The sequence below is a fragment of the Delphinapterus leucas genome, chromosome 1 (assembly GCF_059928025.1).
Source record: "Delphinapterus leucas isolate spDelLeu-1000000601 "Yukka" chromosome 1, BTC_Dleu_Yukka2, whole genome shotgun sequence".
Lineage (NCBI taxonomy): Eukaryota > Metazoa > Chordata > Mammalia > Artiodactyla > Monodontidae > Delphinapterus > Delphinapterus leucas.
In genome coordinates, this window is record NC_143129.1 from 7,053,900 (window position 1) to 7,334,339 (window position 280,440).

The following is a 280,440-nucleotide window of genomic DNA, read 5'->3' on the forward strand; positions in this document are numbered from 1 at the left end:
TTCCGTCCAGGGTAAGTTCTTACAAGTCCTATTGAGAATAAGTCCTACTAGCTGAGAAAGTATAAAGTTTTTTTCCAGGGAAATTATGGCTGGACCTTACAGGGTGGAGGGATAAGTAGTTAATATGGCCATCCCGGGCTGCTCGGGGACATGGCTCAAGGTGCAGAGACACTCCTAAAGCCTGGAGCAAGCGGAGAGGATTGTTGAGAGGGGTTAGCAGTGCAGGCAGGGCAGGGGCAAGCACGCGGCGGCACAGGCATGGGGCTGTTGTTGGAGTGCCAGGGTCAGAGCAAATGGGAACAGGCATTTCTTAGTAAGCTGTTCAGGTTAAGTGCCTTGAAAACGTTTCTAGGAACCACGACTCCTTCCCAAGTGGCAAAGGAAACCAGTTAGCAATTCCTAGCCCAGTTCTAAGACTTCAGAGGCTAAGCTGATCACAGGAATTAAGTCACCTCGCCTGAGTATTCTTCCGAAAGAATGATTCCTCGATTATTTATTTTGAGGAGAGCTCTAAACCCACTTGCCACCTCCTACTAGAGGGCAGAGGTGGCTTGTGTCACCACAATTTCGTGGGAGAAAGATGCCCTTTTGGACACCACAGTTCCACAGTAGGGCAGAGTAGGACTTCCTATTTTCCTTCTTTCAGTGGCCAGAAGCAGAACTCTATTAGAACAGCTTCTTTTCTCAGAGGTTTAGTCACTTTTACCCCAAGAAGAAAACTTAGGCAAGTCCAGAGGGTGGTGTTTTCAAACATCGAGGCAGTGGAGGGAGGATTCAAAGAGCCCCGAGGTCTGGGCTGGACGTTTCGAGTTCTGGTGAAGGAGGCTGCGTCCAGTCTGCAAGCAGGACCCCACCCCACCCTCAACCAAAGGGGCCGGGAGGGTCCTGCTTAGGGCTGAGGATCAGATATCCAGGCAGCTGGTTCTTACCTCTGGGTTTGGCAAATGACCTTCCCGATCAAAGGCACAGGCCAGAAGATAAATGGAAACAGAAACCAGACAGAGGGAGCTGGAGAGAGCGATAGGGCAACACAGAAGATAGCTTTATTGAAATGCAAATGGCGTCAAACAGGTGACTCTTGGTGGGAGGAGACATGCCTGATGGACAGAGGGCCCAGGTGAGGGGCCTCCGGCAGTGATGGAGGAAGGCCTCTTCTGCGGCCCGGCATGGACTTAACTTTCAACCACTTTGTTATTTAAGATGAATCACCGAGGGCACGGCCCAGCTCTCTTTATGATTGTTACCGCAACTATGTACAACGGCTCACTTTCTCTACATCAGATATAAAGGGGGGTAGGTTGAAAGAGGGAGGGCCAGTGATAAAAACCATAAACACACAGACACACACACATATCCAGGTTTGGGGGTTTGTGCACAATAAATTTAAAAAAAAAAAGTGTTGCAAAGATTCCTGCCCACCTTCCACCTGAGGATCGCCATGCGTTTGAGAAACAAGATTCCATCACACAAACAGCGCTGCCTAAAATGGGGATAGGTGCGTTAGGGACAAGGAAAGGAACCCAGTAGGGGCTAGAATTCATTTGAGAAAAAGATTGTTCTGTTAAAAAAAAAAAAACACCAAAACCCAGAAAACAGCAAGTGGGAGGCCCTCGCACAGCAGTGGCCCAGAGACGGGCTGGGATGGGGCTGGGTGGGATGGGAACCCCTGCCTTCCCATCCACATCTTCTGTCTGGAGACACAAGACATGGCCTGGATGCGGGGAGAGCCCTTAGGAGCTGGACGAAGGGCCCGGGGTGACTTTAGTGCAGCGCTTCACTTGCCTTCTCGTCCTCTTCCAGCTGCTTGGTCCCCGAGCCCAGGAGGCCCAATGCCAGATGGTTCTTCGTCCTCCACCCACAAGTGCTCTCATGAGGAAAACGGACAAACTTGAAACAAAACCAGTTGTACGCACCTCATCTCCCACAAGGCCCCACCAGTGGGGGTCTGTGAGTTTGGAAAGATATGAAGCTCCTTTCAGATTAAAAAAAATTTTTTTTTTATTCTGTCGCCACGAGTAGTTGTGTGTCCCGGTGCGGGGAAAGGATGGATGACCCCGACGACTTGGTACTCCGCTGCCTCAACCTCTCTCCTGCGGACTGAGCAGGGCCGGGGTGTGTGTGTTTGGGGGTGGGGGCAGGAGGTTCTCGCAGGTTCTCAGACCTGGCAGTGCCCTTTAGAACTGGGGCAAGGGCGAGGGATGCTGCTAAGAGAACAAGTTTTCATGGAAATGCAAGTCACATTTTTTAAGCCATTCTCATCCTATTATATCACCAGAAAAAGGCTGAGTAGACACGTCACCCAGCCGAAGAGCTACCTGGAAGAGCTCTCCCACTGCGTCCCCCTGGGAAGCCCCTAGGAATCTCAGAGCCATGACATTTTCCTCTGAAGGTTGTGTTTGACTAGGAGATGCAAGCATTCCCCCCTAACTTCTGCCCAAAGGCACACATACCCGTCCTTTCTGTTAAATGAAAGGAAGAACAGAATCATGAGGAAGCACGAGAACACTCTGAAACTAATGTTAAAGTCTGAATTATAACCGAGGACCTTATTTTTGGTCCTAAAGCCCCAGTGTGGGGACTCCGACCCTTGGCTTCCCCTAACACAGTGAGCTGCAAACTGTAGCGTGCAGCAGAATTACCAAGAGGTTCGTTAAAACACGAATCACTGGGCCTTCTCCCCAGTTTCTGATTCAACAGGTCCGGGATGGGTTCTGAGAACTTCATTTCTATCAAGTCCTCAGATGCTGCCAACGCTGCTGGTCTGGAAACAGAACATAGTAAGAAATGAAAGAGGTGGGCGTCAGCTCCCAGTTCCGACACAGAAAATATAGCAGCACACAATATGTTGTTTTGGCAGAAGGCTATGAATTTGAGTAGGGAATGTCTGTCACGGGGGCCTATCCGATTAACTCACTTGTCTAGAAATCAGAATAGTTGAGAGGAGGCAAAAAAAGAAAAAAAAAAGAAATGAAAGAGGTGAGAATTCCCTGGCGGTCCAGTGGTTAGGACTCAGTGCTTTCACTGCTGTGGCCTGGGTTCAATCCCTGGTCAGGGAACTAAGATCCTGCAAGCCGAGGGGCACAGCCAAAAAAAAAAAAAAAAAAAAAGAGATGAATCAAGATGAATCAAGGGACCAAGTGTTCACTTACTTCCATGACCATGCCTATCACACAAAACTCTCCGTGGCATAACCACTAAGAAAGAACCAAAACAGCAAACTGGGAGGATCCAGTACACACAGGCTAATTTTCCACTGTGTTGGTATTTCTGCAGCTTCCAAATTTCTCTTGGTATCCTCACGTTCAGACGATGCCGTCTCTCGCAGGGTCTGTGGCTGGAGCTGACACGCACACGTGGACCCTCAGCAGTGGGCAAGCCAAGGTGACGGCCCCCTATATCCCTGATCAGGTTGACTGAGGGCTCATGAATATATAAAATGGATTCAATTATAAAGCATTATCCTCAGGCTCTGGCCTTCTGGGAACACAGTGTCCCTAAGACCATTTTCTTACGGCCTCTTTGGTGGGGGCCATGGACAGAACTCACTAGTAGTTACATAAGAGAGTACTGGGGTTCCACTAGTGAACCCTCTGGAAGAGCACATTTCATCCCATCAGTTGAGGGGGGTTGCTTACTAGTAGACTAGAGTCTACTTACTAGCTTCAGCTTAGGTAAGGCTTCCCTTAGGTAAGGGAAAAAAGTATGATGAGAAGTTACATTTGGTGACCCAGATGACTTTAGCCCTAGAAGGAATGCCTCGTTAAATGTGTGATTAGGACAGGCGCAACTTCCTCTCCCAAACGCCTTGCAATAAAGGGTCCCTAACGTAGCATGGAGGCTCGCCCTGATCCCAGCTTACAGGGCCAAGCCCCACTCATGCAGGCAACTTTCACCCCTGGGCAGGGTTGGTGTGTGTGAGGTGCTGGTGGGAAGGCGCAGGTCACCGCTGCTTTCTTCCTCCCCTTGGAAAAGTACAGGAAATAAAGTGACCTCAGAGACTGAAGAGTGCCCCTCTTGTCTCAGGGAGCTAGGAGCAAAGAAGTGGTGAGATTAGGCCCAAACCAGGAAAACCAGAAAGCACGAAATAAAAAAATTTTTTAAAAATCACTATTTTGTCTTGGGTCCTTAAGGAGTATGGATAGATGAGTGAGAAGGTTGGTAATTCAGAACCAAAGCTTAGCATGTCAATCACTAAGGACTCTGCAGTAGGGGCTCCCCAGGGCCTCAGGAAACCCAACTTCCCTGCAGCTTCCCGAGGCCTCAACCACGTGACAAAGATGCTGGGCTGACACTCACGCACACGCAGAGATAAGCACCGCAGAGCTGCCTCAAAGCAGAGGTTTTAAAAAATACTCGATGAAGCTCAGAAAATAGGGAGTGGCAGCAGTCAGCTGCTCTTGTGAGAGAGACACACACAGACATCGGGTCCTCTGCTGGCCTCCATCACCTAGTACTTTATTTTTTGTGCCTAGGCAGGGGCTGAGGACAAATACACTGGACAAAACGCGTTGGTCTCCTTCATCCAGGAACGAGGGGCCGCGGCCGCACCTCTGCCCTGAAGCGGGGCTGGGCGTTGAGCCACGTGGTCTGCTCGCCGGCTTTGGTGAGGAAAGGAGTTGGGGGCTGGAGTGGGGGGAGGGCACACACTCCAGTCCTGGAGAGGCCGGATTCTTCTCAAGGTGCTGGGCGTTGAGAGTTTAGCCCTGGGACCCAGCTTTTCTTTTTTGAGGGATCCCAGTGGTCTCGACCAAGAAGCAAGGGTGTAGGTGGGAAAGAATGCTGTGGATCTGCACTTGCCACTCATTCCAGGGTGGAGGCAGTGGGGCTCGGGCTTCAGCTCCAGAGGACTCGGGATGAGCGCCCCGAGGGTCCTAGCACCGTGAGGAGTTTCGGCCTGCCCCGGTCGCCATGTCACCGTGATTCCTGGGGATGATGCACGCCCACAGCCAGGGGCCCAGGCTCCAGAGGGAAGGCAGAGGGGCAGTGCCACTTCGCCAGATGGGATCCCGCTTTCTGGAGGCAGGCGGCTGGAGACCCGGGCTAAACGCGGCAGTCAGCCGAGAGCAGGGCGGTGGATCCTACGGGAACGGAGATGAAACGCCGGAACCTGAGGCCTCCAGAGCCAGCCTGCTGAGGATCCACGTAAACTTCGCGGTGGTATCCACGGTGACCAGGGAAGCGGGAATCGCTTTGGGGGGGTCTGAGGCAGTTGGAATGGAGGAAGAGGGTCACCCCTTTCCTTTTTCTCAAGTAGCCAGTTAACGCCCATGACCGAAGGCACTGGCTGGGCAGCACCGAGAACAGAGAGAAAGGCTCAGCCCCCGGGTGGAGACGGCGCTGGGAGCCTGAGCCCGGCCACGGGACTGCAGCCGGGGAGGGGCCACGAGAGGCCAGAGCCCAGAGAAGGCCCGCTCGGGTGTCTCCCCGTCCTTCCAAGCTAGAACGCCCAGCTGCGGGGCTTTCCTCCTTCTGCACGGCAGAGACCTTAAGGCAGTGATGTCAGCACCATCCTTGGACAAGCAGCCTCTTCCCGCTCAGAATTGCATATTTTCCGGCTGAGCTGGGGGTCTCCACGGCTCTAGCGGCATCAGCAGACATCGTCTCGAGCGGAGACGAGCCCGTCACCCGTGGCGGCCACCAGGTGAATGCAGAAGCTTTTGGAGGGAGCAATCTGGACCACCTTTTGGACCTAAATGAAAGTCTTCTGATATGAAGATTCAGAGGCAGCTACTCCTTGGTTTGGCGGGACAGAGCGATCCTGGTTAGTGTGCCTGTAGGTTCTGATAAGGTCTTGTGCCACTTGGGGATCTGAAGAGCAAACACTTGGGCCCAGGCTCATCACACATCCCTGGTCTGCGGAGCCCCAAACCGCAGCCTCACCAGGCAACCCAGTGCGCTGGACAGCTAATCACGGGCTTCTCGCTGGCTGGCTCCTGGGGTTTTGGCTCCGTTTCTCAGGTGATCCTGAAGGTCCAGAAAACAAGGAGATGTGTGCATTTAATGGAAGTTAACATTTCCTGCTAGACTGTGAACGTAAGGGCCCACGTCTTTTTTTTTTTTAACCTAATGACTTGTACACAGTAAGCGCCCTGTAAGTGCTTGTCCGATGAAGGAATTAGGACTGCCGAAACTTCAGGGCAACTTCTGCAAAAAGTGGATCCCTTTGGAAGGCAGATCTCTGCCACCAAATCAAACTCCTTATATTCTGATTGGGAGCATCTCACATGGATGTCCACTCCTAAGGGACTAGTCACTTGTTCGAAACCAACAGTAAAGGCCGGCTGGGGATTGTGGATTCAGTTGGGCAAAGCGGTCGCCATCAGAATAGCGCAGCGAGGGGCTCCACAGGCCCCAGGACAGACAGACTTCCAGTTTGCGGTTTTCCTCCAGTCCACGGGGAAGCTCAGATTAGATCTTGTATCAGGGTGAGGCGATGCGCTCTCCTCCAGAGGCTGGCCGCCGGGCTCCAGGCAGGGCATGTGTTTTCTCAAAAGGGACCTCGAGGTCCCTCGTGTCCCGCTGCTGAGCCAATGCTACATGTCCCATGTGAGCCCCAAGGGTGGCAGACACAGTGGCATGGCCGGTGTCTAGCTGGTACCAATCAGGTGGCATCGGGCTCTCCAAAGAGCGGCTTGGAAAAGCAACGTGAGCATCTCGTGGACGTGGGAGGAAATGGGAAAAAAAACAAACCAAAAAAAGAGGAGGAGAATAAATAGGCAAATGGGAGGGGGAAATGGAAACAAAACAAAAAACAAAAATAAAAAGTAAAAAAAGTAGGGTTTATTGACTCATGCGTGTTAAATTAGAGGCTGAGATGGAGCCGGCGGTGCTTCTCTGAAGGCTGTGGTGGCACCTCTGGGGTCTGGCAGCTTCTCAGATCACAGCCGTCTCGTCGGTGCCCCCATGTGGTCCAGACGGCAGGGCGGGTGGCACGCTCTCTGCCCAGGCAAATGGATTTCCTCCCTCCAGCTTCAGCTTTTCCTTTTTTTTTTTTTTTTTTTAAACCCTTTACAGATTGATTTAAACGTTTTTAAATCACATGCTTCTTTTTCTGGGCTGCAGCCAAATCTTGGGGTGCGGGGAGAGCTGTTGGCAGTGGCGATGGAACTGGGCAGGGTCCGTGGGAAGGTCTGGGGAGCCGCCGCCTCCCCCAGCAGATTCCCCCACGGGGCCGTGTCTCTGAGTTGTCTGTGAGCATCAGTTAGGAACTACTGCAGGCTTGTTTGATGTCTTCTGAACCCCTCCCCAGAAAGCTCAGGAGTTTGTAATTGAGACAAGAAATCAAGGAAAAAGACCCAGGATCATCTTTTCCCCAAAGTCACAAGAGGAGGCCAGGAAATGTACCTGGGGACACAGGTCCACCCACCAGTCCCACCGGGCGTTCTTGAAGGTGCAGCACCAGGAAGCCGCCCCCTCCTTCCACCTCCCCCCTCCTGTCCTCGTGGCCAGAGAGCCGGCGCCCAGGAGGAAGCGGGGAAGAGGAGGCTGCGCGCAGCAGTGGCCGCGTCCTGCTGTCCTGTGACTGGATGCCGGGCCCTCAGAGCGTGGCCTGGAGGTTGGGGTCCAGGATGCTTTCTCGGTCTGGAGACTCGATGTAATCGGCGGCCTCCTGAAGTTTCAGCAGCATGGCCATCTAGAGAGGGGCGGAGAGACAGTTACGGAGAGTTGGGGCTTTGGGAAACACAGAAAACCAGACTGTGGGTCTGGTCCTGCGTCTGCAGGGGGCTGAGAGCCCAGAGAGTTTGCGGCTGGTTCAGGAAGAGGCCAAGATGACTGCTTCCACCCTGTGTGTAAGCTCGAATGTGGGAACCAGCCCTCGGGAGTGACGGGCAGGTAGGGTGCTGCTCTGGCCGTGATGTGCAGGGAAGGCCAGAGGGCAGAGCCACCTCCTCCCTGCAAGGTGCCAGCGCTCCCCGGCCAGCCCCAGGAGGAGGTGGGAAGGGCCCAAAGACCGTCTAACAGCTCTCCTTGTAACAGACCACGGCCCAGCGGCTGCACCCAGTGCCCTTAGGACCTGCTTCTACCTAGTTCCCACCTCATCGCTTCAGCGGGGCCTGAGCTGTGGCCGCGCGGCACGTGGGATCTTAGTTCCCCGACCAGGGATCGAACCCGCACCCCTTGCATTGGAAGTGCGGAGTCTTAACCACTGGACCTCCGGGGAAGTCCCACCTCCCGCCCTTCTTCCCTCAGTTTCCCTCAACACTTCACGACTCTGACTCTCCATTCAGCTAAGGAAGCCTCATTGCCTCTCCGTGGCTCTGCCTTCCAGCTTCCGTTTCCATGACATTAGCACCCTCCCGATTTAAAAGCCTTTTGACACAGAGGACATCTGTTTTCTACAAGGTCAAAATTTAAATAAAATGTCTTAGGACTAAAGTAGAGGAATCTCCTACTCGAAAAGGTAAAATTAGGTCCTGGAGTTTGTGCATGTTAAGTTTTTCAGACCATCTGCCAAATCATCCTCCAAAACAGTGACTGACAAATGCCCCCACCAGCAGAACAAAGGTCCGAGCCTCCCCACACACACGATTCTGCAAATGTGAAACAGTTATCTCCTTGTTGTAATACACGTCTCCTCAGTGATTAGAGAGGGGAAGGGTCTTCTTCTGTTTTTATTGGCCCTTTTTATAAATAGTATTTTTTAAATTAATTAATCTATTTATTTATTTTTGGCTGTGTTGGGTCTTCGTTGCTGCGCGCGGGCTTTCTCTAGTTGCGGAGAGCGGGGGCTACTCTTGGTTGCGGTGTGTGGGCTTCTCATTGCGGTGGCTTCTCCTGTTGCGGAGCACGGGCTCTAGGCACGTGGGCTTCAGGAGTTGTGGCACACAGGCTCAGTAGTTGTGGCTCGCGGGCTCTAGAGCGCAGGCTCAGCAATTGTGGCTCACGGGCTTAGTTGCTCCGCGGCATGTGGGATCTTCCCGGACCAGGGCTCGAACCCGTGTGCCCTGCATTGACAGGCAGATTCTTAACCACTGCGCCACCAGGGAAGTCCCTTTATTGGCCCTTTGCGTTTCCTTTAGTCAATGCCTGCCCCTTGCCTCCTTTGCCCATTGTTGTTCTGCGTGGCAGTTTTGGGGGGAAGGGTCACGTGTTCTGGGTGTCAATCCTCTCTTGGCTACAAGCACTGCAGACATTTCCCCTAGTTTGTCACTTGTCTCAGCTTACTTTCCAAGGGCTCCTTGGAAAGGACCGCAGCAGCCCGCAGCAGCCCGCAGGATGGCACCGCAGCAGCCCGCAGGATGGCACCAGGGCAAGCACCCGTGGGTCCCACTGCTCTCCTGCTCTGGCCGCCGTTCCCACCTGGGCTCCGCCCAGACCCGGGTCTTTGCTAGAGGACACACACCTTGCTGGCGGGTGACACTGTGTAGCTTAGCCCAGGGTTCTGACGGCCAGAGTTTCCCACCCCCTGGCCTCATGCTTGTCCCGGCCTCCGGGCCCCAGCGGGCTGTGGACGAGGGTTCAGTTCTGTGACACTCTGACTTTTGCCTTAGAGCGGCCTCTACTCACCAGCGGGTCGGAGTCCAGGGAGCTGGGGGTGCTGTCCTTGACCGTCCTGTCCTCAGGGGGCGAAGCAATGCTGTGAGGGCCCACGGTGGGTGGGGGCAGGTGGTACAGCTTTGACTGGTCTTGTTGGGCTGACGGCCAGGGAAGAGTGTCCCGGACCCACTCGACGGGGTCCTCCCAGGCAGCTTTCTGCCCGTGAACCTGGAGAGAAGGAGAAATGTGATCACTGGGCGAGGAACCCGCAGATGAGAGGCTTGTTCGTGGAGTCTCCTGATGGCGTGTGTACTTCCTCAAACGTAAAGCTTGAGGCTCTGATCCCTGTGGGGTTTCCTTTGGGTTTCCCAACAAGGGAAGTAAAATAAGTTGGCATAAATTGGTAGAAACCATTTTGGAGGACAATTTGGCAGACTGCATTAAGACTTAACATGGACAAATCTTACGACCCCACGATTTTATTTTCCAAGTAAGAAATTCTTTCAGTTTAGTAATACCTTTTGAAAGAAATTTCACCTTTGTTGAAATGAGATATTATCTGTGTAAAAATGATGTAAGTCAGGGGACTTCCCTGGTGGCGCAGTGGTTAAGAATCCGCCTGCCAAGGCAGGGGACATGGGTTCAGGCCCTGGTCCGGGAAGATCCCCCGTGCTGCGGAGCAACTAAGCCCGCGAGCCACAACTACTGAAGCCCGTGAGCCACAACTACTGAAGCCCGCGCGCCTAGAGCCCGTGCTCCTCAACAAGGGAAGCCACCGCAATGAGAAGCCTGCGCACCGCAACGAAGAGTAGCCCCCGCTCTCCGCAACTAGAGAAAGCCCGCGTGCAGCAACAAAGACCCAACTCAGCCAAAAATTAATTAATTAATTAATTTTAAAAAAACACAAAAGAGCTTTAAAAAAATGATGTAAGTTGGAAAACTATTAATAATAATGCAAATTAAATGAAATAATGATACACTGCATCTCTAGAAATCTACCATATCATCAGGCAGTGTCTATCACAGTGACACATTACTTCTATGGATAATACGTGACCAGTAGGGTCTAGTCACCACATCACAGGTCATTGGATCATGCCCTAATTAACAGGTGAGAAAACTAAGGAGGTTTTTTAAAAAAATGACATTTTCCTTTCACACCAAGTTCTTATTCTAACTTTTACTTTTACACGTGTTTTCACTTATTTCATTTGCCTTCGCAACACTGCCAGTGATTTAGGCAGAACAGAATTTATACCACCTCCTTTTTTACACGAGGATATTGAACAGTTTAAGTAACTTGGCCAGAGTAACGTTTTTATTAGTAGTTAGTAATGAGCTAAGGCTGTAATAGGGTTTTACTTAATTCTTTGCTCAATTATTTCTCTAACTGCCCTGATCCCTAGAGCAGAGCCAGAAGGCCTAGCGCTGGACACACGGCCCCAGGGTCAGCGGTCATTTAGCGATTCGCTGAACGCTGGCCGAAGGCAGGAAAGCAGCGTGGTCTGTCCAGTGCCTCACCCGACCTGTCAGGAGGAGACCCTAAAGATCTCCGTGGCCCCGTGTCTAACCCTGTTTCCGCTCTGTGAGGTGGGCCAGCCTGGTGTCTGGGCTGAGCGGAGTCGAGGGCGGGCTCACCGGAGTCGAGGGCGGGCTCACCTTGATGCCGTCCTTGGCCCCTTCCTGCAGGTAGGGAATGATGGAGTTGTTCCATAGGTCAATGAACCAGGTCCGGAAGTCCTCAATGCCGATGGGGCAGGACAGAAAGAAGCAGGGGCCTGGGAAGAGGATGGGGCCGTGAAGACGGCCGAGAACCTTGCTCTCTCCCTGGTCATCTGCCCCCTTGACTCCTTTACACCAGGCAGAGGGTCTCATAACCACAGGGTTGAAAGAAGCACTGGGCTGGGCTAAACTGAGACTGAGGTCAGGACGGGCGGGAGCTGAGAGCCTGGCTGTAGCCTCGTGAACGATGCCTCCCTGGGTGGACGGGAGGTGGGGGAGCGAGGGGAAGCTTTGAACTCCCCCGAAATCCCTTCCCCCCTTCTTCCCAGTAATCGTGGGGAAATGAGGGCGAGGGGTCAGCTCTCTGACGGCTGACTCAGGGTGCGGACTGCGCTGGGGGCGCTTGCGCAGTGACTCGGGCACAGGGTCGGTGACTCTATGCGCTGAAGACATGAGAAGGAAAGGGAGTGCCCCCGACCCCGGCCCCCAGGTGTGGCGCAGGAGGCCGTGGCAGGGCGGGCCATACCGATGAGGAAGTCCGAGGTGCTGTGCTTCTCCAGGAAGGTGTGCAGGTGGTACCACAGCTTGGGCACCCAGTCCAGCACCCGCAGCAGCTCCTCCCTGTTGGCGTTGACGTCGCAGTCCGACTCCACCAGCTTCCTCCTCAGGTAGCGAACCAGGAAGCCGTTGGCGGGCTCCACGTTGTTGGAGAAGGTCAGCATCCTGCGGCCAGGGACGCGAAGGGTGGGGCGGAGTGCGCGGGGGCGTGTCCGGCTCATCCCCCGCGGGCCCATCCCCCCCTCCTCCCACCAATGCCCGTGGGGTCCGCTGAACTCAGGGCCGCGGCAGAGCTGACTCTCGGATCGGTGACCCCCCCCGCAGGTAACCATCTGACCTCACTGGCCTGGACAGGGGGCGTGCGGGCACAGAACCCGAACCTCAGCCACGAAGCCGCACCTCTCAGCTTTACAGTCCTTTCCTGTCTCAGTGGCTCCGTCTCCCCCCGCACTGCCACAGCACACACACACCTGCTCTCTCCCCAGCCCACAGGGCTGCGCTACTTCCCTTTCCTTCTGCTGCTCCTCTGGCCGCATCCTGGATTGAACTGGTTTACCGACTCGGGTAGGGTTGGAAGGCTCATCCAGGGCCCCAGCCCTTACCTGAAGCTCAGATGCAAGCCGTGATTGGGGGTCATCTTCACCGGCTGATTAGTGGTGCCAATAATATAGGGACTGTGGGAAGCGAGAGAAAAGATTTGCGTAGACTTGTCTGAACGCTGGCTTTCTGCCGCGTACCCTCCCCCGACGCCCGTGGAAAGCTCACAGCTTGGGCTGGACCGGGCTCCCCTGCTGCCCACCGTGATGAAGCTGGTCCCGACTCCAGCTTACCATTTGTGATACTTGCAGGTCAGGGCCCCGTTGACCAGCTCGCTGATGGAGCCTGCCTCACTCAGGTCATCCAGCAGGATCACCAGGGGGACATCCCCAATTCCCGTTTCCCGGTCTATCTGGTTAGCCAGGTTGGAGAGATACAGCTGCAGATCCTGAAATGAGAACAGGCAGTGGGTCAACATCGGGAGCAGTGAGCCCCTGGATGAGCCTTGAAGAGGAGGGTTTCAGAGAAGCTGAGCTGGCTCCGGATGCCCTGGGGCCCCGGTTCCTGTTTGACGCGCTTGGACCTGGAGCTACGGAAGACACCGCCCCAGGCTGACCAGCAGTGGCCCGGAGGCCCGAAGCCACCTTCTGAAGCAGTGGCCCCTAGAGCCCACAGGGCTGGGGAACACACGCTTTTCTTCAATGGATTTACACCAGGAACCACTCCTAATGGACGCGCCTCCCCGTGGGGCGGAGGCGGGGGCCAAGGTTTGAAGCCACGGCACAGCATCGGGGGGAACTGGGGAGGCAGCGGGACCTGGCAGGGGACAGCACAGTAATGACAGTTCTGAGTGCTTCCCTGACAGAAGCCCACAGTCAGGGACAAATCCTGGAAAGAAAGGAAATGAAAGAGAAGGGGGGGGGACTGACGAGGCGGGCAGAGGGCCACTGGGACACGAGGGGACAGAGTGTGGACCGCGGTCCCTGCTGGGGTGGGAGCTCCCGGAGGCCCGGGGAGGGAGGAGACTGGAGCAGGGCTGAGATGGGAAAGGGGGTCACCGAGGGGCAGGGAGGTCAAGGCAGCGGCGAGGAAGGGGAGGGAGGACGGGGCAGGCGGGGTGGCAGCCACCTTGCAGGACTGCTGGTGCATGTTGAAGGTGCTGACGATGCCCTCGGTGACCTCGCGGCCGGAGCGCTCTACCAGGTACTCGGCCAGGCGGTTGGTCAGGTAGGTCTTGCCGGTGCCACTGGGGCCGGAGAGGACAAGGCGCCGGTGCTTGAGTAGAAGGCCGATGTAGTGCTGCATCATGGGCTTGGGGATGAGCGTCTCAAACACCAGGCTGTCCACACACTTCTCCTTGAGACCTGGACCCCAGCCCCCGATGGTGTGAGCCTGGGCGGCGCCCTGAGGCTCACCTTCCTCACCCGGGGACCCCGCGGGAACCCCCAGGCCTGGCTCTGGACACGTGGGGCAGGCCGTGCACTGCGGGGGTGGGCGGAGGGGAAGCCCAGGCCGGGCAGAAATGTCCTGCAAACGACAACCTCCCTGGGACAGGTCGGGCCCGGGCTCGTTCATCTTGCACCTCACGGTGACCTTCACGGTGACCTTCACCCTGTAGCCCCGCAACCAGTTCTTGCTCAAGGAACGCGTGACGGACCACCCGACGGTCTCCACCCCGCATTCCTCAGCCCCACACCCAGAAGCAGGGACTGACCTTTGAGGGAGACTGCTATGTTGTTGACCCCTCGGCGGCAGGGGGGCAGCTCCGGGGGCTCCGCATCCAGGAGCCGTTTCACGTGGCTGACGCTGTAGCCGTGGATGGACTCGGTGCTTAGTCCCAGCGTCGAGGCTGGGTCCATCTTAGAAATGTAGTCCTGACGGGACAGAGGGAGAGAAAGGAGATGCGCAGGACACACACACAGACATGAAGGCCACGAGGAAGGTAGTGCTACAGGCACAGAAGTCGATGGGGAAGAGGAGGCGCGATGTCTGTCCCACTGAGCACTCCTGCACAAACCTCAGAGGCCCCCAGACCCCAGTGTCATCAGAGGACCAGCAAACCCTCAGAGTTCTCGCATCCCTTACCTTGAACACTTGGAAAACAGCGTCATCCAGCAGCTTCCAGTCAACTTTCCCGCTGACCTTGCTGCACCCCAGGAAGAACTCCTGCTGCTTCAAGTCCTGTGAGGCCAGGGTAGATGCACGTGAGCCCAGGGCAGACGGCTCCAAGAAGGGGAGAACGTAAAAGGCCTTGGGAGCTGAGTGCTGTGGGTTCGGGGGTCCTGAGAGCCCAGATGTCCTTGGGTAGAAATGACAGTGTCACCCCCCCCACCCCGCGAAGTTCCTTACCCCTTTGATGATGTGCTGTGGGGGCATCCTCACCACCACCCGAAGAGTCACTTCCTCCTTTGGACCAGAGGTGCTGATACCATCCATGGGAGACAGGTCTGGAAGTGAGAAAAGACTGTTGGTTTGGGGGTATCCACAGGCTTTCCTACATCTTCCTGCCACTAGCCTTTCCAGATAAGTTTTTTTTTTTAAATTTTGGCTGCGTTGGGTCTTCATTGCTGCATACGGGCTTTCTCCAGTTGCTGCGAGCCAGGGCTACTCTTCATGGTGGTGTGCGGGCTTCTCATTGCGGTGGCTTCTCTTGTTGCGGAGCACAGGTTCTAGGGGCGTGGGCTTCAGTAGTTGTGGCTCGTGGGCTCTAGAGTGCAGCCTCAGTAGTGGCGCACGGGCTTAGTTGCTCCGTGGCATGTGGGATCTTCCCGGACCAGGGCTCGAACCCGTGTCCCCTGCATTGGCAGGCGGACTCCCAACCACTGCGCCACCAGGGAAGTCTCTCCAGATAAGTTTTTATCTAACCCAAAATTGGAACTGGAGACCAAACCTGAACAGTGATTAAGGTCTTAGGACCACAACAACCCTCGGTGTCTCAGGACACCAGCAGCGACTTGGCGGCAGCACTGCTACGTCCCTGGCCCAAGGAAGCCGCACCACGTCGATCGGGGGCGAACCCTGTCCTTCTCCCCAACAGGTACCTGTATCTGCGAGGCTCGGGCTGAAGGGATGGCTGAGCGCCAGGCCCAGGGAGCGGCGAGGGGATGGCAGAGCCGAAGATCCCGGGGCCTGCCCTGCAGCGGAGCTCGCCGAGGGCCCCGGGGCCACCTTCAGCCGGTCGTTCTCAGCTTTCAGCAGGTCCACCTCCAACTGCGGCAAGAACGGGGGTGTGTGTGGGGGGCGTCTGGAGCCTCTGCCGCCGGGTCCCGCGGCCCCGCCCCCTCCCCGTCCAGGAGCCCTGCCCCGTCCAGGAGCCCCTCCCTGCCCCCGCCCCGCGGCCCCCCGGCCCCGCCCGGAACTGACCTGCATGTTGTGCATGGTCTCCCGCAGCTGGTCCAGCTGGTGGGCCGAGTTGAGGGCTTCCAGGCGGATGTCCGTGAGCTTCATCTCCTTCTCCCACAGCTCGGAGCGCAGCTCGGACACCTCCTTCTTCTCCGGCTCCTCCTCCTCGCTGCCCTGGAACAGCCGGGCGTGGGGGGCCGGGGGAGCGGGGCCCCTGGAAGGAGGCAGGGAGCGGCGGGCGTTAGCCGCTGAGCCCGCGGGTGACGGTAACCGGCCCCACTGCCCGGGGAGGGGGCTGCAGTGGGGGACACTCACTCGGGGGCGTCGGTGCCCGCGGAGGACGAGGCGGAGGACTTGATGGAGGGCGAAGCAGTCTCCGTAGCCTGGTGCTGCAGTTTGGGGGACGAGGGGGCCGAGGAGTCGGGCGTGGCGATCTCCTCGATGTCAGAGTAGGAGGAAGCGGACTTGGGCCCCTTCTTTATGCTGAAGGCTTTGTTGAAGGAACTTCGGAGCTAGAACAAAGCAGATCCGGGGAGAGAGCAGTCAGGGCTCCGCGCTGGAGACGGTGAGGGCAGAGGGGCTTCTGAGACAGAGGCCAGAGGCAGGGATGTGTCGGTAAGCAGGCCTCCCCCAAAGGCTTCACTGGCTTCATGGAATACAGACGGGAGACTCGCCTAGGAATTCGGGCTGAGAGAGAGTGGGACTTGCTGCTGTGCTGTGGGAACTTTCTGGGCCTTCCCTGCCCCCGTGGGGGAGCCGCACCCATGAAGGGACGGAGGGGAGGCCCCGGGACACAAGGTGTGTCTCTCGGCGACCCCATCCCACCTCCCGCAGACCAGCAACTGCCCGGTCTGCAGCCTGGCTCACCTGGGCCTCAGGACCCACCTCTCAGCAGGGCTCATCGGATCAGAATCTACCCACCAGAAACTTGCACTACGATTCTGTCCAATCAACAGAAGGGAGTGGAACCAAGCTTCTTTTAGCGCCTCCTGTGCTCCGCACATTACAGGATGGTGAAAACAACCAGATACAAGAGCTTTCGACTATTTCCACTCAAATGTCCCAGAATAAGGGCCACCTCCCAGCATTTCCTCCGAGTATGCAGGGGATTATAATCTGACCGTAACTGGCTTGGTCTTGGGTGTTGATGAGCTGGGTGTTAGGGATGAGGGAGGGAAACCAGGGTTCTGTCCCACACCCGTCACATGCATCCACTTAGCATGCGCACACACACAGGGAGACAGAGCGGCAGCCGGACACCGAGAGTAAAGGAGGGGTCAAAGCAAACCAGATGGCTGGGACAGCAGGAGAAGAGAGTGCAAATCTCAGGGCACTCTTTCCATGTGTCTCCTGGAGCCTGGGAAAGCTGCAGGTGGTGGCTGGCACTGCGGGCGGGGCGTGTCAGGGTCTCTACCAGGCGGGACACAGGAAGACCCATCTGGTGATGGGGATGTGAGGGAGGGAGTGTGTGTGCGGGGGACATGCCATCACGTGGCTCAGAGCGTCAGGAAGCACCGTTCTCTGCAGGGGTGGAGACCCGGGACTAGGACTCGGGCTTCCTGATTTTCTACCCGATGAAGACTTCGCTGGCCCCTGCCTCCCGGGAAGCCGTGTGTGTGTATGAGTGTATACGTGTGTACCAGTGTGTACGAATGAGTTAGTGTGTGTGTGTGTGAGTTGTATGTGTGTGCGTGCACGTGTGTGTGCACATGCAGGAACAGGTCCTGTGACACCCGTCTGCCGGGAGCACCCGCCCTCTAAGATCACTGAGATCCTAAGTGGGAACAGTGCTCTCTGTGTGGTTCCGTGTCCCCAAAGCAGAACTGCTGGGCAGTGCATTGCGTGGTGTGATGTGGTGAGGGATTCCGTGGTCAAATGAGTTCCAGAAACAGTGGATCCAGCAAAATGAACCGGGACTCTGTCCTGAGATACGCGTGTGTAGAAGGCAGCGTTCCTCAGATCCGAGCACCTTGAAGGGCTGCTGTGGAACTCACCTGGGGCGATGCTGCACTAAGACTCAAGGCTCAGTAACCCCTGCACTCAGGTCCTTCCTCCCCGTGCCCCTCGGTCAGGCTCTGGGGGAGGGAACTGCTCCCTGCCTGCCGCCTCTTCTGACCAGGGTCTGCAGGAAGCTCTGCGTACCCCTCTCTGCCCATCACGATCCCACCACCGTAGCTTTAGTCCCCTGGGGCCTGCCTTCCGGAACGGGTCTCTCGTCTGTGAGCTCCCTGAGCCTCACTCACTGAATTAAGCCTTTGACACTGCTGGCTTGTTATCAGTTTTATATGGGCAGTATTTTTGTCTCCCTGGCAATTCTCCAGACTCCGTGTTTCCTGTCCTCACAACACCCAGCGCAATGTTGGGACAGGGTTTGAGTGGACCTTAACGTGTCTGGTTTGTCATGGAAATTCTGGGTTCACTTTCTGTTTGTCTTAGACTTGTATACCCTAATGCCTGAAAAGTCTTTGGAAACCCCATGGCTGCTCAGAGGGCTTCAGGCTCTAGAGTAACCTGAGGTCCAGCGCTCACCTCTCTCTGGTTCATCTCACTCCAGAGCTAAATCTTGAGGCTACCCCCAAACTGAACTGGCCTCTGGCAATGTCTTCCAGTAGGGGCTTCTAGGGTTTGATGGATCAAAAGATCAGGGCGCTAGCTTTCCGGACAGGGGGAGCGCGGTCTGGCTGCTTTTATAACAGGTGGACTTTGGAATGGGGTCGGGGCGCGGCAGGAGGCAGAGCCCTCCCGCTTGGCGCCCGACCAGACCTCTCCTCTGTCCTCGTGGGGCGGCCGTGGATGGACATGCAGGGGGGGAGGGGCGTTACGGGCTTGGCGGAGGTGGTCACAGTTAGTCTCGTGAGTGGCCGTCTCTGTTTAGGGGGAGGGGCTTGCTCTGGAGATGGGGAGGGTACGGCAAAGGCAAAGAGAAAACGGAGAGGAGTGAGTGTCTTACCTCGTAGACCTGGAAAAAAATAGGGATTTGAAGTCAGCATTTTGAAGGGAAAAAAAAAAAAAAAAGAAGCAACACTTAATCACTCATTTCACACGGCGGCCCCTGTCTGGACTACACAAAGGTCTGTGGGGGGCTCATCACACGGGGACAGCGGGTGGCACATGCCCTCGTGGGGGCCCCCCTCCTCCACATGGGCAGCAGAGGGGCTGGAGGTGTTTTCCATCTGCCTCGATAGTGTCAGAAAGGGCATCCCAAGTCGGTTTAGGGTTATCTGGGAAACAAACAACCAACCGAAACAACACTCTCTGGACCGGTCAGGTGATACAAAGGTTCCTTTTGAGGTAATCTGGAAAGTTCCACAAATGCCTCTCCAAAAAGCTGAAGAAGTGACCTCCAGGAGCATCTAGAATGAGTGGCTTTGTTCATAAAATCTTCTGTCCACAGTATGGGAGTGGGTGGAGACAGATGGGGCGTTCCCTTCTGCGTGTCTCCTGTTGCCCATCAGATGTGTGCAGGGCTGGAGGGGATGGCTGGCGGGGGGAGGGGGCAGGTAGCTGCGGCAGACCTCGCTCTGGGCAGACGCCACCGGGGTCTCCTATCAGATGGGGCTCATCGTGGTGAGTTCTGGAAGGCTGGCTCCCGTGCTGAGGTGGTGTGGTCCCCCAGCGTCCCACGCGGCTCCCCCAAACCTTCACCTACCCAGCTCTTCTTCTTCTTCTTTTTGGCATCGGCCTCCTTGCTGCTGCCGATACTGGAGTGACTGGCGATGCTGTTGAGGCTCGAGATGCTGTCCGAGGAGTTCTGCCTCTTGATCCGGAGTTCTAGGGGCCAAGCACAGGGGGCGGACACAGACACGGTGGGTTTAAAGGAGACGGCGTGAGGCTTAGGGCAAGTCTCGCCGCGGGAGAGGGAGGAGGAACCACCACCTCCTCGTCCACATTCTTCAGTTTTGGGGATCATGCTCTCAACAAGCCTTTACTGAGTGCCAATCACGCTTCAACATCAACAAAGGTTAAGGGATAAAAAAAAAAACAGGTAGGAAATGATCCCCATCCTCAAGAGGCTCCCAGTCTAGTAGGAGAAAAAGCAGCACAGAATCCAGTGCCCTCGGCTTGAGCAGGTGTGACAAGGGGCAGCCCGGGCCAGGTGTCCACAGTCCTATGGAGACAGTGACCTGACGCCCTCAGGACTTTCTCCAGGAATATTGGCTGGGGGGTCCAAGGCCGAGTGCCCCACATTTAACCCCAAAAAGCTTTAGTTTCCTCATCTGGTGGGCAGAAAATCTTTTCAGCTCTCTGAGACGGTCTGCAATGGCACCAAAATGACGCTCTTTTCTACTACGGAGAAGGAAAGGGTTATAACAAACGAGAAGGCCTTTGAGTGTTGAAAGAACCAAAGCTCTTCAGGTGGGAACATTGGAAAATGATTTTAGGGCTGAAAAACAGTCCCTGCAAAGGCTGTGCAGGGAGCTGGTTGTGCGTTGGGGCTCCTCAGGCTGGGTAGCAGGGCCGGGGACGGGGGGAACAGCGAGGGGGACGCTGGAGGACAAGCCCGGCGGGGCGAGCCCTGGGGGCCCCTCGAAGGAAGTCTGCCTTGTGCCGAGAGGACTGGATTTTTTTTAAAACCTATTATGAAATCATTAGAGGTTCACAGGAAATTGGAGAGAAATGGGCGGGGAGGTCCCCCGCGTGCACCTCTGACCCAGCCTCCTCCAGGGTTAGCATCTTGGGTGACTATGTGCAACGTCTCACAAAAACAAGGAGGAAGGCAAAGTGGCAGGAACTAGCCCAGAGGGAGGGGGCTAGAGGTGCCTGTGTGCAGCCGTTCCCCTGTTCGGTGTAGGAGACGTGGCTGGTTCTTTTCTCGCCTCTCCTTGACCAGCAATGGATCTTCCAACTCTAGTTTTCCCTTCATACCACAGGGAAAACAAGATCCTAGGATCCGATGAAGGAATCACCACGCTCCCAAAGCACATGGAAAACCCTTCGCTCCATGACTATCAAACCAAGTTTTGCTGTAACCCAGCGTGCCTCCAGTTATTTTAAAAGGTATGCAAACTTCTCAAGGGAATATGCTTAACCGAAGTAAAGAATTTTTCGTTTGTATAAAAATGGAGCTATGGATCCATACATATTTGTTTATATCTGCATAGAAAATTCTTTCTGGAAGGTTTACAAGAAACTATTAGCAGTAATTACCCCTGGGGAGTGGGATTTGGAGGGGGGTTCGGGGAGAGGGATTTTATCTTTTACCACACACCCTTTTGTATACTTTACATCAGGGGCTGGCGAGCTTTTACTGTAAAGGCCAGACAGTAAATATCTTATTAGGCTTTGTGGCCATTTGATCCCTCTTACAACTACTCGACAAGGCTGGGTGGCATTAAAGCAGCCGCAGACAGTATGTACATTAAAGAGCATGGCTGTGTGCCAGTAAAACTTTATTTAAAAACAGGTGGTGAGCCAGATTTGGCCAGTGGGCCAGGGTTTGCCAACCCCTAGTTCACATTTTCCTCCAGAACGTGTATTGCTTTTGTGATAAATTTAATTCATTAGTTACTTAACAACAAAATGAAAGGCAGCAAAACAAGTATCTATCATCAATCACTTGGGGGTCCAATGAGCTGTGAGCCTGTCAATTAGATTTTTCAAATACGCTATATGGTACTCTTAAGAGCAAAGGACGTGCTTTAACTCAAACAATCTTCAAAAAGTTAAGAAATCTTTTGTGCATTAAAATTTTTGTGCCATGTTCATTACCTATTTACAAGCAAAGTAAAGTAGGCATCATTGCTTTGAGCATTAGTTCTTTGACGGCCAAGCTGAACTGGGTCGAGAAGAATGAGGGAAACATGAAAGCAAAGGACAGGATTCACTTATCCATCCAACACAAATATAGCTGAAGAATCAGGTGTACTCGGGAAACCAGAAATAGCTCGATGTCCCAGACCCATCGCTTAGGAGCTGTGTTTGAGCCAGTTACTTGTCTTCTCTGATCTTATTCTCAACTGTAAAATATATTTTATAGGGTTGTTACCTGCAATAAACGAGTTAACGTAAGTTCAATGCTCGGAACGGTGCCTGGCATACTGGAGGTGCTCAACAAAGGCTCGCTGTTCCTGTGGTGGAAGCTGGGGCAGAGCCCGCAGGAGAAGTGATGGGAGATGTGGATGCGGCCAGAGAGAAAGCGCATCCTAGACCAGGAGTGGGGCGGTGCTCCTGCTGCAGGGTTTGCATGTGTTCTCTTTCCCTTTAACTTGCTTTTCTGAAACGTTTCAAACTCACAGAAACACTTAAAGCACAGCACGAGGGAGGACACCCACAGGCCCTCCCCACCGTATAACAACTGTGATGTTTTGTTATATTTGCGCCAGTGCACACTCTGTCTGCATACAGACATGGGCACACACACACACACACCCACACACGCATTTTCCTGAACAATTTGAAAGCAAGTTGCAGACGTGGCACTGTACCGCTGAACACTTCTAAGAATAAGGGCATTATCTCACAGCACCAGTATTACATCTAAGCAAATTCAAATTTCAATGATTTCTGATGTGAACTGATGTGGCTGGATCACTCTGGGGGCAGAGTGACAGGAGGACTGTAGCAACACAAGACTAGTTAGGAAATTACTATGCTAACCCAGAAGAAGAGTGACAGCCTAAGCCAGGGGAGGGACAAGGCAGCGGAGGACAGACATACAGATCTATGTGTAAGTTATGTGTAGAAGCTAACTGACCACACAGGGTGAACAGGGAGACGTAAAGGATGACGCTCCTATCGGTGGGTTCAGTGACCAGGCAGGTGTTTACACCTGAAGTGGGCAAAAGCGCAGAAGGGAGAGCATTAAGCAGTTGGAAATAGAGGTATGGGATACAGGAGCGTGACGCAGATTAAGGAAAGGGACATACAGATGAAGAAGTTGTAAAACCCATTGAGTTAATAAATGAACTCAGCAAGTTTGCAGGATTCAAGATAAACATACGAGAAAATCAATTGTATTTCTCTATACTAGTGATGACTAATCTGAAAATGAAATTAAGAAAACAATTCTATTTACCATAGGATCGATAATTAAATTCAGCAAAAGAAATGCAAGGCATATACTGAAGGCTGCAGGACACTACTGAAAGAAATTAAAGTATCTCTAAGTAACTGGAAAGGCATACCATGGTCATGGAAGACAGCACTGGGAAGACGACAATACTTTCCAAATTCACGTGCTGAGCCCATACAATCTCTACACCAAAATCCCAGCCGGATAATTTGCAGGGATTGACAAAGTGACCCTAAGATTCACATGGGGAAACAAAGGGCACAGAGTAGCCAGAACCATCTTGAACAAGATCAAATTTGGAGGACCCACACTTCTGATTTCAAAACCTACTACAAAGCTATAGTAATCAAGGCAGGGTGGTACCTGCTAAGGATAGACATACGAATGAATTAATGGCATAAAACTGAGAATCCAGAAATAAACCCATGTATTTCTGGTTGACTGATTTCCTGCAAGACTGCCAAGATAAGTGAATGGGGAAATAGTCTCAACAAATGGTGCTGGGACAACAGGACAGCCACTTATAAAAGAACGAAGTCGGACCCCTACCTCACACCATATAGGAAAAGTAACTCAAAATGGACCAAAGATCTAAATGAAACAGCTAAAACCACATAAAACTTTTAGAAGTTAACGTGGGAATAAATCTTCATGACCTTGGATCAGGCAACAGTTTTTTAGATACAACACCTAAAGCACACAAACACACACACAAATCGAAGAAAAAAACAGATCAGGGCTTCCCTGGTGGTGCAGTCATTGGGAGCCCGCCTGCCGATGCAGGGGACACGGGTTCGTGGCCCGGTCCGGGAGGATCCCGCATGCCGCAGAGCGGCTGGGCCCGTGAGCCATGGTCGCTGAGCCTGCACGTCCCGAGCCTGTGCTCCGCAGTGGGAGAGGCCACAACAGTGAGAGGCCCGCGTACCGCAAAACAAAAACAAAAACAAAAACAAGAACAAACAAACAAAAAACAGATCAATTACACTTCATCAAAATGGAAAGCTTTGGTTCTTCAAGGTGAAACGGAGCAGGACCCTGTGGTCCTTGCCACCCCCATGTTCTCAGCCTGCCTTTTGTCTGTGGAAAAACTTTAGCCAAAGAATAAGTTTAATCAGAGAAGTGAGAAAATGCAGAAACAAAGGAAAACAGTCAAAGGAGACCAAATAATAATAATAGGTTAGTCATTAAGCATGGTAAAGGACCTTTAGTTCCTCCTTGAGGGCTACAGATAATATTTGGAGCCGTACCCTGTGAGCTGGCTTATAGACACTGAAACCCCGACCAGGTGGAAGAAGTTAACTACACGATGACCAGGCTGTAGCCATGATCTAAGCTGCCACAATTCCGAGAAGTGGCATCAAGGAAATGGGAACAAACAGACCCTGGAACTGAAGCCTAACTGTACCTAAAAGAATCGAGATGACGCTGGTCAGACCACCGATGACCAATTTCAAGACGGCCGTCAGAGCTGACTGTGCTGTTTCTACGTGTTGCCCCCTCCCTCTGTCTTCAAAAGCTCTCACCCACTGATTGTCAGTGGGGGGAGTCGGCCTTTGGACAGGTGTCCGTCCTCCCCACCGGACTGCCGGCATCCAAAGTAAAGTAAACTTTCCTTTCCACCAACCTGGCCTCTTTATTGGCTTTTGAGCGGCGAGTAGCCGGACCCCACTTTCGGTTACAAAGGGACAGTGTAAGAAAGTAAAGACAACTCACAGAATTGGAGAAAACATTTGCAAATCATATATCTGATAAGGGGCTAGCATTCAGAATATATTAAAAACTCTTAAAACGCAACAGTAAAAAGAAACCCTGATTGAAGAATAGGCCAAGGATTTAAATAGACATTTCTCCATACAGGGACACAAATGGCCAATAAGCACGTGAAAAGAATGCCCATTATATCCTCAGCCACTGAGGAAATTATAACGCAAATCATAACGAGATACCACTTCACCTCCACTAGGATGGCTATAACAAAAAGAGACAACAGCAGATGTCGGCAAGCATGTGGAGAAACTGAAACCCTCAAGTTGCTGGGAAGAAGGACAAGGGTGCAGCTGTTTTGACAAAGTATGGCAGTTACTCAAAAAGTCAACAGAGCTACCACATGACCCAGCAGTTCCACTGCTGGTTATACACTAAGAGAACTGAAAACATACGTTCACACAAAAACTTGTGCATGAATGTTCATCGTCGTGTTATTCGTAACAGGCAAAAAGTGAAAACAACCCAGTGTCCACCAACTGATGATGGATAAACAACGTGTGGTCCACCCACACAATCGAGTATTATTCAGCCACAAAAAGGAAGTCCTGACACATGGTACAACATGGACGGAGCTTGAAAACATTAAACTAAATGAAAGAAGCCAGCCCCAAAACACCACATACTGCATGATTCTATTTACATGAAATGTCCAGAACAGGCAAACGCATGGAGACAGAAAATGGATTAGTGGATGCCGGGGCTGGGAAGAGGGAGTGACGGCTAAGGGGTTCAGGGTTTCTTTGTGGGGTGATCAAAATGTTCTGGATTTAGATAGTGGTGATGGTTGTAAATACAACCTTATGAATATGCTAAAACCCACTGAATTGCACGTGTTAAAAAGGTGTGAATTATATCTCAATTTAAAAGAAAAAGAGATTACAGAAGCTACCGGATAGGAGTGAACACTAGGGAGAGTGTGCACAGTCAGAAGAAAAAGCTGAGGCTGGAGCCCTGGACAAGGTGTTTTCCTTGTGATGAGAAAACTCTTAGGACTTACTCTCAACCGCCTTCGTGCAGCTGTCTGTGTTAACTGTATTATCACGTGGCACCTGGCATTCTTAGTACTTATTTATCTCCTACCGGAAGGCTGCACCTTGTGACCACCTTCATCCACCCCCAGCCCCCCGCCCAGATCACCCCTAATCCTGACTTTCTCTAGCAGAGCTTGACTCGCTGTTAAATCCCAGGCTAACCTGTCACTTGAGCCCCACGAAACCCATGTGATCTCGGTCTCATTTGAAGAGTCGGTTCATTCCCCTCGGAGAACCGAAGTGAGGATCAAATGGGGTTATACACACGTCTGCGCACGCACACGTTTATGTCAAAGTGGAAAGTGCTAGTGTTTTAGACTACTTTCTAGGGCACTTTTAGGTTCATGGCAAATTTGAGCGGAAGGTACAGAGATGCCCCACGACCCCCTGCCCCTCTACGTGCACGGCCCCCCCACTATCAACCATCCCCACCAGAAGCTACATTTGTTACAATCGATGGACCTGCACTGACACGTCACCGTCCCCCGGAGCCCAGAGTCTACACTGCGCTTCGCTCTTGGTGGTACATACTGTGGGTCTGGACAAACAGAGAAGGACACGTATCCCCCATCACCGTATGCTACAGAGTGCTGCTGTCACCGCCCTGCAAATCCTCTGCCTGCCCACCGCCGTTCTCCGCCCCCAGCCCCGAAAGCCACGACCCTGTCACTGTCCCCAGAGTCTCGCCTCTCCCGGAATGTCATACAGTCGGAATCACACAACACGCAGCCTTTTCCGACTGGCTCTTTCACTCAGCAGTGCACCCTTAACACGGTCAGCATCTTCTCGTAGTTTGATTAACTCATTTCTTTATAATGCTGAGTGACATTGCGTGGTCTGGCTATGGCAGTTTATTCATCCTTTCGCCTACCGCAGGACATCGGGGTTGCTTCCAAGTTTTGCTGACTGTGAATAAAGCTGCTGTAAACATCCATGTTTAGGTGTCTGTGGGGACATAACATTTCAGCTCCCTTGGGCAGATACCAAGGAGCGTGACCGCTGGGCTATACAGCAGGAGTACCTCGCGTTTGTAAGAGGAAAGTGCTATGTTAGCGACTGTCTTCGACAGTCATTTGAGGTCGGAGGTGAGGACCCTCTCCTCTCCCTCACCCTCTGGGGCGGTGGGGTCATGCCCCGCTGCTCCTCGCTGACCGTCCGAGGGCCCCCACCTTCTAGAAACCTGACGTGGAGAGAAATCCTGCAGTAAGCCTCTTTCCAGCCCAGCCCTGTGGCCGGAAGGCCTACCTTTGGGTGTGGCTTCTGAGGCATTGAGGGCCCCCTGAATGACGGCCTGCGCCTCAGAGTTCTTCTTCTTCAGAAAGTCTATGGTTTCCCGTAAGTCCAGCAGCTCAGTGTCCTGAGAGAGAAACGAAGTGGTGTTATGGGTGTGGCTGGGGGACACCTGCTCTGTGCCCGGCCAGGGGCTGGGCTCGGGACTCTCCAGACCTGATGCGGAGGGCAGGGAATTGAGGCAGGTGGAGGAGCCAGGGCGGCAGGAGGGGGGGCGCCAGCCTGACCTGTCCGCCCCCCGACCCGCGCTCTCACCTTCTCCTCGGCTGTCTCCGCCAGGTGCCGCAGACGGCACGTCATGCTCACCAGGCTCTGCTCAAAGGCCGCCACCAGGTTGGCCTGAAACAAACACGTACGGGGGTTCCCCAGGTGCCTGGGTTTGGGGAAGGGAGGGGACGTCTGTGGGAGGTGGCTAAGCTGACTGCGGGTCTCACAGCGGACCAACCGCGTAGGGGCTCTTACACCTTGCTTCCCTTTCTGGCCCGAAAAACATTCCTGGGGGACCCAGCGCCTTGAATGATAAAGCGGCACAGACAGCATCAGGGTGGGGCAGGTCTTTGGAGGCGTCTAGAGATGCGACACCTACTGTTTGCCGAGGTGGGACTGTCCCCTGCTTCCAGGGGGCGTCCCCTCGGGGGCCGTCGCTTTATCCTGGTGGAACTCCTCCCCAAGGGCCCCATCACTCCCAGAGAACGGGTTTGGGACAGCTTCCCAGCCCCGCGCCCCGGGGGCCTCCATTCTTCGGTTCTGGCCGCCCTTTCCCTGATCCTGGGGCTGGAGCGGTAGCTTGGGCCACCTCGCGGCAATTCCACAGTCTGGCCACTAGGTGTCGGGCCGGCTCCGCGAGGGGCCCCCAAGGACCTGGTGGGGGGGCAGCAGGAGGGGGGGGCAGGAACTCCAGCTCTGCCAGCAGGAAGGCCTGCAGGGAAGGGGGGCGTGCTGAGGCTGGGACCAGAGAGGGGGGCGCTCGCCCTGGGCCAGTTAACAGCCGCGGTTCTGGGGGAGTAAACTGTGGCCCTTCGAGGGAGGGGCGCACTCCACACAGAGCTCTGGGGGCCGGTAACCCCTGATTCCTGTCGGCCAGTGGTTCTGCCTCCCTGGGGGTCGACCCTAGTGTTCGCCCCCTGTCCCTGACACAGGCTGGAGGCCTCTCTGGTCCAGGCCGGGCTCCTTGGCAGGTCTGTGCCACGATGGGGTTACCTCCACCTGCTGGACTGGGAGCTCCTGCCTTCCTGGCCTTGGGTCACCTCTTATTTGGTCCCTACATCCCTGCCCGTCTATGAGCACGTGCCTCCTCGTGAGGGGCCCCGAGACCCCGGCTCCTCGGGGCTTTTCCATGCCAGCCTCTTCCCGTCTGGGGCTCCCTCTCCTCTGGGGGGGCTGCCGCCCCGCATCCTGTCCCTCCTCTGAGCCTCCCTCACCCCCAGCCCCACGAGGGAGCCTGTATGCCCTCGGGGCTCAAGCGGGGGTCTGGAGAAAGGCTAGCATGTGGCAGGGGGAAGGCATCCAGGCTGTGCCCAGCGTGGGCAGCTGGCGAGTCCCGGTGAACAGGACACAAGGTCTGGAATCGGGGGACCCTGAGAACAGCAGAGAGCCTTCCAGAATCCAGGACTCTGACCCTCAGCGAAAGCCTGTCTCCAAAATTCAGGACCGTCGTGTCTAAGCGTTCAGTTTCTCCTCTCTCAGCCAAAGGGAACTTCCTGTTCTAAGAGAGTCACCTTCTAAATTCATTCTCTTGGCTCTGGTCCAGACTGGACAGCACGACACTGACAGGGTGTAAATGAGTCAGACAATCTCCTGCTCTCTGACACCCCTCCCCCGCTGCCGTCTCCCAGACATGAATCTCCCGGGCTCTGCCGGACGGGATGGCCTTGGGTGAGGCGCCAGGGACAGAAGAGATGGGTCTTGTTTCTATTACGATTCTTACGGGTCCCCAGTTGTGGGGAAAAGGCTTGATACGAGCTTCGTGCAAGCCAGTAAGAATACAACAGACCGACTGAGAGTTTGGAAGAATAAAAAGAACAGAGAGAACAACCAGTGTGGTGAGGACACCGCTGCCCGAATGTACTGGAAACACGCAAAACCGTGGTGCCGGGTCTTCTACCTGATTCCAGTGAGATCCAGGCCTGACAGCTGGGCTCCCCAGAGAGGAAGGGAAGAGAAAAAAACCAGCAAGGACTGCGGAAATTGCAGACATGGTTACTTTGTGCAAACACTTGGAAAGCTCCGCAGATCCGGCTCAGCTGTTGTTTACAGCTTTGGGGGAAAATGGCTCTTATGTTCTCTGTTTGCAGCTCGGTCGCTGGGGAGAGGCTTCTGCGGCCTAGTTTGGGGGGCAGCTTCGTTTCTCCCCATCTCACAGGGTGGAAAAACCGAGGCCACAAGAAACGCATTCTAAGCGGATGTACTCTGGGCAGGCTGAGGGCGGCGACAAGGATGCGGGCTCCCCAGCTAAGCTCAGGGGCCCCAGAAGACAAGGCAGCTGTGGCCGAGGAGCCAGAGCCCGGGCTGGCCTCCTAAGAGCGTTGCTGTTCCCAGGTGGGGTCCCACTACCCAGCTGTGTGCCTGCCCAGCGACGGGGTGAACAAAGTCACGGGCAGAGTCAGAGGGTTCCCAGGGATCTATAATTCTGATCCGTGACTATTTCTGTCCATGGCCAGTGGCAAGGCTGTTCCCACCTCCACGCAGAACCACTGATATAAACCCTTTTCTCTTTCTCTAGGGGCTTCACAGGCCGTCGGACGGGCGCTCGTCCGTACCTATGAATTGGGGTGGGGGTGCAAATGGCTCCTTAGAGAGATCCCGACTCGGAGGAGGAGGCCGGTCCCCAGATCCTCCACTGCCTGGAATCAAAGCCCACGGGACACCTTATGAGACAGTTCTCCTGGGGCTGAACTCATCTAGTTTGGGCCCAGACAGCTGCCCGGCTGTCCCCTCCCCGGCACTCACGTTGGCAGAGAGCTGCGACGTCAAGGTGGCTACTTTCTCCTGGGATGACTCCAGTGCCCTGCGAAGCTTCCGGATTTGCTGTGAAGGAGACGGAGATGCACTTACGGTGGCAGAAGAGGTGTAAGGCTCGCAAGGAAGTGGGGTGCAGGGGTGTTAGGAGGCCGGGGCAAAGGCTGGGGACCCTACCTCAGACTGCATCCTCTCCTCAGCCTGGTGAAGGAGCACAGAAGTGGGGTGGGGAGAGAGAGAGAGAGAGAAAGAGAGAGAGAGAAAGAGAGAGAGAAGGCCGTTACTACGGAGGCAAAGGCAGTGCGCAGAACTCAAGGAAGCGAGATGCAGAAGCACCAAGAGGCTGAAGCCCTGTGGCCGGGCCTGGCTCTTCACGGGGTGGGCTCAGACCCCAGACCACGGTTCAATAAGGCACACCTCTGGAGCAGAGGCCACAGCCACCTCTGCCATTGCCAAGAAGGCTAGGAAATGAAACTGCTGATCTGAGGACTAACCCTGTCGCCACCAACTTGAAGGAGTAAAGCATTAGGGGCAGAACGAACCTGAGGACCAGCTTACGCCTCACGGGCAGACGCGGGCCCAGGGCCCACGAGGAACACGCGGCAGATTCTGCACACAGTGAGGGTTCTGGGGTCCCTGAGCGCGGCCCACCCTCCCGGGCACAGAACGCCTCCACGACCAGGGGATTCTCCGTTTTTCAAAGGAGGCACAAAAGGCGCCAGGGTCGCTCAGGGATTGGCGGTGAGGCCGGAAGGACCACCGAGGTCTAGAAGCGCCCACTTCGTGCCCTAAGCTCCAGGGGCCCCCACCTCGCCCCGCCCCGCCCCCAGGAGGGTCCAGGGTGCAATTTGGTGCGGGGGGGTGGAGAAGCGAGGCTCTTACTGAGGAGTAGGTGGAAGAGGCACTGGAGGCCAAGGACAGCACTGAGCCGTGAACTGCAAGAGAAGCAGAACGCAAAGGGTTAGCAGAGCGCTCGGCCGGGGAACCCGGGGAGGGTTCCCGGGAGGAGTGCTAAGGCAGGGGTTCGGGTTCTGATCCTGGAGCAGAGAGGGAGAACAGAACAGAGGACGCGGCTGTCTGCCCCGCCGAGGACTCGAGTTCCGGGCAGAGCTGGCCTGCCCCCTCCGGCCCGTGCTCTCGGACAGCTGGGCCGAGGGCCCTGTGCTTGGCCTGCCCCTCCGAGGGCGCAGGGGTCCGGGAGAGAAGATGCTCCCGGGCACGGGTCACCGCCTCCCCCATCAGGAAAGCACTGTCGCTGCTGAGGAAAAGGCAGTTCTCATCAGAGCTGCTCAGAACGAATCGCGATTCTGCCTGTGCCCCCTCTTCGCAGTGGGGACCGTTCAGATGAAAAAGGTCTCCAAGTGCAAGACACTCGTTCTGATTCTTCATGAACGACAGCCCTACTGAGAGAACTGGAGCAGGTCGGCAAGGAAAGCCCCCGGGATGAGCGTCCTGACGTCACCAAGTCTCACCCCCAGAAAGCCGGGCTCCAGCTCTGACCACCACGCCCCGAGGGCGGCCCTTGAAGCTGGTCTTCGGAACGTTCTCGAAAGAGGAATGAGATGCCTAATTCTCGTAAGGCTTTAAGAGCTACCTCTGCGTCCCCGTAAGCGGTCCTGTCCTCTGATGACTGGGGGGATGGGAGGACGGTGGCGGCGTGCTCCGAGGGCGTCGTCTAAATAAGCCTTCCACGCTGCCTCCCCTCCCCCGCCCCAGGAGAGGCTCCATCCCAAAGCCCCAGGGCTAGACGGTGCCACCCAAGGTTTCTGGGCCCCCAGACCCTTCAAAGGGATGGGAAGAGAGAGCTGAAATGGCCCAACTGGATGTTCCGTGAGGCAGACATGTGCGCAGTGGCGGCAGCGGTGCGCGAGGGGACCCAGCAGAGCTGGGATGAGCGTGAACCGCGCTGGCATGAAGTCTCACCGTCGTCCGTGGGGTCTCGGAAGGATCCTGACCGGATCATCCCCTTGGGTCTCTCGGCCAGGGACAGGGTGCTCCCCATTTGGGAGCCGCTGTACAGCGCGAAGGCCGCCTCGTGGGTGGGGATGCTGTTGGAGCGGGTGATTCTTGGCGTGGTGGCCGCAGTGGGACTCACTGGAAGGACAGAGGGGGGGACAGGAGAGGGAGGGGAGGGCGGGAGAAGAGGCAGGGGCATCAGCTTTGGGTCCCGGGGGCGGGGCGCCAGGAGCAGAGGCGGATGGAGGGGCAGAGAGGAGGCCGGCGGGCGGCGGGTGTGCAGGCGGCCGTGCCTGGGAGAGCAAAGCCCTACGAGGAGGACCCTGCGTCTGAGCCAGGGGCGAAGAGCGAGGCCTGTTTGAACGCCCTTCCCTCGGGCCTGTCTGCCCGGAGAGGTTGCTTTCGAAGGTCAGGCTGGGGGCCTGGCAGCTTTTCTGAAACCTTCGCATTACTTGGATGTGCCGATGAAAACGGGGTGTCGTGTTTCTCTAACACAACTGGCTGCCGGGGAGGCCTGAGAGTTCAGAGCAAGGCTCAGATCCGAGTGACGAAGAGAACCAGCGAGAGGCAGGGCTCAGGCTGTGGGGCGCACGGCCGGGCACCACGGAGGGGAGCGGCACTCCCCAGAAACACGGCCGGTGCCCAGCATGACCCTGGCTGGAAGGCCAGCGCCGGTGAGCGTGTCCAGGAGGCTGTGCAGCCCTGCTGGCCCGCAGCCCCGCCCCCTCGGCCCCTGCCTCTCGGCGTGCATGCTTGGGAAGGGGGGGGGTGCTCCTTGGACACTCCGTGGACGTCCAGTCTCCGGGAAGACCCGAGAAGAAGATAACCCCACCTCTCCCGGGGCCCTTCGGCGTGTGTGAGGTGACGATCGTGGCTTGGCCCGGCCCCTCATCCCCCTGTGTGGTCTCCATGGAGACGGACAGCAAGCTGGCCCCGCCCTCGTTTTAATGGCTCTCAGGGACCAGATGACCTTCCCTTCAGCATCGCGCCCTTCTCTAGCAAGATGACCCCGACTCCTAGTTTCCTCAGATTCCCCAGTCGTCCCACAGGCGTGTCACAGGTCTGCAGGTTTTGCTTACTGCCTTCCTTCGCTCCGCTGAAAGAGGCAGTGGATTTGGAGACGCAGGAAGGAAGCAACAGGCCAGCCCGGGCACTGTCCTCAAGGGCCCCCGGCACTCGGCGCCCCAGGAAGCAGGGCCGTGAGCCCCGGCCTTCGCCCCTCCAGTCTCTGAAGCAGAGTCGCCTCCTCCTCACAAGCTTCCCCTTCTCCTCAGACACCAAGAAAGGAGAGGCCAGCACGCGTCTCCCTCAGCCCTGGCTCTAGGATCGGACGGTCCCGGCTCTGGGGCAGACCCACCGCTGCACTCGACCGCTCACCCCCTGCCTCCCCAGCTGCCCAACGCTGTATCGGGCGCTGGGTGCGGCGGCTCCCTTCTGGCTGCACCGGGTTTTGCTCTGGGCCTCCCTTACGGCTCTTCCACGCCAACAGGCAGACTCTCTGATGCTGCAAGGACCCCACAGCCTGGGCCCAGGGGCCACGTCTCAGGTCAGGGTCTGGCGCACTCGGCCGTGCGTCTCACGATGGATGCATGAACTGAGACCCGTGAGCCGGCCGCCACGGCACGAACCAAGTATGGGGTGAAACCCAAGGCCCCGCTGCCCTGCCTGCCCCCCGGCACGGCGGTGACTGCGGACACTGACCTATGGTGGTGAGCTGGCCCTTGGCGCTCAGGGACATGGACAGCGCAGGGGGCGACGGCAGCTCTGGCTGGTCGTCGGACTCGGGCGGCCCCCCGATGCTGTGGGAGTGTCGCCACTCCTTGGCCTCCTCCTGGGGCTGCAGCTGGTACCTGCGGGCGGCAGCCGACAGCTCGGTCTGGGCTTCTACCACCTGACCTCAGAGGTGAGCTCCAAAAGCAGGACGAGGAGGTGGGAGCCGTCGGGGCTGACTACGGGGGGTGCGGAGGGAAGCAGCATCCTCCCGGACCTCAGGAGGGGCGGAAGGGCTGGGGACGCCCCTGCGGGGCTGCCCGAGCTAGGCCGAGATGACGGAGGCCCGGGACAGAGCTCGGCGTTCGAACCTCCCAGCAGCAGGAATCACCGGACTGCAGGACCTACTGCCCACCTGAGTTACCAGAGGTGGCCCGCTCTCCCTCAGGTTTGGGGGGGGGGGTGTTCTGGCAGGACTGGGGCAGACAGCACAGGCTGGAGCAGGGAAGTGCATGAGTCCCATGTGCAAGCCTGTCTCTCCTCTGTCACCAGAGCCCCAGCTACAAGGTGACGCACACACAACAGTGAGCCTGAGTGGGCGCCCGGGAGGATGTATGGGAACCAGGTACACGTGACCGGCCGAAAGGGGCACCGCATGCGTGACTGGAGCCTGGGACGGGGCGAGTTACGTTTCTTCATACAGACCAGGAGCCCCAGGTATAGGAAAGAAAAACACATGCAAGGGTTATTACCTGAGCCCCTTCTTGGGAAGAGTATTCCGATCCCACTGATTACTGTGGAGGAAACAAAGAGAAGCATGTGCGTCCATCTTAGGAACTAGAGTTTGGGACACCGGCACCCAGGGCATCCGGCTGTGCGTCCCCCGTCTCCATAAACAAAGGGAAGGTCAGCCACAGCCGCCTCTGGGCTCACAATTCGAGAAATTTATCTGAGATGTTTGATGTTTTTCTCTGATTAGCTTCCCACTCCCCCCCCCCCGCCCTCCCCGCCAACCAGGGATTGAACCCGAGCCCTGGGCAGTGAAAGCGTGGAGTCCTAGCCACTGGGCCGCCAGGGAATTCCCTCTGATTCGCTTTTTAAAGATCATACTGCGGTAGATGAAAACCAGGATGTGACATAATGGGGGCGATCTGGGGCCAATGGTTAGGAAGCAGAAGCTTCGGATGGCAGGTTAAACCAGGCACGAGGGCTCGGGGAAGCCACCGAACGTCTGTGTACTGGTTCCTCACGTAGCAGGCGAGAATCAGAATTTAAACACAGAAACGAAATCCTGTTCCGTAAGGGTTGCTGAGAAGCAGAGGAGGTTACGTAATGTGCACACAAATGTTGACAGAGCATCGGTCAAGCAGGCCCGGAGGCAGGGGCGGGCTCAGCGGGCTCGGCCCCGCCCACCCACCTGTCCAGCTGCCCAGTCCTGGGGCTTCCGCTCCAGGTCAGCTCTTCAGCGTCCTCCTCTGCGGGGGCGGCGGGGGGCGCGGGGGCCGCGGGGACAGGGGCGCTGCTGGGGAAGGCGCCAGGCAGGCTCATGGGCATCTGGAGGGACTCCATGCTCCTGTGCAGGCCCGAGAGCTTGGGGTACATGCGGGTCTCTTTGGGGACGCCGAAACTGCTCATGAGCTCCAGGCCCTGGGAGAAGCTGGCGGAGTTGATGTTGAGGATGGGGGCTGGGCTGGGGCTGAAGCAAGAAGGGAGGGGACCCCCGGCGGCTGGGCCCGGAGTGTGCAGATCTGGGACCTTCGGCGCATGGGCGTCAGCGGACGCAGGGAGATCCAGGCTGTTGGAGTTGACCTTGTCCAGATTGGCTAGGGAGGGTGGCTTGACAAAGCTCTTAGCCGTGGCCCTGAGAGAAGTGACGATAAAACAGGACATTCAGGATCACGCAGTTAGAGAAACAACAGGCAGGTGGGATCTCAGCCAAATCCTGGTCCTGTTTCCTCACTTTTGGGCTCTTTGCAAAGCACAGGGGGCTTCTCTCAATGCCATTGGAAAATACGGGGGAGGAAATCTGACCTGGGCACCATCCAGTCCTAACGAGGGGGCAGCACATGCACAAGGGAGACAAGGGTGGGTTTACGCACAAATGGACGTGTGTGTGTGAGAAAATAAAACAGCAAAACCACCCAGGCAAGAGCTCGGAGAGGCTCAGAGCACATCGGGGGGCACCGAGAACAGCTCCGAAAGACGGAAGAGGCACCCGGCACCCGGGGAACAGGGGGGAGGCCCAGGGGCAGCAGGGAACCGTCCCCCCCGTCTAAGGAGCGCCAGGACCCTGGGAGGATGCTGGGAGGGCAGACAGGAGGAAGCGTCCAGCCTGGGTACCTGAGGGGGGTTGGCGGCAGCTCTGCCAACTTGGGGGCCGGGGGGTGGCTCGCTTGGCCCTTGGGCGTGCTCTCCGGGGAGCCCATGCTCTTCAGGGACACGCTGTCTGGGTCCAGGGCCACGGCCTTGGCCTTGGCCTTCTCCTTCTCCCGGTCCGTCTGGTTGACGGGGGCTGGGGTGGCCCGCCCGCCAGCCCCCTTGGAGGGCTCCTTCAGCCTGGAGGGCGTCAGGCTGCCCTGCCTGGTGCTGAGGAGGCTGGGGTCGATGCTGCTGCTCACGGGCCGGGGGCCGGCCCGCCCGCTGGTCACGCTCATGGAGCTGGACTTGGCCGGTCGGGGCAGGCTGCGGTACTGGATGTTGGAACGGGCGCCCGGAGCCAGGAAGCCGGGCTCTGCGCCGTTGGGCACGTCCAGGCTGGTCTTGCGTCCGTTCGCCGGCTTGACGGGGATGCCCGAGGTCTTCTGGGCCTTGCTGAGCGTGGCCGAGCCCCCGGCCTGCACGACGGTGGCCGTGCCTGTGGCGGGAGGGGGCTTCTTGTAGCCGAAGGACCCCGACGTGGATGGGCGCGCGATGCCCGAGGGAGGCTTCTTGGCGTCACCCAGGCGGTCGCGGCCGGCGTCCGAGGAGGAGCGCTGCAGGCCGGCGCTCTTCACCGCCAGCTTGCCCTTGTCGGTGGCCTTGCCCTCGGGTTTGCCTGCGGAGGGCGGGCAGGGGTCAGCGCTGAGACCACCGTCTCTGGCCGCAGGAGGAGGGGCGCCGCGGGCGGGCGAGCGGGAGCCCCGCAGGCTGAGGACCCTTCTCGCCAGAGGGATTGTTGTTTTCCGCCCCCAGGGTAGGGTGTCCCATTTTGGTTGAAACGGCAGAGGCGATCACAAAGATGATCAAGAAGGAATGACGTCTAACACTGGTCCAGGGAGGGAAGGTGGGGGAAGCAAAGGGACGGGACTCAGCTGTGTCTGCCGGTGGTTAGGGACTAGAGGGGGCCTGACGGAGGCCGCGGGTCACCACGGAGCCACTCTGGGAGCGGCATGATTCTGACAGTGTGCCAGGACCTCCCTGGGATGGCAACCAAGCCCCCAGGAAGACAAGTGCATCACCCGCGTGTCCCAGGAGAGGAGACGGAACCACTGGACGGTGTGAGGCAGGTCAGGCCAGGCTCCCCCCTCCTCTACACCTGGGCCTAGGCTTTAAGCACGTGGCATTTGTATGCCCACATCTGCACGACGGACATCGTACTGCCCGTCTTCCCTGACTCGGGATGGCCTGGAGGCTAGGGTGGGCAGCACGTGGAAGCAGCGTGCGGGCTGGCCGTCTCCCAAGGATTAACGGCTGTGAGGAAGCCAGGGAAGCAGGACTTGGCCCTGGGCCCCCCGGTCCCTCGTCACTCGGCTCACCTGCGACCTTGAGGGCGCTCTGGGCCGTGTGAGTGATGGGGGAGGTGACGGCCACCGGCGGGGTCTTGCCCTTCTTCAGGGACCCGGGGTGCCCCAGGGTGACGGGCTTCTTCAGTTCCCCAACCTTGGATGGGTCGTCGCAGCTCTCGGGCCGCTCCCGCCGCCACTTGGCCGCCCCAGGCTCCATCTTCAGGCTGCCGCTGTCGTACTCCAGTTTTCTGGGGGCCTTTTCCTCCGACTCACTGAACCAGTTCAGCGCGCTCTCTGCCAGCGAGCGCTTCTCGGAGTCCGTGCGCAGCTGGAGACGAGAGAAGGCAGAGTGGACGCTCAGGTGGGGAAGGGGGAACTGGGTGGAGAGAGGGACTTTGGCTGCCGGGTGGCCCGACTCTTCCAGAGCAGACAGTGAACCAGCCTTCCGCCCGCACCTCCAGGCTGCCGGAGGACAGCACACAGATCCCGGGCTTCTCTTCCTCTCCAGGTGGGACAGCACTTACGGGCATCCCTCCGAACTGGTGTGGGCGCTCGATAGAGGCCCGCCCGCCAGGACAGCAGCTCACGCCTTAGGTGACTGCCCGGCAGCTAGGGATTTCTTTCCACCAGCTCAAGAAGGACTTGGCCAAGGGCACGTGGGAACCAATCCCACGGAGCAGGTGAGCGACGTGCCACCGTGCGCACAGGCACGGCCCGGTCTGCCCCGTGGTTCTCTTGCAGAAGGCGGCCTAGGCATCCGTACTCGCACGTACCACTATAGTCGAGTTCCTGCGAGATGCCGTCGGCGTGGTGGGCAGGGAGTTGAGTGAGGAGCTGGCGTTGAACTCTTCCGAGCTGAGGTTGTCAGAGGCATCACTGAGCCCGCTGCTGATGGAGCTGCTCTCATCCCAGCTGCGAGACAGGAGAGAAAGGTTAGCAGTCAAGACAGAAGCCACGGCGAGAAATAAAGTTCCCATAATGAGAGCAGGATGGCTGTACTCCAGCATACAGACCGGCCAGAAGGGGAAAAGCGTGGGGGTTAGTCCTGGGTTTGCCAGCAACGCAAAGAGTGATTTAAACTTCCTCGTAACTTGGTGATGTCCTTTCATAAAAGGAAGGGACTACACAGGGAGCTCTACTCAACACCCTGTAATAGCCTATGTGGGAAAAGAATAGGAAAAAGAAAAGATATACGTGTTAGACATACACTGAATCAAGTTGCCTTACAGCTAAAACAAGAAACAACACTGTAAATCCACTATACTCCAACATATAATAAATATTAAATTTAAATTAAAAGAAAAAGAAGGGACTAGCTTTATCTGGTCAAGGAAGACGTTATATCTCCTTAACAGAAAGGTGTATTATAGAGACGAGGTAATTCTTGGATGGACCTAATCACACAAACCCATTTCCCGTCCCTATAAATAGCCTCCATTCTTAGAATTACTGTATCTTTATTTCTAGGTGTGTTCTCTAGGTATTTCCCCTCCCTTTTCTGAATTTTTCCACACCTGATAACCAGGGCCGGAAAAAGACTGATCTTTTCTAGAGCCGCTTAGACCTGCCACTTCTCACTGCCCCCCTCTTTATCGGGTTCACCCCATCCTGGGACCGGGTCCCGTTGCTTAAGAGCGTGTACCACTCTTCTGGTAAGTGAACCCACTTCAGGTGCCGTGGCCAAGCAGAGGGGCCAAACGTGTGCTGAATGGTTTCATTTCTCTGCCAATTGCTCGGAATATCAGACTTGTGGTGCCTGGGAGAGACTGTCGTTTAAACATCTGTCTGTACGTCTTTATATCGAGAACCCTGGTCCGTATATTCAGAGAGCCTGACACAGCCTCGGTCACTCTCCCACAGTCGCTTGGCTATTGATTTTTCTGTTTGACAAGTTTCACAGTCAGAACGTTTATTCTTAACATCTGAACGAAATGCCTTCTCCTCCACCGTTCATCTCCTCTTGGACCACCCGTGCTTTTGCTATCACAAGTTTCTTTTTGTTCACACGTTATTTTCAAAGCTCAACTTCCATCCCCTACAACTGCTTTTCAAAGGTCCCATTGCCCAAGCCTTTCCCCATATCTATCTCTTCCTTCTGGACACTAAAAAGTTCTTCAGAAATTCCGTGTTCAGTTTTAGAGCCTCAAACTGAACACGGGACTTTAGTAAGACGTTAGTAATTCCGTGGGAATTATCTCTAAACCCTCCCATCCGCGTCCACAGTGAGTTTGCTCGTCAGCTTCACGTGTGTGCTGAAGTGGCTTAAGATGTTTTCCGTGAATTAGCTGGTATCTGGGAAACGTCTCCCTTTAGATTTATTTTGAGTTTCGTATCATGGAACAAAAATCAGACACACAAGTCATCTAAGTGCTTGGCCCAGATTTCAGCTGGCCTCCGTCTGATTTATTTGCTGGGAATAGGAAAGTGGGTGGTTTGGACGTTTGGCTTGTTGCTCTGCAGGGATTAATCCAAATACATTGAGAAAGGGCAAAGAAAGCATGGGGATTAGACCACACTACAGACTGAGCTAGACGTTATTACTGTGAAATATGGCCATTATTAAATGACAATCCACCTCTTCTCCCCCAACTTGTGACATATATTAAATCTCACATTTGTCCTGGGCTAAAATAACACCTCCCCCCAACCCCATACTGTAGAGAACACATACTGAGCAGGAAAGATCAGTTCTGGTTTTACGATCCTATCATCCTATCAGCTCTCCTGGGTCAAGACAAGATCTCTGACAAACAATTGCCAGCGGGTCAAATACACAAGAAGCCTGTCCTTGCGCAGAGATTAATTACGGGTAATCGAGGCCTTGGGGCAGAGAAAACGCCTATGGACAAGAGGACTTTGCAGTCCACCAACCCCGAAGAAACCCTTCCTTTGCTCTGCATTGACGGAGAGAGGGGTGTTTATCTTCTCAGAGACTCAGTTCCTCCTGGCCCCAAAGACCTCCCCTCCCAAATCACAGACTTTCTCCTGTAGTAAGAAAGTTCCAGCCTAATTACTGGGCAAGGTTGACTACAGGATTTGAAGGTTTCCTTCAATTTTTCCACGGACTGGGGGCAGGGCGGGGGCATGGCTCAGGAAGTAATGCGAGCCATGGGGAGTCATGGGGAGCGGCAGGTGAAGCTTTGGCTCGCTCACCTCCTGCTGTGCGGCCGGCTTCCTAACAATACCGGTCCTTGGCCCCAGGGGTTGGGGACCCCTGACCTAGAGAAATTCCTTTGCAGGTCCTGAAGAGAAGGAAAACTCTGTCGTCATGACTGAAGGGTTAAGCATGTCCATTGGAGGGAGCATATTTTCTTTCTTAAAAGAAAAATTACACAAGTAATATAGGCTCTAGTCAAGACTCAAACATTATGTAAAAATATAAAGGGAAAAAGGAAAAACGCCCCTTTTCTGCCCTCCCACTTTGACTTCTAGGGTAACCACGGGTAATGGTTTTTGTGCTTCCTTCAGAGCACCCCCATGCGGCCCCCTGTCCGCAGCTGTCTGCCCTCTGCATCGGGGACCACACCCCACCCTCTGGAGGCTCTTAAGTTGGAACCTCAGGCCTCCTCTGTGTTGGTTTACATTCTTGTTTTAGTGAACTACCTCTTCCAGTAGGCTCCTGGAGAAGGGTGCTTGGGAAGCAAACTTTATAAGATCTGACACCTTATAAAATGTCATTATGCTATTTTACGTGGGAGATTTTGGCCAGGCATTGAATCCTTTCAGAATGCAAAAGCATTGCTCCATTGCCTAGCCTCTACTGTTGCCATTCTGATTCCATGTCCCTAGAATGTGACCTGTTTCTTTGTTTCCTTTCTGGAAACGTTTAGCATCTTCCCGGGTGTTATAAAGTATCATTAATGACTCTATTTTTTGGGCAGTGGCCTCAATTTTATCTTCCATTGCCTCCATTTCTGCTACCATTTTTCATTTCCAAGGGTACCTTTGAAAACACCACATCGGTCTTTCTCTCAAGGACACAACCTCTTCTTTTAACTCTCAGAGACATTCATTCACTCATTCATTCGGAGGGGCAGGTTTACAATCTCTTTGCCTCGTTTCTAGCTCCAAGTTGCTTTTTTCTGTTTGTACTGGGAGACTTCTATGTTACCCACCTTCTCGCATCTCTGACGACCCTTGGCTGTTTGCTCATCTGTAAGACTGGGACCCTCATCATAAATTCTTTGGAAGCTCTGTGTGCACGGGTAGGACTTGTCAGCGATGGCGTCAGTATAGGGAGATGCAATGGGACTGATTCATGTAAGTTTCTTCTCTGGGGCTGCTCAGATTTCCTAGAGATCAATCTCCCACCCTCCTGCCTGGAGGGAATGAGACCTGTGTTCTGAGAGCTGAGCTGGGGAAGGTCCTGGGGGTCTCAACATTCAATATGCGAAGTTTCACTCAATACTGGCTCAAAATCTAAGCCTTCACTGTGCCAGGAGCCCACGAGTGCAGAGACCCCTGTTCTATTCTCTCCAGAGTTTCCAGCCTTCTGTCGACTAGGGGAACGGCCGTAGCCTTCCTAGGAGGAGGGGATCTGAGAGTCTGAGGGTTTCTTACATAAATTTCCAACCAGTCCTCCTGTTTTTAGTTTCACCTCTTCCCCCTCTAAAGGTACTTGATGTCACCAAGTCAGCAAGCTTTTTAAGGGTCCTGGGATACAAACAGAGGTGCTGCACAGTTGTCCCCACTGTGGGCTTAGGACTTGCCTTCGAGCTGATAAAGCAGTTCACACCTGCCATTCTGATTCCAGCTTCCCCGGATGCAGCTCCTGTCTCTCCCTCTAGTCTTTGTCCTTGTGGCTTTATGATTAAAACAAAATCCCAGGGCTTCTCTGGTGGCGCAGTGGTTGAGAGTCCGCCTGCCGATGCAGGGGACACGGGTTCGTGCCCCGGTCCGGGAAGATCCCACATGCCGCGGAGCGGCTGGGCCCGTGAGCCATGGCCGCTGAGCCTGCGCGTCCGGAGCCTGTGCTCCGCAACGGGAGAGGCCACAGCAGTGAGAGGCCCGCGTACCGCAAAAAAAACCCCACAAAAAACAAAACAAACAAAACAAAACAAAACAAAAGATCGTTCAGGATTTTCCGTAGCATCTTACGGAAAAACCTGAGTGAACTTCTTGGACAGCCTCATACTGCCGGCTTGTCCATCTTTTCTTCCTTTACGTTTCTCCTGCTTTTGCTCCGGTTCAGAGCCTAACGACCTCTCGGCTGAAGCCCTGTGAAAGGCTTCCATCCCCCCCACTGTCAACAGAGTTTCCCCTCCTTCCAGTACACACTGAGTATCATCAGAAGGCCGACCCAGCATGTCCTCAAACCTTCATTAGCTCCTCGCTGCTGAGACAATCGAATCAAAACTCTACATCCCGCTGTTGCAGACCGTCCGTGAGCCATCGTGAGCGTATAGCGTATGACAGCACGGATAAATGTCGTAGCCAGGCCCTCCGAATTCAAGTCCTGTAAACTCTGCTCGGGGTTAAGCTCGCTGTCAACGTGACAAACGTCTACCGAGCTGACATTTACAGGGTGGTGTCAGCTGTGTGGACACTTGACAATGACTGTCCAGAGCAAAGAGGGGAAAAGATGTAAATGAAACATAAAATCGGAAGCGCAGACCAGAGACACGAGAGGACTCAGCGTAAGGGGTGACTAAGTTCTCGGACCAAATTCGGAAATACGGCCCCGCCGTGTAGGCCGCGGATCAGCACGATGCTCAGCCCAAGTCTCTGCTCCTAATTCCTCGTCCCCTCGGATTCCGCCTTGGTGGCCGGCGGGCTCACTTCACGTCTCTTCAGAAGCACAGGCCTGCAGCGAGGAGCCGCTCTCCTCACCACTGTGCGATGATCTGTGTCTGCGGAAGATTCTGGAGCCCTGGCATCATCACGGCACTTGACAGGGATGCGCATAGACCCGACCTGCCTCCATGGGCTTCCCCCCAGCTCTGCACTTTGAAATCAAGGCCCACACCAAACAGCCGGTATTCTGCGAGGCTTTCCGTGATCCTCCTTGTCAGGAGAAATCGCATCCTCTTTTATGTCCTCTTAAACTCATCTCTGGCTCCATTAGAGCATTCTGCCTTTAAGTAGTTATGTCCGTGCATCCCTCTGCTGAACTACCTCTCCCTGAGGGGTAGGACTGTGCCCCTCATACAGTGTCTGTGCACGGCGGGCAGACTTGAGTTCCTGGCTTGTGAAAGCAGGGATGCGCAAACTCAGAGAAGGGGTTACGATCTGGAAATGCTACATGGCTGTTCTCTAAGAATGACTGGTAGTTTATTTCCAAAGAATCCTCACTTCAGTGGGAATTGATAAACTTTCTCTTTGTAGAACTTTTAGATCTCTGCTTAAATTCTCCGTCTATTCAAGAATGTAATCCACCTTTTCTACCAGATCCTTAAAAATACCTATTAGAAATATTTGACAGGGACTTCCCTAGTGGTCCAGTGGTAAAGAATCCGCCTTACAATGCAGGGGACGCAGGTTCGATCCCTGGTCAGGGAACTAAGATCCCACGTGCCGCGGGCAACTAAGCCCGTGCGCCACAGCCACTGAGCTCGTGCCCCACAGCTAGAGCCCACGTGCTGCAAACTACAGAGCCCATGCACCCTGGAGCCTGTGCACCACAACTAGAGAAGAGAAAAAAAAAAAAAACCCTGCATGCCACAACTAGAGAGAAGCCCGCAACCAAGACCCGATGCAGCCAAAAATAAATAAATAAATCTTAAAAAAAAATACATTTGACAATCCTTGTCTGCTAATCCCAACAACAGAGTCATCTGTGGGTCTGCTTCTATTGACTATTTTTCTGCCAGTGATATTTTCCCATTTCTTCACAGGTCTCATAACTGCTTATTATATGCCGTGCGTTAAGTGGATGGCAACATGCACACCTAGAAAACGACGTGCCCCTTCCTCTGTCAGGCTGCTAGGCCTGAGGGATGAGTCGGTCTCATCTGCGGTACAGCTAGGTCTGGGTTTTGTTGTCACGTTGGTTAAAGTTGGTTCCAAACGTCTTGGGGGCGGGATCAAGGCTGTCCTTCCTATGGGGCTTGGGACGTGGCCACGGTAAGACCCCGAGATCTCTCCACGCTCTACAGCCCAGCTGCCAGCTTGCAGGGCCACTGAGTTCTCCTAGCTGGTGGTGGCCACCTCCGTGCACTCAGAGAAGGGCCCTGTGCCTTGCAGGGGGTCTCCTCCCTGCTCCTGCCCCGCTCTTGGCTTCCTCTGTGCTGTACTGCTTCCGGCCACTCCGTGAATGCCCCGTGCACCCCAGATGGGGAAGGGGCGTCTGTCCCACCTTTCTGCCCTGCCCTCGGTCATTGGCTCACGTCCACTGTGTGCTCTCAGGGAAGGCCCTGGGGGAAAGAATTAAGGGTGGGTGGGGACGCACTTGCTCTGTGACTAAGTCTCCTTGTAGCCAGTGAGCATGTAGCCGTTGAAAGTTTGTACAAAGTCCAGCTGTTTTCTCCTTATCCTCATGTCTGGCGGGTTAACCCTCTGCCTCCCGTCGGGCCCCTCAGATGAAAGCAGCCGAGCATTCTTTCTCTCCCAGGAAGGGTTCATCCTCTCTGGAATTGAGTTCAGTTAGAATACTATGCATCTTTAGATACTTATTTTTTTTCTTTCCTAAGTTATGTTTGTCACTTCTCCAGCTCCTTCTTGTTGGGTGGGAGTGGCAGTGTGTGGTGACCTTGTACCATTCCTTCAATAAATTTCTGAGCCCTCCGTCTAGGGCTGTAAGCGAGCCAGCTGATCCCTCTGCTGTTCCCTTGCCCACTTCCTAGCACCGGGGTACAGGGGTGCACCCATCTCCTCTGTGGGACGAGAAGAAGGACCGTGGCGGGGGAGGGTAGGCAGCTCAACTGGACGCTCCCTGTGTGTGTGTGCAGGCCCAGGGCAGTGCACAGGATGGGGCGCACTCTCCCCCTGGGAACAGCGCCAGCAGTCGTGTAGCTCTTGGCCGCCCCTCCCAAACGTCTCCCCGCAGAACTCAAGTGGCCAAGGGAGTCAGAGGGCCAAGGGTGTGGGCTAGCGGATGGCAAGGGCGGGCCGGCTCGTGGTGCACAGGAAAATTCCTTAGTTCTCCCCAGCCCAGCACGGTCCTAGGAAGGCAGACCGGAACGCTGAACCGGCATTCCTCTGGTCCAGAACATACGTGCCTGGAGAAGCAGCAAACACATCTCTCTGGTTATTTACCACTTTATGGCTTCTTAAATGCTTTAAGGTTTCAGAGCTCTGAAACCTTATTTTCTCCTCTGAGAAATGTCTGCCATACAATAGGCTGGTTATAAGAGTCGGGCTGTTTGTTTTTTTTTTCTTTTGGAATCATTTTTTACTCCCAGGTAAAGTTTACGGAATTGGGAGCCAGATGGTACAGCGCCAGCAGACGCCGAGGCCTTCCTGCTCTCCATCTTGGTATCACTGCCGTCCGAACGGAAACACGCCCCAGGACAGCAGGAGGCTCTCTGAACACACGGTGGACCCGATTTCCAGAAACTGAATTCCCAGCTGCTCGTAAAAAGAAGCCGGAGTCAGACCTGGGAGGCTTTCGGTGCGCATCGCTGAACCAACGAGGGCGACTCTATCCCATGAAACCTACAAACATCGGGTGGGCCAAGAGTCACCAGCACACGACCCTTGACACGTCCCCCTGGCTGGGGCTGGCAGTCGGCAAGCAGCAGTGAGTCGTGGTGCGTCAGCATAAATCAGGCCCAGGTTGGAGGCGACACACGACAGCCAGGGCGTGGGAGCGCGATGCGCTGGCTCCAGGGCCCCGGGGGCCGGCGCGGCTGCGGCTTAAGACAAAAGGCACATCTTACTAACGCAAGTGCCTTAGGTGATGCCCCCTGGACGGCTCTGCAGCCCCACAACTCAAACTGCTCTACTTCAGGGGACCGGAAAGGAGGACACGGAGTTTGGTCCAGGACCAGCCCGGCGGAACTAAATACGTAAAGAGACTCCAAGTTACTCTGTCCTCTTGGGGCGGCTGCCCGGAGGGCTGGAAGTGGATATCCTGATCCTTGCTCTAGTTTTGAAAACATGCACAGCTTCCCTGAGAGGACAGCACTTAAAGTTAGGATACAGCTTTACCTGCTCACCATCTAGGATGGAAGGTAACGGGCTAGACCACATGACACTGCCAAGTTTGTAGGTAGAAGATGGTTGGCCGGGGCCACTGCCATCTGGTTCAACATCACATGTGTTTCCTTTTGAGTCTGGCCTGGGCTTCAGCACTTGTTTGCTACAGAAGTGCGGTCGTGGGTTCCGAGCTCTTAACAACAGCAAGATGCTGAGTTCTGGGATCAAACGACAGAGGTGACAACCTGCCCTGGCTGAGGCCTAGTTCGGTGCCTCTGAAAACAAGGGAACACATCTTGGACTCCCCTCAATCCAAAGTTCCAAAGAGATCCCACTCTTCACTGTCTTTGATCCTTTCTCCTCCAGGCATTTTCCTGGAGGCGAGCCGCTCGGGTGGCAGCCAGCCCAGGGCCCCTCCAGAGCTCACTCACAGCCACGGCGATGGCTCCTAACAAGGCATCTGGTTGGTGATATGCTCCCTCTCTGGCCCCTTGAGCAAGTGACCCTCCTGCCCCTTTGGTTACCAGGTGGTCACCTCCCAGGTCTGTGCAATATGGCAGCCACTGGCCACGCGCAGATACACACGGAGCACCTGAAATGTAGCCGGTCCGATGACGTGAGACGTGCGGTACAATTTCAGAGACTTCGTACCAGATTCCAAAGACTTAGTGTGACAAAAGAATGCACTATATCTTACTAATAATTTTATATTACATACTTAAATGATGTCTTAGATATATCGGATTAAATAAATCATGTTACTGTAATTAATTCCACCTGTTTCACTTTCTTTAAATGTGTCTACTAGGAAATTTAAAATTATATATGTGACTTGCACCATGTTTCTACTGGAAAGCGCTGTCCTGGAGGAAACTTTTGGTCAATGGAAAGTCAGCCTCGAAGAGCTGGGGTTCATTAGCTGTTACAGTGGTTACAGTTGGTGCATGACCTGAAAAAGCTGTGGTTTGCAGCTAAACGTCAACGGTGCTTCTCTCGATGGCACCAGATGTGGCAGAATTGCTGGGCACATAGACTGAATTATTGGCCACAGTCCTGAGCGTTCAGAAGGTTAAAGAGGATATAAGTGATTCAAAACGGAAGAAAAAGAAGAGAAGATCGTGGAGGAGTCAGGGTGAAACTGAGCAACTGTGTGATGTTCAGTTTTGAAAATGAATCAAGGCCACGTAGAGAGACCGATGTTCTGCTCAGGCACCGGCAAAGCTCTCACCCGCCCACGTGGCCTCAGCTCTCCGGGGCGAGCGCAGCACAGCGCCTGCTTCATTACATGTCTGTGGTTTGGCCGAGGCCACGGCAAGCCAGCCTGGTCTGGCCAACAAGGATGAACTGCACACAGAGAGATTTAGAAGAAGAGCGGGTGGGGCAGAGAAGAAGCCAATGTAAACGTCTTGAGCTAACGGCCTGCCGAGTCTTAAGGGTAACGATCACCAAGCACAAGGAACTCTCAGCACCAGGTAACCAGGGTCTGATAGGAAACTGGAGGACGTGCACGATTAGGGACACTTATTTGGCCCCGTTGATATTTTGACAGTTCAGCTCATTCCTCTACCCCAGTCCCTGTGAACACTGACGGTTTCAGCAACCTGTTAATGACACTTCCTGAACTCCAGTTTGAATCACAGATCTGAGGAATTCTGTTCAACTCTCGAATGCGGAGGCTAACTTTGTGAATGATGACGGCTGGGGACCCTAAAATTCAGATTTAACCTCTACAGACAGGTTACCCGGCACTACCGGCACAGACGAAAAATGAGAGAAAACAGGCACCGCCGTTTAGGAGCCCATCACTCTAGGAGATCTGGTGCACCACCTCCGTGATGAAGTCTTACTCGGACCCAGCAGGGAAGATTACAAAGAGAAGCATCACAAATTCAGAAAGTATTTCCTGGAGATCAAATGCAGCTCAGGTGAAAGCCGAGAAAACTAGACCCTCGATCATCCTACCACATCATGAAACCACCCATTTCCACTGTTGCCCTTGTCTGTTAAGTCACTCAGTGAGGGCCAGAGTTCCCCGTGCCATCTAGACAGGGTCTGGTGTAAATACACACAGGCTGCTATGCCACCGAGAGTGTGGAATGGCTCCTCCTGTGCTTTACTGGGAGGGGACTTCTATCCACTGGGTCCCAGTTGTAGCTCCCCTCACCCCTTCCTTGCCCAGTCAACCACCGTCAACACGGACAGTGTAGCGCACTCTCCTCTCCTAGAAGGTCGACGTGTTTTCAGTGGGGGCAGTGGGATCACGGGCCCGTCCTCAGCAGAACCCCGTTCAGTCAAGCTAAAGCCTGTGTCTGAATCTGAAGAGATGCCATCTCAGCAGCGGCAAAAGAATGACTTAGAATCAGCCTGCTAGCTTGGAGTACTTAATTGTTCTGGAGAACGGGGTGCTCCTGTAGGTGAGCTACAAAATTCTAGGCGTACGTGCAATGTTCTGTTGTCTGCTCATACCTCTGGATTCTCAAATGTCTGTGACCCGGAAAAAAATTTTTTTAAATTATCACCTTGGCTTCTAACACCCTGCTTCAAACATCGCCTTCTTGGTTCTGGAATTTAATCTCTGCCCTAAGGTTAAGACAGTTTCTCACACTTAGACCACCGTTACAGACTGAAATGTGTCCCCCCAAATCCTTATGTTGAAGCCATAACCCCCCGTGATTATATTTGGAGATAGGACCTTTAGGGAGGTAAGTAAGGTTAAATGAGGTCATAGGGGTGGGGCCCTAATCCAATAGGACTGGTGTCCTGAGAAGAGGAGGAGACACCCGAGCTCTTTCTCTCCACGGGAGGACACGGAGAGAAGCCAGAAGACAGGTCTCACCAGGAACTAACGCTGACGGCCCCTGGATCTTGGAATTTTAGCCTCCAGGACTGTGAGAGAATTACTTTCTATTGTTTAAGCCACCCAAGCCTTCGGTATTTGGGTATAAATTAGCTTATTTTTTACTTATACGTTAAAACACTGGACCCTGACCACCTCCATGATTCAGGCAGTTTTCCATTCAGGGATTTACTAACATGAGGTTTTTGATCGTGATACCGTAGGTCATTACAGCTGAAATAAAATACCCAAATCCATCAGCCGGGCTCAGTAGAAGCTATGGATTGAGAAAAGCAAGGAGGCGAGCAGAGTGGAAGGAATGATCATTGCTGCTTTGACTTGGCAGGGGTACGATCCTGGAGAAATGTCATCTTTTTACGATGAAACCAGGCTCTACATGTGCTCCCCTAATGACACGCTACGCAACTATTCAGTCCTGCCAACAGCTTGGCTAGCACTTTGTGGGACAAAATGGATGCAACTGGATTAGAGGAATCAATATATTTTATTGAGATCTTAATGTGGGAAAGGGTAATTGCAGGGTGGTGGGCGAGACAGAGAAGTGAGAAGACAGGGAGTAATGAGAGACCGTTTCCGAGGTGTGGGTTTAAGCTTTGCCGTGTCAGCTGGCAGGGCTCAGCACAGGAAAGCAGAGCAGAAAGTCGAGCTGTTTAACGGGAGTCTCCCTAATGAGGACCAACTGCGGGTGGGTGAGAATGCTGACTCGGCTGGCCCAGGCTTGTTTGAGTTCTCTCCTGTTTCAGAGATCTCCCTTTGCGCCTGCCCCAAGCCTTCCCCCTCCTCTCCTACTTTCACAGGGGCAGGAATGAAAAAAAAAGGCACCTTTCTCTTTTTCAGACGTTTCCAAGTGAGGAAATGTAAATCCTTCACAGAGTCAAAAATAACTGGGAATCTGAAGAAAAGGGAAAATCCTACCGGGATGCCATTCAATTCACCTCGGAAGGATGAGGGGCAGCCCTTGGGGGCAGACTCTGGAATGCTAACCATGCACTGTCCCCACTGCGCTTAACTCCCAGAGTTGAATTCCCTTGCTTTTCTTGGCCTCAATTTCCCCAGGTGTAAATAAGTCATTCCACACCTACGAAGTGAAATGTCTGGGAAGTCGAACATCTGGGAAGATAATTTTGATTCTTAACTTGGGCAAAGCAAATCCTGACAAGAACTAGAAAGTCACAAAATTAAGGTGTCAACTGGTGAAAAGTCATCCTGATTTGAGTTTCCATCAGAAAGAGGCTCTAAGAACAGTCAATAGGGTGCTGTTTGGAACCAACATTCCCTTCTCTTCCTAAACCAACACAGACGTCCCATTCCCGTAGATTTCTGGAAAGGGGCGAAAATGCTGTTTGGTTTAACGTTTCGGAAGATACTTCCTGCTTCCTCCCCACTTCCCACCTACTCTTCCTCAGGGAAGAGTCCCCAATTCCCAAATCCCCGGCTGATGGAAAGGACACGACACAGCAGTGTTTGCACCTTTGCATTTTCTCTAAGCCAATCAGGAATTAAAAGACGACTGACGATACTCTGAAAAGTAGGACAGGTTCAGGTTAAGTGCCTAGAGCAGAGCTTGGCAAATTTTCCCTGTAAAGAACCAGACAGTTGTTACTATGTTAGCCTTTGATGGCCACACGTTCTGTTGCAGCCACTCCCTCTGCCCTTGTAGCAGGAAGGCAGCCACAGACAACACGTAAATGAATGGATGTGGCTTTATTTAAATGGACGATGAAATCTGAGTTTCATATAATTTTCATGTGTCACAAAATATTCTTCCTCTTTTAATTCTTCCCCCATTCACTAAAAAATGTGAAAACCATTCTTTGCTTTGTGGGCCAGACGAAAACAGGCGGTGGACCAGGTACGGCCCACAAGGCCAAAGTTTGCTGACCGCTGGGCTAGACCAAACTAAAGCGAAAAGGAAAACAATTGTTCCTCAACTGACAAGTCTCGGACCAGAAAGCAACTCTGGACTAAGAGAGACCTCTGCTTTTATTCCCTTTTCGTGCCTTTCTGATCTAAGCTGCTCTGTTTACAAGTCAAAACACGATTTCTCTTCCAGCAATATTACTGGCTCCTCCTGACTCAGGAAAATAAAAGGTTGGGGGCTCGGGAGGGAGGGGAAAAGAGAAGGAAAAAAGGAAGCGCTGGGATTGCATGCCCCTCACTGCCAATCCCCCACTGGACTCGGGCAATGCCTTAAAGTAGGATGGGAATCAAACGTATTAGCGGCTTTCAGAATGATTTATGCGCAGTTGACAGAAGCGAAAGCCTTTTTCAGTGAGAAGCACAGAGCCTGCCCCAGGGACAGGATGGAAGGAGTCAGGCAGAGTGCACACGCCCTGGCGTTTCTGTCACGGTCACGGCAACAAAGAAGTCCTGATGTCCATCTTCAGATCGCAAACCACCCTGGGAGCGCGCAGCGGGCATCCGAAGAGGTGAAAAGGGCTGGGAAGCAGGCCCCAGTCCACACTCCGGGCTGAGGATCCGCGCACTCTCAACAGTTTCTGGCAGCTCCGGAGGGTCTGGGCCAGACTGCTGGTGTGAGATGCTGAGCTGGCAGTAAACACCCCCAGCCTGTAAGCTACTCTCTTGGCGGGACGAGGCTTCCGCCACAAACCCCACCGCTGCCAGGCCTTCCCTTTGAACACACCACTCCCCTCTGCTGAATTCTTTGTATCACATTCAATCTTCTCACCCCAAGAGTCCCTGGCATTCCATTATCACCCTTTTTCTCTTTTACTCTGTTAAAACTAAAAGTCCACTTTCCAGCTTCTTCCTAGTGTTTCTACAGAAACCGAAGCAATCGTCTTTTTTCTATTCGCTGAGACTCCTCGTCCAGTCAAAACTCCTGACTCAAAACAGAGGGCAACGCGCCACCCAAGTTTCCTGTCTGAAATTATCCTAATGCTGTCCACGTGTAATCTACCAAAGAAAAACAAAACAAGGACCGTTCAAAGGGAAAGCCAGCAAAACAGAGACAAACACACATTCCAAATCCTAAGACCTAAAGAGAAACGTCCCCGCATCAGCCTGCCTGCCGGCACGCTGGCCCCCTCACCCCACCCCCATCCCGGCAACACGCGGTCACAGACCCAAGTGCCCTTTCCGTCCACCAAGAGGATCAGCTCAGGATAAACGCAAAGTTCGTGACAGCACGACACCTGTAGTGCGCACACAGGGAATGTCATCCGAATCCTTCATTTGTTTTCCTTTCCGCGAATAACACTGAGAAAGCAATCCATAGCAGACTGCAAGCACCTCTTGCAGGAGCTCACACCCTCTTGAGGTCCCTGGGGAGAAGTTCAGCCAACAACCTTGGACGAGGACGGTTACTCTAATGCGAGTCAGATGCAGGGTCGCACAAAAACCATCGTACCTTCACTGAATATAAAGAAAGAGAAACATCCCGGGCTGGGTGGAGAGTCATAAATAAGATACAAGATGAAGCTTGTTTCCAGGTTCTAGAAAATTCTGATACGGCCTACTTAGGTCCCTTTGCAGTTTTGACTTTAGTGATTCGGCTGGAGTTTTTCATTCCCATAACAGCTGCAATTCCTCTTTATGTCGTATCCTCATTTAAATTCCAATCTAAAAATGTCGATCATATAGAATGGCAGTGGCCATAGGTGTAGGAGTCCAGGGTGATAACAGTTTTCTCTCCGCAAAGAATCAGAAGCTGAGGCCTCAAAGGAGCGTCAGTGTATTGCCAGGGAAGCTTCTCAATTTCTTACTGGGGAAGCTTATCTGATGCCGCCGTTGGCACCCTGATATCATTCTTTCAAAAGAGATGGTCTTGAGAAGGTAGGAGGATTTAAGGGTACACTTCATAACTGAACATTCGTTAAGCTGTGTGGTTCTAAGAGTAAAGATTTCTGTTGTAGCAAAGCGATCCGAGTGTAAGACGGCTGAGGCTGCTCTGTGCAAAGCTGCTGTTCACCTAACAAGCAGGCAGCTGGGGTCTGACCCAACAGGAGCCATGATTTGCACCCACCTGGTCAGACATGACCAACAGGACTCTACACTGCTGGACACACACGTGGCAACATCCTGCACTTGACAAAAACAAGGTCTGCAGCTCTACTGAAGACTCAAGGCTTTCCGGAAAACATCCATAAATGATGCTAATGAAAGCCATACCACCGCCAACATCAGAAACGCTGGAGCCGAGGTGATGGTCCCCTTCAGTCCGTGGAGTCAGAGGAATTAGCAAGCTCACTCATTTGGTTGTGTGTCTATAAGCTTGCTCAAATCACAGCAGTTTCTCCACTCTTCTACTGCCTAACGCAGTGTGGAAATCCAAACAGCGATTCTGAAATGCTCACTACTAAAAGGCATCTTTAATATGCTGCCTTTTAAACTGACCCATGGCACCTGCTTTTGTCAGAAGGGCACGCCTTTCACACTATCTTCTAGTGGAAATGCCAGATTGGTGCTCATCCAAGCATATATTATTTTTCTTTGTGAACGTCACCAGATTACAAAAACAATAGTTACCATGCGTCCAGTATTTAAATATGTGTCTAAGCACTGCGCTGGGCACTTACGTAGAGGTACAACCTCATTTAACCTTCATATCAGCCTGGAGTTAGATATTACTTGCACTTCACGCGTAAGAGAAACTTAAGCAGAGTTGCATGCCTGCCCATGGATGGTCCCACAGCTTCCGTTTAATGTCAAGATCTGTCCAACTGTTAAGACCTGCCTTTAACCACCGTATAGACTATAAATACTCCCATCATGAGAGACAACTCTAGTTGGGGGTGGTCACAGACTAGCAGAACTAAATCGGGCATCTGCTCGGATCTCTAGGGAACCGCCTGGCGTCACTCTGCAGTGTGTTATTTGGCAGCATTCCAAATGGTGCTCCACTGGAGGGCGAGATCACTTACACGCCTCCAGGGGCCCTTTGCACAAAGAGCTGGTCTCTGGGTCAGTCATAATCTGTGTCTGCTCCACCGCTTTTACACCGCACCTCAAGTTACTGAGGTTTGGGATCCAGAATCGTTAAGAAGAAATGGGGTTAGTCCTAGACCTCAAAAGGCCTGAAAACCCAAACACGGCGTTCCTGAGAGGGGTCTGCTTCTCGGTAACTGGATGGGGTCTTGAGCGCAAGAGGCAGGGCGGCCAACCCGACAGGCCCTCCCACGTGCTTACACCGGCTCCCGCCCTTTGCAAAGGCCAGCGGACAATGTGCCCCTACGGGCCCGCCGCAGAGGGGTGGGAGGGTGCCGGGCAGCTGGAGACGACTCAGGTGCCTTGGCCTGGGTGCGGGGGGGGGGGCTCTGTGGACCCCTGTCCACCACCTTCCCCTCGTGGGGATTCATCGGGACCCACGCGGCTCGAGTGTGAAGTCCAACCTCCTGGACGGCGCTTTGCAAAGGGCTCTTCGGGACGATGGGTAAAACTCAAACGCCCCTGACAGCGAGGGCCAGGACGCTGGGCGAGGCCCGGTGGACACTGCGGCGACACCTGCCTCCGCCGGGGCCTTCATGGCCCTGGGGCAGGGGTGACGGGCCCCTAACCGAGAGTCAGCAAGGCTTTCCCATGGCCACACGTCCCCGGGACACGACTAGGCCGGCCTGAGGGTCCACTAGCGCCCCGCCCACCGCGGATGCCCCACCCACCCCGTCCTGCCCTGTCCAGTCAGCAGCGGGGGGGGGCTGCCAATTGGTCCACTCACGGAAGGTCTGTGCCCGCCCTTCCTGCACTCTTCCTTCCGGCTGCCTCGCTCCTGTCTGTCTTCTTTCCTGCTCTCTTCCGGCTGTGTCCCTCCGGCTGTGTCCCTTGGGTGCTCACTTACCTGGGTTCCTGCAGCTGGGAGGGTTGTTGGTTTCACAACAACAATCCCCTACATTAACCCACCAGAGGCCAACACTTATGTAGCCCCTCATGTTTCCGAAAAGCCGTCCTAGGTGGAGCCTGCCCAGAACAGCTTAAAAACGAAAGCCAGGGTCACAATTTGCAGGGACGCTGAGTGCTGAGCTCTCTGAGGTCTCCTGAGAGCTCCTGAGGTGGGAGCCCCGCCATGGCTGCGGGAGACCCTTTCCTGCCAAGAACACACAGCATTTGAACTGACGCCACGGTGTGCAGGGGCTCGTGGAGGAGGCTTCTCTCCAAACCCAGCCGGTGGTCAAGTGTAAGGCCAAGTCGTCCTGTCAGACACCACGTGCTGGAATTTAATTAAACAGGGGCCTTCTCCAACCACCCAGTTATGGGCTGAAATGTAACATGGTGCGATTGCTTCTTTCTCCATTTATGAAACACGCCGTGTAGTTCCTCATCAACGCTGTCCTGGAGGGTGGACTGCGGTACTTAACACCGCGGTGGCTCCCAAAGAGACAATTTTACAAGTGTTTACATGATCGTCTTCTGCCTCGAAACAGCCACCTCTTAGATCCGTGAGGGCCCTTCATTTGGGAAGACAGTCACGGGCAGACAACCAAAGACAGCTTTCTTTGCTTGGGGGGATACGGGTTTCCAATCTGTTCTCAGACCCCAGACCTGAGATGCTAGGTAAGGTGACTTTTCATTCGAGCCTCCCTTCCCCTCAAAACAACCCGTACATTCTTTCCTGATATAAAGATTTCCAATAACAGCATAAAATGAGCAGTTAATAATAGGTCCCAACATGTGAATTACAGCGGTTTCCAAAAATAAAGCTTCATGGAGGAAAAATATGCAAGCTACTGCTGTGAGGTAGATGCAGCAAAAGAGTTTCCTCACACCACGGAAATCTGGATGTCCGCACACAACTGGCAGACACGGGTTCTGAACACAGCCCTGGGAAATGACTTTTGGTGTAAACCGAACCCTGACTTTTCCCTACCTCGCCGCTCTGTCTCCCTCTCCTCAACCAACCTTACAATTAAACACCCAAGGCCCGTTCCTCAGTCTTTCCTTACATTTCCAGAGAGCAAGACGGGAAAAAATAAAAAAGGCAATGCTATATCATCTGTCACCTTCTCTGCGCTCTAAGGCGGTGCCTGGGACCCCGTGTTGTTCACGAAGTCTTCTTTCTTGCCAACCCGCCTATCAACGCTGACGTCCTTGAAAACCAGAGAATAGGAACAGTTGTTCAGGATTTCAAAAGAAGTGCTCCCGAGAGGCCCTCTGGATTCGTGCGTTCTGAATAGCTCCCCCCACTAAGATGCTCCACTCTTATCAATTCTACCAAGGGACACTGGGCAGGTTTGTCCAAAGGAATCTCAGCACTAAGAAACCCCATTGACTAAAAACTTTACTTGCCTCTTTAATCTAGGTCTTAAGGAAGGCTGAGCTGTCACTCCCACCATGGGGGGGGGGGCTTAGTGATCTGGCCTCCGTGGGCCCTTTAATTGTTATAGACCTCTTGCTTTCATCTTTATCGCCAAATTAACCGCCTTCTTATCGGGGGTCATTTAGTTCACGGACTGCTTACTCTCGGTGAAATATCTTTGTTGAGGGCTCTGAAGATTTTCACTTCAGAGAGCAGGACGGCTGAATACCACATTGTGCGTGGGGGTCAAAGGTCAGCATCCGAGGAAAACCCAGCTAGTGCATGTAAAAGACCCGCGTTTTTATGGGTGAGTTTTCTGTGCATATGAAAGTAAGCCCATCTCTCACCTACTACAAAGCCTTGAACAAAAAGAATGAAAAGAAAAGGAATCTTAATTCTCAACCGATAAGGAGATGAAGTAAAGATCTTAGACCAGACAAACAAACTACACACAGGTGTTCAGGCACGGTAAAGAGACACTCATTCCCTGCCCCAGGCATGACATTCTGCCCGCTTAAGGATGAAGGATGAATGGAGGAAAAAAATAACAAGGAACGGAAAAGATTTAAACTTCTCAAACCCTCACCTGCAAATGCCAGAGATAGCAAACAGTTTTGAGAGGCAGATGTCCTATGCAGTTTTTACAGATCAGGTACTGAAGTATCTGTAGTGCTTTGCAAACAGCCGTACCCAGCCACTTCGGGAACTGGTGATGGCTTTCAACACCCCTTGAGAGTGGACCGCCATCATTCTGTAGCAAATCCTGAACCCGTCACTCTCCACCCAGACGTTCCCTTCTCTCCGAACCATCTCGCGTGTGCCTCTCCACTGCGGTGGCCCTAGTTTTCCTTCAAAGAAGGAGAAACTAAGGCTGGGAGCCTCGCCCTGGGTCCCGGAACAAATCAGCGGCAAAGTCAATATTAGATTTCTGGTGCTTCCTCTCTTCACTTCAGCACTGAAAACGTACTCCAAGACTGGCTGCATACAGATCGTACACTTAGCCTTTTCCCCGGCCCCTCCGCTAATGCTTCCCTCATGGTGTCTCCTGCCACGTCACCTCCCCAAGGTCGAGAGGGAGAACAGTTTTTGTTACCTACAGATACCTATCTTAGGAAAAAATAACAATCTTGAGAACACAGGAAATGACCAGCTAGGAAATTACTTGGGGTATTAACATGCTTTTCTTGGGCAACTGTAAGTTGGAATCTCTGTTCTGAGGCTTTCTGATCAGTCTAGGGCTTCTGGCATAATCCTTAAAGAAGTCCAAAGAAGGAAGACTGAAATTAAAAGAGGAGAAAGTTAATCAAAATCCAACTGGTTTTACTTCTGGGGAAGGAGCCTTCAGGCAACAGATGGGAATGAAAACATCCTGTTATTTCTTCCATTCTTATCCGACGGAGGACAGATCCAGAGCCACTGCAACTCCGCTGCTGTCCCGAGGGGGCTGCGCCCAAAGTCCTGCCTGTCTTTCAGAGACCTAGAAGAACAAAGCCCTAATGGGGTCCCCCTTGGAGGTGACAACCGTTAGGTCTGACTAAGTATAAAGTGCATCAGTCACCACCAGAAGGAGCTGAAAATGAACGGACAGACGAGGTGGCTTGGGCACCAAAGATACACGCCCCGAGCCTCACGTGGGGGCGAGCTCAGCTCTGTCTCACATGGATCTGAAGGAAGAGAGAAAAGAACGAAGCTGGTAGTCTGCAAGCCCCCTTTTAAGGAGAGGAAAGCTTTCTGCTAACATCTTTAGCAGAAGCCCCCATGTATAAGGCAGGGAACCAGAGGGCTGCTCTGGCGGCCCCCCTGCCAACGCGCGGGTCCCCCAGGCCCCTGACGGGGTGGGCGTTCTTCTGCACTGCAGGACGTCCAGGGAAGGCCCCTCCCCACCTTCCTGAGGGCTCACTCTGGTAAAATCCTCGCAGACTCAGCCTTGTTACAGAAAACTCCCCAGAAGGGCGCCAGCGAAGCTCAGTGCTGGTCAAGGGCCCAGAACTGGCAGGGCTTTCCCGACACACGTGTGTTTTCCACCCCCGCTGTTCACGGCCGGACCCACACGCAGGAGGCCGTCCCGCATCAGTCTTTGAAGTGGGGCGAGATTCTCACGGCACGGAGCAATCTTCTCCCCATAACCTTTCAAATCCTACACCCAGTTCCACCACCGTTTTCCTAACAATTTGCCTTTTCAAGCCCCCTAAAGTCTTCAGTGATGTAGGTTTTTTTATTTTTAATATTTATTTATTTATTTGGCTGCGTCGGGTCTTAGTTTCGGCATGCGGGCTTCTCTCTAGTTGTGGCGCGCAGGCTCAGTAGTCGCGGCACGTGGGATCCGAGCTCCCGGACGAAGGATCGAACCCACACCCTCTGCATTGGCAGGTGGATTCTTAACCACTGGGCCACCAGGGAAGTTCCAGTGATGTAGTTTTTATAGAAACAACTTTCTTTTTACACTCGTACCTCAACAATTTATGTAATAATTAGATGACATGATTTCAACGGGCACAAACAGGTTTGGGAACAAACAACTCTGCAGGCCTTGGACATGCCAGGCGGGGCAGGAGGGCGCGGGGCCGGGGGCGCAGGAGCGAGTCAGGGGCAGGGCCCTGCCACGTCTGGTGCCGGAACCACTGCGGGAAGGTTCTGACCTTCCCTGCTTCCCAAATATTCCTCCTCGTTTCACCTCTGGATTTCTTTGCTAAACGTGAAGACCAGAGGTGGGGATGACGGAAATCAAAATTCAGGTTATTTCTGCATCTCTGGGCTCACAGCACACGACAGCATTATTTTACTGGTAGAATCGTGGTGGTGGGTTAGAGAGTCCTGCTTCGACTTTGTAAGAGACGTGGAGTGGCCGGGGGCTCGCCAGAGCAGACCGTCACCGAGCCCGGGGGTCCTTGCAGGAGCGGCAAGGCTTCTCCCAAGGGGCTTCGGACTCTCTGGGGATCAAAGCTGCTCCCACCATGAACTGCTCTGTGCAAATTCCCAGACGTGGTTTCTCGACAGCAGGAAGACTCCTGAGCAAGCGCTGCTTTCCTGCCCCCCCACCCCCCGGCAAGCGTTTCTGGGAGCGAGGAGGGACTGGTCCTCCGCCCGCTGGCTCTGAGGCCTGGGAGGGCAGATCGGCGGAGGCTCTGAGGGTCCCTGCTGAGGTAACCGAAGTCTAGGGGCCTAGATTCGTCTCCCTTTCTATACACCCCACATCCTCTGGGACCACAGCTTTGCCTGGGCTTTCCATACAGCCTCTAGGACAAAAGCACTTGAAAGATAACGCAGATACAAGGTGCATCTATGGAGGATGAAAGCAATTTCTATAACGCATAGGAGAAGACTGGTCTTATTAGATATATCCGCTCATTCACAGTTCACTTATAAGAGCTGGCCCCGTTAACAGTGGGCCGAGGAAAATGAATCAATTAACATACAGCTCACTGTACTTTGAAGGTCATTCTAAAATGTACTATAGCACCGAGAATAGTGGCCTTTATGGGTTTTCCTCGTTCAGAGGAGCCACCTTTGCAGGAAAAGGTGATTCAGAAGTCTTCCCCAAGGGCAGCTCAATACAAGCCCGAAAGGCAAAGTTGTTAAGCACGAAGCCCATGTATGAGGGGCCCACGCCCGAGCGGCTGCTGTGGGGGCTGAGTTCTGGGAAAGCAACGCCCCAAAGAGAAGCTCTCAGAAGCAGCAGGTATGGAAATCTGGGCTGGGAACCCAGGGCCTGGAAATTACAAGGATATTTACCTAGAATTTATGAGCGAGGAGCTTAAGTGGGAGAACCAGTACAAATTATGGGAATGGAACACATACTTAACAGAGTAAATAGGAAGAAATGGCACAGATATCCAGAATGTGGAAAGACACCTCCACGTTAACAAGGGTTTCGGTTGGGAGCTCTTCCCAGACAGAGGCCTCCGTTCCCAGATCTGATGAACCAGCCATGCTTTTCAGCCTCCCTTCAGAGAGAATTAAGGAACCGGTTCCAGGATGTACGCCTCAGTCCCTGCGTACAGGGGCTCAAACTCCAGAAACCCGGGACACCTAAGAATAAATCCCAAGGATTTGTTTTCCTTTTGGGCCTCCGAGCCATAATCCTACCCACTGGCAGAAATACTACTCCTGTTTTTAAGGCTGTTAAAAACCTAGTCTTAAAATCACACAGTTGGCAGGTCACCAGGATCAAAACCTGGTCGTCTGCTATAGCCTTATAGAAGAATTTCAAAAAAGCCATGGGAGAATGCTCCAAGCCGAAAAACAACATTTTCGCGCACACACACACACACGCACACACACACGAGTACACACACCCCTGCAGGAGCATGCGTGCACCGGACACCTGCCCACACAGCCTCAAGAACGGGCCTGGCCGGACATCAGAGATGGCGGGGGATGCGCCCTCGTTCCAGTCTGTTCCCATGTCACCCACTGATCCCGCTGCCCCGTGAAGTCTTTCCAAGGTGCCTCTTGGGCCCAGGGCCCCCTCCCTCTTCCTTCATAACTGAAATCCTTCCCCCAAATGTCCTTGCAGTCTGCATGTGAGCTTTCCGTAACTTCGCCACACTCACTGCCCCCCTAACTGCCGCTCCCTGACCTGGGCGTAAATCTCTTCTGTTTCTGACCTGCTTGCTTCCTACTTCCAGCTACTGTTATTCCTAGTGTCAGACGCCAACATCCCACTCTGTTACAAGTTAATCGCACCACCACGTGGATTGGAATAAGTTGTCTGTTGTTCCCCTTGCGGTGATCACAACAATTCTTGGCACACAGTAGGCAACTAATCAGGACGTGCTGGTGGAGAATTGCTTTGCTTTTATTTCACGTAGCCGTTTGACCCTAAAGAGCTAGCGTGACAGGGCACAGGATAAATATGGTATATCCGCTCATCCCCAACTCCCAATCCATCCCTCCCCTACCCACCCTTCGGAGCCATATTCAATATCCTGTGATAAGCCAATGGAGAAGAACATGAAAAAGAATGTGTATGTGTATAACTGAGTCACTCTGCTGTGCAGCAGAGATTAACACTGTAAATCAACCATGCTCCAATAAAATAAAATTTTAAAACACACGGTGCATCCACATCTGACCTGTTATATAAGCCATCTTGATGGAACCCTGGTGGCTCCTTGTTGTCATCATCAAAAGACCATTATTATTATTATTTTCTTTTTTTTTTGCGGTACGCGGGCCTCTCACTGTTGTGGCCTCTCCCGTTGCGGAGCACAGGCTCCGGACGCGCGGGCTCAGCGGCCATGGCTCACGGGCCCAGCCGCTCCGCGGCATGTGGGATCCTCCCAGACCGGGGCACGAACCCGCGTCCCCTGCATCGGCAGGCGGACTCTCAACCACTGCGCCACCAGGGAAGCCCCAAAAGACCATTATTAATTCCATATATGCATCACTTGAATAAGAGTCCCTGCCCCCAGGAATCTGTGATTGGGCAGAACCACCATCATGTAATGAACGACTCTGGGGGAAAAGCATAAATAGGTAAGTTGGAAAGCGACCGTACCTGAGGGAGCCCCAGTGTTCTCCAGCTTACAGAAGGCACCAAGCCCCTTAGCCCGACATCCAGCCCAGAGTGGGATGGGCAGAGGAGCTAGCCAGGCTGTGTATGAATTTCTGCTTCACTACTTACCGCCTGTGACCTGGGACAGGCACTGCCCTCCCCGAAACACACCCGCAGTCCCCAAATGGTCATGTCACCGCCAGCCTTTCAAGGTCATCGTGTGGACTAAACAAGGTAAAAATACAACACCCAGCTTGACACCCAGCAGGGAGGGCAGGTACACGGCTTCCCTCCAATCTCCTCTTTTGAATAACCTTCCTGCTACTCAAATGGCCCCGGTAGCAACACATGGAGGAAAACTAGCTTACGAGGCAGCTCACATCTGCTCCACCCTGCCGGCACACAGGTCGCACCGAGCATCCCCCGGCTGTGCTAACAGGACCAGCGGCCGGGCTGCCGTGCGTGTGCACACGTGCGCGGCGGGGGTGCGGTGGTAGGGGGGTGAAGGGGTCATGATGTTCTTTCCTTCTCAACATGTTCCCCCCAACAACGTGTCAGTCTTCAACAGAGGCTTCACATGGCCAGGAATGTCCAGGAATTTACTATTTCTAGGAAATTCCTGAGGCATCCCAAGACAGTTAGGCCGAGGATGAATTCTCACAAGCTATGCATTCTCCATGGGGGTAGCATTATTTCACTCTGCTTTAAGGGCACGGGCAAGGGCAATCTGTTACCCTGGCCATGAACTTAATGTGAGATGACAATGGATCCAGGTCCAGAGGAAACAAGCCAGTTGTGCTATCGGATCAGAGGTTTTCAGGCAGGATTCCTGGTGGGGCTGAGCAGGTGAGAATGTATACAGTTGTCTGTCTCAGAGGAGTCCATCTCAGACCAGGAGTCTGTGTGATGGGAGGTACCCCGGTGATGGCGGGTCTGGGCAGAGAAGCTGGAAGATGACACAGAACCGCTCTACCAAGGAACGCCCCTCCCTCGCTTCTCGAAGGAGCTCACGTTCCTCTGGAAAACTCTTACTTTACCTTCAAGGCTCAAGGAAAATGCCACCTTCTCCATGAAGCCCTCCTGCCTTGCCTGCTTCCAGCTACCGCACGTATGAGCAGGTACCACAGTGATGCGCCTCCCCGGCTCCTCCACAGACTGCTTCCTCCTGCATGATTGCTTCTCACGTGTCTCACGATTCCAAATACCGTATGTATGTGTCTGCTGCTTTTGTTAGCCTCTTTTCACTCTAAGACTCCAAGCTCCCTGATGGCAGGGGCTGTGCACCACTGTGTCCCCTGTTCCCAGCGCTGTGCCTGCATCGGGGGGGCACTCACGACACTTTGTTGAATAAATGAACAGATGTGAGCTCCTCAGGGATCTGCTGTTCCTCCAGCACCCAGCACGGTGGCGGGCCCAAAGTTATCACACAGTGAAAAGCTGAATAAATAACGGCTGTTTTTTTTTAATGATTAAGTTTTTTTCAAGTTTGCTATCAAGAGTAGGATGTATATGGGCTTCCCTGGTGGCGCAGTGGTTGAGAGTACGCCTGCCGATGCAGGGGACGCGGGTTCGTGCCCCGGTCCGGGAAGATCCCACATGCGGCGGAGCGGCTGGGCCCGTGAGCCATGGCCGCTGAGCCTGCGCGTCCAGAGCCTGTGCTCCGCAGCGGGAGAGGCCACAGCAGTGAGAGGCCCGCGTACCGCAAAAAAAAAAAAAAAAGAATAGGATGTATAAATATGCTATCCTAGTTAGCACAGAACTCGGACTGAAGAGAAATCTGAAGATGAACAATTAAGAATTTACGTAAAAATCCAAGATATATTCTAAGCCGAGACCTGTTCAGTCTATTACACTGATGGGCACCTTCGTTAGGGTCCCAGCAAGATGGCAGGGAAGGATGCTGAGGAGAAGAGCGGCCTGGGGAATCGAGGAGGGAGCCCTGCTGCCTGGGAGGGACCCTGGCTGTGCGATATCATCCGGGAAGGCTCCGGCGTTGAAAGCACTCTGCTTGTCACATCATCTCACTGTCGTTCCCGCGTCCCACGGGGTGGACGGGTCAGGAGCTCGAGAGGGAAACTGAGACAAGAAGCCAAGCAACTAAGGTCACAAGGTGAATCAGCAGTGGAGCCAGAGTCCGGATCGGGTTGGTGGACTCCGAGTCCAGGGCTCTTCCCACGACACCCACCAGCGGTCAGGCCAGCTCTCACTCGACCTCTGTGAGGCTGCTACTACCCGCAGCTTCTGCGGTTTCAGCGTGGAGCATCCCCTGGGCCCAGATTAGTGTCAGTGAGAACAGGTTCCTTGGGGCAGGGTTTAAAGGTTGACTATAGAGTCAGGCGGATCCCACCACTGGGATCTCAGGTAGGTTCACTGAACTGTCCTGTGGCTCAGTTTCTTCATCTGCGAAATGGGATGACAGTAAAATGCACCTCCTGTGCTTGCTGTGGGATTAAACAAGCAAGCGTTTTCAAAGCCCTCGGCACAGGCGTTGTCTGGAGCGTCTTGTTACAGTGGTTAGAAGTGACTGGCTCAGATGTGGGCGCAGGCTGCCGCCACACCCAGCCTTCCTCTGCCCTCTCTCCTCCTGCCTCCCGATCAGAGGGCAGGGCTCTGCAGGGAGAGGTCCAGCCAGCAAGTTCAGCCTGCCCTTGGCATGCAAGCCTAGCCCCGTAAAACCCTCTAACCAGAAGCAGCCACTGGCTCTGCTGTCCCGAGGCCTTCTGTCCCCTCACAGGGGCTGGTTCTGTGCCAGGTCCACACCCTCTGCCCCAGGGTCTCTGTGAGCAGGTCCCATTCCCAAGGGTCCCCAGGCTCTAGCTCAGGGCCCTTCCCAGGAGGGAGTCCAGGAGGGCTGAATGGGACAGATGCCTGCACTCCAGGTTTCCTGCTTGGGAGACACCGAGGACGGGGTTTGCTGGGGCAGGAGAAGACAGGGGTCTCCAGGAGAGACCCTAACACTTGAGATGTGCGAGAATGGCACCAATGGAAACCGCCTCCCCCGTAGATGCAATAATCCCAGGCATCTGGGGAGGAAAGGCCCAGGACTGATCACAGCTCAGCTCATCAAAAGCCGGTCCTGGAGGTACTGGAGGGCCAGTTAAGCCATTCACCCTGAGACCTCACTCACATCCTCCCCATCTGTCTCCTGCAGAGTGTGTGTGGGGGGGGGGGACCTGAGCCTGCAGGGAAAGCGCCTCTTTGATCCCTGTTGGCCCCAATCAAACATCATTTACAAGTTAGGTTCTGAGCTGTCCCCAGAGTGAAGGCTTGGGCTAAGCCCTCCCTCGGTGGATGAGAGCCAGGGCAGTTAAAGTTTACATTTGAACTCTGTCAGTTCTCGGCCTGACCTCCAGTTTATGACATCCCCTCTCTCCTTGCCTACTAACTACGACCCCCCTGAAAGCTTTGGGCTTGTGTGAAAAGGAAACCACAGGCCCGGCCCGGCCCAGCCGGCAGCTGGCAGGCTGAGTAGGTGTAACTCGACCTGCTCTGTCCTCAGGCTGAGGCACACCTGGCACACCTGCCCAGAAGTCGGATTCTGGTAAGAAGCTAGGTGAGTGAGTACCCAACAGCTGTGATTCAGGACCGGATGCTGAGCTCACTGTACGGAGCCTGGGTCTCCTGGGGTGGGGTGGGGTGGAGCAGAGGAAGGGAGCAGGGAGGATTCCATGTCAAGGCCTGATGGGGTCACCTAGCAAAGGCTGGTGGAGGAAGAAAAGCATGGTGCGTTCAGGTAAGGGTGCTGGGACCAACTAAGAGATTTTCACCTCTTCTGCCATGGGGCTGGGGGGTGCTGGGGGGAGAACTTAATAGGAGAACCAGTGCAACTATAACGGTCCTCAGACACACCCCGTGTGGACCCGGAGTGGGTTCTGAGCTGGGGCGGCAGTGGTGGCAGTGGGGTTAGGGGAGGTCAGGAAGGCACCCTCCCCTCTGCCTTCGCCAGGGCCAGGGACTCAGGACTCGGCCCGGGGTTCCCAGCACAAACAGGAATTCCCACAGGTCCCTGAATAGACCTCTGTTCTCTAGAATATTCTCTGTTCATGAATTGGTTCCTCTTACAACACCCCCAGGCCCACCAGTCAGCTTAGCAAAGTGACTCCAAGGGTCCCAAGTTGGAGGGCGGCAGGACAGGCTTCCGAGGGGCTCCGGGTGCTGGGGATGCCCCCCCTTCACCAGGCCTTACCCACTGCTCTGCTCTGACCCTGAGCCTGCGTGGGCAGAACTGCATTGGGTTCCCTCCTAGGAACCTCGGGGGAGGAGCACACACAGGGTGCAAGTCAGGGGTCTAGGGGCTGGGGATGTGGAGTGGTCACAGCAAGGGGCATCGGCCTCCCGTTCAACTCCCCAGTCCCCAACTTCCTTCAGTCCCGAAAGTCCGAAGAGAGGCTGAGGGGAGGGAGGGTGCACACCGGGGGGGGGGGGGGGGCGGGTAAGCTCCCAGGAACACCAGACAGCAGCAGCCCTCTTCCTCGGGTGGCTGGAATTCCCTAATCCTCTCCTGGAAGCGCGGTTTCTAAGTCGGCTGGCAGGGTCCCAGGGCTGGCCACGGTCGGTCACTGCCCCTTAGTGGGGAGCCTGAGTGCCCGACCCTCACCTTACAGGGCCGGTGTCTGTTCCCCAATCAGCCGGCTCTCATCCCCTCCCAGAGTAGGGTCCCGGGCTTCACTCCTCCCTGAGGGATCCAGTCGGCTGTGGCGTCATAAATTCAGCCCTGCGCCCACTCAGGTCTCAGCCTACACCTCCACCACCTCCCTTCACCCCAGAAGACCCCCAGAGCTTCTGGGGCCGGGGGAACCCGGCTAGGGGCGAAGCCCCCTCGCTTTCCACTCCCCAGGTCCCCAAGACCCCCGGCCTCACCACACTGCAGGGAACCAGGGGAGTTCTGTCCAGTCGTGCTATTGTCCCAGGTCCGTCCCGGTCCCCGGGGTCGCATGCGCCCTGTTTTCCTCCCCCTACCGAGACCCCTCCGCACCCCGACCTCCAACCCCAAGGCCAACAGGCCAAACGCTCGGGAGCCAGAGGCTCAGGTGGCACTGCCGTCCCCTAGGTCCGCGAAGCTAGGGCGGTCAAGACCCTGCAGCGTGCGGACCCCACCCCACCCCCGCAAGGCTGCGGCAGCGAAGGGCCGGCGCGCGGCGGGGCGCTTACCTGCGGGAGAAATTCGTCCTTCCCGCCCTGGGCAGGGGCAGATGCAGCATCCTCCCGGCGCAGCGGCCCTCGGCCGCCGGCAACCCCGCGCCGACGCCGCGCCCGCCCGGCCGACCAGCGGAGGTCTGAGCGCGGCCACGCGGACGGCCGGAGACCCAGGACCAGCCCTCGCCCCTCGCTCCCTCCGCCCCCCGCCCGCCCGCCCGCCCGCCCGACTCACCGCTCCAGCTGCACTTAAAGCGACAGAGCCCCACTTCCCGTCGCCGCCTCGGGTCCCGAGCCCCGACTGCGAGCGGGCCCTTTAACGCCCGGAGCAGGTAGACAAAGAGCGGCCGCGGCGCGGCAGTTCCGGGGCTCGGGGGCCGGGAGGTGCCGGCGGCTGGGGCCTCGGTCCCCGCCGGGCGGCTGCGGGTCACATCCCCTCCTCCCCCCCCCGATGCCGGCTGCGGGCCACCACCACCCCCCCGCCGCGGGTCGACCCGGGCTCTTCCTCGGGCTACGCGGGCAGGCGCGTGTGGGCATCCCAGGTCTCTGGGGACAGGGGGCCCGCGTGCGCTGGTGGGCACGGGTCGGGGAAGCTGGACCCTCCCCGGAGGGCTTCCTCCCAGCTCCCTCCTGGCCCCTTTCCAGGCTTTTAAATCAGACCAAGTAAGAGCCCGGGATCAGTACAGCGCCTGCAGCAAGGTCGGCGGGGGTGCCGAGGGGGTGAAGGGCAGACGGGGTGCAAAAGCCAGAGGCTGCTCAGGAGCTGTCCTCCTTACAGGGTGGGCGACCTGAAAAGTGCTGACCACTGACGGGGGGCGGGGCTAACCCTCCCGCGGGGGGCGGGCGGGGGGAACAGGGCAGCGTGCACGTTGGGGCTGATTGTGGGGAGAAAGCACACCACGCAAGGGTCTGTGCCTGCATCCAGGAGGCATTTCCAGTTGACTGACCAGGAAGAAAGATGTAAAGATTTTAGTGCAGAGTAAGAAAAAAAGTGGGATCAGTGGGAGGGCTCTCCCACAGAGCGCCTCTCCCCTCAGGGAATTCCTGGTAACTTAACCCCCCCCCCGCCCCCCGTTGCGGAGGAAGGGGCTGCACGAGGGCTGCACTGCTGCGCCCACCTTCTTCCAGCCCATCCCTGCTCCTGGGAGGGGCTGAGTGTGTAAGGTCGCTCCCAACCCCAAAGTGACCCGGGCAAAGGGGAAAGACTGTATCTTAGATATGGACAGATTACATCCGCAATTTCTTAAAGCAACAGAAACAACGCCAGCAATGGAATTTCTTTTAAAGGCCCGAAGGCCTGAGCTTGAACCACAGAGCAGCAGTATCTCTGGGTTTGGGTAGCGTGTGTGACAGCCCCACGCAGAGACCCAGGCCAGCGTGTTCCCCTAGGCCTCTCATCTCCAAACTTCGGCGGCCCCGGCTGTTAAGGCAGACGACAGTCACACTCCTCCAGAGCCCCCCCGCACTCCCCACCTTCAGGGAGGTGTGGACGGTGCTCTGAGACCCAAGCATGGCCCTTCTCCCTAAAAGCCCGCCTGGCTCTAGTCCTCTGCCTGCCCAGCGCCACTGACCTGGGGCTGCAGCTCTAAGGGGTGACCCGCAGCTCTGGAGGGTGGGAAACCTCTCAGAGGGAGCTCTGTCCTGGATCCCTGAACAGACTGAGTTGCGGATGGGTCTGTTTCTGAGGGCGCATGTGCTGCGGCCAAGTTTTCCAAATATGCTTTGAGCCCAGAGGGGAGTAAAGAGCTGCAGTGATCCCAGCACCGAGCTGTCAGGTGACCCCCTAGCATGGGGGGGAATCGATTTCCATTCCCTTTACTGTCTCTGAGTGGTTTGGGTGGTGAGATTCAGGAAAGGTGCACCAGGGTCCAGGCTGAGCAGCTGCGGGGGGGGGGGAATCCGAGGAATGCAGGCCCTGCAGCAGCATCTCCCACCTCGTGGCCCGGGCCAGGCCCCACCCGGGCTCTTCTGTAACTTCCCTGCACCCCATCCTCACCACCAGCCTACATGGAGGGTGAGCGGGATGGATCCTCTGCGCTGGGGCCCGCCTGGGTCATCTGGGGAACAGCTTACGCGGGACGTGCACCGTGAGGGATTCTCTTTAGCCCCAGCCAGCAAGGAATCCCGGGTAAAATGACTTTGTCTCAGCCAGAGGAATGTCACCAGCAGGGGATGTTTTCCTCTAGATCTAGCTGTGCGTTTTCCATCAGGTTTCCTCCTTTGTGGCTTTCTGGGCAGAGCCTGGAGGGAGGAGGGAGGGAGGGGAGGCCTGAAGAGGGTAAGGCACAGGGGCTTACTTGGAGGACTAGATTTTTGTGCAGGGAACTGAGCCATCCCCTCCCCCCTCCCCCACTGCCCACCACACACACACCATGACGGCCTTCACAGCCCTGCTGAGCTGTGGGCCTCTCCCCCTGCGTCACACCCAGCCGCCGCACACCCTCCCTGCAGCCCTCCCCTCCCTGCATTTCACCCCCAACAGCGTTGGGGGAACTGGCCAGAAAGAGAGCAAGCCAGCCAGCAGCTCAGCCCAGGGAAGGGGTCCCAGATTTCTGAGTCCCCTGCTAAGAGGATTCTGGGCTGGAGGATCTGTAAACCCCCTCCTCCTTGGAACTGGTTCCTGTCAGAACCCAAAAGGATCTGAGGTTTCCCTGCATAAGTTCCTCTTTCCTCCTCAAGGAGGAAGGTGGGCTGCACGGAGACCCTACCTTCCTCCAGCTTGGGACCCACCATCCTGCTTGGTAGAGGCTTCCACAGGGTAAGGAAAGGGTCCCTGGAGACTCTGCTCCTTAAATAAATAGCATGCAAATTAGCACCTGCTATTCCCAGCCACCAGGTCAAGGCGCGTTGGGTAACTAGACAGCAGTGCTGTGTGGGGGCTTCTGTGAAGACAGGAAACCGCGGCCTGTTGGGTCAGCGGCCCCGACCTCGCCCCTCACGGGGGTGTGGCCAAGTATGGGGGCGTGGCCCAGCTGCTCTGACCACAGTGAGGGGCACACAGGGGTGACTGAGCTCTTCTTTTGCGGATCCCAGGCTGCAGAGTTGTAGCCTGCGGCAGGATGAAGGGGGAGACGCCTGCTGAGAGGGAGCCGAGAGTTAGGCTCTTTTCCAGAAAGAAAACCCAGCCAGAGAGGAAAAAGGCCTGCATCTCAGACAGCCTCCTCTTCACAGCCCTCGGGAGCCCAGATCACGTGTGTCCCCTGTGCCAGGCCCAGCAGAGTGGCTCTTTACAAGGGGGAAACTGAGGCACAGGGAGGCCAGGAAATGTGCAAAGCACAGGACGGCGCCCAGACCAGCACGCACGCATCTTTCAGCCTGATTCCCTCCCCTGCCCCTCGCCACACACACCTGGGATCTCAGTCCCCAGGGCTCTGGACCAATGTTCCGTTTCCAACAGAGACATCTGAGGAGACCGTGGGAGGCCCTGGTCCTCTCCCTAACAACAGTCTCAAGGCAGACAGGGCTGATTAGAGGCAAGAAAAGAAGAGAAAGACTTGCCAGGAAGTGCCATGTGGTCTGAGTTCCCGTTTCACCTGTCTGGGCCCTGGTTGCACCCCTGATTCCTGGTGAGCCAGGGAAGTGAGACCCCTCAGAAGACTAGGTACCAGGGCAGGCTCTGTCTCTGGACCGATGCCTACTCCCCTCTTTCCCCTCAGTTACGAGGCTGTTCCCTCCTTTAGGTAGGAAAGTCTCTGCCCCTGCACAAGTCTCGGCCAGGACGAGCCCCCTCGGCCCTCGGGGGAAGCTGGGCCCAGAGACCCCTGCATGTCCTGGCCGCGCGCACCGAGCTGGTAGCATCCGGGCAGACAGAACAAAGAGCGTTTCACCACACAGACAGGGGTGATGAGAGAGAGTCAGCCCAGAATGCGGGGGGGCGGGGGGCGGTGAGTTAGCCGGTGTCCACACTGGTGGGGCCTCACGCTGTCCGGGGGGAATGACCTCACTACATCTCTAATCCCTGCTTTTACAAACCTACCCTCGCGTCCCCCGATGACCCCACTGAATTCTGGGGGATCATCTGTTGTGACCTTGATGGAAGAAATCTATAAAAATCATTCCCGGCCTCTGGGTAGCACATTCACATCATAAAATAGGATTTCATTCTCAAACAACCTAGCGATCTAGGGTGAGGCAGGTGTTAGTCTACTCTCCACTTGCTTTAGGACATTCAAGCTCAGGAAGGTTGAGAGCGTGGCCTTAGGTATTCTGGCCACAGGCATGGGAGCCGTGATGGCGTGGGTCCCAGGTCAGGGGCTGTCGGATCCCCGGTGGACTTCTTGGCCTCTCAGGGAGGCCCGGGCCTTCAAGGGCTCCCTGTGCATGTCCCTGGCGAGCTCTCTCGGCTCTGGACCCATTAGGGCTGTGCCTGAGCCCCACACAGACACACTTCTCATGGCTGGAGATCTGGAATGTCAGAGCCGAAACAGCCTTAGAGCTCCTCTGGCTCGGCGCCCAGGTGTTCACGGGGAGGGAAGGTGGGCTGAGGAAGGGCAGCCCTTCTGCAGGCCCAGGCCGCCTGGCTCTGGGGCGGTGCTACCCCTTCTTTCCACCTCCCTCCCCAGGGCAGCCTGGGCTCCAAGGGAGAGGTGAAGGGTGGGTGGGAGAGCGTGGGTCGGGCCTGGAGGGCAGATGCATGCGTGGTGGGGTGTCCCAAAGCCCAGCCCCGGGTCCGGCTGAGATGTTCCTGGGGCAGCAAATGAGCCAGCTGGAGGAGGGGGTCCCACTCCCAGCTGTGTGCCTGCTTCCCAAATATTTACACAACCTCTGAGGAGGCCTGCCTTCCCTGCCACCCTGCAGCTGGGAGAGGCGGCGTCCCGCCAGATCGCACACAGTGGGCAACTGTTTCACATCGTCCCAAACCTCAGCGTCTCTGTGTGGTTCTGAGAGCGCAGGACAGATGGGGCGGTGGGAAGGGAGAGAGCAGGGGGCTGCCCGCCCTCCACAGGGCCTGCCGGACCCTCAGCTGCCCCTGGGCAGACGCGAGTGTGTGTGTGAGTGTGTGTATGAGTGTGAGACCCCCGAGGACAGCGCAGTGATTTCAGGTTGGCCGAAGCACCCGCTGACCCAGGTTCCCCATTCCTGAGCTGGAGCTCCAGTCTCTGCCTCCCGCCCCACCCCGCCCCGCCCAGATGATCCCAGCAGCTTCCTTTCGCTGCCCCCTCACAGGAGCCAGGCAGACGCTTTGCAACACGCGTCCAATCTCATTGCTTCTCTGCCTGGAAGCTGCCTGTGGCTGCCCCTCACTTGTACTACCTGGCCCCTGGCTACACCCTGACCTCATTTCTGATCACCGTCTGTCTTGTTTATTCTGCTTCAGCCACACGGACCTCCCTGCATTTCCCTGAACACATGCCCATTCTTGCCCCAGGGTCTTTGCACATGCTCTTCTGGGCATCAATTACTGGAGAGTTTTCCCTGACCAGGCTCCCCAACAGCCCCCACCCACCACTCTGTCCCTCACCCTGCTTCATCTTCCTTTATGACGCACAGCACCACCCGATCTACCACGTATTTACCTGCTGGCTAGTTTGCCTTCTCTCTTTTGTATATGAGTTTAAGAATGATGACTTTTTCTCCTGCTGTACGCCCAAGTGTCTGTACAGCAGGTTTCTATAAGTACTTACTGACCGTGTGAATAAGCAGCATGAGGTGGGCACTGTCATCCCCTTTCCCTTCAGACGGTGAGGCTAAGTCACTTATCCAGGGTCATGCAGGCCATAGCAGCAAACCGAGGATAAATCCGGGGCAACTGGACTCTGGAGCGCCCCACCGATGGCGCTGGCCTATCTCTCAAGAACAGGAAACTAACCACAGGGACTGGAGGAGCCACAAGGGACGGGACGGATGCTGCCATCCAGACCGCAGGGGCGACTGCTCGGAGCTGGGAAGAAAGGACCTCACGCGGGGACCATCGAGGAAAGGTGAGCACAGGCACAGGGCGGCTGCAGGGGCTTGCCGCTCAGAGGGGACGGTGACAGGCAGGTGACAGCTGTGCCTCCTCTTCTAATCATACTCGGCGGAAAGCTGCGTCCTGGGAGCCTCTGCTGCCGGAAGTGCCACCGCCGGGCTCTGTCCATGGGGACAGCATTGCTCCTGAACTGCCCCTTTGTCATCAGACCCACAGGGGCCGAGACAGAAGCCAGACAAGGAAGAGGAGGCTGAGAGATTGAGAGGGTGGCCAGTGAGGAGAGGAGACAGGGGAGGGTCTGGACGGGGCTGAGCGGTCAGGAGCAGAGGGCAGCCGCGACGATGGAGACGTGTCCCCGGGTCTGGCTGGACGGCCCACAAGAAGAAAAGGACAGGGCACAGGGCAGACCCCTCTTAATAGTTACTTATTTGGCTACGTGCGCCGGGTCTTAGTTGCGGCATGCTGACCCTTAGCTGCGGAATGCATGGGTGGGGGCGGGTCTAGTTCCCCGACCAGGGATCGAACCCATGCCTCCTGCACTGGGAGCGCAGAATCTTCCCCGCTGGACCACCAGGGAACTCCCTGGACCCCTCTTAATACGAGCCGGCCAAGGCGGGCAGAACAGGCGGGCTGGTGAGACACTGGTCCCTCCACCTCTCGGACGCTCTGCAGCCTGTGTGGCTGGTGCACGCCCTGCCCTCTGCCAGGGAAGCCTCTTTGTATCCAGCCCCTCACACGTGTGTCTGGGTGGCTCTCCCCTCGCCCCCGCTTGGCTGCACGTCCCGCGCACTGGCTCTGTTTACCGCCTGCGCCAGCCCCAGCATCATCTTGTCCACCCGTCTCTCCGTGACCCTGACCTGTGGATTGGTGAGCACTTGTCTGTCTCTACCATAGCTGCCTGCCTGCAGTCTCTCAAGGCCTGACTCGTTCTGCCTGTTTTCCAAATCCAGACCTTAATGCACCTGCCTGTGCTAGCTCCATCATGGCCCCAACGTACGGGCAATAGCAACTCAGTCCTGCAGCCTCTCTGGGGCAGCCCGTGCACAGCTCAGTGGGTGGGTGCCCAGCCTGGCCTGCTGGCCTTTCTTCAGCCGCAGTGAATGGTCCATTGCTGCCCGGCCAGAGACATCTGATACCCCAGAGGCCAGAGCTGGCCCCTCGCAAGCATCCTGGGACAGCTCAGCCTTTGAGCCACGGTCAACAGAGCCTGTATTCATGAGGCGCGCGTCGCTCCTTCTGCCCTTGCCCTGAGCTCCCGGCTGTGGCTGCTCTGTGGTTTGCAAAGCATGACCCTATCCTTGAAGACGGAGCAGTCACTTAGGGGCTCTCCGGGAGGGGGCCTCCAACAGCACGGCCTGCTGGGTGTAGAGGGGAGCTCCTTCTGCAGTGGCAGTAAGGCCTGTGACCCCCGCCCCCAAGCTTAGGGACACACATACTACACCCAAATGGAGGCAGCGGGCGAGCTGGAGATAGCATGGGACGGGGAGGGCAGGTGTCGGAGGCGCCCGGCTCTGCTCCTGTGCTGCCACTTTTAAGTTATGAGCTCCTGGCCAGCCAGTGAAGCCGAGTTCCACTTTCCTCGCTTGTAAATTGGGGAAAAGAACACCTGATTCACAGAGCTGTTAAGATTAAATAAGACAGTGCCATAGAAGTGTTTTGTAAACCACATGTGCCATGCGATTGTTAGAGAATTATAAAAGCACAAGTTACTACAGCACAAATTATACACACAAGTTCCAGGACGACCCCGAGTCGGGTAGCAGTCCCACTGCAATGGGGTGAATTTGGGGAGGCTTCCAGCAGGGGTGGCGGGAAGAGCCAGGCACAGACAAGTGAGCGACTAGGTATCCTCCTCAACCCCCCAGCTGGGCAAGTCCCCCTCTGCAGACAGCCTTCAGACCTTCAGAGCATTGGTTTTCTAGGCTCCAACCGAGAGAGGGGAGGGAGGTAACATTTGCCGAGCACCTGCTGTATACCTAGCACGTTATTACGATGTACTCCATAACATCCTCACGACGACCCTATTCCCGTTGGACCAGCCCCACCAGAATGGACGCACAGCCTCCCCAAAGCCTCAGAGCTGGGATCTGAGCCCACTCCAGACTTGGGCTCTTCCTGTAATATCAGATTGCATGGAATTTCCAGCACTCCACGAGCCCAGCTGGCTCATCCCAGAACATAAGGTGTGTGGGTGGGGAAAGGAGGAGGCCGACGATGAAGGAGAAGAGACAAGTGGACAGGCAGGCAGGCGGGCAGGACTGGTGGGGAGGTGCCAGACCCGTCTCCACGGCTTCCGCAACCCTTATCCGTCTTGACTGTCAACCAGCTTGTATATCATCAAACTCAGGGAAAACCCGGCAGCTCAACTGTAGGTTACTAGGACACACCACAGGGGCCCCTCCTCTGCCTGCATCCGTCGCCTTGGCAACCAGCACACATCCAGCTGCCCCTCTGGAATACCTGGCTCACTGCAACCTTCCAGCGACCCTGTTGGGTCTGAACAGACCCTGTGATTCCACCCCGCACACCCTCAGCAATGCTTTCACTGTTCTGTTTTAGGAATGAAGGGTGTTTCGACAGCCACTGGCTCTCTGAAGCCATCCCCTCGCTCCCGACAGACCAGGAATCTGACTCCACAGCTCCTCCCTTCCCATCTTCCCTCTTTATAACTGATGTCCCTTGTATCCCACCTATGTCCCCTCTGCAGTTACTGTTCCCATAAACACAGACACAGCCGCTCTGCAGGCACCTGTGACTCTCAGTCTGCGTGAACACCAGGATGCAATGCCCCTGGGAGCCGCCCTCAGCCAGTAACGACTGGGCGTCGAAAGATAAATATCCAGGCTTCCTGGCCCTCTGGGTGGGCATGTAATCCCCCAGAACCCCCAAGCCCAGCTGACCTCAACAGTGACCCGCACAGAACGCATCCTGCACTGGCTTCCTTCTCTCCCCGACCCACTTCCCCACCCCCATCAGTGCTTTCTGGAATCACCTCCCAAATAAACCACTTGCACGCAAATCTTTGTCTCGAGGTCTGCTTCTGGGGACTCCATCCCAGGACACACTTCATGTACAGCACACGTGTTTGAGTGAGGTACAGACAGCCCCGTTAGCCAGGTCACGGCGGGAGAGGACCCATGGTCACTCGCACGGTCCTGTGTGCAATGAGTTTGCTACACTGCACAGCCACACGCTGGACCCGTGGCCAGTGGTCTCCAAGCCGCACAGGGGCACCCTTTGCCACACGATAGCACTGCATGAGCAGGCAGATGTGGGTCAGGACGCCGCCATCCTGCTTGGTGAACCACTTAGTTTGTCATCCTCCCAGGGAGGCTCAGGAACAAGCACGAAGGTTAACACACACTTTTCCAAATGCTGTCTTGTCTTTCAGAAGGTGCGTGTGACAGCTTAGGGCCACCAGCTTGCTACCATCGGGCACCAAATGGCTAACATCTAACACTTGCTACATACAGAGTAAACGTGTTCCTGATTCGGTGCTCGCACCAGCCTTACGGACTAGGGTGCTACCACTCTGCTTTTTCTAGACAAGGGAACTCGGGCAGGGGGAGAGCAGGCACCCACAGTGACACACAGAGCTCACGAGAAGAGCCAGGGCCCTGTCTAGCCGTGAGCCGTACTCCACACCACTCTGCAACCCCGCCGGTCCTGGCGTGCCATGTCGGCAAGCCTGTGCTCCAAGGCCGGTTCATTTAACTCTGCACCACAGGACGCAAAGTACATCAAGACGGTGTAGAAATGCAAAACAAGATCACCCCCCTCAACAGAGTCAAAGCCCAAACTCTGTGAACTCATCTGTCAAGTTGAAGAAATCTTATGTGGATACTCTAACAGCCCCTAATTAAGCCGGAGGCCACCAGTTACATGAACAGAACCGTAAGTTGAAACCAGAATAAATATTTCAGACCGACAGTTCTTCATACTTTTTAGAGCACTCTTACTCTTTTCCACTTGATCCTCCCAAGGCACAAATGATGACCTTTTTACAAATGAGCAAACGGAGACTCAGAGGGGTTGGGGACTTGCTTAGTGCCACGCCGCGAGCTAGAGGGGAGCTCCGGAGGGAGCCCCGGATGCTCAGATGCTCCTTCCCCTGCACCCAGAGAAGGTCGGCCGAGGCCACGTGCGTGAAGCTGCAGGTCACCGTTAGATGTTGCCCCCGAAGAGGCAACGGCCACTGTCTGCATCAACTACACCTCACTCCTGCTGCTGCCGTGGATACCGCAGGCATCTTTTAGATGTGAAGCCCTTCAAGGGCAGGAGCTGATTCCTTCCTGAACTTGAACGCCGGGTCCTCCCCAGGATGGCCCCCTACCCCTCTGCCCCAATCCTTGTGTTCCACCGGCAGAAGCCCGGCCTGGTCCAGCCGCCCACGGGGTGGAATGCCTGCCATGTAACAGAGGAGACAGGGGCAGGGGAGGAAGACTCTCCTCCCTGCCCACTCACATTCCAGAGTTCTCCTCTCTCTGTACAAACCCTACAAACCCAGTGCCCCTTGCAGGAGGATTCTGTCCCTAAAGGGGGTGGGGTTTGGCATCTTGGGATCAGCCATCTGGAGCCCAGTGAGTGACGTTCCTTCTCAGGAGGGGGCTGCCCAGGCCCAGGCCACTCAGCAAGGCAGGAGGCTTTCGTTAAGGCTTGGGCTCCTGCCTCTGGGAGCAAAAAGCCAGCCTGGGAGGAGACCGGGGCCTACAGTTTATTTTATTTGACATTTTTCAACGTCGGGACACTTCAGCACCAAGGAGGAAACGAATCCCATCTGTTCCCGAGCTCCTGAGCACGGTTTAAGAGGACAGGCTGGGGAAGGAGGGGACGAATAGGGACAGGACAGGAGCAGCCAGCCGCCACGCGGGGCAGGGACCACCCGACGGTGGAGCCCCGCTGCCCCCTGGCACACCCGCAGGGCTCTGTCTAAAGCTCTGCGGTCCTTGGTCGAGGTCGCCAGACAGCGGTCCTGCCAGGGCTGCAGAGACTACCCTACCCCAGGTGAAGGGTGCCCCCGGGAGGGTGTGACAGCAGCACTGCTGGTGACGCAGCTGGGGTTCCTGCCCACCCAGACCACCATTTACACAGACGGAAGTGGAGACGGTGAGGAGACGGTGAGAGGCACGTGCAAGTCAAAGGAGGGAGGGGCTGGAGGGCACACACAGCCCCGTCCGCACGCCCCCACCCCCCGCCGGAGCCCACACTCACCTCTGTAGGTGCAGCATCCCCACCTCCCACCCCAACACTGGGGGTTAGGCGTGTGCAGATGGCTGTGGAACTCATCTCCTTATTTAGATTAAATTCCAGACCTCCCTATTTTTAGAAAAACAAATTTCTCTTCTCTTTTCAGGAGGTAAAAATGTCCTGAGCTGCCACCTGGGGCAGCCGGCAGCCAAGCCGATGCTGTCCACGGCGTCAGGCTCTGGATGTCACCCTGCCAGGACCGGGCAGATCAGTCCAGGTGCCAAATTTTTAAGAGGATCATTGACAACCTGAGAGCTTCCAGAGGAGGGTAATGAGGACAGGTGGGATCTGGAAAACTGGGTCATTTCAGGAAGTACTGAAATGAGTTGGGGACTCTTTCTTTTGTAGAGAAGAGACTATCTGAACCATCATTAAGAGCATGTTGAAATGTTTGGATAAAGACTTCCACTTAGTCTGTTTTTCTCAGATGACAACATTTGAATCAACAGGCAGAAGTGAAGCAGATTTCAGGTGAATACTTAAATGCTTTCTTGTAATCTTATGCGATTTGGAGTGGAATAAGCCCCCCCGGCACTGTGCCCACCCAAATCAAGGCTGAGAGATGCTGTCGGGGTTACTATGAAGAAGATTTGTTAACTTTATGGGAAGACAGACTAGCCCCCAAATCACTGAGAAGTGTCAGAAAAATACGGCTTCCTGAGGTAGGAGAGGTAGGCCGGGCATGAGACTTGGAATTTGTATTTTTAAAAAGCCCCAGCAGCGGGCTTCCCTGGTGGTGCAGTGGTTAAGAATCCGCCTGCCAATGCAGGGGACACAGGTTCGAGCCCTGGTCCGGGAAGATCCCACGTGCCGCGGAGCAACTAAGCCCGTGTGCCACAACTGCTGAGCCTGTGCTCTAGAGCCCGTGAGCCACAGCTACTGAAGCCCGTGTGCCACAACTACTGAAGCCCGCGCGCCTAGAGCCCGTGCTCCGCAATAAGAGAAGCCACCGCAATGAGAAGCCCACACACTGCCTTAAGAGTAGCCCCCGCCCACCGCAACTAGAGAAAGCCTGCACACAGCAACAAAGACCCAATGCAGCCAAAAATAAATTAATTAATTAATTAAATTTTTTTTAAAAACTAAAAAAAAGCCTCAGCAGCTATAAAACTCTTGGAGAAAAACATTGGGGAAAAGGTTCATGACATTGGATTTGGCAATCATTTCTTGGCTATGACACCTACAGTGTAGGCAACAAAAGAAACAAGAGATAAACTAAACTTGATTGAAATGAAAAACTTTTGCGCATTAAAGGACACCATCAACAGAATGAAAAGGCAACCCACAGAATGGGAGAAAATATGTGCAAATCATATGTCTGATAAGGGATTAATACCCAGAATATATAAAGAACTCCTACAACTTAACCACAACAACCAAACAACCTAATTAAAAAATGGACAAAGGACTTGAATAGATATTTCTCCAAAGAAGACATATGAATGGCTAATAAACACATGAAAAGATGTTCAACATCTCTAGTCTTTAGGGAAACGCAGATTAAAACCACTTCATACCCATCATGATGGCTGTTATTAAAAAAACAAACACATGGAAAATAACAAGTGTTGGCGAGAATGTGGAGAAAAGGCAGCCCTCATGCACTGCAGGTGGGGATGGAAAATGGTGCAGCCACTCTGGAAATTTTTTCTGGTTCCTCGAAAAAATTAAAAATAGAGCTACATATGATCCAGCAATTCCACTGCTGAGAATACACCCAAAAGAATTGAAAGCAGATTCCTGAGGAAATATTTGTACACTCACGTTCATAGCAAGCAACCCAAATGTATATCAGTGGGTAAATGGATAGACAAACTGTGGTCTGTATATACAATGGAATATTATTTGGCCCTAAAAGGGAAGGAAATTCCGACTGCTATCACATGGATGAATCTTGAGGACATGATGCTGAGTGAAATAAGCCAGTCTGAAAAAGACAAATACCGTGTGATTTGGAGTTCTGTGAGGTCCTTAGAACAGTCAAGCTCATAGAGACAGAACGAGGAAGGGTGGGGTGGGGGGCTGGAGAGGGGGCTGGGGAGTCAGTGTTTAACGGGTGCAGAGTTTCAGCTTGGGAAAATGAAAAAGTCCTGGAGATGACGTCAGTGATGGTGACACGGCAATGTGAACGTAATTACCACCACTGAACTCTTAAACTTAAAAGCAGTTAAGGGCTTCCCTGGTGGCGCAGTGGTTGAGAGTCCGCCTGTCGATGCAGGGGACGCAGGTTCGTGCCCTGGTCCGGGAGGATCCCACATGCCACGGAGCGGCTGGGCCCGTGAGCCATGGCCGCTGAGCCTGCGCTCCGCAACGGGCAAGGCCACAGCAGAGAGAGGCCCGTGTACCGCAAAAAAAAAAAAAAAAAAAAAAACGCACTTAAGATATTAGCCACGTATAAAACCATGTTTTACTATAATTGTTTAAATACATAACTTCAAGTATATGATGGTTTTAGCAGCTGCATTCCCTTCCGCATCCTGGTTTGTTGAGCTTCAGTTTGAAGAATCTGCCTTCCCTGAGCTCACCCAGATGGGCAACCCGGAATCGGCCAGGCATTGGGATGGAGCGGGGAGGGCTGATTCCGGACTGAACAAGGGCTTGGGAAGAGCCCCAAGTGGGCGATCCCCCGTCAGGGGATGGACGGAAGGCACCGAGAAAGCCTCGGGGTTACTGCCATCCTCCACGTCTCACCGGGATGGCCTGTGACTGTGTCAGCTGGGGTCGGGGGGGATGGGGGGAGCGAAAGCCCGGCGGCGAGCCTCACCTGTCCTGCTCGCCCAGTGCTGAGACTTCTGAGAGTCAGGAAGTGAATGGTCATCGGCAGTGGCCAACGGGGAAGGGATGGGGTGTCACTGGTAGGTGAGAAGGGAATAGCCCTGCCTGTCTTATGAGTAGGAAATGCAATTTTCTTAGGAGCAGGACGTTTTCTAAGTTACAAAACCTGGATGGAAACCAGTGGGAGAGAAAGGGGCTGGGCAAGTGCGGCTCAGGTTCCCTGGAACCCAGGATGCCCGGCTTCTAGTGAAAAAACACAGCACTTAACTGTGAAAACACATAACTGAGGAGTGATTGGTTATATTCAAATTACTGGGGGTTATAAACGGATTCCCCTCAACTCTGACTGCTTAAGGGCATTGAAGGATGGGTGTGTTGACAGTGCTGGCGGGATGTTAACGCCACAGCCCCCTTAGAACTGGCTTGTTGAGAGTTGCTGCTAATTGCAGACTGACCATAAAAACTCATGTGAAATTATCTTGGCGCCAGCACTGCAGTTCGCAGTGAGGACCACTTTGTGGGTATCGCCACTCTGTTCTGTGTTCCCTGCAAACCCCACGCTTCCCCAGGGCTGACGGGCATGAGTGCACAGGGAGGGAAGGTCCCATCCATGCCAGTCTAGTGAACTCTGCTTTTGCACTGATTCAGGAGCACACACACTGTCCAGAGGAAAGACGACAAAGACAAGGTGCTAGAGGCCGAGTAAAGGGCGTCCTTCCTGGCTCCCCCGCCCAGCACTCCGTACCCACACACCCCTGAATCTATGTCCCCAGGATTGGCCAGCTGCTGCTACATCTGTCCTTGCTGCCGATCCTGATGGGGCTGTGCTGCACTGCCCAGTCCCTCAGGGCAAGCCTGGGACCCTCAGGGGGCAGGAGTCCCTCCCCTCCTTTAGAGGGTGATTTTAACGATGATAGTAACAATAAAAATAGCAATAAAAATCAACTAACATGGATTGAGCATTTACAAAGAGCCAGGAATTATCCCAAGCACTTTATGTAATTAATGCATTTAACCCTTATCATCACCCTGAGATAAGTTCTATTATTATCGACAAACCGAAGCCTAGAGAGCTTAAGTGACTCGCCCAAGCTCACAGCTGGTTAGGTGCCAGAGGTCCCACCACCTGCTTCAGACTGGGGTCTCTCCAAAGGCAGAGTCCTGGATGTGGGAGCTCTCTGCCCTGTCCAGCTGGGCGATGTCAGAGGGCAGGGACCCAACACTTCCTCAGAGGAGAAGGGCTTCCTGGGGCAGAGGCTGTGCAGAGCAACATCAGATGCCAGGCTCTCCTCCACCTAGCACAGCCTCTGCACCCACGAGGAGCTGGACAACTGTCTCCGGCCCCGGCCCCGGCCCCAGCCCCACGCTGGCGGAGCTGACAAGAGGTGGGCCGGCCCCTGGGGCTTACAATAAGTAAACAACCCCATTCATGAGTCAGTTGTTTTGCTCCAAAGCAGCCTGTCATCGGGACAGGCCCTGCCAGGTCCGGTCCTCCCAGTACATCCCTGGGGTGGGGAGCAGTGGACAGCCTAGAGCTCAGCGACCTTCCACTCCCTTCCAGTTCGAGCTGCTTACTGGGGAGAGGTAGTTCCAAGGGGGGTGGGGTGGGTAACTGCGGCTACCCGTGTGGTCCCTGGGAGGGTCCAGCAAACCAAGAAGGGCGAGTGGAGGTAGAGCCAGCCGGAGATGCCTGAGAGCTTCCAGAAGCTGTGCAGTGCTCTGGTCTCAGCTCTTGGACCCTGAAGTCCCTAGCAATTCTTTCTTCCTGTCCTCTCCCCTCATGCCCCAGACTGCGCGCCCCCGCCACCGCAAGCTGCTCCACAAACCCAACCCTGTCTATGGGGCAGGAAAAGATGAGAAGAGGAAGACGGGAAAGGAGGTTTGACGGAGGGTGCCGCGTCTGGGTCAGACTCGGAAGTTGAAGCGCTGACAGAGGTTTGCACAGGAAGAGACCAGAGGAGGAGAGAGGGGGCCAGGGTGGGGTGGGGACAGGGCTTGGGGCCCAGCGTTGGAAGCAGAGCTAGTACTGCGCTCCGCTCTCCAGCGCTCCCAACACACGCCCTTGGCCTCTCTTCTCAGTAGTCCCTCGAGGGAAAGGGACCCTGTCACCCTGACTCTCAAATAGGGAGGTCAGGCTGTCCCACGTGCACGCTTACAGCACAAGAATCCTCCAGGGCCCAGACCACCAGCGGGTCGGGGACGGAGACCAGGCGGAGGGCGGGGCTGCCACAGAATGACAGCTGCAGGGGCCAATGAGGGGGCACCTTCGCTGACCAATCAGCTCCTCAGACATCGCCCCCCCACACACACACCCCGCCCAACCTCAGCAGCCTCGCGCGACAGCCCACAGGACGCCCCCCCACTGGCTCCTTGCCACAGAACAGCTTCCTTCCCCGGAGCGAAGTCCATCCACCCTTATGGGATCCACGCGCTGCGCTGTCCGTGGTCCCCTCGCCCTCCCTGGGGTCCATCCGCCCTTCTGGCGTCCGCGCACTGGACTCTCCTCCCCCCAGCTGCCCACGGGCCGCTCCTACCCGGTGGTGATGTCGTCGTCCTCCGTCATCGTCTTGCCCATGAGGTCGCTGTCGCTCATGTAGCCGGACTTGAGGTCCACGTCGTCCGAGTCCAGGGACTCGACCAGCTCCAGGCGCGAGATGTGGCCAAGCTTGCTGGGGGAGCGCATGGGCATGGTGTGCGCGTAGTGTGCGCGCTCCCCGTGCATGTACCAGGAGGGCGGCCCCTCCGAGCGGCAGCTGCCGCCCACCGACGGCGCGTCCCCGGCCTGCAGCCGCGGGCTGGACTGGCCGTAGCGCCAGGAGAGGGGCGACGAGCGGTTGGACAGGCTGGACACACTGCGGGGGTTGGCGTCGTCGCTGTCGTAGCAGGTCATCTCGAGGGAGCTGGGCGGGTGGAAGGGCACTGGTTACTCTCCAGTCCAGCGCTCTGAGCCCGGTCCTCGGGCGGCTGTAATGCCTCCCTCCACTCTCCCGTCCTCCCGCCTCTGCCCCTCTGCCCCCCTGCGCGAGCTCCTGGGCCTCCTGGAGGCCTCTTAGGGTGTATGTTGCCCTGAGGTGTGTCAGCTCAGGTTGTCAAAGGAAGAGGCCGGTGAGCGCTAGGGAAGGAATCCCGTACACGGTAAGGGCACAGATTTTATAATATGACCTGGGTTTGAATCCTTTTCTACTATTTATGAGTCAGGAGGCCGAGGCAAGTCATCAACCTTGCCAAGCCTCCATCCCCTCATCTGTCAAATGGGGATAAAACTATAATAGCTACTTTATCATATATAGAGTTGTAAAGACCTGACACAGTGCCTGGTATACAGAAGGTGTGCAATGAACGGGAAGGGCCCCACGAGACCTGGGGGAGTCACCTGCGAGTGGAAGGCCTCGATCATTCATTTTGTTCAGGGAGTCTAACACCTCTTTTCTGTTACTGAACTCAGGGCTAGTTGCTTCCCAAACCAGAGACAGCAAAGTCAGGAGTGGGGTGTGGAGCAGGTAGGTCCCCGAAAGACTAGCCCCGGCCAAGGCATGGGCATCGGGAGAAGCAGTGGAACCTCAGCAGAGGACAGAGCGGCCTTAGCCGGACAGAGGGGAGAACGTGGGAAAATGGACAGAGCGGGTGAAGCCTCAGGCTCTGCTTGGCCAGGCCAGGGAAGCAGGTCAGTGCTAGATGGCCTGAGCCCAGGGGGTCTGGAGCTGGGGAAGGAGATGCCTCTCTCCCTCAGGGGCCAAGGTGGCTGCTTGGACAGGCAGAGACCCACAATCACCGCCCAGCCTAGCAGTGGTGCCAGCCCAAATCAACCACAGGTGGGGTCTCAGTGGCTTGGCCTAAATAGAGCCAGACAGGGTTGAATAAATGAGATGGGATCTGTGGGCCAAGAAAGCTGAGCGGCAAAGGAAAGCTGGGTTACAGAGCTCAGGAATCTTTAATCTGCAAACACATCCACTTCTTAGTCACTCTAGGGGGTCAAATGGAGTGAGACACTGATTTTTCTATTCTTGTTTTTGTAAAGTTCCTTGAAAATAACAAAATCCTCCAAAATTGTCTCTGTCAATCCTGAGAAAACAGGGTTTTATTTTTTGATCAAAAACTGGAGGGAGCTGTATGGGCCTTGACTGTGATGGTGGTCCCTGCAGAAGTCCTGTGGGTGAGCAGGGGACCGGGATGGGCAGGGCAATCAGTGAGCAGACTTCCTGGCCTGGTCCACACCCAGCTTCTCCCCTTGGGACTTCCTGTCTATCCTGTGTGTGGTACCCTGGGTACTTTCCCTTTCTAGTGACTCGGACCTCAGGGGGAACGGCAGTTCCCTGGGTGCTTGTGGTCCTGGGGGGCAGCGGGGGCGGCCTGCCTCGCTCACCGTGGCGGGTTGCCCTCTGCACACCCTGGCGGGTGCTTGGCACTCAAGACCGCATGGGCGGGGGTGAGCCCAGGACAGACGATCAGGCGAGTTCTCGAAGTGAGACTCAGTACCGGGCCTTGTGCAGCAAGTAGGGGCTTAGTAAAAACAAGCTGATCGGGGCTTCCCTGGTGGCGCAGTGGTTAAGAGTCCGCCTGCCGATGCAGGGGACGCGGGTTCGTGCCCCAGTCCGGGAAGATCCCACATGCCGCGGAGCGGCTGGGCCCGTGAGCCATGGCCGCTGAGCCTGCGCGTCCGGAGCCTGTGCTCCGCAACGGGAGAGGCCACAACAGTGAGAGGCCCGCGTACCGCACAAAGAAAAAAAAAAAGCTGACGGTGACAAGGGGGCGAGGAGCAAAAGGAAGAAGCCAGTGATGGCCCTGGTGACAGGACGATGGAGAGCTTCAGGGGAGCCCGTTTTGTAGCAAAACTAGCGTCGCGTGTGGGTGTGCCAAGTGCCAGGTCCCTCGGTCCTGTTCCCGGCTCGCGGCCTCGACCTCACTGCTCCCCTTTGTCCCCAGACACACCTCCAGACACCTCTGAGTCGGTGGTGGAAATTCTAGCTCAAACTTGGGTCCTTGATTTCCAGTCCTAGATTCCGCCCTTCAGTCTTGCTTCTCTCTGGGGAGGACGTTTTATGGGGTGGAGGGTATGGTGGGCCTGGAGCGGGTTGAGGGCGGAGTTCCACTTCCTCTCCGGCTGCAGCCCTCTGACCCACACTCTCTCCTTGTGGGGGAACAAGCCAGGGAAATAGGGGAAGTCGGATAGGAGGAAAGGTTTCTGAAAAGGAACTGAATCTAGAGGCAGCCTGTCAGCTCCAGGGTGAAAATAACCTTGCTGGACACACTCACTGGACTGTAAGCTCCTCCAGGACAGAGCCTGTGTTTGTCCTGCACTCAGCCGGCCGGGCTCTCAGCTCGCTGGATGCAGAAGCCACCCTGATCCACTCGTGAGACTCTGGCCTGTGACCCCTTCTCCGGAGCCCGCCGCTGCACCTTCTCTAACTCAGGGCGTGCGTACACATCCTGTCCGCTCCCAGGGCCGAGGGAAGGGCTGATTGATGGAAAGCACTTTAATAAGTAAAAGGGCCGTAAAAATTCAGGGAATCATTGTTTTGGCTATCAAAGTGTGAACCAGGAATAATATAAACCAAAGCCTAAGACAGGAAGTGGCTCTGGGTCCACAGTAAACAGAAAAACCAGCTTCAGGGCTCTTGGTTCTCTTCCCATAAAGGAAGAGAGAAGCCAGAGGCCCGAGGCGCTGCCCACGCACCAGTCAACTTTATGCAAAAGGCTTCTGGCCTCCCTCTTCCCACTCTTCCCCCAAGCAGAAAGCAGCAGAGCCTGCCCGGGGTCAAGGTGCCTTAACTTGGGGGTCTGGGAGCTCAGAGGTCGGGGCACCAGGAGGCTGGGGGGCTGGGGGCTCAGAGGCAGGGGAACGGGAGGCCGGGGCTGCTGCGGCTGCCCTTTCCCTGTGGCTGAGTCATCTGGGGTGTGACCCTCTCAGGAACGGAGCTCTCGCTGCCTTCTTTGGCATGGGGCTGGCGGGTGATTTGGTGCTGAGCACCGTTCCAACAACTTCCCTGGCTGGGGGAAGGAGGACGTTCAAAATTTCATCCACTGGGTCCTTAAAATGGTCAGCCGAGCCAAGCCAGACCCCTGTCCCACCTGGGTTCTGCTCAGGGCTGGGAGGGCTGGAGGCTGGACACAGACGTAAAGGGACCTGAGTCCCAGGGCCTCCCGGAGCCCCACCATCCACTTTTATTCTCAGCCCTCCCTGATCACATCCCTTTCATCACTAGTCGGGGTCCTGCTGGCCTGAGCAGAGGTAACCCCAGAGAGAAGACGCTTTGCTTCATCATATAAAATATTTTAGATGTCTGGGAGCAAAGGGCTGCGTGTCCAGATGGGATGGGGCCGGGGAAAGAGTGTGGGAAGGAAGGAGGAGGGAGTCTCAGCAGGGGAACCGGAGCCGATGGGTGGGAGCCACTGAGGCCAGACTTAGCTCCACTTCATAGTCACAGCAACCCCACGAGGAAGGGATGGCTGAGAGGTAATGAGTTCTCTGTCACTGGAGGTATGTAAAGTTGGTCTGCATATAACTCGGCCACACACTTGGGCTAAGAAAAGCCCTTTTCGCACTGCCTCTAGATCCCAACTTTGCTCTCATTTTCCAACCCCAGGAGATGGGGAGGAACTGGCTTCCAGGCCCTTTCTCCACCTTCCTGTTCCACAACCCCCAGGATTTCTCAATCCTGGCTGTTTGCTCTCTACCCCCCAGGGTGTAGCCCGGCCCTCTGTCCCCCTTGGAGCTGACGGCATGAGCTCATCAGGCAGCCCAAGGAGCCAGCGCGGGAAATTCTGAGTCATGGCAGAGCCTGAGGCCAGGACACCGGGCAGGGAGATGCTGTGGGAGGGGTCCTGGTGGGGGCTGCGAGGCTCTCGGGGGGCAGGTGGAGGGGGTCTGCGTGGTATGGAACCTGGGCCACCGTGCTGGCCAGCGGTTGAAGGGCAAGAAGGATGCTGGGTGTCGGGAAGGGCATGTGGAAACTTCAGAACAGAACAGGAGGGTAGTTAATAACCCCTGTGACCACGAGGAGACGGGCACCCAGCAGGGACATGGATGTGGCAGACCACAGCCTGAGCCCCGTGGTGGCTCCTGCTTCCCACCCCCCTTCCAGTGATGCTCCAGCTTAATGAAACGAAACCTAAGTCTCCAGCAGCAGCCACCAAGCAAGGCCACGCTCCTCCTGTGGACACATGGACGTGGCCCCGGGGGCTGAGCGCGCACTGCTCAGACGCCCACCGACCTCGCACGCTCGGGCCAAGGTCGCGGGCCCTGCCCCCCAACAATGGGAGGAAGAGGGGGCAGCTGGCTCTCACCTGTGTGTCACCTGGGACCCTCGCAGGCTGGACATGGTCTCCTCCAGGTTCTGTCGTAGATCCAGGACATTCTGCACCGTCCTCTTTCTCTGGGACTCTGGATCTAGAGTGGGGAGAGGAGAAGCTGGATGAGTGTAGAGGAGTCACTGCTGGGCCGGGAGGTGGCAGGTGACCATATCCCCAGGGGAGCGGTGCCGGGGGCACAAGGGTCTGCCTCTCAGGCCTTCCTAAGGGTCCTGGACATGCCCTGGAGTCCTGACGTCCCAGCCCTGGACGGGGGCTGCAGGCAACGGCCTTCAGTGTCCTCCCAGAGCCCCGCAAGACCACCCCAGCCTGGCGTCACTTTGGGGGGCCCCGCTTCCCCCAGCAGAGGCCCCGGCCCAGGCCCCGGAAGGTCTGCCCGAAACCCCGTCTCTGGAGATGTGTTGGTAAATGTTTAACAACTGGCTCTCGTAGGTGGGGATGCCCAAATGGATAGTGCTGGCCAGTATCTGAGGTATAAGTACCCCGCTGTGAGGCTGCCAACGTGATGTCGCCGACCCCAGAGTCAGGGGGAGGGGCTGAGGGTTGGCTCTGGGAGCTGGTGTGAGCCAGCCCCAGGCTAGGAGCGTCTGTTGCTGGGGTCCAGGGGAGAGTTTGCCCAGAGCCCCCGAAACGCTGGCGGGCAGGGGGCAGTGAGCAACCATCTTCCGGGGCACGGGCTGAGCACAGGGCATCCAGACCCCAGGCCGGCGGTGTGAGCCCAGGTGAGGCTGTGCGGGTGCAGCCCCACTGCAGACCGTGCACGATCTGGGTCATGGAACCCAGCCTTGGTCTCCAGGCAGGACTTTAGCCTGGACGGAGGAGACTCCACCACAGCAGACAGAAATGTGCCCCATCGCCTTCCCAGGGCAGAAACATCCAAAAGCCTGAGGGTGCCGAGCATGGAGAGACTCAGGGACTTTGCCCTTCCCTCCGCCAATCCGTCCAGGGAGCCTCGATGAAGCAGACGCCACAGTCCGCCCTGCTCCACGGCTTAGCGGGGACCTGGGACCCACAGTCACTGAGTGCAGGCAGATGCCCCGTTGCGTCCCTCAAAGGCACAACCCGTGGGAGAGTCACAGACCCACGGAGATGACAGCAAAGCAACGGGGAAAACCCCAGAGCTCTGACCCCGCAGGCTACCGGGCCCCCGATCCGGACCCTCGGGGGTCCTCGCCCCAGAGCCCACGGGCCCTCCCCCACCCAGACCCAGCAGGAGTGTGCAGCTCTGTTAGCTGCCGAAGGGGACGTTTCTGAGTCCCTTCAGGAGGCACTTTTCCCCAAGACTAGGTCCGGCCGTCTGGCAGGCGGCTGCCCTGCCTATCTGGTCAGCGAGGTGAGGGCTGCAGGAAGCCTTCCTAGAGCCTCGGAGGCACCTTTCCATAGAACCAGCTCCACGCGGAGCCCAGCCACCTCCCTCCCCTGGGGGCCTGGGGGCAGCCGGCAGGTAGGAGGGCAGGTCTCCTCGCGCAGCACGCCTGGGGGCGCCAGTGCCTGTTTATCCTGGCAAGGGTCACGTGTGAGCTGCTCCGTGGCTGTAATGATGGCTTGGTGTGGAGAACAGACAGGGACCCTGTCTGTGTACGTATATTTTTAAAGCTTGCTCCTAAAAGGCCTATATGGGGACCAAGATCGGGGGGGCTCCTGGGCCAGGGCGATGCTTTCCATGGGTTTGGCAGAGGTGAGGGAAGAGGTGCACACGACTCCGAGGGGTGAGTGTCCCCGAGAGGAAGGGACCAAGGGTGACTCGGAGACCGTGTGTGCCAACCCCAGGCAGGCATCAGCGAGGTGGGGCCTCACAGCACGTGGGGGAGCTCTGTGCTGCTGCCCCATTTCACGGAGGAGAAACTGAGCCTCAGAGACAGGGTCCCACGCCTCACATGGAGCACAGGGCACAGCCAAGTCCAGGAAGAAGATCACAGGGCATCTCGGCATCGCCGGCACCAAGCCAGTGGTGGCACAGAATAGGTGCTCGGTGACCGTCTCTAGAATGGATGGATGAGGCCACCACAAAAACACATAAAAAAAGAAGGGATGGATGCGTGTCCCATTAGGAAAACGTCTTTTTTCCACAAGAGTCCTTGGAAGTGACTCAGTCCAACACGGTCACAGGAGGAACGGGAGGCTGAGGTCAGGGACGGGGGGCGGGGGGATGATTGGCTGGAGGTGCAGAAAGGTATCAATGAGGAACATGTGGCATCAGGCTGCTGCCCCAGGTGTAAGTGGGCATGCAGGGGGGGAGGCGGGGACAGAGCTGGGGACAGAGCGGGGACAGAGTTGGGGACAGAGCTAGGGGGTCTGGCTCTGCTCTCTGCCCCAAGGCCTGGATAGTCTGCAGAGGTGCCACCCCACAGCTCCCTCCGAGCCCCAGCAGCGTCCCCTGGTGGCCATCTCGGGCATGCCACCCTGCTCGTCAAAGACTCAGCTCAGGTGCAGCTGGTGGTGAGAGTCTGGCTGTGTCCACATTCTCAGGTGACAGGCCCATCTCTGGGGGTGCAGCGGGAGTCCCAGGACAAGAGGCTGCATGTAAGGGAAGGCCTCTGTGGCTCAAGGAGCTGCAGACCTTGTGCCTAGGCTGGGCGTGGGGGGGAGGAGGTAGGAGGGCAATTTGATATTCACATTCCTGACCCCAAAAGCAAGTCTTTAAGTTTTTAGCTTTAAAATATGAATAAGCTGCATTTGCAAAGGCATTCACCCCCCCACCCTACCCACCTCTGACCCCCAACCCATAACAAGCTTCACCCCTTTCCCACCATCTCCGCAGGGATCAGAGATGGGGTGGGGAGGTAATCTGGGGCACACGTGACTTTGTGACAATGTTTTGTTGGCTGAGTCATGATGCCTCCACGCGTCTGTCAAATGTCAGGTCTGGGTATGGGGGAGAGGCTGGAGGAAATAGAGCGGCGGTGGGGGGAGCCCGGGAGCTCCTCTCCGGCCCCCGTGTGGGACAGGGACGCAGTCAGGACACTCCCAGTCTATGCGGTACCTTAGTTCAAATGAGGAAAAGGGCCTCTCCAGTGTGACTCAGCTCCCGCCAGGGTCCTCGCTGTGGCCACAGAGCACACCTCTCCCCTGGGCTGGAGGTCCTGATCAGGACACACCTCACAGCCTCCCTCTGGAGGCCTGGCTTCTCAGCTCCTGCAGGACAGGGTTCACCAGCAAGAGGAGGGCGTGGTGCATGCCTGAGTGCATGTGTGCCTGTGTGTGTGCGCGTGCATGTTCGTGTGTGTGAGAAGCAGGGCTGGGGGGAGGCAGGGTGGGGATCCCAGCAGTCATGGGGTGACAAGGAGGTGGGGCGGGGAGCACGAGTTGTCCTGACTGCTGCTCCAAGCCGCACCCTGCAAATGGAGCGGCCGGGAGGACGTGTGTGCTCCCTGAGCTCAGAAGACGCAACAGTCCTGCTACCCAGCCGTCACCACGGTAACGCACAGTCGCCACAAACAGCATCCTCCCAGCACGCGCGGGGGCGGTGTTTCTTATAGGAGACCACAGAGAGCCTGCTGTCTCCATCAGGAGTCCTTGGAGTAAGGACCGGCCACCAAGGAAACCTGACATCAGGTGCACATGTGTGCACACACACACTCGTGCAAATGCACACAACACCCACTCACTGTGCACCACGTGGTGGGCTCAAGACTAGGCACTTCCCACGTCTGTGTGACTCCAAAGCTCTGTTCTTTCCGTGACAACACAGGGCCTTAAAGACGCACACACGCCTCCAGACACACACCTCCCCAGGGTCCCGCTGGCAGTCTGTGGAAACACTCACATCAGAATCACGCGCACTCCGCTCTGCCGTCCCAAAGACGTGTGCACGGAGAGTTATGTGGCCGTGTCCCCTGCCGCAGGTGTGGAAGGAAAAGACCAGGGCACAGGGGTCACTGGAGCTGGAGACGGGGCGGCACCCTGAGAGGCTGATGGCAAACAGGGTCCCTTCTGCTCTGGAGTCAGCACCAGGGAAACAGGCTTCTGGAGGGCAAGACCGTGAACGGCCAAGACCCGAAGGGGGGGGAGTGCCGTCGGGTGGTGCGGTAGAGGGAACACAGAGCTTGAGGCAGCAAGGCCAAGGGCAGGTGCTGGCCATGCCCTCCCAACATGTCTGACCTGGAGCGAGGCATCTCACCACTCCTCTGAGTTGTCTGCTCTATTAAAGGGAGAGAATAGCGTACCCGCCCGGTGGCACAGTCAGGAGAATTAAAGAGCTGAACCAGGTGCTTGGTGCCCAGGAGGTTCTCTGCACAAGGCAGCTCTAATGTGTCCAAAGGTACAGCGGGGGCGGGGCGGGCAGTGGGCACACCCAGACACCTGCAGGTGGCAGTGCCGTTCCTGCAGGTGCAGCTCAGGTGGACCCCACCTTCTCCGCTGGGATTCGCCCCCACGTGGAGGGGTCACCAGGCCCACCTCCCCCTGCACTGCAGCGATGGTACATCTTCATCCCCAGTCCCTGCGAGCCCGTCTCAGTCGTGGGAAGTGCTGGGACTCAGGGCCCTTCTTCGGCCTGTGATCTGAAACCTGACATAATGGGCACGAGGATAAGGACCCCAAGAGATTTAGGGGCCTGCAGGAAGGAGGAGGGACTCAGCAGTCGAATTTCCCCAAGTTCTGTACAGCTTTAATTACTGGCTGACAGTTCGGTGAACCGCTGTAACTGCCTGGTGAACTCTTAATTACTTGCACTGCGTCTTGGAGCGCATGTTCAGTTTGGCCCGGGGCAGGGCCTCCAGAGGACTGCATCTGCGTCCAGCCTCGAGACTGGCTCCTGTTCTGAGTAGCTGCACCAGGTGGGAACCGACAGGAATGGAAGTGGCTCAAGGGGAAGATGTTCAAGTCCTGGCATTTCAGAGCTCGAAAGAAGCATCTCGTGAACGGGAGAAAAAGCACATCGCTCCAGCCCAGAGAAGAAAGGCTTGGGAGCGTCACCAGGTGGGGGGTGGCAGGCCCAGTGGACTCCTTGGCCCGGGGCTCCTGCACCGGAGGCCTTGGACTGGCCGCTCTGCGTTGTCCTGGGGTCGATCGGCACAGACGTGTGTCACCAGCAGGGGTGATTGCTGCATAAACTGAGACAGTACAGAATAGACCCACCTAGAAATCCAGGCTAAAGGACCTGGGACAGGCAGGACTAAGCTTCTCACACACACACACACACACACACACACACACACACACACCAACTCCCAAAACGAAAAAAAAATCTCTCCTGACCCTATTAGATCCCAAGGATAGCGTCCAAGTCTTCTCTAAATTCTAAAATTCATCACAGCTTGGGCTCCTAGTACACGCAGGTCAAACACCATTATAGTAAGAGCCAGTTACAAACACAGACTTCTGACAAAGTGATCTCCGGCTCTAGCCAGGGGTCCCCTTCCCGAGCAACATTTAGCAGGAGATCCTTGGGAGTCTGTGTCACCACACGACAACCAGTGTCTGTGGATGATCGTTCTGTGTGGACACGCAGCCCCACGTCTCTGGGAGTCTAACTCATTTCTATCCCTCTCCTCTGCTCAAGGACGTGACCTTCAAGGTCCAGCCCGGGAGGGCACCGTGGGCCCACCCCCGGTCCCCACATATGCCAGGTCTCCGCTCACGGCTCACAGGCCATACCAGGCGGGTTCTGCGGACTCTGAAAGCCAGTAACCCTGCCCACTGCCACTGCCAGGGGCACTGGCCTCTGCGTGAGGCTGGCACGGGGCTGAAACCGCAGATGACTAAGGACGCTGCACACAAACCTCCCTGCCCTCTGGCAGAGCCCAGCAACCCTCCTTCACCTGCAGCCACTCCCCCACTCCTTTCCTCACCACCTTTTTGAGCCCAGAGGCCCCAGAGAGAGCCCGGAGTGGCCCTCCATGCAAGAGGCTCCCACCTTCACCACCGTGTGGGCGGGGACAGTTTCTTTTACTAATTCCGTCCTTTCACTCGCCCCCCACGTAAGTCACAATACCGTGGGAGGCGCGCGTCACAGAGCCCTGCAGCGCGACCGATCCCGTGCTTCCCGCTGCCGAGGGCTCCCGGGCCTCCATCCTTGCTCTGGAGAAGCCTGAACCCTCTCGACCAACGAGTGCCCGCCCGGAGCCCAGCAGTCAGTGGCCCCCAGAGCGCCCAGAAAGGGCCAGGACGACAAAGCAAGGTACCGGCCATGTGCTTGTGTGAGGCGAGGAAAGGAAACCAGGAGGAGCCAGAGAGGAGGGGCCAGAGAGGGGGCACGAAGGGTCTCCCCTGGCCCAGAATCACCAGGCAGGGGTCTCTGCAGATCCCCCACAGTTTTGATTTTGCTTGAGTGAGAAGACTTGGCTCAGAGACCCTCAGCGACTTGTCTCCAGTGGGCACTGGGCCAAGAGGAAGTGTGAGGCGGGGTGGAGGATGAGGGCGGTGGCTCGGGGCCAGTGGAGAGTTCCCTCTTGGTTTCCCCCGGGCACACGCTAGTCGACTGTGGGGCCTCGGGTAAGCTACCTCCCCTTTCTGGGCTTCAGTTTCTCTGTGGATTAAATAAGGGAGTTGGGGCTGGGCATACCCAAGGCCGAACCAACTCTGACAGCCTGTGTGGCTCTGTTGTTGGCTGAAGCCTGTAAAAGCATCTTTCCTCCTCCCGGAGTGTGCTGAAGAGGCAGGTGCCAGGGCATCACCCACAGAGGCCACGACTCAGCAGCTTGGAGACGGGGCCCAGGAATCTGGACCGCCCAAGCCCCCCCCGTGGGTGACGCGGTGCGGAAGGCAGCGCCTGGGAGATCCAGACGCCTTGCTGCATGCAGGCCGCCAGAACAGGCTGCCCATCGAAACCAGGGCTTCCATTTCCCGATGCCAGGCCGCCGGGCGGTGCGTCCTGGGCCTCCAGCTCAAGTCTGCTCCCTTGGCACAAACGCACTGTCCCTTCCCTGCGGAAGTCCACTCCCGCATCCCCAGGCCTCACCTGAGGGGCCCCCTCTGTCCCGCTCCTCTGGGGATGCCCTCCCCAGGCCACCCGGCCGCGGCCTCACTGCGGAGACGGGCCGCCAGGGGGCGCTGCCGGACGCTGCCGCAGTGCTGCCGGGCAGGCAGCGTCAGCTCCAGCATCTGGGCGGGCAGCGCCCAGACGCTCTCCTTCCCTCTGCGTCCTGCTTAGCACAATCCCCTTCGCCTGGCTCTGCGCACCGGGGCTGACATCCTCCCTGACCCCATCCTCCTTGGAGAACGGCCAAGGCTTTGCAGCACCTACTCTGGGGAGCCTGCCCGCTGGGATAGAGGCTGCAGGGCCTGGCTTCTGGGCACCCGTCGGCTCCACTCGGCAAGCCTGGACGTGGGGCTAGAGCTTCGAGAGACCCGGCTGGCCTTTCTGCTGCAGGCGCTGCAGACGGAGTGCCTCTGGGGAGTGGAGCAGGCTTCCCATCCCTGCTCTGGCCCCACTTCTGCTCGGCAGTGTTCTCAGGCAAAAGCTGGCCTGATGAGGGAGGAGTCATCCCCGCCACCCCGCATCGTGCCCAGCCCCGCCCTTTCTCGGGGGAGTGGCCGCCTCTCTGCAGCGGGCGAAAGGCGGCCCCCACGGCCGGCCGGTCAGCCCGGCTCAGCCTGCACTTGGAAGAGGGCTTGGACAGCGATCCTGCCACAGCTGCTTCTTTACGTCCAGCACCGTGTGCCTCAGAGAAAGACTTGCTGGTCCAGAGCGGCCAGCGCCGAGGGCTAGGGAACCCAGCGAGGGTGCCCGCCTCCAGCTCTGTCTGGAGGGGTGCCGGCCTGCTCCTTTCTCTTCTGCCTCATTTCCCTCTGATCGTTAGGTTACAGGGTCAGAGAGTGGATTCTTGACGTACTGAGCCCGCCCTCATTTAAAGACCTGAACTCCAGCCTGGGCGCAGAGGGCCAGCCTCCTGCCGACGACGGCCTGCTGGCCTGCCTCGCCGGGGGACGCGGCCCCTTCCCTGACAGGCCCGGCTCTCCGGCCCTGTAACCCTCACGGGTTACTGGCAACGTTCTCACAGTGATGCGGCCCAGAACCTTCACGTGACACCCGGCTCCAATGAAGTCGCTGCTGCTGGGAGCGGAGTGGTTGTTATGGCAACAGTTCTCACATTAGCAAAGACCATCTGCAGGCAAAGGGGGGAGGGGAAGGAGGAGGCAGCGGGAGGGCGAGGGCTGGGCCCAGGTGTGGGCGACAATTGGAAGGGGCCCTGGGAGACTTCTGCTTGTGAAACTAGTCATATTAGTATCGGCTAACTGGGCTAAGTCCTCCGGCACCCGCCGGGCGCACTTCTACGGGCTTCTGCTTTGTATCCCATGTAACTGTCACAACAGCCCTTTGAGATGGTCCAGTTATCACCCCCATTTTACAGCTGAGAAAACTGAAGCCCAGAGAGGTTAAGTAAGCTGCCACAGGCAGTACAGCCAGGATCCCAACCAGACGGTCTGATTCTAGAGCTGTTATTACCTGCTGTGACTGCGGCCATGATCCGCGAACGGACATAGGTATACAGTGTGTTTACAGAGAGCTAACTCACAGAGCGTAACAGTCACCCTTTGAAAGGGCACCGTTCAGTGGGTTTTAGTACTCTGTAAAGTTGTGCAGCCATTGCCACTATTCCAGAACATTTGTATCACCCCCAAAAGGAACCCCAGACCCATTAGCAATCTCCCCCCCTTGCCCCAGCCCCTGGCAGCCCCTGATCTACCTCCTATCTCTGTGGATTTGCCTATCCTAGGCACCCCATAGAAATGGAATCGTAAACACGTCGACTTCTGTGATTGGCTTCCTTTACTTTCAAGGCTCATTCCCGTACCATGTGTCAGTACTTCATGCCTTTCCGTGGCTGAGTCATTTTCCATTGTACGCGTACACCCTATTTTATTCACCTCTTCATAATTTGATGGGCATTCGGGTCATTCTTGCCTGTTTTACGAATAAAACTGCTATGACCACTCATATCCAAACTTCTACATGGACATCGGTTTTCATTTCTCTTGGATAAATGCCTAGGAGTGCAACACGGGGTCATACAGTAACTCTGTAACATCTGAGGACCCGCCAGGCTGTCTTCCAAAGTGGCCGCACCATCGTTCCCACCAGCAGCGTGCTAGGCCTCCGACCTCGCCACGTCCTTTCCAACACTGGTTACTGTCTGTCTTTTTATTCTAGCCATCCTAGTGGGTGTGAAGTGGTGTCTCACTGGAGACTTAATTTGCATTTCCCCAATGACTAAAATTAAATACAAATTAAGACTTCAGTTGCACCAGCCACACTTGAACTGCTCAGGAGCGCCACCCTCATGCCGGCTGGTGACCACCACAGCAGAGAGGGGGCAACTCCATCACCCAGGAAGTCCTCCCGGGCAGCGCCGCCGAGCCTGCAGGCCTGGTCTGTACTGGAATCACGGCTTTTCCATAAGGTGTTTGCCTTCGGTGCACTTCGAGTTCAGCAAATCTACTTTACAAGTGGGGCCCACCTTGAGGTTTGCAAGGCCCAGAGTGAATCGGACAGAAAGCTAACAGAGCACAGCATCTGAGTCAGTGGCAGCCGAGGAGAGGGCGGGCTCCCCATGCACTGCGCACTCTCGCTCCCCCTCCCACCCGAGTCCCCAACATCACTGCCTTTCCCAGGACCTACCAGTGGCCAAGTGACAAGAGGCACTGCCTCTGAAGGTGCCAGCCTTGTTGGGGGCGGGCGCCTCACACGTCAGTGCTACTGGCTGTAGGCCCCCCGGAGATCTCCAACCCGGACCTTCCAGTCTCCTCTGTAGATTCTGCCCCTCCTGGCTCCCAGGGAGGGGCCACACCACAACGAGGGGACAGTCAGATGGACAGGCTACCACTGGCTTTGAAGCCCCAATCGTTCCCCGAGAAGCTGCTGGCGTCTCCACACAGGGGGCCTGCAGCCGACAGCCAGCACAGCCGTGGGAACTTCAGTAGGAACTTAATCTCCAGCCTCACTCTGCTCACCTGTAAAATGGGACGATGGCCCTGGGACAATGGCGACTGGGCTGAGGGTACAAGGTCGGCCAGCCTGTGTGCCAGCGTGGAGGAGGGTGGATGGTAACACTCATCACGCATCAGAGCTGGCGGGAGCCTCAGAGGCCATTTGACAGAAGGAAGAACTGAGGCCCAACGGAGTGGCAGTGACCTGGTCAGGATGTCAGAGCCATGCTAGGGGACAGGGGAGGTGGCCAGGCCTCAGGGAGGATTCCAGTGGGGACAGCTGGGGGCAGGGCATGGCCATGCAGGGCTGCCCGAAGGGGGAGGCCCTCTTCTAGCAGGCTCTCCACTTCCCTCAGCCCAGTGAGAACATCTGCTTCCCATCAGACCTGTGCTCCGCCTGGTCCGGCCGCCTCCCCGGAGGTTTCCCATTTCTGAAAAAGCCTTCTATGTCACCGATCCCCTCGACCCTCTGCTGCGCCCCCCACCCCCAGGGGGACCCTCAGGCTCAGCCCATCTGCCACCAACGCCTCCAGGGTAGCCCCACCATCCACCAAAAGGACCAGGCTTAACAAAGGCCAAGGCGCCCCCCCGCCCCCGAGGTTGGGCACAAGAGCAGCGAGGCAGGGAGGCTCATTTTAAAGAAGGCTTCTGATTGGGGGTGCAGAGAAATCGGCATAAACCTGAAGAGGTCTGCTGGAGCCACTGAGGTGCTGGCAATGTCCTCTGAGGCAGGAAGGGAAGGGAACGGGTATCTACTTAGTGCCTCATGCGCTGAGCACGGCACCAAAGCCCGAATGTAGTTACCCCCACTTTACAGATGCCGGGCTCAGAGAGGCCGCTTAACTTCCTAAGATCACACAGCTTGTGCAAGTGGTGTAGTAGGAATCTGAATCCAAGTCTGACTCTGAAGTCCGTGCTTTTCCCAAAATAAATTATAACTGACAATAAGGACAACGGAGCAGGACATGCCCAGAGGCCCTTCCCGGCCGACACGCTGGGATGGGGCGCCTTACAGGTCACAGGAAGAGGCCCCTCCTGCTCTGCTCTGGGAATGCACGAGGGCAGGGCTGCCAGGAGGCTGGGGGAGTAGGCCTCGGGCCAGGCCAGCGTCTCTCTACCTCCAGGACTTGGGGCCGCGGCCAGTCCCCTTGCTGGCAGGCATGGTCCTGACCAACACTTCCTCGAGGGACCCCTCTCTCCCGCTGGGCTTTGTCCCAGTTCTGGAAGCTGCGGGTCATCTGGCCTGGGAAGAACCTTCCTAGAACGTCTGGCAGGCAGGCTGTGTGGCCCGCTTGCCAAGACCGTGGCTGTGCTCTGGGCCATGAGACGCTCTGAGCTCCAGCCGGGAGCCTGGGAACCTGCTGCGGCCAAAGCACAGCTCCAACACCCTCTCCCTCCCCCGCGCCCCACCCCCCGCCCCCGCCCCCAGCAGCCGGCCTGTCCCTGGAGGAGCCGGCTAGTCCCTACACACTGCAAGGGTGGGCTTCAGAGCTCCTGCACAGCCTCTTCTGGGCCTTTCTGGGCCTCGGTTTCTCCTTCTTCGAGAGCAGGTCGGCCGGTCCCCACAGCCTGATGCAGGGGGAGGGGAAGCGAGGGATGAGCAAGGAGGGGCTCCTGCACGGTGCGCCGCAGCCCCTCCTCCGGGAGGACCAGCCTCAGCTCCCGCCTGGTCCCGTGCGGGGCCAGGGCGAGGCAGGGGTCACTCCGGAGAGCCTTGGACCCACTCAATGTGAGGCCAGGGAGGGACAGGGAGAGGCAGTGGGGACACCGGGCCTTCTTTCAGCCTTCACCCAATCCCCCCAGGGCCGGGCTGCAGCCCGCTGAGCGGCTTAGGACTAGTCACCACTTGAATGGAACCAAATTCCCAGGGAAAATCCCCCTGGAGAGCGTCCCAAGTCTGTGCGCTACGAGGACACACCCTCCCGGTGGGGAGCCCCCGCTCTGCCCCACACCCCACGTCCCCACTGTGTGAGAGTTCTCCGAAGAACCCAGCAGGCCTTCCTTCCGCTGGAGCCTTCCAGAAGGGCAGAGGTGGGCGAGCGTTGAGCTGAGTGAGGTCCAGCTTGGGCCAGGAGCCACACTCAGGGCTCAGAGGGCGGCCGGGGGAGGCCAGCCTGTCTGCAGGAGCCCTCGAGGTTGGCGGCCGGGGCTGGGCAGAGAGGCCCCCTCAGGGGGGCCAGTGTCCTTTGCTTTCATCCTCCCCCCCCCCCCCCCCCCCCCGCCGTGCAAGGGACCGTCCTGAACCCATCAGGCCAGAGCAGGAGGCCTGAGCGCAGAGAGGCTGGGGCAGGGCTGGGCCTGGAGGGAGGGTCTCCGGAGTGGAGGGGGGACCAGGAAAGTAAGCCCCGAGGGTCTGGCCGGGCTCGCCTCCTGGAAACACGCAGGCCCTCTGGCGGAAATGAGTTCGCCTGTCCCTCTAGCATGGAAGCAATACACTTAACGTGTGTTAAGTGCCTACTGTGTGCCAGGCCCCTGCACGGTTCTGATGCCATTTAAGCCCTGTGCCGACCCTGTGAGGTGGACGCCAGGAGAGCGGGTTCTGCAGCTCGGGATGAGCCAGCACCGCTCTGGGGACTGCATCCCGCCCATCACAGATCTTCGGTGATAAAGCACCCAACAGAACACAGGGCCCGGGGAACACGGAACCTCCCGGTGGCTTCTAATGTCTGTCAGTGGATGGACCTGTTCTCAGGGACGTGACTCTGATGGCCAATAAAGACCACCATCCCAGGGCTCGTCCATGGCCTGGCTCAGCCTGCTGGCGGGCCAGGCCACCATCTCCTTGTAGATGACCCCCAGCCCAGCGAGGGCAGGAGGCCCCAGCAGCTGGTGAGCCCTGCCCCCTCCCGGGAGTCATCCGTCATTAATGAGACCGAGGGTGCAGAGGGCTCGCCCCAGGCTCAGAAGGAGGGATGGGAGGAGAGATGGGGTCAGCCGTGCCCGGGTCCAGCACCAGTCAGCACTTCACTGCTGTCTCCTTCAAAGGACAAAGGGAGCCCCTGGCCCTCCGCTCTCCTGCCCGGTGCCCTCGCTCCCCATTACAGCAAGCAGCTCCCCTCTGCCCCCACTTCTCAACGGGGGTAGCCCAGTGAAGACTTGGGGCTCTCCGTGCTCCCAAGGCTGGTGGTTGCCATGGGAACAGCGGGCCAGGGCTCCTGGGGACCAGGGTGAACAGACTTGACTGAATTGATGTCTGTGCGTCTCCCCTCCCCCATGGGGGAAAGAATGCAACAGGAGTGCCAAGCCCAGGCCGGAGGCTGGGGAGGGGCTCAGGTGGCTTCAGACAGACCCTGCTGTCACCCCACAGACCAAGGAGTCACAGGCCACGCCATCCACGCCACGTGAGACCTCAGATGCCATTCGAGTCCTCGGCCTGGCGTTCAAGGCCCTCTAGGGGCGGTAGCCCGATTTTCCACCGTTACTTCCTAGCCTGGGTAGAAGTCACTCGTCCTGCCCTCGGGTCCCTGCTGGGGCCCGGGCAGACTTGTCCACGGCCTCTGCACCCCACTTCTGTCCACACCTCTTCACTGTCTGTCCGCCTCCAGGGCAGAAACCATAGCTCTCCACCCCAAACGCCTAGCACCTGCCAGGTGTGGCAGGTCCTCCATAAAGCCCGCCGCACATACGTCCTCTGCCGTGCCTGCCCTGCCTCAAGGGACTCTCGGGTTCACAGAGGGGCAGGGAGGCAGCCTCCTGTCCCCAGGTGCCCCCAACAGCCGGCCCCTCCCGCACTGCCGCCCCACCTTCCTGGCTCGGGTCCTCCAGGAGGCTTCCACGCCAGCCCCGCTCCACTCCCCACACACCTTCTGGATCCCTGCCTCCGCCCCAGCAGCTCCCCCTCTACCCTGCTCCCCCCACGGGCGGGCTTCGAGGACACCCCACTGTCCCGTCACACTCGGGTGCTTGTCTTCATCTCCCTGCTCAGACACAAACCAGAGGGAAGCGGCTCCCCTAACACCATACACGCTTTCCGTGGAGCTCAGGAATTCACTCTAAAGATTGTCCTGTGTGTTCCGGGCCACTATAAACTCCCGTTACCCTCCCTGGGAAGGCAGACATATATTTTACTGGACGTACAGCTCTTTAACACGCACTGAAGAAAAGCTCCAATAAAACTCTCCATCCCAGACTCGTCAAGCTGGGGCTCCAGGGACCCCTTCCCTGCAAGGGTCCCGACAGCCTCCCAGGGCCGGCTCTTAGGCGAGGCTCCTTGGACTCCCAGGGTGCAGCCTCCCTGACATAGCCCTCAACTTGCCGTCACCCGGCTGCTTGGGGACACCCTTCAGCTGTTGCCGTGTCCCCTCTGCACCTCAAGGGTCCAGAACACAGGCTCATCAAGCAAGCGAGTAAGCCATGAGCCAGCAGGGAGGAGAGGGGAGGACCCAGCCCCTCACGGCTCCACACCCAAGAGGAAGATGCAGTGCAGGGGACATGCAACACGCACGTGTGAGCCGGGACCAAGAACGGCCGGCGCGCTCCGTTCCAGGGTCTTCGGGCGGGTACACTGCTCCCCGATTCTGCAGTTAGAGCCCGGAACGTAGCCAGGGAGGGCAAAGCAGGTGACGTCTGAGGCTCCAACTCCAAACAAGGGAGTGACTTCTGGAGGGCTGTGTTCAGACGTACTCCAGGGCCCAAAACACCCTTCCAGTCTACCAAGAAGGGGTGCTGTGGTCAGTCAGTGGAGGCTTTAGGAGACAGGCAGCTGGCCCTCTTCTTAAGGGTCTTCAGAACAAGGCCTCCTTCTACAGCTTCCTGAGCCAGAGCTGCAAAGCCGTGGTCTTGCTACTCACCCCCGGGACAGGGAGCGGGCGGCCTGCACCCGTGCAGCCCTTGTGCCCTCGCTCGGTGCTGGTCTCTCACCTGGGACACCTGCACCCCGTGAGCACCTGCACCCTGTGAGCACAAGCTGAGCACCTCTGCATCAAACACCGGGCTGGACTCCAGCCATAAAAGGCTGAAAAAAACCAACCAACCAACCAAACAAACAAAAGGCTGTTTTCTTGGTTTGGTCCCCACAGCTCCTCTTCCAGGGAGCCTTCCCTGATGACGCCCCCACCCAGACGTCATCGCACTTGCCACGGGGGCTGAGCACACCCTTGCACCTCTATCACTAGGTTCTCAACTGCGGGTGGTGGTGGAAATGTCTGGAGACGTTTTTGATTGTTACAGCCTGGGATGGGACCCTCCCAGCATCCAATGGGGAGAAGCCAGGGATGCTGCTAAACATCGTACAACGCACAGGACAGCCCACCTCCAACCAAGAGCTATCTGGCCCTAAATGTTAACAGTGCTGAGACAGGCCTGTCACAGCACTGTTAACATTGAGGCCCCCTATCTCCACTGCCTAGATTTTAAGTCCCTTGGGGGCACGATCCATGGACTGTAACATCTGGAGTTGCTCACGCCAGATAACAGAGGGTCCTGAACCCCCCTGAATGTATACGCAAGATCTTGTACCCAAGTGCGATGGTCATTTTCCTGGGGAGAGGAATCTGAGACCAGAAAGGTTTAGAGGCGCTGACCTGGGGCCCCGCCCAGCGGCTTGGACAGGCCACTGTGCAGACGGTGGACAGTCCCCGGGGGAGAGACTCCCCTCGCCCCCAGGTGCTCTGGGGCCCCAGACACAGCTTCCATTACCACTCAGACCTCTCCCCGAACTGGGGTTGTGATTCTGATCAGAAAGGGCAGCTCAGCCAGCAGAGCTCCCCTCCCTGGGTTCCACCATCTGCCTCCACTCAGAGTGCAAGACTATGAAATTATGCAAAGTAAGTTCTGACAAAAAGGAGGGCCTTGGCCTTAAAACTCCTGGAGAATCCCCCGTTTAGCGGGTGTGCTGAGATTAACTGCTTCTCGGAGGCCGGTTGGTCTGCTGGTTGGTCACGTAGCTCACACCCAGTGCCCCTCACATTCCCATGGGATAAACCAAGGCCTTAACCTCAAGGTCGGGGGAGCAGGCAGCACATCTAGGGGCCCAGGCCCCAGCCTTTGCTGCTCCCCAACCAGCTTCCTCGTTAATGGCGACAGACTTTATCAAAACAAGAAGATTCCATTCCATCAAGACAGGGACAGGAGAGGGAGAGAAAAGGACATTTGACCCCCCGCTGTCAGCCTGAGACCCTAATGAACCCTTTGCTTCCGAAGACGATTATTGAACAGAATAACTCATCGCTAGAGATTAATTGGACTAATTACCGTGCCTTTCAGAATCCCCTGAATAATTATTTTCTACAGGACGGTGTCAGTGATAATTGTGTGATATTGGAGCCTCTTCCCCCAGTGAAAGGCCCGCAGAAAGGGATCCCTGACTCTGAACGGTGGGATGGCTCCGTCTCAGCTCTGATCTGGTTAGAAGGTGCCCGTATTTCACGTGGAAGCCCTTTTTTTCAGGGAAATATTACCACGTCTAATAATCTTCCTCCACCCTCACTCAGCATGTTCTCAGAACACCCTGCTCTTCCCAGGATGTTCTCCTTGATGTCATGGGGTCAGGGAGCCCATGAGCTGTGGGACCTCCCCCCGCCCCCCCAGGGGGACATGCACTTGCCCCACAAGCCTGCCAGCGCCCCTTCTCCTCTGGCACCGCTCCCCCCACAGCCACCCGCGACCCAGGGCCCCCAGACCCCTACACATCAGGACAACCCGCTCTACTCCGACGCTCCTGCCTTCTCTCCCTCTTTAAGAGTCGACAACCTTGTTATGTGAATAACTACAGAGGCTGAGTGCACAGCAAAAGAACCTGGAGTTTAAGTAACTCAACGAGGTTAATGTGACCCAGGTAATAACCCGCACTGTCGCATTCCTGTCCTGGGGCGATTAGATACACAATGGCGGGGCAGTCATTCTCCTAACTGCGTAGCAGAACGAGGGACGCTTAGGGCAGCACCATCAGAGGTGGCTATGGGACAACACGACCCCTGGTTCCCACCTCCTCCCATCCGAAGAAGCGCTTTGGAGAGACCGGCTTTTCCCCTCATTCTCCCCGTCAGCCTCTGGTCTGCAAATTAAGTCGGCTTTAGGAGGGGTGGGGACCACGTTAGTTTTACGGCTCCAGGCTACTCTGAACCCATATCCAGGGTGGGTAGGCGGTAGCTTTAGAATCAGACAGATCTGAGTTTGAATCCTGACTCAACTAAGAGTAAGCCAAGAATGTAAGCCAAGAACCATGTTCAGGAGTCTCATTTTTTAATTTCACCTGCAAAATGGAAGTAATTAAAGACCTACTTTTTAGGGTTACTTGGATGATTAAATCAGATAACACCCGTTAAGTCTTAGCACAGAGTAGGTGCTCGAAGAGTCGCAGCTATTATTACTATTATTATTGTTACTGGAAGTGGGAAAGCCTAGCCATCCATCTTCGGCTATAAACCTAGGGGTCTGCACAGGGTCCTCAGCTTGAAGCTCTTACCAGCCCTCCACCTTAATGGAGGAAAGTACCAGAGGACATAACACTCATTTCCACTCCCTTTGCTTGGAGATGGACAGATGTGTCTACTGGGCTGTGTGGTGATATGATTTCAGGGAAGACAAATCCTGCCCCAGGATATGTCTTCTTCTTTTTTTTTTTTTTTAAAGCAGTCTATAAAACTGTCCTGTAGTAGCTGCCTAGACTCAATCGGTGAAATATATCTGGTTATATATTGATGTTAAAACTCTTAGAGCGAGGGTCGTTGGTTAATCCGTGGAGTAATTTATATAATACTGTGTATACTGGCAAAGGAGACCTTCCTAAAAACTGTGCGGTGGGGCTTCCCTGGTGGCGCGGTGGTTGAGAATCTGCCTGCCAGTGCAGGGGACACGGGTTCGAGCCCTGGTCTGGGAGGATCCCACATGCCGCGGAGCAACTGGGCCCGTGAGCCACAACTACTGAGCCTGTGCGTCTGGAGCCCGTGCTCCGCAACAAGGGAGGCCGCGACAGTGAGAGGCCCGCGCACCGCGATGAAGAGTGGCCCCCGCTCGCCTCAACTAGAGAAAGCCCGCGCGCAGCAACGAAGACCCAACACAGCCATAAATTAATTAATTAATTAAATTAAAAAAAAAAACAACTGTGTGGTTATAAAGGCTTCCCAAGGGAGAGAAGGAAGGGCATTTAGGAAGAACCACGCAAGGAGCTGAAAGGTTTCTGTTAACGGGTAACTATGCATAATCGCAGAATACCTTCCAAACCGGAAGGGGCTTCTCAGTTGAGTGACAGATCAGCTACCGTTGGAGCCTTCTGCAGGGCAGCAAACGTAAGCCCCCTCCTGCCCTGGCTTTTCCTGCGGAGGGTAGCGGGAAGGTATGAGCTGGTTGGGAGGCAGGCTGCAGGGGTTGAGCCATTCTCCAAAAAGAAAAGGATAGACTGCGGCCAGGAAGCAATCTCAGGGCTCCTTAGGAGGCAAAGATGGCAGGACGAGGAGCCAGAAAAAAGTCTACTTACAAAACCTCTTGAAATAAGCAGGTGGATTGGGGGGTGGGGTGGCGGTGGGCAAATGCAAATGGTTGCAACCTTGCAATAAAAGCACAAGGTTGTCAGTTCAGCATAAAGAAACATGGTTAGAAATGCCCGAGACGCACTCAAGACCAAGTGCAGGTAACAAAGGGGCATCCGATGCTAGAGTCAAAGCCTGCACCCCAAATAGTCAAGATGCATTAACAGATCTCTGAAATTTGAAAGCATCGCGTCCCGTTCTTTAATCAGACCGCTTTCCAAACACCTTGACTAAAGAAATAAGTGTTTTGATGGGGACTCTGGGGAAGGGCTGATCTGGACAAGCCACGCTGCGGGGGCAGACAAGACAGCCCCCAGGGAAGAGTATCATACCCAGAGGAGGAGTGAGTATGGGGGACGGGGCTGAGAAGAGGGCCAGAGACAGGGATGGGGCAGGTGCCAAAGGCAGCCCTGATCTTGCTTAGGACCGGCACGACTCCCTCCCCTCCAGGAGGACAGGACAGCCGTCACCTGATTCTTCTTAGGTCTGTGCCTTTCCACACCCTCTTTCCGGGCTCTGGAGCCTCAGGAGAGCGTGAAATCCAACTCAGTGAGCTGAGGACATCCTGTCCTGCTGACCTGCAGAAAAGTCTCAGGCACTCCTCACGGGGACATCCTGCAGAAAGGGAGCCACAGATGTGCTGGGGTGTTTAGTTTAGGTGTGCCGTTAGACCTGCGGCTTCCCTAAGAATCCATCAGGCATCGCCATGGTTCCAGTGTAGGACATTCAGACTGATGGGCCCAGGACAGAGTGGACTTGAAGAGGGAAGCGGCTTGGGTTCTACTTCTTGCTCTGCCACTAGCTATGTTTCCTGGATCTGTTTCTCATTTGGAAAATGATCCGGAAGTCATTTCAAGCTTTGTGGACTCTGTTTAGGGACACACATGCCTTGATTGTCACCGCAGGGGAAGGAAGTACTGGTTGCTGAGTCAAGGGGGACAGGCAGGGCTGTCGTTAAAGATCCTGCTGCAGGCAGTAATGGATCCCAGACAATTTGGCCTCACACCAGGAAGTATCAGGTGTGCTGGGAACCAGATACAGGAGGAAATGTGCAGAAACACCCAAACATGGGGTAATGGACACATTAGCGAGGATTACAGGCTGCTTCCCACAGAGCATCACCTGGGGGAAGGTGGAAGTTAATGTGCCCACAGCGCCAGGGGTAAGAGATGCTGCACGTCTGTGACGTGGCAGGTGTAGCTTCTTAGATGTGCAGCACCTTGAAACTCAGTTAAATTTAAGACACATCTGCATGCTTGCTACAGTGCCTTTAAAGTGCAGTCTTTGCCTTGGAGACTGTGATTGAGAAGAAATAGGGCTTTAAAAAGCCACATAAAAGAAAGAAGGTTAGAATGAACCATGTGGTCCTAGATTGGAGTTGGACACATTGGTATTAACTAATGTCTATTATTTTAATTATATTAAATACCATTATAGGTATGTGTGTTACTTACACTCAGGTTAGCATACACACATATATGTCCTAGCTCCGTCCACTGAGAGGGTCTAGAAGCAGTGACGCCCTAGGACCAGTGAGATCACCAGCACCTAGATCTTGGTTTCTAACACCATCCTCCAACGAAAGGAACAAGGCTCCTTGGAGAAATGGCTGATTCTTGGAATGGGGCAGGGAATATACAAGATGAGTCTGGAGCATCTTGTAGGGCCCCAAAGCAAGGAAATTAAAAAAAAAAAAAAAATCAGGGTACGTCAAAGTGACGTAGGTACCAACTGAAAGCGGTCTCCCAACAGCCAATGCTGAAACAGTTTGAGCAAAACAAACAATGCAGCATCAGAGTCTGACTCAAAGAATGAAATGAACATCCAGGAGTGCAGGCTCACCTAACTAAACAATTGGAGAACAGAGAAATCTGCACAGAAGAATTCACGTGGATACTCTCCATGGCAGGAGGCGGAGCCTAACTGCCCCCACTCCCTGACTGTGGCTACGCCGGGTGACCGCCTTCTACGGAGTGCACCGTGGAAAGAGAGGGGAGGGTGACTCTGCAGTGGGGACACACAATACTACATCAGCCGGACGGTCAAGGTGAACAGCCACGACAGATCATGTTAGGAGGAAATACCCTTCATCCGATGCCGTGAGAATGACACTTTACCTCCGTGGTCATCAAGCCTCTGTCTAACCATCAGACCCATGTTGAAGGACATTCTACAAGACACCTGACTGTCCTCTTCAGAACTGTCAAGGTCATCAACACAAGGGAAGACTTGGGAATTCCCTGGCCGTCCAGTGGTTAGGACTCTGCTCTTTCACTGCTGTGGGCCCAGGTTCAAACCTTGGTCGGGGAAGTAAGACCCCATAAGCCACACCTCTCAGCCAAAAAACAAAAAGAAAACCAACAAAAAAAGGCAAGGAAAGGGGCTTCCTTGGTGGCGCACTGGTTGAGAATCTGCCTGCCAATGCAGGGGACACGGGTTCGAGCCCTGGTCTGGGAAGATCCCACATGCTGCGGAGCAACTGGGCCCGTGAGCCACAACTACTGAGCCTGCGCGTCTGGAGCCTGTGCTCCGCAACAAGAGAGGCCGCAATAGTGAGAGGCCCGCGCACCGCGATGAAGAGTGGCCCCCGCTGGCCGCAACTAGAGAAAGCCCTCGCACAGAAACGAAGACCCAACACAGCCAAAAATAAATAAAAAAAAAAAAAAAGCAAGGAAACACTGAGAAACTAAAACTGCCATGGCCCAAAGGAGCCTAAATGGAATGGAATTAAATGGAATGTGGTCCCTGGATGGGATCCTGGAACAGAAGAAGGACATCAGGTAAAAACAAGGGAAATCCATACAAAGCATGGACCTTAGTTAGCAACAATGTATCAGGACTGGTTCATGAATTTGTGACAAATGAACCACAGTAACTAAGACGTTACCAACAGGCGAAGCTGGGCGTGGGGTACGGGATACCTCTCTGTGACATCCTTGCAACTTTTTGGTAAATCTGAAACTATTCTAAAATTTTAAAGTTTATTAAAAGATAAAAAGCTGCATGGGGACCTCCCTGGCAGTCCAGTGGTTAGGACTCCGTGCTCTCACTGCCCTGGGCCCCGGGTTCGATCCCTGGTTAGGGAACTAAGATCCTGTAAGCCGCGTGGCGCAGCCAAAAAAAAAAAAAAAAGCCACACAGACAATTCTGAGGCACAGTTGGACAGCCAGGGGGATGTATCATGTGAAGATACTGAAGAGAATAAAGTAATGAGGACACGGCCCTACCAGTGAGGGGCTTAGAGTATGACCAAGGGCAGAATGGGGGGCACCGCTGGACAAGAGGACAAAAAGTGAAAACAGTTTCAACTGGCGGCGCTGCCAGAAGACTGCCTGCCGCACGGGCTCCAAAGACCCCAGGAGAGGTTCACGGTTGGGGTGGGGGGAGTCAAGAAAAATATCTTTAAAGGACGGGTAAGGTTTTTGTAGGGGAAGGTGGAGGCAGTGGGGGGCTTCAGGCTGGGGATGTGGCTAAATCCAAGATACAGAGACCAGAACATTGCGGCAGGCTCTGGGAACTGCAGAGCCCAACGTGACCAAAGACGGACAGTGTCCCCACGGGGTCCACGGACCACCGCCCTACAGAAAGCCCCGTGAAAACAGGATCCCCGGGGACACACGCTGGGAACTCTGCATCCCACTAACTGATCCTGGGCAGTCACGAAGCCGGAGAGTACAGGCTCTGAGGAGTCCCGCAAGAAAGAAACCTGTTTAACCCCGTTCAATCCAGGGTCTTGCATCTTTCAGCAGAGCAATTAACAAGTCTCACCAAACTTCCTCAGGGAAATGCGGGCAGATGGCTTGGGCAGGGAAGAGGAAGGGGGGTGGGGGGACCAGGGGGGCAGGAAGGTGTGACCGTGGAGGCCTCAAACGTTAGGATGAGAAATCAGAACGCTCTCCTCTGGGAGCCACTGGAGGACCCCCGTTTGGGGAGCAATGGCGTCTCAGCTGTACCTGAGGAAGGCGCCCCCAGAGCGGCATCTGGGGGTGAACGGGAGAGAGGGGAGCTGGGATGCTTCCATGATGGGGTGATGGTGTGAATTAAGACAATGGGTCGGGGGGGTATTTCAAGAGGTGGAAGCAGCCAGACTTGGTGAGTGATGGAGTCAAGGGCAGGGTCAGGGCCAGGGAGGGAGGAGAGAAGAGGCGTGGGAGCTCCCCCAGCCCCCGGCTGGGACAGGCCATCTGCAGCACAACCTACCCTCCTCCTTTCTCTGTCTCCAGAGACCCAGATCAGGGTGCCACCTCCAAACCCCACTGGGCAAAGAACACAACGAAATTAATTTGAGCAACAGGATAAAACCGTAGCGCTGGATCACAAGTCAGAGTACAGATAACCACGAGTGTGTGTGATATAGATCAGTGATGGAAAAACAAATACATCGGGGAGAAAAGCCAGGTCTCCATACGGAAGAATTCCAAATCATGCAGGTAGGTTACAGTCCACACGACAGCACGACTCCGCGGCTCCAGACACCGGTTCAAAACCCTTTTCCACCACTTCCCAGCTGGGCGGCTCCAGGCAAGTTACCCAACCTCTCTGTCTCAGTTTCCTCATAAGCAGAAGGAGAACAAAACGCCAACTTGTAAGCTTATTATGAGGAGTTAACATATGCAAAGGGCTTAGAAGGGTATCTGGTACACGGTCTGTGCCTGGCTAGCATCAGTGGCTCTTCTGATTGGACGGGCTGAAGGAAGGAAGGAGGGCACACACCAGCTGCTCCCAGGCAGGGGGGAGGGGGGGTGCTCCGAGGGTCAGGACTGGTCTTCCTTTCCCTTCGTGGGGTGTGGAGGCTGCCTCACGCTCCCGACGCACCAGTCATCAGAGGCCTGGGTTTCTCACTTGCCCAGCACCTCCAGGCCCAGGGGGAGAGCTGTGAATGGCCCCCCCATCCCTGCCCCAGGCCTTGTGAAGAAGGTGCTAAGAAGGCCAGCTGGCCGCCTGCAGGCTCTGCTGGGGGGGCATCCCAGACCCCCAGCGATCTGCCCACCGCCTCCCGTCTGGGGCCCGCTGACCACTGCCTTCCCAGCAGCCTCCCTCTCTCCAGCATCTCATGAAGGCCGGAAGCAGATGGAGGGGAGGGGCTGCCAAACCTCTCCCACCCCAGCTCCCCTGAGGCTCTGGGCAGGGCCCTTCCTCCCCGAAGCTTTTTTGTCCGCGAAGCCGCTGGGTTTGGGTTGGAAGGAGTGTGTCCTTGAGTCTGAGAGGCGTGTGGTGAGTGGGGGGAGAGCAGTGAACCCACAGGATGAATGGAGCCTGGGGCTCTGGAAAGCAGCCTCTTTTGTTGGAGGCTGGATGCAGTCAGAAAGCTCAACTAAACTGCTGATAAAGCCATTCCTGTCTCCCTGGTTTCTTCCTTTTTAGGGTTGCTGAAGTCCCTAGGAAAGCCACCACAGGAGAGGAGTAGAGAGCTCGGCTTCCAGTTCTGGCCGCACCGCTGACCTGCAGCTGAGCGCCCACCCTCTCTGGGCCTCAAGCTCCTCGTCTGTGAAATGGGGGCAATGCACCTCAAAGGCTGACGGGGAAGGTGGAACGAACTCTTCCACGCACAGGGTCCTGAGCACAGGAGGCCCGGGCACGGAGGCCTTCACGGAGCTCGGGGAGGCCGGTCTGGGCAGGAGACCCCGGAGGCCTGGATTCGTGTCCTGCGTTGCCGCAAACTCACGGCCACGTCCATTCGTGCCGTGGCTCCCCGTCTGTCTCACAGGGATATTCATGCTCGTCCCACCCGCCTCCCAAGGCTGGGATGAGAAGCATGGGCCCTCACACTCCTGACACATCTAATCTGCTGTGTCTCTGTTTCTGCTCCACCTCGAGGGGCTACCAGGCTACAAAGCTCCCAACTTCAAGCACAAGGGACGGACGGGGCAGGAAGCAGAGCCAGTCCGAGGGCTCGGTGAAGCTTCCTTAAAGAGGAGGTGATTTTCAAGGAAGGGGAGAGACGGCCTTTGAGAAGCAGAGGGGGAGCTCTCCAGAACGAGGGACGAAGGGGTGCAGAGAGGAAGGGGGACGGGCACAGGCACCCCCGGCCTGGCAAAGAGGCCCACGTCCCCCGGAGGGAGGCCCGGGGTGCCGCTGAGCGTAGGGTGCTGAGGACCCTGCGGGACCAGGGGGAGCATCCCTGCCGGCTTCCCGCCCCCACCCCCCACCCCGAGCCTCCATGTCAGGTGCACGCCTGGCGTTGGGCAAAGGACCCCAGCCATTGTGACATGTGACATCCCCTCCCCTCCAGTGGGTGGGGCTCAGAACCAGGATTAAGTTGATTTAAAGGCAAGCAAGAATGGGACCTTTCCTGGATGCCTGAGTTGTGGGCTGACATTCGTTACACACAGATTCCAACGTTTAAAAAGTGTGGCGTGCCAGAAACACAGTCCACGAGATTATTAACCACCTAATGATTCTGGTATAAAAACGCTTGGCGGGAGGGGAAGAGGAAAGGTTCACAGGCTGGGAAGGGTTTGGGCCGGAGGCACCGAGGCTGTGCTCCCCTTTCAGGGGCTTGCCTGGACCCTGGCCTTGACCACTACGGTGAGACCCTCTTTCACTACAGCCTCCAGTCTGCTTGACTTCCTGGGCTCCCTGACCCCTGTCTGCCCTCGAGGTCCCAGCGCGAGGACCAGGCACGGGGGGGCTGCTCCCAGGGAGCCCCTCTGCAGGGTGGGCAGCTGGGCTCAGCCGTACTCAAGGAGGTGCAGTTTCCGGGGGGAGCGGCCACGGGGAGACCACGGTCTGCAGCGCCTGGCCTCCGACCTCCGGCCTCCCTGCTCTGACCTCAGCCCGGCTCAGACAGCGGGGCTGCAATCAGCTCCTTTTGGTGCAGGGTGCCTGAAGCCTGAGCCGGTGATTTGGGAATGAATTCTTCCAGTCACGAAGGACTACTTATGGGCTGGGCCAGAAAGCCATTCTTTTTTTTCTCCCCTCTTGAGGACCCCCTCCTGCCGTCCAGCTTCAGAAAATGGTTCCAGGCGGCGAAGCCCCATGACCCGCAGTGGAACTCGAGCCCCAGAGGCCGGCGGGGGCTGAAGGTGAGTTATGTGACGTGTGTGGGCATCCGCTGGGTGCCTGGAAGCACCTCAAATTCCACTGCTTTGTTGTAAACCTCTTCCCACTTTGTGATGAAGGGCAAAGAGATGACAGGGCACATGCTGGTCATCGGGTACCTGGAAGCGCCCGCCAAGGGCCGCACCGGGCTCCGTGCTGGGTCACCGTGAACAGCAGGCTCTGCTCGGTGTTTGAGCAGGCCTCGCGCCGTTCCCCAGCTGCCCAAGACACAGGACGCTCATCCCTCCACTCAGCACTGAGGAAGCCACGGCTGGCCACCCTGCCTTGTGACTGGCCGGAAGGGCCTGTCAGCCGGGAGGCTGCAGGTGAGGCGCCGCGGACGGGCTGCAGAGGGACACGGACCTTGCTGCTTCCAGAAGCAGCGTTGACCCTGGAGGCGGCTGTGAGACTTTCCCCAGAGACGGAGGAACATCTACCAGCGGAGCCCTGGGTGCCTCCTTGGTACCACCCCCCACCACCCCCAGAGCCCTGGTCTGGGCCCGAGAGAAGCCCTGGCTGAAGCCCAGGGGCCCAGCTACCCTCCTCGCTGCTGAGACCCCTCCCCCATAATACTTTTTGGGTTTAGACAAGTTTCCATAGCAACCCAAGTCCCTATCAGCCAGAGGGTTACCATGGCGACTGAACTTGGCTCTGCCGTCCACAGCTGAGAAGGGCCCTGGGCCCTGGGCTTATCTGTCAAGCAAGGCTCACAGGAAACCAAGTGAAGGGAGGCTGGAGGGCGGAGGGCCGGGCCGGCCTCGCCTCCGGGGGCGGCGGCAGCAGCAGCAGCAGCAGCAGCAGCAGCGGCGGTTCCCGCCCCCCCCCCTCTTGTCCTCCCATTGAAGGGCCTTCAGACCATCAGTGCGCTTCCCCCAGGCCCTGCTCCTCCCCTTCTAAGAATCCTCCCTAAGCCCTTCCGGGCAGCTCCTGGGCAGCAGTTCCGGTCCAGCCAGGGCTGGTCCTCAGAGCGCCGGCCAGCCCCGGCGTATCACTCCCACTGCCCACGCCCAGCCACCCCCGTTAACGGGCCTTTTCTCTGGGACCTCCTCCCCACTGAGAGTGGAGGCCTGTTTCCTGGCTTTGAAGCGGCGGGCTCAATGCTCCCAGCTGTAAACAGGAGGAGGGGTCGTGGGGCACTCACACCTTCTGGGGGGCTGAGGTCCAGTCTGGAGAACCTGTTTCTCAGCCTCCCTCCCGTCCTCGCAGCAGAACCCAGATCTGATAAGCCTGTGCTTCCCCTGACCACCCCTCCCAACGCCCTCTCACTGGGCTCCGCTGTGCACCGAGGCCTGCCTGCAGACCCCTGGCCCACACACCAGCAGCGCCGGGCTCAGATCTTAAAAGCAACCCACCAGATGCGGGGACACACTCACTGTGCTCTGAAACACATTCTCAAGACTTTAGTTGCACTCTCATAGAGCCTACGACAATAAACTCATTAAAAAAACAGTGAAAGCGTTTGGTTAAGCTCACTTTTTTTTTTTTTTAGCCTGCAAAGAGTGTTATGTTTAAAATTAACAGCAGTATTATTTTTAAAGGCTAGAGTTAGGCTTTTCTTTCCACTCAGAAAGGTCCTGCTTGCCCATCAGCCATGGGCAGAGCTCTGTGTTCGGCCTAACGAGCGCCCCAAAGGGCTTCCGGCTCCCCAGGCACCTGCGTCGCTCCACGTGCATCCACAGGGTGGTCCAGCCTGGGCGTCTCTGCTTTGCAGGTTGTCTACGGCCCACACCCAGGCCTGCCCTCCAAAAGCACCCGAGCCTGGGCATGGGTGGTGGGGTCCCCTGGTGGGACCACCTTGTTTTTGAGGCACCTTGGCAGCCAGCACAGCCCAGCTGTTGAGCTTGTGTCGCTTACTAGCAGTGTCACCTTCAACAAGTAACTTAACTTTCCTGGCCCATAACAAGGGCACGAACAACACCGGCCTCAGTGAGTGGGCGTGAGGATTAGCTGGTCTATTATAATAAAGTGCCTGGAGAACTGCCTGACGCACCGCCCAGCGTAAGGGAAATGCTGTTCCCCAAAGTCGGGGTTAAGCCGCCCCCGCCCTCGTTCCCAGGCCCTTCTGTGCTTGCAAAGATGGTCCTTGCAGGGCAGGGCTTTTCAAATTGCAGGTTACAACTCATCTGTGGGTCATGAAATCAGTTCAGTGCATTGTAACTGGCAATTAAAGAAAAACAGACACACACATTCAACAAAACAGAACATCAAGTACATTGGACACAGTTAGTATTGTTTCAGAACTCTTTTGACTCAACATGTACACACTAGATTTGCTAGAAGATGTATTTCCTATTGGAGGTCAAGGTAGGGAAAAAACCCTCTAAAATCCACAGCTTGAGGGTGTTGTCAGTTAGCGACAACCTGCGTGTGAATGAGTCCTTGGTTCAATCCTGAGAGAAAGCAGGGAAGGGTGGAGGACAGGAAGGGCAGGCTCAAGCCAGCCCGCATCTCACGCTTTCCGCCCTCCTGGAGGACTGGAAAAGCTTCCTTTTAAAACCTTCTTCCTCAAGATAGCCTGAGGTTATTGCTGGAGATAAAGGCGGGGGTCCACTCAGTGGTGGCTGCCTGGTTCCCAGGGAACTGGCAGACAAAGGCCCCTTTGGGGGCAGGTCTGCTGATCCGACGGCAGGCGGTGGAGGGGGGTAGGCCTGACCAGAGACACGCTGCCCACACAGAGCCAAGGGCACGTGCCTCCCATGATGTGGTCTCATACGGTTCTCCCAATAGCGCTCTGAGCTAAAAAGGGTGGGGAAAACATTACGCTCTATTGACAAGAGATGAGAAAACTCGGGACCCAGGAGGGCGTATGATTCGCTCAAGGTCACAGAGTAACAACTGGCCCCAGAGTCCACACTCCGGTTTTAGCCCAGCCTAAGCCAGACCAGGTCTGCACAGAGACAGGTGTGGACGGGGTCGGGGAGGAGGCAAGGGGGTGTCAGCTTTGAAGAGGGTGCAGCTTGGCATGTCTGATGCACCCCGTTCAGTGCGCGAGAAGAGGGTGCGGAGAGCGGGAACGATGGGCAGAGTGAGATGGGACACGGAGACGGTCACGTCTTGGGAAGATGACAAAATCCCTGAGGGCAGGGACCACCTCCACATCCTGCTGTAACCTCACAGCACCCAGCATGGCCCTGAGCTCAGTAATACTTGTTGCCTAAGGAAGTGGAAAGTAGGCTCTCTGGAGGTCACCTTTAGCTCGAGTGACCGGGCCCATCTGGGGCAGAAACAATTAGCATCGCCGGTGCCCCGGTTTACTGCAGACGGAGTGACTGCTATGGCCATCACCCTGGGCGCCGTCATCCCCTAAACCACCAACCACCACAATCACCAAAAGCATGATGACCACCCCTGTCATCTCTACCACCATCACCAAGCCCATCACCACCACCGTCAGGGTCACGACCACATCTGCCAGCTCGGGGCACCGACTGCCCCCTCCCTTTCCTGAGCTCAGTTTGTATGAATCTCGTTCAGCTGAGACGAGCTTACATTTTTTAAAAAAAGGTATTATTGTTCAAAAAACCCCGAGATATTGTTCTTGGATGTCTGTGCTTTGCACCGAAGAAACTTTAGTATCTAGGCAAAATGAGGTCCCCACCCCTTCCCCAGAGTGTCCCCCCACCCTGGGGCTTGCAGGGTCCCATTCACTGCCAAGCAACTCCTGCCGCCTGCTGCGTGTCCCCCGGGGAGCGCCAGCTGGGACCTTCCCGTCGGGACCCCTTCATTCTTGCCTTCTCCGACTCGTCCCCCACCGTATCTGGAGTCACTTTTGAATGACACGAACCTGATGTCACTCTCCCCACTTACACCTTCCCTGTCTTCCTGCTGACACAGGGATAAAACTGAGCATCCCGATCCTAACCACGCCCCCGCCCCTCCCCCCCTCCCGCCCAGCTTGGCCCAAACCCCTCCCAAGCCCAGCTTCCCAGACTCGTGCGGGACCCCTCCCTTCTCCGCGACCTTCTTCCTCTTTCCTCCACACCCAAGCTCCTCTGCTTCAGGCCCGCTGCACACCCTGCCCTCTGCCCGGCTGCTCCCCTGGCCCCGGGGAAGCACTGACAGACCGGCTGGCCCCTCCAATCTAACCATCGCTCCCTTTGCTTCTCCCACAGGGCACTTACCGGGCCGACTTAAGGATTCCCTCCTGTGACTATGTGCTTAAGGTGGCCTCCCCCCCCAAACTCAAGTCCATGAAGACAAAGCACGGGTCTGCTTTGTTCACTGCGGCGGCACCAAAGACCACGCCACCGCCTGGTTAGGAGCAGACACCCAGGGCCTGGTGAGGGTCCCCGTAACCCCAAAGAGCACGAGGCTCGTTCTCCTCCAGGTTACGGGCTGAGCTGTCGGGGGCCCAGGGACGGGCCTGGATGGGACGCCACCCCTTCTTCGGCCCGTCATCCTGGGCTCCTGCATCCTGGGGGTGGCCCGTCGAGCCTAACCTCAGGAGACAGAGGACAGTGGCTTGTGCCGCCCCCAGCCCATCTGCTCCCCTTCCAGACTCCAGTTTCCTACGCTCAGAGCTGCTTCAGATAATCTGGAATTTTTTTTGCTAAAAGGAGGGAAGCAAGATGAGAGTAGGTGTGGGGGCAGCTCCCCTTCCAGTTCTGTCTGGTTCAGGCTGACGCGAGTGTCAGTTTGCGTTCCCTGAACAGCCAAGAACAAGGGGGAGGGGCAGGATAAAGGAGGAGGGGGGCTGGGATGGGATGGGTCGGAAAGGTGGTCCGAGTGACAAGACGGTGGGATCTGGAGCCCCTTCCCTCGGCTGCGGCCTCGGGTCCCCATCCAAACAGAACTTAACCTCTGACAGGTGGCCTTCACCTGCCCATTCACTGCTTTACACGTGAGCTCAGGGCAGCAAAGTAGACCAGCTGCGAAGTGACGGGACGCCAGACAAGTAACACGGCTCTCCCCAAACCCCGGGGAGAGGACCAGGCCGCGGCAACGCTTTCCTGAACGTTTACCCTGGCACAGGTCACTGAGGGATGAGGGCATCTGCAACCCCAAGCCTCCGCCCGTCAGGCTGGAAGCAGGAGGCAGGGCCAGCTCTGGCCCCTTCATCACGCTTCTCCACCAGTGAGAAGCGCCAGCCTGGAGGGTCTCACCCAAGCCTCCTGGCCTGGGAGGGAGCCACGGTGACCCCCGCCCACTGCGGCTCTGACGGCCGTCCAGCGGCTCCAGGACTGAGGGTGCTGGGGGCACAGTGGGCACGGGCTGTGCCCAGGCAGTGCCCCGGCGCCCGGGGCGGGGTGTGTGGGGGGGCGACCAGAGGACGCCCTGAGCTCAGCAAGGCAGGAGGGGTGGGAGAATGGCGGTGGGGAGAGAAAGGAACAAATGTGGGTGGGAAGACGCTGCTGTCTTTTAATCAAATGCAAATGTAAGGCTGATAGCACGCAAACGGACTTGCCTAATTTCTGGGCCTGTAGTTTGGGCGGCGCTTGGAGAGGAACGAGCACCCTGAGGAGAAGCTTCCTGAGCACAGGCTCCCGTGCTGCTCGCAGAGAGGACCCGGGGACAACTCACCTGGGGGCTGCGCCCGGGGATGAGACAGCACGAGCTCGACGGAGGCGCGGCCCAAGGACACCCCAAAGAGAGAGGGGGCGTTCTGGAGACGGAGGGGCCTGGCTGCAGGGGGTGTGGGCTGAGGGCTCGCGAAGGATCAGGAGGGAGGGCCCAGAACACAGGGATCGGAGGACAGAGGATGCTGGGCCGTGTCTCCCTCATCTGCCTGATGCTCCCTGAGGACAGGCCCTCCTCCCCCTACGACCCACACAGTGAGCGTGGACGGGTAATGATGAGGCAACACAGATTAAGAAATATCTCTTTTAAGCCTGGCGGCCGTCCAACAAGGTAGCTAATCTGACCTGTTGAACAGGTGAGGAAACCAAACCTGGCCCAGGGCCTCGAGACCAGTCAACACAGAGGCAGGATTTGAACGCAGGTCTGTCTGCCCCGTACCCTGTGCGTCTGACCACTGCGCTCTGTGTCTTTCCTTCCAGGACCCCCGTCAGGATACACGGAGCCGCTACAAACAGCTTGCAGTGAGAAGCTGGGAACTTTGTGATTGTGATTCAGAGATAGGATTTCAGCAGGAAACCCAATCTCTGTGCCGTGTGGGAAAGTGGCAGGAATCCAGCCCCTGCCCAGCCCCAGGCCAGGCTGGGCTCCTCTGGGGCAAGTCCCTTCCCATCCCCCACCGGAATCCCACCCCTAACGCCAGGCCAGTGGGCCCCCAACCCCGGCCCCAACACCCAGGCCCCAGCCTCACGCCTGTGGGAAGGGACGGGTCAGCGTCACCCCATCACCTGTGCTCCCCTGAGATAAGGAAGGAGCCAGGATGTCTTGGCCTCATCCCTCCCCAGATGTCCTCCCAGCTGTGTGATAACAAGCCAGCAGGGTGGATTCCATGTCTCAGCCCTGGAGGACGTTTCAAGGACCACCAGAGGGGCTGTTGGCGGGAGGAGGGCCTGGAAACGGGGCAGGACGATTCCAGAGGACCTGGGCCGGGGAGGGGACAGATAAGGCCACCACAAAGCTCTGGGTCAGGCCTGAGTCCCCATCCCTCCCAGAAATGAGGGCACTGCCAGCTTGTCTCTGATCTGGACAGAACCCAGGCCTGAGCTGAAGTCCAGGAACAGGTAATGAACTTGAACACAAGGTGCTCCTTCTGCCACCTTCACACACCCACCTTCAAGCCCTCTTTTCATACTGTTTCTGTTATTTTCTTTCTCATCACAGTCTAAACAGCCACTCGGCTGAGCAATGACCTTAAACACTTTTGATACAGCTGACTCCTGGAGAATGTGTTTTCCCTCTTTCCTGTGATGGCTCTCAGGCCCCCCACCCCCCAGGGGAGACAGGCAGGTCTCTGGCACAGAGGAGCCCGGAGCCGTGGGCACCACGTTCTGCCTCGTGGACCAGCAGCAGGAGTGCGGGTCTGTGGTTCGAAAGGCAGCAACCAGGCGTGCGGGGCAATAACGCAGAGCAGAAGATGCGCAGTAGGGCCGGCCCCCTCCCCCTGCAAACCCGGCTGCCCCTGCCTCCCCCACAGCCCTGCAAGACTCTCCCTGTCCTGTAACAAACTCCCCCTCCACCCAAGCTGGCTCCAGACACAACCAAGAGACTGAACTGAACTAAACTACCAGGACTGAACTGCAGCCAATCCGTGAGTGACGCCCTTGGGCTCACTGGTCGCCACCGGGTCTGCAGAGCCTCGGGATCAGCGTGAAGAAGCCAGGGGTCTGGGGCCTGCGGGGAAGGTGGCAACAGAGCTAACTGTATGGTCATAGGCGGTGCCAGGCACCGTGACTCCCTCTTCTATTTAATCCCCACCATTACCCCCCGCGCAGGGCGCGTAAGCTCCATCCTATAGATGAGGGATGGGTTCAAGGAGGGCGAAGGGCAGCCAGCAGGTGAGCATCGGGGTTGATGTGGACCCTCACGCGCACGACTCAAGGCTGGTGCTTTTCTCTTAGGCCAGGCAGCCAGGGCCCCAGAGACGCCGGGTTCCGGCCGGGGGCGGACACGCCGTCCCCTGCAGCTCTCGGGCCGGCCATGGTCCTGCCGGGACAAGTGTGCAGGGGGGCGACGTGAACACAGCTGTGCTGAAAGTGCCCTAACCACAGACCCCACACACTGTCCACAGCCTGGCAGCGGGGACCAAGGGGGTCCGGGGGACGTGCTCGGCTGCCTGTGCCACCAAACTCCTGCAGGAGACGTCAGGAGAGGGCCGCGCTATTTAGAATAAAGGACAGGGCGGCTGCCCAGAGGATCTGCCGTGTCTGTGGAACTCTGCAAGGCCAGAGCTCTCCACCGGCGAGGGGCCCTGTAGCACGGTGGTTAAGGAGGCTGGCGCTCGAGCCGGCCTGCCTGCGGGCGGCTCCAGGCTCCTCACTTCCTGGCTGTGTGACTCTGGGGAAGTTACTTAACCTCTCAGTTTTCTCATCGGTAAAATGAGAACGAAAACAGGACCTAACTCACTAAGCTGTTCTTGACGGTTAAGTGCATTAATACACGCACAGTGGTCAGCGCAGTGCCTGGTGCGCGTCACGTAATGACTGACAGAGGTTATCATGAGACCCTGGATCTTCCATGAAGCTAACGCCCCCGCCCCCGCCCCCGCCCTCCACTTCCTGCAGATGCAGCATTCGGCGGAATCTGATCTAGAAATCAGGAGCCACTGGCCACGGGGGAGCAAGGAGGTGGGGGGAAAGGAGAAGTCAGGCCCTGAGATGAAGATGGCTGAATCTGTGGCCTCAGCCTCGGGCCAGCCCTTCCCTCCCCGAGCTGCCAGCTGGCAAGTCTGACCCCTCTTTGGCCACCAGGGAGGCTGAGGCATCACGGGGCTTATTCAAGCTCCACGGTTACGAGGGACGGGTCCAGGGTTCACAGGCAGAGGGGCCAGGGGAACAGCTTATCCCAGGCGGACACAGACGGCCACGTCTCCTCCCGGCCAGTCTAGTCATCCTCATTGTGGCCACGACCTTCCTGTCCCCGGGGGAAGCCCTCTCCCCATACCCTGCCTGCAGCTCTGGGCGCTGCAGCCCCAGCACCAGCCACGGCTGCCCCGTGGCCGTCCGTCTGTGGTCTGCTTCCCAGATTGGACACGCTGGGGCGCAGGGTCTCGGGACCCGAGGAACGTTTGCCGAGGGCCGGAGAGAACTGATTCTTACAGATCGGGGCTCTCGGGACCGTATCAGCCTGAAGGCTCTAAGATTGTCTACAGGGCAAGGGGGGCAGGTGTGCCTACTTGTGCCAGAGGCAACAGAGTCTGGATGAGCCTGAATCAAGCCTTGGCTGAATCTCAGCTCTACGTGAACTTGCTGAGTGACCCCGGGCTGCTCTAAGCTTCTTCACGTCTAAGTCCGTGTCAGTGTGGGGTTTCCAGTCGACAGCGACGCACCAGGAGGGTCACACTGGCTGCTGAAGACGAACAGTTCCCACACCTGCGGCAAATCAGCACTCTTCCTCCACCCCCGCCCTGCCCCTGGGACCCCACTACTCGGCACCCACGGGGTTGACTTTCGGCGTAACAGGGAGCCCCAGGCACCCCCGGTTCTGCAGCCTGGCCCGCGAGGATTGTGAAATAGTCTGCGTGTGACCCTTGAATAGCGTCTCGTTGTGAGGCTGACCTGCGTTCCCACAAAGCGCTCAGCACAGCTGGCAAACGGTGGGTGCCCACTAAGTGCTAGTCGTCGCTGTTGTCAATCCCCAGTGATTCCTGCCTCTGAGTGTCCCGGGGACCACCGCGGGGCCTCGGGAGGGAGGCTGCTGACCCACCTGCAGAGTACAAGGCCGATCGGCGTCTTGGGCGCTGCTGTTTCTTCCTGGGAGCTCAAACCCTGCGGCCAGGCCCCCGGTGGCCCCCAAGCCACGGGCTGGGCGGAGGTGCCCAGCAGGGAGGCGTTGCTGAGCGTCCAGGAGAAGCAGGGGCAGCCTCTCCAGGCTGCCCGCTGAGCCTCAAGCCAACCCCACCGGGCGGGCAGGGCATTGGGCGGCCCAGGGCTGAGCCCTGACCCTGGGGCTGGGGAGCGGCCCTCGAGGTCCCTGCTGTCCACATGACAGCAGTAGCACCGCCTGCGGCCTTCGCTGCTGTAACGCCCTCCCCACGGGGCCGGACGAAGGGAGGCCAGGCGGTGAACGCCCCAGCACCCCTGGACCCCTTGTCACCATCCCTGGAAACCCTGAGACATTGTGACACGCCTGCATCCTCCAGCAACGCTGAACTCTTGGACTCCTGGGGGTACCCGACTCCAGGACAAAGCCAAACTCCCCGGCTCCTGGGACAGTGGGACCCCATGACAATGCCCAGGGCACGGAAACTGGTCCAAAGGACAAAGCAGGAGGAGGATTTGCACTGGGTACAAGGCTCCCCATCCTGCCCTGGGGCACCCTCGCCACCTCGAGCCCTGCTACCCGGGACGGCCCTCGAGCACCGTCTGCTCCCAGGGCTCCCAGCCAGCGAGCTCCAGTCCGGTCCTCCCACGCCCTCCAAGGAAAAAACTGGGTGGCTGGAATGCCTCAGCCCCTTATGCCAAGTGTTTCTGACCCCTTGAAACAGCTCCCAACTCCTAACTCCTTCGGGAAGGCTTCCCGGATGCAGCAAGTACCCTGGAGCCGAAATGCGGTGCCCGCCCTACACACGGCTCTCTTTTCACGCCAACCAAGTCGTACGTCATGGGGATACTCTGTCAGCGCTCACACTGGTTTACGTGCTGCCGCTGCCATGTACGGTCTGACGCAGCTCTGCGGTGGGCTATGGGTCTAGGCTCTCCCGGGGGCTGGGGCCGGAAAGTACTGACCCCTCAGGCCTAACCAGAGCTGCTGCTCATCAAAGACAAGCTTCTGGGCGCAGAGGCGTCCTCCCCCTTGTCCCTCCCATGTGGACACTGCAGGGGCAGCAAGGGCCATATTCGCTCCAGCGAACAGATGTGGAACTTGTGAGGCCCTGGGCCGGCGGGTGTGCTCACTCAGAAATCCTCTCCCAGGACCAATTCCAGAGCCGGGACTCTCTCGGGGGCCTATGGGGGCAAGCCCTGACAGCTCCCCACCAAAGGTCTGCCCAGAGCCTACTGCAACCCCTGGGGCCGGTCATGGTCATGTCAGGGCCGCCGCCAAGCTGCTTGTCCATCTCCTTCCCCACCTCTCCCACAGCTGGATGGTACCCACGATGAAGCCCTCCGTTTACCTCCTTCTTCCGTTTCCAGTCCCTCCCATCTCTGCTGCCGGGATCCCAACCTGCATTTCAAAGCGCAGGTCACTTGTCCACAGCGTCCCCTCCTGCCCACGGCACCGCACTCGCCCCACACGCCGACCGGCTTCAGGCCACCCTGCTCTCCCCCGCACCCCTTCCCAACTTTTCCATAGCATCTGCCCCGCAGGGATGAGCAGGAACCCTTATCTCCTCACCCAGCAGGCCAGCAGCTGGCGAGCGGGGCCCGAAGCCGCAACCCCAGGAGCTCATGCTTCGTCCACAGCGACTGCTTGACAGCAATCCTGAATTAAATGGAATTGATCTCAACACTGTGGGGGGAGGGGTCTTGAGGCTCCTGGAAGCTGACATCACAGGGGTCAAGGTCAAGTCCTGGCCCTGTGGCCCACCTGCTCTTCTGGCTCGAGCGGCCAACCCACCGACCAGTGTCTCTGTTTGCTCAGTTGTAAGCGCGGGCTCACAGGGTCACTGTGGGCAGTAAGTGACTCATTAAACCTAAGGGACAAGAATCTCATGCCCCACGTGGTGTATGGGTGCTGGTTATGGGCAGGTCATCACTTTCTCTGGGCCTGTTTTCCTCTCGTGGAGCATCAGGTCCCAGAGACCTGGGGAGGCAACTCCGCAGCCTGGGTGTGCTGGAGCCCGTGGCCTATGGCAGCTGAGGTTCTGCACAGAGAAGCCAGGCCTCCCGGGTGGCTTCCTGCGCCCCCAAAAGGGAAGGCCTGCTCAGCGGTCACCAAGGGCAGAGGGAGCCTGTGTCCTCCTCAAGGTTCTTTTCTGGCAGAGGAGCCAGGCAGGGAGCCCCAACCCCTGCGGTCTCTGCCTGGGGGTCTCTTTGGGGGAAGTTGTTCCAGCCCGGTCGCGGTTCAGACCCTTTCACGCCTGGGCAGTTGTGTGCGTGCACACACGCGCACACACGGACACACACACACCCCTTCGGTCTGTGCGTAGCTGCTAGGGGCCGAGGGTGCAAGTGTTTCGGTGCACCGCTCCACGTGACACACCCAGCCCCTGTGCACCCTCGCGCACACCCTGACTCCCAGCCCCATCTACATCCTGGGGGTTTACGTCCGGACGTGAAGGTTTACGTGCAGGTCTCCCCACACACTTGCCTGTCTTGCGCTCTCAACCTTCACTACCTCCCTACGCTGCCCAAGGTCACGGCTGACGGCCTGGCTCCCCAAGAAAACTCCAGCGCTTTTCACCAGATCACTCCCAATGGCAGCGCCCCAACTGGACGCCCTTGCAGACGAGCCAGCTTCCCCGGGGACCAGCCTGGGCACAAAGGGCCCACACCCTGGCTTCGCGTGCCCGACGCACGTGAGCAAGTGCCCTGGGAAGTCGGTCCAGAGCCAGCGCTGCTGCTTGGAAATTAGAAGACGGTGCAGGAACCGCCCGCTGCAGAGGCCCTGAAACATATCATCGGGATGTCGAAAATAGACCTGACGAGGGCTCAGGCCAAAGCCCGCCCTGGCCACTGGCCAAGCTCTGGCCAGAGCTGAGCTGGAGAAGAGCCGCGTGGTAAACAGGCAGTGCTGGCGGTGAGAGCCTGGACGCTGCCGGAGCCCGAGCCCTCGGGGTGAACCTGTAACGTGCCCAAGGTGGTGCCCGTGCTCTCCCGCCTCAGTGCCAGCGGGGACCCCGCACCTGTTCGCTCCCCACACCGGCCGCACCCCTGCAATCTGCCCCTTCTTCTGCCAGAGGCACAGGTGCCGATCAGAGGTGAAGAGCTGGGATCTGCCCTTCCCGGCACGCGGCGCGACCGCGCCGGACACGCCCCGGGCACAGCTCCAGGAGACAGACACCGCTCCCGGGTCATCTTCCTGGTCTGAGCCCTGATGCCTGCTGGTCAGAAGGAAGCCTTGGACCCAGGGGCCTCTGGTTTTCTCTCCCTGCAGGGGCCAGGTCCCCAGGAGCCACAGTAGGGGAAGTTGCAGGGGGCGGTGCCTGCTCTGAGGGCTGACGCAGCCTTCCAAGGCTTCCACGCAGGAGCGCAGCCTGCCCACACAGGGCCAGTGAGCTGCGCCCGGCCCCCTGGCCTTCCTGGGCAAGAGAGGGAGGCTGCGGGCCCCGAGGACATCAGACGCAGCTGGGTAATGCAAACAGGCTGTGGGAGGAGGTCAGCCAACGCAAATGAGAAGCATGTGGCATCCACTTCCCCTTGGCTGGCAGGCCGGCACAGGCTGAGGGAGACGCTGCGGGAGGGAGCCCAGGTCAGCCAGGTGCTGGGGGGCAGACCTTATGGGGGTCCAGATGGGGGCTGGACTCTCCGGGGCCCAGGAATCAGGGGAACAGCTCGGCCCCTCCTCCTACCAAGTCTTACTGCAAAAGAAAAGACAGACGGGAGAAAGAGGAACGGGGGGCGAAGGGAGGAAAGATGCGAGGGGATGCAGTCGGGCACCTGAGAGGCAGGCCAGCCTAACCCGAGAGGATCCGGAGAGCAGGTCTGCACCCACAGGTGGAAACTCTCAGGAGACAGAAACTCTGCTCAGCGGGCTTTCTAATAACGAGGGCTTTCCAGGAAAATGAGGTAGTGAGCTCTCTGTCACCGGGAGTGTGTAAACAGAACACCCACTTGCCTACGACGCTACGAGGGAGTAATTTCTGCTTTAGGTGGGTGGCTCAACCAGACAATTTCCATTGTGTGTTCTGTGAATCCCAGGGGGGGAGGCGGGGGCTCTGCACGGAGAGGGTTCTTCCCTCCGGCTGTACAAGAAGGCGCCGCAGAGCAACAGGGATGGGCCTGGGGGCTCTGCTCAGCCGGGTCAGTGCAGGACCCGCTCTCCCTGGAGCCCCGTGGAGCTGCCTGTACCCCCAGCCCTCGAGGTCAGAGGCTGTGGGCTGTGGGCACGGGTGTGGAGGGGCGGCCCAGAGCAGGGCGAGGCTGGAGGTCTGCAGAAGACAAAGCCTCTCGTGTTGGCAGCTGGGTGGGGACGGGCCACGGGGGTGGACGGTTGTGCCCGCAGGAGATGTTAGCGGGTGGGACGAGAGCTAACGGTCAGCAAGCGGCCCAGGATTCCAGGCGACTTGGTGCTGTTCTGCCTTCAACCCCCATCCACGAGGGCCTGGGGCCCAGGGTGGAGCCGCTGCTGACCACCGAGGGCATCTCCCTTGAGAGAAGCCCTGGGCACCTCCCCTCCACGTGTCCTTGTCCCCAGAGCACAGGAGCTACCCCAAGGCCTTCCCGGGGAGGGGGAGGAAGACGGCTTTGGCTGCAGCGGCCTGAGCAGGGGGAGGCATAGAGAGTAAGAGCAACACCCCACGGGCCCCGGTGGAACCCAAAGCCTAGCCCTGGACACGAGGAGCAAAGAAACGTCCTCCCCAGCGCTACCCTTGAGGAGGCAGAGGCCTCGCAGCGGGAAGGGTCTTTGCCAGCTGCCCCTCCGCTACGCACGCGCTCACCTGCAGGCCTTGCCTTCCCTCGCCTGTGGCTCTACAAGCCCGGGAAGGCTGCAAGTCAGCGCCCTCACTCTCCTGCCGGGCCTCTGGGGAACCACTGGGAAGGCACCAGGCACGGCCCTGCGTGTGGAGCCTTGGGCACGAGTGTGGGTGAACTTGCACACGCGGCCTGTCTGCTCGGGCATTGGATCCTGGAGGACCCCCCGGTGCACTGAATAACAAGGAAGAAAACCAGGAAGAAAACCATCTGAGAAGCCATGTCTTCCCTCCCCCTATTCACAGCATCCCAGAATGCAATCTCTAGAGTAAATTCCCACCCCCCACAAAAAACCCACAACAACCCACTGGCTTAGAAACGGATAATTTCCGGACTTCCTTCCCCTGCTCTGTTTGGCCTGCGCCTCTGAGGGCCTAACCGTTGTCACGGCAACCCCTCACGTGGGTCCAGACACTTTCTGAGGAATTGGGACCAGGCGCTCCAGCCGCCTGGGTTCCTTTGCACCTGACCTGGTCCCCTTGCCTGGAGGGCTGAAAACGGGGTGCAGTGTGTGTGGGGTCACCAGACGGCTTGGAGGTCCTCGGACCCAGGGCTGAGGAGATGGAGAAGTGTGGTCGGGACGGGATTGTGTACGTAACTGCTCTGAGTTAAGACAGGCTCTCTTAGGCACCTGGGGCCCTGTCAAGGTCCGACCACCTCTCTCTGCACCCCTCCCTAATGCCGACAGGTAGGAGAGAGCCGTGGAGCAGCTCTGCCATTCACAAATGGGGAACGTGAGTCCCAGAGGAGGTCACAGAGCTTAGGACTTCTGCACAGGGAACTCAGGACTGCGGCCTCCTGCCTGCCCCAGACCCAGGCCAGGGGCCGGTGACCTTCCCTCTGGAGCTGAACTGCCTGACATGGACTGTCCACCAGGGTCCGAGGGCATATGATCCCTGAGACAGGCCCCCTTCCCCTGGACACTCACCCCTCAGTCTTCCAAGTTTCTAGGGTTTCCCAGTGGGACCCTAGTTCTTTGGCAGCTTCCAAAGCGAGGGAAGGGCAGGGCGCCTGCCTGGACCATCTGGGCCCCAGCTGATTTCTGGCAAGCCATGATCAGCTTTCATTCCCTTTCATTCCAGAAAGGCTCTTATTCGGGGCTGCCTCACTCCCTCTCCCTCCAGCAACCGGGGCTGGGCAGCTTCCGGGGTCTGAGATGGTCCCAGGGAGTAAGCGTGTCCTGACTTGGAGCCTCACGGGTGTAGAACCTGCGTCCTTCACCACCATCCGGAGGCAGAGGCGTCCACTCGTCTCCCCAGGGGCCACCCTGCTCTCCAGGGAGGGTCCTGACAACCGGACACCTTCATGGGTTCTCCTGTTCCCCCATTCCACACAGGAGAGGGGATCTACCTGGCCGTCACCTTCTCCCTCCTCCTCCCCTGCCCTCCCTGCTGCACCATTCAAGGTCACAGCACTGCTCTCCTGGGGCCAGCCCCGCCCAGGGTCAGTCCAGCACGTTCACCAGACTTCCCACTCCTCTCCCCTCACCAGCCCCGCCGTGGGGTCATCAGGGCCGGTCTGGTGGCCCATGCCCAGCACACACCAGCTTGGTACGGTCCCTCTTTGCCTGCTGACTCCCCTCCCTCAATCAGGTCCCCTACACAGAGTTGCGACTTAGTAATCAGGACAGACTCAGGACAGACGTGCAGAATCTGCCTTCCCATCACTGGCTCAGGGAAGACTCCAAGCCCCTCGAGGCTCTGACCCTGCGATTCCGGACCGCCTGGGAAATGGGGTGTGTTCTCCCCTCACTCCCAGGGGCGCTTTGAGACACGACAAGTGCCAAGTGGGCTGAGGAGTTACCACAAAGCCTCTCCCCCCGCCCTCCTCTCCCCTCGCTGACCAGCTCTACGGCTATCTGCCGGGGGTTTCTGTGGTCACCGCCTCTTGAGATGCAACTAAGAGGGCTTCGGCCAAGCAGCTAGGTCCTGGGGCAGTGTAGGGACTGCAGGACTGGGGAAGCCTTGACCTTGAAAGGGGGCTGTGCCCTCTGCTCTTCTGTGTCGCTGACACTCCCTCCACTCTCCCCAGAGACAGCCCCCGCCTTCCTCTCCCCCATCCCACCACCCCACCCCCCCCCCCCCCCCACCCCCGTCTCAGCCCTGCAGGGAGTATTCTCCCCGCCTGCCCCTGCACCTCCCCTGGCCTCAGTCACAGCTCAGTACCACCTCCTTAGAGGCGCCTAAGCAAGCCTTCCTTGGTGTCTGCAGTTACTTTCTTTCTTTTCTCCTTTACTGTCTGTTTCACCCCATTAGACTGTAAGCTCCTTGAGGGCAGCACTCCGCACAGGGGGGGAGGGGGGAGGCCGCCCCTCGGCTTCTGCCCCCACCCTCATCCCCACGGGTCCCTGCCTGCGGAGGCCGGGCCCTCAGGCCGCTGCGCCCCCCTCTTTGCCCTTGTCCAGCCCCCCGACTGCCCCTGCAGAGCCCATATGCGGCCTCCTCTGTGAGCCTCTGAATCCAAAGCTCCAAATCCCTGCCCCTGCTCGGGGGTCCCTCGTCCTGGCCCACACGGGGCCTGGGGGTCCCGCGAAGGTCGCGGTAGGTCGAACCCGTCTTTCCCAGCGCTGCCTTCTCCAGGCCGCCAGGCGAGCACCTCACCCCCCATTCCCACGCGCCCCACCTCGTCCTGCCCATCACTCGGACCGCAGCCCGCGTCGGTCCCGCCCCTCACACGCGCACGGACACGCCCCTCCCCAGCCCCCAGCGGGGCTGGCAGCCCGGGAAGCTCGGGTCCCGCGGCGCCGGAGGACCCACATCCCCGCCACCGCAACAAGTCCGCGGAGCCACGGCGGCCGCCCGGCTCCGGGCCTCGCCGCTGTCCTCTCGTGGCCCCGGCACGGCCCGCGCCGGCTCCCGAGGCGCAGCGGCCTTGCGTCCCGCGCATCCCGGGTCCCTCCCTCTCAGGGCACAGGGTCCCCGGGGAAAGCAAGCGCAGTTCCGGGCCCGCTCCGGGTTTTTTGCTTAGGCTCTTCAGGCTCGGAGAACAATGGGGCGGCTCTCTGCGCTTCCTCCGCCCGAGCGAGCTTTGTTCCTCCCTTCCCGCCCGCTCGGCTTCCATTAGCCAAAAGGCAAAGGCTTCCCAGTCAACCAGGAGTCTCCGCGCGAAAGCCCAGACCTTTCCACACTCCCTAAAAACCTGCGGAGTGGGGTGGGGTAGGGGTTTGGCCCAGGCCTGGGGCCGGGGCCGGGGCCGAGGTACAGGACACGCGTCCAGATGCGGGCAGCTGGCTGCCCGCCTGCCCCCAGGCCCCTGTCGTGCCTCCTTGCCAGAACCCATACCCGGGAAATCCGACTCGTGCTCCCACCGGGGATCCACAGAGGAAGCGGAGCCTCAGCTCTGCTCCGCGGCCAAACAGCCCTCACATCTGCTTTCCCCACATCTGTGCTCTAGATCGGCTCCCACCGGCGCTCCCCGGCAATGCTGAATGCGATCTTGCCCAGCACAGACCACACACGGCAGAGGTCACCACCAGCCCCCCAGGTTTTGCCGTGTTAAAATTCTAGGCTTTAAGATCCCAGGAAGCTGATGCGCTCTATTTCTGAGAAGCTAAGCCCCCCACCCCATTGTCCAGCCTCACCTCCGGCAGGCCAGAGCAGAGCCCCAGCCTGGGGACATCTCTACCAAGGCGCACTTCAGCCATATGCACCTGGGGATGGGCCAGCCCTGTACATCTGGGCGCAGTGTCCCCGCATAGCCCGAGCCGGGGCCTAGAGAGCCCAGCCGCTCTCCCCACAGCTTCCCTGGCAGCGGGCAAGGGGAAAGACAGGGGTGGGGCGGGGAGGCAGGACTCACCCAGCACTTGGCTGAAGAGCAGCTGCTCCAGGTCTCCCAGCACGGTCACCACGAGCTCGGGGTCCACCTTGAGGAAGGCGCGCTCCTCCTGGCCCTTGGCGGGGGGCACGGGCCCGGAGCCCTTCTGCGCCTTGGCTTTGCTGGAGAGCAGCTCGTCGTCCGACTTGCCGTCGTCGCTCACGGCCGCCTCAGGAGCCTTGCTGAGCGGCTTGACCTCGGCGTAGGGGCCGCGCGGGATCCGGCTCGGCTTCCCCAGGCTGGGGGCGAGCGGGGCCAGGGGGGTCTTGGCGCCGCCCGCCGGGCCGCCCTTGGCCTGGAAGAGCGAGTGCTCGGACTTGGACAGCGTCTTGGACATCAGCGGAGCCTCGCGGCCTTTGGGGCCCGCCTTGCCTAAGCCCTTGGGCGCCTTGGCCATGTCGTCGCTCCACTCGGGCTCGTATAGCTGCATCTTCTTCTCAGAGTCCGTGAGGAACGAGAGGTTGGTGAGCGACTTCTGCTTCCGCAGGTTGGAGGCGGGCGGCCCGCCGGGGACTCGGCCGTCCACGCTGCCGGACTTGAAGACCTTGAGCTCCGCCGCGCTGGCCTTGGCCATGCCGCCGCCGCCCGGCGCCTTGGCGCGCTTGGGCAGCATGCCTCTGCCGTCCGCCGCCGCCTTCCTGCCCGCGCCCCGAGGCTCGTCCGCGCCCTCGTCGCCGCCGCCGCCGCTCTGCTCCACCTCGGGCTGCACGCTCTTGACGCTGCCGCCCAGCATTCTGCCCGCGAGGAGCGCATGGACGATCCGCGCGTCTGCAGGCACCGGGGGCGGGGGGAGGGGGGAGCGCGCAGGGAGGAGGAGGCGGGGGAGAGGAGGGGAGGGGAGGGGGAGAGAAAGGACGGAAGAAACCGAGGAGGAAGGGGAGAGGAAAGAGGAGGGAGCGAGGGAGCGGGGAGGAGGCGAGCCGAGGCGCAGGGGAAAGAAACGCGAAGAAGGAAGCCGGGGAAAGGGAAGGAGCGCGGAAGCCGTGGAGCGATGGGGCGGGGTCGGAGGAAAAGGGGCGGGGCGGGGAAAATACAAATCAAAATCTTAAAATCAATCAAAGAAGAACGCAAGCCCCGCAACTGGCCGGCGCTCGGAGCTACCCGGCGCCGGGACCCGGTCCCCCGCCCGCCCCTCCGCCCGCCGGCCGGTGGGTCCCGTGGGTCGCGCGCCGCCCGCCAGCGGGAGCGGAGGCTGCGGGCTGCGGCTCGGAGCGCAGGAAGGAGGGGGGAGGTGGAGGAGCCGGCGGAGAAGGGGAGGGGTGTGCGCGAGCGCCGGGAGGTGGGGGGGAGGGGTGTGCGCGAGCGCCGGGAGGCGGGGGAAGGGGTGTGCGCGAGCGCCGGGAGGTGGGGGGGGAGGGGTGTGCGCGAGCACCGTGAGGCGGGGGGAAGGGGTGTGCGCGAGCGCCGTGAGGTGGGGAGGGAGGGGTGTGCGCGAGCGCCGGGAGGTGGGGGGGAGGGGTGTGCGCGAGCGCCGGGAGGTGGGGGAGAGAGAGTCTATTTCTGGCTCGAGAGGGGGTGGTATCTGCAGCCGAGAGCCAGGGGCGGATGAGTAGTGGGGTAGGGGGAGATGAAGGATTCGACCCGGTCTTCTCATCGCTTTCCCCGCCGAGGCGGGCAGGTTCCGGGGCACGGGTTGCCCCCTGCCAAGCCCGGAGGTGGGGGGGTGGCGGTGGAAAGGTTCCGTTGAGCTGGTGTGGGCGTGCGGGTAAAAGGGGCTGAGACGGGGCGGCTTGGGACGCGGAGGGAGAGTGGGCTCGTGAGGCCTGGGGGGGGGAGATGCGGCTAGCGTGGAGAAAATATCCAGGTCGCCTGGGAAACTCCCGGCCCCCCACTTGCCTTCCGTCTCTGAGGCTCCAGGCTGCTCTCCTGAAGTGCGGGGTGCCTCCGGAGGACGGGGGCAGGGGGTGGACGAGGGTGGCTTGGAAAGACCCAGGGTTGACTGGGCAGGGGCCTCAGGGCGCTGCAGGCAAGGCCTGACTCTTGGGATCCGGAGACTGGGTTCCCGATGACTGTATGACCTTGTCAAAGTCACTGCACCTACCCCCTTCCCCGTCTTCTCTCACGGTGGTTACAGTACCAGCTTAAGAGCTAAAGGGACTTTGGACCTGCAAAGCGCTTCGTCAAACCCAGGGCAACAGGAGAAGCTGAGCCCTGGCCCCTTGCCTGCCACACCTCCAGTGAAGCCTGCAGAGCGCTTAAAAAAGACATTTTCCTATAGCGCTTCTCCCTTCCCTGCCCCCCGGGCCCTGGGAAGAGAGATGGGGTGGAGGGGGGGACTGGAGGCTAGAGGCTGACTGAGCAGGCAGCCGTTTGCATGGGGCTGTCCCTCAGTAGAGGGCGACACTGCCCATTCTCCACGGCCTCCCAGGTCAGGGCCAAGTTGCCTAAGCAAAACGGTCCTCCGTCAAGAAAGTGAGGGACAGGAGAAAGGGAGGAGTGGGCCCCGGCGGAGCCACACACTGGGGAAGGCACAGCCCTGAGAACTCTTTGCCAGAAAGCACTAGCCATCAGATACCTGCCCACTTCATCCCCAACCTCCATCTCTCTAGCCCCAGGCCCCCCTTCACCCTAGAATCGGAGTCTCCTGCTTCACGCACTCTGCTAGCGCTCATCACAGCCTGCCTGGTGTGAGAGGCATTTGTGTACGTGTCCGTCTCCCCCACCAGCACCCACGCTCTCAGGGACGGAGCCGTGTCTCTCGGCACCTTGGTGGAGGCAGAGGCTGCCGCTGTGTTGGTAACGTGGATTTGGAGGCCTGAGGGCTGTGCTCCGGGCCTGCTCCCTGCATGGCTCCTGGGTCCTGTCCCCAGGACTCTGTCTTCCATCTTCCCAGGCCTGGACCGAGACACTATAAAGTCGGCAAGTCCAGGTGTCGTGGCAGAGAGGATGCACTGACCACAGTACTGAGCACTGACTTCTCAGGCAGAGGGATGGTTGGTAAGAAACGTGGACCCTTGGCTGGGCATTGGAGAAACAGAAAGATGGCGATTCTGCCCTCAGGGAACTCAGTGTCTGGGAGGACATGCAAGATAGCAATACAAGACCTGAGAGAATAATACTCCTTTTCATGGGAAACAGCAACGTCAAGCACATCACCACATTCGCTGCAGGCAGACAGACGGAGGTGGGTGTATACCGATTACAGGAATGACAAGGGGGAGACTCCCAACCCGGGAGAACAGAGCTCCTGGCTGTCTCGCTGATGCTGTAACCCCAGGGTCTGGCACTTACGGAGGAGGTTCCCAGTGCATATGAGCATAGGAGTAAGAGGTCGTGCTGGCAGGTGGGAGAATAGGTGGAGGAAATCTCAGAGGCTTCCTGGAGTAGGATGCAGTGTAAACAGGGAAGGGTTCAAACGGGGGGCGGGTGCAGGGTCAGGGGCAGTGAGTGCAAGTTCACTAGAAGGTCCCCTGGCACAATGCAGACTGGCCTCTGGGCCTGTGTCCAGCACTTAGGAGACTCAGGTAGACTGGGATGGCGATTTCAGATAGGGAGTGAGAAGCAAATGGATGGGTAAAGGGACTTAAGTGGTTTCATGCCAGAACTTGGTCCGGGCACAGAGAGTGCCCAAAGGAGGAGGCCAGTCAGGAAATCTTCCCTCTGGGCACACACGAGACACTCATGCTTAAGCCCAGACACAAGATCCCAGCTCAAGGAGGGGATCCAGTCCCATCGTCGGCACCAAAGGTCTGGGTGATCATGCGCTCCCTCCCCCGACACAGGCCGCTTTTCATGAAATCACAATCGCTTCTGAAGTCCTCATCCTTACTCAGCGGTCTCCTCCAGTTTGCACAAGACACAGCTAATTCAGTCACGGGCGAATCTCACCATCCCTAAAAAGAGCAGCTTGAGAGTCTGGGGACACTTGTTCCCTAATGTACCAGGTTACAGTAGTTTGCTTGTTGTGTGTATGTTCTCCTCCTGCACATAAATTCAATCTCCTCCTTAGCAGACAAGGAGAAATGAACTGGCTGCCGTCTGGCCAAAGAGCATGATTTGCGCTGTGGTCCAGCCGGTGCGCGCTGCTGTACACAAGGTCTGGCGCCTCCTCCGGCCCCTCGTCTCTGGTACCCATGTGTGTAGGTTCCCTCCTCCCACATCAGTGCCTGGAGTTGCTCTGACACTACTCCACCTGTTGCGCTGTCCACTTGCGCTTCCTGGTCCCTGGATGCCCACTGCCCCGGACCTGATCCTCCTTCCTTCCTCATCGGCTCCCGTGTTTCAGCCTGGTCCCTGCCCCCTCTCTTTATTCCCCTGTGTCTCCTCCCGAGGGATATCACATGCCCCAAACCCCATGCCCGTCCCCTTCCTTCAAATAAACAGCTCCTGAAAATTTGCCTCCTAGAAAAGAAGGTTTTCCAGAAGAGAGGCACCAGACCCCCTCCATCCTCCCTCTGCATGAAACACCACCTGCCGATTTATGAGGCAGAAAACGCCTTCCATGCTCACCTTCCCGCTGTCCCTCTCTAAAGAGTCTTGCTGTGATCACGGGGTGGTCCCTTTAAATCGTCATCTTGGCATCCTGGAACTTACAGACGCTCCCCAGTGAGGCCTCTCCCTCTGTCTGGCGGCTCTCTCTATTCCCTTCACATCCCCTGAGTTTCCCACCATCCTCTACTGCAGTGGGAGCCCTCAGCTGCCGTGGCAACAGCCATTCCAGCATCAGTCAATAAAGCCAATATATGCTTCCCCAAGTGATTCCTAAAAAGAGAGGATCCTGTCCTGTCACGGCACCCCCAGTCCCAGGCCGGAGCCCCTCCCACCCCGCCCCGTGCAGGACCGCCTGGCCGGGAGGGTCCAATGAAGAGAGAAGGCGAGGGTCTGTGTGCTGAGGCAGAGGCCCGGCTGGGCAGGGAGTGGGTGCTGATGGTGCAGTGGCCTGTGGCGGGGACTGGACCCTGCCCGGGCTCCAGAGGGGACTCGGGAAGGAGGCTGGTTTGGAATCATGAAAGTCCCCAATCTCCAGCCCCCCGAAACCGCTCATCACCCCACTCCTCTCTCTCCAAAGGCATTGGCAGTCTCTGCAGTGGGCGTGGGATGAGCGATTTGACCACGTCTGTTGACCGATAACTTAAAGCAACTCGAGGAATGAAGATACAGGCACACGGCCAAGGACAGGCATGCAGTGTGATGTTACATCCCTCGCCCGTGACTGGAAACGGATGTAGCCCTGGTTGTGGGAGGGCGTTCTGGGATCTGCCCCTGGGTTTGAGAGAGGATTTCTGGGGGGTGGGGAGTGAGGGAGAGAGGAGAAGTTGGGAAGGAGGGCTAGGCTGCCCCCACCTGGTTGACCTTGAAAGGTGACCTTGGGAGAAGGTGGGATCTGAGGCAGGGGGAGTGGGCAGGTGAGTCCACACTTGGTTCCCTCAAGGGCTAAGGGCAGAGCAGAGAAGAGGGGAGGGTTCTCTTGATTTCTATGCCCACAGTCAGGATCTGGAGAGCAGGGGCTGGGCACTAGTCCACCCACCCTGGGCCAGGGGCTGAGCGACAAGCACCTTCTTTAAGGTGTCCCCACCTGACCCCTGTGATGAGGTCCTCCATCACCTCCCGACACCTCTACCTTTGTGGAAAGCCCTCCAGCCACTGATGCCCACTTCCTTCTGCCCTTTTCTCTTCCATGTCACCGACCCCCCATGTCCTTCCACCTCTCAGCAGGGACTTCTTGACGGGGCCAGGCTGGAGGCCACGGAGGTGGCTGATGCCCAAGTGGCGTCTCGTCTGCAGCTGGACGGCCAGCCTCCCAGTGCTTACATCTGCTCAGCGCCTCCACACGCCAGCTCTGACAGGTGCTGCGGGCGCAGCAGAGGACGGGGCAAACAAAAACTCTTGTCCTCATGGGACGTCCACTCCACTGGGAGGGACAGGCAGTAGACAGGAATGCCAGGTGCTGAGAAGTGCTGAGGAGAAGGAACAAAGCAGGAAGGGGAGGTGAAACCCTGTGGGCAGGGGGTGAGTATCTGATTCGGTGACCAAGGAAGTCTTTACTGAGGAGGTTCATTTGAGTAAAGATCTGAAGAAGAGAGGGGACAATCTCTATGGATATCTGGGGAAGAGGTTTCCAGGCAGAAGGAACAGCCCAGGCAAAGCCCTGAGGCAGGGTGTGCCTGGTGTGTTCGGAGAATCGCAAGATCAGAGGCACATCTGCTAGAGAGAAAAGACGGGGCCGGTGGCAGGCAGTGAGGTCAGGATGTGATGGAGGCCAGTGTGCGGAGGCCTCAGAGGTCATCACTTGGCCTTTCGCTCAGTGAGATGGGAGCCCCCCGGCAGGCTTGGAGCAGAGGACTGGCACAGCCTGGCTCCCCCTTGGAAGGGTCCCTTGGCTGCTGGATGGGGCTCCTGGACAGACTGCAAAAATCAAGGTGAGGGATGATGGTGGCTTGGAACTGGTGGGACTTTGGCGGTGGTGAGGGATGGTCAACGCTGGGCATCTTTTGAAGCCGTTAGGGTTTGCTGATGGACCAGAGGTGGGTCTTTGGGAAAGAGAGGGGTCAAGGATTGGGTTGACCCCAAGGATTGGGGCCTGGACAGTTCTAGGCCTGGGGTTGCTGTCAGTCAAGGTCGCGAAGACTTTAGGAGGAGCTGGCGTGGAAAGAGGATTAGACCCTCTGCTTTTCCTGGCACTCCTCAAGTCCAAAGGGCCCTCCTGTGCGATGCCTCTCCAGACTCACCCACACGCTTACTGCAGCCAATGCAATAATTTCCTGGCATCCAGCCAACATCCTTTATCCACTCATCTGTGATTCCCAAGGATCCACCCTTGGTTGGCTTTACTGACAATGAACTTTTCCCAGAACCCATCACGGCTCTTTGCACACAGTGGGCTCTCAGAAATACTTGATGAATGACGATGGATGGAATGAATGAATGCGTGACTCAGAGCAGATGTGTGAGGACTGTAAACAGCAGTGACCTCTCGGTACCCGTGGTGAGAGACAGCGCAGCTGGTGCCGAATGGCAGCCAGGCCCGGGGACGGCGTCCCAGCCACATCTTCCCTCCCTTCCCTACAGCCCTGGGCTGCGGGGAGGCCGGCAGACCCTCCCTCTGCCCCTTTGAGGAAGCTCCAGTTCTTGTGACCTTGGGACGGGGCACAGCTGAGACCCTCTCCTCCCCCATCTCTGCCCTGCACACCTCTGGGCGACAGGGCGGGAGTGGGCAAGAAGTCCTCACGTTCCCTCGCGCACCTAGCAGTCCCACCAGGAACGTGACCCCCACCCTCCCGGGCCACCTGGAGGAGAAGAAGAGCCGGTGGACACAGTGGTCCAGCATGGATCTACCAGCTGGCTCGCACCTCATCCAGGAAGCCCTCCCAGACTGATCCTCTTGCCTCCTCCCAGCCTTTGCTTTCCAGGGCCTTGGTAGCTGAGACGTTTCTGTGGACTCTGCAGGGCCCTGGCTCCGCCTCTCTGGTCCCAGGAGGCTCCCTAAGCTCCAGGGTTGGGGGTTTTCCCATGGGCTCCAAGGTCAGGAGTGTGGGCCCAGAAGAGATTTGCTGTCCGCCTGTGCTGGGGAAAATGAGGCCCAGCCAACCCAAGGCTGGGAGTGGAGCCAGGGACCGTGGGCCCCAGTCTGCCTCTGGCCCAGCGTCTCAGGGAGCACTTCCGGGAGGCTGAGGGTGCTGCGGAAGTCTAACTCCAGCCCACGTTCCTGGGAGCTCACAGCAGCCTGGACGCATCTGCCCTGAGCCTCCAGGCCCACAGGACGGGGGTGAGCCTGCTCATCCTGTGAAGTAGGGGGGCCGACACGAGCCCAGGGAGGACACAGGGCCTGAGCCTGAAGCCCAGTGTCCCCAGCTGGAGGGCAGGGCTCTCTCAGGCTGGGAGGGTGTAGGTCCTCTGCTCAGAGGCTGGGTGCTCTGGGTGTGCAGCCCCACAGGGAGTGGGGACTGTGGCCAGAGGGCCTCAGACCCAGGAGGTAAGGTCCGATTTAGGGCTGGGCTGTGACTCCCTAACGCCCCCAAGCACCCTGACCCCCAGGCTAGAACACGGGACCTCCGTTCCTCGGCAGGGGAGCCGGGCGTTCACAGCAAGACACTGGGTTCCTGCTCTTCTAAGCACCCAGCCCAGGCCGCCTGAGCGCTGACGCCCTCCTTCTCCATTTCAAGCCGGAACTCCGTGATGGCGGGCGGAGGTGAGCTGGGCGGCTCCCCAGGGAAGGACTGCCCCCCACCTTCTGGTGTCAGCCACCACAGAGGCCAGTGCTGACCCACACACAGCACTCGGCCTCCCTCCCCCGCCCCCAGGAGCCTTGCTCTCTGATGCTCTCCTACCCACCCTCCGGTCCAGGCCAAACCCCACGCCTGCGCCTTGGCTGTGTCTGCCCTTCTCCCCGATGCCTTCTCTTATATGAATTCAAGTCCAGTTCACCCTTCAAGGCCCAGCCTTGGGGCCGCCTTCTCTAGGAAGCCTTCTCTGCCTACATCCCACGCTTATCTTGAACTTTCCTCTCTACCGATTATAGTCAGGGTGCCACGTAGTCAAATTCTGCCCACTTGTATCCTAGGGAGAGATCCTCCCCCTCCAGCTAAATTGTAAGCCCCCATTATAGACTGCATGTTGGTATCCCCCCCAAATTCATAAACTGAAACTCTAATCCCCAGTGTGGCGGTATTTGGAGATAGGGCATTTGGGAGGTAATTAGGTCACAAGGGCAGAGAACTGGCAATGGGATTAGTGCCCTTATAAGAAGAGGCACCAGGGCGCTTGTTTCCTCTGAGCCAGGTGAGGACACAGCGAGAAGACGGTTGTCTACAAGACAAGAAGAGAGCTCTCACCAGGAACTGAAATGGCTGGCACCTTGACCTTGGACTTCCCAGCCTCCAGAACCGTGAGGAATACATTTCTGTTGTTTAAGCCGCCTGGTCTACGGTACTTTTGTTAAAGCAGCCTGGGCTGACGACGACGTCTCCCTACATGGAGCTGTTAAGAAGGGCTCACTGGGCTTCCCTGGTGGCGCAGTGGTGGAGAGTCCGCCTGCCGATGCAGGGGACGCGGGTTCGTGCCCCGGTCCGGGAAGATCCCACATGCCGCGGAGCAGCTGGGCCCGAGAGCCGTGGCCAGTGAGCCTGCGCGTCCGGAGCCTGTGCTCCGCAACGGGAGAGGCTGCAGCAGTGAGAGGTCCGCGTACCGCAAAAAAAAAAAAAAAAGGGCTCACTGATGCTTGTGGAGCCGCGGGGAAGGGGGTCTTTACCGCCACTAAGCAGACCCTCTTAGACCTGTCACTTGCACCGTTCCGTCAAACCCCCTGAAGCGGGGACTCTCATTATCCTCATTATACAGAGAAGTATGCTTGCCCAAGGTCACCCAGCAGACTGCTGGTGGGATCAGGATTTGAACACACATCTGCGGGTCTCACAACTTCCCACAAGTTCCTGCTGTTTCTCGGGACTTGCTCAATAATTGCACATGATCCCAAAAGGGGGCCTGGGTCCTGGAGGGGGTGTGGGGATTGGCAAGGATGACCTATCCAGCCAGGAGCTTCCTGGAGCCCGGATGCCCACCGCACCTGGGGTCTGCCTGGGTCCAGGACTGCAGTCACACTTGGCTGGCCCGCAGAATACTGGGGCTGGGGAACAGGGTGGAGGATTCCTCTTACGGCCCCTTGTCCACAGCACCATGGGCCCTTCGTGGCTCAGCCTCGGGACCTCTGTCCTGAGATCCTTGTCACTTGCAGGAGACCTGGCAGCCCTAACACATCCAGGACCCCTTGGGGACTTCCTTATTCCCGAGTCTTGGGGGTCTCGGGTTCTCTTCAGGACTCACTATGTGGCCTTAAGAGAATGCCCACATTCTCTGCCCTTCAGCTGGTCAGAAAGTCAGGTCGGGGTGGAGGTGGGCTTCCAGCAGGGAGAGGCAGGAGGAAGCACCTGACCCGGAGGACTCGGTCTGAGTCCTCCTGAGACCTGCTCCCGGCTAATGCAGAGACCAGGGTAAGAAGTCTGGAGGTTTCCCACACGGGCTTGGCTTCTATGTTGCCATAGCAGCCGTGCCCACAGACCTGCTGGGCCTCAGAGGAGCTCTGCAAGGCCCAGGTACACCATCCTGAGACCAGGATCAGCCATCGGTTGTCATGGCAACCGCAGGCCTGAGAGGTCGGGGGTGGCGGGCAGGAACTCTAGCCAGGGCAGGGGGAGGGCAGCGTGTGCTGGCTGTGCCCTGTGTCATGTGGGATGGAGACCCATGAACTGCCTGTATGGGTATGTGTCCTCTGATGCAGGCGAACCTACAGTCCACTTTGACCCGTCCGTGCAGGATTGGCTGTTCTAAGGTCAGAGGAACCTCAAAGATAATCTTACTCAGTTTTCTGCTTTAGGGCAGACTGGTCCGTTTGTAATCAATCCTATAACCTTGCCGTGGGCCAAGAAACCCAAAAGCCAGATGAGGAAAAACACAAGGCCCGAACCCAGGTTGTCTGGCCAGCGCTGTGATGATATCACTGCTGCAGAGCAGAATTTCTTAGTCTGGGCTCACAGACCAGATACAGAAGGCCCATAAAACCAACCATCAAATGCAAGATTTGTGTTGTGAATACGTCCATTTGTCTGGGAGGCGGATTGAGTGTCCACCAGCTTCTGAAAGAGGTCCCTGATGCCAAAAAATTAAGGACAGCTCTCAGAGAAAGGAGAAAGCTCTGCCCACCTGGGCCAGGGAGGGCTGGGCCGGCTGAGTTAACGAACCTGGCCTCTTCCTACCTGGAGATACACTCCCATCCGGTGGCTGCTCAGATGGCACCTCTATTAGAGTTTTGTTAGGTTTTTAAACAAGGCATTAAACGTAACAGAAGAATGCCATGGCTCCTGTCTCAATGAACGTTAATGGACTATTCACTGGTGACCACTTGGCACTTACAAACTGCCCTGCAGATGCCCAGAATACCCACTGGTGCGGGCTGAGGATTCCACCTCCCTATAGCCTGACCTCATCCCCAGACGCTTCCCTCCTCTGCTCCCCGCTGCACACGCCCGCAAGCTCCGCCGAGGCCCAGCCTCCCAGGCGGGAAGGATGCAGGGGCCCACGGGGTCCAGCTCCTGCCCTGGACTGTGAACCTGGGCTGCCGGGCTCCACTGCCCCTGGGCCTGAGCCTCCCTCCTGCCGCAAGTCCCTTCCCTCTCTGACCTCAGCCATTCTCCCCCCAGAACCTGCTGGCTTCCCTCCCGCCCTTTGAGAGAAGGGACGGCTAGGTGCTTCTCTGCCCTCCCCGCCCCCAGGGCTTGGGCGACCCCGCGCCCACCCACCCTCCCTCTGCCCGGACCCTTTAATTGTCCTCAGCTGCCTCTGAAGCTCCCGGCCCCTAACCCAGGAGACATACACAGGAAGGCAGGGGTTTGATTCGGGCGGCCCCTAACCCAGGAGACATACACAGGAAGGCAGGGGTTTGATTCGGGCTGCCTCTTAGAGGGCTCGTGTGGATGAAAATTATGACCGGGGTGATTCTCAGCTTAATCGTCCTGGTCACTGCGTCCGTGTCCCCTCACTCTCCACTGTGTCTCCCAGAGCTCCTTCTGGGCGGGCTGCTGGGCATCTTGTTGTGTGTGTGTGGGGGTCTCTCAGCGGGGACCCTAATCCTGTAATCACAGAGGTGGGGGAGTTGTGGGCAGGGATGCTGTGCGCCCATTTCTGCCCATTCAGTGGTACCCAGGGCGGGACTGAAGCCTTGCATGTCACTGGCTTGGAGGGTGCTCTCCACCTGCCTGGGCCTCCCCAGAAGTTAGGAAAGGACGAACCCACCTTTGCCTGCGGGGAGGGGGCAAAGCCTTGTGAAACCAAGTCTTTAAGGGCAACCCTGCAGGTGAGGTCTTTCCACCGGTCACAGAGGGACAGTGGTGGGAGCCTAGCAAACAGCTCCTCCCACGGCTGAGATTTCTAGCTGCCCCGCGACCCCGGCTCCCCGGATAACTGCTCCGAAGTTGTATGGGGTGGTCTGATTTGGAGAGATTCCCAGTGACCAGGCCCACCTCCTCCCAGTAAGCGTCCTTATCCTCGGGACCTGCCCGCGGCCCACAGGCACACGGAGGAATGAACGGGGGTAGGATCTCCTAGGAAGAATGCAAGCAGTTCATCTGAGGCCGGAGAGTTGAATCTCAAAGCCCTGCGGGGAGGAGCTGAGTCCAGGACAGACAGGCATGGAACACAGGGGTGAAGCTCCAGGAAAACCACAGGGGATGTTTATCACCTTCCCTCTCACCATCCTTCCCAGCGTCGAAGACCTTGGCTTTCCCAGCACTGAAGGTGGCCGCTGCTCACATTCTCAGGGGGCGTCCCGAAGCCAGAGCTCTGTCCTCGCTCACTGGGATGCACGCACACTCCAGAGCTGGGGCTTCTCCACCACGGGGCCTCTGTGCAGCTCATGTACAGTTGCACAGGCTGAACACTGCACAGCTCGACAGCCACAGAAGTTCTACTGGGCAAAGTCTGTGCCTGCTTTGTCCCTGGATGTACCCATGTGTCTAGAGGAGTGCCTGACATGTAGTCGGTGCTGGATAAAAAATTGGTGAATGGGTATAATGCTCTGGAGTTGGGCAACACAGGGGCCCTGTGTTCTTGGGCGGAACAGGAAGCAGGGAAGCTAGGCCCTGCCAGCCCTGTGCATTGCTTTTCGAGCGCTCGTGGGTGGTAGTCCCGGGGGGCCTGGGCTGCCCAGCCTCTGCTATTTTTGACCCTCCACTAAAATGGACCGAATCCAGTGCCTGGAGGTGAGCCCCATTCCCAGCCAAATGCTGACGTGAGAAGTCCCCCAGGCTCCCCCCTCCCCCTCCCCTCCTCCAAAGAAACAGAATCCAGATGCCTCCAGTTTTTAGGTACCACACCCCGCTCAGCAGGCTACCCTGGATGACCTCACTACCTGGCCTCTCCCTCTGCGGCCCTCCCCGAGCCAGGCCCGTCTCACTGGTCATCTCACAGCCTCCCCGGCCTCCCTCGGTGCCCAGGACCTGGGACGTGTCCCCTGCCCCCAGGGAGGTCATGGCAGGGATGGCCCAGAGCGTGACCTCGGAAGGCTGGGCTCCAATCCTGGCTGGGCCACCTTGGGATGTCACCTACCCTTCCGTCACCTGTAAGGTGGGCACATTAGGAATGGCCCTCTCCCCACCCCAGGGCAGCAGCAGGTCACGCCCAGCATGCGCTGAGCGGCTCCCGTGTGCCGGGCAAAGCTTCTCGGCGCTTGGCTCGCACGGGTGCATGTTATCCCCACAAAACCCTTGGAAGAAGGTGTGGGTGTCATGACACAGGCACAGAGGGACTAGGAACAGGCCAAGCCCGCACAGCCAGCAAGCAGCAAGGCCGCGATGCCAGCAAAGGTGTGGGTCCCCACCTCGCCCAGGTGTTGGGAGGACTCGAGGCGCGTAGGGCAGCGCCTGGTTCATAGGAAGCCCAGTAGAGTCGGCACTGCCATTCAGTGTTACAATTACCTCCTGTCCCAGGTCCTGGAAGGCTGCTCCATCGCAGACGCCTACTCTGTTTATCCCTGAGCTCTATGCCCCTCCAGCCCTACAGTGGCCCTGACCCGCCTGAGCCCTGACAACACAGCTCATAGCGCCTGCCCAGAGCTTGCGCTGTGTTTTCTAGTCAATTGTCCGTGCGTCCTCTCTCCACGGATGGCTGGGACACAGGCCCGGCTCAGCCCGAAACTCCCCAGAGGGTGGAAACGTGAAGTGGGGTCCGGGGGCGGGGGTGGTGGTGGTGTGAACGCAGCATGAAGGACACAGGCTTGGGAGGCAGAGGCAGCGGCATCCCGAGCTTGGCTCAGGTCGGGGGAGGGGGTGGCGGGGACTGGCTCGCGGGGACTGGCTCACCGGCCCGTCCCCTTCCCGCCGCCTGGCAGAAGTGAGGGAGACCCAGCTGAGCTGGAACCATGCAACCGGCAGTGGACGGGAAGCCAGGGGTGACCCCGGGAGAGGGTGACCTGGACTCCAGTCCTAGCGCTGTACATCTTCAGACAAGTTGTTTGCGTAACCTCTCTGAGCCGAGCTCACTCACCTACAGCAGAGCAATGGTTCCGCCTCAGAGCGTGTGTAACGTGCTTACAGAGGACTTGAGCCTGGTGCCGGGCCTTGCACACAGTAAGTGCCCAATAAATAGTAGCTCATCAGCATTTGGTCCTCCCTGCATCTGGGGAGTCCGAGGCAGTGGTCCCAGTTTCAGCTCAGCTGTCACGAACCACGCACGCTGCCCTGAGCAGGCCTTCCTCCCTCCCCGGGCCTCTCTCTCCCCAGTGAAACTGAGGCCGGGTTTGGGTGAAGCTATAGTCCGTTACAGCTTTGACCCCCAGGGCCTTCGAGCCCAAGTCCTCTGCAGTCCCGGGAGAGCCTGGTGGGCATGCGGCCACCTGGGGGCCCCGAGCAAACCCTCCCCAAGGGAAGTTCCAGCCTCGCTCCTGCCCTGGGAAGACACACCAGATCTGGAGTCTTCTCTCCCAAACCCACACGACGTGGAAAACTTGCTTGTGGCTTAAAGATGGAGTCACCTCAATGACAGAGAGGGATACGGAGAAATACGAACAGGCCCAGCACGAGGCCAGCTCCCGGGCCCCTTGGCCTCGTGTGAGAAGCCAGGCGGGGGCCAGGCGAGGGGGGCTCGTTCCCCAGTGACACGTGGTGTGAGGACGAGAAAAGGCCCCTTCGTTCCCTGCCCACTCAGCGCTCACACACGCCACGAAGTGGAAGTGATTAAGACGCCTGTGTCGACCTTGGGGCGACCCTTCCGGTCCCTCGCACACGGCCTCACACGTGGGCGCCGGCGACATCGGCCCTGGCTTCCCGACTCTCCAAACTAAGATCCAACGGCGGCCCAGGCACTGTTTGTGCTGATGGCAACCAAGGGGCGCGTCATCAGGGGACCAGTGCCAGGCTCTCCCTGGCATAGCTGGGTGGGCACGGGGAGGGTCAGGGCACCAGCACAGTTGCCCCTACACTGTCCGGGGCAGAGGAGGACAGGGCAGCTGCCGGTGGATGGTGGACGGACACTGGGACAAACGAAGGCCACGCCCAGCACCCTGCTTGGTGGCAAGTCATCATGGGAAATTCTCTTCCTGCTACACAAAGCTGGCTCCCTGGTGGTTTCTTGATTGAATGAGAGAAGTAACAAGTGAGTGAGGCCCTCCTTTCCGACCCCCTTCCTCTCATCTCCTCTGTTTCCTCGGGCTCAGAGAACAGAGCCCCTCCCCCACGAAGCACAGGCAGACCCCAAATCTCTCCCCGTTCCACCTGTCAAAGAGCTCGGGGTATCCTTGGCCAAGACGGACACCGTGACCACAGCTACAGCCGGAGCACAGGTGGCGCGGGGGCCTTGCCCACATCCCGGGAGGCTTGGGGGAGGCAGGGGGCTCTCTTCTCGCCGTGAAGCCCACCTCCCAAGGCTGCCCTGCACCACCACCCCCAACAGAGAACCCCCCCCTGCCATCCACCAGACACTTCCCATCTAGCTGGCGAGGGGGGTCCTGCCAGCCGAGCAACCCGGTGCTCCCGGGGCCAGCGTGCATGGATGTTAGTGTGAAATTCCTCTCTGCGCACATGGCATGGCGACGGTGAGTGGGCGCCTGGGTAGCCAGAGGCCGTGAGGCCCGAATGATGTGGCACACACATAAGGAAGCCATTACACTCGCAACACTGCAGATGCAAAAATAGAGCTTGCATAGTTTCCTGGTTACCGCATCCCGATACTCATGGGCTTTTGGTGCCAGCGAACTGAGGTCTCCTTCTGTCCCTGCGGTGCCCTGCTTCCCCTGTGCCTGCGCCGCTGTGGAAGCGCATGGCTGACTTTCTAGACGCCCGTCTCTGCCCCACGAAGCCCCTCGGCAGGGCTTGCCGTGGAAGAGGGGCTGCTGCCGCTCCCAGCACTGCCGGGGGCCAGGCCGGCAGAGGGCTCAACAGGGACCCCCGACCACCTGCCGTGCAGGGAAGGCAGGAGCGGCCACCTCTGGCGTCTGGCGACTTCAGGGTCAGGCTGTGCTCTAAGCCCCAGCTTTGCCCACTGTGAGCAGGGCCCTGAGATGAAGCTGTAAGACAAATCCTGTGGACCACCTCAGCTCTGCCAAAAGCAAGTTCATTCCTGTCCTGGGGCAAGCGACCCTGCTGGGAATGAAAGGATGGAGCTGGTTCCCGGAGTCTCACGTACCTCTGGGGTGACCACAGCCATCCTCCGGGGATTTTTTTCAATGTTGCAAGAAAATCAACACACACACCCAAGCCCCGCTAAGAGTTTAGATTTGGACCCCTTTAGAACCCAACCCCCGGACCGTGAGGCACTCACTCACCCCTCACCGTCCCTCCATCCAGAGACCCCCCACTGAGCACCTGCCGTGGCCAGAGGCGGGACGGGCCCTGGGAACGGCCGTGCCCCTGCCCTCGGGGGAGACCACCGTGTCGAGTTCTGGGGTCCTCTTGGCAAGGCCCACATTCTGCTTCCCAAGGTGCGTTAGCGGCATGACACGCGTTGGGGGCAGGTGTGACTACAGGAGGCCACAGGGAAGTGACCCGCAAGGGAGTGGCGGTTAAAAGTGGTCCTGGGGGAGGGGGCGGGTGTCAGGCCGTTGGGCCCAGCCAGGTGCCCAGCACCTCCTCTGTTCTGGGCTGGGCTCGGACCTGGCTCTCGGTTGTCAGTCTCCCAGCTTGTCACTTTCTGTCAGGGCCTCAGCGATACCCACCCTGGGCGTTGGGTAAGCAGGGAGCCCGCTGGCTCCTGTGCTGCCCCGAGCTTGCAGGGCTGCTGGGTTTGGTGGAGCGGCCCTGTGTTGAATCAAGCACAGCACGAGCTCCGAGTGCAACTGACATGCCGGTGCCTGGTTGTCAAGCGGGGCCGCTTCTCCCCTGTGGGCAGTGGGGAGAGTGCTGGCACACCAGGAGGAGGTCGCGCCCCCAGAGCACTTACCCACGCACGAGAGGCTCTCCTCAGTCCTGCTGGGGGGGCCGGAGTAGCCATCAGCAGCCCAGCTGCCCTGGCGGAGGGGGCCAGGCTCCGGATCGGTCTGCGCCCTGCGGGACAGAGAACGGTGGTCACGCACAGCGGAGGCCGCCCTGGCCTCGAGCCTCTCCCCTTGGAGGTCAGTTCTTCCCCTGTGGTGCTCTGCCCCCCACGCTGGGCCGGCCCCCCCAATGGGCATATGTGCGCCCCTTCCCCTGGCAGGCAGCGGGCCTTCTAGGCAAAGTTAGGCCAGGGGCGGGGGTGGGGGCACCCGAGGGCAGGGGGCCACCTGTTGCCCCCGGGAGTCACCCTTCAGGGTCCCTGAGTCCCGTGAACGCAGGGCATCCGCAGGGCGGAGGGACCCCTGGTAACTCGGGCTTGCGGCCTGTGTCCTGCCCTCAGGCTGCCCTGTGCACCCACGCGAGGGGCTCCATCTGCAGCTGAGGTCACTGGCCCCTCGGGAGAGCCCAGGGGGCCCGGACCCCAGCGTCCGGGCAGCAAGGAGGTCGGAGGAGGAAGAGGGGCGGGCTAGGCGGGGGTCACCTCGACGCCCGGGGGGCCGAGTCCTCGCCCGGCCTGCTGTGGCAGCAGGAAGGAAGAGCGAGGTCTCCGGGCCCCATCTCCCAAGTGCACACAGGTCTCCGAGCACAAGCCCAACTGTGCAATCGCTCCCAGGAACAAAGGCTCTAGGAGCTTTTATTATAGGCAATTACCCAGGCTCTCCAAGCCGGCCGCCTGCCCCGCCCACGTCTACAGCTAAATGGACCCTTTGGCAGCTTGGTGTGGGGGGTGGGGGGGTGGGGGGGCGCAGGAGGAGAAATCGATGCCTGGCCTGGGCCGGGGCGGGGGGGTGGGGGGGGGGGGTGAACCTGCCTCCCTCTCTCTCCAGTTTCCAGCACCGAGATGGCCGGGACTCTGGCTGTGTAACGCAGAGCAGGTCTCTCCACTCTGGGCCTCACTGGGTCACGGGGCGGAAGAGATGCCCTTGAGGCCCGGATCAGCCTGAGAGTTCAGGGCTGTGGGAGGTGTTTGCCGGCTCTCAAAGCCACGCAGGCAGCCGGGAGCCCTCGTTGCCCTGGGAAGGATGGGGTCACTCGCCATGGGCTACTGTCAGTTAAATGTCGAGGGGCCAAAGAAAAACTGGAATTGCTAGGTTTCTTCAAAGAAATGAGCATAAACCTGGATTGTTAAAATAAGGGATGCTAGGGGCTCCCCTGGTGGCGCAGTGGTTGAGAGTCCGCCTGCGGATGCAGGGGACGCGGGTTCGAGCCCCGGTCCGGGAAGATCCCACGTGCCGCAGAGCAACTAAGCCTGTGAGCCACAACTACTGAGCCTGCGCTCTAGAGCCCGTGGGCCACAGCTACTGAGCCCGCGTGCCACAACTACTGAAGCCTGCGCGCCTAGAGCCTGTGCTCCGCAACAAAGAGAAGCCACCCCAATGAGAAGCCCGCGCACCGCAAAGGAGAGTAGCCCGCATGCAGCAACGAAGACCCAACGCAGCCGAAAATTAAATAAATAAATAACGCAGTGTATGGGGGGAGAAAGGGGATTCTAGGCCATGCAGAAACATTTCACCGAATAACGTTACACACATAAAGAGCTAAGCACCGTCTGACCCCGAGCAGGCAGGCAGGAACCACGGCTACAAACAGGAAGACCTTGCTGTAGTGCTGACTAGCACCGTCATCGTGAGCAAGGCTGAGCGAGGGGCACACGGGCCGGAGCGCCATCCCGGGTCAGTGAGGAAGCAGCCTCAGCTGCTCCGACCTCAGGAGCTGCACACTTTTACCTCCTCTTCCTGCATCTCCCCTGCACGGCCAGGCCCCCGTGTCCCCTCCCTTCCCAGCCGGAAAGGACAGCACCATCTATGCCAGATGTTGTTTGGAGGTTGAACCAGACAGGAGAAAACCAACCAGACGCCGACACTCCTGACCCCGTTAACCACACCCTCCTAACTGGGGTCTGAGTGGAGGCCACCCGGGCAGGAAGGGGAAACCCCTTGGGGAAAGAAACCCCTGCTGGGGCTCTTCTCCCGGGGGGCAGAGGGCAGAGGGCAGTGAGGGCGGAGATCTGAGGGAAGCAGACAGTCCCGAGCAGACCCAGACCGGAGGGCGTTTTGCACCTTCTCTGTCCCGGGAGCCGGGCTGCCCAAAGGGAGGCTGTGCCTGGTCATGCGGAAGGGCCGCACCCACACCCTTGAGAGGCACTGGTTGAGGAGACAGGGAAGACACCTGCTGGATTCGTTCCCCGGAGAAGCAGGTCAGGCAGGAGGGGCCTGGGGATGGGGATTGGAGCCCGACAACCCCAGCTGCTGCAATGGGCTGGAGCTTTGCAGGGCGCAGGGGTAAGTTTCCATGCAAACAGGGTGTCTGTGACCCTACAGGGCCGATGGCACGTCCTTGCCGGGGTGGCCCAGCCCAGCCCTCAGCAGAGGTGCCCACGGCTCTCACCTGTTGCCTCTGGGGTGTCCTTGGCCCCAATCTTCCCCTGCCCAAACCACAACCCTCCTGCAACCCTCACCCGGGGCCTAAAAGGGGCAGGTCTAGGAGGCGGGATGGTGAAGACCCCTGCTGAGGTGGTGCAACACTTTTCTGTTCACAACCCAAAGAGGCAACAGATGTTTGCTGAGCAGAGGAAACCTGTCTGTTCAGGTCACATTGAGACATTCAGAGGAAAAAGTCCTGACCTTACTGGAGGATGTCAGATTCTACATCTGCCAGGGGGCTCGCAGGGTAGATGATGTAAAATCTTGAACAGCTGAACGCCTGGACACTTTCCCCCAAAGATGGATTCAACAGGAAGAAACTCAGGGAGGAGAAGCAAGTCCCAGAGTCCGCAGGGAAGCAGGTCAGGGATGGGAAAGGACCAGCCTCAGGAAGGTGTCTGATCAGCTTACGAATGGGAGTCCAGGAGGTCACGGGGAAGAAGTGTCAGGTGTGCCAGGCAGAAGGGATGCTCCGAGGGGCAGGGGTCCCCGAGGCAGGCCTGCTCCCGTCGTGGGGTAGCCGGGATCCCTGCAGTGCCTGGAAGCTCACTGCCAGTGGGTAATTTGTGAGCCTGTCTAGTTGCTGGAAAGTTCTTCCTCCTGAGCTTCGAGAGTCTCTCTACCTTCTAAGCACCATGACGTGGATTCAGGGCGTTGGAGCCGCACCAAGTGAATCTAAGTCAGCTTACAACACGACAACCCTTCACGTCTTTCAAAACAGCTCTCAGACCCCCTCTCAGCCTTCCCCTTCCAAAGCAAACTGCTTCGGCTCTGTTAATCTTTCCTGTAACACCTTTTCGGATCCCTCACTGACCCGTCCGTCTTCCTCTCCATGTATTTTCGTGCACCAATGTCCTTTTAAACTGTGGAGTTCGTAACTGAATGAATGCAGTGCGCTGGAGGAGGTGGGACGTGCAGACGAGGTGTTGGGGCCCAGCTGTCTGTTACATGGTGAAAGGGAGCCCAAGACCTTTCAGGGTTCAAGTCACACTCTTAGCTTCGAGGCAAACGTGCAGCTCCCCTCACCAACCCCAGCCACTCCAGCCCGGGAGACCCAGTGTCCGGGGAGCGTCTCCACCCAAACCGTGGGAGAGCTTGTCCTCGAATCAGCACAGAGAGAAAACCCAGGACGTTCGGTTAGCCGGGGAGGCACTTCCTTTGCATTTGAGCATCTCTAACCCGTGTCATACTTAGGAATTAGAATGTCACTTACTTAAGGTGGCCACTTCAGTAAAGAGTTATATTTTTATGAAAGAACCACAGTTGATGGAAGCATTTTTCTGTGCTCTCCACTTGTGCTGTCTGAAGAAAGCAGGACAGGCTAGCTTGTTAACCATGCTGGTATGAACGGTGGCCTGGCCACTGCCGACGGTGGTGACGTGGCCCAACGTGACCACGTCAGAAAGAAGCACGTCCGAGCGCCCTGGGGACAGATACGCACAGGCAGCGTGGAAAGTGGAGACAGAGGGCAGCAGACAGGCAGGTGCAGGGCATCAGTGGGGGCGGCCAGGGGGGCCGTGGGGGTTTCAGTGACCACGGGCTGGAGGCACAGCCCGTCACATGCTCTCAGTCTAACTCAGTGGTGGCAGCTATCCCACTGGTGAGTCGGGCGAGACCGACCTGCCTACCCGCCTACCCGGGTAACTGGCTCTTCAGCACCCACGGCACCCTGACGCACGGCCGTGTTGGGGGCACCCTCCTGCTGAGCCTCTTTGTGGCGGCGTCCCCAGAGTTGGGTCCAGGTCCCCCTGTTAAGGTCCTAACCCTGCCCCAGCTCTCTAGGCCCCGCCCACCTTCTATTCTCTCCACCAGCCCCCCTCCCTCCGCGGGCTCCGCAGCTCACCTGTAGCGGAAGGGGGCCACGGTAGCGGTGACAGGCTGACTCTGCTGATGGACCGAGGAGAAGCTGATGACCCCCGGGGCGGGCGGCGGGCGTGCGCTCCGCACGGGGCTGCAGACCGGGGAGCGAGGCCCCGAAGCTTCCCGGGCATCAAGCTCCGAAGACCTGGGGCCCCCAGAACTTTTGTAGGGTACGTCTCTTTGATCTTTTCCTGGGTGGTTAGATGGCTTTCGACCTTCGGGAGCCCCTGGTATTTGAGCTTCTGCATTTGAACTGGTGCGGGAGGGGCTCCTGCCCCGGGTCTGGCGGGTCAGAATCCCTTCCTGGGCCACCCTCTTCTTTCCCTGAGTGCCCTGTGTCTCCCCAGCGCTTCTGCACCCAGCCCGGCTGGAGAGGGCTGCTTTGGGGGTCGCCCTGGGACTGCTCCAGGGGGAGCAGGCGAGGCCTTCAGCCCCCTCAGCTGACTCCCTCGCTGCCCCAGAGGCCTTGGGGGAGCCTCTCCCCCGGGAGGCCTTGGGAGACGAGCCTCTGGAAGGGCCCCCCGGCTTGCCCAGTCTTGGCGAGGCTGCCCGCTGCGGGCTCAGGGCCAGGCCGGCCTGGTGCGGCCGCAGCCGGGGAGAGGCGGCCGGTGTATGAATCCTGGTCTGGGAAGCAGCTCGAGGCACAGGGATGGAGGAGGCGTAGTGAGGGCGGCCGGCAGAGTTCACACTGGCCGTCCCGTCCATGGTCAGCAAGGCTGGCGGCAGGGCTACTGTGCTGTGGAGAGAATGCGGACAGTTAGGTGGGGCCCTAGGGAAGGGGCACTGGGCTCCCGAGGTCACATCCTGACTCGGTCTCGGGCCCAGCTCGAGGCGAACCCCTCTACCTCTTGCAAACACACACGTGAAAGTGCTCGGGGATTGTAATGCCCCGTACAAACGGGGTAATCTGACCTTGACTCCGTTCCTGTCCACCGATCGGGGCCAGACTCCCCTCCCACGGCCCCTTCCTTCTTGGATCTCTCATTGTACCTGAGTCTAGAATGTTCTGCCCACGGTGAACCGACTCCCTGTGCCCCCAGCCTGCTCCTGCCACCTGCCCCTTTACCTGATGCCCGGCTCTCCCCCAGGACACCTCTCCAGTGGACTGTAATCTCCCAGATCCCACTGGGCGCGAAGGCGGGGCAGCCCATCACAGTTACAGATCCTAAACTTGTACCCCCGCCCTGGTCAGGGCCCTGCCACCTGGCTCACACCAGCCTCTGTCACTGATGCCACCCCTCCTGGTCCCTCCCCACCGTCCCCACCCACCCACTCTGTCCCTGGAGATGTGGGCACCCAGCTCACAGCCCTTCTTCCTAGCCCCTTCCCTACCCACCTCCTGACCTGGCCAAACTGACCTCCGCCCCCTCCTCTGGTCTCAGAGATGAGTGTCCCACCCTGAGATAAAGGCAGATCCCTCTGGGCACCCCCTGCCACCTGATCCTTCTCTTTTGGACCCCGATCTACGAATTACCCCATCTTTCTCACGTATCCTTGACCAGCTTCCCCTCCCCGCCATGTTAATGAATGAATTAATTGATGTATTAATGGCTTTCATTTCAAAGGGAATTCGAAGCCGGCTACAAAGACACGGAAAATCAACTCCAGGTGAAAGAGCTCCACGTAGAAAATGAAATCATGAAAGAATGTGCAGAACATATGCATGGATGGTCTCATAATTTTGTTGTGGGAAAGGTCTTTATAGCATCACATCAAAGGTAGGAATCATAAAGGGAAACACTGATAGATTTCAGTTCATAAAAATTAAAATCCCTGAATGGACAGAAAAGCCCTTTCCAAAGGTTCATACCGTGAATAAACTGTAAATATACTCGCAACATATATAAGAGACAAGGAGTTAATAATACCTTTACATACAGGGAGCTCTACCAAATCAATTAAAAGCAAACACCCTGTAGAGGAAGGGGTCAAAGGGTTGAACAAGAAGTTCCTAAGATAATAAATACATTTGGCCAGAACATAACAAAAACAAAGGGCTTCATTAAAACTGAAGAGATGAAAATTAAATGTTATCATTGGTTGCTGTCAAATTTACTATCTCTTAGAAAATTATAATTTCCAGTCGTGGTATGAGTGCAGCATCACAGGGCCCTGACACTCGGCCATGGGAACAGCCCCAGATCCAGAAAATTATCCTTGGGGAATGATGACAGATGTGAGCAAATGTCTATACCAGGAGGACGCTCGCGGTGACTTGGGTGGAGATGGAGACAGGGGAGACTGGCACAGAGGAAAGGCCACCAGAGCATGGCAGGTCCACCTGAGGCCACCGGGATGTGCCCTTCCCTGCTGTGCAGAGAGCTGCCGGCCACAGCACGGACCACAAGCTAGACTGTAAGAAGCCAACGGAGACCCTCAAGCGTTGATGGATTTATAGGACTAAGCTTGAAATGACCGTGGGAGTCTGTCTGCTCTGCTGACAGATGGAGTAATTTCCAAGAGACCCAGAAATGCCGTGACCCCTCCCCCTTTCCTCTACTTTGCATGTCCATGACTTGGTACCAGTACTGGATGAGGTGAAGCCCCCCCCCACCTCCTCTGGCACAGAAGGAAGGCAAAGCGCGGTGTGACCAGGGGGCCACAGCCGGCTGCCCCACCCCCGGTGTCTGCCCATCACCTGGACCCACAGGGCATCATGTCCACGGCTCGCCTGACCCCACTTCTGCCTCATGTACCCCCTGACCACCCACCAGCCACAGCCTGGAAGGTCACTCTGAGTGGCCCCCACCTGCCCACACTCTCTCCTGCAGGGCCTGCCGTGTCCCCGGCCCCGGCAGGCCCAGGACAGCCCTACAGGAGGGCCTGGGAAGTGCTTTCGTAAAGGCACTCAGAGGACGTCAGGCAGGTGCTGCCTGCAGCTGCGAGAATTGCAGTCAATGTCTTAGCCTCTCCACGCCCAGTCTGCAAAATGAGGGTGGGATAAAACCTGAAACCACAGTCGGGTGGGGAAAGAGGGAGTCTTTAAGTCAGGAAGAGGACACCGTGCCTCAGCCTGGCCTCAGGACCTGCAGTAGAACCTTCCCTGTGGAGGTGAGAGCAGGTTTGCTCTGTCACCCCTCCTAGCCACCGCCCCAGCGATCAGCTCCACGCATCTCTGGCGATGTCTCGTAGGACCAGAGGCCCGAGTGCGGACCTGCTCACAGGCTCACGTGGACCTGAGCTGCTGACTTTGGCCTTGGACACAGGGCTGAGCCACACGCTGACCAGCAGGGCCAACCAGCTGACCACCTATGAGCAGGGCCCCAGACCACAGCTCTGCATTTCAGCATCCCCAGGTTTAGTCCCGCACAGGTGGGCACAGTGCCACATGACCCGCTGCTGCTTCTCCCCTCAGCCCCAGTGGGGGCACAAAGCCACGTGGTGCCCCAGACCACCCCTTCTGGGAGCTGTATCTGCGAGGGGACCCGGAACTGCATCCTGGCTCTGCCCGCGTCTCTCCTGGGAGCCCCGTCCCGTCCGGGTGGTGCTGCCCACGAGCCCCACTCACCTGCACGGTCCTCGGCGCACCCCCAGCTCCCCTCGATCAGACTCTCCGCTCCCCGCACCCAGGGGCCCCTGCCTCTGGGCCCTGAGGCCGCGCAGGCTGCCTCTTCCTCACTTGCTAAAGGAGCAGATGCCGTTGCTGCTTTTACTCCATCACCATTTCTTCCAAAGCCAGATGGGAAGAGGATTTATACTGGTCCAGTGGCAGGTCACAGCTGGGCAAGGGCGGGGATCGAGGAGGAAGACCCCGGGGTTACAGGTCTCCAGCAGAGGGCGGGGGGGTTGCTGGGGAAGAAAGGGGAGAGATGTTCTTGAGGGTGGGCTCCTGAACCCCGAGGACAAAGGTGCCTCCATGGCACCCGAGCTGCGTTCTAAATGGACCAAATGATCTGGGGGACTCCCGTGCCCGCCCCGGGCTCAGGCTCTCCTCCGGAAAATGATGGGAACCCCCCTCTGCCTCCCTGCTGCCCCGCTTCCTGTCCAGAGCAGGCTGGATAAGGTACGGGGGCGAAGAGGTGCGCTGTACTGGCCCCTGTCCAGGTTCTCAGCGCCAGACAGAGACGTCCCGGAGAAGCAGGACGGTCGGCCTCTTTGGGGCAGGGCTCTGTTCAAGCCACGGTGCTTGGCGTGACCGCTGCTCATCCCTTGGGATGCCTCCCACATGTCTGGGGAGCCTCAAGGGCAGGAGGCTGGTGGGGATGGCCGTGGAAGCAAGGAGCCCGCTTCTTGCCGTGTGCGTGCGCGTGTGCGTGTGTGTGTGTGGTGTCGGGGTTCCTACCAGGTCCCCTGCCCCTAAACACGCCCTTTCTGCTCTTCCACCCTCCAAGTGCCCTGATCTGAAGTTTCACGCCACCTCGGTGAGCGGACTGAAGCCTCGGGGGTCCCTTAGCGCTCTCGTTCTGGGGTCCTCATCACAAAGCTCATTGCAGCCACACAAGGACCCACAGCAGGACCCCTGTTTTCGCTGACTGTGGTGCCGGGGACCCCCGAGGGCTGAGCTCCGGGTTCTGCTCTCAAGGAGTTAATTCTGCTGGGGAGGAAACACGGCCACCCTCATCACGGCACGGGCGTCGTGTGGACGGACGCGAAACCAAGCGCCGTGGGGAGCGTGTGTCACGGTCTGCAGATGAGGCGGGACCTGGGAGGCTTCGGGAAGAGGCAGCAGCGGGGTTGGGGTTGGTCGGGGGCGGTTTCGGGTCTGGGGAGCAGAGGGTGTGATGGCTGGTCTCGAAGCCCACGGGCTGCCGGCGCCCCTACAGCCCCTGCTCTTCAAAGTGACTCTGGTGGGTGGTGAGTAAAGTGCTGGGTGCAAAGCTTGTTTGCTGACGGTGCAACCTCAGGCAACTTCCGTAACCTCTGCTTCCTCACCTGTGACATGAGGCTGAGACCAGACCTGCCTCTCAGGGTTGCTTTGGAGACTAAGTTAGTTATAAGCATAAAGGGCTTAGAACAGTGCCTGACAACTAGTAAGGGCTACAATCACATGGACAAGGCGCCCAGCGATGGAGACGGTGCCGCCTGGTCTCCCAGAGCCCCCAGCAGAGCAAAGGAGGATCAGAGCCCCTGCCAGGCCCGGCTCAGAAGCCCGCGGCATCAATAGGAAACACGCCGTCCACGTGGATAGGACGGCACCCAGTGCCCATCCACCAGCAGAAGGGACAGGAACACGGGCGAGGAGGGAGTCCAGCTCTAGAGTCAGGAAGAGCTGAGTTCCAATCCTAGCTCTGCCTCGTCTTGCTATGTGATTGTAGAGAAGTTACGTAATTTTTCTGAGCCCAAAGACCTCACCTGCAAGAAGCAGTCTTAGAATGTTGTCAAGATTAAATGAGAGAATAAAGGTGACGGACCCAGCAGGTGCTCAAGAGATGGCAGAAACGGTGTTAAGAACAGCTGTCCTCCTCCCGGAAGGGAAGGAGATAAATTCGCGTGCCGAGCGGGACAGTGTCATGGGTACCAGGGGAGGTGAGAGGCTGGGGCCTTCCTGGGTGGGGTGGCCCGGCCCCAGCACCCCACCCCAGCAGGCACGTTCGCCTCCCCCACCGCCGAGGGCTTCGTGTGCGTCAACTCGCAGTTGCCCCGCTCCACAGGCAGGGCCACCAAAGCACAGAGACGCACAGAAGGCGCTGGTAGTCACACAGCCAGTAAATGGCGGCATCACGTCGGGCCGAGGCCATCGAGCTCTGGTCAGGGCTCTGCCTGCCCCGGCTCTGCTGCCCGCCCGCCTCCAGGCCTCCCCGCCGACTCCCTCCCGCCCCCAGCCGCCCACCTTTCAGCCGGAACCATTCTGGCCCCCCGCCCCAAGGGGACAAACAGAGCTACTGGCTCAAGGCTCCAAAGACCCCAGAACCAGGAGCCCCTCTGGCCTATGCATGCTTCGCTCAAGCTCAGGAGGTGAAAGCGGGGGCGGGAGGGAGGCGAGGAGGGCGGTCCCCCCAGGTCTGCGGTCGCTGGGCAACATCTAGAGGCCCTGGTGCTGACCGGACAGCTCCTCCCGCGGGGGCGTGAAGGGGCCGCGTCTGCGCGCTGTGAACGCAGCCGGGGTGCCCCTTTCAAAAGGGTCAGAACATTTAACCACAGCACTCAGAGGTGGGATGTGCCGAGAGACAGAGAAAAAGACAAAAATAAAAACACAGAAAAAGATATTTAAAAAAGGAAAAGCCTGGGAGGTGGGACTCCCGGGTGCTGGTCCCATGAGTCCCACCGGGGCTGCGTGAATTGGGGCAAATCATTTCTGTTCCCCGGTGCGTGGAGAGGGAGGAAAAGCTGCCTCTCAGGAAGAGGGGGGAAGGCAGCGGACTGGCGTGTGGAAAAGGGCTCGCTGAGGCCAGCTCTGCACCGCGGAAGGTCCTGGAGGCAGAGTCCCCACCCCCTCACCCCACCCCCCGTGCAGGTCCGGCTTGTGGTCCTAAGCGAGTTACTTGTCGTGCTCCCTCATCTGTACAGCTGGGTTCTTCATCGTCATCCCCATCTTATACAAATCAAGTGAGTAATTACAAGAAAATCACTTAAGACAGTGCCTGGCCAGAAAAATCACTGAAGAATTGCTAGTTAAAGTCAAACAGGTCATCAGCACAGGGTTTATCCCTGTTCTACCCAGATTTCCCACCGGAACCTCCGTCACCCATTCCAGTCCCAATAACATAAACGTTTCCCTCTAAACTAAATTTCTACGCCCTTATTGAGTATCTGTGGGACAGCCAGTTTATACGGGATGGGGGTAGGAGGGCAAACAAAGCCAGACACGTTCAAAGTAAACCTTGGGAGGTGTCTCTTTCTCCGAGGCCCCTCGAAGCTGAGGTCCTCCTGCAGGATGAGGAGGGACGGCCCAGGGGCGACATTTCCACAGGCGGGAAGGTGGGCGGAATGACCGTTGGGGGCCGGAAGCACAGACAGATCCCTGGGCTGCAGCGCTGGACCACGGGCAGGTTTCCTACCCCAACTGACACGTCGGTTCTTCCACCCTGGAGCCCTGACCTCCCACGGCCAAACCCAGCTCGGGCCTCACTTCCGGTCAGAGGCCCAGTCTGGTCCCCAGAGGCAGAACCACCCCAGGGGACAAACAGGCAACTGAGCTGCCACAGCCCTCGGACAAACCCCACAGGTACAGTGACCCCGCTCACTCGCACCCACCATGTCGGTGCAGGGACACACGCAGCTGTATGCACACATGCTTGCTCACACACACACACCACACGCGCCTACACGCTTAGATGCACACACGCCCTGGCTCCGGCTTTCTGCCCTCTCTCCGTGTCCCTTGCATGGCTCCCCTTCGGCCCATTTCCCATCCGGCCGGAAGGTGGGGACACCCTCTGTGTCCTCCCGTCCTGGTCCATCTCCAGTGCTCACAGGCTCTCCCTGGAAAAGTGGGCCCGACCCCCGACTGTGTGCACACAACTTTCATCCCACGTGTGTGAGCCCCAGGCCGTGTCCAGCTCACACGCGGGCTACGGATGAGGAGGGAGCCAGGGGAGCATCCCTGTGCGGAGAGGAGGAAACGCAGGGCCTGGGCGCCTCCCGGCCCTCCTACCCCCACCCACACCCACGCTCTGGCTCCACAAAGGACCCAAGACCAGGCGTCATGGGGGGTTCCCAGGGCTGAGGACAGGCCTGCAACACAGTTTACTAAACGTTCTCTCTTGTTCAGCCTCTAGCCTCTGCCCGCCTCTCAGGACCGAGATGACGGAAGACCTGAGCTGTGGGTGGGCACTGGGGCCGCAGTAGAAGGATCTCAGGCCCCCCCCCGCCCCTCCTCTTGGCCTCTAGACCCGGCTTTGGACTCCAGCAAACTGGGGCGGGGTGCCATTCAGCCGAGTCTGGCCCTTGGCAGAGAAGGCGATCACCCCGGTCAGCGTGGAGAGGACAGGATGGACAGCCAGCGGTGTCGTCACTTCCAGGGGGCATGGGCAGACTGGGCACCGCGCTGGCAGGGAGCAAGGAGAAGGGTCCGCTGGCTGGGACTTGGCAGAAGGTGGGGGGCGGCTCAGTACAGCAGCGCCCGCCTGGCTGGCTCCTGGCTCAGAGTCGGGGCCCGACTGTCCCCGAGCGGTGGGACTCAGCAATCCCCTCCCCATCTCCACCCCCACGGCTGGGGCTCTGCCCACACCCTCGGGGATTCCTTTAGCCTAGAAACTGCAGACAGCTCTTCTTTCTGGCCAGATGGCAACAAGTTCTCACAGAGGAAAAAATGGGACCGGCTGTGATCATCTCGGGCGACGTGAAATAGGTCAGTTTCCTGGCATTTACAGTGAGTGGTCAAGCTCGTGCCGAGACCCACCCAGCCCTGTCCCCGGGTCAGCTTCCCAGGACCGAGCAGCTGCCTGGATCTGCTTCCCAGAGAGGGTTCTCCAGCCCTTGGGGTCCTGGCTGAGTCCAGGCTGGGTCCAGGCCGACAGGCGGGAAGAAGGGAGACCCCAGAAAACCCGACAGAAGAGGGACTCGCCCACCCCCTCAGAATCTCTCTGGGCTGGAAGTCCTTCCCAGGGTCTAACCTCCACTCTTCCTGCCCAGGGTCCAGTTGCCTTCCTGGTCCCCATTCGGGGGGCTGTTTCTCTGGCCTCTGAGAGATAAGCCCACCCAAGCTCCGGGGAGGCCCCGAGCCGCAGCTGAAGGCTCACGTGTGTCAGCTGGGTGGCGTTTTTTACTGATCTGATCCATGTAAACGGCTCCACTGTCAGGATCCTTGGTTCCTTTTCAATTAGCCAAGAGAAATGACTTAGTGCCAGTGAAAATCAATGATTTTAAACTGCCCCACAGGGACTTCCCTGGTGGCGCAGTGGCTAAGAATCTGCCTGCCAATCCAGGGGACACGGGTTCGAGCCCTAGTCCGGGAAGATGCCACGGGGCAACTAAGCCCGTGAGCCACAACTACTGAGCCTGAGCTCTAGAGCCCGCGAGCCACAACTACTGAAGCCCGCGCACCTAGAGCCCCGTGCTCTGCAACAAGAGAAGCCACCGCGATGAGAAGCCCGCGCACCGCAAAGAAGAGCAGCCCCCGATCGCCGCAACTAGAAAAACCCCGCGCAGCAACAAAGACCCAACACAGCCCCCAAAATTAATTAATTAATTTAAGAAAAAATGCCCCCCTAAAACAAGAGTGGATACATGTGTATGTATATCCCAATCACTTTACCGTACAGCAGAAAGTAACACAACATTGTAAGTCAACTCCACTCCAACAAAAAAATTAATTAAAAAAACCAAACTGCCCCACAGATCACAGGGTGCTGGAGGTCTCCACTGTAAGTGCCTCCAGGGAGCTGAGCTGGCCTGGGGAGCACGTGCAGCCCAGAGCGAAACCCCTCCGGGGGCTCCCAGGGCCCCTGTAACGCAGACGAGAGCTTGGGGTCTGCGTCACGAGGGTGCAAATGCCCAGACCCTGGGAGGTGCCCCATGACCGTCCTGCCGCACCCCGTCTTTCTTTCTCTCCCTCCCTCGCTCGTGACGCCCTGCAGGCCAGTCAGTCACTAGAGGCCTGGCTTCCCAAGTGACTGCTCAGCCTTCAGATGGGCCCCGGAGCAGAAGCTGGTGGAGCCTGGGGCGGGGAGCTCAAGGCTGACAGAGAAACTGGAGCCCACGTGGCCCCCGGCAGCTCCATGTCTGTCACCCTTGCTTCCTTCTTCTGCTCCCTCAGCTCCAGTGCCGGCCCAGGGATGGCTGGTCTAGCCAGGTGGACGGAGGGGAATCACCCCACAAGCGCCACATACTTCCAGGCCCCAAAGCCCAGGGCCACGGGGCTGGGCAGGAGGGGTCTCGGGGATTCTGGACTGCTCTTAAATTAAGCTCTCCACCCGGAGACGCTGCCCCTTGAGGAGTGTGGGCTGCTACCCGCTGTGGAACACCAACCCCATGGTGGCCTTTGGAGGGGCTGGACTGCAAACCCACGTGAGGTACAGGTCAGGCCTCCTGCCTCAGGCCGGTTACACGAGCAAAGACCCTGGAGGGCGAGGGTGAGTGGGCATGCGGGGAGCTGGTGGCAGCCTGGGAGTCAGACCCCCGGACTGGACTCCAGTGCTAAGCATCTCCCGGAGTTGTTCACATCTAGGCCTCAGGTTTGCCATCTGCAAAGTGGGGCAGGCAACTCCAGCGTGAAACAGGGGTCAGGTCCTTCCAGAGCAGCAGAGAGAACACCCCCGCTCCTGGCACATGACGTCTCCACGCCGGGACCATCTCCCTTTCAGCAGCAGCACATCTGCGTGGGAGTCACGCACAGAGGAGTGGCCAGGCCTGGCTGTCGCCCAAGGCCCGGGTGCCAGGCTGCAGGAGAAGTGTCCCTCCCCCGGCAGACCCCAATCTCAGAGAGCGGCTGTGAGGCTCCCAGAGCTCAGCTCCCCAAGGCCCAGGGTCCGCCAGGTGCCAGCAGTCTGGCCGGCGAGCTCGCAGGAGACCCGCCTCAGCTGAAGCTGGGGGAGCCCCCTCTTCTCTCTCACTATTTGGAGGTGGACGCAGGAGGCCACACCTGAGGCCCCACTCGTGACCGTCTGTACCTCCCAGCACAGGGGCTCCGGGCAGGCTCCCCACCCCCAGGAAGCCTTGCTCAGGAGCTGGACCCGGGCCAGGAGAGTGGGGACGCGTAGGCGTTTGCACTCTTAGAGCAGAAGCCCACAGCTACACAGATCCACCGCTTACCCTGAACGACAGCTGTAACTTCTGGGAACTTATCTGGGGTGCTGCTCAGGGCCTGGTTCTGCCATTTATAAACCGTGTGGCTTTGCAGAAGTTACTTAAATCCTTCAAACTTTGGTCGCTTCATTTGAAAAACAAGGGTAGTGGGCTTCCCTGGTGGCGCAGTGGTTCAGAGTCTGCCTGCCGATGCGGGGGACGCGGGTTCGTGCCCCGGTCCGGGAGGATCCCACGTGCCGTGGAGCGGCTGGGCCCGCGAGCCATGGCCGCTGAGCCTGCGCGTCCGGAGCCTGTGCTCCGCAACGGGAGAGGCCACAACAGTGAGAGGCCCGCGTACCGCAAAAAAAAAAAAAAAAGAAAAAGAAAAAAAAGTAAAACAAGGGTAGTGACACCACGGAGTTAATGTAAAAATGAAATGAGATAATGTGTCTTAGTCCGTTCGGGCTGGCCTAACAGAATATCATAGACCGGGGGGCTTACAAACAATAGAACTTTATTCCTCACGGTTCTGGAGGCTGGAAGTTCAAGGTCAAGTTGCCGGCAGATTCAGAGTCTGGTGAGAACCCCCTTCCTGGTGCACAGATGGCATCTTCTCACTGTGTCCTCACGTGGAGGATCTCTTTATGGGGGTCTCATTATGGGGGGTCTCTTTATGGGGGGCACTGATCCCATTCATGACCTAATCACATACCAAAGACCCCACCTCCTCATACCGTTACCTTGAGGGTTAGGATTTCAACATAAGAATTTTAGGGGACACCAAAATTCAATCTAAAGCAGTGTGAAAAATGCTTAGCGTGGTAGCCCAGGGGAAGTGCTTAAAAAGGGCAGTTCTTATAATAAAAATAACATGCTCATTAGGAAAAACTTGGAAAAATCTACAAAAATATAAAGAAAAATTCTATCTCCTACTGGCCGCTACTTAGCCTTTTTTAAGTGTTTCGATTTCTTCCAGGCTTTTTACAATTCACACTCATACATACATTGATCATGAAATTGTGATGATACTATATACATACATTTTACACCTTTTCGCTTACTACGTAGTAAGCAGTTTTACTTTTCATTTAAAAATCTTCAGACATTTTTTCAGAAACGTACTTGTTAATTGCTGATAAACTCTTCTGTGACTGCATTAACCAAACGCTGCTTAATTATCGCACTGTCACTAGCCATTTAGGTCGTTTCCAGTTTTCTACTATTTCCTGTAACACTGTGATAAACAACCAAACCAGCTCTGCCTGAGCCTCAGATGACTTCCTCAGGCTACATTCCTGGAAAGGGGATTATTGGGTCCAAGGCGGGAATCTCATAAAAGCTCTCAGATACAAATTGCAGATCACTGGTCAGAAAGATTCACCCCACTTGTCTTCCCCCAACAGTGTCTGACTCGCTGCACCCTTCTCCGAGTTGCCTGGTACAGCAGTTGGGGGGGGCGGTGCAGCCTCTGTGGGGAGCCTGGCCCTCCTTGCGGCCACACATGCCAAGAGCTTTCACAACGTTCTCGAATAGTCAGGCCAGGCAGGGGAGCAGAACTGGAGGCCAAAATGTGGGCCGGTGCCCTGCCAGCAGAGCTGCTCTGCCTCTGCTCACTGGACCCAGAGAAGAAAACACACTGCTCGACTTTGGGGCGTCAAGTGAGAGGCTAGGAGGAACTTTCCATCCGTGAGGAGCACCAAGTACTGGAACTGGGGCCTGTCTAGTCCTGCTGGGAGGTTTGGAAGGCAGAGAATGCTCACGGCCAGGTCCACGGGCAGCATGGCGGAGGACCCGGGCCTCAGAACAGCCGTGGAGCACGCGGCGGTACCACTGAGGCGGAGCCAGCGGAGAGGGGAGATTGGTGGCTTTGCCGAGGCCCTGCAAGTGCCCTCCGGGCCCTGGGCTGGAGGGGTCTTCCGTGCACCATCCGCCTTGAACAGTAAATACTGCCCAAGCAGGCCCTGCTGTGGCCGCAGGACGGGAGGTTCTGTATTCAAACATCTTTGCCCTTCTGAGGGTCCTGGGAGGCCCCCGCCATGCATCCAGGTCGGCAGTTCCTCTGTGCCCTAACTGACCCAGGCACCCTCCCATTTCTTTTCAGTGCTTCCCTTTTCTGAGACCATCCCTTGACTTGCGGTGACTTGGGCCTGGGCCCCTGGGGACCTAAGGCTTCCTCACTTCCCCCCACACCTCCTCCATCCCTCCTTTCCCTACGAGCTTCCTCCAGGCCTTTAGGGCAGGAAGGCCAGGTGCAGGTGACGCAGCGGCTGCCGAGATTGGCCTACAGGGAAAATCCACAGCGTTCACCTACCCACGGCCCCTGGGCAGGTGCCGGTGTTTCCAAAACCCTGTTTATGGTACCCCTGCCTCCCACTCCTGCCCCGGGTCTTAGCCTGTCCCTAAGTGCTGCTTGCTCCAGGCGTGGCCCTGTTCAGACACACGCCTCCCCATGTGCTCCTGAAACCCCCTCAGTCAAGCAGGGATCGAAAACTCCTCCCTCTTCCGCTGCCTTCCTGTACTGACCCACAGAAAGGTGATCACGGGCCCCGCCCCACTCTGTCTCAATAAAAAATGTCTGTGGCTCTCATCCTGGGCCCTTGAGAGAATCTCCAGCCCCACGTGCAGACGGTCAGCCTGGCGACTTGTCATCTCCTAGGTTTTGGTCCAGGCTGCTTGTGACCCCACCCTGGGGACCCTGAGAGCAAGCAAGTTACTACTGGCAAAACTGCACCAATGTCCTGGAACACAGGGTCTCACCACCTCCTGCTACCACCACCTAACTTCTTTTTCTCTCTCTTTTGGCAATACTTGTTGTCATGGAGATTCTAACACAATGGGGCAGGTAGGAAGCCTGTTGCTTGGCAACGAGATGCTGGAGGTACCGGATTGGCTGCTGAGATCTGAGGGAGCAGCAAGGATGCTGAGGGAAGGTGGGAGAGTGGAGGAACACCCTGGGGGACCACCAAGTTCGGGGCGGGGGGAGGGAAGCAGACGAGAGGACCGGGTGAAGAAGAAAAAAGGGAACACGGAACGTCCCCGGGGGCTGGGTCACCCTGTGTATTTGCTCTGGTGCCCTCAGTAAAAACAAGGCAAAGTAAACACACAGTACTGTATTTTCACAGCTCTGTTTACACTGCATCAGGATGGACGGAGATTTCAACAAAAAGAAGGTCCTACATATCAGAGTGGGAAATGCTACAGGAAGACCCTCCGGCACAGCAGAAAGAGCAGGACTTGAGGTCGAAAATTTGGATTTGAAGCTCAGCCCCACCCATTCCTCGATGTGTGACACCATCAAACGACAGCGTCTTGGCTTCAGTTTTCTCATCTGTCAAATGGGAACAGCAGCGTGCACCTCCCAGGGCTGGTGTGATGAGCGCCAACCAGCACGTAGCGGGAGCTCAGGAAGTGGTCGCTAGGGTCACTAGGGGGGCCTTTTGTGACCCACCATTCCTTGTTCTCTTAGTCACCATCATCACGACCAGAATGGAAAGGTTACGTGGAACGGAGAGAGCCTGGCTCCCAATGCCCAGCTGGCTTCCACCCAGACTCACGCACCTACTGTCTGAGACCCAGTCAGGCCCCCAGTCTCTCTAGGGGTCAGCTGTCCATCCGTGAAATGGGGTAATAGTCTGTCCCTTGGGACGCCATCAGGAGGACCAGATTCAAGTGGGCTCATGACAAGCCTGTGCCCGTCCTGAGCACCCAGTGGGTGCCCTAAAAGCCAAGGCACCATTCCTGAGTTCACGCCCAGGTCTGTGCTCCGAGGCGTAGAGAGTGGCCCCGGAATTTCCGTCTTCCTTCAAGGAAGGGATGGCTCAGCAGTGCCGGGTGCCCTTCCCAGCACCCAGGTGACACGTGACCCCGGAGAGAGGAGAGAGAGCGCGTGCAGGAGCACAGAGATGAAGCAAAGGCACATCCTCCAGGCTAGTCGCTGAGCGCACGAACGTGGACAGAACAATGGCTTCTGTGGGCAGACGCAGAGGCAGCTGCCACAGGCGAGGACGGACCACAGCCACCCCTGAGCGCGTCATAGCGAGGCGGCGGGTCCAGGCTGGGACTCTCTCAGGACCGCCACGCGGGCGTCCCCAAGTCACAGAAGAAGAGGAGCTCGAGGGGGCGGGGCTGACCTGGGTTACCTGGGCAGGTGGAGCCTCGGCAAACTACTGGCTGCCTCGCAGGAAGGCGACTCCGCAAACTGCTTCGGGCCCATAAAGTTCTGGAATGATTCCTGATGTCTAGCCTGAAGCCCTCCTGCTGTAAGCTTCTGGTCCTGTCCTCAGAGAGCAATGCAACTGGCTGAGCAGGGAAACGGCTCACCAGCTTCAAGGGTCACGCCAGGACCAGGGAGGTAGGCAGACAGGTGGTCACGCAGCTGCCTTGCTGTCTACAGCTCGCCCCAGCCCAAGCCCCCAACGCTGAATCCCTCTGTGGTTTCGAAGATGACTTTTCCAATAATGCCACAGGCATCAGAGGGATGCTGGTACCACTTCCGCTGGGCCTGAGGCAGGCTTGCCAGGCTGAGGCGGCCGTGAGTGTGTGTGGGGGGGCCTGGGGACAGCCCGCCCTCCTGGGGTAGCCCGGCTTAGAGCAGCCTCCGCGTGGACCCCTTTTCTCGGGAGGCCTCGGAAGGCCTGGCCCTGGGGCCCAAGCCTGAAGGACTCTAAGTGATTTCACGGTTTAGAAAAGGATAATTTAGAAGAGGATTAATTCAAGAATACAGAGTTACTCTGGGTCTGACAGCGTTCAGGTCTTTTTCTCCTGCGCTGGGAGGAAACACGGAGAAAAAAGCTGTGATTGCAGCAACAAAAGAGATTCAGGGGAGCAGCCCTCTGACCCTCGTGGCGGGGCGTGATCCTTTTGGACCCTTGAAGGGTGGACGTTTGCAAAACCCTTCCCTCTGGTGGGGAGGGGAGGGGCAGGTGTGATCCGCAGACCGGGGGCAGGGGCGGGGGAGCAATGGGTGCCCAAGCCGGGCAGGGCTCGGTGGTCCAAAGGGCTTGTGGGGACCCCGCTGCAGCTCCCATGAGTGGGTGGAAAGGGGTGTGGGGGGCCTCCCCCACTTTAGCTTCAAGTTGATCGGTTTTAAACCTTGGCTCTCCACGTGAGATTCCGTTTAGACGATGTGTTTGAAGACTCCTCCAGTTGAGTCACTCCCTGGAGCTGGATGGGGATCAGTGACCAGCAGAGCTTTAATCAGTCTGTCTTGGACCGGAAGCTGGGCGGGGAGACCCCCCTGGGGGTCAGAGAGCTCAGAAAGAAGGAAAGGGGAAAAGCAGGTTTACTGACTCAACCTTTGCAGAGGCCCTGGGAGGGGGCCAACCTTCAGACTTCAGGTAGGGGACCACTGGAGCCGGAGGGTGGCTATCTCCGGATAAACCGAATGTAGGAGCTTTGCCCCCCGACGGCACTCTGCTTTCCCACGAGTATGGAGGGATCAGACACCGAAACATGCTAAGCCTCACTATTCTTGAATTTCCTGACTCATCTTTGTTCTTTTTTTGTCCCTCCCTCCACCTTTTAAAAAATAAAGTTTATATTTTGAAGTAATTTCAGACTTACAGAAAAGCTGCAAAGATACTACAGAGTCCCCGTGTGCCCCCCATCCAGCTGCCCTCATGCTGAAGCTTCACATATCCAGGTACATTTGTGAAAACAAAGAACTTAACATCAGCTCGTTACTGTTGAGTAAACTACAGACTCTATTCAGAGTTCAGCAGTTTTTCCACCAAGGTCTGTCTTCTGTTCCAGGAGACCCCCCACTGCAGTTAGCTTCCCCTACATTTTAAAATTTAAATTTTCCTCTGCAAAGTCCGGCCTGTCTGCACCATGCTCCAGGGGACGAGGAGAAGGCATCTGGGCTGCAGTCACTCGGGAGTGATTCTGGGCAGGTCACGGGCAGCAAGGAGGACGAGAGACGGGTCTCTCTCCTGGAGCTTTCCTCTGTGCGAATGGAGGTCATTCAATGGTACTAAGCCTTTTAAGTGTGACTGTGGGGGTCTCTGTCCCCAAGAGCTATAGGAATGAAGTGACCACAGTCACTTCTGCTCCAGACCCTTCCCCTCCAGGGCACACAGCCTGGCCGGGGCTGCCCCCTTGGTTCGGAGCCCAGGATTTGGCCTGTTTCACAACTCAGCCTGTTTCTGAGCACAGAAGATTTGGTAATGACAGCAGGAAAAGGGAAGCTGAGAGGGGCCTGCATCTCGGCAGAATTGTTTCCAAATAAAGTGTTATTTTTCCCCTCTCGAGCTCTCCCTGGAGATGACTGTGGAGCTTAAAACCCACTAAATCTCTCTCCTTGTTTATGATACAGACACCCCCTCCCTCCCTCAGTACCTTAGCATGGTCTCTTTCAGAGCAATTACGCTAGGGGTGCTAAGAGTCAGAGCCAGTGCTAGGAAGCCTGCCTGAAGGTCCCCTGCCCCTAAAAGGGGCTCACGGGAAGGGCTTTGATTTCCTAGAGAAACAGATTCGTGGAGAGGAGCTCCCAAGACTGGAGCATCAGAGCAGGCCCTGAGTCCTGCATTTGGGGGGCTGGTGCCCTGATGCAGAACTGCCAGGAAGTCCAACCCCCTGTGGCAACCGTGGGCCAGGGCCTCTCAAAGCCCCCAACCAACTTGTTCTGTGCCCTGTGGCCTATGATGGGGTACAGGGCGAGGGCCAGCCAGCGACGGACTAATGGACTCAGGTGCTTATCCCAGAGTGCAGGTCACGGGGAGGCTGGCTAGCGGGCTTCGCAGATATAAATCCTTTGTTCCCATTGCCACTGAAAAGAGGGCTCTGGAAGAAAAGGAGTCCCCTTCCAGCCAGAAAGATTGGGTTGGACACAAGACAATGACAAGGCGAGGACCCAGGAAACACTGCAACAAGGGATCCAAGAGCAGTGCGACCTTATCGTCCCAGAAGCCCCACCCTGACCCGCTGTGGGATCCTGCTTCCCGGGGGACCACCCTGGGCTGGTGAAGTCCATGCAGGAGGCGGCCGGCCAGCTGGCAGAGGTCTGCCTCGCTCTCCTCGTGGCCACGTGGGGCTAACAGAAGCCCCGACCCTGGGAGACGGTCCAGAAGTGCTTCCTGAAGGGCAGAGCCCCACCTGACGATGGTCAGCTGTCCAAGGAAGGCAATGGGGTACGATGTCCCCTGGAGGGCTCTGCCGGCCCCAGAGAGAGAGCACACCTCTCTCCCATCTACCCATCACCAAGCTGGAGCAGCAGAGCGGGGCTGGCGTCCCAACAGGGCCTCTCCCAGCCAGCAATCGACAGTCGGCAGGACGCCTGCCCTCACCTGCCGCCTTGCTTCCATCACCCTGGCTCCAGCCATAAGGTGGGGATGCACTCGACGCATGATGAGCTTGAGGCTCGGAGAGTGTGAGAGATGGTCCGAGGTCACAGAGCTACAGCCAGGTCCCCGATTCCAGGCCAAGGATGTCTGCTCAGACCTGCGGTCCTGCCGGCTTTTCGTGACCCCTGCACCCTTGTGCCTCGGCCCTCACTCAGGTCCCTTTCTTTCTCACCGGGACAGACGCCTTGTTCTCCTGCCCCGCGGCTGGTCCACTCACACCATTTCCTCGCTGCAGCCACAGGACCCGGCCAAACTGTGGGGCTGACCACGACTCCCTCGTGTAATCAAACCAAACTCCTTGGGGGCTCCGGGACCCCCCTCGACTTGCCTCCTCCCATTTCCCAGCCTCACCTCCCAGCCTCTCCCTCTTCGGACTTTACCCTCCAGTCTTATCCCCTCGCCTGCTCCTACCACGTGGCTTCAAGTCTTCCTCCAGCTAAGTTCTCTTCACCCTTCCTGCTCAGCTCGGACATCGTCCCCTCCAGGAGGACCCCGGACCCCCTGGCACTGTCTGCACAGCTGGTTCTCTGTCTCCGTGGGTCTCGGGCTCAGCTCCAGAGCTCAAGGGATGGAGGAGCCTGAGACTCCGGCACCAGGTGCCCTGAGCCCCGCTGCTCGTCCAATCCAGGCGTGGGCGGGCAAGGGGGCTCCCGGGGCCCAGGAAGCCAGGCCGGGGCCGGGACGCCTCACCTCTGCATGCTGAGGGGGCCACGGGAGGGAGGGAGGAAATGAGAGGCAGCTGGGGAGGAAGCAGGCCGGGAACATGTCCCCACTGAACAGGAAGCAGGTGGGACGCTGTGCACAGCTTCCTGAGGCCTGGGGGGAGGGGAGGAAGCCTCGCCCCTTTGCTGGGCCGGCTGCTGGGTGCCCCCAGCTCGGCCCCCAGCCTGGTGGGCACAGCGGGAAGGGGTCTTCTCGAATCCTCCCCTCGGGCTGTAACCAGAGGCCCCCGGGGCTGTGGTCTGCACAGGAGGCCCCAGGTAAGCAGTTGCCTTCAGGCTGGGGCGGGAGGCGGCGGAAGGTGTGGGGGGCAGCGGGGCCGAGGCTGGCGTGTGTGTGGCCTGGGAAACGCCGGACGGTAGGGGACGGGCGGCAGGCGGGCTGCAGGAGGCCTGGACCCCTCCCTCTACTTACCCCCTTCACCCACCCCTTCTCACCCTTCCTCTCATCAAAGGCTCCTCCTCAGGGGTCATTTCCTTTCATCCCACCCCAGACCCACTGCTTCTCTCTTGTTAAATCCCATTCCACCTGGCTGGGAGCTCTCCTGGGTGGGACAGTATCTGTGCATCGTTGCACCTCCTGCACCCATGTACACAGTAGATGCTCAGTAAGTGAGGTCCAGTAGATGGCTACCTGGACCAGCCTGGGAATGATGGGAAAGGACCCTCTCAACCAGCCTGGTGGGAGAGGTGGGCCTGCAGCTGGACCAGGCCTACCACTCGGAGGAGGAATAACAAGGCCGACGTTTACAGCCACCCCCCACCTGCTCCCAGCACGGCACCTGCCTCCGCCCAGCTCATCTTCACAAAACCCAGGAGGCAGATAACCTCACCCTCTCATTTTACAGCGGAGGAAACCTGGGTCCTCAGCTACGTGGCGGGTCCAGTGGCCACTGCAGCAGGCCACTCCCCTCCCGGTGATACAGTCAGACTAGAGGCATGAGCGATGTGGAGAGCAGAGCAAAGACCTCGCCCTTGCTGATGTTCAGAACTGAACACATGCTGCCTCTCTCCCCTACCCGTCCCCGTCCCCATGGAGAAGGGGCAGAGATCCTCTGCTGGGTGTTCCCCTTCTCTGTCTGACCCCCGACGCTGGTCTCTCAATCCCTGGGGCAGAGAGCGGGCAGTGGGCCACAGAGGGCCCTGGGAGAGCCTCCTGCGGGCCAGGCCCCTGCTGGCTTCAGCAGGCTCCGTGCTGGACAGCTCCCAGGGCCCCGGCGGCGGCGGGCGAGGCTGGAGCTGCCTCAGGCCTGCTGCTCTGCCTGGGTCTCTGCTCGGGTCTCTGCTGGGCCAGGCCAGCTACGGCGAGGGCCAGCTCCCTCCCTGCTGCCCACCCCTCACCCCACCTCTCCCGACCCGCCACGTGTCACAGGGAGAATCCTGTCGAGCCACCCTCAGGAGTTAGGCCCACCTCCCGCCTGCCTTGCCCCCCCTCCCTCTGTGGGAACCCAGCGGCTCAGCCGTCCTCCTGGTGAAGGTGGGCTCCACGGAGGGCTCTGCTAGAGACTGGTCTGACCCGGTTCCTCCTTGGGCTACTGGTCCCGAGCTGTCCTCAGTTAGTCTGACCACAGACCCCTACGCAACCGGCTCTGAAGGCTTCTTCCCGCGGCCTCCCCAGACCCTGTGCAGCCTGGGCGTGGCCTCGTCTTCCCATTCTGGCGGCCTCCTCCCTTCCTTTCTCCTGGGTCGTCCCAAGAGCCCCAACCTTCCCAGCTCGGGGGCCTTGGGGCGCACAGCGCGGCAGAGAGGAGCCCCACCGGCACAGTGCCAGGGTGACCGCCCGCCTGTTGAGCCGCCTGTGGGGCCAGGGTGTGTGGTCCCATCCCCGCAGACAGACCAGACCCCCCGGCTCCCAGCTCCCAGCCTCTCAGGATGCTCATGCACTTGGACTCTTCTCCCACCTGCTCTCGGGGCGGTCCCACTACAACGACCCGCGGGGCTCTCGCAACTCATCTCCATCCCGGGGCCCTCCGCTGGCCCCAGGCTCCTGCCTCTCCCGCAGCCCGGCTGGAGCAGAGGCGGGAAGGGCAGGGCCAGAGGGGCCAGCTCGGAGCTGGGGAGGAGCCCGCCCCGGGGCCCCTGGGGTCCCCAACCTGACGGTGAGCGGAGACAGCACCCAGGCTCAGGCCACACTGCTTGCCCACCCCCGCCGGAGTACCAGCAGAGGCCCCGTCACAGAGACGCACTAAAGACAGCAAGCACGGTGCCCGCCCGGCCCACAGAAGCCAGAAGAACTGCTGAGACAAGGAGGAATCAGAAGAGAACGGGGCCAGCAGGTCCCCAGCACTTGGATAGGCTCTCGGTTCCGGATTTGGTCCTGCAAACCTCTGGCTCATCTGTACCTAGGCAGTGCCCCGGGGCCTGACGACCCGGGGGAAAGCTGACTAGGGCCAAAGACGACAGTGGTCCAGGTTGTGGAGCCTGGGGTCCTCGGGCTGCGAGAGAGCAGAGGTCTTAATTTAGGGGCCTGCAGCTGCCCCACGCCTGCCTCCTCCAAGGCGGGTGGGGGAAGTTGTCTCCGGCCTGGAGCGCATTGAAGCCTGGGAACCAGCGTCGCCCCGACCTGCTGACAGGCATGGTGGGACTGATGGATGTGCCAGGCCTGCGCTGGAGACTGACCGCGGCTGGGAAAGGCGTCGGGCACCGAAGGCCCGCGAGAGCCAGGCACGGCGCGGGTGATTGGCCACCTCTTTCCCCGGCCCACGCTGAGCCGCTGAGCGCTCGGTCGCAGCCCCTACTCAGCCCCAGAGACCCAAATTTCCGCCTTCCGAGGGACCTGCCGCTTGTGGCTTGGAGACGTCTTTGTTGTGTTTGTCCACAGAGACCCCTGGTGATGGGGAGGAGGGTGCGGGGACATGGCCCCTCGCTGAGAACTGCAGCCTCTGAGAATGACGGGACCACCCACGGAACCCAGTCGCCACTGGGCTCGCGCCTGGTCTGCAGGTGCTGTTCCGATGCGAGATAATGGCCCCGGGCCACCTGCCCCTCCAACAGCGAGCCTCCGTTTGGCCATCTGGGCCACAAGACCTGGCTCAAACCAACCTCACGTCCTGTGGATACAACCATTCGCCTCGTCCTGCCACTCTTCACGACTCAGCCTTTAGAGCACGATCCTAACACCGCCTCTTCCAGGAAGGCCCCCATCCTTCAATTCCTGATCCCCACTCACTGTCGACCCCTCACAGCCACTGAAGGGACAAGCGAGCATGGCGTGGCCTGCAGAGCTCTGGCCTGGTGGCCAGGGGACCCTGCCGTGTGCTCTAGGGAAGCCCTCGCCCACTCTGTTTCCTCTGCTTCCTCCGCAGCAAAGCGAGGAGCTGAGCCAGGCGCCCTCCAGACCCCACTCTAGGCCTGGAGGTGGTTTGCGCCTCCCTCCCCGTGTCCCCACCTTTGCAAAGTGGCCGTAGGCTTTCTCAGGGCAAGGCCTGTGTGTCTCCCTCAAACCCTGATCCAGGGTTGTGTCGCCACTGCTGGTTGCACCACGATTTGCTGACGGCAGATGTCGGGGGGTGGGGTGCACGGAGCAGAGGGGGCTGAATGCAGAGGAGGGGCGAGGCAACGTTTGGAACAGTAAAGGCCCGAACCTAGAAAGCTGGCTTCCCACTGGTGGGGCGGCTTCCCACACCTCAGGCCCCTCCCCTCCCCCAGGGGGAGAGGAGGCGGGGCAGAGGGGGGAAAGGAGCTCAGCCTGCATCTAAGGTGTCGCCAAGCCCTGCCTCATCTCGCCACAGACCGTGAGCGGCGTGTCCGTGAGGGAGGTGGACGTTTGGGGCTCTGGGCCTGAGTAGTGGCTGCAGCGGCGCTGTCGTTCCAGTCTCCCCACCTCCTGACTCAGCTTTCTCACTCTCTGGGACCTTGCATGGGGGTGGGGGATTCTCGGCCACAGGGAACGGCGCACCTGGGGTGGGCCCCGGGGTGAGGCTGTGGGTCTCCTACCCAGAGACCAGCACTGAGGGCAGCAGCAGAGATTTGCACACATCTGCGTACATTTGTTTGTGCTTCTTTCCCCGGTGCCAACCCGCTCCCCACGCCGCCCCCCCCTTGGTGCCAGGCCTGCCCAGCCCCTCCCCAGGCGGGAGCAGCGGGGGCCCACCCAGCTATGACGGAGCCCTGGCTGGGCCCTGACACTGAGAGGCTATGCGAACGGCCCTTTCCCTCCCTACCACCTGACAAAGAGGCCCTCGGGCACACTTCTCCTTGTCACTTGCTGCTAAGGGGTGACAACTACGCAGCCTCTTTGCTCCCAGGCGACCCCCTGGTGCCTTGAGTGGAGGAGAAAATCCGGAGTGTAGAGCCAGAGAGAAGCCTTAGGGATCTGGGAATCCAAAAGCCCGGCTTACAAGGAGGCAAAGGAGCGGGCTAGGTCCTCATTCTCAGGGCTGGGAACTCAGCACCATCGTCCTCCTCAGAGCAAAGTGCATTCTAGTAAGAAGAGAGGCGATGAAGAAAAAGACAGGTGGCGGGCTGGATGGCTGAGGTTGCAGGAAAAGGAAGCGGCACAAGGGCACCAGGAGCGCCAGGTTGGGGTATCGTGGGTGAGCCGGTCACAGAGTCAGAGGCGCAGTCAGGCCGCGGACTCCCAGCTCTGCCCAGCACCGCAGGGCCGTCCAGCCTCACCCCTTCCTTCCCGGTGCCCGGCCATGTGCTCGGCTGAAAAGGTGGAGGGAGGCCTGGCTGACAAAGATGATGAGCCTGAGGCCCGGCCCAGCCCCGGCTTTGACCAGACGCTCTGTCCTGGCCCCCGGCTGCCCCCCAACCAAGCAGCAGTCCCCGCCCCCCTGCACACCCTCCCCGCTGGTCTTGGGCACCTACCACCTGAGTCCAGAAAGGCAAGACCGGGGTTGCCGGGGCCAGGAAGAAAGGGATCAACAGAAACTTTCTGAAGAGCTGGAAACGTTCTAAATCATGCTTGTGACGGCAGTTAAAGGACTGTATCCGTCTGTAAAAGCCCGTTGGGTTTCATTTCCTGTAAACCGTACCTCAATACACCTGCACACATACTACGTCAGGCAGGGCCTCACTCCTGGGGACATTTTAGGCTGGAACTAGAGGCAGCAGGTGCCTGGAGTTGGAGGGCTGGTTACACTCCCCACCCGTCCTTTACTGGTGACACGGCCTTGGGCGCTGACTAACCCGGCCCCTCGACTCTCACTTTCTGATCTGTGAAGCGGAGACGCTGATGTCCTCCTTATAGGGTGGCTTTAAGGAAGAAGCTATACAACTTGGTGATGATCCCATAGTATGTGCTCAGGCAATAACAACAACAAGTGTTTTCTTCCTTGTTTTACATATGTTAACTCATTTAACGTCACAGCAACCCTACAAGGTACTAAATATTATTATATCCTCATTTTCCAGATGTCTATTTCTCCTTTGTTTCTCTGGAAAGTGGGAATTCTCATCCTGTCACCATCCAGTTCTCTTGGGTACGCACCAAGTAGAATTGCTGGGTCAACTGGCCTCTCCATGTTTAACTTTTTGAGAAAATGCCAAACCGTTCTCCAGAGCAACTGCACCATTTTACGTTCCCGCCAGCAATGTATGAGGGCACCCATTTTGCCACATTCTTGTCAACCCTCGTTATTTTCTGTCTTTTTGATAACAGCCATCCTAGTGGCTATGAGGTGACATCTCACTGTGGTTTTGATTTGCACTTCCCTGATGATTAATGATGTTGAGCATCTTTTCAAGTGCTTGTTGGCCATTTGTATGTCTTCTTTGGGTTTTTTTTTTGTTTTTTTGTTTTTTTTTGGTACGCGGGCCTCTCACTGCTGTGGCCTCTCCCGTTGCGGAGCACAGGCTCCGGACGCACAGCCTCAGCGGCCATGGCTCGCGGGCCCAGCCGCTCCACGGCATGTGGGATCTTCCCGGACCGGGGCAGGAACCTGCGTCCCCTGCATCGGCAGGCGGACTCTCAACCACTGCGCCACCAGGGAAGCCCTGAATGTCTTCTTTGCAGAAGTGTCTATTTAAGTCTTTTGCCCATTTAAGAATTGTTATTTGTCTTTTTTATTGTTGAGTGCAAGAGTTCTTTATATATTCTGAATACTGAACTCACGTCAGACATATGATTCGCAAACCTTTTCCCCACTCTGTGGGCTCTCTTTTCACTTTCTGGATAGTGTCCTTTGAAACACCAAAGTTTCACATTTTTTTTTAAAACTCTTTATTGAATTTGTTACAATATTGCTTCTGTTTTTTTATGTTTTTGGTTTTTTGGCCATGACACATGTGGGATCTTAGCTCCCTGACCAGAGATCGAACCCGCACCCCCTGTATTGGAAGGTGAAGCCTTAACCACTGGACCTCCAGGGAAGTCCCCAAAGTTAAATTTTGATCAAATCCAATTTATGGATTTTTCCTTTGGTGCCTGTGAATAAAGAATTCTGTGGGGCTTCCCTGGTGGCGCAGTGGTTGAGAGTCCGCCTGCCAATGCAGGGCACACGGGTTCGTGCCCCGGCCCAGGAAGATCCCACATGTCGCGGAGCAGCTAGGCCCGTGAGCCATGGCCGCTGAGCCTGCGCGTCCGGAGCCTGTGCTCTGCCACGGGAGAGGCCACAGCAGTGAGAGGCCCGCGTACCGCAAAAAAAAAAAAAAAAAAGAATTCTGTGGGCTTCCCTGATGGCGCAGTGGTTGAGAATCTGCCTGCCAATGCAGGGGACACGGGTTCGAGCCCTGGTCTGGGAAGATCCCACATGCCGTGGAGCAACTAGGCCCGTGAGCCACAACTACTGAGCCTGCACGTCTGGAGCCTGTGCTCCGCAACAAGAGAGGCCGCGATAGTGAGAGGCCCGCGCACCACGATGAAGAGTGGCCCCCGCTTGCCACAACTAGAGAAAGCCCGCGCGCAGCAACGAAGACCCAACACAGCAAAAATAAATAAATTAATAAACTCCTACCCCCAACATCTTCTAAAAAAAAAAAAAAAAAGAATTCTGTGGAGCCTTTTCTATGTTAATGCGGATAGATATTCCAAGAGGCAGATGGACTGGACTGCTTTTCCAAACTGTAGCTGACCACAGGGACCCACCTGTGTGCCTCACTCACAGGACATCCGGCAGCAATGTAAGCCACAGGACACACTCTGAGATGCGCGGCTCCCGGGCTCTCAATGCTCCACGGAAAGGCCCTCGGCAAAAGATGAGGCACCACAAATCCAGAATCCTCAAACCTGGGGCATCCAACCCAGGGCCCGACCTGAAGGAGCTGCTCAGAGCTTGAGAGACAGGGTGGGAGGTAAGCGCGGGGCCCCTGACGACGAAGGTCCCAGTGGGGAACCCGGTCAGGGAGCATCGTCTTATCTGCCGAGCTTGGCGGGGAAGGGCTGGGGAGGCGGGTGGGAGGAACTCAGTCAGCTGCTTCCAGAGTGAGGACTCTAGGTCTGCCTCTCACTCTTCTGAGCTCCTCAGTTTGCAGACGCAGGGGCTCTTCCCCCCACTCCCTCCCTCCTGGGGCTCCAGGGTCTGGGCTCCCTGCCAGCCAGCCAAGAGCTTCCTGGACCCCCTCCAGCCCTGTCTGCTCCAGACTCTCCTCAGACCCCTCTCTTCGGATGACTCAGGAGCAGACTAGCCATCTGTGCAAAAGGCCCAGGATCAGGACCTTGGTGAAGCACCCGAGCTGTCCCAGCCTGTCAGCCGACCGATGGGGCCCAGGCCAGCTTCTGTGGACTCAGGAGATTCTAGAAACGGGCCCAGGAGGGGTCTCAGCAGGCGGCACGGGGCTCTGCTGCGCACAAGCTCATCCCAGCCTGGAGTGGCTGCTGATTTAACAGCTGTGCTCCATCTCTGGGCTCAGTTTACCCAGATGGCAACAAGAGCCCAATGCCCGAACATTATATAAACTCTTTTATTTTTCTTTCAGGGTCTGCACACACATCTCAGGCAATCTCTCAGTCACGCTGGACACCAGAGGGAATGTGGTTCTTTGTCATTCATTCCTTCCTGGACAGAGAAGTTAAGGGGTCACAATTCAGACCCCTTTGTCTTAAGTTAGGTCACTTCTCCCTCTGCATTCAGCCTCATCTTGTAAGGAGTCATTTAGGTGGGCAGCCCTCTTAATACACGGGGTCATGGAAAGAGCAATGGCTTTGCAGCCTCATCAACGTGGATTTCAACCCAGAGTCCTCTGTGTATTGGATGTTTGGCCTTGGACAACTTATTCAATCTCTTTGGACAATTTATTCAATCTCTCTGAACCTTATTTCCTCACATTTAAAAGGGGAAAAATGATACACGTGCAAGTCCTGGCACATGCTAGGGGTTCAGTAAATGCTAATTTCCTCCCTTCTCAAATTGTGTCGCATAGAAGAAATCATCGTGGGTAATGGGATTTCTCAGTTGGAAAGGATCTCGGAGGTTATCCAGTTGGATTCCCTCATTTTTCAGAGGAAGAAACTAGAGCACAGAGAGATTAAGCGACTTGCTGAAGGACACACTGCGACGTGGGGCTGCAAATCCTATTAAATTCAAGTCCCTTTGGGCAGTTCAAGGTCCCAGCCAGCAGATCCCCCGGCACGAGCACCCCTGGTCATCAGGCCACGTACACGCTTCATCTATAGAAGAACAGGGTCTCGACTGCGGGAAGGACTGTTCGTACACGACTGGGTAAGACCCGGGACGTTCAGTTACTCAAGGGAGCCGACAGCTCGAGCAGCTTCCTGGGCAGAAGGGTGGGGAGGAAAGGGTTCCCAGGGCTCAGAGAAGGTCACCTGTCTGCCCAAGGTCACCCAGAGAGGCTGTGACAGAGCCCTTCCCATCAGCCCCAGCTGCCCACGGAGCTGGCTCTCCTAGGACCAGAGGGTCCCGACGGCAGCGGGGAAGGGGTTAAGGCCAGCCTCCACCGGCCTCTGCAGACGCTGCTCCTGAGAGGAAGCCCTCAGCAGAGTCCGCAGATGAGCCAGCAGGAGACAGCGAGCTTTCTGTCTGAATTGCAGCCGAGGAACAGGCTGCGCTTGTTGGTGGCTTGGACAATTAACACGGCTGGGCGCCGGGAGGCTGGGTCCCGGTGGGGGCCTTGCCCCACCAGGCCCTCTCCAAGCGCGGGGATCAAGGCCATTGTCCCCACACGGGCGAGCCGGGTGCAGCGGGGGCCAGGCCAGGCAGCGAGGAGCCCCGGGACGCCCACACGGGCTGGCCCCGGCCAGGCCTCGGCGGGGGAGATGCTGGGGTAGGTGGCACACAGGCTCCAAAGGCTGGGGAGACGGGGAGCAACCAGCACTGGAACTTGACATCAGGGGTGGGTGTGAGCTCGGACTTCACGAGGGGAGCGGCTGTGTCTGCGGTCGGGTCCAGCTTGTTGAAGGTGTCGAGGGCTAGGCCCCGGGTCACCAGGCCGGGCGGACGTGGGCCTCAACTCCTTCCCCGAGGTCACCGATGCTCTGCTTGGCCCCTTCCACAGCACGCTTCCCCTCGGGTCATCAAGCCCTCAGGGGTCCCAGGCACCGCGCAGGACTCCCTTCCTGAGCCCCTTGGGCCCGGGCCCTGCTCTCTGCCCCTTCTCACGCTCTTCCCCGTGTGTGGCGGGGGACAGCCGAGCCCTGCAGGGGCCTGGCCCGGGGTCCTAAGCTCTGGCTCCTGGCTGAGTCCTGCCAGCACAGCCCGGCACCGGGGGCCTCCCGCCCTCCCCCTCTCCCTCAGGAGGCAGCAGAAGCCACTTCCTCCTCTGTGTATCCCTCACGGAGTGGGCTCCCCGCGTGACGCTTTCCTCCTGGGAACGTGGAAGGTGGCCCTGGTTAAGACTGATCCAGCCTCGCCAGGGGCCTGCTCTGACCTTCCCCGCCCTCCTCTCCACGAGGCGGCAACGCTCTGATCTCAAGTCTCAAAGCCTCTCCATGAGTCCCACTCCCACCTCCTCGTGAGGTTCCCAAGCCCATTCCTCTCTCCGGCTTTAACGTCCTGCTGAGACATGTCTGCCGTCCTCTCTGGGCTGTTCAGACTCTCCAAACCCAGCGCGTCCACAGCCGGACAGCCGGGGCACCCTCCTCCCGCCTCCATCCCACCCTGCAAATCCTGTCCCTAAATATCCCTCGAGGTCACCCCTGCGGTCCACCACCACCACCGCTGTCCACGTCCAACCCTCGCTTGAACCCTGACAGGACCCCGCTTGCTGGCCTCTGCACTTCCTGTGTCACCCCTTCCAGGATGACTGGCCAGGGATACAAATCCGACTGTAGCATTTCATGCTTAAACCTTCAGGTTAGCACAGCACACAGTGCGCTCTGTGGTCCCGTCCCCACTCCCTCCCTCCGCCAGCTTCCTGGGTTTCCTCACAGCCCTCCCTTCCAGCCATGCCCCAGCCTCCTCAAACAGCCTGCAGCGAGCTCTCTGAACCCTGGGGCTTTCTGATGCCTCTAAGCCTTTGTACCTGCTGTGTTCCCCCGCTGGAATGCCCTGTCCTACCGTGTCCAGCCAGAAGTCTGCTTATCTTTCACAGTTTAGCTCAAGTATGACGACCTCTAAGAAGCCAGCCCTGCCCCCACCCCACCGCCTTCCAGCCCCCCAGCACACGGCATCTAGTCTCCCACCAAAATACTTAGACCGCACTCTTTGATCTATTCGTTGGCACATCTGTCTCCTCTCCTTCGAGCTCTTTGAAAGCAGAAAATTAATTTCATTTGTCTCTGCATCCCCAAAGGTTGGCATAGCCAGGTGTTCAGAAATAATTCTGGGAAGATGTGGAGTACTTCTCCCTGTTAACCAATGAAGTACAGCTAAAAACCCTGGACATCATACATAAAATGAACACAAGAGGACCCTAAAAGGTGGAGAGAAGAAGGCAGATTGGAAGGGAACCCCCCGAGGTTCTCACGGTGGTGAGGTCCCTGGGTTTTCTTTCTGCCTCATGTATCCCAGACTTGGAGTTGAAGAAGCCAGCAACTCAGTGATGCCAACGGACACAAACAAACAAAGCCCCAACAAAAGCCTGCTCTCTCCAGCCAAGGGACCAGGAAAGAGGGAGCCTAGCAAGATAGAAAACTTGTGGGCAATAACTGCTCCACTCCAGCCAGTAGCACAGTTCAGCCACCTCCACCCACGCCAGCAAATGCTGAGTGGGGAGCAGAGGCCACCCTCCCTCCCCAGGCTGAAGCTGCAATGAGACCCCTGACAGGGTGGTGTCAGAATGGGCCGAGGTGGAGCAGGACCACCCCCCCACCCGCTGGTCCTGAGGCCACGACCCCCAGTTCATTGTCAGTGGAGAGCCAGTGTGGAGCCTGGACGCCCACCCCCAGCCAGTGGCAATGAGGAGCCGAGAACGGAAGACATAAAGAAGAGCCTAATGGGAAATTTCCAACTGAAAAATACAAGAGCTGAAATATAAATCTCAGTGGATGGAATCAACAGCAGAACGGAAGAACAAAGGATCCGTGAACTGGAAGACAGAACCAAAGAAACTACCCAGGATGAACAGCGGAAAGAACGGCTCAAGTATGATGAAAACAATAAGCACATCCTTAGGGACCGAAAGACCTAATTCATGTCCTCAAGGTCCTAGTAAGAGAGGGGAAGGGGAATGGAGCCGACAAAGTACTCTGAGACAGGGGTCCCCAACCCCCAGTACCGGTCCGCGCCTGTTAGGAACCAGGCCGCACAGCAGGAGGTGAGCAGCAGGTGAGCGAAGCTTCATTCGCCGCCCCCCATCGCTCGCGTCACCACCTGAACCATCCCCCCAACACTGGTCTGTAGAAAAACTGTCTTCCACGAAACCCGTCCCTGGTGCCAAAAAGGCTGGGGACCACTGCTCTAAGAAATAACGGCCGAAAATGTCCCAAAGGTGGTAAGAGACATAAACCTACTGGATCCAAAAAGCTTAGCAAAAGACAAACAGGAAAAACCTAAAGAAATTCACAAGACACATCACAATTACACTTCTGCAAACTAAAGACAGAAAAAAAAAAAATCTTGAAAGCAGCCAACAAAACAGGAAACCTTGTCTACAGGGAAAAAACAATTGAAATGACAATGGATTTCTCATCAGAAACCGTGGAGGCCAGAAGGAAGTGGCACAATATTTTTCAAGTACTAACAGAAAAGAGCTATCAACCCAGAACCCAGCAAAAATATCCTTCAGGAATGAAGGGAAAATCAAGAACATTCTCAGATGAAGGGAAACTGGGAGCATTTGTTGCCAGAAGGAAAGAATGGCTAAAAGCAGTTCTCTAAACAGAAAGGATACGAAAGGGAAGAAATCTTGGAATATCAGGAGGCAAGAAAAAGCCCATTAAGCAAAAATATGGGTAAATGCAATAAGGCTTCCTTCTCTTGAGTTTTCTAAATTACGTTTGGTGTTTGAAGCAAAAATTATAACACAGTCTGACGTCCTAAATGTATATAAAGGAAATACGACAATTATGTTATAAACAGGGGAAGGTAAAGGGATATAAAAAGAAGTAAAGTTTCTATACTTCCCTCAAATTGGTAATAAGAAAACACCAGGAGGCAGTGATAAAGTATGTATATGTAATTTAATACCTGTAGCAACCACTAAAAAAGCTACGCAAAGATGAGCATAAGACTTATTGTGGGGACTTCCCTGGTGGTGCAGTGGATAAGACTCAGCACTCCCAATGCAGGGGGCCCAGGTTTGATCCCTGGTCAGGGAACTAGATCCCACATGCATGCCACAACTAAGAGTTCACACGCCACAACTAAGGAGCCCATGTGCTGCAACCAAGGAGCCCACGGGCCGCAACAAAGGAGCTGGTGAGCCGCAACTAAGGAGCCCACACAACCAAATAAATAAATAAATAGATAGATAGATAGATATTGAAAGAAAAAAACTGAATGTGAAAGACTGAAAGTTTTTAAAAAATAAAGTCATTGTGGTGGTCATTTTGCAATATACACAAATATTGAATCATTATGTTGTACACCTGAAACTAATATTATATGTCAATTATATCTCAATTAAAAAACTACAGGGGCTTCACTGATGGCACAGTGGTTGAGAATCTGCCTGCCAATGCAGGGGACACGGGTTCGAGCCCTGGTCTGGGAAGATCCCACACGCCACGGAGCAACTGGGCCCGTGAGCCACAACTACTGAGCCTGCGCGTCTGGAGCCTGTGCTCCGCAACAAGAGAGGCCGCGATAGTGAGAGACCCACGTACCGCGATGAAGAGTGGCCCCCGCTCAAGGCAACTAGAGAAAGCCCTCACACAGAAACGAAGACCCAACACAGCCAAAAATAAATAAATAAATTTATATTTTAAAAAACCCTACAGATAAATTAAAATGGAATTCTAAAAAATGTTCAAGTAACCCACAGGAAGGCAGGAAAAACAAAATAGAGGCATAAAAAACAGAGAGAACAAGCAAAAAACAAAAAATAAAATGGCAGACTTAATCTCTAACACATCAATAATTACATAATTGTAAACAGTCTGAATATATTAATTAAAAGACACAGATTGGTTGAATGGCTTAAAAAAATGCAACAATATGGTGTCTATAAGAAACTTACTTCAAATATAACAATATAGGCAGGTTGAAAGTAAAAGAATTATGTAAAATTAATCAAAGAAAAGCAGGAATGAGTATATTGATATCAAATAAAGTAGACTTCAAAGCAAAGAAGATTACTAGAGACTGAAAGGGATGTTATAATATAATGATAAAAGGATCAATCTGCCAAGAAGACAGCATTCCAAACTGTGTATGTACCAAACAGCAGAACTGCAAAATATGTAGGGCAAAAACTGATAGAACTGAAAGAAGAAATAGACAAATCCACAATTACAGCTTGATTTTCAACACTCCTCTCTCAACAACTGGTAGAACAACTAGACAGAAAACCAACAAGGATAGAACTCAACAACATCATTAACTAATAGGATCTAGTCAGCATTTATAGACACTTCATCTAATAACAGCAGAATACACATTATTTTCAAGTGCTTTTGGAACACGTACTGTAGACCATATTCTGAATCATAAAACAAACATCAACAAATTTCAAAGAGTAGAATCTATGTAGGGTGTGTTCTCTGGTCACAGTGAAATCAAACTAGAAATCAGTAATAGAAAGATAACAGAAAACTCCACAAAAACCAGAGAAAACAACACACTTCTAAATAATCTAAGAGTCAAGAAGGAACTCAAGGAAAATGAAAGAACAACTGAACTAAATAAAAAATGAAAATACAACATATCGAAATTGTGGAACACAGCTAAAGCAGTGCTGAGAGGAAAATTTATAGCATTATGCGTACATTAGAAAAGAGAAAAAGCCTCAAGTCAATCATCTAAGTTCTCATCTCAAGATCCTGTAAAAAGGAGAGAAAAGTGAACCCAAAGCAAGCAGAAGGGAGGAAATAGTGAAGATAAGAACAGAAATCAATGAAACTAAAAACAGAAAAACAATAAAGAAAATCAATGAAACAAAGAACTAATTCTTTGAAAAGATCAATAAAATTGACAAACCTCTAACAACGTTGACAAAGAAAAATAGAGAGACTACATAAGTTATGAATATCAGTAATGCAACAGAGGATATCACTACAGACTCTGCAAACATCAGAAGGATAATAAGGGAATAATAAGAACAAGCCTACACAATTTGACAACTCAAGTCACAAATAAATTTGGCAACTTAGACAAAATGGATGAATTACTCGAAAAACACAAACTACCATAACTCTTCCAGTATGAAATAGATAATTTGAATAATCATTTAATTATTTAGGAAGCTGAATTCAAAATTTAAAAACTCCCCCAAAAGAAATCTCCAGATGGTTCCACTGGAGAATTCTGCAAATGTTTAAAGAAGAAGTAACACCAATTTTACATAATTTCTTCCAGAAAATAGAAGAAGAAACACCTCCCTCTTTTTGAAACTTTTATGAAATGAATTACTCCAGTATCAAAACCAAAGAGAGTACCAAAAAAAACCCATTGTGGACCAATATCCCTCATGAATATAAACATGAAAATCCTTACTAAAATATTAGCAAATAGAATTCAGCAATATATAGAAAGAATTATACACTGTGATCAGATGAGGTTCATTGCAGGGATGCAAGGCTGGTTCAGGATTCAAAAATCAATCAATGTCATCCAGTATTTTAACAAGATAACAAAGAAAAATCATGTGGTCCTATCAATCAATACAGAAAGAACATCTGACAACAATCAACGCCCATTTATGATTTTTTTTTAAACTCTCAGAAAAATAGGAATAGAGGAGAACTTCCTCAACTTGATAATCTACACGAGTCCTACAGCTAACATACTCAATGCTTTACCCCTAAGACTGGAAATAAGGCAAAGATGTCCACTCCCAACACTCTTATTTAACACAGTGCTGGGAATTCTAGCCAATGCAATAAGGCAAGATAAAGTAATAAGAGCCATCAGATTAGAAAGGAAGAAACAAAATTATTCCAATTTTCAGATGACATGATTGTGAAGAAAATCCCAAGGAAACTACAAGAAAAACTCCTAGAACTAATAAGTGAGTTCAGCAGGGTCACCAGATACAAGATAAACATGGAAAAATCAATTGCATTTTTATAGACTAACAATAAACACATGGAAACCAATATTTATAATACTATTTGCATTGCTAAAGAAAGATATGACACCACAAGCACAGGCAACAAAAGTAAAAATAGACAAACTGGACTCCTTCAAAATTTAAAACTTCTGTGCATCAAAGGACACAACCAACAGAGTGGAAAGGCAACCTATGGGATGGGAGAAAATATTTGAAAATTATATATCTGACAAGGAGTACCTAGAATATATATAGAACTCCTAAGATTCAACAACAACAACAAAAACAATTTAAAAATGGGCAAAGGACTTGAATAGACATTTCTCCAAAGAAGATATAAAAATGGCCAAGAAGCATATGAAAAGATATTCAAAATGACTAATCATTAGGGAAATGCACAATGAGATACAACCTTACATCCACTAGGACAGCTACTATAAAAAAAGAAAACACAGAAAATAACTAGTGTTGCTGAGGATGTGGAGAAATTGGAACAGAACCCTTGTGCACTGTTGGTGGGAATGTAAAATGGTGCAGCCACGATGGAAAACAGCATAGCAGGTCCTCTAAACATAGAATTACCATATGATCCAGCAATTCCACTTCTGGATATATAACCGAAAGAATTGAAAACAGTCTTGTAGAGATATTTGTACACCATGTTCATAGCAGCATTGTTCACAATAGCTGGGATGTGGCAGCAACCCAAGTGTCCATCAATGGCTGAATCAATAAACAAAGTGTGGTGTATATATATATATATATATATATACACACACAATGGAATATTATTTGGCCTTAAAAAGGAAGGAAATTCGAACACATGCTACCACATGGATGAACCGTGAAGACATGATGCTAAGTGAAATAAGCAAGTCACAAAAAGACAAATACTGTGTGATTCCACTTCTGTGAGGTCCCTACGGTCAAATTCATAGAGACAGAATGAGGAAGGGTGGCTGGCAGGGCCTGGGGGGGAGCGGGAAATGGAGAGTTGTTGCTTAATGGAGTTTCACTTTTATAAGATGAAAGAGCTCTGGAGATTCCCCGCACAGCAGTGTAACTGCACTTAGCCCAGCTGAACCGTACACATAAAAATGGTCAAGATAGTCTATTTTGTTATGTGTATTTTACCACTAGTTTTAAAAAAAGAAATACTTAGGTGCAAATCTGATAACACATGTACAGGTTTTGTAGGCTGACAACTACACAATGCCGATAAAGAAATCAAAGATGATCTAAATAAATGGAAAGACATATCACGTTCAGAAATTTCAAGATTCAACACAGGAAAGATGTCAGTTACTCCCAAACTGATATACAGGTTTGACACAATTGCTATCAAAATCCCAGCAGGAGTTTTTGTAGATATAAATGTTATAAAATTTATATGGAAACACAAGAGAACTAGAATAGCAAAAACAATTTTGAGAAAGAAGAATAAAGTAGGAAGAATAAGTCTACCCAATTTTGATAATTACTCTACAGCAACAGTAATCAAGGCTGTGTGTTATTGGCAGAGGGATAGACACAGAGATCAACCATGAACCGAAGAAGGAAGTCACAAATAGACACGCGCAAATATGACCAGCTGAATTTTTTTTTTTTTTTTTTTTTTTTTGCGGTACGCGGGCCTCTCACTGTTGTGGCCTCTCCCGTTGCGGAGCACAGGCTCCGGACGCAAAGGCTCAGCGGCCATGGCTCACGGGCCCAGCCGCTCCGCGGCATGTGGGATCTTCCCGGACCGGGGCACGAACCCATGTCCCCTGCATCGGCAGGCGGACTCTCAACCACTGCGCCACCAGGGAAGCCCTGACCAGCTGATTTTTGACGAAGGTGCAAAGCAATTCAATGGAAGAAAGATAACTTTTTCAACAAATGACGCTGGAGCAACTGGACATCCATAGGCAAAGAAATGAACCTCAAAAAGAAGAAAAAAACAAAAAAAAAGAAGAAGAAAAGAGAAATGAACCTCAACCTGTGTTTTACACCTTACACACCTTACACAAAAGTCAATTTCAAATGGATCATGGGCTTAAATGTTTAACACAGAACTACAAAACTTCTAGGAAACAGGGAAACATCTTTGGGATCCAGGTCTAGGCAGAGAGTTCTTAGACTTGATAACAAAAGCACAATCCATAAAGGGAAAAGCAGAAAAAATGGACTTCGTCAAAAATTGAAAACTTTTGCTTGGCAAAAGACGCTGTTAAGAGGATGAAAAGACAAGCTCTGGAGTAGGACAGAATACTTTCTAGTTACACATCCAGCAAAGGGCTAGTAGTACGTTGAATGCATAAAGAACTCTCAAAACTCAACAGTCAAAAAACAAACAATTCAATTAGGAAATGGGCAGAAGATGTGAAGAGACATGTCACCAAAGAAGATACACAGACTGTTAAGTAAATACATGAAAAGAAACTCGGTATCCTTAGTCATCAGGGAGATGCAAATTAAAGCCACAGTGAGGTATCACCACACAGACGTTGGACGGCTAAAATGTAAAAACCGTGACAACACCAAGTGCTGAGGGGGACGCAGAGAAACGGGATCATTCGTATGCTGCTGGCGGGAATGTAAAATGGTGCAGCCATTTTGGAAAACAGCTGGGCAGTTTTCTTAAAGAACTAAACATGTGACCCCCCACAGCTTTCCTCAGGTCCCTGGCACGATTCTACATACTTTTCCTATAAGAGCTCATCTAACTACCTCAAGAACCTGGGAGATGCCACTATTGTCCTCATTTTACAGATGAAGAAACAAAGTCCCAGAGGTTAAACGGCTTGCCCAAGGTTACACAGCTCGAAAGAGCAGACACCAGAACTTGAACCCAGAAATCTGGCCCTAGAGTCCACTCTCAGAGCAGCTGTGCTGTCGGGGCCTCTCTTAGAATTTCCTGGACAGAGCTGCTGTGGCTTGGGCTGGACCAGGCCATCTAGAGACCGGGTGGCCCCGAGGGCTGGCTCGGGGCGGCTGGGGGGCTATGGCTGGGTCTTCCCTCGCCCCACCGGGCAGAGTGGGCAGGGCCGACCCCACCACGCACAGCTGCCTTCTGGGAAGGGTGGGCTTTTGAAGTCAGTGGAGGCCATGCAAAGCCACAGAATGGCCTGGGCCAGCAGCTGGCGGCCCCACTGCTGAGCTGGTCTAGACTTCCTTATGGCCACACCCAGGGCAACCACGTCTGGGGCCGACCGCAGGCCGGCCTGGAGCAGAAGACAGTGTGGGCATTCCTCTCTCATGATGGAGGGTCCTGACTGCAACACAGCAAGGGGGGTTGTGTGTGTGAGATGGGGGGGGCGGTAACAAAAGCTCTGTGTGAGGGACGGTGACAGGAAAAGCCGGTCCAGAGGAGGGCAGGGCAGGGGCTGCACACGGCTGTACCCGGGGTCACGTGGCCCCTCTTCCAAGATTTGCTTTTGTTCCCTCCCTCCCTCTTTCCTTCCTTCTCCTTGAGAGAGTTTAAATATGGCATGGGTGCATGCACATGTGTACACGCACACACACACACACACACACACACACACACACACCCTCATCAGGAAACAAACAAAGTTCTCTGGGGTCAGCAGCCGTACTCTGGGCCAGCTCCCTGCAGCCTGCCTTGGCTGGATGTCCCGCTGCCTGTACGTCCTCTGAATCAGCCAGGGTGTCTGGCCAAGTTGGTAAATCCCTCAGGGACAGGCCCTGTGCACATGTAATTCAATCTGAGCTTGACCAACACAAATAAACACTACATCAGGGTTTTAAACAAAGTCTGATTATTTACTTTTGAGGGGAGGGCCCATCCGTGGAGGCTCCCATGATGACGGTGGTTTCAGGTGGCCTGGCCTGGATGCTGGGCTCACAGAGCCTGGCCCGGGTCCGATGGGAAAAGCCCGGATGGGATGGGGAGTGTCAAGAGCTGGACAGCTGCGAGGGGACACCCAGAAGGACACAGCTGGACACCATGCCTGAGGGCATCTACTGGGACAAAGAGCATCTCGTCCTGGAAAAACTAACCCTGCATGTTCTCCTGCACAGTTAGAGAGGGCCCTGCAAGGCCTCCTTTGCACCCAGTGAGGACTTGTTGGAAGTAGGTCAGACAGGCATTAAAGTCCCCATTTCACTGACGGTAGCAGAGGCCTCAGGATGGAAGAGGAATTCGCACCTGGGTCTCTGGACTCCAGTCCCGAGCTTGTCCCGGCCCACGATGCTCTCAGGAGCTAAGAATACAGCTTGGGACCTGCAGTTCTGCAGGCTGGAGAGGGTTTCGTCACCACAGAACCGCCACGCGGCACCTTGCACGCCTCAGCCTGGAGGTGTTCCGATATCCCTGCTCCCCCAGTGTCCTCACCGTCCCATCACGAATCCCCGACTTTTCTACTGCATCTCTTATCACACTCTCATCCACACACACGTGAATAAAAACACTGTGTCGTAAAGGCCTTTGCTCCGAAGGTGCTCAGTGAACGTGAGCCGCGTGGGCAATTAGAGGAAGGTGGAAGGATGACAGGATGAATGAACGAGCGCTCCCCAGGACGCACGCGGCACAGCAGATGGTCCCCTCCTGCCGATGCCTGGACCGGGATGTCGTCGGCACCCCTGGTGCTGGGCCCGCTCAGACTGTTTGCAGCCTCTCCACTGTGATCAACAATCCTGCAGAGAACATTCTTGCTGCTAGATCTTTGTACACATTGATGATCATTTACTTAGGATAAATTCCTATGTAATCCGCCTTTAATAGTGGGATAAACAAAACCATATTAGGAAGGGAAACTTAATGCAGAAGAAAAATAAAACTATAATAAGCGATTCTCGGCAAAACAGAAGGCTGGCCAGGCCCCCTGTTCTTGACTGTGGATAATCCAGGGGCCCCTGTAGTTGCAGTGTTGGGCTCCCATAGCCAGAGGTCCAGGGTCCTCACCCCAGGGCCCCCTTCGCCCGGGCCTGGCCCCTCGGCTGTGCTGCAAAGGCGGGCAAGTCAGCCCCCCACCCCCACCCTCGCAGAAGCCCAGAAGTTGCTCAGTAGGTGCAGACACTGTCTGCCGGCAGGTGAGCCAGGAGGGCGCAGGGAAGGGAGGGAGCTGCCACTTACTGGTCGGCACCTACAACGTGCCAGGCTCTGTGCTCGGAGCCCTGCCTGCACGACCTCATCCCCATCGCATGTCGTTCTCACAGCAGCCCCACCACCGCCTCGGTGGCGTCACTGGTGAGGACCAAGCTCCGGGAGGTGGCCCGACGCCCGCCCATCACACTGCGGGCGCGGGAGGTTCCGGCCTGGCCAAGCCCGGAGCCCACTGCCGCAAGCCCGCGTGGCTCGGGGTGTGCTGACAGCACGCACGCTGTCACCAGGCCACGGTCACCAGGCCTGGCAGGGACGGAGCAGCCCCAGGCACCTCCACCCTGGCGGCGGCGGGGTGCACGTAGACACAGCGGAAATGGGTGCTGAGATGCTGTGAAGCTCAGGAAACTCGAGGCTCGGTTGCCTTAGCAACGGGCAACCAGGGTCAGCGGCAGAGCAGAGGCAGCTGCAGGGCTGGTGCTAGAAAATAGGCCACGCTGTCCAGCCCGGGTTCCAGGGACCGGAACTCCCGGAGGCCACGCGCTCCCACACCTGCGCTCCCGGGAGCAGGCCCGCGCTCAGGGGCGGGAAAGGGCTACCGCCACCCAGGTCTCAGCACTCAGCCAGCCTGGGGACACCCTCCAGCAGAAGCCAGGCGGTGAACAGGGCGGAAAAGCCCTGTGTCCCACCCCCTGGGCACCAGGTAAATGTCCCACAGCCGCTCTGAAGACTCACCTCCTGTGTCCTCTAAGGACAGACTCCGGAGGGCGTGCGCCCGGCTGCGGGGCCCCTTCCCACCAGCCGACCTGTGCCTCCTGGGACCGCAGGCCAGATAAGGACGGGGTGTGTGGCCAGACGCCCCCGGAACTGGAGGGGACTGGATTCAGGGCTGTCTTGCCAAGCCCTCCTGACCCTGGCAGCTGCTTGCTCTGTGGATTGGCTGCCCTGAAAGGGAGGGAGGGGTGGCCCTGGGCACGGCCTGCACGTGAGCCACAGGCTCCTACTCTAACCTGCTCTAGGGAGGGAACCTGCTCTAATTTTTTGTTTGGTGTTTTCCAGGTCAGCTTAATCAGCACACAAGAGAGGCCAGGGGCTTCCGCCAGGATGGCTGCGGTGCCACTATTATAATAAACACATCCTAGTAAATGATATAAATAGTAAATTATAAATCGTAATGAATAAAACAGATACTGTATTTTAGGGTTAGAACATCTTCATATGTATTACCTCACTGAGTTCTCACAATAATCCCGTGGGCCAGGCGGGCAGGTGATAGGTTTCCCTTTATTTCGCAGGTAAACTGCAGAGGAGAAGTAAACCGACTTGTGGGCCACCTGTGGTCGGAAGCCTCCAGGGCCTGGTTCTTTGCCCTCCGCCAGGGTCTCGGGGGGTGTCCAGCTGAGCTAAGGGAGCACTGACGGGGAGGCTGGAAGAACTTCCTAATGCACCCGGAGGGGGGCCCCCCCACCCCTGAGAACAGCACCCTTTTCTTTGTGCTGCCCCACAAGCTCCCAGCATCACTGCGCTTTCCCTAGATGATTTTTTCCACCAGAATCATTCCATCAGCCGTTTCTCGAGCTTAAGGACACAGTCCCCTTCCTGCGACTACCTCCCTGCCCCACTTGCCCCAATTTAGGTATGAACTCCGGGTCTGTGGGAAGAATCCAACTGACCTCAGTTTGTGGCAGATCTGTGATGTTTATATTCAACAATGCCTTGTGTCAATCACTTAGATTGTGTGAATTCAAGCCAGGCCTAAAATAGCAAAAGAACTAAAATACGCCTGAAGGACCAGAGACGTCCCAACATGTAAAAAAGCTCAGGTTGGGTCCATGGAAAGCTGTGGTTTTTATTTTGTTTCTTTACCTTTTCTGTTTATTTTTGATTAACTTTTTTGGAAATCACCTTAAAATTAGAGAAACGTTCCAAGTTTTAGTACAAAGAACGTTCCCCCCTCCCCGAACCATTTGAGAGTAAATGGCTAACTTCAGGTCATCACCCAGATTACGGTAGTGTTTACGTCCTAGAGTCCGTACCTTCTATGTAACCACCACCCAACCTCCAGGGTCAGAAAATTAACACTAATGCATTGTCGCTGAATCCTTGTGTTCTTTTCAAGCTCTGCCACTGTCTACAGGGTCCTCTGTAGTAAAGAGACCCCGTTCAGGCCCACGGACTGTATTTGGCCTTCCTGCCTCTTCCTAGGTAATTGTTTAAACGCAGACACACCCTTGGCAATCTAGAACGCCTCACACGGTGTCAGATCACAGAGGGTTGCTTCAACAACCCTGGAAGTGAAGAGAAGGTCAGGGGCCCATGACGCCCTCTGAGTGTCCCTGGGGCTTAGTCAAGTGCTTCGAGATCCCTGGAGTCATTTGCTTCAAGAACAGAAGGTGATGTCAGTTCTGGACATCAAAATCCTTCACAAATCCAAGCCCCTTTGGGGCCGGCCCCAGCATCAGAGAGGTTCTCACTGTGGCTGTGACGCCCCGCACCGTTGTCCTGGTTACCAGGAGGTGGCAGGCAGACTCCCCCTGGAACGAAGCCCACGGTGGCCCACCCAACGTCAGCCCCAAGTCTGGATCATTTGAGCATCTCTGGCCAGGGCTGGCTGTCCACCTCGGACAAGCCTCCAGCCAGCTCAGAGGTCCTGGGGGTGAGGGAATGGCCGGGGTTTGCCCAGTGCAGGGAGGAAACACGCTTCTCCCGGGTGTCCTGCTAACAGGAAGTGGCTGGGAGGAGGAGAGTGGAGGGGGACCCACCCTACAAAGCCCTCCAGCCCCAGGGCCCTGCCTCCCCAGGGCCTAGAAGGCCCTCCAGAAAATTCTGTGTGCGCACAAGGCACGTCTGGACTTTCAGACCAGATAGACGCTGGGGAAGGGGGATCAGCGAGCAGCCTGAGGCTCAGAGCCCCTGCAATGGAGCCCCTCTCTGAGCACACACCCTGGGACAGGCTCCGTGCACACGGGTGTCGCTCACATTCTTTTGTTGAATCCAGATAACTTCATGGAGTGACTGTCATTAACATTCTCACTTTACAGGTGAGGAAACTGAGGCCCAAGCAGGCAAAAACACACGCCTAACGGCCACAGTGATTGTCAAACCCACGTCTTCCCAGCCCATGACGCAAGCAGCATGTCTGGGTCCGTGTGCGCAGGCAGCACGGAGGTCCTCGCAGGAACTGCACAGGTCCCAGATGGGGCTGGACATGCCACCGCCCAAAACTCAGAAGGGACAGATACAGCATTGATCAGACGGGGATCAGGGCCGCAGCCTTACGGGGCGGTGGAGGTGGGAGTGGGTGCTGACGCTGTGTTAACAAGTAGGCTTTGGAGCGTTCCGGGAAGTACAGATTCAGGCGCCAGGACTCCGGGGTGGGCAGCCCAGATCTTCCCAGGGGACCTGCCAGCTGGGGACAAGAAGAGCTGTCCCCGGAACACGGCCACCGCACGAGGGGTGCGCTCTGGGCTGGGGCCAGCCCCTCCCCACGCCGGAGAGGCAGGGGGAGCCCGTGGCTGCTGTGCCCCCGCCCCTCCTGCACTCCAGCCCGCACCGTCTCCCTGCTCTCCGGGGGCCCGTCACGCCTCCTCTGATGGCCGGGGCAGCCTCCGGCCCAGGACTCCGGAGGTCAGAGCGCCTGTCGGGGTCTGATGGAGGACGACGGTGGGACACAGCTGACCGCACAGCCAGTGAGAGCGTTCGGAGAGGCTCCATCTCCCGGTCTGACCCTCATGTGGGTGTGCACCGTGTAGAGAAGGGCATTCCTGAAGTGCGGCCGGGGACCGTGTGCACACCCGGGTGCAGACGTGGCTGGGGAAGTAGGTGTGTGTGGAGCCACAGCCCTTACGGGAGGCACTGGCCGCGTTGGCTTTGAAGGGAGGTCCCGGGGAGCTGTAGGTCCCACTCCCTGGGCCTCAGACGGCCCGGGGCACATATACACACAGCCGTCTATGCACACAGTGATCCTGATTGCTAGTTTAATCAGGCCAGACGGAGCCCAAGACACGTCGCTAAGCCACGTGGCAGCAGAGCCCAGCACCTGCCCAGCCCTGCGCCCCCTGGCAGCCCCCCTCCCCCGAGTGGGCTGAGAGCCCCTTTCATCGGCGCACCTCTGACCACAAACACGCCTGGAGTGTGGGGACGGCCTCATCAGAGAACCCAGCAGAGACAACCACCTGCACCCACAGAAGCTGTTTCCCCACGAGCAGGGTGGGGTGTTTGTCAGCCCCCTGCAGCCGACTGCTCTCCCCTGTGTCCGGCAGGAAGGGCAGGGTGTGGGGAGGGCGCGGCACTGATTTCCAAACTCCACCTGGTTCAAGATCGTAATCAGAGTCCCGTGAAGAGCAGCTGGTCATCTCTTTCGTTTCCCAGAGGCTGGGAGTAGGGGTGGTCTATTCCAAAACACCGACGAACGAAGCCAGCACCCTATGGTTTGGGATCACAGACCGTCGAGCGAATTATGGAACACCCATAGGAAAGAACGTTCAAAAGGGTGTGTACGGAGCTTTGCTTGATATAGAAAATGCCTGAGAAAATATTAAGCAAAAAACACAAAACTGTAGGCAGGAAGTGACACTGACTGTGAGAGAGGAGCCTGCCTGAAAAGAGAGACCAGCAGGGAGTTAACCTGTCACTTCTGGAGGGGGTGACGGCTATTCTATTGCCCCATCGTGAGCTCCATCAATCAGCAAAAAAAAAAAAAAATTGTTAAAACTTAGGGGGGGAAAAAAAACAACTTAGGGGGGAAAGGAACCCTGGCAGGGAGTCTGTGGTGCAACACTGTTTGATTCCCAAGGGAAGAGGGGGTTTGTGTGTGCCCGTGGTGGGCTGGGGAGAAAGCCCCGTGAGGGCTAGTACAGCCACTGGACAGCGGGGCAGGCTGCCCGGTAGCACAGCTTAAGTACGGGGCGGGGGAGGGAGTGAGCCCTGAGCAGTGTGCCCGGGCCCTGAGGGGCCGGGGGAACGAGAGTGGGGCGCTGGGGAGTGCGGTGGGCTTCCTGGAGGCGCGGGCCTCCGACTGAACTGGGGTGAGGATGGAGCTGCCGGGTGTTTGGGGGGGCGAGGGCTGGGGAGAGGTCCGGATGTGATGGGAGGGCACAGAGCATCTGAGAGAAGGACCTGACAGGAGGCGGCGGCATTTCAAGCTGGTCTTTTAGAGAAAATCCGGAGAGGGGCCGCGGGGCGTGTGGGCGTTGATTTGGGGTTCGGTTCAGTGAACGGGGGGGTGTTGGGGGGAACGTCTGGCTGGTCAAAGCCTCTCCATCGTGTGGCCGGGGGTCTGGCCTCTGCTCGTGGGGGCCTCAGTGTTCCCCGGAGAGGCGGGGGTGGGTGACAGCCCCCCACTGTCCTTGGATCCCTGGGGCTCCGCTAATAAAAATGATTGTAAAACGCTTTGCAAACAGCAAGGCTGCTCACAACGGAAGGTTTCTTCCCCACAGAGGGGCTTCAGTTCCCTCGGGGGTCCACCTGGAGCCTTGCTGGCCTCTGAAGAAGGGGCCCTTCTGTTCCCCCGCAATCTGGGTGGATGCCGCATCCTCAGGAGAGCCTGGGCCGGGCCCCGGGCCCGCTGCTGGCAGCCGCCCTCGAGCAGCACAAGGGGACTTTGTGTGTCTCCTCGGCCTGGAGCTGGAGCTGCCCAGACCCTCTGATGGTGAGGATACGGGGGCACAGGGAGAGTGGCACTGGAGCTGCGGCTTCTCCCTCCGGACAGCAGCTGAGAAGTAGCGATGGCGCTGAGACCACAGCCAGACGCTCACTGAGCCCTTCTCCGGGGCGGCCAGTTGACTCGTGTTAACTCCTCTCAACAACCCTCTCTGTGATAGGGACGCCCTCCCCGCAATGGTCCGGGACCGCAGAGATGCCCTGATGCTCAGAACCTGTGAACATGTTCAAAAGGGTCTTTGCGGACATGGTCAGGGGTAAGGGCCAGTGATGAGAAGATTACCCTGGATGAGCCGGGTGGACCTGATCTAATCACACGGACCCTTCAAAGTGGAGCTGCTTTTCCGCCCCGCTGCAGAGACAGAGAGAGGGCGGCATGCGGAGGGCCTTGCTGACGCTCCTTAGAAATGGAGGCAGGGCCTCCAGCCAGAGTGAGAGCCGTCTCTAGAAGCCGCTAAGCGAGGCCACAGGCTCTCCGGGAGCCCCCAAGGGAACACAGCCCGGCCACGCCGGATCTTAGCCTGGTGGTTCCCTGTCGGACCTTTGACCTACAGAGCCCGGGGGTCACAGGTGTGTGCTGGGCAAAGCCACCAAGTTGGTGCAAATCTGTTACAGCAGCAATGGGAGCACACAGCTCCGCCTTGCAGGTGAGGGACCGCAAGGGTAAAGCACTGTTGGCACCAGTGGAGGATTAGCTCCGACCACTGGTCCTTCCCCCGAGGGGAGCTGCCCCCTCCCTGACGTGCCAGACCCCGTGCGAGGCCGAGAACTGGGGCCCCGCCAGGCGGGTTGGCCTGCAAAGCCCCGCTTGTCAGCTCCACGACTCTTCCCCGGTTCCTCGTTTCAGCCTCACAACACCTGTTCAAACAGGAGTCAGTGCCCTTACGTTGCAGATGAGAAACGGAGGCTCAGAGAAGTGGAACGGACGGGTGGGCGGGAGGGAGGGCGTGTCAGTCCAGAGTCAAGCGGGCCCCGTCAGGCCTGAAGCACACACTCCAGGCGTCCGATTCTGCCTGGCCTCAGGATTAGGGGGCTCTGGGGTTCACCCCGCTATGTCCCTGCACCTGCAGCAGGGAGCTGGGTCCCACCGCCCCCAGGCAGCATCCTGGGGCGAGCGCTCTCGTGCGCTCACCCCTGGCCCAGGCCCGCCCACTCCTCCCAGCCTGGGCTGCCCCAGAGTGATTTCCTGGGGCAGTGACCCCCAGCGTGGGCCCCTGTGTCCGGAGAGGCTCCTCCCAGGACAAATGTCTCCTGCTTCTGTAGACGCTGAGGAGTGAGCCCAGGGCAGCACCCCCATACTGCCTGCTAAGCACGTCTGCACCCTCTGCCTATCCTGTCACCTCTTAATAGGTCTGTCACCTCCTCACACATACCCCACCCCCACCCCCAGGGCTTCCCCACAGGACAGGGCAGCCCAGTCGAGGGCCCAGGCCATCCCTCCTGGCAAAAACTGCTCATGAAGCCCGTGCGTTACCTCATCGACTGCGCACCACCTGTGCTGCTTTCACCCCCACTTTCTGGAGGAGGAAACTGATGCTCAGACAGATCCCATGACGTGTCCCCGATCGTCCAGGCACAAAGGGCCCGGCATCCGGACTCACGTGTGCGGTTTCAGAGCCCATCTTCCTTCCCGGTGACCCGCTGGTTCCCTTACAGACAAAACACCAGAGACAGGACCAGCCCGCCCTGCCCTGCCTGCACCCCCAACGGCTAGCTCACCTCCAGCCCCCCCAGCCTGGAGTCCCGCCCCTACCCCTCAGCTCAAGCAGAAGAGGTGCCAGGGCCTGCTCTGCACACTCCCAGGGTGGCCTGCTTCCTACGAGGCTTTTAAGCCCCACCCAGCTGGAAGACTGGGGCTGGTGGTCACAGGCGCTTTTATAGAGCAGCCAGTCCTGCCAGGATCCCTTCATCTTTTCCTGCTGAGATGCAGCTGTACCCGAGGGGAGGACACCACTGCCCTCCCCCACCCCAGGCCAGGCCCACCAACCCCGTCCCTGTTTGGCCAGCTGCGGAAGGGCTGCTGTGATGGGGGGCGGGGGGTGTGTGAGTCCCAGAGCCTGGAATCCAAAGCCTCCCAGGCCTCCATCCAGCCCGGCCAACTCTGCATGTGCACCCCAGATGCCTCCACTGCAGAAACACCTTCTGCCAACAAGGACCCGACACCGGGGTCCAGGGGTGGACACGGCCTTAGAAAAATGCCCTCAGAGCCCACCAAGTACGTGGTGCTAGCTACCTGCCCCTCGACGACTGTCAAACTGACCTGCCCTTAATCCTCAGGTGGCTTTGCTCCAACCTTGAAAATCGCTCCCAGTCCGATGGCACAGGAGGAAACACAGCCCCTGCCTTCAGAGACAGCGCCCAGTCTGATGCGCAAGGCCTAGCTGCCACGTTTACAGAGGCCGAGGATGCGTGGGGAGACAGGCCTTGCCTCCAGTAAACCCCACACTGACGCCAGAGAAAGAGCCCAGCCCCAAGGGAGCCTGCAGTCTGGGGAAACAGCTTCAGTCCCTGGGACAGAACGTCTGGGGCAAAAAGACTCAGAAGGAAAACCTAGACACACAGATGATGGAAAATGAAGCTGACGTCCCTCGAGGGCCTGCCATGTGCCAGCTACCCTGCAGGTTTAATCTTTAAGCCTCATAATTTGCAGCCTAGGACACTGAAGCACCGTAGTCAGCTACCCAGCCAGGAAGTAGCAGAACCAGGATTGAAACCCAGGCCTGTGCCTGCCCACGTCCGCTTTAGTACAAAGCACGCGCGCAGGGCAGGGTGAGTCCCCTCATTCCCCACGCCATCCTTCAGGCTGGGAGCTCTTTCCCATCCACAGATCACCGCTCTCACGTGATTAAAAAATCAGGATGTTTAGGACAATCCATTGACTGTCAACATCCCACTGTCCCAGCGGTAAGGAGACTGCCGACACCCTCCCTTTAAAGCAAAGAGGAGGACTCGGGGCAGGACAGGACCTCCCGAGGCTCCCAGGGTCAAGGACTCTGGGGTCTCAGCAAGAGAGGGTTCAGATCACCAAGTCCCCGCCCCAGCTCCACCCCAAGCCAGTCCCTGGACGGATGCTCCACTCAGGACCTCTGGAGGGAGCAGATGGGAGGGCCCTCGGGGCGGGGCAGAGGGGGGAAGCAGCAGGATGCTGACCCCTCCCCAGGCCCACTGTCCGCTGCATGCCTCCAGGGCTGGCCTGGAACCGTGGCCTGGCCTCAGGGCTCATGACACACACCCCGGAGCTCTGCACAGCCCCCCTGTCCCAGGAAACGGGCCCTGCAGGGAGCAGAGGCAGCAATGCAATAGACCTGGATTGTGGAGACCCTGGTTCCCGCCATGGGACAGTGACTTGGGCCCTAAAGGACCAGGAGGAGGGTTTCAGGGAGTCCCGGTGTCTCAGGGCCTGCCATGGGGCAAGGAACCCAGGGCCCAGCGCCAATCCAGCCCACTCTGGGGTGTGCCATCCCCTGGGCACCCCAAACCAGCACCAATGCAGGGTCACTGGGCTCCTGCCTGCTGACTGCTGGCCCAGGACGGCCAGAGCTGAGCCGGCATTGGGATGAGGGAGGGACAGCCCCCAAGGTGCAGAGCTGCCCGCTGCTGCCCGCTGCCCACTGCCCACACAGGAGAGGGCGTGGGGACTGGGCTTCTGCTGGGCAACTGCGCCCTCTGGTGGCAGCGGTGGGAAGATGCAGGACCTGCAGACAAAGGGCGAACCCCATCCCTTCTCCAGCTCCCAGAATCCTCTGCACTGCCCTCACTTACTAGAGGGTGGCACCGGGCCCTGCCCGGGGGGGGGCGGGCGGAGGAGAGTGGGCAGGCACCACCCTGTTGCCGAGGGCTCCCAAACGGAACCCCCCAGGAGGGAGGTGTGACCTTCCACAGCTCCAGGCGATCGGGTTCCCCTCCGTCACACTCCGGCCCCAGCAAACTTGCCCCCTCTGCCCATCGCTGGCCCCAAAGCCCTGCTCCCAGCTCCTCGCCCGAGAAGCCAGCTCTGCTCCAGAGCCTCGGCCTCCCCACCCAACACAGGGGTCCAGGCAGTACCCCCCCACCCCCCCTGTGTCGGACCCTCCGAGGCCACGGGGCCAGTCCCTCCAGCTGGACTGGAGGTGGTGGGTCAAGGGCGATGTTGACCAGAGCCGGTTCACGCCAGCAACTTATCCTCCCAGCTCACGGAAGCCTCCCACGGGCCTGAGCGGGGAGGCCCGAGAGCAACCCAGTTACGGAGGGAACTCCCCTCCACAGGCCAGGCCTGACGGAGAGCTGCCCTTCCCCAGGCCAGACGCCGTGCCTTATGTGGGTGATGTCATTCCACCCTCGACCAGTCAAACGAGCTGGGTTAAGGTGGTCCCCACTGTGCAGGTGAAGGCGTTTTGCGGACGCATCACCGGCACAGACAACTGGAAATTGGCGGAAGGGTAGGAGCTCTGCTGCCCCACCTCCTTCTTACCCTCAGCCCCCTCCCCGGCCCCCCAGGAGCCCTTTCATCCTCTTCCTGGGGCAGACACAGCCACCCTGTGCCCCTTCATCCCTCCTACTGGAACAGACCACGTCTGACAGTTCTCAGCGTGACTACAGTGAAGGTCCTGCCGTCTACTCCTGGGCTTTACTCATTTTTTCCAGTCTAAGTGGCACGGGCCAGGTGGTCCTCACTTTACCCACCTGAGAAGTGGGAAGATCAAGAGGTATCTCTAACATTTGACCCCAGCAGAGGAGGCTATGGGTGAGATCCTGACCTGGTTCTCCCTCCGGCTGACCCCGGGGACCCCTGGGGAAGGTGCGGCTTGGCAGGTGACTGCCCCAAGGAGAGTTAATGTCCTGATCGAGGCCTGACGGGGCCCCGAGGCTGTAGCGGACTGGGCTGAGGGACTCAGGCAAGCATGCAGCCCAGCCTTGGGTCTCTTCCCAAACCACCGAGCGCTGCCTCACAGGAAGGGGGGTGCAGAGGCTGAGCCAGATTCCTCAGAAGGCGCGGATCACCAGCAACCCTGGCTGAATGACCACGGATGGCACGTGGCATTTCAACAGCACTGCTGGTGGCCTGGGGACGCAAAGGTGTCTCAGCCTGACACCCCCCGAGCTTCTGAACAGAAATGACAGCCTACAGTCCCCTCCCTCAGTTAAGGGGGCCTGTGCTCGGGCAGGGCCAGGAGTCAGGGCTCCCAGGCTCGGGCTGACTCGCCATCGTCCCCTGCCCCAGGGATGAGCCAGCGTCCGCGCTTTGGCCGGTGACGTTTGCCACCGCAGAGACCCCAGCAGAGTCAAGCCTCTGTTTTTCCGGGGGGAGTGATGACTTTCTAAGGCTCGTTAAGGACACGGCAGTGGAGACGCTCACATGTCTTCAGCACAGGACACGGGAGACGGTGCTCTCGGCCGTCCAGCTGTGGGGCGATGCTCCGCAAGGGCCCAGAGTCTCTGTGGAGGCGACAAGGGCTGCCCTGAGACCACCAGCACCCCGGAGGCCCTTCCTGGACAGGGTCTGGGCCAGAAGAACAGAGGTGAAGAGTCTGCCCGGGACGCCCCGACCCCCTTCACAACCCCTCTCTGCCTGACTCGGTCCTGGGAGCCAAAAGCACTCACTGCCCAGGAGGTCCTCACCCCCGCCAGTGCCTACGATTCCTTCCGCTGTCTCCCCCCCCCCACCGCCCCCACCCCCACCGGCCCTGAGCTGCCTCTGGGGCGCTTGTGATAATCAGGCTGTATCGCTGGTTTGTTTTCTGGACGTCTTTTGTAACTGAGCCTAGACCACCCGTCCTGGCGCCCAGCACAGTCCCGGCAAGTGTTCGGTGGATGAATGAGCGATGCCGAGTCAGTGAACGTGGCACCTTCGATCCTCGCTCCACCTGAAATCCCGTCTCCCAGCCCAAACCCCTCCTAGCCCTTTTCCACGGGCTGTTCTCATGAACACAGACCCCAGGCAGAGCCAGAAGCCAGTCCCCCTAGCAGCCCTAAGCCGCCCACTGACCCATCGCCCAGCTGCCTCCGCAGAGCCTTTCCTCCGGGGCTGGGGGACCCATCTGTCCCCTGAACCCCCTCTAGCCTCTCCCTTTTCTGGCCTCTCTTTCGGAAACACCTTTTTCCTGCCCTCAGGCTGCTGTGTTTCCTGCCCAGGAAGAGGGCCTCTGGATCGGAGAGCGTTATTTATAGCAGGCCTCCCTCCTTCCAGGCCTCACTAGGTGAGGGTCAATGGCCCAGGGCTACACACAGAAGATGCCCAGGACTCGCCAGGGTCCAACCACCATAGGAAGGAAGGGGCAGGTCCAAGAGGGAGCATCCTCTGATGTTCAGACTGGCCCCCTGCCCAACCTCCCCATATCTGCCAGGGACCCCACGGCCCTCCCAGGTTCCCAGACTTGAAAACTCAGAACCGCAGAGGCAAAGACTTACAGGATTTAGATCTGGAGAAGAAGCTAGAGACTAAACTCGATGAGGAAATGGAGACTCAGAGAGGGGAGGGAATTTGAACAAGGGCACAGGACGTTAAAGCAGGTCCTCCAGCCAAAATCACCCCTGGCACTGGCCTTACACGACACAGCTGCAAAGGCATTGGTATGCATCGCCTCATTCCACGTCAGGAGGCAGGTGGTATGTGAGGGGCTGAACTGCGTCATCAGGAGAAGATCGTTGAAGGGGGGTGGTGGTGGGATGAACTGGGAGGCTGGGATTGACATGTACACACTAATATGTATAAAACAGATAATAAGGACCTGCTGTAAAAAAAATAAATTAAATAAAATTCAAAAAAAAAAAGATAAGATTGTTGAAATACTAACCCGCAGTGTCTCAGAACGTGCCCTTATTTGGAAATAGGGTCTCTGCAGATGTAATTAATTAAGACAAGGTCACACTCAAGTAGAGTTGCCCTTATAAGTAGGGTGCCCTCGTAAGTAGAGGGAAATCTGGACACAGACGCACATGAGGACCCCACGGGGGGAGGTGGCCACGTGGTGACAGAGGCAAAGACCAAAGTGATGCGTCTATCAGCTGAGGGACACCAAGGACGGCTGGCGACTCGGGAGGCCGGGAGAAGCAAGGAAGGACCCCCAGCACAGGTCTGCGGGGGAGCACAGCCCTGCTGACACCTGAAGTCCAGACTCGCAGCTCCAGGAACCGAGACAATAAATCTCTGTAGTTTTAGGCCACCCCGTTTGTGGCACTTTGCGATGACAGGTCCAGCAAGGTGACACAAGGGGCTGGTCCTCTTTGGCAGACGAGGACTCTGAGGCTGGGGCAAGTCAAGTGCATCCCCCGGGTCCAGGCTCAGGGCAGCAGGCTCGCTGCCTCTCCATCCTGGTCCTTCCCGTGTGCAACTCACTGCGGCCTGCTGCTTCCCACCAGCTCTCGCCGCCTTCCTGCAGGGCTGCCCTCGCCGACTGTAACAGGAGATCTGCCGGCTGGCTCTCCCTCTCTACCCATCAGTCCACTCAGAACCTCTCCTGGGAGCCCACCGTGCGCCAGGCTCGGAGCACGTGCTGGGGTCCCTCCAGAGACCAGAGCTGAGCTGGAGCTCCGGACACCGGGTCAGACGCCCTCTCGGACCTCGGGTGTCTCCCCACCGGCTTGGTGCCACCAGCAGGGCCGGATGTTCCAGCTGTCCCATGATCTGAACCTTCCAAGAGGGAAGGTGGCTCCCCGCCCACGAAGGAAAGAAGCAGCACCAGGGCCACGTACAGGGAGCCACGAAACGGGATGTGGTCTCGGCACAAGGAAGACGACACCGCCAACCTCAAACGCCTCCAGCACATCTTCACTCTCAAAATCCCAGCAGAGATCCTGGTGATGCGGGAAGATGTGGCTCCTGGAACAGGAAAAGCATTGGAAGCTTCCGCCAGAAACAAACCGGTTCGTCGCCACGGCAGGAATTAAAAGGAACAAAGTGGAAGCTTCCCCGTAGTATGTTGAGCGAAGGGAGTCAGACACACAACAGAACCCACTACGTGACCCACGTACGTGAAGTTCAAGAACGGGCACCACGAATCTGTGGCGATAAAAATCTGAACAGTGAAACAATGGTGGGAGAGGTGTCCTGACCAGGAGGGACAGGAGGAAACTGGGCTGATGGAAATGTTCTATATCTGGACTGGGGTGTGGTTACCAAGGTACGTTCATTTGTTAAAAACACATGAGACGGGACACTTACGGTTTGTGTTATTTCACTGTCTGTAAATCATACCCCAATTAAAATACAACAGAATAGGGGGAAAAGAAGGAGAAAAGGGTTCCTTCCCTCTGGGTTGGAGGGAAAGGCCAGCCCAGGGCCCAGAGCATGGGGGGGCGCCGTGGACGGTGAGGGGAAGAGTTTTCTTTGACTGCTTTCCAGGCTGGAGTCTCATTCGGGCTCTGCTCAGCCCGCGGCCAGCCTGAGGCGCCAGCCACCTTCACTACACAGAGGCAGGTGGACGCGGACAGAGTAGAAGCCGCCCCCCCCCGCCCCCCCGTCCACGGGCTGCTGAGCACCGCTCTCCCCCCGCTCATAAATCAGGCCCTCCTTCCGCCTGAGGCATCCAGGCTGAGCCCTCCCTGGTGTCCTGCTGCCATGCCGACCGCCCCAGCCTGGATTTGGGCTCCGGGGGCTTGAGCTCATCCTTTCAAATCTCCCACCTTCCCATATACTCTGCCTCGTCCACACCTGCGACCTCTCCTCCCGAAGCCAAGCCGCGGCTGTGTGCGATGCCCTGGAAACACAGCCTGGGCCAACGGATGGGCAGGCTCTGCCGAAAGAGCCCCAGGTCCCTCCACACCCCCTGCCCACCCCCAGAAGCCTGCAGACTGGAGCGCACCAGGGCCCAGAGAGATCACACATCTTAGAGCCGCACCTCTCCCCCCTCCCCATCTGGCCCTGGCAGGGACGCATCTCCCCGCCCGGCATACAAACACCCCTTTGGGGATCAACCCACCCAGAAGTGTGGTCTGCGGGACTGGGGCACTGAGTGCTTGCAGCCTCCTTGCTTTGTCCTGTCACTGGCCCAGCCAGCGTTTACCCTCCGAGGCCCACAGGCAGCGGCCACGGGGGCAGCATGGGGTGTCCGACAATAGTGACCAGCACCCGCTCCAGCCAGGCAGCTCCTGACACACTAACCCTAGGACAACTCTCGCCATTCCATGCGGTAGCAATGACGGTCCCCATCTTACAGTCGCAGGAGCCCGGCTCAGACGGACCCCCATCTCCCACCGCAGAGGCCCCAGGAACAGCTGAGGACCCAGGAGGTGGCCTCTCACCTGCCAGGGAGAGTCAGGACCAGGGCTCCCCTTGGCAGGAGGGACGGACAACCATGGCCGCCTGGCCCTCAGCTACGAACAACCCACCCCTTCCCCTCGAGGCATCAGTGAGCAAGGATTTCCTGAGCCTGACTCCCCACCGGGACCCAGCCAGGCCACCTCCAGCTCGAAGGCCAGCCTAGCGTGGCCCAGCGGGCTTTCCTCTGCCCTGGGCGGCCTCTCGCAGACACATCGGCCCACCAGCCCCCACCCGGATCCCAGACACAGGGCTTTGTCTGCGCTGGACGTGGTGCCAGAGTGTCCCGGGCCCTCTGGCCAGCTCAGCAGGGCCTTCCCGCCCTGTTCCCACAACTACTCCAACCCTACGGCCACGTTCTGGGCTCCCCTAGGGGCCAAGGCCAGCAAGAGGAAGCGGTGGGATGACTCAGGGGTGACGTGGCCTCAAGAGATGTGCCCCTGTGATGACATCTGGTAGGGAGATGGGTAACGGCGGAGAGGTCTGGATTCACGGGAGATGTGGACCTCGGGAGGGGCCGGTGTGTCAGCTCCAGACCAGCTAACAAGCCAAAGAGTCTCAGTGTATTGCCAGATGAACACAGGCTAAATTCGTGCAAAAGGGTTATTTTCAACTCTGAGGAGAAAATGAGAAACAGAACTGAAAATATAACACTTTGACAGTGTTCCTTTGACTAACTGGGTAAAATCTGTAGGAGTGATGAAATTGGCACCCGGGGAGCCTCTGCTGCTAGTGCTCTGGGGGGTTACCCACACAACCGGGGATGATACACTAATGACTCGACTCCCTGTTTTGCCACCTTTAGACAATATCTACCGTTACCTGACAAAATAGTAGGAAATAAGAATCTTTCTCTTTCTCCTTCTCTTCCTCCCAATATTTTATTTTCATTCCTTTTATCGGTTATTTCCCACCTAACCTTGAGTTTTGTTTTCTTGTTTTAGGACACTTTGACGACTCTCTTGAACCCCCAGCTGGATAAGACGAGAGTACTGGAGAACCTCCTGGCCGCTCCCCTTCTCCCTCCCCTTGGTCACATATGCTTGATTCCCCTCTGCCCAGCGACCAGCAGTCACACTGAACTTGCTTCAGAAGGAATGCAGGTCACTTATGGTGTTTGGACTACGGGAGTGTGGTTTATACCAGCCTTGGAGGCTCCCAATCTCACTTTCCTCGTCTGTAAAATGGGGACAGCATAGCAGGTCCTAAGGCCTCACAAGACAAGATGGCTTTTTGTAAATAAGATCACACGACATGCAGCCTGGAATGGTAATGATGGCTCACGTTGGTGGGGCTGCTGGGATAACTCTCTGAACCTCAGTTTCTTCGCCAGTGAAATGGGGAGAAGATTAGTGCCCATCTCGCTAAGAGGTTGTAAAGACTAAATGAAATCATAAGAATCAAAGTGCTTTGCACTCAGGGCATCCCTGTCCCAATTTAAGGGGTCATGACACCAGTTCCCTCTTTCGGGAGATAAAACTGCAGCTCAGGCCCCAGCACATCAGGCGGAGGGGGAAATGCACAGCTCTCTAGAGGGCATTTGGGGAACAACTGGGAAATCTGAATGTGGCCCATTTGTTAAATATAATAATGCAATTAAATTCACTATCATTACGTGTGATTGTGTGTAAGTCCTCAGTCTCAGGAAATGCATGGGCAATAGTTAAGGGTTGAATACCACCATCTCATCAAGTTATTTTCAAATGGCTCGGGAAAGTGTTATTATATATACACTGATGTGGATAAATGGAGAGAGAAAGACACAGCATCGGAGCAAAACGTTACCAATCAGAGAACCCAGTCACTGTCCTATCACTCGCCTTCTCTACTGATTTGACATTTTTTCAAAATAAAACATCACAGGGAAAAAACTTTCCATGTCGGAAGCACCCTAACTGTCGTGGCGCCTTTCCTGTCCCCAGGGAAGCAGGGGCGGGCCCTGACCCCGCAGCTGCCACCATCCCCCCCGAGTGCATGCGTGGCATGGGGGTGCTGGGGAGGGCCCAGGGACTTGCAGAACCACCCCAGACGAGGGCCAGGCGGGCAGCTGCTGGTGGGTCCCGGCTGGGGCGTCAGCTGTCTCCTTTGTTAAAGGAGAGCAGACAGACAGTTGGCATCTTAGCAGCACCTGGAGCCCAGCCTCCTGCCCAGTCAACTCAACCATCTGAACCAATGAGCTTGGTGAATTCTACGCGCTGCTCCAAGTCTGCAGAAAGCTAGGGAACACCAAAAGAACACGAGGCAACACAGACAGGAAAGGGCAAAAGACGCCACCAGACTCTCCCTGCTTTACGCCTTATCCCGTGTCCCCAGCTGGACAGCCAGCTCGCAGGCTCTGGGGAGCGATCCACACGTCAGAAAGAGAGTTGCCTTCCCAGCTGATGGCAGGCGATCTGCCGACATGCAGGGAGCTCGGAACTGGAGAGCCATCCTCTGTTCGGATGGAGATGGACCCCGGCTTGTCCTAAGGGTGATTAGTGCAACGAGGAGGGTGAGGGGAATCTCACCCTGACCGTCCCTGGACCAGGGCAGGCTCCATGGGCTCACGTGACCCAATCGCTCTCCGAGTGGATTTCCCAACCTGGCCAGATCACAGGAATTGCTGTGATGGGTGGGGGAGTGGTGGAAGGGTGGAGATCAGGCGACTGGGGAACAGATTCTTAGGAGTGAGACGTTTTCATTCAGCTCTCCCTGGGGAAGAAGTGGAGTCTCCACCAGGTGCTCTGGCGGCCCAGGTCCCACAGACAGCACGGAGGCCAGTGGGGAGAATATGATTCCAATCGCTAATATGTGTGGAATATTCATCAAGTGCTGAGGACTTTGCATGCAAAGTCAAGACCTGAACCTTGACTCCGAGTCTGCCTCAATTCATGGTCCAGATTCTTACTATGACATCTTCCGTCTTCCCAGAAGACACTTGAGACCATACCCAGTGAGGACGATCTGAAGGAAACAGGGCAGAGGGGGAGCCCGGGCAGCGCGTGGCACCTGCTTCCAGACCCTGAAAGGCTGTCACCATGTGGGGCAATAGCACTTGCTCTGCGTGGGTTATTGCTAGCCCCCCACTTTATTTGGGGGTGCATTTGGTGAAGCCCATTCACCTTTGGTATCTTCACCAGAGGCAGCCACACCCACGAAAGATAAACCCAGGAGGAACCCTGAAGGACAGAGCATTCACATACAGAACCAGATGGTGTCAGCACACAGTCGTGGGGGGTCCCCAGCCAGAGGACCCTGGAGGGGATGGTTTAGAGGCGCCTGTGGTACCTGGAAAGCAAACATGGGGCTTCGTGACATGGTTCTTTCCAACTTTGAAAGTTTAGTTCTACAGAAGTTGGCATTTATTCTATTTACAAATGGATTTTAAAGTCAGGGAGGGATGTAAAGTGGGTCAGTTTTACTGTCCAGATGGGGAGGGAGTTGCGTCACCGGAAGCGGTGACCAGCCAAGGGTTCCAGGGAGGAAATCAGCTCAGCCACCGAGCGGTCGTAACCCTCACCGTGCATCAGAGTCACGGAGGCAGCTGTGTCCAAACCAAGGGAAGCCGACACTCTGGGGCTGGGCCCAGGCACCCATCCGTCCTGGTCAAAGCTCCCCAGTGAGTCCAACAGGCCGTCAAGATGCAGCCACTGAGCTGGAAAATGCAGCTCACGCTGGGGTGGCCTTGGTGCCCTCCGAGCCCCATGAAGACCCGGAGTCAGTTCACGTGTACACCTGGGCCAGCTCACGTCTACACCTGGGTCACTTCATGTCTATACCTGGGTCAGCTCACGTCGACACCTGGGTAAGCTCATGTCTACACCTAGTGAGCTCATGTCTACACCTGGGTCACTTCATGTCTATATCTGGGTCAGCTCATGTCTACACCTGGGTCAGTTCATGACTACACCTGGATCAGCTCACGTCTACACTTGGGTCCGTTGATGTCTACACCCGGGCTTGTCAAACGTCTCTGACACAGGGGCAGTGGTTGAGCGAGTGTTTGTTAAGTCAAAAAGATCTGAATCAAAATCCCTCTAAGATGTTCCCTTTGGACATGGGGTGAGGTCCTTTAATCATTCAATGCCTCAAAGTCCTGACTTTTCTAGTTATTACAAAGTTTTCACAAATTCACCGACATAGAAAGCAGGATGGTGGTTGCCAGGGGTTGTGGGGGGGGGGGGTAGAAGACGAAGAGTTACTGTTTACTGGGGACAGAGTTCTAGTCTGGAAAGATGAAAAAGTTCTAGAGACGGATGGTGACAATAGTTATACAACAATGTACTTAATGCCACTGAACCGTACACTTTAAAGTGATTAAAATGGTCAATTTTATGCTATATATATTTAACCACAATAAAAAGTTTTAAATGTTTAAAGTACAATAACTATAAAGAAAACTATAATAAACATGCACCCACCCACCCAACTACAGAATGTTAGCACTTTGTCAAATTTTCTTCAGTTTTTTAAATAAAAAAATGAAATTTTGCATTTTTTTAAAAAAAAAGCTTTCAGAGGGATTTTTCTCAGGAATTCAAGGGTACTTCAACATAAGAAAATCAATGTAATTATCAAAACACATGATGAACTCAACTGACACAGAAAAAAAGCATTTGACAAAATCCAACACACTTGCATGATAAAATACACTTAGAAAAGTTGGATTAGAAGGGATTTCTTCAACATGATGAAGAGCATTTATGAAAAACCCACAGCAGACATTCTACTCAGCGCTGAAGACTGAAAGCTTTCCCTCTAAGATCAGGGACCAGACAGGGCTGCCTGCTCTCACCGGCCACTCAACGCTGGATGGGAGGTTCCAGCCAGAGCAGTTAGGGAAGAAAGAGCAGTTAAAAGCCATCTGCACTGGAAAAGAAGGAGTAAAATTATCTCTATTCACAGTTGACATGACCCTGCATATGGAAAATCCTAAAGAATCCACCCATACAAAAGCCAAAAGAGCTAATAAACAAATGTTTCAGGCGACAAGATCAGCACACAAAAATCAATTGTGTTTCTACACACCAGCAGTGGACAATCCAAAAAAGAAACGGAGAAAACGATCCCACTCAGGAAATCTTTCAGAGCGTCGGAGGACTGGGCATCAGAAGAGTCTCAGGGCCCCTTGAAGTGGGGACATCTCGTCATTAATGGGCCTTGGTGGAGGAGCATGCATCAACCAGCGCCTTTAGTTTTTCATGTGTGTTAGCGCGTCTCTTACTAGAATCAAGGAGAGCAAACAGATCTGATGGGGATGATGGTCTGTGCAAGAGAAACGGAACCACAGCCGCAGGCAGGCCAGAGTGACCTGGGCCTCAGCCATCTTGCCTCCCATCACATCTCAAGAGCCACAGGAAGCTGGCAAGCAAAATCCCAGGCCCCCTGGAGGAAATCAGGCCTGAGTCAGCCTTCCTAGGAGGGGGAGGGAACAGACGAGGCCCAGGAAATTGTTTACGTAGGGGGGGTGTTTTCCACTTGAAAAGCTGGTGGGTTTTTTTTTTTTTTTTTTTAAGTTGAAGAAGGAACTGGAAGTGGTTTTTTTTGTTTGTTTGTTTGTTTTTGAGGTACGCGGGCCTCTCACCGCTGTGGCCTCTCCCACTGCGGAGCACAGGCTCCGGACGCGCAGGCTCAGCGGCCATGGCTCACAGGCGTAGCCACTCCGCGGCATGTGGGATCTGCCCGGACCGGGGCACGAACCCGTGTCCCCTGCATCGGCAGGCGGACTCTCAACCACTGCGCCACCAGGGAAGCCCTAGGAGTGTTTTTAATGATTGTTTTGTGACTTGGGGCCAGAATGATGGAGTGTTTGCCAAGGATAGACACATTTCTCAGTTCTCCGTGGTCCCTAGACTCTAAGAGCTGGTGGTTGGTTCCATGACAGAGACGCTCTCCGTCCCCCTTGTTTCTGTTCCTCTCTCTTGCCAACAGCTATGGAACATCTTCTGAGATCTACGGATGGCAATACTAGGAAGAGAAACATTCTGATGCACGGAAGTGATTGGCTGAAAGGGAAGGAGCCCTAGACCGGGAGCCAGAAGCCCTGCGTTCTAGGCTGGCTTCCGCAGCCCCAGCTGTGCAGCTCTGAGCCCCTCCACTCCCTCCTGTAGGCCTTGACTCCCCGCTGTAAAGGGGAGGGCAGGGCAGGGGCTGGGAGGCGAGACCTCTTTAGACTAGTGCTTCTAAAGGCCAAACCCTTTAAGAATTCAAAAGAACTTTTAAAGAAAAGGGAAGTGACATTGATGGGAAATGGAAAGATGAAAAGAGAGATAAGTTTTAAAAGATGGACAAGAGCTGTTTCTTCTCTAGGCCATTCTTTCCTACCGGGCCAAAGCTGGGCTAATACCAGAGGCTCCCAAGGACTCAGGAGGGGGCCAGGTTTGGGAAGGGAAGGAAAAACAGCATTGCTGTTCTCAGTTTGCTCAGGCCAGGACTTCCCAAGGAGATCCCAGAAAAGGCCTGCATGCTTAAAGCTTGCCCACCTGTGAACAAATCAACCTCATTATGGACCAGGTTTGCAGGGGAAAAGGGGGGTGGGGGGATGGTGGTGGAGGCAAATCACAGGACTCCCAAAGAAAGACATAAATAAGAATAAATGGGCACCGGAGCTGGATGGGAGACCTCTGGGTGGGACCCAATTTTTTTTCCCCAATTGTATTAATTCGGCAAACATTTGAAAGATGCCTGCTGAGCGCTGGGCGTGGTCAGACAGGACAGCGGGCAGGAAGGCCTTCACAGGGAGATAAAAACACAAAGCAGAATGGAAACCTGCCCCGGGGGAGTTCAGAGTAGGGGCTGTTCCCTCTAAACCTGGGGAGCTCGGGGAGACAGACCCTAGAGGAGGCAGCACAGGACGGAAAAGCCTTGGCCATTCTCTCCTGCTCCGTGGTACTCAAGGAAGGAACGACCTGCTCTCGAGTCATCCGGGAAGTGAGCAACACAGGCTGATACAGAACTACAAACTGATCAGCAACTTTCCCCTAGAAACCGCTGGTGAAAGCGCGGACCGCTGTAAAGCTCATCCCGGGCGAGGAAACTCACAATCACTGCGATTCCCCGTCTCATTTTCCCAGTTTAATTCCAAAGACACACAAACCCAAATTCAAAGCAGGATACAAAAAATTCATAAGCAGGCTGGAGTCCTCTGTGTCTTTGGCCTGAAGGGAGCCCAGGTCTACCTAGTGGCAGCTCCGCCTACTTGGGGGAGGGTTCTTTGTGTGAAGTCCTGCATCCCCGTTATAAAAGAGTCGCAGGGGCCACCGCGTAGGGGAACAAAACGCAGGCAGGATGCAAACCCAGGCAGACCCTCTACTGCTGCAGCGCGAACAAGGCCGCAGGCTTCTCAGCTTGAATTTGAACGAGCCAATGGTGTGCCAACCACTGAAACGGGAAGCCAGATAAACAGCACATTATCGAGGGGGATCCGGCGCGTCCCAGAAGCCGGCGCCAGCTGCGCCCTGGGCTGTCTTAACAAAGTCCCATTGACTCACCAGCTGATGTTCCCATGTTGAGCTCGGGGACAAGGAACCCTCTCTGCGGCGTGGACGTCAAAGCTGCACACCATCCCCACCGCCCCCACTCACGCCTCCCCGATCCTGCCTCCCCTCTCTGCCCCCTGCAGACTTGACCAGTTCTTTATCTTCCGACCAGTTTCTGTCGGCTCTGAGAATAGAAGGGACCCCAGGGCCCAAGCACCGGGGACTCTTAGGTGAGCTCCCAGAGCGGCCACCCTCTCTTTTTCCCTCCCTCCCAGCTGCTCCGGGAAGCTTTCTCAGGCGTGCCAGGAGGACAGCCTCCGGGGCCCGTGCGATGCTTCTCGGTGCATCCAGGGGCCAGAGAACGTTTTCTGGAACAGTGCGCCAAGGTCACCTGCCCAGCTGTTCAGCTCGCTCCGCTGGGGTGGGAGGAGAAGATGTGGGCAGTGTGTGTGTGTGTGTGTGTGTGTGTGTGTGTGTGTAATGTAGCCCTCGGTGTCTCTAATCAGAGGATCTCAACACACTTTCAACAGCAAGGCAAGGGAAACCGAGGCTCCGAAAGGTTGAACTTGGGTGGCCCATGGTGAGTCAACTCCTGGACCAGACGCGCAGTCCCGCGGGGACGCTCACCCTCCCGCGGGCGCAAGCTCACCCCCCGGCGCTCGGGCCCTCCTGCCCTGCAGAACCCGCCAGCCCCGTCCCTCAAAGCGGGGAGCATCAGACTCGAACCCACCCCGCGACCGCCAGGTCCCTGAGCGGGCCACTTACCCGCGCGCCTGCGCCCCGGGGCCCCGGGTCCACGCATCCCGACGGCGTCGGCCAGGCCCACGGCGCGAGGAGAAAGTTCTCTGGCTCCCGCGCTGGTCGGCTTCCCCCGGAGTCTCGGCGTCCGCGCTCCGGTCGCGGGTGGCACTAGGGCCGCCGCCGGCCCGGGCCCCACGACGCGGAGCGAGGCGGCATCCCGAACAAAGTGCGTCCCCTGCCGGGCGCGGGGCGGAGCCTGGTGACCCGCTGCCCCGGGCACACGCCGGCCGCCTCCCCGGGCCGGGGGCGGAGGCTGCGCCGCCGAGCGGCCCGCTCCCCCCGCGCTGCGCCAGTTGAACCCGCAGAGGGGCGGAGGCGCCGGGCCCTTCCAGACTTTGTCATTGGAAAGCTATTCCCGTAACCCTTTCCTGCCTTCGCCTTCCGTCCCGCCTCCGCGGCCGCAGAAAGGCGGAGCTGGGTGGCGGGGCAGGAAGCCTCCGCACAATCAAGCCTTTCCTCGGCCGGGACCCGCCGCTTCCAGGCCCGGCCCCACCCCCACGCGCCCTGGGGCTGCCGCCGGCCGGCAGTTCTTAGGAGCGCGGACAGAGGGGTCGGCCGGGCCTTCCCACCCCCTTCCGCCCGCGCCCCCTTCCTTCCTCTCTGTTCTGTTCCGCTTTCTGGGCTGGGACGCGGATGCAGAGGGGAGGGGAGACCCCGGAAGGGCCGGGCATGTAGTAGGTGCTCAGTAAAATGCGTGGGGCTTTGCCCGACCTCGCGACCCTGCCACGGGCCCTTTCTCCTTCTACGGCCTGGGAGGGGGAGGAGGGAGGGGGAGAAGAAACGACCAGACCCAGAGAGAGGGGCTGGAAGTGGGGCCTCGGCCAGAACCTAGTGCAGCCTGGGCAGTGCGGCCTCCACTGAGCCTGCCTCCCGGGACAGGGCAGAGGAGGTCAGGTGCCTGGGCTTCTGGAGCAGGCTTCGAGCTCCGGGAGAAAGGCGGCAGTGCGACCAAGGACCCACCAGATTGGGACCAGAGGCGTCGCCAGCTCCAGCCAGCAAACATGATTGATTATTTCCGGGGCCGACTCCCTGGGAGGTTTCCCAAGTTTCACCAGCAACGGGTCAACCAGAGGGGAGCAGGGTCAGCAGAGTCCTGCCCACCCCCGTCCAGTCAGTCGGGTCACAGTGGCCGTGGACCTAAGGGAGTGATAAAGGGACACTAGACAGTGGACAAGCAGTGGCGTTGAGGAAGTTCCCAACTAACCAGGGAAAAGGGTTTCTATATGGGAATGAGCTGCCTTTTCTTTGCGGGGGAGGGGCTATCTCAGAGGGACACAGGGGGCGAGTCCTTGCCCTGTGGGTACAGTGGCTGGAAGTGTGGGCTCGAAGGCAGATTGCCTGGGTTCATATCCTGGATCTGCTTCTCATCAGCCATGGGAACCAGAACGGATTCTTTAACCTCTGACCATTTCAGTTTCTTCATCTGTAAACTGGGGTAATGACAGTTGCCATCTCCTACGATTGTTGGTGAGAGTAAGTGTGCTAATCTAGGTGGCACACTCAGAATAGTGCCTGCACTACTTAGTAAACATTAATTATTATTTTGATCCCTGAGTCATGCAACCCTGCATCCAGTGTGGCATTCAGCCATGTGCTAACTGGAATCTCTCTTGCTTTTCACAGGCTCCTTGGCCTGCAAAGGGGAGCCTGGTCCTCTCGGAAGAAGCACTGTCCTTTCTCGAGGGCCCATAGGGTGGACCGGCTGAGTTCCTCACCTCCTCAGTCTAGGGACCAAGGATTACACAGCAGGCTTGCAAAGCAGTTTCAGAGAGTGAACTGCCCTCTGGTCCACGGTGAGGCTGCACACGGGGCCCCACCCATACTGGTAATGGCAGGAAGATGCTGTTCCTTGGGTGCTGAATGGGGAAGAAGGCTAAAGCCATGGTTTTCTTTTTCTAATTTATTTATTTTTTGGCTGCGTTGGGTCTTTGTTGCTGCACGAGGGCTTTCTCTAGTTGCAGCGAGCAGGGGCCACTCTTCGTTGCAGTACACGCGCTTCTCAATGCAGTGGCTTCTCTTGTTGTGGAGCACGGGCTCCAGGCCCGTGGTCTTCAGGAGTTGTGGTGCGCGGGCTCAGTAGTTGTGGCTCGCGGGCTCTAGAGCGCAGGCTCAGTAGTTGTGGCGCATAGGCTTAGTTGCTCCGCGGCATGTGGGATCTTCCCGGACCAGGGCTCGAACCCGTGTCCCCTGCATTGGCAGGCGGATTCTTAACCACTGCGCCATCAGGGAAGTCCCAAGCCATGGTTTTGTAAGGGTTAAATCTCTTCCTTCGTGAGATCAGTATTTCTCTCCCATTCATGAATGGCTGATCATACCAGTCCCCCGACCCTGCTCCAAATGTCCCAATCACAGACCTGCAGCAGTGAAGTGTGTCTGGATAAACATGCTGGCATATGGACAGGTAGGGGGGTGGGCAGGGGATAAACAGACCAGCTCTAGTCGTGCTGAAGGGCAGAGGCAGTGACAGCTCCTGAGAGACAAGGTGGTGGGACAAGGCGGCAGAGAGAAGCCACGGTGACCGTGGACGCAGGGCTGCCTGGGTGGGAAGTAGGGTCCCCCCCCAGCCCAGGAGAGGCCTCTACCAAGTGCCTGCCTGTGAGCAGTTTTCCTCCGAACACAGTGATGACTCTGTTGCTCTAAAGCAAATGGCTTTTCCTTAAATATGAAAATCAATAAGAAGTAAAGGCAAGGGCCTGGCCACCAGGAGAGGAGATTGGAGGCGCTGGCCACAAGGGAAACGGTGAGATGCAGGCTCAGGATCATCCCCCCACCCCACCGCGAGGCGGCCTCCAGGCCCTGCTGACCCCCCCGTGACTCCTTAAACCCGACAGCTGCCCCTGGTCCCCTCCTCCATCCACGGCTTAGAGCCCATCCTGAATCAGGGCAGGAGATTGTTAACGAGAGGATTAATGTCAACGTGACAAATAGGTTTTAAAAAATCAGCCCAGGAGCCTGTTGTCACCCCGTGGTCTCAGACCTGGCTTGAGTTGAGATGCTCCGGGAGCCCCAGCTCAGCAGGTAGCATTTCCAGGCCTGGCCTGATTTCCTGGGGCCCCTGCCCATTTCCTGCCCCCTTGAGCTCTGAGGACCGAGGTTAATCTGTTTTACGTTCGGGATCCGGGAGTTTGCACTGTCAGAGCTCCCCCATCCCGTGTGGCCCGCCAGGGTCTGTCTGCACCTTCCCGCTCCTGTTAGGCGCGCAGAGCCGTCTGTAAAGCAGGGATGGGAGCACAGTACGTCACTTTATTTCTTGAGCCTTTAATAAACGTCGTTAGAGGGAGCCTCTGGCTTCCTCCTCGGAAGAACAGTGGAAAAACACTGGGTGTCAGAGGACCCGAGTCCACACTCTGGCGGGGCCCTTGCCGAAGCACATGCTCATCCGTAAGCGGGGTGACACCCAGGGGACACCACCGCCTACCGAGGCCTGGGTGAGCGTTCAGTGAGGGAGCCGAAGAGAAGGTGTGGTAAGTAGTGCTGAGCATTTGCCAGCAGAAGCTCGATTATCAAACAGCAAACACATCTCATACCCCGGCCCCACCCCATCCCACCTGCATCACATCCCCTCGGGTATACTCTCCATGTTCGAAAACACGCTTTTTTTTTAACGTCTTTATTGGAGTATAATTGCTTCACAGTGGGGTGTTAGCTTCTGCTGTATAACAAAGTGAATCAGCTATACGTAAATAAATATCCCCATATCTCCTCCCTCTTGCGTCTCCCTCCCTCCCACCCTCCCTATCCCACCCCTCTAGGTGGTCACAAAGCACCGAGCTGATGATCTCCCTGTGCTGTGCGGCTGCTTCCCACTGGCTATTTTACATTTGGTAGTGTATATACGTCCATGCCACTCTCTCACTTTGTCCCAGCTTACCCTTCCCCCTCCCCGTGTCCTCAAGTCCATTCTCTACGTCTGCGTCTTTATTCCCGTCCTGCCCCTAGGTTCTTCAGAACCATTTTTTTTTTTAGATTCCATATTATGTGTTAGCATAATGGCCACCATTATGCTATGTTAGAGAAATGTTTTTCTCTTTCTGACTTACTTCACTCTCTATGACAGACTCTAGGTCCATCCACCTCACTACAAATAACTCAAATTTCATTTCTTTTTATGGCTGAGTAATATTCCATTGTACATATGTGCCCCATCTTCTTTATCCATTCATCTGTCGATGGACACTTAGGTTGCTTCCATGTCCTGGCTATTGTAAATACAGCTGCGATGAACATTGTAGTACATGACTCTTTTTGAATTATGGTTTTCTCAGGGAATATGCCCAGTAGTGGGATTGCTGGGCCGTATGGTAGCTCTATTTTTAGTTTTTTAAGGAACCTCCATACTGTTCTCCATAGTGGCTGTATCAATTTACATTCCCACCAAAAGTGCAAGAGGGTTCCCTTTTCTCCACACCCTCTCCAGCATTTATTGTAGATGTTTTGATGATGGCCATTCTGACAGGTGTGAGATGATATCCCATTGTAGTTTTGATTTGCATTTCTCTAATGATTAATGATGTTGAGCATTCTTTCATGTGTTTGTTGGCCATCTGTATGTCTTCTTTGGAGAAATGTCTGTTTAGGTCTGCTGCCCGTTTTGGGATTGTGTTGTTTGTTTTTTTGGTATTGAGCTGCATGAGCTGCTTGTAAATTTTGGAGATTAATCCTTTGTCAGTTGCTTCATTTGCAAATATTTTCTCCCATTCTGAGGGTTGTCTTTTCATCTTGTTTATGGTTTCCTTTGCTGTGCAAAAGCTTTTAAGTTTCATTAGGTCCCATTTGTTTATTTTTGTTTTTATTTCCATTTCTCTAGGAGGTGGGTCAAAAAGGATCTTGCTGTGATTTATGTCATAGAGTGTTCTGCCTGTGTTTTCCTCTAAGAGTTTTATAGTGTCTGGCCTTACATTTAGGTCTTTAACCCATTTTGAGTTTATTTTTGTGTATGGTGTTAGGGAGTGTTCTTATTTCATTTTTTTACATGTAGCTGTCCAGTTTTCCCAGCACCACTTATTGAAGAGGCTGTCTTTTCTCCATTGTATATTATTGCCTTCTTTATCAAAAATAAGGTGACCACACGTGCGTGGGTTTATCTCCGGGTTTTCTATCCTGTTCCATTGATCTATATTTCTGTTTTTGTGCCAGTACCATACTGTCTTGATGACTGTAGCTTTGTAGTATAGTCTGAAGTCTGGGAGCCTGATTCCTCCAGCTCTGTTTTTCTTTCTCAAGATTGCTTTGGCTATTCAGGGTCTTTTGTGTTTCCATACAAATTGTGAAATTTTTTGTTCTAGTTCTGTGAAAAATGCCATCGGTGGTTTGAGAAAACTTGCTTTTGAGCGATAGGAATCTGACTGTCTACTAACAACCCTCATCCTCTCTGGCTTGATCCGTTAACCAGCAAGGAGCTTCACGGGAGTGGGATGGGGGGGCGTGGGTGTGGCAGTTGTCCCCATGTGGCTACCCTGGCCTCAGGGTGCCGGGCCCCTGTGTTGATGGTCTAGACGAGGACCCGGGAGGAACGGTCTGTGAGGAAGAGCTGGCACTGGGCTGCATGTTTCAGGATAGTGAGGCTTGCCTTATGGGGAAGATGCCCTTTCTCCCTTTCTATCACCAGGAAGTGAGCTGTGCTGTTAGTCAGTCATGGTGTTTTTCCAATGATGGCTTTTCCAGAGGGGTGCTTCTGGAAGGGGCCAGCAGGGTAGGAATGGGGTGGGCAGGGAGACATGCTTCCCTTTCGGGAGGCTGGCTCTGGCTGGAGCTGCCCCGAGAAGATAACAGTCCGACTTACAGAGCTCTTGCTGGGTACTGACTGCTAATCTAAGCCCTTAACATCCATCTCATTTTTGTCTCTATTTTGTAGGTGAAGAAATTGAGGTTGAGATCTTGCCTGGGTCCCCAGCTGGTCAGTGCTGGAGCCGGGACTTGCATCCCGGCATCCTGGCACCCAAGGCCACGTGCCCTGGTGCCATGCAGATCCGCAGAGGAAAGGGGGCCTTGGAGACCACGTGGGGCCCGGGGAGGGGCTCTGTCACTCAGCACTGCTGCACGTTTCTTTCTTTCTCCCTTCTTAATGGCTTTTTTGGAGTATAACTGACATCCTATAAAATTCACCCCTTGTAAGTATGCAAGTCCGTGATTTGTACTAAAGCTACCGAGTTGTGCAGCCGTGACCACAACCAGGTTCTAGAACACGTGCTTCACCCCAGACGCTTCTTTGCTCGGTTGCTTTAGTGAGTCTCGACTCCCTTGTCTGTAAAGTGGGAATGACACTGCCTGCCTTGTAGGCCTGTCCCAAGCATTAGATGAGCATGTAAGTGGCGTATGGTAAATGCGTGAGTTATTCCCATTCTGGTCTCTTAGAGTCACTTACATACAGACTTTCAGAGCTGGGTGTGGTCTGGAAGGCTGTCGAATCCCACCCTCTCCTTCAACACATACGAAACCAAGGTGCCAAGAAGGTCAGCAGCTCACCGCTAAGGACACGCGGCTCAGGACATGCAGCTTGGTAGTTCGGTGCTCTCCTATCTCCCGCGAGACTTTCCCCTGAGGCACAGGGGAGGTGTCATTGCCACCACCCCCGCTCTTTTGGGGGGCCCCCAGGGCAATGCTGATCGGCAGGCATGGACTGCCGGAGTTTGCTTGTGCTGGTGGAAGACTGCCCAGGACTCTGGCCTTGGAGAGAGAGTGCAGCGGGGAAGGCTGGGTGCAGAATCCAGGGACACGGCCCAAGGTGGAGGCCGAGGCAGGAATGTCCACTGTCGGGACAGAGGACGCATTGATTCAAACCACCCACAGGCCGGCCAGTTTCATGGGCACGTGCGCAGTCACACGGGACCCCATGTTTGGTTTAATGTTTTGCTGTTGCCCCCTTCAAATTCTTACCAAGTTTTTAAACAAGGGACCTCACATTTTTATTTCGCACAGGCCCCCATAAATTGTGTAGCCAGTTTTGCCCACAGGACAGAAAGCAGAGCCCAAGCTTGACTCTCAAGGTCCCAGTAAGGAATAACATTTCTCCACCCAGAACTTACGAACGTATGAGCTACTTACGTACACGACACAATCGTGGAGTCTTAATATTGAGCATTAAGAGAAATCAAAGTTGCAAAACAAACAGCACACTCTGATCCGAGTTATGTCAAAAGATGCCCCACAAAACTATATATTTCTATGTGCATTATACCTGTATGAAAATACGTTTTTAGAGAACTCTGGAAAGTCTCCAAACTGATAGCAGTGGTTATTTCTGGGGAAGAGTCACCCAGGGCATTGTTAATTCTTTCCGTATGTTGGAGTTGCTGGGGGTTTTTTCACAAGGAGGATGTATTCAGGAATTACATAATGACAGGTAAAATGGTAAGATACTCCTAGTATATTCTGTGAACATTTCCTTATATCAGTAAATATTCCTCTTTTTTTTGCGGTACGCGGGCCTCTCACTGCTGTGGCCTCTCCCGTTGAGGAGCACAGGCTCCGGACGTGTAGGCTTAGCGGCCATGGCCCACGGGCCCAGCCGCGCCGCGGCATGTGGGATCTTCCCGGACCGGGGCACGAACCCGTGTCCCCTGCATCGGCAGGCGGACTCTCAACCACTGCGCCACCAGGGAAGCCCAGTAAATATTCTTAACACCTTAAGAAGTGTCTTGTGGGACTTCCCTGCTGGTCCAGTGGTTCGGACTTGGCGCTTTTCACTGCTGAGGGCCAGGGTTCAATCCCTGATCGGGGTTCTAAGATCCCGCAAGCCACACAGTGTGGCCAAAAAAAGAAAAATTTCTTGAGAAGGAAAAGGAGGGACATGGGGTGGGTGTGGAAACCATCGCCCAGATGGTCCGTGGGTGCTCGGCGTGGCCACCAAGGATTTGGAGGCTGCAGGGTCCACTTTCGTGGTGGGCGGGTGACAGGAGGTATTAGGGGCATGAGTTGCCAAGTGAACCAGGTGACGAGGTTGTAGAAGTGACTTTGGCTGTGGTGAACAGAGGTGACGGAGGCAGGGGTGCAAGGAATCCCCTCTACGGGAGGAAGGGATGGGGCCCCGGTGTGGGATGTACCAGGAAATGGGAGGTTTCAGGCAGGGTGCCTAGTGGACAGAGTGCAGCTTTGGGGTCAGGGCTGTAGTCAAGCCTCAGATTCACTGCATCCTCGCTGTGTGCCCAGAACCTGGGTCTGTCCCCTGGGAGACAGGGGATGCTGACAATGCACACCTGGTGGGGATGTTGGGAGGATTTGATGAGACGATGTCGGTGAATCATTGGACCCAGTGCCTGCCTCAGACTGGGAGCCCCAAATGTCCCCCCTTCCCTTTAATTGACTGTAGTTTGAGGCACTAAAATGGCCAGAAGTATTTGCATGTATGAAGAGCCTTCTTTCCAGTACCTCCCTCTCCATTTTCTAGGTGAGCTGCCGAGAGCCTCCCGGGTGCAGCCTGCAGAGGCTAGGGGAGCCCGCCGGGAGGGGAGAGCAGCTGGCTACAGCTAGAGGGCTGGGCAGTGAGACAAGAGGACGCAGGCCTCCAACCCCCGAGCTGCAGGGCCAGTGAGGCTGCTTTGGGCAGCTCGGCCAGGGGTCCCACATTGGGATCCTGGGAGGGGGATGCTCTATGAGCGCTGATACCAGTTCCCCCACATTTCTCTCCCCCTGGCCCTTTGGGCTCCCCCGCCTCCGGGGTGTCCCCGCGGCTGCTGCAGCCTTCTCCCCGGGTGCAGATGTGCCCTGCGGCAGCTGGAACGCCCAGCACCTGTTGCCCGGATCAGCGGCCTTAACTCTACTCCAGGGAAGGCAGGCCAGGTGCCGGGCTTTGCCGGGTCCTCCTTCCTGCAGGCGGAAAGGCGGGGCATCTGCCCGTCCTGGCTGCGCGTGGAGGCCGCCTGGAAAGTGCTGGGCCTAGAGTCTCAGCACAGGCTGGACCTTCTTCGAGCCCGGAGCTGCTTCCGGCCGTGCAGCTGTCCCCTCGGCCCAGCTGGTTCGCTGGGGGCTCCCACACCGGGGCGGGGAGGCTGGGGAGTGGTGCCGGGGGCAGGGCGCGGGGAAGCGGGGCAGCAGCGTGGACCCGAGGGGTCAGAGGCGACCAGAGCTGGGAGGAGGCGGGCAGTGAGGCCAAGGGCAAGGGTGAGCTAAACTCGCTCCGTGTGGCTTCGGCCGCAGAGATGTCGTTCTGGAGATGCTGGGATGCAGAATCCCCTTCCCAGCTGAGTGTGCGGGGGTGGCGTGGACCGGGCAGGCCTCGTGGGAGCCCGCACAGCCATGCGGACTGCCAGCCTTCATGGAGAGCACGAGCACCCGGCAAGGAACCCCGGGTCTCTGAGAAAAGCTCATGGGGCAAATCCAACACACACATCTCTGACATCCAACCCACACACGGCATTGCACATGTCAATACACGTGAAAACCTCCCAGGAGAAAACCGGGCAGTGAGTCAGCATCGCTGATGTCTGGGTCACACATCCACTCCCCTGTCAGTTGGTCCTTGAATGAACATCCCCCTGCCCCCCACTCAGGGAGGGGAGGCTTGAGCCGGCGATGCTCAGAGATGCCGAGGTCCCTACAGGAAGCTGACCTCCAGCTCCCGTCTGCCTGGACCAGCCAGGACCCATAGCCCAGGTGGCGGGTGGGTGGCTCCAGCCACACGTGGGACACTGCTGACCCCTACTGGCACTTTTCTGCCCATAGCCAGCAGGCAGAACCCTAGGGAGAATGGAGTGTCGGAAAAACCCTGCCGTCCGTCTGGGAGGGGGTGGGAAGAAATAGCCCAGCTCAGAATCCCCCCCGCTCGGGCTCCTTTGATGAGACGAAGAAGAAATTAGAATACAGCCCAGACAGTGTTTCTGGGAAGAGTGAGGTAGACTGGCAGCATGTCCTCCCAGCCTCTGTGGCTTGGTCAGCTCCTTGCTACCCATTCCCTAGAACCTAAACCGAGAAGCCATTAGCAACACTCCACCAGCCAGATTCAACTACTCAACCAGATAAAAAAGGAAAAAAATGAACTTTCCGCTTAATTTCTTGTGGGTCTGATGCACCCTTTGGACCTGGGGCTAACGGGATAATTATGGCTTTACTGCCTCCTTTTCCACGAGAGGGGTTGGTGTTACACTCTTTGGGAAACTGCTACCAAGAAAGCTGACATCTGGAGTATTTGCCTCTGTGGCTAGATATTTTAAAGATCATTTGTACAGCCCAGGGATGTAATTTAAGTCTTCCAGAATCTTTACTGGAATCGTCCCCGGGACCAAAGGAACACCAGACGCCAACAGAATTCCGACAGAATTAGTGTGGAGGCCCCCGGGAGAAGGGAAGCCACTCCTTTTTAACCCCCTCCTTCTCCTCTACCCCCCATCCTAGCAGCAGAACAGAGCTCTCCTTCACTTCGTGGCTAACCTCCTTCGAGGGTGCGTGCGCTCCCTACCACCAACCGCCCATCACCATCAGGCCTCCGCTTTGGACACGGTGCTGAGCCACTCCAGCAAAGGCAATCGTTGGCCTCTTGAAAGCTAAATCTTAAGCGCGTTTTCCATCTCTCATTTTACTTGATCTCTATAGCATCTGACATCTTAACAGTCGTTCATCATTTATTAATTTAAAATTTTATTGTGAAATATTGTAGACATGCCGAAGGTATGGAAAACAATATAGCAAACATACCTGTTGCATCCGTCAAGGTTCTACAGAGAAACAGAACTAATGGGATATTCATTCATTCATTTATTTACTGACTTATTATAAGGAGCTGGCTCAGGCAGTCACGACAGCTAGTCCCAAGTTCTGCCGAGGGAGCTGGCAGCCTGCAGACCCAGGAAAGCCAACGGTTTAGTTCCAGTCTGAGTCTGAAGGCCTGAGAACCAGGTGAGCTGATGGGATAATTCCGGTCTGAAGGCCAGCAGGCTTGAGACCCAGGCAGAAGCCGATGTCCCAGTTTGAAGGCGGCCAGGCAGGAGGGATGCTCTCTTATTTGGGGGAGGGGGGGTCACAGCCCCTTTGCTCTATCCAGGTCTTCAGCTGATTGGACAAGGCCCCTCCACATTAGGGAGGGCAATTTGGTTTACTCAGTCTACTAATTTAAATGTTAATCTCATCCAAAAAACACCCAGAATAATTTTGACCAAATATCTGGACACCCGGTGGCCCAGTCAAGTGGACACATAAATTTAACCATCACACCTGTGAACACCATACGGTGTAAGAAATAAAGCAGTGCGAGAACATAGTTTAAGCTCCTCCCCTCCTGAATTTCTCTCTCCCCACAGAGGGGATACTATTCTGCACTTGGCATTAACCATTCCCATACATCTCTTTATGCTTTTACTATGTTATACACTCTACATGCCCAGACTATTTTAACTATACATATGAAATCATACTGTGTGTTCTGCAGCTTTCTTTTTGGACTCAGCATATACTGTCTGGGTCATGGATGTTTCTAGAACTCCTCTGGCTCTCCTGAACTGACCAGATCAGGTGTGACTAGGACACCAGGCACAGTTTTTTCTTTTTTTTAAAATCTGACTCTGTTCTTCTTCCTTCCTTCCTTTTCTTTTTTTTTCTTCTTTCCTTTTTACACTCTGACCAGATACTATCTCAGACACTGGACATGCAGAAGTTGACCAAGACACAGTTCTGTCCCCAACTTCATGCTTCTCTGTAGCCCTTTGTAGCAAAGGAAGTTTTGGCTGGGACCACGTCTGTGCAGCCCAGACTACAAAGAATCAACCTAATCCTCCTAAAGTAGCATAAAGCTGCCCGCAGGGGGCTCGGGTGATGCCCGCCAGTGCTCTAAAGTGGAAAACACAGGCGATGGGCTTTAGCATTCCGCGTCCTGGAGAGAGAGCGGGACCAGTCCTCTGCAGGCTGGGCCCCAGGCTCCGCAGAGAGAGGAGCCGCGGTCCCCTTCCCTTGGGTCTCGGGGCCCAAACGCGGTGCCTCGGGAAGCTTGTTTCCGAGACATTCGGCTACTGCCGAGGGCCAGCCCCACCCCCATCCCCCTTCCCAGACAGCCACGCTCGATCTCGCCATCCCAGCTCGTCCAGCCTTTGAAGCAGTCTCAGCCATCCTTCCCTGAAGGCTGGTGGGTGACACGGAGGGTTCTGGGCATCCGGGCCTGCCCCCAACCAGCCCGTGGGCGCTCGCGCTCCGCTGTGGTCCTCGATCTCTCGCTCCCTGCGCACTGCGGTGCCATCCTGCCTTCTCACGGCGGGCTGTGTCAGCTTTCCGAGCAGGGTCTCACTCTGCACGAGGACCGCTCCCGGCGCCTGTGTGACACCCACACAGGGAGCTTCCACGTGACCACGGCCATACCTCATCTCGCTGTGCTGCAGCCTCCCCTTACTGATCACTTCCCGCTTTGCGCTCTGCCCGTGGCTGCTTGAGAAGACTCAGCGGGGCAGAGTCGCTGGCTCTACCTGGCCACTGGCTGTGGTGACACCAACTGGATTCTTCTCCCTCTTGGAGTCCGTCTCGGCAGAACCTCGCTGCACGGGCCCCCTCCCCCAGAGGCCACTACTCCCTTGCCTTGGTCGATGCTGGCCGCCAGCCAGAGTCCCCGACAGCCCCTCGGGAGAGCAGCCTGCATCCACCTCTTTCTCTGAGGCTCCTTTTCAGAGAAAGGTTTTTGCAAGCCTTAGTGAGGACGGCTCAGCGGATACTTCTAAACCCTCATGTTTTTTCTTGGCAACACCCCACCTGTAGAAACTTTCTTCCTTAGGAAATGCATCTCTGAATGCATCGTAGCTGAAGGGATCCACCTGGAGTGACCCAACCACCTCTGGAAACTGTCTTTTCCCAAAAGGGCTGTGTTTCCATCCCACATGCTCTTCTAGAACCTTGCCACGGTGCACATGAGGAGGCAGGGTCTGTGTCCCCTTTCCTTGAAACTGGGTGGGGCTTGGAGACTGTCAGCAGAGCACGGGGGGTGGGGGTGGGGGGGGGGGGGGGTGGGGTGGTTTCTGTTCTGCACCTTCTGAGGCTGGTTGGCAAAAGGCCAGACAGCTTCCTCCTGGCTTCCTCTCTCCCAGGACACTTGCCCTTGTAGCCCCGCCTGGCTGCCTGGCGAGCTTACACGTGGGGGTCCCCGCTAACAGTCCAGCCACCAGCCAGCGCCAGCCGCCGGCCACGTGAGCAGGAAAGTCCCCCTGATGACCCCAGCTAAGCATCACCTGACTGCATCACATGTATGGTCTGAGGAAGGACTATGCAGCTGAGCTCATAAACCCCAGAACCACGAGACAGAAAAGTGAGTGACTGCTGCAGTTCAAGCTGCTGAGCTTGGGGCGACTCGTTACGCAGCGGCAGGTTCCAGTCTGTCCACTTCTGTGTGGTCCCGCTCGTCAGCGTGCGCGGTAGCTCAGGTGAATCTGTCTCGGATTCCTGCAGGGGAGCCTCCCTCCTGAGCCCCCAGTGCTCTTTTCTGCGCCGGCCTCCTGCACCCCGTTCAGCGCCCGCATGTCCCCCGGCCCTGGGAGGCCCCGAGTCTACAGCCCAGCGCCTGGCACAGAGGGGGTGCTGCTTGGGGGAGGGGGAAGACGATCCCAGGGAGACAGGAGGGCCCTGAGCAAAACAAGCTTCCACTACCTTCAAAGGCCTTTTTCTCTGACCAGCGTCCCAGGACTTTTGGCTTCTCTGCTAGGAGCCTAGGATGCCTCAAGTGAGAGTCAAAATTTAAGTAGCAAGTGATCCCAGTGGACAAAGGATGAAGGGCTGCTTAAGCTAGGAGGTCCCTGAGAGTGTGATTCACAACTTGGCCGGCAGGTGGCAGTCTCGCTCCCGGTTCTTACCCTGCAAACTGGAATGAACTCTTTGGTGCTGGAATTCGTAAAACATAAAAAAACAAAGTAAAGCCAAGCACCTCTCCAGGCAAGGCGCGTGTGAGCTACAAAGGAGACCGAGCCACAGCCCTGCCCTCTGCGGCCGTCCTATAAAGAGTAAACTCTGTCTCTTGAGCTGATCTTTGGATTGTCGTCCAGTCCTTTCTTCTGTCTCGGGGTCCCATTTCATACAATTGACCCTGATGGACCAGAGGCGTCAAAGCTCTTGCCTAAAGCTTGGTTATTTTCAAGCTACTCACTGCTTACACCTCTGCTGTCTGGCCGGATGACCACAGGGAAGTTGGAGGGTCCTCGACAGGAGGACAGGGAACGGATCAGAAGCAGAGGAGGCAGGTCTGCCGGAGAGACTGCCTGGCCACACTTCTCCCTGGAGCTGCCAGGCCCCGGGCCCTCCTTTCCCGTCTCCCGGTGCCTCCTGTCTCCCTGCCCACACCAGTCCCTGCCCACACCGGCCTGGTGTGGATGCAGGCTGCTGAGAGGGAAGCGGCCTCACAAGGCCATCGGGCCAGGGGGCGGGGAAGGGGAAGTGGTGGATTTAACTGAAAATTATACAGCCCGTTTCACAACACCCTGAGGACCCAGCCGCGGGCCTCCCCCTGAGGAATTTCTGAATCACCTTCCAAGCTCCCTGGAACATTCCTTGTGGTTCACAGTGTAAAGGGCAGCTTGAAGATGGGAACACATTTCCCTGTTGGAGCCCCCATAGTACCCTTGTTCCTCTCCAGGTGGATTTCCCCCTTTCTTTCTTCCAAGCATTTTATCCTCCTGACGTTTACACATGGACTTTTCTGCCCTTTCTTTTATCTTTGGCCATCAGGCTCATTTCTCCTGCAAACCCCGAGAGAGGCTCTGGGACTCCTCCTCGGGAAACATGAAGACAGGGACTGAGGGTCCCGGTCAGGAATGCGGGGCCATCCCTCAGACCCCTGTCACAGCCTCAGCACTGCAGAGCCAGATCTGATCCAGGGAGATCCAGTGAGATCCAGGCAGATCCAGGGAGATCCCGGGAGACCCCCCGGGAGATCCAGGCAGATCAATCCTGGGAAGAGCCTTAGAGCCACCCCAGGCCCCTTGCTGGGCTTGTCAGTCCAGGGTCCACAGAGGCTGGCAGGACACCCTTCCCAAGAACCTCTGTTTCTCTTACTGTAAATAATTTTCAACATTATCTTTTTATTAAAACAAACACAGGCATCTGTGAAGGAGAACGTGAAACTTAAACAAACTTTTATAATAAAACCAAAGACTTCAGAGCCCTGGGAGTGACTGATCCCGCCAACGCTCCGAGCTCCCGGGAGCGGCGCGTCCCCTCTCTGCTGGCAGGGGCACCTCCGTGGGAAGCTTTGAGAGTGTGGAGCTGGTCCCAGCCCTCATTGCACACACGAGGAAAACCGGGGTCTGGATCACGGTCACACGGTCACCAAGCTGGTTACCGCCCAGTGGTCACCTACGTGCAAAAGAGGTGAACATAGCCCTACAGCCTTCAGCCACTGGGGAGAGTAAGGGGGGCTGCTGTAAAGACCCCAATGGGCAGCTGGTGCTCGGCAGTTATTTGTTAGCATTGATATCATTTATTCTCAGTCCTACTGGGATGTAACAGACATAGGGCACTGTAGAAGTTGAAGGTGTGCAGCATAATGACTTGACTCACATACATCATTATCAGGATAAATTCAGTGACCATCCATCATCTCGTATAGCTAGAATAGTAAAGAAATAGAAAACTTTTCTCCTTGTGATGAGAACTCTTAGGATTTACTCCCTTGGCAGGTTTCCTAGGTAACGGACAGCAGCGTTCACTATCACGTTGTACGTTACGTCCCTAGTACTTAGCATCTTCTACTCCAAGTTGGTACCCTTTGGCTGCCTTTATCCAATTCCCCTCCCACCACCCCCTGCCTCTGGGAACCACAAATCTGATCTCTTTATCAGTTTTTTGGGTTGTTTTTTGAATCACGATTGACCGACAGCCCTGTTAGCTCCTGGTGCACGACACAGCGATTTGATATTTCTCTGCATCTCAAAATCCTCCCCATGATCTGTCTGGTTGTCATGAATATTATTTATTTATTTGGCCATGCTGGGCGGCGTGCGGGATCTTAGTTCCCCGACCAGGGATTGAACCGGGCCCTCGGCGTTGACGGTGTGGAGCCCTAAGCACTGGACGGCCAGGGAATTTCCCCGTATTATTATTTTAAATGCTTGGTGACGAGCAGAGACTCACAATACAAATTCAGCCCCGGTTCCTTCAGAGTGTCTTGGCCCTGATGATCCAAGGGCTTTGCTCTTCCTTGGGTGTCCGTCTCAGGCTGTGAAACGGCCGTGACCACCCCCAGGCATGTGGACAACGCGTTCATCTGTGTCTTTCCTCCTCGACCCACACGTTCCCTGTGCGCCCGGGCAGCTCCCGGCAGAACCTCAGCCCTGCAAGCGCTCACTTTCTCTGGGAAAACTTCCTGACCCTGTGCTCCCCCCCGGAGAAGAATAAAGCATGCAGGGCGATCACATGGCCTGGTTTGCCTGGGACAGTCCTGCTGCCCCAGTGTCGTGTGGACACACCCCTGTGCTCTCCACTCAGCAGCCTCCCAGGAGGCAGGGCTCAGGACACAGCCACCAGTTTCTGAGGTGCTCCAAGAGCCTCCGGGAGAATCCAGGCATGACTGCCTTTTCCTGGACCTTCCCTAAGGATGTTTCACAGCACAGGTTGGCTGTCCTCCCTGGGGAAATCCATCAGCAGCCCCATCGCCCAGACAGGACAAACCCAGACCAAAGAAGGACAGGCACGAGTCTGCCTTTTTGTAAAATCTTGGGCAAGACTCCAAGGCTCCTTTCTCCAGGATCCAGGGAACTGAAGGGAGACGGGATACCCGCGAGCCCACCACCTCTGCACAGCGAGCCCGTGGCCTCTGACGCCGATGTCGTTTGGCAACATCACGGGCCTGTTGATTTATCGCTCGCGCGGCGCGGGGGTGACTGGGAATTCTTCTGGGTTCTGCTCTTACATCTTGGCTGGGTCAGATGAGAACGGCCACCCAATCTGCAAGAAATCCTGGTCGGTGCTCCCAATCTTGGGGGACCCTGTTTGTATGGACAGCCCGGCCCAAGGAAACATGTTTCTTAGGGTAGAAAGTAAGAAAAGCCTAGATAAATATAATACTCCATTTTCTGGATTATGAGATGCTTGACTTTACTCCTGGAAGAGTTGATTCAGCCACCTGGGGCTTTAAATGAAGCCTGTGAGGGTCTGAGGCCTTGATGCCTGTCCAGCCTGGAAGACGTGGCAGCTGCATCTGTGGGTGACCTGGGGGAGGGGCGACCAGCTGCCCAGCAGACCCGCCCCCAGTTCACTGCCTTGGGCGGAAGGATGCTTCCTTCTCACAGAGACGCTGGAGCCCAAGAGAGAAGCAGAGGGTGACACACAGACGGGCACACAGCGGACACAATCACAGCGAAAGGGACACCCAGGATCTGGGCAGGCCCTGCTCCGTCTGCGTCTGCATTCAGTGCAAATGGGGTAATTCAACCTGGAGAACGAGAGGGAGTTTCCTTTTGGCTTAGAAATGCAGTGAACAAGCTACAAAAACTGCAAACTAGAAGGAAGTGCTTTGTCTCCCGAGGCTCTCCCAGTCCTGGGAGCACCAGTGTCTCAGATTTACATGATCCTCCGGGTCCAGACCCACAAGGCCCAGAGGGCAGTGCACCTTGATTGGGGCGGGCAGGACCGCGGGGGGGAGAGGATGGCACCTTCCTTTAAAGCCTGGCGCTCTCTGCTCCCCACCGGGCCCTCCTTGCCAGGTGCCCCCGGGAGCTCCTTCTCTCTCCAGAGCACTGGGTTTCTGAGCTGTACCTGCGTCCAGGAAGGAGGTGTGAGCCTCTCCGCCCTCTGAGATGCCGGCAGCGGGCTTGCAGGAAGGGCTGGGAGGTGGCGAGGGCAGCCTCCCCACCCGCAGCTGCCCCTGGGCAGCTTGGCGACGCCCAGACAAAAGCCCAGCTGAAGCACCCACTCCTCAGAGCTGCTGTTTGGGGGTCGGAGGGGGGCTCCTTCTTTAGATAGCGGGGGAGATTGGGGCAAGCTGAGGGGACAGAGCTGTTTGGGGGGTTACACTCATGGAAGGGCACTGCTGAAGGCTTACTAGGCCTATACAATCTGTTCCCCCCGCCTCCCCCCCACCAAAAAAAAACCCACTTCCGTCTGGATTATACCCCCTTCACAGATGCGGAACCTGAGGCCTGGGGGCGGGGACCAGCTAGTACACGGAAGGGGCGGGCTCAGAGCTTGGCCTGTCTTACCCGGCGCCCCCGTGACACCTGCCACCAGGACACCAAACGCGAGACCACCTCCCGTCCCCCCACACTTCCTCTTGTGTCCGAAGTTTATCAGGAGTCTTATCTCTTGGATCACGTGTGTCTCCACCCTCGTATTAGGCTGCCGGGAAGCCCTGAGAAGTTCCGGGCACGTGTGAGCCGCTGCTTCCTCCGCGGCGGGGCGCACCGGGGGTCCCCAGGGCGCAGCCGGGACGCCTCGGGCCTGGGGGCCGCGCTGCGGGACTGCGCCGTGACATCAGCGCCGGTGCGGTGACATCGGCGCCGGTGTGGTGCAGTGTGCAAAGCCCACTGGTTGGCGTGGCCCGGACACGCCCTCCCCGAGCGGAACAAAACGCCGCGCGGGCCGGGCGCGCCCAGCCCCGCTTCCAGAGCGCTGCCGTGCCGGTCGCCCGCCCGCCGTCCGCCAACCGCCGCGCGCCCAGCCGCCGCCAGGTGAGTGCGCCCCGGCCCCGCCGCGCGCAGGGCGCCCCCGGCCTTCCGGCCCCGCCGCCGCCCGGGAAGCTGCGAGGAGGGTCGCAAGGAAAAGGGGCGGCCGGGGCCGGCGCGGGTCGCGGAGCGGGGAGAAGTGGCGGCGGTTGGTTCTCTTACCAGGAGGCGCGGGACTCCTCCCCACCCCGGGCTCCCGGGACACAAAGGGTCCCCACGTGCCCCTGACCCGGGACGGCCAGTCTCCCCACCACCTGCAGATCCCGCGGCGGGACAATCGGCGATTCTGCGCGCGCACTGAGCTCATTGTACAGCTGGGGATGAGGGCGGCCGTGCCACCCCCCGCCTGCCCCCTGGACAGCGTGCCGAGGGCAGGGTGGGGGAACATCTAGGTTCAGGGCCCGCCTGGGGCAGCTGTGCCCCGAGCCCAGGTGTGAGTTTCACCCTTAGGAAAGGACCAGATGGCAGCCGTCCCCGGTCACCCCCTGCCACGTTCACACCCCCCCTCGCCCCTTGTCTTGGCGCTGCGTGGGCACCATCACCCCAGCCTGAAGGAAGCCACAGTGTTTGGTGGCCTCAGTCCCTGAGGGCCGGGGAGCAGGAAGGGGCTGCTACCAGCACACTTGAAGCGAGCTGCAGTTATGTCACCCAGCAGGCCACCTCGAGGCAGGCGTTGGATCTGCTCTCACAGGTCCTGCGAACGCCTGTCCCATTTGTTGTGCTCTAATCAAGACCTGGGTGTAGGCGGGAGGGTGCATGGGCTCAGCCCTTCCCTGGAGGCCTGGGCTCTAGCCACCACCCCTGCTCCTGGGCGTTGATGGATGGGCAGCCCCCTCCCAGCTGCGAGGGCTTCACCTGGGGATCCCGTCCCAGCGGCTCCGGGAGGTCCAGCGGGCTCTCGTGCAAAGCCTGGCCCTGACTGACCCTGAATGCTCAGCCGACCGTGGACAGGGGGCTTCGCCTCTCATGCTCAGCTTCTTTGTGGGGCGGTACGGAGAGGGCACGACACAGGCCCGGAGCCCAGAGGGGCCAACTACTGCCTTGTCCCTGGGCCTTGCCCCAGCCTTTCCCCTGCCCACCCCCCCACCCCAGGAGCTGAGGCGGCTGGAGGAGCTGGCCGCCCCTCTGTCAGCTCAGCGTGAAGGCTGGGGTGTCTCCAGGTGGGATCTGGGCACTGGGTGTTGTGCCCCTGCTGCTTCTCACTTGCAGCCTCCTGATGCTCATGGGGGGCTCGGGCTCTCTCCAGAGAGACTGTCCTTGTGGCTGGATCCAGCCCTCTACTGCCCACAGCCTCCCAGGGAATGGCCCCGTCCCGCGGGGAGGAAATCCGGGCGGGGTACAGGCAGGCGGGGAAGGAAGTTTATCCTGCAGAGGGTGTGCTGTGGGCCAGGGAGGGGGAGGGGCCGCACTGCCACTGTGGAGGGTCTGAGGGGTGAGGGACACAGAGGCGAGACTGAAGAGCGGCCCGCCACCTGTGCTGCGGCACTGCTAACAGAACGTGAAGCGCGGCAGGGCCACGGCCTTTGCCTCTGGGCTGTCCCGGCACTTGCCTTCCCAGCCCAGGTGTTTTCTTTTCTCAAGGCAAACGTTTGCCTGCTGGTGAGCTGGTGAGCCCTCCCTGGCCGGGAGCGTAGTGTCGGCACTTGGTTGGCGAGCGGTAAATATTTGGTGAATGAAGGGGGTAGGAGTGGGCGGCTCGCGGAGCTGCCCTACCGGACACGTGTGAACCTTGCAAACGGGTGCTCCGGTGCTCACCGGTGCCCCTGTGAGTGGGCTTGAGGCCCAGGTCAGGGAGGAGAGGGACGGTTTCTATTTACTCTGGGTCTCCTGGTGGGAAGGCAAACTGGGAAGGCTTTTCTGAGAGGCTGCTGGAATTTAGATATTTCTGTAAGCTGGCTTATTGTGAAAAGTTGGCTTGAAGAGGACAGAGGAATCCTGCATTAAACATTTTGCGGTGCTGGTGAGAATAAAGATCACCGGTTGCCACCACGCGGGCGTTCTGGCAAGTAAGAACTGGACAAGCGTCAGAGCTGGCCCTTCCCAGAGAGAACAGTAGGCAGATGTCTGTGCTTGTTGGGCCCCAGGGACTGGCCTGTATCCTCCATGTGTGTGTTATCTGGGACAGTCTGTGAGGTGGGGCGGACGCTCCCCATTTTACAGACGAAGAAACTGAGGCTCAGAGGTGATGAGTAACTTGCTTGGGGTTGCGGCTGCCATTCAGACACAGGCAGACTCCTTGCAAACCCACGCCCAGTCATTCGCGTTACAAAGAGCTTTATGGTGGCTCATAAACTACTTAAGGAAGATGTGGCTTCGCAGAGTGGACGCGGGTGGAGTCCCGTTAGAACGCACGACCTCTAGGTCTTCCCTTTGCCGCATGGATGGAGAGGAGGAGGGGGCCCTTCTGGAAGTCGGGGCCTGGGTCCCAGGTGATACGTTTTCACCAGGTCTGATGCGTGTTTGAATTTTGGTGCCGGGTTTGCAGGAAAGAAAGGAAGCCTGGGAAAGAGCCTGCTTGAGGAAAAGACACACACACACACACACACACACACACACAGTGGAGCTGGGGGTGAGTCGGGGAGGTGCTGGGTACCTGCTGGAGCAGCTGTGCTGCGGTTTCCTGTGGGCAGGAATTTCTGTGGTGGTGATGGGGCCGCACTACGCAGCTACCCAGGAATTCGTCTGACGTCAACACTGAGTGATTCCCATGTATGGTAAGGAGTGTAAACACCGAGGCAGCTAGCATTTCCACCTCTTCCCCGGGGCCGGGAGGCACTGTCTGATTCCTGCAGCGACAGTGGATCACAGGCTCGGCCCCCACCCCACCCACCAACCCGGCAAGCACACCCTCCTCTGCAGTGCCCCCTGGCTGTCTATACAGGAGCCGCGGGGGCAGGGGCTTCCCGAGACGTCAGTTGCAAACAGCCTGTTTTATAAGGTCTAAGGGCTCGTGGGTTTTGGTTTTGCTTTTTAGAAATGAATCCAGGAAGATCGTTCAGACCTTTCCAGCATGGGTAACCAGTTGTTACTAAGGTGACATCGTTCCAGATAAAAGCAAAGACACTTACCTGTTGGTTAGCCTGTGAGACCTTGTTATGATATAGGACTTCCTGTGACAGTCTGGAAATACTTAAAATGAATTCTAGACCCCCATTTCTACCTTGGTTGACCTTTGGACTTCTGAACCCGGGGGTTGGAACGCTCTGTTATACGAGGCGCTGAGGGGCACGCACCAGCCCAGCCCACTGCCCGACAAGGGCCTCGGGGCCTGGACTTGAAAAGACAGAACTCAGAGAGGGAGGGAGAGAGGGAGCCAGGTGACTGTCGAGTTTTGGGAACCGTGGGGTCTGGAGGGATCACAGCGCAGCGGTGCCGGCCGGCTTCTCCCAGAGGCTGAGTCACGTGCAGGGTTCCCAAGAAGTCCCGTGAAGCTCAGGCCGGGCTTGTATCGCATGTTGGCCCTTCGTCCCCACAGCAGTGACCATTCCTTTCAAGGCAGGACTGTTTGCCAGGCTCTCAGATGGCACCTCTAAGACCTGGGCTCTGAACCCTGAGCGGCGGGGTGCCCCCGCCCCCTGCCTTGGCTCCCTCCTGACGTCGGTGCGGGGAGGAAGGGGCCGAACAGCGAGGTGGAAAGGGTGACAGCTCCCCTGTGTACCTGGCTGGGTACCACACAGCCAGGTGATTCTAAGTAGGCAGACACCTGACTGCGTGGGTGGGGACCTCAACTCTGTGCCCAGAGGTCACCCTTTGGCCCTGGGGGGCAAGAGGATTTGGAACGGGAGAGGTGGGGATTTTCCACTGGGGAAATAAAGACATGGCATGGATTGTCGAGTCAAACCACTGATCTGAGGAGAGGAGGCCTTCCCTCAGACGCTGGGAGCCAGCGGTTAAGGGTGCAGCGTCTCCGAGATGGCTTCTGAAACCTGAAACCTGACCACACTGGGCCGTCGCCTCAGCCCGACCTTCACAAGATGTGGGGTGAACGTGGGAGTCTTGCCCTGTGTCCGCTTCTCCCTCTGCTGCCCTGCGAGCCGCGTCTTGGGTCTCTGCTCTTGAGACAGAGGATCTGATGAGACGGCTGCCCAAGAAGGAGGGGGCAGCACGCCGAGCCTGTCACTCGTCGGAAGAGTTCAGTCCTGGGCTTCTCGCTTCCGACCGGCCCTGGATCCTGACATTTCCGGCGAATAGCTTCCCAGGTACTTCCAGCCATTCAGCAGAAAATTGAAGGCTGGTTGTCTATCGAGATTGTCGACATGTGAAGTGGGAGGAACTAGAGCTCTCTGGAGGAACCCACTGCAAACCCAGAGTGGCTGATGTGATCACAGGGACAGCAAAGCTTCTTGGTCACCCAGAGCAGAAGACAAAAGAGTTAAGACAAGTCTCTGCTTGCATCTGGGGTGCGGGGGTGATTACACCCCAAGGAAGGGCAGGGCACTCGTCCCTAAGTCAGGGATTCCGGGTCCCTGTTTGGCGTTGCTACTTCTCAGGCCTTGCTGCTCCCAGATGCGGCCTGGCTGCGGAGGGGAGCGGACATCCGGCCCTCGCCTGGGCCCGCCCTGCGGGTGGTCGCCAGGAGGGTGCCCTTACAGCACACCAGGCCCTGGGCCATCGCTTTATAATTTCTTTCCTGATCCTCAGAACAACTTAAGGGGTCAGTGGATGGTCCGATTTAGAGACACAACCACATCAAAGCTCAGACAGAAAAGTCGCTTGATCGTTCAGCTGGGAAGGGATGAATCCAGGTCCCTTTCTCCTGACCTCTGAGCTGAGCCGCCTGAACTCTGACCCAGAGAACATCTCTCCTCCCCATCGGCTACAGGGCCTCTGTCCTCAGAACTGAGCAAGCAGCTGAGAAGGAGCTGGGCGTCCCTATAGGAGCTCCGGAAGGGCTGAGAAACAGTTTCCTTTTAAGGCAGTTGGGTCTCCTGTCCGCGGAGTCCGGCTGGTGAGAAGACGGGGCTGGTGGGAAGGAGGCGGCCGGGGCTCCCCCAGCTGAGACTCCTCCCGCCCACCCGTAGATCCCTCGGAGGGGTCCTCACGTGGGCGGGGGGAGGGGAACCTGTCCAAGGCGCCGGGCCCTGTCCCTTCTCTGGGCTCCCGAAGGGGACCCCCACCAAGTGGCCTGGCTGAGGAGTGACCCAGCCGGGAGGCGCCCCAGGCAGATTTCGCCCATCCTGCCCTGCCCCTGGTTCCCTGGGCCCTGCTGGCTGTGGGCCCCTGACCCGGAGCCAGGGAGAACAAGGGAGGCCTGTTGGATATGTGGGTCTCCACGAGGGAGAAGGGCTTTTGTGCTGGGAACAAAACTCTGCTGGGAACAGCTCCCTACCACGTGGTCGGGGAAGCCTCCTCCCTTAGGGAGGAGCCTCCCTAGGGGCTGGAGGATGTCCCCTGTGGGTTCAGGGGGTGGAAAGCAAGGTAAGGATGGAGCCCGGGCGTCCTGGACGCTCCCCGAGTGCAGCCCCCCTGAATACGATGGCACCAGCACAGTGACTGGGTGGCTGGACCCGGCTGGGTCCCAGTTCTGCTTCCTACAGCCTGGTGACTGCAGGGGGCTGACCCGGCCTCCCCAGCCCTGTGTCTTCATGTGTGTCACGGGCGTGTCCCCAGCCCCAGGTCACCAGGAGAAGTGGATGGTGTTTGCAGACTGCCCAGCACACAGTAGGTCAGCAGACTCAGGGCAGGCTGTCTGCCGGGTGCCGCGGGCAGGGGTTTGGGGGTCGTGTCTAGTCACCTCGTCGGAGAAGGCGCATGGCTCCGCGTGAACCAGAACCTCTCCCAGGGGTCCCTGCCCAGTGGCCGTTCTGGCACCGCCCCACAGGAACTGGAGTCGCCACGTGGCTCAGGGGTCTGGGCTCTGCACTGAGCACCTCCCTGGGGTCACTCGGTGCAGCGGTGGCTGCCTGATTAGAACGGGGCTCTGCAGCGAGGGCGGCGTGGGGGACGGTTAGGCGGGCAGTACCGACCTTGCTTCTCCCACCCGACTGTCCTTCCTGGTTTGCAGCGCCCAGCTCTGGCTCAGCAGGGCAGAGGGGCCAGAGGAATGGCGGGGCCTCAGAGGCCGGGGATGGGACTGGCCCTGGGGCTCCAGGAGCTTGGGCCTTGTGGGTTATTTGAGGAGGCAGAGCGTGGCTGCGTGCTGTTCGAGCGATCCTGTCCTCTGGGGGTGTAGGATGTGCGGAAGCCTGATGAGCTGTGGACGGTGCAGAGCCCGGGAGGGGAAGGCTGGCCCTGTGCAGGTCGACGGCCCGTCCAGGGACGGTGGGCCTCCGCCCTGCCCAGAGGGCTTCCACATGCCTTGCCCCAGGCTGGGGCAATTAAATCACCAACCCTGAGGATGTGTGAGGGGCGGGCGGTATAGCAGGAGACAGAGCTGGGAAGGTACTCGGGGAGGCTCTCTGGGTGAGGAGTGAGCGTCCCCTTCTGTGCCAAGAAGGTCTGGGGTGGGGGGTGGGGGGCGGCTAGGAAGGGGATTCCAGAAACAGGGTGGCCGTAATTGTCCTCTCTGGGGATGCATTCAGGTGCAGGGTAACTGGCTTAAACAGCAGGGGAGCTTCTTGGTTTAACTGGAGAATCCGGAGACTAGTCAGCGTGCGTTTGGCCTTGTTGTGTGGCTCAGTGATGTCAGGGCGGCTCCCTTCCCTGCTCTCAGCTTCCTCCTGGGACGACTGGTCCCCCCGCTTGGAACCACAGCCCTGGAGCCCATTGCTCTCCCTTCTCACTCAGGGGAAGGGGGCTTGCTTCCAGGACGTTCTCTCTGAAGATCAAGATGTTTTCTTCTCCGGAGTTCCCAGAACTCCCTTCTGTCTCCTTGGCCTGAAATGTGTAGCTGGCCCATCCCCAACCGGTAACCGGGGCTGGTCAGCTTAGGTCCAGGCCATGTGCGCTGGCTGAAAATCAGGGTGGTTCCCAAGCAGAAGGGGACTGGAGCGTGGTGCCCCCTCCAAGGGGACCGTGGGCCAGCTGAGTGATGGTGAGTGGGGAGAGGCCCGGAGAGGCAGGGGTGTCAGGGTTTGGGGTGAGCAGGTGAAGGGGGCACAGAGCAGGCACAGCCGGGAGAGGAGAACTGCTCCCCGTTCTAGGGTTTGGGATAAGATTCTTCAGTGCTGGAGAGAATGGCTGGGGTTTCAGCAGCAAAAAATGGACAAGTCAGGAAAAAGAACAAGTTAGAGAGGAAAGGTAATGAGTTCAGGTGGCTCGTGTCGAGATCGAGGTGCTCGTGGACCATCCAGGTGGAGGTTCTCCCGTGGAACCGGGTGTACGAGCCTGGGCTCGGGGCAGAGGTCAAGGTCAGCGATGAATGGAAGTCCTTGGCAGGGGTGACCTCAGGTGCAGTGGGACCAAAAGAGACTGGGGGGAGAGAGGGACCAGGGTGGGGCCAGAGGAATCCCAGCTTTCAGGACACGGGAGGACAGAGCAGAGGCAGTGAAGAGTGACTGACTGGTCCACTCCGGCAAAGCCTTGCTGGAGATTCCCACAGTTCCGAAAATATTCCAGCCTGGGTCCTCGGAAGCTGGCGTCACCAACACCCCTTCCCCACATGGAGCCTGCTCTCATCCCTCACATACCCACTGAGCATTGTGAGGGCCTCGGGCTCTGCAGAGATGGATGGAGGGCATGGACCAGCTGTGGCTCTCAGTATTAGGGGAGCCGATTTATTGAACACCTGTATGAACACCTGTGTGCCAGGTGCACACACCTGTACAAACACGTGTGTGCAGGGGACTTGGTAGTGAACCTCGACTGGACCTTCTTCTTGAGCGGAGGCCTGTGTCCACAGTCCGGTGGGGCGGGGTGGGGGGAAGAAATTTTCCTCCACCCTTCTAGCTTCTTCTGACTGGAAAAAAATTAAATTGACACGAGACAGATGAACAGGAGAAAATCAAAGTTCAAGAACATGTCTACATGGGAGAGACCCAGGAAACCTGAGTAACTCCCCAAAGTGGCTGAAACCCTCCCCTTAAATACCATCTTCCACTAAAGACAAAAGAGGAAGTTGGGGGTAGGGGAAGGCGATTTACCTGGAGATGGAAAAGCAAATGCTCGGTGAGCGAGTGTTTGCTGAGCCAGCAGACACGATGGGACAGAGCGGACTCTGGTCTCCAGGCCCTGCCGACCCTCCCAGCACACCCGGCCCGTGTTCTTTGCAGACATCTCTGGCGATAGCTCTGTTTGGGGAACAGGCCCTCTATCGAAATTCTTTTAGGCAGTCGGGGGAAGGTCAGTTTCTTCCTGAGTCTCTTGGGCCTTGATTGTTTTCGGCTTGAAATAATCTGCAGGACAGAGAGACGTTTCGGGATGGCAAGTTTTGTCCCTACAGTGCGTCAGATGGGAAGCTCCGGGCAGTGGAGACCATGTCCCCTCTGCCCTTGACCCCGACTCTAGCTGCCGGCACATCCCTGGTACCAAGAGGGTGGGCTCTGGATGTCCCATCCCTGCGTTCGGCATTTCCATGACGCACATCCCGGGGGGTTTGCCTCTGCATTTCCCAGCACCCTGAGCCCTACTCACCCCATCACCCATCTTGTACCCGCAGTCGCCGGCGCCCCCCCATAGAGCCTCCCACCCCAGCCCCGTGCGCTTCTGTCCAAAGAACTGGAAGGGTCGCCGTCCCCCGGCAGCCAGGCATTTGTTGAGAGTGGTTGAGATGGGCCTTCCCTGATCTCGGGCTCTGCGGGCATCTGTGTCTGTGCCACTCGGGCTCTGACCTGCAGGGTCGCCTCCCCTGTGCCTTGGATTCTTGCACTAATAATCGTCACCGCACACTCAGCACGTGCCAGGCACTGAGCCGCGCCTTTGACACGCCATGTCTCACTGCATCCCCGGAAATGATCTGTGAAGTAGCTTTTGCTTTTATCCCCGTTTTACAGATGTGGAAATCAAGGTTTAGAAAGACCAGCTACCTTGTTCAAGGTACACACAGCCAGTGAGTGGCAGGGTCGGGACTGGACCAAACCCATCTGGCATCAGGACCCCAGCTCAGAACCAATACCTAGAGCATCGCAATGTTGTCCCAGGCCGCCTCCTTCGGACTCACCTGGGTGCTTGTTAAAAATTCACGTTCTTGTACCTCATCCTCAGAGGTCATGATTCATCGGGTCAGAGTTGGCGCTGGAAAATCTGATTTTGCAAAAGGCCCCCACCTCCCCCATTCTAATGGACTTGTAACTGGGCCCTGTGTGCCTACCTCCTGGTTTAAAAAAGAATGGGTTTTTTTGTGAGCTATATCTTATATACAAAAGAGCGCATAAAACCTGCATATGTGTAGTTCAAAGAATAATTACAAAGGGAGCCTCTGTGTGATAACCACACATGGCTGGTGCCTTAGCAGCCCCCTTGGTGGCCCCCTTGTTCTCTCTTTGAGGTAACAAATCTAAGACAGTAGTTTGTGATACTCATTGCCTTGCTTTTCTTTATAACTCTCCCACCCATGGGTCCCTCCCTTGATGACAGAATTTTGCCTGCTTGTGGGCCTGACACAGATAATTTGTGTTTTATGAGTTCTAGCTTATCTGCTTCTTTTGCTCCAAATTCATCTTTGTGAGATTCATCCCTGCGGACGCACGTAGCAGATGGTTCGTTGTTAACTGCTGTTATGGCTTGTATCTTGTGCTTGTGTGTATCCTTTAGAATGCCGGGCACGGGGCTGAAAACACACCGGTTGCTCAGCGATTACCTGTGGGCTCTGGGTTGGGAAGGCCCCAGGTTACCGTTCAAGGAGGGCTCTGCCCCCCCAGCTCCCCCCTCGGCCTCTGTCCCTGGCTTTTCTGTTGTGGGCCATCTGTGTCTCCATCTCCCCGGGGAATTAATTCCCGTTTCCGCGTCCACTTTCAGAATGCCGAACTGGGGAGGAGGTAAGAAGTGTGGGGTGTGCCAGAAGACGGTGTACTTCGCTGAGGAGGTTCAGTGCGAAGGCAGCAGCTTCCACAAATCCTGCTTCCTGTGCAGTGAGTACGCACCCCTCCCAGGCCCTGCTGTTGCCATGGGGACCGGATGGGGCAGTCAACACCCCGGGAACTGGCCCCACGGGAGGTAAACAGCTCGACATTTGGCTGGCACGCAGCTGGGCGGGGAAGCACTTCAGGGCCTCTTTGTTCCTCAGAAGCTCTTTTCTAAGGGGAGGGCGTGAGCTGGCCCGAGCTGGAGGGGTGACGGAGGCGCAGGGTCTGAGGGTGGTGGAGGCGCAGGGGCTGAGTGCCGGGCAGGGAAGACTCGGCGGGGGAAACTTCCCGCTCACTCTCTCTTCTTTCTCTCCCTGCCACAATCCTGGCATTTAAGAGGAAGACACTTTTAGCCCAAAGTTTCATCAGGCTTTGGACCCAGATTACCCCTTGTTAAATGGCAACAGAAATCACAGATGCAGAGGACAAACTAGTGGGGAGGGGGAGGGCAAGAGAGGGGAAGGGTATTATGAGGTCCAAACTACGATGTATAAAATAAATAAGCCACAAGGATGTATTATACAGCACAGGGAATAGAGCCAGTATTTTATAACAGCTATAAGCGAATAACTTTAAAAGTGGTGAATCACTATGTTGTACACTTGAAACTTATATAATACCATACATCAACTATATTTCAATTAAAAAAACATTTTGTCAAGGCAGCAGAGGCAGCAGCCTCAGGGGAAGCTGCGTCTAGGGAGGAGCTGGGCTCTCCGCCCCCCCCCCGGCCCCGCCCTCCACCCCCCGCCCCTGCAGCCCGAGGCCTTTCCCCGCACTTCCCATCCCTGCCTGGAGCTGGGCTGTCACCCTGCACCCCCACCCCTGCAGCCCCGAGGCCTTTCCCTGCACCTCCCATCCCCACCTGACAGTCTGGGGTAAGAGGAAGGTGAGCTGGAGGAATTTGGACATCGTCCCGACCGGACCCAGACCCACTGCTGCAATCACAGCCTGGATGAACAGGAAGCGGGGCAGTGGCCGCCATCCATCCGGGAGCTGTCGGGTGGTCCGGGGGTTGCAGGGCATGCAGAGCCCGCGGTGCTGCACTGGCCATGGCCTGGGCCGGGCAGCCGTTCAGAGCTCCTGGCCCAGGAAGTGGCGGATGGAGGGAGCCTCCCCATTTTCCTGAGTGACGGGATTCATTGCGACAGAGCCGAGGTTCTGGGTTAGAAGAGGTGACCTGCGTTTTCCTTGAGCCCAGGCAGAGGGGGAGGCAGGGAATTGTGGGGTTAAGCTCTAGGTTTCAGAACCAGTTGGTCCGGGTTTGGATGGGAATTCTGTTTTTGTTCTCTGCGTGGTGATGGGCAGGTTACTCGTTACAGGGGGGATAACAACACCTACCTCATGGGGGCGGGGGGGATGGGGGGTGTGAGAATTAGCAGGGAAGGGGCTCAGGAAACAAACAAAGCAGTTAGAGCAGTTGTGAGTGTTCAGTAAATGATAGCAGCTCCCCGACACACACACACACACACCACACACACATACACACCACACACACACATGCTCGCATACATACACACCACACATACATACACGCATGCTCGCATACATACACACACACCACACATACACACGTACATGCTCACGTACACACACATACAACACACACACACACACACACACACACACACACACACGGCCCTGGTGTGGCTCAAGGACCCCTCAACAGCGGCTGACATCTCAGCCTGTCTGGGAGGTCTGGGAATCGGGCCCGTGCCCCCGGCTTCACACGAGCAGAGTTGGGAGAACTTGGCTGCCTTGCTTCCAGGAGCTCGTGGTCCAGAGCAGGGTCCAGACAGGTCAAGGGCCGCCTGCTCCCTGGATGAGCATCAGATCCCACCTGCTGTGGGCGGAGCAGCCAGAAGCCCCGCCCAACGCAGCCACACCCTCTGGCCGCAGAGACTGATCAAGGGCTGCCGGTGGCCAGCAAGCTTGGGTGGGGCCTTTGGCGTCCAGCCCGGAGGAGGCCGCCGACAGCGGCGTCGTCGTGTAATAAGCGATTCTCTGCACTCAGGACTTTGCGAGCTGCTTAGTTTTTTCAGAGGGAATAAGAGGCTTTGGCCCTGGCCAGGGAGAGGGTCCAGACTGCCGGCCCCAAGGACCCCTCTCTGCCCTCAAATGTTGCTCTAATCACGGACTGAAAAGGACCAGCCGGGCGGGGAGGCCTGCAGGCCTGCCTGTGGAGGAGTGGCCGCTGGCCGGGCGGTACAGGGAAGCCAGGAATGCGGGGCACGGGGGGTGGTACAGGAAGGAACGGGCAGGCCTGGGGCAGGGGTGGGGTGCAGAGGACCAGAAGCAGTTGTGGGAGGTCAGGCTGGGGGGCGGGGCGGGGAGGGCTGCTGCAGGACTATAGCAGCTACAGGTCAGCCTCCCGTGTCTCTGGGGTCTCCGGCTGCGGCCGAGTTCCTGGGCACTGGAGCTAGGGGATGTCGCCAGTCTGAGCGTCACAACCTGCTGATTCTCGGGGCCTAGAGCAGCACCGGGCGCGCAGGTGTGTTTACCAGTGGGACGAGGGTCACTTCTCTTTCAGTGCCGTGGGCCTAAGTGTCTAGCTGGAATCAAGAATGCAGAATCACCCTCAGAATCAGGGGACCTTCACTCCAGAGGCAGAGAAAGGCCAGCAGGGTGTGGGCCTGGGTGGCATCAGGGACCTCAGCCCCTTGCTGGCCAGGCCTGGGTGAGTCCCTGAGAGAAGATCCTCTGACTGTCCTGGTGCTTGCCTCTGGTTCCTACTCAGGTTGGCATCCACGATCCCTTTCCTGGGGCCTGGGCTACGCAGGACGCTGCCCTAGACGATCGGGGAGAGCAGCCTCCTCCCTGCGCTCGGCGCACAGGGTACAGCCTGGTGGTCTGAGGAGGGGCCGCCAGTCCCCATCCGCAGGCAAGAGGGCTCGGCTCTGCAGGGACCTGCCCTGAGGCTGCTGCTTCTCCGAGCTGTAACGGCTCCAACCTGGGGCACGTCAGCCCTGTGGGGAAGCAGAGCAGGTCTGGCCTCTCCCAGAGGTGGTAGCTGCTGGAACTGGGCTGCTCCCCAGAACCCGGAGCACCGGGGCACTCTCAGAGCCCTGCACGACCCCAGCACCAGCATCCCTCACCCGCAGGCTGTGGTCCCTCGCCCGGCCCACCCGAAAGGGCTTCTGGGCTGGCAGGGAAGAATCAGGCCTGAAGGTCAGGCCCTGCTTCGGCTGGTTCTGTGAGCTGGAACTTTTCTGTGGGCCTTGGTTTTCCTTCCAGAAACAGAGAATTACTGTCTTGGGGTGGGGTGAGGGGACCCTGGCCTCTCACCTGGGGCTGCCCCTACCCTGTGGCATCTGGAGTACATTTTCCCAGCAAATGCACACAACCAACCCGTAATTAAGTTTTTCTGTTTGGTTTTTGCTTAATGTGGTTTGGTAGAAATTGATTTAGGCCTTCCTTCAAAATTCCCCTTAGTGGAGTTTCTGGAGGAGTCACCAGGTGCCCAGACTGGACCGGGGTGGAGGCCAGAGGCCAGGGCCTCTGGGACAACAAGGCAGAGCGGAAGCGGCAGTGAGGTCGGGGTGTCCCCCTATAGAGGCTGGGACTCAGGTAGGGGGCCGTCTGGAGGGCTCAGTCATAGACCCTGGAGTCTCCTCTGGGCTGAGCCCCTGGGTCTCCTGCTGGCAAGGTCGCTCTGAGGAGACCTCCATTCCTCTCGCCCTTCTGTCTCACTTGCTACCTCCCCTCTGGTCTTGGAATTTCCAGGTCCGCTTGGGTCTTACGGGAAGCAATTCCAGGCCAACTTCCCACCCAAGAAGGAATGTTGGAGCCCCACCCCCTGCTGTTCCCGGGAGCCAAGCCCTAGGGAGGCGGTGGGAAGATCCATATTTGGGTCGCCCGAGTGCCGTAAGGACGTGGGGATCTCGGGCAGGACCAGAGGGTCCTTATTTAGTCTGAAATCTCAAACCTGAGCCCTGGGGGCAGAGAGCCGGCCTTTAAAAGCAAGGGGATGGCTGGGAATTCCCTGGCGGTCCAGTGGTTAGGACTTGGTGCTTTTACTGCCAAGGGCTCAGGTTCAGTGCCTGGTCAGGGAACTAAGATCCCATAAACCACACAGCAGGGGGGAAAAAAAAATCTGAAGGCGAGGGGATGGCAAGCTGGCCAGAGCTGAGCGGAGCGCCTCTTTGCAGGGAGGAGAGGCCGGCTCCTCCAGGGCTTCCCGGGAATCCATCTTCAGAAGCACGTGTTTGAGGATGTGGTCCAGGTGGACACACTGAATCCCAAATCTGAGGACCTTCGTGGGACCCAATTAGAATCATAGGCCAAGACCTAAAGAAGCAGGGGAGTCGGGTCTCGAGAGCAGGACTCGGGGTTTGGAAGCCGATGGTATTTGGAGGCCTGGCCCCCCGCCTTGTGTTCCCACGGCACTAACTCTGTATCATACCGTAGGGGCAGTGGACGTTTATGATGACCTACTGTGCACAGGGTACTGTGCTAAGTACTCCCCGGGTGAGGGCTCATTTAATTCTCACAGCCACCTTTTGGGGGGAGGCTGTCATCCGCAAGAGGACACGAGGGCTGGGAAGGGGCAGGGAGAGAGATTGGGCTCTAGGCAGCTGACTCTACATGACCCTGGGCTCCGAACTGTTTTACGCTGGGTAGCTGGACACAGCCCTGCTCTGAGATCCACAGGAAGATACAGGCGGCCCGCAGGCTTTCCACTTTATCCCATTCCAGTCTCTTAACCTTGGAGTCAGGAAATTCTTCCCCGCATCTGACCTCAGTCCCTCCCGTGGCAAAGTGATTCGGAGATTAGAAATTGCAGATCTTGCTGCCTGTATCTCATTTCAAAGCCCGCCATGCAGGGTGCTTAATAAATATGGCCCTTCCCCTCTGGAAGCATCACTTCCCCGGCACCCCTGCCCCCAAGCCTGTAGGGGTGTCCCTTCTGGATCCCGTCGCTGGAGGCAGGAAAGCCCTGCCTTTCTTCCTTCCTTTCTTTTCTTCCTCTTCTGTCAGGACACATGATCGCTCTGTCAATGCAGAGTGAAGGTCCAGCAGGCTTCCTGGGGCTTGGGGTCAATCTAGGCTCTCGGCTACTGAACCCGGGGACTTCTGAGGCTGCAGAGGACCAAGGAAGGCCCATGCGGTTCCTGGTGGGGGGCGGCTCGGCCAGCATCCTTAGACCCCCTCCTCTCTCCTCCCAGCTCCCTGGCCATCCTGACCCCTGTCACCAGGCTTCTGAAAGATCGGGATATTACGTGTGCAGAGTCCCAGAGAGCTTCGGCTCTCGGGGTGCTTGCAGCGAACCGACTCCCCGTACCCTCTTTCCTCTGCAGTGGTCTGCAAGAAGAATCTGGACAGCACCACTGTGGCCGTGCATGGCGAGGAGATTTACTGCAAATCCTGCTATGGCAAGAAGTACGGGCCCAAGGGCTACGGCTACGGGCAGGGCGCGGGCACGCTGAGCATGGACAAGGGGGAGTCGCTCGGCATCAAGCACGAGGAGTGAGTACGCCCCTCCCAGGTGTAGAAGCACCTACTGCGTGTCAGGCCAGTCAGAGGAGCGGGGGCCCAGCAGGGAATGAAACAGGCCAGGCTCTTCCCTATATGGCGGAGCCGCAGCCCATATTTTCATGGGCGTCAGAGCTGGGAGGGGCCCTAAGAATTCCTGGGTCCTGTCTCTTCTTTCCACAGATGAGAAAACCCAGCCAGTCTCGGTGACTTGCTGGGGGCCCCTACAGGCAGTGAGTGTCCGAGCCGGACCAGCTTGCACCCCTGCTCACGGGGGCGTCAGTTCCCTTCCCCGGAATCACGGGGTGTCACTAGGTCCCCAGCACCCACTGACCACTGACACGCTGTGAGTGGAGGAGCTGGCGGTCAGCCTGCCAGCTCCTTGGCCCTGGGGGTGGGGGGGATGGACGGAAGTGATGGATGAGTTCCCACATTTCGGCCAAGGTCACTGCCCCAGTGGGGGTGATTGGTCAACAGATTTCTCCTGGAAAGACTCTTATAATCGGCAGGCCGAAGGAGTGGGGGACAGAGGAGGGCAATTCCTAGCAAACGAGGTGCTCTGTGACTCCAGTGTTTCAACTGGGGGGCTGAGCAAAGTCTGACGTGCCGGTGAGAGTAACATTGTGCCCACCCTTGGTGTGTCCATCTGTAAAGTGGGAGGTGACCCCACAGGACCTGGCAGCCACGGCCTTGTAACAGGCTGGGCCAGGTGGAGGCGGGGTGGTGCCCACACGGTGCCAGACCCCCGCCTGTACTGCTGCCTGTATGTCATGTCACCGCACATCCTTCCCCACGCAGGGGCCCCAGCCACAGGCCCACCACCAACCCCAATGCGGCCAAGTTTGCCCAGAAGATCGGCGGCTCTGAGCGCTGCCCGCGGTGCAGCCAGGCTGTCTTCGCCGCCGAGAAGGTGATTGGTGCTGGGAAGGTAAGGCTGCTGCTGGGCCAGGGTGGGTGTGGGGACGCGGGCCGGCCAAGCCCCTTCCTTGAAGCATGGCTTCCGGAGCTCTGCGAGTGCGACCCTAGCTTTGCTCAGCCAGCCCGAGCCGTGGGCTGCAACTCCCTCCCTTCGTTTCAAAGCCCACCTTGAAGGGGAAACCTTTGTCCCCGTGCTTGCTTGTCCCCTGTGGCTTCTGGTCTCCAGGGGGCTGAATCCCTCCCTGCTCGAGCGTAACAGCCTCACCCCTGGTGGAAATGATTTTTAAGCGCCTACATGCACTTCCTAGGGAGCTGCCAATCTATGGTATCTCTAGAATCAGGGGCCGCAGACCTCTCAGGGTGCGTGGACACAAGCCCTGAAAAGAATATGCAAAAGTTTGTGGGATCCTGTCTCTCCCTGGGAAGACGTTCCATAGCGTGCGTCAGATTTTCAAAAAGATTTGTGATCCAGAAATGTTAAGAACCACTTGAAAATCCACGTACATCCTGTTTCAGAGGATGTGGACTCAGAAACCCACCCATGTCCCCGCAGGGCGGAGCTTCCCAAGGTTCAGGCCTGTCACGGCCTCCTGGGAGGCGATCTTTTCTAACTGCCTCGCCTGCCCTTCCCCCTCAGTATTCCGATAGTAGCCGCCCAGGTCACCAAAGCACAGTGGGGTCCCCTCCCTCAGAGAGGCTGTGGGCAGGGGTCAGGATTTGCAGCCTGGGACCAGCAGTCGGGGACCACTGAAAGGACATATTCAGGATGGGCGCCCGGAGCGGGTTTCTGGACCTTCACACGAGGCTTGGCCAGGCTCACACGGTCAGCTGTGCGGCCACGGGGCCTGGAGCCTGTCTGCAGCTTCTCTGGACCTGCGTCTTGGCCTCTGAGGCTTTTCAACCTTGAGGAGGGGCCGGGGGGAGTGGATGGGGAACTCACACGTAGGACAAGTCTAGACCCAGCACTGGTGCCTGCTGGGGGGCTGGGGGCGCCAGGGTCTGGAGGCAGGAGGCAACATGCGCGGGTCTGGCTGTCAGGAAGCCCGAGGGCAGGCAGTTTTCCTTTCTCATCTCCACCCCAGGCACGGGCAGCCGTTCGAGGGAGTCGCTTTGCCCTTAAAAGGCCTTGCTTTGTCCCGTCTGCTGCTGCTGGCCTCTGGCTTTCCCGGTTCTGCAGAGCTGTCAGCCCGCTTGGCTGCGCTGCTGGAGCTGACAGCTGATCCGGGTTTGGCAGGCTCCTGCCAGGCGTGCAGACCCAGGCCACCTTCCCTGGGGAGGCTGTTGGCTGTGCTGCCTCTGGGCTCCTCGTAGCAGCACGAGGGGCTTCTGTGGCCCCCAGGGAACGAGGCTCCTTGGCCTTTCCCTGCGGGTTCAGCATAGCTCGTGGACCCTTTCTCCTTCCAGTGGTGCCGGGCGCCTCCTCTGTGCCAGGCCCCTGCCCAGCTGCGCCACCCCTCCTGCCGCGGTGACGGCCTTTGGGCAAACCAGGCACCTGTTCTAGGATCCAGAGGCCTGGCGGATCATGAAAGCCTGCCCTGTGGCCAGGCTGCGTCTGTCTGGTCCTCACATCCGGCTGCGAGGGCGGCAGCGGTCTCCCCGTGAGGAGTGAGGAGGCCGTGCACCTGGAGGTGATGCCAGGGCGGGTCCGGAGCCCTCGCCCGCTCCAGTGGTCCCGGGCAGGATGGTCCGGATGAGGCTGGGCCGGCCCTGACGTTGGGAGCTGGGGAGCGGCTGCCTTGGTGGTGGTCCCACCCCTGGCCTGCTGCCCCTGCCCACCCAGCACTTTCTCCAGGAGGTGGGGTTAGGGTCCCTCCAGCAGCGGGCTGGTCGGCCTTCACGAGTGCTTTCATCACGTCTAGGGGAACGGCTGGGATCAGTACTAACTGCTTCCTTCCCTCCCCAGTCCTGGCATAAGTCCTGCTTCCGGTGCGCTAAGTGCGGCAAAGGCCTCGAGTCCACCACCCTGGCCGACAAGGATGGCGAGATTTACTGCAAAGGTGGGTGGTCCCTCCCCCACGTCTTCCCTTCCTGGGGGTCTGAGGGGCAGAGGGCCGAAGGCCTTGCTAGATGTCGGCCCCTTCCGGGCCTTGGAGTCCGTTCCAGAGCGTCTAGTGCGACGCTTTCCCGTTAGCGCTGAGGGGGAGCCTGGGGGAGGAAGTGACTTGGCCAGAGTCACGGGCAGATCGGGGCAGGCTGGGGCAGAGCCTGGGCTCCAGGCTCCCGGCCCAGAGCTCTGACAGCAGATGACACTTCTCCCGGGATTTCAGACATGGGGGAATGGCCACACCGTGGAGCCAGGGACCTCCTCGCTGTTGGAGTTGACGGGGAGGGGGCAGCGCTGATGGGCTTCACTGCTCCAGGGGCCCGGCCAGGCGCTGCGGTTGTGGGAGGGCCGGGAGGTGTGGCCGGGGGCGTTCTCACCCCTCTGCTCTCTCTGCAGGATGCTATGCTAAAAACTTCGGGCCCAAGGGCTTCGGCTTTGGGCAGGGAGCTGGGGCTCTGGTCCACTCTGAGTGAGCCTGCCCGTCGCGTGCCCACGCCCGTGCTTCTCATCACCACCCCTTCCTGGCAGCCTCACGACCTCCACGATTCGTCCTCCCTTCAGCCCTGCACGCGTCACTAAGGACTTGAACTGGGGTGCCTGGCTCCCTTTGCTTCGGGCGTCTGCCGGAGGCCGCACCCCTCCAAGGTGCTCCCTCCGCCTGGGACCTGCCGCCCATCACTAGCAGGAGGCCTTGGGGTTCTGGGTCTCGCACGGCCCTGCCCCACCCCGCAGACCCCTGTCCTCAGCCTCGTAGCTGCATGTCCGTCATCAGTGGAGCCTAGCGGGCGGGGAGCGGGACCGGGTGGGGTGGGAAAAGCTGTGCTTCTTGTCAGGGAGAGGGGCTCCCTGGAGTCCCTCAGAGCCGGCCTGGGGAGTCCCAGCTTGGGAGTTCCTGGGGGACACACAGGCAGGCGCACACCACAGGGGCCACCTGCCCCGCTCGGCCTGGTGCCTTTGAGGCTGGGGGCAGGTGTCTCCCCACTCGGGCGGAGAGCAAGCCAGGCCTAAGGGCCCCAGAGTCAGGATGTGGTCTGGCCTCCCCAGGCTCGTGCTCCCTGTGGGACGGGGACCCTAATGAAACACTCCAACATCGCTACACTGTCAGAGGCCCAAACCTGAGGGTGCATAACTCTGCCCCCAGCCCTGGGTCCTGAGGCTGCGGCTCTGTCCTTAGCACACCTGCCTGACCCTCAGACGTGGAGGGAGGTAAACGCAGCCTGTCTTCACCTGGACACCCTTCCCCTGCCCCCAGCCTTCTCCAGCGACCCCTCTCTGGGCACGCCACCCACCCCTTCCAAGCCCCCAGGTCCAGAGCAGCAGGAGGGTGGGGAGGGGCCAGGCCCCGCTGCCCCCCAGGGACGGAGTGGGGCTGCCCTCTGGACCGTGGGCTGCAGCGCGGGCTCTACTCAAGCTCATTCCGCACCCAGTCAATAAAGCTGTCAGAACAGAACTCTGGCGCCCTGTCCTGCTCTGGACCTCCGTGGGGCTGGGATGGGACTTGATGGGAGCCACCGAAAGTTAGCAGGAGGTCTGGTGGAAAGAAAGTGGCCGCTTCCTGCTGTGCTGGGGCTGCTTCCTCCCTAGCGTCCGTTGTAACTGAACCCGCTGTCCCGGAGTGACCCGACCAACCCAATCCTGCTGCCACATCTGGGGGTGGGAACTGTGTGGGCTTGGAATTTGAGGGGCTCAGCAAGGCCCCCAAACTGTGCTGAGAACTTTTCCCAGCTTGGAAAGTCACAGAGTGAGAGGGAAACTCAGCCAGAGGAATATGCATGTCAAATCCAGAAAGCTGACTTCTGCCCAGGAGGCAGGCAGTGGGGTGAGGGCTGGGAGTCCGAGATCAGGTCCAAGCTCGCTGTCCTCGGGCAGGGCCTGCTGCCTGGCTCACAGATGGCCGTCTTCTCACTGTGTCCCCCTCCCCCCCGCCCCGTGGCGGGAGGAGCTGGAGAGAGTTTCCAGGGGTCGCTAATCCCACTCATGGGGGCTCCACCCTCCTGATCTGATCACCCCCCAGAGGACCCACCTCCAAATACCATTACCTGGGGATCAGGTTTTAACACATGAATATGAGGGGTGGGGAGGACAGCTTTCAGTCAATAGTGCAAAATTCACTCACTCCGACCCGATAGCCCCAAAGTCTTAACTCTCCTTCCAGAGACTTAAAGTCTCACGCGGCGTCGCGTACACTGTACGTGGGAGAAACCCCAGGCCTGAGGCGTCCTGAGGCAAATTCCTCTTCAGCTGTGAATCTGTGAATGATACATGTTCTGTGCTTCCAAGGTGCAAAGGTGGGACACACAGAGGATAGACATTCCCGTTCCAATAGGGAGAAATAGGAAAGAAGAAAGGAGTGGCAGAACCAAGTAATTCCCAAACCGAATGGGGCAAGTTCCACTAGACCACAAACCTCGAGACCAGTCCTCGGCCCTCTGGCCCCACCGTGGGGGGGGGCGGCTCCTGGTGGCCCCCTCACCGGAACCCTGGGGTGGGGGTGGCCTTCGCACTTGTTTTTAAAAATGGAAGTCTTTTTTTTAAAAACGTTATTAGTTCTTTTGTTTATTTATTTTTAATTTATTTACTTATTTATTTATTTTTGGCTGCGTTGGGTCTTCGTTGCTGCCTGCGGGCTTTCTCTGTTGCGGCGAGCGGGGGCTGCTCTTAGTTGCGGGGCATGGGCTTCTCATTGCGGTGGCTTCTCTTGTTGCGGAGCACGGGCTCTAGGCACGCGGGCTTCGGTAGTTGTGGCACGTGGGCTCAGTAGTTGTGGCGCACGGGCTTAGTTGCTGCGCGGCATGTGGGATCTTCCCGGACCAGGGCTTGAACTCGTGTGCCCTGCGTTGGCAGGCGGATTCTTAACCACTGCGCCACCAGGGAAGCCCCTTGCCCTCACACTCTTGTGATGGGAGTGGCGGCCCTGGTCTCTGAGTCACCTCCTGGGCCATCCCCCCATTGTCCTGGGGAACAGCATTCGGCTTCCTTGAGGGTCTGACTTGTCCTAACCTTATCGTAGGTCACTCAGCCGCACCCTGAGTGCTCTATTTCTGCAGTAGGGTAGGCTGGGAATGTCCAAATCTTTAAGGTCTGCTTCCTGTGTGCTCCGTGCGAGGCCAGCCTCCAGGCTCTTCTCTCCTCTTGCGTTTCCATTTCCTGGGAGGAGCCAGGCTGGTCCTTCCACACTTTGCTCAGAGCTCTCCTTGGCTAAATACCGTTGCTCTCAAGTTCTACCTTCTACAAAACACCAGAGTCTGAACACGCTCGAGCCACATTCTTTGCTACTTTATAACAAGGGTCCCCCTTGTCTCCTTTCCAATAACACACCCCTCATTTCTGTCATCAGAATGGCCTTTGTCATCCATATTTCTACAACATTCTGCTCAGAATTACTTCCTCCTTATTCCCTGAGACAACTCAGGCTTTCTCTCTAACTCTCTCTTCTTTCTGAGCTCTCACCAGAATCTCCTTTAAGGGTCCGTTCACAACAGTGTGGGTTTTTTCTAGCAGACATTTCCAAACGCCTCCAGCCTCTACCCATCACCCAGCTCCAAAGCCATTTCCACGTTTGTAGGTGTCTGTTACAGCAGCAGCCTACTTCCTGCGCCCATTTCTGCCTTGGTCAGTTCAGGCTAACAAAATACCATAAGTTAAGTGGTTTATGAACAGCAGAAGTTTATTTCTCGCTGTTCTGGAGGCTGGGAGTCCAAGATCAAGGTGCTGGCGGATTCAGTGTCTGGGGGGAACCCACCTCCTGGTTCATAGATGGCCGTCTTTCTGCTGCGTCCTCACATGTGTACCTCACAAGGGGGTGGGGGGGCCCGCTGGCTTTTATGAGGGCACTAATCCCACTCACGAGGGCTCCTCCCTCAAGCCCTCATTACTTCCCAAAGGCTCCATCTCCTAATACCATCACCTTGGGGGCTAGGATTTCAACATATGAATTCTGCGGGGACACAAACCTTTAGTCTCCGGTGGGTCACCTCAGCCAAGTCCACGGAAGAGCAAACGTTTTCTAAATGAGCTCATCTGAGAGCTTGCAGGGTCCTTCATCTGAGGGATGCGCCTGTCGCGTGTTTGGGGCTGGGCTTCCCTGCCCACAGTGTGAATCCACAAGACAAAAATCAACTGCTTTAACAACAGCAAGTCTGTGCATCGTGTCCGTATGACCAGATCCAACAGTGGCCTTGATGGACTCCTTCCCTGACTCTGGGAATGGGCCCTAAACATACAAGATTGGTATAGACCAGTCAGTGCTGCAGAGGTGTACGTAAGTGCAAGGTGAGTTGCCGGCGGGGCAAGGGCTCCATCATCTTGATAACATCTCTATGTCCAGCCCAGGATGTGGCCAACTGGACGTTCTCCCAGAGGGTTTGTGCATCAGGGAGGATGGATGGTTCCACAAACAGATCATCCGACCACCGGCTGCTCTGGGAGGGCCCACAGGAGTGGCCGGGATGGGACGTCTGGGCCCCAAAGCTGGGAACAGGCTGCCCTCTGCTGGCGGCTCGGGGGCCCCTGGCGCCCCAGCACAAGGCCATCCGCCAGGCTCCTACACTAGCTGCCAAGCTCAGGAACACCGGTCATCCAGAGTAGCCATGGTGCGGAAAGGGCGGATGCACCTCCTGGGAGTGAAACTGGGTAAAGGCAGAAGGCTGTACCCAGAGGCCGGTGGCTGGCCAGGAAGCCCCTAAGGGCAGCGTGGGGCGCGCAGCAGGGGAGGAGGGGGGTGGAGGCTCGCCTGCAGTGAGTGAAACCCAGTTCCCCTAAAACCGAGTCCCCCTACCGAGTTCATGATTAATCTCTCTACCCAAAACTTTATTCCCTTTCTTATCCCACCCCTCAGGACTGAGGAGTGTCAAAGTAAAGGGGGGGATTGAAACCAAGCAGGACACTGCAGGACCTTCCCGGGTACAAAAGCCCCTCCATGTCCCCCGTTTCTTGTTTGCAGAAAAAGGTTTTGGTCTCTGGGGCCTTCTCTGAGTTCCAAAGAGCAGGCTCGACAGTTAATGATCAGGACAAGATCACAGGCCTCCTAGTTCCTCCTGAAGGGATGTAGGTAAGAATCTTTGAGTCGTCCTGCAGAATCTAAGACCCCCACCTCCTAGAGGACGGTGGCTACACGCTGACCACAAGCATGTAGACCCCAGACAGATTGGAACCAGAAGGTTGATGGTTGAGATTCCTGAAATGTCACCCTGTTACCTCACCACCAACCAACCAGAAGAAGGTCCAGGAGCAGATCAGACACCCCATAACCCTCTCCCCTCACACTGTCTTTAAAAACCCTTGCCTGAAAGCCTTCATCTCTGGAGCATGAGCTACCTGTTCTCCTTGCTTGGCGCCCTGCTAGTAAACCCTTACTTTGCAGCAAACATCAGCTGTCAGAATTTGGTTTTCTGTGCTGTAGGCACATAAGCCCTTGCTTGGTAACATGGGGGCCCCAGAGGAGGAGGGGGCTGTGGGAAGGGGCCGTACCTTGCAGGTGGCGCCTTGCGGTAGGCCGAGAAGTGGGCGCCCCCCAACCCCGTTCCCCAGGTAGCACCCCACTTCCTGCACGTAGGTGTGCTCACCTCTGGACGCAGGTGAGTTTCTCCCTCTCAGGATTTGCATGCTTGTAGGGCCCTGTGGTCTGCCAAACCCAAATGACCCAAAGGAAGAGGGGCCGAGGGTCTTTGCCCGTTCCGGGATTTCTTCTCATTTCTGTGATGGCTGAGCGAGGTGTCCAGGGCCCTTCAGGAGATGCATCTGTGGGAGCAACGCCCAGTTTTGGGAGGGGCCGTGCTGTGGGCTCTTGGGGTAGGACGGGAAAGCGTGGTCCATCCTGGGGGGAGGTAGCTGAGGATGGCCGGAGGGGTGAGGATAGGGAGAGGGAGAGTTGGGGGTGAGAGCTCCTCTCAGATGTGGGAGGAAACCCCTGGCAACTGAGCAGGGTCTCGTTCCCAGACCTAGAGGTGCTGACCTGTGGAGCAGGGGAAGAGCCATCAGGGATCAGCGACTGGACGATTCCGGCCCCTGCCCCTCCCCTTCCCTGGCCCACTTCTCCCTTCCCTCTCCCCTGCCTCCCTCTTCCCCATCCCCTGCCCCCTCCCCTGCCCTCACGTCCCTGGCGCCCCTCCCCTGTCTTCCTCCTCCCCGGCCCCCTCCCCTGCCCTTCCCCCCTGGCTGTGCCTCTAACCCCCTGCCCCCCACCATGAGAAACACAGGGGGAGGCTTTAAATTGGATTCTCAGCCCCACCCCTAAGAGTCTGATTCATCCACGGGGGGCCTGGGAATCTGTATTTGCAAAGCCCCTCAGGTGATTCTGATGCCCGGGGTCAGCTAGGCTGGAGGATCTCAGGAGGAGTCCGGCCTCTAGGCCAGCGCCTGCCTCCACCCCCAGCCTGAGCTCTGCACCCCACCCGGCAGCTGGTGCCGCCTCTGAGCAGACCTAATGATTGGAGAGGACCTCCTGGAACTTGCTGTTTCTATCCCTGGAGTCATCCAGGACAGGCCCACCCTCTCGGCTGACAGTCCTTCAGAGACGCTGAGTCTGCTCCTGGGCCGGGGTGGGTGGGCAGGGGGCAGACAGACATCCCTGCCTCCCCGGAGTTCCCGACTAAGGCACGAGGGGCCCTGTTGGCCGTTTCATCGTCTGAGAAGGAGAGACATGGCCGGGGCGGGGCTGTCCCAGGGCTGGAGAAGCAGGCCGGGGCCTTGCACCGGGTCAGGGGCAAAGCAGAAGCCACCCCCTCGGAGAAGACCCCACCCTGCTGCGGCCGGCTCCCTCCCGACTCCCGCTTTTGGACATTTTGGAGGTTTCATTCCTTGTCTCGTGCACTTAGTGCCGTGGCCTCTGTGAAGCCCTTAAACGCGTTCACTCATTTAATCCCCACAAGAGCCCTCTGAGGCCGGTGCTGTCACCACTGCCATTTACCAATGAGCAAACCGGCCGCAGCCTAGGATCAGGCTCAGGGTCAAATGGTAGAGCAGGATAGAGACGCGGATGGCTGGGCCCAGGCCTGGGTCCTGCACCACGTACCTGGCACTCTGCTTGCGAAGAAGCTGCCTCAGGCCGGGAGGTGTGGGGTGCGGTGCTGGGACTGTAGCAACAGCCAACACTCACTGAGCACATCCTGTGAACTCAGGCACCCGTCTGGGTGTTTCTGACATGACCCCTCCACCAGCACTGAGGAGTGGTCATCTTATCCCTTTACTCCAGAAGAGTCACTCCCAGGGGTGGGGCTGAGATTGGAGCTAGCTGTGTGACCCTGGGCCCACCTCCACCCTCTGGGCGTCAACCTCTCATGTGTGAATGGAGACGTCCGCCTCAATTAATTCCAGAGAAGTGCTGCTCAGGCTTGAGAAGCTCCTGGGGATCTTGCGAAGGTGCAGAATCCAGTTCCGCTGTCGGGTGGGGCCTGAGAGCCGGCACCTCCCTCGGGCTCCCAGGGGAGGGAGGCACTGATGCTGCTGGTCTCAGGACCACGCTCAGCAGCTGGGCTCCGGGACCCGCCCGGCTCTGATGTTCTGTTTATGGGTCTGGGGAGACTTGCCCCAAGGCCGTGAAAATTCCGGAAGCAGGTTATGGTGAATAAAGCGCTTAGTGGGCATTTTCCGCTCCTGGCCAAGCCCCTGGCCCTGGGCCCTTGACACTTCTACTCTGCGACCTCAGCCTGACCCCTCGGGAGGGTTCAAGGGCTCCCTCCTGGGCCACACGCAGTGTTGCCTCTCCCTACAGAAGGAGTGAGGGAGGTCCCTGCTCACCCTGCCTCGTCCCAGAACACAATTCACACCCAGTATGACTCACTCTGACATTCCTTCCCACCAGTCGCCCCGAAGATCATATTCAAGAATATGCTAGGGGCTTCCCTCCCTCTCCTCAGCCCCTCCGCCCTGAGCCATCTCTAAGCTTCTCCTTGACCCCAGTCCCAGGCTGGACAACTCACAGCCTTCTCTGCCTGGTCTTGACAATGGCACTTAGAGGAAAGTCTCAGTTATCAAAGTAATACAAGTGAAAATTCATAATCCTCGCTATGAAACTCAAAAGCAAGCAGGGAAACCCCAGCACCACGGTCCCCTCAGGTAGAAGGAAGTCCTGGGGACATTGTGACCTTTCTCTCCATCCTTTTTCCTCCATCACGCCGCTATCCCATGTGATTTAATTTTATTTTATATATATTTTTTGCAGTACGCAGGCCTCTCACTGCCATGGCCTCTCCTGTTGCGGAAGCACAGGCTCCGGACGCGCAGGCTCAGCGGCCATGGCTCACGGGCCCAGCCGCTCCACGGCATGTGGGATCTTCCCGGACCGGGGCTCAAACCCGTGTCCCCTGCATCGGCAGGTGGACTCTCAACCACTGCGCCACCAGGGAAGCCCCCCACCATGTGATTTTAATGAGGTCCTATGAATGGTTGCCCTTTAGGAGGAGAGGGAAGAGCCACCCACCAGTGCAGGGAATGTCAGAGCTGGAAGGGGACTTATGAATGCTGGGACAAGCCTGGCACATGACCAAGGAGAAGCCTGCTGGATACCATTCTAGGTGCAAAGGTGCGGAAGCGAAGACGCCAAGCTAAGTGACTCTTGTCTCTGAGGTTGCGGGACTGAAGGGGTGGAAAAAGATACTTTCTTGTCTTGAATTTTTTACAGCAAAAGTGCATTCAAGTATTACTTGCACTTCAAAGAAAGCCATGAACTGGAAAGCATTCTGTGTGCCCGAGTTTGCCCAGCTGGTGCCCGCGGGTTGACTGAGGCCCCTAGTTCCCTGGGCAGCAGTCAGGCTTCTTCTGATGGTCCTGCCCCTTGACCCAGTGTCCCCGAGGATGAGGGTCATTCCAGGGAAGCCCCTTTGCTCCTAGAGCAGGGGCATCCAGATGCTTGGATGACGTGGGAAAAGGGAAAATTCTGCAGGCCCCGACCTGAACCCACAGTCCGATCTCGGAGCAAATACCTTCAAGCCCAGACTCAGCCCTGTCAGAGAGGGGGCAGTGGGCGCTCTTGAGACGAAAGGGAGCCCTGGTGAATCAGGAAAGTTATTGGGCTGGAAAGTGATTAAAGGCTGAGCGTGGGAGGGGATTTCCACCAAGAGAGCCCAGCCCAGGAGCAAGCCTGGGCGGTGCCCTGTTGCCATCTGTTGCAATGGTGCCCGTAAAACCCAAATCGCTGGAGACTTGAAACCTTGATCCATTTTTTCTCTGTTGCCCTTTAGAAAAACAGAGATCCGAGGAAACCCCAAAGCCCTAGAACTAAGCGCGCTACACCAAAGGGGTGTGGGCAGGTCAGGAGAAGTCTCAGGGAGGGGAGGGCGGGGAGGAACTGTGGACTGAGGTTGCGTGTGTGTGCGCGTGTGTGTGTGTGCATGTGCGTGTGTGGTGTGTGTGTGTGTGTGTGTGTGGTGTGGGGGGAAGCAGACTGCGAGCAGACCCACTTTCCTGTCCCATCAAGGTGAGGGGAGCTACCAGACCTCAGGGACCTGGGACTGCAAAGCAGACAGGGGAGGAGAAGAGATGCTCCTCTCGTCTCACCAAAGGGGAGACAACCGATCCCCCCAGAAACCAGCCAGACTTTCTTACAAATCTAACATGGGCTGGGCAGCCTTCGTTTTATGGGACCAGGAAACTGAGGTCAGAGAGGGGACAGACTTGTCCCAGGTGTCATGGAGCTGGGGCCCTGTCTCCCGGCTCAGTGCTCCGTCCTCCACCCCGATGGTTTGGGCGCATCAAAATCACCTGGAGGCTGGTTACAACACAGGCCCCAAACCCAGAGTTTCTGACTTGGCAGGTCCAGGGTGGAGCCTGGAACCTGCATTTCTAAGAAGTTCCCAGGTGCCGCTGCTGACACACCTGAGAACCGCTGCTCTAGACCCTTGCTGTCCAAGCATGTTCCGTGGAAGCTTCTAGAAAAGCAGAATCTCAGGTCTCACCCCAAACCTACTGAATCAGAATCTGCATTCACAAGATTCCCCAGGTGAACTGTTTGTACCTTGCAGTCTGGAAGCACTGTCGGCACCGCATGGCCTCTTCCTTCCTGGGAGTCCAATCCAGGCAGCCTGGAGGAGCCGTCCAATCCCAGTTGTCAGGGGTCTAGGGGGAACCTGGGGATTCCCGTGTTTCCCAGGGCGGGGGATGGGCGAGCGAGCCACAGGGGTAGGAGGGGCTGCACACCCAGCCCAGGGGCTACTCTGCTGTGGTGCCCACGGCCAACTCCAGGAGGCCCTGCAGTGCCCACCTGGGGAATTGCCAGGCCAGCTTTCTAGCTAGCCCCAGGGATTTTATTTTATTTTAAAAATATACGTAATACACATGTACTTAATGTCATGTATCCACCATTACAATATCATACAGAATAGTCTCACTGCCTTAAAAATCCCGTGTGACCATCTGGTGGTTATTATTATCATTCTAAATAATATACCTGGACCTCTCCTTATTGGTTCATTCACTGTAGGTAGCGTTTATTGACTCCTGACAATGAAAGGATGGGGAACTCCGTCGTTATCCCTTTTCCTCCTCCCAGTTTTTTTCAGTTCCGTTTCCATTTCATCCACTCACTCAACATTTATGTGCTCAGGCCCCCCTGTGTGCCAGACAACAGTCTAGGTGCTGGATCTACAAGTAAAGGAAACAGATAAGACTCCCTGCTGGCATACAGCCTACATTCTGGCAGAGGAGACATACAGGAACTAAGGAAATATCAAGACTTGTAGATGGTGACACGTGGTATAGAGAAAAGTCAAGCAGGGAAGGGGATGCAGTATGTGTGCCTGTGACTGTGTGTGTGAGTGTGACTGTGGGGGGGGATTTAAACAGGGTGGTGGGGACGACCTCACTGAGAAGGTGATGTCTGACTACAGAGCTGTGTGAGGTAAGGAAACGAACCTAGAGATGCTGGGGGAGGAGCGGTCCAGGCAGGGAGGAGCCCGTGGCCTTGTGGGCAGGCTGGTGAGGAGACTGGCTGGAGGTGGGGGAGGCGTGGGGTACAGGTCAGGAAGAAAGGGGCAGGCCCCCCAGGGCTGCATCACTGAGGGGCCTCAGGCTCTGGAGGATTGCAAGCAAAGGGGTGATTCTCCCTTCCGTTTAAATTTGTACTGTGCTGATATACATTCTCTTTGTAAATATGATGATCTTCCGTGCTTGTTCTATGGACTGAGCCTCACAATGAATGAACACTAAAGCGAATTTATAATAAGATTAAGTACACATTGTAGAAAACAGCAGAGATTTTACTCCTTGAGCCTCTCTGGGCCCCGTCCTTCTGTCCATCCCATGCTGTTCCCATCTTCCTTTCTACCCCGTCCCAGGCAGCCACCTGGAGTGGACCGGGCGCCCTACTCCCCACTAGGGAGGCTCAGAGAGCACCTCCAGCCCACTGCTCCCTGGGGCCATTTTGCAGTCCAGCCCATTCCAGCTGGACGCAGACGGGCTGACGGTGCAGACCAACTTCCCTGGGGGGGAGGTGCAAGGGGCAGAGGGAAGAGCCAGCCCCGGTTCTGCCCAGCAGAGTCCCCTGTGGAGTCAACAAGTCCACTAGAATTGACTGAGTGTCTCTGGGACTCGGCACTGCCCCAGCCAAGCCCCAGAGGCTGAGTGAGAGCTCCATTCCCAGGGGCAGTGTACCCAGGGACTTGGTACCCAGGGGCGGTGTTCCCCGGGGGTGGGGTACAGATGCCCTGGCACTAGTCCCCTGCACCCCGCCCCTCTAGATCCTTCTGAGGCTCAAGTAATCCAGCTGGAGTCTGAGCCTCTCCCAGATGGGGCCACCAGGCAGACACCATTCTGGGCGAAAGGTTTAGAATGAGCCATCTCCCCTCGTCCCCGGGGGGTGGGGTGGGGGGCAGGACTCCCAGGTTCCAAGGACCTACACAGGACGCCGGGGGGATGTGAGGCTGGGAACCGGACATTTAACTGGTAACGACCTTTCCAGCAATAGAGTACGCCCTGCTGAATTTCCTCCCATGGCCTCCCCGTTACCCAGTGCTTCTGTCTTTTCCCGGCCCATTCTCCTGTGTCCAAAAGCCTGGCACCCCTCCAGCCAGGAAGCTGACGGGAACAGTGTGGGTGGCTGGTTCACGTTTAAAAGGAATGTTGTGTACCCACATGCTTACAGAGAGGTGCTGTGGTGTCAGCCAAAGATCCTGGGTCCTCTCAGCCACCACGCAATCTCATCCCAGCTTTGCCATTTACAAAGCTGTGTGACCTCATCTAGGTTGCTCGGCCTCTCTGATCTCATCTGCCACGAGACTCAAAAACACGTGAGAGCTCTCTGTAAACTTTCCAAGCCCATACGTTTGTGAATTCACCTGGGTCTGGAGAGAGCACCAACGTGTCCCAGGCCCGGAGGAGGAGGAAACGACAGCGATAAAACAGTTAGGAACAGAGTTGGTCTGGAGCCCTGTTTCCTCAGTAGGATTCTGGATCATGCAGGACTGTGCTGGGTTGGTGCACTCAGGAGATGCCTATGGAGGGATGGAGTGGGGGGCGTGGGTGTTGGAGGCTGGAGGGAGGGCCACAGGAGGGCATGGTTTGTGGGCAGGCTGAGACCTTGGGGGTCCCTAAGGCAGGGCTGCGGGCTCCTCGAGCCCCCTCCACTGCCGCCCTCTGGAGCTGTCTATCTTGGTTGCCTCTCTTCTCTCATGGTCTGACCACTCCCTCCAGTGGAGGGGCCTTCTGGGAGTTAGGGGGTTAGCTGGCCCACGTGCACATGCACGCATGTGTACGCGTGTGTCTCCTGCAGCACAAGGGCTGCAGAGCTGTGGGTGGGAAGATGAGAGCTCCTGACTTGGGTGCTGCCGGGGAGGGCGCCCTCCCCCTCCACACTGGACCCTCTCTGTGCCCGTTAGGCTCCACATCACTGGGCAGGAGGGTGGAAACACAGGGTGCGAGTACAAAGAGGTCTTATTACTGTCATTATTACAAATCATTATTCCCATAATAAGCTATTATTAACATGTATATGAATAGGTCCCTAAGAAATGGGAAGTCCTGGAGGAGCTGACCAAGATGGGGCGGCATTAGGACCCAGGGAGCTGTCTCCCAGTGCCGGGCCGGGGTCCTCATCGTCATCTAAAGTCAGTAAAACTGGGGGAAGGGGTGGAATAATTATTTTTTTCAATTATTTATTTATTTATCTGGCTGTGCCTCACGGCTTGCGGAATCTTAGTTCCCGGACTGGAGCCCTCAGCAGTGAAAGCTCGGAGTCCTAACCACTGGACCACCAGGGAATTCCCTGGAATAACATTTCTTGAGACTCTGAGAGTTACCAGGCTCTGTCCTGGGCTTTTCACAAATGTAATCTAACTTATTCACTAGAGCTCGTGAGATAAGAATCAATTAATCCTCTCATTTGACAGACGAGGAAACTGAAGGATGATGAAGTTGCCCGAGGTGGGCGGGACACAGCCACCAAGGCGGAGGAGTTGAGGTTGGAACCCAACTCTACAGAGCTGGTATCTTTACACCACACTCTCCAGGCAGAAAAGGGAGGGGAGCCTTCTTCCGTCCCCTCCCTCCGTCTTCAGCTCAGCATCCGGGGAAAAGTCCCTTCTTGGGGGGTGCGGTGCAGGATGGAGGGAGGTTGATTGAATCTGCGGAGGGGAAGCAACAGGTCGCGCTTGGCCTGGGGCTGACTCCACCAGGCACGGTCTAGGTGGGCTGAACTGCAGGCCCCTCCAGTGTGTGCCCAGGACACAGGCAGTGCCATTGCCAGGTGGTCCGTGGGGGGCGGGCCCCTCCTCCTCCACTGCGGGGAGGGGAGGCCGAGGGACCTCAAGGTCCTGCTCTCCTCCGCCGCACTGGATGGGGGCAGGCTCAGGACAGTGGGTCGTCCAAGCAGAGACAGCTGTGGGCAGCCTGTCTGGGGCCCAAACCGAAAAACCTGCAGATGGGGGAGGAACCCAACTTCGGCTTGATCCCCCCTTTCCCCCGCCCCAACCCCAGGATCGGCCTCATTTTTCTGATTGCGCAACGCCAAGGGGGAGCTGGTCAAGCTAGGAGAGGGGGCAGAGGCTGGGGGGCAGAGGCTGGGGGCCAGGACTGCCGCGGCCTGGGAAGCTCCAGCAGCTGTCTGGCAACCCCCATCCCGTGCGAGTCCCAACCGGTGCCAGTGCGCGACCACGGAACAACCCCCCCTCCCCCACAAGCAGCGACCCCCTCACGTCTGGAAGACGCCCCTCCTCCTCCCCCTCACTATCCCCCCCGAGTCCAAGGCCTGGAGGAGATGTGGTCCCCAGAAACGGCAGACAGGAGGCCTGAAGGCGCCCCGCCCCCGGGAGCGCAGGGGAGAGGAGCGAAGGGGAGGGGAGGAGAGGGGAGGGCCGGCCGGGCAGGAATGCTCGGCGCAGGAGGCGGGAGGCGGGCGCGGGACATGTGAGGGCACATCCCGCGAGCTGCCGCCCGACGCGCAGACGGCCCGGGGAGCGAGAGGGCGAACGGGCGAGAGCGGGCGAGAGGGCGCGGAGCAGCGGCGGGGGCCGAAGCCCGGCGCGGGAGGCACCGGGCGCGCCGGCCGGGCCGCAGGGAGAACCGGCGGGGCGCGCCGCGGCCCCGGCCCCGCGCGCGCCCATGACGGCGGCCGTGCTCCGGGAGGGCGTGTTGGAGAAGCGCAGCGGCGGGCTGCTGCAGCAGTGGAAGCGCAAGCGCTGCGTGCTCACCGAGCGCGGGCTGCAGCTCTTCGAGGCCAAGGGCGCGGGCGGCCGGCCCAAGGAGCTCAGCTTCGCCCGCATCAAAGCCGTGGAGTGCGTGGAGAGCACCGGGCGCCACATCTACTTCACGCTGGTGACCGAGGGCGGCGGCGAGATCGACTTCCGCTGCCCGCCCGAGGACCCCGGCTGGAACGCGCAGATCACCCTGGGCCTGGTCAAGTTCAAGAACCAGCAGGCCATCCAGACCGTGCGCGCCCGGCAGAGCCTCGGGACCGGGACCCTCGTGTCCTAGACCGCAGGCTAACGTCTTCGCTTCCCGCGGCCATGGACGCGGTGTCGTGGGTCGTGCCAGGTGAGTTCTTGGGGTCTGAGCCTTTCTTTCCCCTTGCCCTCCCGTCTCCTCTCTCCTCTTTCCCCTACGGAGGAAATGCCCGCCCGGCCACCCCCACACCGCCCCCCCTCCCCCCAGCATGCCCTCTCAAAGCTGGCCGTCGTAGGGCCAATGGGGAGGGAAAGCCCAGGAGTCGACCCTGGGTGCCTGGGCCTGGGGCCAAGAGCCGGCCTTCCCCCTGGGGCGCCGGGCAGGGGTCCTGAATGTGCCCGCAGTGCCTGAGAGGAGGGTGGGCAGGATGCGCACCGCCCCCCCCAGGTTGGTTCTGCCCTGACTCAGGTGGAAGAGGCTAGCAGAACAGACCTTCAGGCGGCTGGGCCTCCACCCCCACCAAGGCAGGGCTCCTGGGCTGTGGCTTTCAGGGAGCTGGGGAGGGCGGAGGGGGGATGAGCTTGCCCCCCCACCCCTTTCTGCTGCGATGACGCTCGTCCTGGAGCTTGACGGTGGGATTGAGGCAGGAAGACGGCCTCCCTCAGTGGCAGGGTTCTCAGGGTTGGGGCCAGAACCCAGGAGTCGTAGCTCCCAAGGTGGGACCTTGGTGGGAGCTGGGCCGGGCCTGGGAGCTCCACTACCTGTTCTCAGTGGTGGGTTTTGGGTCCTGGGGCTGAGCTGTTGGGAAACCAGGAGATTTGTGGGGTGTGCAGGCCAGGCCACTGATGCCAAAGAGGGTGGGCCTGTCCACCTGCCCCAGAGTGCCCGCCATGCTGGCTGGGCCGAGAAGGGAAGCTGGAGGAGGGGGTGGGGGCGGGTTTGTGGTCAGCAAGGCTCAGGGGAGGGACCAGGAATAGAACCTAGAAACTGTGGCTCCTGGCCCTGTGCCGTCTTCCCCAGATGCCGCCCCCTCCCGGGGGAACCGGGCGCAGGTTGAGGAAGGATCTAGGTGTCGTTTCTCCCCTGGAAACCTGTATGCCCCTCACCCCACTCCCACCACCCTCGTGACTCTCCCTGTCCTGCAGCTTCTCACCTCGCCAGGTCGGGTCCATTGAGCCTGGTGGTCGGCCCTCCTGTTAAGTGCCTCTCGTGGGGCAGTGCGGGGTCACTGAGAGGCCAGGCAGGAGGCAGACCTTCTGTCCTTACGGCTGATCCTCTTTGATCCCCCAGGCCTCAGAGGCCGGGAGGAACAGCTTCCTGCAGTGATGACAGGGTGTTGGACAAATGCTCTTCTCTCCCGAAAACGTTGGGAGCAGGTTGGGAAGCTCTGGTACAAACAGCTCCTGTGGATACTCGCCGCCCCCGTGTGTGCCCTGCCCTGACTGCTGTTCTTTCTTGCCAGCTTCCATGCCCCCTTTGGCTCGCGGGGTGTGACTGTGCTCCGTTTGGTGAGGCAGAGGCCGTGGACGCGTGGAGGAGGCGTTGGAGCGTATTAGGGGCGGCCGGGGCCGGGTAGCAGGTCAGAGGCCCCGAGGGGCTGAGGATGAACATGGAGCCCCCGGGTACTCAGACTCCCGCTCAGGACCTTCCGGCCACCGGCCTGGCCTCCGAGATCGTGGTGGAGAGCTGCCATCCAAGCCCCCTCCCGCCACGGCCCTGCGTCTCTGCTGCAGACTGCTAACCGGCCCCCCGGCTTGGTGCCGTGCCCGGAGAAAGGCAGTCCCCCGGGGGCGCCGAGCCAGCGCCCCAGGACTCGGGAGGCCGGGCTGGCGCTCAGAAGAGGAACCACCTGGGCTCGCCTCCGGATTTACTTTGGCGGGGGTAGCTGATGGGTCTGAGGCCCACACCTGGGGGTCATCTGCTGCTTGGGTCCTTCTGGGACCCCCACCCATCCAGGCCTCTCTTTGCACAGTTCTTTCCCCCTCCTTCCCCTCTTCCCCCACTGCGGTACTAGGCCTGGAGGTGGTGGGGGGGTGGGGGGGTCAGCCATTACCATTTCACACCCGTCCACAAATGCAAATGCCCTGCAAAGGGCAGTGACCACACTGTTCGCTTGCTGAGTGGAATTCTTTGCCCGCCGCTAAGACCTGGTGCTTGGAGCATCTGTCCTCACCCCACTTTCCCAGTCCACACCCCATCCTGCAGTCTCCAGCCTGGGGAGGGAGAGACCCTGCAACCCAGGGAACATGGACTCGTAGGTCCTAGGGGAGGGGCCATGAGGCCTGCACGGGCCCACTCGGTCTCGAGAGACGCCCCTCTGCCTGCTCTCCTGGGGGGGCGGCTCTGCATTCTGGGTAGGGCCTGTCTCTGTCATTTACACACTTGGGCCTTGTACATTAACACCGTTAAGTCTTCTCTACGGGATGGTTGAAAAGGAATAATTTCAGTAGTGGGGAAACCGAGGTACAGAGACACAGCTGTCCTGAGTGACACAGAAACTGCCGATCGGGTAACCCACGTCCGGCCTCCCCTGTTGCCAAGCGGTGGCTGCTTGGCAGGGGCAGGGAGGCTGAATGTCCCCTGCAACAAGGCGGGGTCCCTCAGTGCTTCCAACCTGTTCGTTCCGCATCAGATTCCTCCTCCTGTCCGATCACGATCTCTGTCCTTTGTCCCCGTCCCTCAGAGTCCTCTGAAGCTTCTTGCTTATCTGATATGTGAACTACATCTTACAATCAAATGAGAACTTACAAGTTACCAAGGAATTTTTACAGATATCTCATTTATGATCTCCTTAGGCTGCATACCCAGCCCATGATGGCAAATAAGCATCACCGTCCGTGCCAGCTAGGGTGCTGTGATCAATTGGTGATGTCTGCCATGAGCTTTGGGAGAAAGGTGGGGAGGTTGGCAGCTCTTGTATATATGTGTGGGGAGAGCATGGTGTCTGCCACTGTTTCCTTGATTCAAGCTACATGAGAGGCTTAGCTTCTCCATCCTGCTCTAAAACGGCAGCCTCTAAACTAGAATCCTAAATAAATAAATAAATAAAAATAAAATAGAATCCTTGCTCTTTCCATCGAGCCCAAAGGTGACTTTGGTGATGGTGATGGTGAGGATTCAGGGAGGCGTCCAGACACTCAGACACGGGGGCGTGTTTGTGCGCAGGTGGAATCGGGGTGCAGGACACACTCATCCAGCAGACATGCCAATGCCTCTTGCAGCCAGGTGCTGCGCTGGGCGCTGGGGCGCAGAGATGAAGAAACACCTGATCTGAGCCAGAGCCCAGGGCGAGGAAGTGCCGGCTGTGCCGGCAGAGGGGTGTTAGCAGCACAGGCGGTGTCCTTCTGCGCGGCACTGTCCTGCCCTCAGCGGAGCCTGCAGGGGTGGCTCCGGAGCTTGGCAGCTCAGGACAGCAGGGGGCACAGCCAGTGTGGGATGTCTGTGGGGGCACACACAGTGCAGGGGGAGAGCGGGCTCCCAACTCCCGGCCCTCCCTGCTTTTTGGGAACAGCCAGCCCGTTGGTTCCAAGTGTGCTTTGGTTCCTATCCAAACCCAGCTTCAGCTGCTCCCCTTGCTAGGAGGTCCCAGCCCCTGTGAAGGGGGAGCTGCTGTAGGACCCCCAGCACCGACCCTCGAACAGACTCTCAGCAGACACTAGTGCCGGTGGCGGGTGTTGGGATGGGGATAATCGCTCGAGCCCTGTAGCTGCTTGGAGGCGCCAAGATCTCACAGCACGGGGATCGGGGCTTGTGTAGTGAGTTTCGTTTTTTAAAAGATACGTAGCCTCTCTGGGGTGTCTCTCTGCTTCCTGGGATCAGGGGTGTCCTCGCCACTCTGGCAGCTGAGTTTGGGACAAGGACCACGGGCCCTCACCCCAGGAGTGCTCGGCCGGACCACAGAGCAAGGTCAAGGTCTCCTGGGGGCACAGAGGCCCCAACAGTGCCAGCGGACATGCACAAGATGGAAAAACTTCACTCAGTTGGGGCCCCGCCGTGAGGCCAGGGCGGGGCAGTCGCCACCATCTTTCCATTTGCCTCGGCAGCCACGGCTCACCCCTGCCCGATCTCTGAGTCATCAATGGGAAAATGAGACGGGGCAAGTCCCAGCCTGGCGGCAGCTGGGAATCCACTGAGGCCGGGTGGGGAGGCGGGGGAGAAGGGCCCGGCTGGCTCTAGTCAGGTGAGCTGGGCTGGGAGCTGAGGCTTTGGCAAGAGCCAGCCTGTTGCAGGGAATGGGGACGAGTGCAAAGAGCTGCCGGAAGCAGAGGGTCTACCGCAGGAGGGAGCGGGCATCGCGCCCGTGACCCTGGAGTCTGGCCTTTCCCGGAAGCTGGGGTGTAGAGGCACCTTGGCGGCCAGGTGCAGGGACCCCGGCAAGACTCTGTGATTCGCTGTGCGCAGAGCTGCCAGGAGGCTGTACTGGGAGCCCGGGCTGACCTCCTCCCAGCCACCTGAGTGTCCCGCCCAGGACGCAGTTCATCCTTCCGATTAAAACCTCCCGAGGTTTCCCCGATGCACAGGAAGGAAGTCCCAGCTCCCAGGAAGTGTGCCCTCCGAGGTCAGGGCTCTTTCCAGTGTCCGTCCCCACAGTCCCCAGCCAGCGCCCCTGCATGGGAAGCGCCAGGTCCCAGGGCTAGCTGGGGGAATTTGCTCACCCCACAACCCCGCCATGGGGAGCCTCCCTGCTCAGTCCAGGCCAAGGAACTGCTCTCTGCTCCTCAGCCACGGCTCTCCCGTCACCACGCTGCCTGGCGACAGTCGGTCACTCCCGTCACTATGTTCCTGCTGCCTCTGAGTTCCTGGGACAAGGCAGGAGATTCATCATCACGATGGCAAACGGTAACCGAGCTTGCTCCGTGGGCACAGGGGAGTCGTGGAACGTCCAGCCGCTGAGGTTGTGGATTAGGTTTTACATTCAGAAACTGAGGCCCAGAGAGGTTATGTGACTTGTTAGGAGTCACACAGCGGCTAACTGGCGGAGGAGCCAGGATTCAACTGGGCAGTGGGCCTCTAGATGTGTTCTCTGAATCCACACCAGACGAGTACTTCTCCCAGGATGAGCGGGAGAGTGACAGAGTGAGTTTGCCCGCGATTTCCTGGGAGAAGGGAGCTCACAGGCGGGCACTGAGAGTACGCACTGAAGCCTGGGGGCCGCGTGAGGGCCAGAAGGGACCCTCCACAGACTCAGGTGGAGGAGGCTGCAGGGGTGGAGGGGTGACTGCAGCCAGGCCTTGAAACAGGAGGAGACACAGGGAGGTGTCCCCGGGTTGGGAGGATCTGTGGGTGCCCACAGGGTCAAGGCTTGGGCAGGATCCCCTGCAAAAACGGAGGGACCCCGGGTCGGGGGAGGGGCATGAGAATGCTGGGGACAGTGCCGGTCCTGTGTTGGCCCAAATGCTGTTTGTCTCATCACCTGGGTACAGGGACCCCATCCTGCAGGGACAAGGGCTCTGGGCTCAGCAGACGTGACCCCGTGTGGCAGCACCCTGGTCCCAGAGCCCCACAGGAAGGGCTCACCCCCTGCTGGGGCGACCAACCATCCCAGCTTGCCTGGGACTCTCCTGGTTTTAGCACTGAAAGCTCCGTGTCCCCAGAAGCCCCTCACTCCTGGGCACTCTGGGACTGTTGGTCACCCCCCTCCCAGCCCTGCCCAGGGTCAGGAAGCCCGGCTTCTCCCACCCTCCCCATCTCAGCAGTCAGCTCCGCCCACAGCCCTCTGCCCTGAGAAGGGACCACGTAGAGTCCCAGGCTACTGTGCGTTGGCCCATGGGCTCCTCTGGCCCCTACGCTGGCGCCAGCAGACTTTCCTGCCGTCCTCAGAGGATGGTCAGGTCCCGGCTGCAGGGAGGAAGGAGAACCAAGTGTCCTCCGGGCTCTCCAATCAGCTCCACACCTGCTGCACCAGTGCCGAGCCTGCGCCACCTGCCAGGTACTGGAGCCAGAGCAGGCGGACTGAACAGGGAGGAGGGCTGTGCGGTGGGGGCAGAGCTCTGGGAGTGGGACGGGATGCAGGGAATGTTTCCGGTGGGCCTTCCAAGGGGGTTAGGGGTCTGACTCTCAGGGGGCGGGGAACGCAGAGGGGAAGACCTGGCCTGGGCAGAGTTGACAGGGCTGGAAAAGGTGAGGTGGCACAGAGCCTGGGAGCACAACAGGTGAGCACAGAGGAGGTGGCTGACTTGGAGCCCCCCGCCGTGATCTCTGCTTTTCTCTCCAGGCAGGGGGGAGCCCATCTCAAAGCCGCTGTTCTTACACACACACCCCTTTATTTTATTACATTGGAGAAAAATGTGAAAGGACAGAAAATTATAAAGAGGGAAGCAAATATCATCTCTGTGTTCCCATCTTTGAGATAATCTTTGCTAGCATTTTGGTATATTTCCTTCTACATTTACTCCTATGCAAATATATACGTAATATATAATTATATATGATTTGTAATATGTAATTATTTTCACACATGGGCCATTATGTGTATTATATCTTGATTTTTTTATGTATTAATATATTGTGTTATGAGGCCATGACATTAAATTTTTTTTTCTTTTTTTTTTTTTTGCGTTACACGGGCCTTTCACTTTTGTGGCCTCTCCCGTTGCGGAGCACAGACTCCGGACGCGCAGGCTCAGCGGCCATGGCTCACGGGCCCAGCCACTCTGCGGCATGTGGAATCTTCCTGGACCGGGGCACGAACCCGTGTCCCCTGCATCGGCAGGTGGACTCTCAACCACTGCGCCACCAGGGAAGCCTGACATTAAATATTTTAATGCCTGTATATTATTCTATTATGTTTATATTATTTATTTGACATTCAATCCCTCATTCGTTGGATCCCCATGTTTTTTTGATTTTTTCTTTGTTATATATAAGGCTGCAACGAACGTTTGCCTATTTAAATCTCTGTGTCTGGGGCTTCCCTGGTGGCGCAGTGGTTAAGAATCCGCCTGCCAGTGCAGGGGACATTTGAGCCCTGGTCCGGGAAGATCCCACGTGCCATGGAGCACATAAGCCCATGCGCCACAATTACTGAGCCTGCGCTCTAGAGCCCGCGAGCCACAACTCCTGAAGCCCGTGCACCTAGAGCCCGTGCTCCGCATTAAGAGAAGCCACCGCAGTGAGAAGCCTGTGCACTGCAACGAAGAGTGGCCCCTGCTCGCTGCAACTAGAGAAAAGCCCGCGCGTAGCAACGAAGACCCAACACAGCCAAAAATAATAAGTAAATAAAAATAAAATAAATTTATATATAAAAAAAGAAATATTTAAATCTCTGTCTCTGGATTTTTTAAAAAAATAATTCTTTTTTTAATTTAAGTTTTATTTTTTTAAAAATCAAAGTATAGTTGATGTGCAATATTATATGTTACAGATGTACAACATAGGATTCACAATATCTATTTAAAGTTATTATAAAATATTGGCTATATTCCCCGTGTTGTACACTGTGTCCGTGCAGCTTATTTATTTTATACATAGTAGTTTGTACCTCTTACTCCTCTCCCCCTATTTTGCCCTTACCTTCCCTCTCCCCCATGGTAACCACTAGTTTGTTCTCTGTATCTGTGAGTCTGCTTCTTCTGTGTTATATTCGCTAGTTTGTTGTATTTTTTAGAGTCCTCATATAAGTGCCATCATGCAGATTCTTTAGGAGACTTCTCAGAGCGGCATGGCTGGGCCCGCTGGAGAGCAGGGTGGGTGCCGGTGAGCTGCTTCAGAAGGGCTGGTGGTCGCAGAGGAGGGAGACCTGGGGGGAGGGAGATGGGTGTGGGGAGCCGTGGGGGGACTGGGAGGGGTCGGGGAGATGGTGGTGAGACAGCAGCCATTTAGGAAATGCCCGTGTGGGCAGTGACTCAGGTCACCCACGAGCAGGTGTGCAGGTGGCCGCTGACCACCAAAGCGCTAATCATAGCCGCGAGGCCGTGTCTTTTTGGCCACGCTACTTGGCTCCCATTAAAACGGAGACGATATGGTCTACTTCCTGGATCACTGTGAGACGTGGTGGAGAGAGTGCCTGTAAAGGACACAGCACACAGATGGTGCACACGGCCGTCTGTGAGCACAGCCGCGTAGAAATCCTCCCCGCGACCTTGCCCACCTGATCCCCATTTGGGGGGAAGCCACGTGTAACTAACATACTCAGGACCAACATCGAGCCCTCGGGGTGCAGCCTAAATTACACACAGGCTCTGCCAGACTTACCTCCCGTCCAGACGAAGAAGTGCCACCAGGAAGAGTGGAAGCAGGGGCCCAGGGTGGGGGGACCCAGGCCCTTCCCACTGCCCCGGGGCCCCCTTGGTTAGAAGGAGGCTGGAGAGAGACAGCAGGTCAGTATCTGTCAAGATTCCTTGTCATTAGACTGAGCTGCGCCGCCACGATCTCCACCGGCACCGCTAACCGGGCTGCGCTCCAGTGGCCCAGAGCCCTGCACACACACGCACACACGCATGCACACGCACATGCACGCCTGTCCCCCTGCCCGGGAAGGGAGGGCAGGTTACCCACCACGCCTGAGTTCCCAGAGCCTGTCGCCCACCAAGCCCAGAGGAGAGGGCAGAATGGGACCCAGGCCAGCCCTGGGAGCCTTGGCTGACGCCCTGTGGCGAGGGAGGTGGGCCTCCGCGCTAATGAAGACGGATAAAAGGACAAACGGAGCTCAGAAAGCGGTTCGAACACCAGCAATTAGTTATACTCGACTGGGGTGGTCGGGGCAGCCGTTTGGAGCTTTCAACTATTTGTGCAAAGGGAGACGTCAGACCCCATGCTTTCCCCACTTCCAAACCACGAGTGACAACACGCATTCCCCCCTCCCGTGGGTCCAGCCGCAATGGTCTGTTTCTCCAGCAAGTCCCCTCCCAGCAAGGTCTCTGGAAGACCCCTCCCCCGTCCTCTAATCTTTGTCATCACCCTGTGTTTCTACCCAGGCCTCTGAGTCTCCAGGAACCCTCAGATGTGATCTTGCTGTGTTATCACAACAGCCTGTGATATTGGACTATTTCCTGATAGATGACGTGGTGAATCTTGGGCTGGGGGAGAAGCTCTTGGGGTGCAGGTAACACAGGGCTGCTGTGCGGGCCTCAGGGCTTGGGGCCCAGGCGCCTGGTGGAGATTTAGTGAGTGGAGTCTGCTGAGTGGTGTCTTACACACACACACACACACACACACACACACACACACACACACTGCGAGCTCCCATGAGTTCACTTAGCCTCAGAGGCCGGGGTCCTGGCTGCAAGGGCGACCTCATTGTTCCACTTCCTGTGTCTCCCTCAGACTGGTGCTTGCCTGTGCTTTTCTTTGCCAGATTCCATCTTTATCAAATACGCCCTGCAGAAGGGGGTCCACATGGGCAGTTGGCCTCGGCCACACTCTTACTGCCTGGGGTCGGTTTTCACAGATGGAGACAGAGCAGGTTTTCACAGATGGAGACAGAGCAATAATCCTCTCTTTCTCCAGGAACACTGCAAATAAATAAGGTCAGGACACACAAGTGGGCACATAGTAAAACGTCAACTCCTGGGCCGCACTCGGGCGGGCGTGGGTTCCCTGAGCTCTGCTCTCTGCCTGGAAGCCCTTCTGCTCTGGTTTCTCAGTCGACCACCATGTTCTTCCTGAGCCCCGCGCTCCCGCTGACCTCGCTGGTCCCCGCTGTTCCTCTGAGACCCAGTTTGGGAGTCCCGGTGGCAGGCAGACCCTAAGCAGCCCCCATTGTCTCCGCCCCCTGCAGGGCTTGTGTGGACCCCGCCCCTCGAGAGCGACTGGCCTGGTGAGTGGACGGGTTGTCACGTCTGCAATTAGGGCCACGTAAGACCCTGGCGCCCATCTCACTCATCGCGGTGCTCTCCCTGCCTCCTTTCGACGAAGGAAACGTCCGTGTTGGATGGGCCCACGCGGCAGGACTGAGAGTGGCCTTTGACCAACGGCCCGCAGGGAGGACCTGGGTCCCACCAGCGACCATGTGAGTTTGGAAGCAGGTCCCTCCTGGTCAGACCTTGAGACGACACCCCCTCCTGGCCGACAACTTGATTGCTGTCTGTGAGACCCCAGAGCAGAAGGCCCGGGGGCACGCCCGGATCCCTGGCCCTTAGAGGCTGTGAGGTGATGCACTGTGTTGTCTACACCACGAGCCTGTGACGATCTGTCGCTCGGCAACGGGTAACAAAGCAGATGCTATCGTCAGGACCCTCTTCTCGCCCGGCTCTTCACACACTCACTGCTGTAGCCTCGGCCTGCTTGTCTGCCTCCACCCTCCCGCCCCGGGGCGGGGACCACGTTCTTGGTGCCTTTCTTCTCTGGGCTGGCCCTGTGCTTGGCTCACAGGGAGAGTTCAGTGTTTGCCTAGTGCCTGAGAATCTAGAATCTCCTGAGCGGATGCTCAGGGCTCGGTCCAGTGGTCCTGGGGGCCGCGTGAGGAGGCTGGGGCCTGGGGGTGAGGAGGGGCAGGTCTGTTGTCTCCCACGTGGGCAGCGCACCTTCCCTCGCCCGCCTGTTTAGCCCAGGACACCCTGGAATGTTTCCAGGCCGGAACGATGTCCTTGGCCATTTAAAAGCATTATCCGTATGGCGGAGAAGGCAAACTCCTTGAAAAAGATGTTCTCCAGCACAGCAGAGAAGACGAGCTACTTTGCTGGGAGCCAGACCAGGCACCGGACTCCTCGTGCCACCAGGCAAGGAGGACGCAACCAACAGCCTCCTGTGGCTGGCGTGACAAGCGACCACACATGTGGTGGCTTGAAACAACAGAAGTCCCTTCTTTCACAGCTCTGGAGACCAGACATCTGAAATCAGCATGGGGCTGGTGCCGGGCTGGAGTCAGGGTGTCAGCAGGGCTGTACTTCGGACAAGCCTACGGACAAGAATCAGCCCCTGCCTCTTCCAGCTTCTGGGGTTCCAAGGGTCCTTTGGCTTGTGGCCCCATCACTGCAGCCTCTGCCTCTGTGGTCACATTGCCCCCTCCTCCTCTGTCTGTGTACCTCTGTGTACCTCTTCTTACAGACACATGACAACTTTTACAGCCCACCCGGATAATCCAGGGTCATCTCCGCATCTCAAGATCCCTAACGCGGTCATATTTGCAAGGTCTTTGCCATGTAAGGTAATATTCACAGGTTCCAGGGCTTAGAATGTGGACATTTTGGGGGGCTATCATTAAGCCTGCCTGGAGGGTGTGCCCAGGAGGGAAGAAACTGAGGCACAGAGCATATTCTCATATTCTTAGCATCGTACTCTCACCCAGCAAGTGAGGCCCGGAGTCTGAACTCCCAGACCGACTTCCCTGCTGCCAACGGCTGTCCTCACATGAAGGGAGGTTGGGACAGACAGGGCCAGCCCTGCCTTCCTGTCCTGGCATCTCCCTGCTGGCTGCCCCCCACCTCCCCTGGCACCTGCGGGGGAGGCCTGGCCGCAGAGCCGGGCTCTTCTTTTCCTTTCCCCGAGAGCAGCATCTCTCCCCAGGGCAGGTGAGGTAGCCCGGCAGAGGCGGAGGCTGTTAAGTACCCGCCCCAGACCGCCCACGCCCACGGGAACACCTGGGTCCCAGGCACATCCTGTGGACGTAACCCTCCCCAGGCCTGCTGATGGCTCCCTGGGGCTGGGCCTCTGCTCACGCATGCGATGCTGGCAGACGGCCCCAGTGCTGTTTCCTGAGGGACTTAAAGCTGCCCACCCTGCCAGAAGCCAGGAAGGGTGCGGGCGCGGCTGGCGGGGACCCTGGCAGGAAGGGTGTGCCCGGGGCACATGCGCCTCCTCTTCGGTCACCACCAGCACCCAGAAGGCCTTTGTTCAGGACTGAACTCTGTCGGGCCCTGGGAGGAACTGTGAACCGGCTGGAAGGACCCATCCTGGACCCAGAGTGGGGCTGCTGAGATCTGTTGGCTCAGTCCTCCCTCACCAGTGTGTGTCTAGGGAGCTGGATGTGCATCTCTGGCAGACAGTAAATCCTGTAGAGATGACCCAGGTGATGCTGAAGATCTCCAGCTGTCCCAAATCATTTTCCCTCCCCACCTCTCTGTCGCTGGATCCACTGGGAAAGTTATAATGGTCTGAAGGGTATGAAAATGCTTCGTGAAGTTGGGACAACTACCCACCACGGGGATCATTATTATTAGTCTCCGAGGAGCTGGACCAGGACAGCCTCATCTCCAGGTGTCTGGGGAGGCTGCCTGCTAGCACGTGGACCATCGTGACGGTTTCTCCGCTGTGTGGCTGGTGATCAGGTGTCATGGGGCTTTCATAACTACCATCGTGTTTGATCTTCCCACCGCCTGGAGCAGAGATGAGCCCTTCTCACTTTGCAGATAAAGAAACACACTCCGGAAACTTTGGGTCATTTGCTCAAAATCACGTAGCACTTGCCTGATGTTGGGTCGGAACTGGGGTCTGTGGGCCGAGAACGGGCTGGGGCAGAGCAGCAAGGGGACGCCGGGGGTGCCAGGGAGCAGGGCCGCCAGGAGGAACAGTGACAAACACTGAAAGCCGGGCCAGAGTAAAGGATGGGGGTTTACGTCCCTGCCTGGGTGACTTAGGTGGGTGGCTGGGCTATAATTACATCTTACTGAAGGCTAATGAGGGCTGGGACTCTGCTGGGTGCCCAGTAAGAACTGTAAATAATTCAATTAATAAAGCAGCAAAGGAACACGGGTGGAACAGAGGCTGTGAAGACAGGGTGGGAGCTGAGGTTTTCGGAAGGGAAGGGGCCGGGGGCGGAGCCACCACGAGGAACAGAAGTGCTGGCTGGGCCCCGTGCTGGGGTGGCCCCGGCGCTCCAGGGGCAGGCGTGCGGTGTGAGCAGGCCATGGCCGCTCGGCCTGGCCCCATGGCCCTGATCTGCCCTTCCCGGAGTCACACGAGAAAGACAATAGTCCCAGAGAGACTCCTTCTGGGGACAGGACAGGCGGTGCCAGGCTGCCTGGCAGGACAAGGAACCCTTGTGCTCCCTCAGCCCAGATCCTTCTCCCTCCTCCCTGGCCTTGGGCGGTGGTCGGAAGTTCAGATCCTGGGCTGGAGGAGGTTGGGAGCTCACGCCAGGGACTGGTGCTGGGCCGGGTCCCCTGGAGGTCTGGGCAGCGAGCCGGAGGGGCAGGGGCTGGGTCCTGGTGCGGCTCGAGGGGGCCTGCCTTGACCAGAGAGCGGCCTGATACTGAGCTGTGCAGCCCTTCCTCCTTGGCCCTCACAATGGCCCTGGGCACAAAGGGGAGGGAGGCTTAGGCCCACCTTACAGATGAGAAAACAGAGTTCAGAGAGGTGGAAGGCTCTACCCGAGGCCACCCTGGGGTTCACGCCAGCGCTGCTGTGGGGACAGGACCTGGGTGCCTGTCTGAGTGTATCCAGAGGCGCAGGCCATCTGAAGGGTGGGGAGGAAGCCCTCCTCCCATCCATGGCTCCACCTTCCCTCTGCTTCCCCTGCCGCCTCCACCTGGCCAGGCTCGGCCTCTGGGGCCCAGGCTGAGCCTGCAACACCCCGGAGAGGGGGCCAGGGTCCCAGCCAGACAGCTCTCATTTACTCAGCTTTTCCTTGAAATTCCACACACTCTGGGCGTTTGGCGGGAGCCTGGAATGCTCTTCATCTGAACAATCTGTCTTTCAGGGCGCCTGCATCAATCACCCCATTGTTCCTCCCGTTTCCTGGACCGCTCAGGCTGGGGGGCACCCGGCGCTGGCGAGGGGGGCGCC

The 280,440-nt window shown here is 57.2% G+C and overlaps 3 protein-coding genes and 2 long non-coding RNA genes across 18 annotated transcripts in view; 3 read left to right on the forward strand and 2 right to left on the reverse strand.

The window, feature by feature from the left end:
* Nucleotides 1-3,381: 3,381 nt before the first annotated feature.
* Nucleotides 3,382-215,543, reverse strand: NAV1 (neuron navigator 1). 4 transcript variants are annotated; one of them, XM_022561983.3, is made up of 33 exons: nt 215,003-215,543; nt 156,199-156,479; nt 152,674-153,426; nt 148,313-148,416; nt 131,435-132,220; nt 88,093-88,195; nt 83,343-83,708; nt 37,838-37,976; nt 37,095-37,392; nt 35,701-36,394; nt 34,778-35,221; nt 34,113-34,154; nt 33,352-33,500; nt 31,618-31,788; nt 30,577-30,629; nt 29,872-29,895; nt 29,686-29,763; nt 26,992-27,075; nt 26,692-26,803; nt 19,286-19,407; nt 15,952-16,148; nt 15,658-15,850; nt 15,336-15,504; nt 14,644-14,741; nt 14,380-14,475; nt 14,009-14,168; nt 13,423-13,658; nt 12,588-12,742; nt 12,360-12,431; nt 11,726-11,922; nt 11,137-11,255; nt 9,508-9,705; nt 3,382-7,633 (listed from the first exon to the last, which is right to left on the reverse strand). In XM_022561983.3, exons 3-33 carry the CDS (start codon nt 153,393-153,395, stop codon nt 7,538-7,540), a joined length of 6,477 nt encoding a protein of 2,158 aa, XP_022417691.2. In that variant the 5' UTR covers nt 153,396-153,426; nt 156,199-156,479; nt 215,003-215,543; the 3' UTR covers nt 3,382-7,537. The 4 variants fall into 4 exon arrangements, with proteins under 4 accessions (XP_022417691.2, XP_089760084.1, XP_089760128.1 ...); XM_089903958.1 differs by lacking the exon at nt 156,199-156,479; XM_089904002.1 differs by lacking the exon at nt 29,872-29,895 and having other exon boundaries at nt 3,383-7,633.
* On the forward strand, nt 65,284-76,108 carry LOC115802231 (uncharacterized). 2 transcript variants are annotated; one of them, XR_004022651.2, is made up of 4 exons: nt 65,284-65,475; nt 66,793-67,210; nt 72,674-72,799; nt 75,346-76,108. It is a non-coding gene; the product is annotated as an uncharacterized LOC115802231 (long non-coding RNA). The 2 variants fall into 2 exon arrangements; XR_016391348.1 differs by lacking the exon at nt 66,793-67,210 and having other exon boundaries at nt 65,303-65,475; nt 75,346-76,096.
* A 17,921-nt stretch (nt 215,544-233,464) lies between the features above and the next one.
* CSRP1 (cysteine and glycine rich protein 1) lies at nt 233,465-253,417 on the forward strand. The gene is made up of 6 exons (XM_022561995.3): nt 233,465-233,598; nt 243,427-243,539; nt 248,831-248,999; nt 249,804-249,933; nt 251,827-251,920; nt 252,364-253,417. Exons 2-6 carry the CDS (start codon nt 243,428-243,430, stop codon nt 252,438-252,440), a joined length of 582 nt encoding a protein of 193 aa, XP_022417703.1. The 5' UTR covers nt 233,465-233,598; nt 243,427; the 3' UTR covers nt 252,441-253,417.
* LOC149750402 (uncharacterized) lies at nt 253,135-260,177 on the reverse strand. Of its 3 annotated transcripts, none has more exons than XR_016391433.1 (3): nt 258,980-259,854; nt 257,532-257,706; nt 253,135-257,003 (listed from the first exon to the last, which is right to left on the reverse strand). It is a non-coding gene; the product is annotated as an uncharacterized LOC149750402 (long non-coding RNA). The 3 variants fall into 3 exon arrangements; XR_016391436.1 differs by having other exon boundaries at nt 253,135-256,180; nt 258,980-259,852; XR_016391435.1 differs by having other exon boundaries at nt 254,717-255,195; nt 255,921-257,706; nt 258,980-260,177.
* Nucleotides 260,178-266,372: 6,195 nt separating this feature from the next.
* The window catches only part of PHLDA3 (pleckstrin homology like domain family A member 3), a 16,245-nt gene continuing 2,177 nt past the window's right edge, over nt 266,373-280,440 (forward strand). The window contains exons 1-3 of one of the 8 annotated variants that reach the window (XM_089904677.1): nt 266,373-266,928; nt 275,694-275,783; nt 276,497-279,135. In XM_089904677.1, the coding sequence (XP_089760803.1) occupies nt 266,497-266,868 (372 nt within the window). In that variant the 5' untranslated portion in view covers nt 266,373-266,496 and the 3' untranslated portion in view covers nt 266,869-266,928; nt 275,694-275,783; nt 276,497-279,135. The other 7 variants (XM_089904634.1, XM_022561996.3, XR_016391405.1 and 4 more) reach the window with 7 other exon arrangements.

Coding starts and splice junctions, on each gene's coding strand:
- NAV1 (XM_089903958.1), bottom strand. CDS start 153,395: ATGGACGGGACGGCCAGTGTGAACTCTGCCGGCCGCCCTCACTACGCC. Junction 34,155..34,777: donor AGGACTGGGCAGCTGGACAG/GTGGGTGGGCGG, acceptor TTTCCTCCACAG/TAATCAGTGGGATCGGAATA. Junction 11,256..11,725: donor CACCTCGGACTTCCTCATCG/GTATGGCCCGCC, acceptor TCCTCTTCCCAG/GCCCCTGCTTCTTTCTGTCC.
- CSRP1 (XM_022561995.3), top strand. CDS start 243,428: ATGCCGAACTGGGGAGGAGGTAAGAAGTGTGGGGTGTGCCAGAAGACG. Junction 249,000..249,803: donor CTCGGCATCAAGCACGAGGA/GTGAGTACGCCC, acceptor TTCCCCACGCAG/GGGCCCCAGCCACAGGCCCA. Junction 249,934..251,826: donor AGGTGATTGGTGCTGGGAAG/GTAAGGCTGCTG, acceptor TTCCCTCCCCAG/TCCTGGCATAAGTCCTGCTT.